At 47.4% G+C, this 272,497-nt stretch overlaps 1 protein-coding gene across 3 annotated transcripts; it reads right to left on the bottom strand.

The window, feature by feature from the left end:
• Positions 1-29,072: 29,072 nt before the first annotated feature.
• INO80C (INO80 complex subunit C) lies at positions 29,073-223,169 on the bottom strand. Of its 3 annotated transcripts, none has more exons than XM_078685756.1 (6): positions 223,137-223,169; positions 172,234-172,314; positions 116,695-116,805; positions 108,876-108,987; positions 62,354-62,421; positions 29,073-29,342 (listed from the first exon to the last, which is right to left on the bottom strand). In XM_078685756.1, the coding sequence occupies exons 2-6, from the start codon at positions 172,234-172,236 to the stop codon at positions 29,211-29,213; spliced, it is 426 nt and encodes a 141-aa protein (XP_078541882.1). In that variant the 5' UTR covers positions 172,237-172,314; positions 223,137-223,169; the 3' UTR covers positions 29,073-29,210. The 3 variants fall into 3 exon arrangements, with proteins under 3 accessions (XP_078541882.1, XP_078541880.1, XP_078541881.1); XM_078685754.1 differs by having other exon boundaries at positions 222,955-223,163; XM_078685755.1 differs by lacking the exon at positions 223,137-223,169 and adding an exon at positions 222,725-222,811.
• Positions 223,170-272,497: the final 49,328 nt, after the last annotated feature.

Genomic DNA, 272,497 nt, shown 5'->3' with positions numbered 1-272,497 from the left:
GCCGGCCCCAGGGTGCGCAAGCCCCCTGTCCCGCAGGCCACCAGAGGGTCCGGGCGCTGGGGACAGGGCTCCACCGGGGCCCGGGGAGGCTCTCCCCAGCCTGGCTAGGGTTCGGAAGGTGGGACCGGGCCCGGGGCTTGAGCTCCGGCCGGCCGGCCCCGGGGTGTGCGAGCCCCCCGTCCCGCACACCACCAGAGGGTCCGGGCGCTGGGGACGGGGCTCCACCGGTGCCCGGGGAGGCTCTCCCCAGCCTGGCTAGGGTTCAGAAGGTGGGACCGGGCCCGGGGCTTGAGCTCCGGCCGGCCGGCCCCGGGGTGCGCAAGCCCCCCGTCCCGCAGGCCACCAGAGGGTCCGGGCGCTGGGGACGGTGCTCCACCGGTGCCCGGGGAGGCTCTCCCCAGCCTGGCTAGGGTTCAGAAGGTGGGACCGGATCCGGGGCTGGAGCTCCGGCCGGCCCCGGGGTGCGCAAGCCCCCCGTCCTGCAGGCCACCAGAGGGTCCAGGCGCTGGGAACGGGGCTCCACCGGTGCCCGGGGAGGCTCTCCCCAGCCTGGCTAGGGTTCGGAAGGTGGGACCGGACCCGGGGCTTGAGCTCCGGCCGGCCGGCCCCGGGGTGCACAAGCCCCCCCGTCCCGCAGGCCACCGGAGGGTCCGGGCACTGGGGACGGGGCTCCACCGGGGCCCGGGGAGGCTCTCCCCAGCCTGGCTAGGGTTTGGAAGCTGGGACCTGGCCCGGGGTGAACTCCATCTGGCAGGCCCCGAGGGTGCTGGAGCCCCCTGTCCTGCAAGCCAGTCGAGGGTCTGGGCGCTAGGGTCCCTCTGGGCCTGGGGAGGCATTCCCCGGCCTGGCTAGGGTTCAGAACATGGGACCTGGCCTGGGGCTTGAACTCTGTCTGGCAGGTCCCGGTGTGCTGGAGCCCCCGTCCTGCAAGCCAGCCGAGGTCCCTGGCGCTGGGGTCCATCGGAGCCTGCAGAGGCTCTCCCTGGCCTGTGTAGGGTTTGGAAGCTAAGCCCCAAGCCCGCCAAGAGCATGACGCCGTTTAGGCCCCGGTCGAGCGGGCGAGTGGATTTGTCGAGCCCTGACACTAACTGTTAAGGTCCTCTTGTTCGTGAAACACACCCCGTACTCCCTCCCGCTTCTCCGTCCCTCCCTTCCCAGCAACCCTGAGCCGTTAGTACTCACCGGCTCCACCGTAACTCTCCTGAGTTACGGCCACTCCCCAGCATCCTCCAGACACCACAAGTCCTCGTACCAGCTTTCCTCTGCTTCCTCTGCTTTCCCTGGTGTTCTGGCGTCCGGTAAATGGGGTCCCGCGTCTTCTTCCTCGGGTCCCGCGTCTTCATCATTTCCCTCGTGTCCCGCGTCTTCTCCGTTTCTCGCTTGTCCTGTGTCTTCTCTTTCGTCCTCTCCACTTCGGCGTTTTCCTCCTTCTCCCGCGCCGACGCTCCCTGACCCTCCTCTTTGTACCTGCCCCACTCTGATTGGTTGCGGGGGCAGTGCTTCCGGGTCAGACAGGTTGACGTATTCCTGTGGAAACATATTAGAGGAGCATGGATTGTGTAGTCCGGTGTGGTGGCGCTGGGATGGCACGCGTGATTGTTGGTTCCCCCTTGGCGCCCGACCGGTAAGTGTCTCTCCCCTCACTGGGTCCTTCTCACATCCCCATTCCCTTGCTGTCCTTCTTCTAGGGTTTGGGCTTTGAGGATATCTAGATAGGTAATCTGCATTCCCTTGATATTTCCCTTTTCTGTGTCTAGTGTGGAATCTATAGGGCTGTAAGGAGAGAGACCACCTCAGTACCCTCTCGTTGTGACCCTTACTCCTTGCTAACCATTCTAATGGTGCGTGATCAGTGAAAAGAGTGAATTCTCTTCCTTCCAAATAATACCGTAAGGACTCTATAGCCCATTTGATAGCGAGGGCCTCTTTCTCAATGGTACCATAATTCTTCTCTCGGGGAAAGAGCTTACGGCTAATGTACAGAATTGGTCTTTCCCCTTGTGGTGTTTCTTGGGATAAAACAGCTCCTAGACCCTGGTCTGAGGCGTCTGTCTGCAAAATAAAGGGTCTGGAATAATCAGGGCTGATCAGGACAGAATCAGAAGTTAGGGATTTCTTTAAGGACTCAAAGGAGTGCACCACTTCGGAAGGAGGAGATTGTAATATCTCTTCTGTCCTGCTATTTTTCTGCAGAGCATCAGTTGGTGGGGCTGCCATTTGCGAGAACCTAGGGTTAAACCTGTAGTAACCCAACAGCCCAGGAAAAGCTCTTAAATCCTTTTTGGTTCTGGGTAAAGGTATCTATGCAATGGCCGATAATTTGGACGTATGTGGTCTTATGACTCCTTCTCCTAATAGGTATCCTAAGTACCTAAATTTCTGAGCAGTTAAATGACTCTTAACTGGATTGATTTTCAACCCATGTGACCCTAATGTTTGAACGACTTGGGAGAGATGTGACAGATATTGATCCCATGTATCGCTGTATATCACAATATCATCGATATATGCACCAGCATATGTTTCATGAGGTCTCAATATCATGTTCATGGCTCTTTGGAATGTCGCAGTCGCCCCGTGTAGGCCAAATGGTAACATTTTAAAATGGTATAACCCATCAGGGGTTGAGAAGGCCGTCTTTTCTCTGTCTTCTTTTTTTAGAGGTATCTGCCAGTACCCTTTACATAAATCCAGGGTACTAATGTACTTGGCTCTCCCTATTCTTTCCACCATTTCATCCACTCGTGGAAGGGGATATGTGTCAAACTCAGATATTTTGTTTACTTCCCTAAAGTCAATACAGAATCTCACGGATCCATCTGGCTTCGGTACGAGCACAATGGGTGAATTCCATTCGCTTTTGGAAGGTTCTATAATATCCATCTGCAACATCTTTTGTATTTCCTCCCTTATAATCTGACGGCGGGATTCTGGTATACGGTATGGTCTTAATCTCACCCGTTTATCTGGTGGGGTTTTGATAGCGTGTTCAATGAGAGTGGTCCTCCCTGGGGAAGTGGCAAAACCTAGGGAAAGGGGTTGCAATACCTTAGTCAGGTCTTCTTTCAAAGAACAGGGCAAATCAGGATCAATACACTGATGGAACAGTGGTATTTGTGGTTCTACACTATTGACTGACACCGGAACAGGTCCCTCACATTTTTTAAGCAAATTCACATGATATATTTGAGATTTTTTTTGTTGTTGTCTATTTCTATGCGATAGGTTCCCAGGGTGACCTGTTGGATTATTCTATAGGGTCCCTGCCACTGTCCTAATAGCTTTTGGTCCGATGAAGCCATCATAAGTAATACGAGGTCCCCTACTTGAAATGACCTAGGTTTAGCCCTTTGTCATATTGCTTCTTTTGGGCGTTCTGCGCGTTTTCTAGATTGTTTCGGACAATGTCTCGGATTTGTCTCAAAAGCGTTTTTAGGTTTGAGACATATTCAGGAAGAGATTTTGTGTCATTTTGTTCTTTTTCCCAGTGTTCCCGGGCCATATCAAGCAATGTACGGGGTTTATGCCCATACAATAGCTTAAAGGGAGAATACCCTGTGCTTTTCTGTTCCTTACATCTAATGGCGAACAGAGGCAAAGGAAGGATATCTTCCCATTTCCGGGCTTCTAGGTCCAACAGTTTTTTTAGGGTGGTCTTAATGGGAGCATTATATCTTTCAACCAGCCCATCAGTTTGTGGGTGATACGCTGCTGTTCTGATTTGTTTTACCCCTAGCTGGGTACACATGTCTTTCATCATCTTGGAGACAAAAGGGGTCCCCTGATCGGTTAGGATCTCTTTTGGGAAACCCACCCTAGAAAAAACTCCGATCATAGCCTTGGCGATATTGGTTGTGTCAGGTCGGCGAAGTGGTATGGCCTCGGGGAACCGGGTAGCATAGTCAACTATGACAAGTACATATCTATACCCGCTTCTAGAGGGTAACAAGGGCCCAATGATATCCATGCCAACTCGACGGAAAGTTCATCAATGATAGGAAGGGGAAGCAATGGTGCCCTTGGAGGTTGATACCGGCTGTGCCGTTGACAAATTGGACATTCCCTGCAATATCTTTTAACGTGATGATATATTCATGGGCAATAAAAAAATTCTAAGATGGTTTTCTCTGTTTTATCAGCCCCAAAACGGCCCCTAAAAGATGACTATGTGCAAAATACAACAATTTCTCTCGAAACGGCTCTGGAACTAACAGCTGTGCTTTCTGGTCAGGATTACCTTTTCTGTACAATAGGCCGTTTTTGATAAAAAAAATAAGGACCTACGTGTTGTGGGTCTTCCTCCTCAAGTGCCTTATTCCATGCTTCTTGAAGGACAGGGTCCTTTCGCTGTGCAGCCTGGAAATTTCTGTCTGTCTCCCATGGGTTTTCTACTGGAATGATGGGCATTACCAGGGGTCTCTCCATTTCTCGGCCCTTCTCTGTGTTCGACTTTTCCAGGGTTTGGAAGATGGCCCTTCTCTTTCTGTATCTTAAAAAAAAAGGGGCGGAAGCTAACCACTCGTCTTCAGCCACAGAGGAATCATGTAACAACTGCGGTAGTTTCGCATAATCATTTCCTAGAATGGCTTGTTCGGGTAGTTTGGGTATCAGTTCCACTGTTAGGGATGTTCCTGAATCCTGGGGATGTTGTTATCAGCACCAGAGCCGTGGGGTATGGTTTGGTGTCACCATGTACACATTTAATAGCCACCATTCCGTCTATGGGACCTATGCTACTACCAAGGTCTTGGGGTCTGACTAAACTGTGCAAACATCCAGTGTCAGCTAGAGACTGTACGCCTATATGGGGTAGTTTCTTTTCTGTGGGAGAGCAGTAGTAATTGCGGGCCATCCCTATCTCCATGGGTTCCTCTTTTTGGGGACAGAATCTAGCAATAGGTCCCATCCCTCCACATTGAAAACACTGCGGTCCTGCCACGGGTGGTCGAATAAACGGGATGCTAGGCAGAGGGGCACTGGGAACGAGAGCAAGAGGTTCAGGCTTCTTGGCTAATGGGGGTCTAAATGATCGATGGGGTGCATGTCCTCCTGTCTTCCCCATAACTTCTTCTCTACCTTTTTGGAAGTCCTGTGCCCTATTATATGCACTGGCTATCTCTACTGCTGTTTCTAAGGTGAGGTTAGCTTGCTGTCGGAACCAGCGTTGAATGGGTGGATAAAGGGATGTTAGATACTGTTCTAGGTAAATCTTAGCCATGATCCCGTCCTTGTCAGTGGTTGCGGGTTTTAGCCAACGATCCGCCATATCCTTTACCCTGAAGTATAATGCGCGGGGGGTTTCCTGAGGTCCTTCCTTCATTTATCTTAGCTTTAGTCTATATGTCTCATCGTCTATCCCCGGCCTTTCCAGGATGCATTTTTTTTATCTCCACATATGGGACTGCTCCTTGAAGGGTAGCTGCCTGGTATGCTGCTTGTAGATCTCCAGACAAAAGAGATCCCAGATATTGCCCCCATTTGTCTGCGGGCCATGATGCTGCATTTGCCATTTGCTCGAAGTTACTAAAAAAGAAATCAGGGTCTTCCCCAGCTACATATTGCTGCAGCACTACAGACAGCAAGGTGGTTGGGCCTCGTTGTTGACCTAGGGCTACCGTGAGTTTATCCATGGCGGCTTCGTGAGTCTGACCTTGTCCGGTTAGTACTTGGTGTAACTTGCCTCGATCTTCCTCTACAACGGTCAAAAAACGTTCCATGACTTTACCCAAGTGTACCTGGTTTTCAGCCATCTTCGCTAGGGCAGCCTCCATTTTGCCTTTCAATCCCTCTTCTGACACCACTTGTGGGAGGGCAGGTTTGATAAATAGGCGCGGAGGCTGAAGTAGGGGTTTGACAGAAAGTGGTTTATTAATAGAAAGGTTTGCAAATTGGTGGGATGAGTGTTCTTGGTGTTCTTCTTCTTCTAACGACTCCTTTGATGAGCTGGAGGGGGTTGATATGGGCAAAGGCGTTGTCTTGCTCTCTGGATCCTCTTGACTGAGGAGGTCTCCCTGGAGGCTCATAGGTGGATAAAAAAACAATAGTGGAACCGAAGAATGAAGTTCTAAGGTTATGGGTTTGTTCTCCCTTCACCACACCTTTGTGCTCTATCTAGTTCGTTTGTGTGTTGGTTCTGGAAAGGGTTGTGACCCAGGTGCCCAAAGTGACATTCAGAATGAGAGGAAAAAGAGGTTTTTAAGATTTAAGTGCCTAAGAACGGTAATACAGTGTGCACAATGATATCGACGAGGTTGAGAAAACAATACTCAGACCACAGCCTGTCGTAAGGGTGTCACACTAACTGTTAAGGTCCTCTTGTTCGTGAAACACACCCCGTACTCCCTCCTGCTTCTCCGTCCCTCCCTTCCCAGCAACCCCAAGCCGTTAGGAGAGTTACGGCGGAGCCGGTGAGTACTGAGTTACGGCCGCTGCCCAGCATCCTCCGGACACCACCAGTCCTCGTACCAGCTTTCCTCTGCTTCCACTGCGTTCCCTGGTGTTCTGGCATCCGGTAAATCGGGTCCCGCGTCTTCACCGTTTCCCTCGGGTCCCGCGTCTTCTCTGTTTCCCACTTGTCCTGGGTCTTCTCTTTCGTCTTCTCCACTAAGGCGTTTTACTCCTTCTCCCGCGCCAATGCTCTCTGACCCTCCTCTTTGTACCTGCCCCACTTTCATTGGTTCCAGACGTACTCTTCCGGGTTGCGGGGGCGGTGCTTCTGGTTCAGACGGGTTGACGTATTCCTGTGGAAACATATTAGAGGAGCATGGATTGTGTAGTCCGGTGTGGTGGTGCTGGGATGGCACGCGTGATTGTTGGTTTCTCCTTGGCGCCCGACCGGTAAGTGTCTCTCCCCTCACCGGGTCCTTCTAACAACACCTTACTGAGATATAGGTTCACTATATATCCCTATATCTTTGCACATGTGAACCTATCTGCCTTCAGGATTGTTAAAGCCTGCCATGACTGAGTGCTGGGTTTCATGTGAGAGGGTGCCCATGCATGAACAAAGCCCCTCTGCAGCTTTCTTTATTCCGGGGTTGTTTGTGATGCAGCCAGACCATATACTCTTAAGTGCATTATAATCTCGCGATAAATGCTAACTTTGGAATGGCCGCATGGAAACATGTTGTGTTTGGAGTCAAACACTTTGGAATCATACCCCCACACCAGTAACTGGTGTGGGAGGATGATCCCACCGTTCTAGAGGGAGAGACATGACAGCTGGTACCGGGTATACCAGTGCTAACAGAGCCCTGGCATCACAAAATTGAATTTTCGCAGTAATAATGTGCCAATTCAAACACCCTTTATTCACTCCAGTGTCAGAGATCAGAGCACTCCTGAACTAAACATAACAGAAAATATATACATTTAAATCTAGCAAAAATAAACTGATGTTGGGTCTAGTTGTAAATTTATTGTACAATCATAACATCAAACATTTAAAAATACATAAAAATCACAAATTCATAGTATTAAAAATGAAGTATCCGCAAGAATACACATAATCTCATAATAAAATATACATAAGAGACAAGGGGGAAGTGAATCATTTGAAAAACATCATGGATTAAATTTACAACTAGACCCAGCATCAGTTTATTTTTGCTAGATTTAAATTCATATAGTTTCTGTTATGTTTAGGTAATGGGTGCTCTGATCTCTGACACTGGAGTGAATGAAGGGTGTTTGAAATGGCACATTATTACTGCGAAAAGTTCTTTCATTTCTCAAGGGGCCTCTCTTTTGTTGATTGTAATCAGTACCCAGTCCTTTGGTTGGTGGGTCACTCCCTTTCTCCCTTTTGGATTATTAGTACAGCTTTCTAGCTGGGGAGCCTTCGAGGTGGTGAAGTAAAGTTTTCTTCCCAATTCAGATATTGAAGTATCTGGACACGAGTTGATTATACAGTCAGATACTATGGACTCTATAAACACTTATGGGTTCAGCGAGGAACAAGTCAATAAAATCATAAATATGAGTACGAATAAAGGCAACAAGGTTACTATATTATCTGAAAGAGACACGTTAGTATTAGATTCCTTACCTTAGAATATCCCCAGGCGTCAGACTCGATCCGGAAACTTTTGCGTAGCAGTACCCTTGCGCGTCGGTAGGCGTCGTCTGCGGCTCCGCGTCCGTCGTCGGCGCCGTGATGACGTTGTCGGAGTACTTAGACGCCGCCTCCGCCTGCTGACGTCAGTTCTTCTTTTTTCCGCGCCAGCAAGCGCAGATCTGGAAAAAGCAGTAACCCTTAGTCACTTTTTGATCATTTTTGATCGTTTCTCGAAGTCTTACGACTCCGATCGGTGCCGTAGGGATGCCTGGCTTTAAGCACTGCGAGGATTGCGACCGCACGATGTCGGTCACGGATCCTCACCACCTGTGCCTAACTTGTCTAGGCGTCGACCACGACGACAAGGCCTGCTCCGACTGCCGGGCCCTCTCTTCGAAAGCCAGGCGGGAGCGGTCCCGCAGGAGACTCGAACTCCGACAGTCGGCCCGCGCCGCGAGAAGTCCCGGTCCCACGGGAGGTCGAGGGACAGGTCGCGGGCTCGGAGCCACCACAGTTCCGAGAGTAGGCCGCACTCGGGTCGAAGTCGTCGTCAGGTAAGAAGCACAAGAAGTCCAAGAGGCGTTATCGCTCTTCGGAATCCCCCCGACGCTCGCGCGATGCCGCCGGGTTTCGGGTGACACCACCCTAGCGGCTCCGTCGGAGTCGCGGGCGCCGCGTCAAGCTCCACACCCTCTGGTCACTGGGCAAGACGCGACGCCAGAGGAGATCGAGCGCTTCCTCATGGCCATGAGGAAACTCTCTCCTCCGACGGGCTCCGCGGCACCTTCGGGCCAGCGGACCCGTCTGGGGCCTCTAGCAGGTGAGGGCTTCGGCACCCGACTCCGTCGGTTGCTTCGGCGTCGACGCCTTCGGGCCCGGCGCCGCAGGGCCCCGCAGTCCCGTCGCCGCCGGTGCCTTCGGGCCCGGCGCCTTCGGGACCGGCGCCGCAGGGTCCAGCGGTTTTGGCGCAGCCGGCGCCTTCGGGCCCAGCGCCGCGGGACCCCTCTAGACCTTCTTCAGGATCTGGGTCGTCGCCGGTGGACCTTACGACCTCCCCGGCGTCGGGCCCTCAGGTGTCGCCTCCGGTGCCGTCCTCGGGCGGCGCCGTATCCGATACCTCCTTCATTTCTGTTCCGACGTCGGGACGGCCCCGTTGGGCGCCGCTCCAGACGTCGTTTGGAGAGTTTCACTTCTATGAACAGGCCCCATTGGTTGAGAACCCTGAGTACCAGGAGATGGGTGATGAAGAGGATTGGGAGGGGTCTGAGGACCCTCTGACCAGGGAGTGTCAGTCTCAAGAGAACTGGACAGGGGAACTTGGGGAGGCCAGTGGCCTGGACACTTCTCCAGACACTGGTTTTGTCTCCCCTCCTACCGTGGCTTCGGAGGAGGGGGCAACTTATAGTGTGGTGCTGATGAGGGCTGCCAAGGCCTTGGGACTTGAGCTCCCCGTCGCGGCCGTGAGGACTAACCTCCTCACTGAGGTCCTTAAACCGCAGTCAAGCTCGGCCGAGCCTCTGCTGCCCTTTAATGAGGCCTTAACAGACGTTCTTTTGGGCACTTGGTCCAGGCCCGCTACGGGTTCGCCCGTAGATAGGAACATGGCCAGACGCCACCGCCCAGCCCCGGGCGACCCATGTTTCCTGTCCACCCACCCCCGAGAGCCTGGTCATCCAGGCCTCCAATTCCCAGACCGCATTCCCGTCGGCCCCGCCGGATCGGGAATCCAAGAGGTATGACCAGTATGGGAAGAAGATCTTCTCATCCCTGAGCCTTGGCCTGCGGTCTTCCAACACCGCATGCCTCTTGGGCCGCTACACCCACTCTCTGTGGGATACGGTTGCGGAAGTGCTGCCAGAGTGTCCGTTGGAGGTACGGGCCACACTCGGCCAAGCTCTTGTGGAGGGTCGGGATGCAGCCAAATATTCCATCCGGTGTGGGCTGGATACCACCGACTCACTGGGCAGAGCGATGGCAACGACGGTGGCGGTTAGGCGCCACGCCTGGTTGAGGTCCACTAACTTTTCGGCAGATGTCCAGAACACTCTGATGGACATGCCGTTTGATGGCCGTTGCTTGTTTGGCGACAAGGCAGACCATGCGCTTGAGCGCTTTAAGGACTCCAGGGCTCTCGGCCCCGCGCCAGCAATCGGGTGCATTTCGTTCCTTTTGTGGCCACGGAAGGGGCGTCCCCACACGTGCTGCCAGCCACACGCCGCAAACTAACATCCAGCACGGTGGCGGCCGTGGAAATCGCCGTGGAGGCGGTCGGGGACAACGGTGAGGTCAGTCCACACCTTCGCCCGCCTCTAAATCCTCCTAGTCTGTGCTTTCAGGCCCATGTGACGCCAGTGGGGGGCAGGGTTCGGCATCACCACCTCCACTGGCGCACTGTCACTTCGGACAGGTGGGTGCTGCAAATCGTCCGAAGGGGCTACTCCCTCCCCTTCGAGGCGACTCCTCCAGCCATGCCACCGCAGAACCACCGTGTATCAGGGATCACTTGCGACTTCTGCAGGAGAAAGTTACGGCCCTCTTGGCCAAGGGGGCCATCGAGCGCGTTCCTGGGCCAGAAGTAGGGTGTGGTTGCTACTCCCACTACTTTCTGGTACCCAAGAAGGGCAAAGAGGGCCTACGCCCTATCTTGGACCTAAGGAACGTCAACGGCTTCCTCCGGAAGGAGAAGTTCAAAATGCTGACACTGGCTCAGGTCCTAGCTGCCCTGGACCCAGGAGACTGGATGGTAGCGTTGGACTTGCATGACGCTTATTTCCACATCCCCGTCCTGCCGGCCCACCGGCGCTACCTGCGGTTCACGGTTGGCCACGAGCACTTTCAGTATACCATGCTCCCCTTCGGCCTTACCAGCGCCACACGGGTGTTCACAAAGGTGATGGCGGTGGTCGCAGCTCATCTGCGCAGGTTAGGGGTTTCAGTCTTCCCCTACCTTGACGACTGGTTGTTGAAGGCGGGCTCGCCCCAGACAGTCGTCAGCCACCTCCAGACTACGGCAGATCATCTGCACCGGCTGGGGTTCTCCATCAATGTGCCGAAGTCACACCTGTGCCCCTCTCAGACGCTCCTTTTCATTCTCATCTTTCAGCCGTTATCCCGGGTCTCGGTCAGGTTGGCGCTGCGGCTTCTGGGGCTGATGGCCTCCTGCATCCTACTGGTGCATCACGCCAGGTGGCGGATGCGGGCTCTGCAGTGGGACCTGAAGTTTCAGTGGGCACAGCATCAGGGCAACCTATCCGACCACGTCCTGATCTCGGAGGGCACTGCGAGACAGCTGCAGTGGTGTCTTACGGACCGCGATTGGGTCAGAGGCAGATCCCTCTCCCTACCCCAACCGGAGCACGTAGTTGTGACGGACGCGTCCCTCCAGGGCTGGGGAGGCCACATGGGAGAGGCGGAGATCAGAGGCCTCTGGTCTCCGGCGGAGGCCCGGCTACACATCAACCTGTTGGAGCTCAGGGCGATTCGTCTGGCACTGAAGGCATTCCTCCCCTCTGTCCGGGGGAGTGTAGTGCAGGTGTTCACGGACAACACCACCGCCATGTGGTACTGCAACAAACAGGGCGGTGTGGGGTCGTGGATCCTTTGTCAGGAGGCTCTTCGCCTTTGGCAATGGCTGGAACGCCAGGGCGTGACCCTGGTGGCTCAACACCTGGCAGGTTCTCTGAACGCCAGGGCGGACGAGCTCAGCCGTCGGTGCATGATGGATCACGAATGGCGTCTGAACTCGGACGTGGCGCAAGGCCTCTTTCAGCGATGGGGAGAGCCTTGGTTAGATCTATTCGCCACCGAAGAGAACGCGCAATGTCATCAGTTCTGCGCGTTGGAATTTCCAAGGCGGCACTCGCTCGGAGACGCTTTTCGTCGCGAGTGGAGTTGCGGTCTGTTGTACGGCTTTCCGCCTATACCACTTCTGCCCAGAGTGCTGAAGAAGATCAAGCGCGACCGGGCCCAAGTCATCCTTGTGGCTCCGGACTGGGCTCGAAGGTACTGGTATCCAGAGCTACTCAGTCTGTCAGTCGATCCCCCGGTTCGTCTGCCTCTTCAGGAGGACCTTCTGTCGCAGCAGCAGGGGACGGTCCTCCACCCGAACCTGTCCAGTCTCCACCTCCATGCTTGGAGATTGAGCGGCGACAGTTGAGGCCATTTGACTTGCCTCCTGAAGTCTGTAACATCATTCTGGCAGCCAGGCGTCCCTCCACAAAGTCGGTATACGCCTGCAGGTGGAACAGATTTGTGGCATGGTGCACAGCAAAGGCTGTGGATCCTCTTCCTGCCCCTCTTTCTGAGGTTCTTCTCTTCCTTCTTTCTCTTGCCCAGCAGGGCTCTGCTCTGGGCACTATCAAGGGCTACCTTTCTGCCCTTTCAGCCTTTCTCAGGCTACCTGATCAGCCTTCTTTGTTCAAGTCCCCCATTGTAAATAGATTTCTTAAGGGCATCATTCACACGTTTCCTCCTGTTCCGTTTGTGATGCCTCAGTGGGACTTGAACCTGGTTTTAACATTTTTGATGTGCGCTCCCTTTGAGCCACTTCACAACTGTCCTCTTCGCCTTCTGACTTTGAAGACTGCTTTCCTGGTTGCCATCACCTCTGCCAGGAGAGTGAGTGAGCTCCAGGCTCTATCTTCTAAACCTCCTTTCCTCTCTGTCCATCCGGACAAGGTTGTTCTGAGGACTCGTCCTTCTTTCCTGCCCAAGGTTGTCACAGCCTTTCACATCGGGCAGTCTATCACTTTGCCAACCTTCTTTCCGCCACCGCATCCCTCTAAAGAGGAAGAGCGGCTCCATCGTCTGGACCCAAAACGTGCGCTCTCATTCTATTTGGATCGCACACGCCAGTTGCGATGACCTACTCTTTGTTGGTTACGTGGGCGCTAAGAAGGGGAAAGCGGTACACAAGAGGACCATCTCCCGGTGGATCATCTTGTGTATCCAGGCATGCTACTCCTTGGCTAGGAAGGAGCCCCCTGCTGGATTGCGGGCTCATTCCACCCGAGCCACGGCTACTACCACTGCCCTAGGCAGGGGTGTGCCCTTACAAGACATCTGTCAGGCAGCTACGTGGGCATCGCTGCACACGTTTGCAAGACACTACTGCCTGGACAGCCAAGTCCGGAGGGACGGCTTCTTTGGCCGTTCCGTCCTCCAGGACTTTCTGGTGTGAGTATTGGTTCGCAGACCCACCACCGGGGTTGGTATTGCTGGGGTATCTATTCTAAGGTAAGGAATCTAATACTAACGTGTCTCTTTCAAATGCACAAGTTACTACTTGTGTAACGATATATCTGTAAGAGACATTAGTTAGTATTAGATTCGTTACCGACCCACCCTTCCTCCCCGTTCTGCGAACCGATACCTAGGGTTAGGGTTGTCCCCTTCAGGGCCCTAGTTTCATTGGCACCAGTGTTGGTTTATGGCATAGCTCTGCGTTTCTGGCGCGGAAAAGCTGTGTCTAAGAACTGACGTCAGCACGCGGAGGCGGCGTCTAAGTACTCTGACGTCATCACGGCGCCGACGACGGACGCGGAGCCGCAGACGACGCCTACCGACGCGCAAGGGTACTGCTACGCAAAATTTTCCGGATCCAGTCTGACGCCTGGGGATATTCTAAGGTAAGGAATCTAATACTAACTAATGTCTCGTACAGATATATCGTTACACAAGTAGTAATTTGTGCATCACACCCCTTTTTTTCTTCAGAACCCAAATCTTGTTACCATATTTAGCGCAATAACTGATTTTATGTTCGGCATACTGGATTAACGAATCATAGCCTGTGTTATTCGATTGCGGCAAATTAACATCAATATAAGGTACATATCATCCTTTTAATTATTTACAGCTTGTAAAACAGAACCAGTATGTTTGACAATTGAAGATAAAATCCCTTTTTTCTTCTTAGGACCCAAGACTTGGTTTTAAAATTATTATATCTACCCTCTTGAAAAACTGTATATTAAAGAGCCACTTTACACAGGAGGTTCATCCCCTGAAGCCAGGTGGTTTGAGGAAAACACAGTTCGAATATATACATAATTGGGTGAGAGTTTTTTAAAATCTCTATATTCACATTATTAATGATGTTACCAACATTTTGCACCGGTGGCCGGTATCTCTGAGCCTGATATAGACATAGCCCAGTGGGGACCGGTAATAAATTCTGGCCAAAGTACCTTGATTTTATAAGGTATTTTATATAAACTTTTCTTTCCCAGTGTTATGAATATATATTTGGGTGATAAATAGAGTCCATTGAGTCCACATAATAATCTATGACACTCTCCTATGGAATCTTGGTTATAAAGATTCAATTTGGTTGATAGTTGGGTGGTCCCATGTAGAGATCACAGGAATATGAGGAATGTATGTCTAAGTGAGTGGTGTCAAAGGTTGGAATCTGTCACATGCATTCTGTGTATTGATCCGCATTATTTAATGATGACAATTTGTGGTTTTTAATTTTAATTCAACATTGTCTGAGTGAGCGGTGTCTAAGGTTGGAATTTGTCACATATATTCTGTGTATTGATTCGCATTATATATTGAGGACAAGTTGTGGTTTTTAATTTTAATTTAAATTTTACGTTTAACCCACAGTAAAATATGAGTTCAGATACCCAAGATATGGAACATGTTATAGATTTTAATGGACAATTTGTTCAAATACTGTCTTTTTAAAAAATATATAGGAATGTGTTATATGCTTTTGTGCATCAATTGGGATTACCTTATGAGGACAACAGTTCTCTGTTGAAGTAGACTATATTTGAAAATCTGCTTAAAATGCTTTCAAGAACACTTTATATGATAAGAATGTGATCAAATTCTGATGTTTGTGTCTATTGTTTTTTATTGTTTTTTAGTTGACAATATTTGAAATAAGAGACAACGTATAGTTTCGTCTTGATAAAGGTGGTGTAATATCAAGTCACAACATCAAAACGCGTCGACGCACTTATTCACCATTAAATCCGAGGAACTACCAAGGGTGTTATTAGTTGACACAGGCCACCGCACTAATTGATTCTAATTGGATTAATAATCCATGATGTTTTTCAAATGATTCACTTCCCCCTTGTCTCTTATGTATATTTTATTATGAGATTATGTGTATTCTTGCGGATACTTCATTTTTAATACTATGAATTTGTGATTTTTATGTATTTTTAAATGTTTGATGTTATAATTGTACAATAAATTTACAACTAGACCCAACATCAGTTTATTTTTGCTAAATTTAAATTCATATATTTTCTGTTATGTTTAGTTGAGGAGTGCTCTGATCTCTGACACTGGAGTGAATGAAGGGTGTTTGAATTGGCACATTATTACTGCAAAAAGTTCTTTCATTTCCCAAGGGGCCTCTCTTTTGTTGATTGTAATCAGTACCCAGTCCCTTGGTTGGTGGGTCACTCCCTTTCGGATCACAAAATTGAGGCTGCCAGCCACAGACACGAGTCTGGCCTGGACAATAGGTTTCCTGTCATAGGGAGGTGTAACCACCTCCCAGACAGTTTAGTGTATTGGGGCTGGGTTGGTGCACTCCAAGAGTGTTTTGAAGTCTGAACTGGGCTATGCACAGGGACACCAAATGTGCCCCCAGTGTAAAGCGGTTGCAGGGGTTACCCGTCCCTGCTCTGGTGCGAAACTGGACAAAGGAAATGGCTGTAGCCACCCCCTTTCCTGACCCTTCCATAGGTGGGTCCCTAGAGTTTGTCCCACTCCTTCCTTGGGTATTAGCGAGGAACCCCTGGCTACAGGACTTTAGATTTACCTGGATGAAACTCTGATACTGAATCCTGGAACATCAATGATCTACAACGCGCTAGATGACTGAAGAATCTCCCTTGGAGTAAAAGAGTTACTCCCCTGCAAAGCAGGCACCTAAGACTCATCTGACCGGTATGCATCTCTGAAGCTCCTGCCGGACTCCGACCTCAGAAACCCACCTCCTGTGTTGCAAAATTCTTCGATCTGTGAACTCAGCAATTCTGAGGCCCGTATCCTTCGTGGAAGACCGTGCAATCCGAACCCCTAGACACCACAACCATTTGCAGAAGCATCAGCTTTGAGGCAACCTCTGAAGCTGACTTTCCCCATAGAAGCTAACGGAGCTCACAGCTGTGTTTTCACACTGCACACGTCCCCCGTGGGTCCCCTGTGTCACTACCTTGGGTGGTTCCTTGGGGTCTCGACTAGACACAAGGTCTAGAGCCTATAGAATCCCCAAGTTGTGGTTCTTATACCACTTTCTTAATATCACAGTTCTAAAACAACAGTAAATAGCACAATATACAATTGGCCCCAGAGGCGCATCAAACCATATATTGTGTATCTTGGACTCTGAAAGGAGAACCACACAAGGTATATATAAAATATATATATTTATTTCTAAACACTGATCATTCAAGAGGTTATAATCTAGTAAACCAAGCTGCTTTACACTCCTTCAAAACTTAGCTATGGCGAGCAGCCTTCAGGCTCCCACTAGGATAGCTTTCAATAAAGGTTGTCTTAAACCTATCATCAATAAGGATTGTTTGGACTGGGGCAAGGTGCCCAGTAAAACTATTGAACAGCATATGCCAGGCCAACTTCTCACACTGGGCAATGGTTTAAAAGAGTTACCCAGATACATGACCGCTTCACTGGAAATAGGGATGTAAGGATTTATCAATGAAAGATATTTGATATGAAACACTGGAATCAGTGTGAGTTCATCAATACATGCGCCCAGAGGGCACCTCAGTTCGGTTTCAGGATGCACCTCTAACTGTTGGTGGGCTGGCTGACTGGTGTTAAGCTGGCTTGAACCAGAGATGTGCAAGTGACCCCACCAGGGTGAGGGCCTTTGCTGTCAGAGCTGACCAGATGTATGGCCTCCTGACAGGTGGTGACTTTCACATCTTCCCATGAGATGACCGCCAGATTAACCTGCCAAGGCAAAGGATCTTTACAACAGACTCTCTGCCTTTTGCATGCAATTCTAGTTTCCCTAATAGGAGAGGTTGCCAACCCCATCTGTCCTGCTTCACATTTGGTGCGAGCACAGGTTGGAAAATTAGATTTAGGGTGGGGAAGGTGATGTGGACCCCTCTCGTCACAGTGGTGCCAGCTGAATGTGGGCACCCCTCCTAGATTCCTCCATATTGTCTTGGAGAGAATTAACCAACCATGGTCAGGATTATGCCCACTTACCAACAGAAGTGGTCATATGAGAGTGATGCGAGTGCTAGGTAGTAGCCAATGGGCTAATTATCTTTAGGGTGAATATAAGCTACTGAACGTAGGAATCTGCATCTCAGGGGCGTTAGGTTGTCAGGGGAGACCCTTTCTCAAAGAAGAAGGACCAAAGAGCTGCAAAAATAGAAACAAGAATAAGAAGCAGCTGATTTGGCCCCAACCCTGCTGGCCTGTCTACATCCCTCATCAAGAGCTGCGCCAAAGCCGACTTTTCCCATGTGTTTGGAGTCAAAGCTGCAGTACGACTGCCTGTCTTTGAAAAATAACAAAAAGTCTCCCAAGGAGTAGCAGAAGTGCTCCCCTGCATCCTGCAGGCACCCAAGAACCCGTGTGAGGCTCCGGACTGCCAAAAACCAGACACTAGAAAGAATCACTGGACCCGTCACTCCAAGCCTTGAAGTGAGTTGAAGTGGGCCAATGGTACCAGTGTGGTTCCGCAGCCCAGCAGAGACAGTGAGCTGTTTGTGCTGCCTTGGACATTGCCCCATACTCATCTCCTGGGGAAGGGTCCCACAAGTCATTGTTAATTAACAGTATGCAGTGTATGCAGTACTGGTGGTGGTGGTACTGGTGGTGGTGGTACTGGTGCTGATGGTGGTATTGATCCTATTGGTGGTGGTGATGGTACTGGCGGTGGTGGCAGTACAGGTGGTGGCACTGGTTGTACTGGTGGTGCTGGTTGTGGCACTGGTAGGGGGGTGGTATTGGAGGTGGTATTGGTGGGGGTGGAACTGGTACTATTGGCGGTACTGGTGGTGGTATTGCTGGGGGTGGTGGCACTGGTGGTGATACTGGTACTATTGGTGGTTATACTTGTACTGGTGGTGGTGAAGGTACTGGTAGTGGTGGTATTGCTGGGGCGGTGGTATTGCTGGGGGATGGCACTGGTACTAGTGGTGGTACTGCTTGTGGTGGTACTAGTTGTGGTGGTGGTACTGGAGGTGGCGGTACTGGTGGTGGTGGCACTGGAGGTACTGGTGATGGTATAGGTACTGGTGGTGGTATTGGAGGTGGTAGTATTGCTGGGGGTGGTGGTACTGGTGGCACTGATGGTTCTGGTGGTAGTGGCACTGATAGTGGTAATTGTGGTGGTGGTGGTACTGGTGGCATTGGTACTGGTAGTGGTGGCGGTACTTGTAGTGGTGGTGGTACTGGTGGGTGGTGGTGGTACTGGTGGGTGATGGTGGTACTGGTGGGTGATGGTGGTGCTGAGGGTGGTGGTGGTACTGGTGGTAGTGGTGGTGGTAGAACTAGTGGTAGTAGTATAGCTGGGGATGGTGGACTGTACTGGTAGTGGTGGTGGTATTGATGGTGGTGGTACTGGCGATGATGGTGGTACTGGCGATGATGGTATTGGTGGCACTGGTGGTGGTACTGGTGGTGGTGGTACTGCAGGTGGTGATATTGGTACTGGTGATGGTAATGGTACTGGCGGTGGTACTGCTGGTGGTGGTGGTTAATAGTGGTGGTGGTACTGGTGGCACTGGTTGTAGTGGTATTGGTAGTAGTGGTCGGCGTACTGGTGGTAGTGATGGTGGTGATATTGGTAGTGGTGGCACTGGTGGTGCTTGTGGTTTTAGTGGTGATGGTACTGGAGGTGGTGGTATTGGTGGGGGTGATGGTACTGCTGGGGGTGGTGGTACTGGCGATGATGGTATTGGTGGCGGTACTGGTGGTGCTTGTGGTGGGAGTGGTGATGGTACTGGAGGTGGTGATATTGGTGGCACTGGCGATGGTGGTACTGGGGGGTGGTATTGGAGGAGGTGGTGGCACTGGTAGTAGTGGTGGTACTGGTTGTGGTGGTAATGGTAATGGTGGCACTGGTGGTGGAATTGGAGGTAGTGGTACTGGTATTGACGGTGGTGGTATTGCTTGGGGGGGTGGTATTGGTGGTGCTATGTTGTGTTTTCAAAAGCGTGTATTATTAACGTCATCTGCACTATGCCACCTGATGTGCGGGGTTGCAGTGCTTCACTCCAATGGCGGTATCTCCAGTTGTCCTTGATGCTCCACAGGTCCTGCACAGATCCTGTATGATGCAATGGCACAGTTGATGCTTCAGACTGGACTTTGGGACAAACTTTGACCATCTGGACACACAAACGGAGAGGGAGACGAAGTTCAGTGTTTTCAGATTCCAAATCTTGTCCGCATCGAATCTAGGGTCTGACAGCAGGTAAGTCCTATTGTACCCACAGGAGAAGGTTGGACAGATTCAGGGGACCCTCCCAGGGGAGGGTCTGGATAGTGGGGAGGTTACTCCCATGTCCTTTGTCCAGTTTTGCACCAGAGCAGGAGCCAAAGCCTCCCCGGACTGGTTTGAACAGGACTAGGCACAGGGACACCAAATGTGCCCCTCATGCAGACTGGAAAGCGCACCCACCAAGGCCTAATACATTAAATCCTGTCTGGGAGGTGGTCACACCTCCCTGTGACAGGATGCCTATTGTTTTGTCTTCCTCTGCTTGAGCTTGGCTCAGCAGGGCAGAAATGGGTCTCTGGTCGGCAGCAACCATTTTGTGCTGCCCAGGGCTAGAAGTCTAGTACCAGGGACCCAACGATCATATCTCCCACACTGGTTACCACTGTGGGGGGTATGATTCCAATATGTTTAAAACAGCTGCAAAAAACCCTATCGTGTTTGGTGTCATAGAGAAGTTCATCACACAGTTGCATATTGCCACTCTGTTGTAAATGGCTGCAGCACTGACTACTTGGGAGAATGGACTCCATAGGCTGCAGGCATGTCCTGCTCATGCAGGGGGACCCTCTCACTTAATACCCAGCAACCGGCCTTCATGACTGTTAAGGCCTGCTTTAGGGGTGACTTATAGTAAATCTATATCTGAAGGGTCACTACATTTAAAACCTATATCTAAGTAAGTGGTGCATGCACCACCTTACACAGGCTGCAATGGCAGACCTGTAGTTCCATTTTGCATGGACTCTCATGGTTGGTATAATACCTACTTCAACTCAGGGGAGGCCTCTGGAATACCTATGTCATGGGTACCATAAACTATGGACTGACAAGGGCACCCCAGTATCCAATCTGGCGTGTACCAAAGTACAGAACATAACAGTTTAGCAGGATCCCAGTCAATCTGCTTTCTCCTTAATCCAGACCCCAGTACGACTAGTCAAAAACAGTATGACATGAAGCAAAAAGTGGGGGTAACCATAAAAAAACAGAACCTACTTACCTACACTCCATACTAGGGAAGGAAATGTGGGAATTCTTTGTAGACAATATTGCCTCTAGAAAACTCCTGAAAACCACACAAAGTACTCTGTGAAATTCTACCTGTAAAAGCCACAGTGGGTTAGTAGCTCCCACAAGCTAGCAGGTGTAAACTGCACAATACCTGAATATGTGTAGGTATTGATTCACTGCTCTGGGTAGGCCTGCTAAGTACAGGGTTCAATTTGTTTTAAGCTCCAAATAACCTGTTTGGTAAACCTGTATCTGAGCAAACTGACAAGGAGGTTTATGCCAAAGTCATCCTTTGCATGAATCTTTTTTCTTCTCCTACTCCTCCTTTGTCAAGCTTCTAGAATTTGCATTCTCCTCACTACAGTATCATCATCATCAAAAGTCTTTTATGGCTGGTTTTCACCCAAATAAAGAAAACGTCATAAAATACATTTCCTCAAACAATTCATGATAAGATAAAATACCAACAGATAATCATGAGTCCATGATAATGGTAGTTGCAGATAGAACATGACATTGTCTTACATATAATTTGAATTATTTCCACGTGAAAAACCCCATAAATTAGCATAATGATCTAAACGATATAATCCATATACATAATGATCATTTTCCTACAACATTCCGCTGCCGGACAGCTGTGGAAATGTATTTGTTTAATGGTGTACAAGTATATTTGTCATTTAACAGTTGAAAATGATTTAACGCGGCCTGACACGAATGTTTAAAAATCGCAAAAGTGGTTTCAAGAAGGTCTTAGTCAGTCCAGTGTACTTAGCATTTTATGTTTTTTTGCAATCTTTATAAAGAACTGAGTCGCATGGGCACAATTCCAGGTTGGCGTCACAATATGCGTCGCGTGGATATGACACCAATAGGCGGGAGGTACCCATCCTAAATCTTATCAAATAAAACATTTTGATGTGATTAAAATAAAAAGAGGTATGCCGCAATGCCTGGTTTACAAATCAGTAATGAATGGTCAAAAACCCTCTTTTTTCCCCTCTCCAGATTATCTCTGACTAAGTACAGATGAGATAAGATTTATTTTTTCAACTTAGTCCTCGGTATTTTGGTTATATTACTAGGGCTTTCAAAGCAGTCTGGAAGTCCCAGTTTCTCCAGGAAATGACTAATATATGAAATCCAAGGGATTTTCCTGAAGTGATCCAATTTTAAACAATCTAAAACATTGGCACGATTTAGAGCTGCTTCTTCTTTTGCCCAAATGCGATGCCATAGCATTAAAGGGGCCCTCTGCATGAATCTTTTTTCTTCTCCTCCTTTGTCAACCTTCTAGAATTTGCATTGTCCTCACTACAGTATAAAATGCAGCCATTGTGAAAGATTGCAAGGCACTTTGGCACTCCTTTTATACTTTGCACCTAGTTACCATCTGTTTAGGAAATTCATAATTCAATGTGTTTTGCACCTGCTAAATACCATTCATTTTAATCACAAATGCTTTGATTTCTAAATAGTAAGTCACTATTTTGAGTTTAACTTTTAGCAATATGCAAATTTCTATCAAATCATTGTTAAAATTACATACTACACAAAGCTAAGAACCTTTGTTCTTTGAAATAAGCAATTCACCCGTGGTCCTAAAGCTACCTTATCGGGTCCCCTTGTTTGTTAAAATTTGACATTAGCGCAATCGCTGGATTGCAAGGGAATTTTCACTCCTTTTCCCACCCTTCGACGGGTTGGGCCGCCCTAGTACTTCCTGTCCCTTATTGTGTCCTTCCCATCCTCTCCTTTCCACTATTTTCTACAGTACTACAGCATGTCAGCATTTGCACTTTTATACACGGATGATTACATCAAACAGCTCTGTTCAGCTCCTTCACTACTATCTGACACTCCAGATGTCCCTAATTCTTCTAACACTTCCATACCAGACCAGCTAGAGAAACTCAGGAAAAAACAGGTTTTCTTACAGCTCATGATTCTTATGCTCACCGATTACTTAAAAGCAGAGGTTATTCCCCTTGGTCTACAGGTGCGCAATATCCCAGGCATTTTTACAGATAATCCTAAATATATAGCAAATTTCAGTTATATCGGAACAACCTGCTCACGCCACTGGTTAGTACTTGGATTTGTTTGAGGATATCAGAAATCTCTATTTCTAATGCTTTTAGTGTTTCAGTGGCGATGTCGATTCCAAGACTCAAACCCGACAATAGAACAAATTGAGAAAACTGTTGCCGATTTCCATAGATTGGAGCAAAACAAAAAAGCCAACAAAATTAAAAAGGACATCAAATCTTACAATACAGAGACCACTTATCCCTACCTACAAAAGGATTTTTATACAAATAGGTCCTACTCCAGCCACCAGACTAATAGACCCTGGGGCAGATTCAACAGGCGTCAGAACCTGGTTGGGTTTTCAGATACATCAGCCGACTCTTCAGACAGCTCTGACCCCGGTGAAGGTGCCAGTTCTGCCAGACGAGGCGGTGCTCACCAGAACACTTTTTTATCGAGGCCAGCCAGACACACCCCAACGGGGCAGAGTAAAGAAAGTTCAGCGATGGTACAATCCGCCAGGAGAGCGGAAGACCCGCAACAACTTCTACCAATGGTACGGTCAGATATGTTACCAATACGACATATTGACGCCATCCCTATTTTCAATCTCTCTAATCATTTACTTGCTAGAGATGAACTATCTTTACTTAAAAAAGGACTATCCTTTGTCCCTACAGTTCCACCCAACTTCATGGAACTGCAGACAGAACTCCTTAGGTTTTTCCGGCGCATCCGCCTACAATCCTTTTTTCAGATGCATCCCACGCCTGAATATACTGCTAACACTCCCTTTCGGCGCCCATCGACATTTTCACATTCTGCAGGAATGATACCCACAGAGATTGTCACATTTGAGAAAATGGTTCTCAAAGACGTATCCATCCTGCAGAATAGTAAAAGGTTCATCCCTTATAACATCACACTCAAAGAAAAAGATGGGATCGTACTCCAGGAGAAAAAGGCATATATAGCAGAACTCCAAAGGCAACTTGATAACAAAGACCATTACCTGAGACTTTCTACTAATCCCACCAAAGAAATACAAGGTTTAATCCTTAAAACAACCACAGATGGGTTGAAGGCCGGTTTCCTCTCCAAAAAAGAGTTCAATTTTCTCAATGTAAAAAGCCCTCGGACTCCTGTCATATACACCCTCCCAAAAATCCACAAAAACACTACGAACCCTCCAGGCCGCCCAATTGTGTCAGCCTGTGGCTCCATCTTGGAACCACCAGGCTCATATGTGGATTTCTTTATCAAAGAATTTGTTCCGTTCACCCAATGCTATGTACGAGATTCTATGGCAATGATAAACTTGATTGAACACCACCCTTACAACACAACATCAGAGACTCTATGTACCATGGACGTAGAATCTCTTTACACCAATATCCCCCAATATCCCCCAGACAGCTGCCCTTCTGGTCATACAAAAAATATTGGACACACGCCCCCATACTGTTCCAACTACATTTATTCTACAACTGCTGGAACTTTGTCTGACTCGCAATTTCTTCACATTTAACAACCTGTTCTACCAACAAATCAAAGGGACCTCTATGGGTGCGATTTTTGCTCCAAACCTAGCAGTACTCTTTATGGACCAACTCGAAACAAATGTGATCTTGACTCCTACCAACGCCTTTTTTCCAGGCATTGTTTTTTGGCGCAGATACATTGACGATATCTTCATGATTTGGAGACAGGACATCAATGATCTGCGCCATTTCCTACATTGGATGAACAATAATTGTTCAGGTTTGTAATTCACGGTTGCCTCTGTTAGATCCAAAAAGGCAATCGAGGAATTGTCAATCTATCACTCTGATGGCGAGCTATTCACACGCCTATATAGGAAACCCACAGAGCGAAATACCCTCTTAAATTATACAAGCAATCACCCTAGGGCGTTAAGGGACTCCCTTCCCTACTCTCAATTTTTGAGAATCAGACGAAACTGTTCTTGCAAAGAGGACTACTTTCGCGAAGCTACAGTCCTTACCTCAAAATTAAAAGATCGGGGTTACCCAAAAAGAATTGTGAAAAATGCCTCCAAACGTGGTTGGTACTGTCCCATGGAAACCTTGCTGACCCCCAAACCCAAAAAAGAACTGGAAAGAATAGCATGTGTGACCACCTTTTCCCCTGTATCTAACAAACTACGGAAATTGATACTGCACCATTGGCCCATTGTAAATGCAGGTTGTCTGAATATTGAAAGACCGTTATTTGCTTTCAGAAAGAGTCGAAATTTGAAGGACCATCTGGTCAGAGCAGCCTTTCAAATTTCTGCTAACTCTTCTACTCTCAAATCAACGTGAGGTCTGTCCCCCATTGTCGGTCATTCTAAATGTGGTGGTTGTAATGTCTGTATTTACACTATGGAAGGAAAAAGTTTCATGTTTAATAACAAAACAGTCAAATGTCAATCATTTTCTAATTGCAACACGTCAAACGTGATTTATCTCATCCACTGCCCCTGCCTGAAAGTCTACATCGGACAAACCACACAAAAAATCAAGACAAGGATATGCCAACATAGAAGCCGTATCCGATGTAAGACACAGAATGCCCCCCTTGTAGAACATTTTCTGAATGCCAATCACAACGAGGATGACATACGTTGGACACTTCTAAAAGTCCTGACACTTCCACAAAGGGGTGGAAACATGGCACAATTGCTGAACAGAGAGGAGTTGAAATCTATAATCTTCTTTGACTCAATAAGAACTGGACTCAATAGAACAGAAGACTGGACAACACTAATCTAATCACTAATGAACTGCTAACAACACACTGTGCTCTAGGTTATCTGAACCCCGCACCCGTTTTTAACCTGTGCTAATCACAAAAGAAGCTGGCCTGCTCAGTTTCAATTGATAATTTAAATATGTAGATATCACAGAGTAAGTCAATTAGTGACACCAGATCGGCTACAACCTGAGCTCAATGTTACTCCAGCTGGTCTGACTAGCTGCATTGATTGTTATGAAAATGTAAATATGTACATATCACCATGAAATTCAAATTGTAATTTATTACCAAGTCACAACCACTGAAGTGTGCATGGTTTACATACGTGATGGTTTAGTACCCCTCCCTTATCACCACTCCAAAATGGCTGACGCAATCTCCCTGGGATACAAGCAACTGTCACCATTCCAAGATGGCCACTGCGTTTCTTAATTTCTTTTCATAGCATCAGCGCGATGAGCTTAATGAAACTTCTGCTGGTGCCACTAGCTGCATTGATCGTTACGAGAATGTAAATATGTACATATCACAATTGAAGTCAATGTGTAATTATGACTATGTCACAACCACTGAATTGTGCATGACTAACACACACGACGGCTTCGTCTCTCTCCATTTTTATCACGCTAAGATGGCTGGCGCAATTCCCTGTGGATTGCAAGTAACTGTCACCAATCCAAAATGGCCACCACCTTTCTGCCAAGTCACATCATCATTGCCAAAAATGGCCGCCTCCACACTGCACATAAACTCAGCACTACTGGTCTCCCCCAGGTTCCTGCTACCATGCTTGCTGTGAGGTAGGACTTTTATGCCTCCCACTCGAGACTCCTTGAGGTAAGCTCATCACTGTCCATACTACGTGTCATTGATGCCCCCTCTCACCCTATGACGAGTGTCATGCCCTACTCTCATCCTCCTCACCTTTACCCTATCTCCAGCTCATTGGAAACTAACCGCCACCGCAGCGGTTGCTCCCGGTCAAAGAAACCTGGATAACGGACTCCGGGCCCCCGTGGGCTCCAACACCACACTAGCGGTAAATCCCCACATCACTGCCCGCCCACAAAGGCAGCCCTTCTTGTTTGTAACAATTGCTACATTTTCCCCCTTTTATCCAACCAGGAGGTCTTCTACCCATATCAACAACTGTCAAAACCACCGCTGACCTCTGCTAAGCCTACACAGGTTAGCCGAACTGTGCACTATTCAGCCATACTGCGTCGTTTTCTAGATCCCTTAGGCTCCGCTCACGCCTAGAACGACACACACCCGCACTTCGCCTTAGTTTCATTTTTTTTTTTTAAAAACACTTCTACCACTACGCCTTGTTCTCAACTAAGTTTTAGGTACTGAAACCATTCAGACTTCACTCCCTCACAACGGCCAATTAATATAAATTACTTATTTAATGTTGAAAACCGCCGTCTTGTCACACGTTCTTGTTCAGTGCTCGTCGCTGCCATGCCACGTCATAATTAGTCATCTTTACCGGCAGAAAAGCCTCGAACGACGTTTTCTTCCCAAGCACCTGCTTGTGACACCCACGGCTACATGGTTCACGCACTGCGCCGTCCCGAAAATGTTACCTAAGAAACCGTTCCCACACTGAACCTCACATGCCTCTGCAAGAAAACGCAAAAATGTGTACCTGAACCTGTTTAATAGTCACGATATTCCGTGCTCGGTGCTATTCACAACAAAAACGACAATTAATTGTCTTATAATAATGCTTGAATTGTAGTGTTTATGCTTCGCCATCTTATTCTATGTTCCGCCTTTTATTTCCCTCTTGTTCCAACAGGCTCAATTAAAAACAGGCAATGTAATGTTAGCTCCTAATACACTAGGATCATCTTCAGGACTAAGGATCGAAACGTCGACTTGTTTAACAGTGCCACAATTTAACCATTGAGTAATTGTATTGTGGTCTCTGTTGGTTTATGTTTGCCAATTGTTTTGAATGTAATGCAAGCCACCAGTTGCTCCTGAATTATTGCCTGCTACTTTGTTTTCCTTTCTGTATCCCTTTGTCCTTTATGTTCCTGCCTTGACGACTGGGTACAGGACTGTGCCCTTTCTCTAATTGTTCTTGCTCTCATTTTAGTTTAAACCTTTGCTCTGATCTATTAATAAATCCCAACGTTCGGCTGGGCGTTGAATAAGTACTATAAATGTTCATCCAAGTCTATAAAATATATTTTTGCTTTCCTCAACACTCTTTAAGCTAAGGACCTTTGTTATTTGAAATACACAAAGAAATAGCATCAGTTTAAAGAGTTGGGTGCAGCTACAAGTCAACCCCTTTTTAACACCATTTGTATCTACCAGTGGTTCACCTTGTAGGATGTCCTGAGAGTGCCAATGAGAGCTCCGATATCTAGTTACAAGGATCTAGTAATTACTGCAGCCCTCTTTCAAAGAATTGTGTGCAACACAAAACATAAAGAGGGTTATTTACAACTTAAGGTTGGCGTTTAACCCCTGATTAACTAATGCTTGGCCCCAGGTTTGAATTACTTTGTAGCGTAAACCTGACCTAACTCTGCATTTCTTTGGGAAACTATCCAACAGAAATACTAAGTTGTGCTATGCACTGCTTTGCGTCAAGAGGGCATTCCATCGGTGGTACATGGGAGCTTTCATGCAAACACCCATGGGTTTTGATGCAAATCCCTATCTAAGAACACTCGCAGGGATTTTACAAATCTTCCACACCTGCAAATGATTTAACTCCTCCTTGTTTTTCATACCTTGCATATGTGCTACATTGTACAACACACATACAAGCAGGAAAAGTGTTAAAGGATAGTTTTTATACTGGAAAGGTTCTCTCCTAGTATAAGAACAATTCCTTATGGAAGGTACATAAACCTTGTACTATGGTAAAAGGATGTGTTCATTAGCACATTGTAGCCTAAAGTCTGCACAAACTAGAGAGAAAATATTGTGCAAAGAATATCGAGGACAAAAATATTGTGAAGGTAAGCAATCTTTAACCATACTTAACTGTACATATATGTACCTTGATGATAGAGTTAATAATAGTAAATCTATACTTACCTCATTGCACTTACCCTATTGATCTTTTGGTCCCCGATATTTTTGCCACAATATTCTGTTCACATATTTGATTTCTCTATATTCTCTCAGATTTCCTCTTTACCTGTGCTAGCACACTGTAGGCTGCACTTAACAGCATCATATCTTACTAGGTATGATGCTGCTCTGCTCTCTGTCTCGCAATGCAGTTGTGGTGCTGCGTTGCGTGCTTTTTAAAAAAAAAATGTGTCTTAGTGTATACGTTTCTCAACAAATGGTATCAATGTAGTAAAATTCACATGGTCAAGTGCCTTTGATGGGTGTGCAGACATCCACTCAATGTCCATTTATTATTCTCCATGATAACATAATACACAAGCATGAGGTTTATAGCCACATTCCTGGTAGCTGCTCTGTCAAACCAGACCTAAAAATCTGTTTGCGAAACACTGTTACCAAGTCTTTAAAATATACATAGAGTGGATGGTAGCTCCACCCAGAGGAGTATTACACTCTCACCTCATGCTATGTGGTGTATCATTCTGACTGCCTGGGAGTACTTCCATTAATACCAATAGAAGCACGAGGGACTGTTTTACTATGAAAAAATCAGCATGATGATTGAGTATATATGACACACATTCAAATCTAGAACTCTTATATGTATTCTAGACCACAAGAGTAACAATACACAATGTTTACTTCGGTACATTCTGCTTGATGAAAGTATTTAATTTAATAACAAAATGTGATTATACATAAGGAAGAGTATGCGCTCCTTTCTTGTCAATCATATGTAATATTAGCCAGAATTCTTCTCAAAGATTATTCTTTTTGTTCTTAAGACTTCTATGGAACTACACTGGTTGCTTTCCTTAAGGCAAGGTAACCTGTAATAACATCTGTTGGGAGCATACGGATATAATTAAATTCTTCAATTGTACTGTATCTCAATTTGCTTTGAGGGTCCGTGTAATTTGCCTGAAAAAAAAAGAAACATTTTATTTCTCACATTTTATGACTATTATTATGTAATCTTGAAGACTTTATTATTACAGACAATAACAGACATAAAAATAAAGTAAAAAAAATGTCACACTTCCCTGAAAATTCTGAATTTCTTGCTACTCCCAGTTCAGGGAAAAATAAGCCCCTCTCATCGATTAAATAAACATCTGGCTGGTACAGCGCGATGATAGTACAGAACTAAGAGTACCAGATCGACCAGAGTGGTAGATGTATCTTAAGCATCTTTCTCGCGGAAATACTATCCCGGATCTAGTTTTAACTCGAACCTTGCCACATTGGTCAAACAGCTTTCGAGGGCTCCGCTGGTAATTATCCTCATAAGATGAAATACGATACCGTTTTATAATTTACCATAAGAGTCCTAAATGAACCCGGACTCCAGTAGAGAACCCAGATTTTAGGTTCTCTACTGGAGTTATCTTTATTTATGATGGTCACTGCTTCAGAGAGGTCCAAGTGGGGTGCACGAAGTATGTCTAGTCTCTAATTCAGTTTCCTTCGCATAAGATCTAAATGGTCTTGAGGGAAAGATCAACTAGAAGAACATGGTACAAGTAGTTTGTCAGTTGTAACTCATACTCTTTTCTCGCAATGAGTGAATAAGCAAAGCTTAAGCTACATGGATACCTTCATGATAACTCTATTCCTCTTAGTCCTTACGCTCTTTCTTTTTAAGAAAATATGAGTACATGGCCACCTACTGGTGGGGCCAGAAACTACTTCTGGTACTGTTACGTCACATCTTTACACGCCAGTACCACACAAGCATTCATGAATCAAATTAGGCACGCCCCGTTCTTGTGTGCAAGCACCGATTCATCAATCAATCAATCAGTGTGAGTTTTGTGGTCAAAGGCTGAGGGGTCAGATGGTCATTAATAATTGCAAATAACCAAAGTGCTAGGAGTAAGCATGAGGATAACTTTCCCCTACTATTACATTCGGACTCTTTCCCATTCTTAACGTGTTGGCAGATTCCACTGCAACCCAGTCTGAAAATGAGAGAAAAAAGGAACTTTGGGCAGTTTAGGCATAGGTAAACCTGTTGTGTATAACATCATGGTCATATTCTGCATAGGTACAGAGAAAGCAATGAACAGATGAATGCAATGCACTTCCGGCGCTACTTATTCTGAGTATATGGAGCCCATCAAGGCAGAGTGTAGCAATGTGTGGCACAAGATGTTCTACATATGGGCAGCCGCTATCATTAACTTCTTAACACCTGAATTGTTGGTCATCAAAAGGTACATCCATAGTGGTAATAAGGGAAAAGAGCATAGCAGATTAATGTCGCCAGAGTTAAGAAAGCATGGGGAAGTGTGTGAAAATGTCAGAAGGAAATCTCCATGCATGAGTTCTCAGATCACATGCTCTCTATCAAATATCATAAAAGGTTTAAAGATACAAAAGCGAGCAGCAAGCCTCTTCGGTGACCATTCTCCCGGGTTGTCTGTGACTCAGCCGGACATCTAGGTAGAGGTGCATTATAACCGCGCGGTAAATGCTATTTCAAAAACGGCTGCATAGAAACCTATCATGTTTGGTATCAAACGCCCTCGAATCATACCTCCACACCGGTAACAGGTGTTGGAGGTATGATTCCACCCTTCAGAACCAAGCTTCGTGGGGTCACAGGTCTATCCGGTGCCAGCCTTCTCGACCTGGACAGAACAAAATGGATGCTGCCGACCAGAGACACATTTCTGCCCTCATGCTGCTGAGCCAAGCTCGAGCAGGGGAAGGCAGCCCAATAGGCATTCTGTCACAGAGAGGTGTGACCACCTCCCAGACAGGATTTAGTGTATTGGGGCTGGGTGCCTGAAAGTCTGCACAGGGACACCAAATGTGCCCCCAGTGCATAGTCCAGCTCAAATCAGTTCTGGGAGCCATTGGCTCCTACTCTGGCGCTAAACTGGACAAAGGACATGGGTGTAACCACCCCTCTGTCCTGCCCTCACCTAGGAGGGTCCCCGAATCTGTCCAACCCTCTCCCGTGGGTACATAGGAGCTTACCTGGCTGTAATACTTTAGATTTTACGTGGACAAGATTCTACAAGAAGAAACCACTGACCTTCTACCTTCTGGACACTCTAAGTCAGGCCCAGTCGAAGTCCAGTCTACCACTCCGTCCAAAGCTTTGTCTGTGCCATTGCTCGTTACAGGCTCCGTGCGGGACCTGTGGTGCACTAAGGACAACTGGAGAATCTCACTTGGAGCATAGGAGTCACTCCCCTGCAACTGCAGGCACTGTAACGCAACTGACCGACCTGCTGCTCCTGCAGACTCCGAAGATTTCAGCAAAACAGGAGGTAGGTTTCTTAAGGTCCCCTGAGATCGATCTGCCCTCTCAGCAAGTTTGAGGACAGTAACCCTGCATAACCCGAACCCCTGTGCACCACGTCCATTTGCAGTTGCATATGCTTGTTTGCGATTCTCAAGCTTAGGCACTGGGCTCAGTGTAGTCCTGACCCTGAGCAGTATTTGCACCAAAGAACTAAGGCCTCCTTGCACCGAGTGCTTCGTAGGCTGGTACTTTGCAATCTTGCTCGAGATCCCCTAGCAACTCCTGGTCCTTTGGTCTGTGGGTCCCCCTTAGGGTCATCTTGTTTTCTGTTGGGCTTCCCTGGTTGCTCCAGATGTGCCCTGACTCCCCATTGCTTGGTGAGTCTCCTGGACCGTGCTGGTCCACACCGTAACCGGCTTAACCTTCCTGCGTGGCTTGCTTTTGCCAAATCTAGTTGGTGCTCCATTCGGACACCGACCCCTCAGCACCCAACGTCCCTCGTGGGACAGCTCACCTTCGGCTACTGGTCTTCTTCAACTTCTCCTGGTCCTCTTGGCTGCAGAGTCAAGCACCCCTTCTTCCCACCTGAAGCACCTAACATTGGTGGGCATCCGTCTACCGAGCCCCTGGTCACCGTGCAGTGACCCAGACTCTGTCCAGTCTGCTTTCAGGTTCCTTCCTTCCAGAATCCAGGCTTGGATTCCTCCGGACCCTCTTCACCTTCACAGTAGCAGTACTTCTTCACAGCTCTCCATTGAGAACGACAGCGGTTTTTGACACCACTCCAGCCCTATGCACCCGGCTCCTCTGGGATAGGTAACTCGAGTACCACAGTATCCATGGGTGGGTTGGCTCTCCAACCTCTTAAGTGACAAACGGTTTGCTCGAAGTCCTCTTAGAAGGGTCCTTAAACTTTTAAAACTGTAACCGTGACTTTCCCATAGAAATGCATTGAGCCCGTGGTCGTGTTAGCACACTACACCCGTCCTCCGTGGGCTCCCCGTCTAATCACCTTGGGTGGTTCCTTGGAGTCCCAACGATTCTACATGCTCTAGACTGATTCCTGACTCAAGTCGTGATTGTCATACTATTTTAGTATATGGTTTGGTCTCTCCCTGGAACCCACTGTGTATTGTGCTACTTACAGCACACAATATGAGATCAATAGAAGAGTTGTGTATTCTATCCTCGTGTACAGGATAGTAGAGTGGGTTATATTAAGAAATGCATATTTTTGTATAACTACTGTGTGGTTCTCATTTACTCAATATAGGAGGTGATATTCTGGTAAAAGAAGCTGCTACCACTAGGATAGCTTTCTAAAGGTTATCTTTGACCTCACATATCATAAGGGTTGTTTGGACTGGTGCAAGGTGCCCACTTTAATTAGAGGATAGCATATACCAGGCCAACTTCTCACAATGGTTATGAACCATAAGCAGGAGGCTTGTAGTTCCCAAGCTTCTGAAGCCCTTAGGCCGTCTTCACAAATGAAAAGACTCATGCATCTGGTATTTATCCTCACTTCCATTACTGAACTGAAGCTCCCGTACCCAAAATGCAACCTCTTGCAAGGAAGATGCCTGAAGGATTGATCCTTGGGAGCATTGCCCTAAATGGCAAAATTAAGCAGAGAGAGTAAATTACCAGGACCAGTTTCTGAATCTGGTCTGCTTTCAGTTCAGACAAGAGGGTAAGGTGCCTGGAGTGGTTTTACTGAAGAAACACCAGTGTTTCGGAGGTGAACTAGCATTAGGGGCAGCTACTGGAAGACGAGGAATCTGAAAAATGTAGCCTTCAGCTTCGTACTCGAGCGCTCTGTCCAGCCTGTGAGATGGGGGACAGCCCTCTCTTTTAGAGATTGGTTAACAGGCCTTGGTTTGCGGAGGGCTCTGGCCCGCTCTTATGCCATCACATCCCAGAACAACAGTACATTTTGAGGGCATTTATATCAGGGGGCGGTGGTGGTGTTACAACCCCATTGTACCTTTTACAGTTAGTAACCAAGTGTTCTTCACCCTAGAAGAAGTCACACAAGGAATTCTTGCCTTGTCCAGCAATAAGGGCCAGGGTGCTGACAGTATACCACCAGATCTGTTTAAAGCAACCATAGAGGTCTGGACCCCAATCTTAACGCAGGTCTTGAATGCAGCTGCACAGGAGGGGTTGTTACCCTCATGTGCCACTGCCATGATAGTTGCCATTTTTAAGAAGGCGAGCAAAGAAAACCCACAATGTTATCGACCAATATCTCTATTGGATGCAATTGTCAAGTTATCGAGGAGGGTGATTTTAAATAGGTTGGGCGACTTGGCAGAAGAAAACAATATTCTGAGCGATGTGTAATATGGTTTTAGGGTGGGGAGGTCGACTTCAGATCAATATCTTAACCTCCATCTAATCATTAATAAATACACGGTGGACTGTGTGACTGCTTAAATCTGGCATTTATGGACTTTACGTACGCATTTGATAGGGTGAACCAAGTGAAACTCTGGACCTTGGTCAGTGAGATGAGGGTTGATCCTAGTATTCTGGCCCTTTTAGCTGATCTCCATTCAGCCTCGATGCAGCGTTGACTCAGTCATTAGGTCTCGCCTACACAGCGAGCATGCGCTGCATAGGAAAAGACCTTTAGCAATCGCTTCAGCTTTGCTGCCAAAAACGTGCGCGCATTGCATTGCTTTGAATGCAACGCATGCCTGTTTGGCGAATCCCTTGCGGGAGCGAGCTTTCAAACCATGTGTTAATTACAAACATATGGTTCCTGCTCGCTCCCGCAAGGGAAACAGGTGCAGGCCCCCTCCTCTCTCCCCTCCCCCTCCTGCCGCCTCTTCTTTTTTTCACCCCTTCAGGACGAGGCACGCGCTTGTTGTCCTTGTCTCACACTGCCCACCCCTTCACACTCCACAGTCCCTCTCTTTTTCACTACCTCCCCCCTCACGGTTTCTCGCACTCACTACTGAACTCTCCCCATATAACAGTTTGACCCCCTCACTTCGGGACACTCGCAGAGTCTCTGCTCCTCCGAGTCTCTGCTCCTCCGAGTCTCTGCTCCTCACTTTCCAAGTCCCCACCCCGACGCATTCCTCATACACTCTCTCCACATCATAGTCCTCAGCTGCCCACAGGTAGCCGCGGCCCAATCCTCCATGAAGTGCCGTCAAACCGACTTACCGTGGGCCGCTTCCACTTCACACCTTGCACCTTGGAGGAGCCGGGTCCCAGCTCCTTGAAGCCCAGGGAGGAGGCAATGGCCGGAAACTAGATGTCCTTGAAGAGCTGGCCCGACTGCAGGCACTCGCGCGTAATGCCTCGAAGTCCTGCCACAAGTACTTGATCGCCTGCTCGTTGGTGCCCAGGCCACCTGCCAGAGCCTGCTCCTTGACCAGCATAGCCGCTGCCCCGGTCATGGTGTGATCTTAAGAGGACAGAGGGAGCTACGAGGGAGGGCAGTGTGGATAGCAGGCTGAGGGATGCCAGGAGCCGCTCGGACGGCAGAGGCAGGAGTAAGCAGGAACCCCGGCCAGCCAGCAGCATCAATAGCAGACGGGTGTTTTTCTGCTTAAAGGCACAGGGCCGCCCTAGAACACAATCAGCCCTGCCCATCACACCCTACCTCCGCAGCGCAAGCTCTTTACCAGCACCATCCTACCCCCGCTGCCGGCTCTGCCCTGCCCTAGCTGGGGGCAGCCTTGAGCTTGATACGGCATCACTGGTCAGGCAAAAGGCATGAAAACGAGAGGCACCCCTAGTCAGGAATTTGTGAGATGAAAACCGAGGGGGTCTCCCAAAGGGACGTGGCCTATGTAATTAAGGGCGTGGCTAAAAACATGCAAATTAAAAATCTGTGCTTAGTATAGAGTGCCGCCCGACTGGTAATTTGCGGCTTCCGTTATTTATTTATTTTCTTTGCAGATTTATATTGCGCGAACTCGACCGGAAGGTATCGCTGCCATGGCGATTCCAAGCTCCACGCTGTTTACTGTTCCTGTCGAGTTAGGCTCTGCTGACTGGATTGCTGCATTGTTCCTGCCCAGTCAGAGAATATGAGCTGGCTTAGTAAGACTGACCTGCATTATTCATGGGTGTGCCATGCTTCCCTTGCTCAAAATCTCGCTGAGGAGTTAAAGGGCTCGTTGGACACCCATCAGAGGGGTTTTCCCACCCGCAGACTTCTTGCCAATGTTTACCATCCGTGCGCTCTTTATTTACCTGGGACCTTCCGGAGTCGTGCGAGACGACTGTTTGCGCAAGGAGCTCCCACGCTCCCTTCGAGGACGGGCACTGGTGTCGCACACCTGGGGTGGAGCGCTGAGCTCTGCCTGCAGTGCAGTTGTGCGCTGCGAAGACCTTCACAGCCTCTGTGAGATGTTTGCGAGGCTTGTGAGTGTGATGGATTCCCAGTCCGTGTCCTGGATTTCCAAAGTGCTCAGTGGCCTGTGGCCTTTGGGCCAAGAGGAGGACATGTATGAAGTGCAGACTCTGGTACCTCTGCCAGACCCCTATGCTTTCACTTGGGAGTTGAACGATAAAAACGCAATTGTTGAGAACACGTCTATTGCACATGTGAGACACACGCAAAATGGCCATTTAAAGCGGTCTCGCAAATCTCCTTGCCTACCCCTCCTTACTCTGTAAGGAGCAAAGGATTGTACGTTTTGAGAGCCTTTTAGGGTCGTTGAAGCAAAATTAAGGATTATCTTGGTGATCAGCTTGTAAAATTAATTACTTGAGCTTACTATGGATCATATATGATATTGGTGTATTGCTGTGTAAAAATATGAATATTCTTTACATACTACTGCTGCTCTGCTCAGTTTCTAGTTTTAACAAGCATTGGCATAGCCAATAGGTCTCGCCTTTGGGACCTTATAAGTGTTTAGTTATACAGTCCAATATCCTTGGTGCAACAACATCAACTGTTGCATGGCTAAACACTTATAAGGTCCCAAAGGCGAGACCTATTGGCTATGCCAATGCTTGTTTTTGAAGAGCGGTGGGGTTCGTCAGGGGTGTATACTTCCCCTTTTTGTTCAATTTTAGGTGAATGGGCTAGAGTCTGAGCTCTTATCAGTTTCGGCTGACTGCAGCTAGGGTTGGTGATAGATTTCTCCCTGTCTTAATATAGTCAGATGATGCAGTCCTTATGAGTCAGACCGCACACAGTTTGTATTTACTGATGGCTATGTATGTGTCTCTTATGGGGCACTTTGACTTGTCGGTTAACTTTTCGAAGTCGTAATGGTAGTGGACCCCAAATCGACAAACAACAAGACTTTTAAGATATCCAATTTTACCCTGAGCAAAATTAAGGCGTTCCCTTACTTGGGTGTTTTATTTGATCTTTTTGCCTCAACCAAAGGTTTCCAAGAATTGATAACATCAGACTCTGTATAAACAATGGGGGCGGCTTCTAGTTTTGATCATAGGCTTGGCACCAAGGGATTTGGTAAGAATCTATCAAGCCAAGTGTATTGCACAGCTTTGTTACGGCAGTGAGGTCTAGGGGTATGCCACGTTGGAGCGGATCCAAACAATGGAGAACAATTTTTTACGTAAGTTGCTTGAGGTTTCCCAGCCTACCACAGCCTTTTCGGTGCATGCAGAGCTTGGGTTTGAACAAGTTTTGGACCGGATATCGAAAATAAGCTTTATCAGATATCGCAAAGTGAATCATAAAAGAAAACACAATTAAATATACACAATAGTCAGATTAAAAACTAATAAAACTTAACAACAATACTGTTCAGATAAGACAGTGTTCTTTTCCCACTATTGCAGCTTCCTCTGAGTGATAACAGCCCGTAGAATTCATGACGGAACAGCACATGTATACAAATTTGGAAGAAATTATAAATATAAAAAAGCAGGCTGACACTGCATAAAATTTAAAGGCTTTAACAATGGTTTAATTAATTGGTTACTCAAATGTAGTTTGCAATCAAGAATTTGATATTCTTTTTTTTATCTGTATTATTTTATGGTGATTGTATCTACCAAATAAAGATTTATATTGAAGTATTATTCCCAGCTGCAGATTGTTCATTTTCAGTTAAATGGGCATTTATTTAAATACTATTAAAAATACTGTGGTGAGTGCACACAATAACCCTAATAAACAGGGGAAATATGCACAGTAATGATCTTAATCCACAAACCCCTCACAAAAAAACATCTTTGATGTTTAATATTTTGAATGAGTCTGTAGCACAAGAACTGTACTGTACTCCTGAATTGACCAGAGTGCCATGTACAAGTCTTAGTTTGCAATGTATTGATATAACCCATTCAACTGAGTACAGTTTGTGGCACCACGTGGTTACTACAATAGATGTAATGTGTGGAAATGTGTCCACTTAATTATTCACCTGCCTTGGATAACCTACAAACAATTCCAAAATGTTTCCAATCTGCAGTGGAAGGGGTTAATCATGAAAGGTTAGAACACTTGCAGCTCTTTGTGAAGGTAAAGCAGATCCCCAGAATAGGGAAGATTTTTTAAATCAGATATAGTGTAAAAGAGTCTAGAGGTTGAAGATGGACTTAGTTTGTTTTCAGTTGCCAACTCTTGGGGGTGCAGATAGGAGCCTGAATGGTTCTCTGGTCTGCATATCTTTTCATGGAATGTTGTAGGATTACAAAGAATTCTTTTGGACCCAAAGGTTCTTCAGTATATGTGCGTGTGATACGGCACATTGTACCAGAATAAAGTAATTTATACATTTGTCATAGTGATGACAAATTTAGGCACTCTCAAGGAAGACCAGGGATGTACACTAAGAGTATATTATCGATAACATGTTAAATTGGAAGGATTACAATAATTTATGGAAGTTACACAACTTTGAGTGGGCACAAGGTCCGATAACTGTAAGACTCTCTTGCATACATAAATATTTGTATTACTAGCAGGCGCTCAGCAAGAACTTGAACGTCTTGAAGGAAGTTCATATCTTAATTAACGAAGAGCAGTTTCAAGGAATTCTACTCATTGAACTTTTTAATGCAAATCTAACAGAACTATGTGATGATTTTACAGATACTGACGGGAAGACCGCTTTTGGAGAATTCCTGAGTGGTCAGTCCCAGTTAAAAAAAGGCAGATTGAAAAGGGAGAAGCACTTTGAGGAACCTCAACTTTATACCATAGACCGCTCTAAATGTGAACTGGAGGAATTGCTAGGGTGGGGGCGAGTAGGATACCTCCCCCGATAAGCAAAAATAATTCCCCCTGAACATTAGAGTCTGCTCTAATTGTAAATGGCTGCAGAGTTGGGCTGGTTTTCTTTGGTCCAATTGTGCATTTCCCCCCCCTTCCAGTTATTCTAGAATCAGTGTTATTCTCCATTTTGTGGAAAATAACTTGAAACCCTTTTATTTCATGGGGAGCTACCAGGTGGCATCTTAAATTCCAGGCCTAGAAACACACACACACATTGATTATGCTAGTAATTATCATTGTTTGCCTTTGGAAGTAGCCATGACTCACGAGAGGCAAAGCCTCAACTGGGTTATCATGCTCCTCCAGACACTCAACAATGGTTATAAATAGTATATTCCAGTCTGTGCATTTGCACACATGGATAATGACATGGTATTTTCCATGCATATTTGTATTAAAAAAATTGTTTAATCAAAACTGGAATGCAAGAGATTAAATCTGTACAGTGAGGTAGTTGTTTTCCTATGCAAGTTCACTGCAACATTCAAACTGTGAAACAGTAAACAGTGTTTTTCTAGTGTCAATTTTGATGAAGTGTGAAAGTAACATGGAATTTGATCTATGAACTCTACTTAAAGCAACTGTAGTTACAAACACAATTTCACACATGTCTTACTAAAGTGTTGAAGGGCCATATTATTTTCACAGTCATGGTGAACAGGTTACTTACCTGCAGTAACACCTTCTCTGGTAGTGACAATATCTAGCTGCACATTCCTTACCTCAACTTCCCAGGAGTCAGGATGGATCAGGAAACATTTGCTCGAGAAGAAAACAAGTTACTTACCTGTAACTTTGGTTCCCCAGTATTGGTAACTTTCATAGATTCCCATGCTTTTGTATCATTCCCCGTCGTCGGAATGGGAGTCTCGGTAATAAAAAATACCATAGTAGTAGGTACAAAAGAGAAAGGAAAGGCCTAGGCCTCATTCCCTTTTGTAACATATCAGCCTCTTTTTGTAAAAGAGACCAAATTTTAGGCATCAGCCAATCAGAAGAGCCTCACCCCTGGAACCTTCCAGAAGGAACCTCAGAGCCTCAGATTTTCGTAGCCGTTGTGTGCTAGACACCCTACTGGCTGAAGGCTGAGCTTTCCCCGGGGAGGTGGGTGGGTGCATGGGAATCTATGAAAGTTACCAATACTGGGCAACCAAAGTTACAGGTAAGTAACTTGTTTTCTTGCCCCAGTATTGGAAGTTTCATAGATTCCCATGCTTTTGTATCAGAATAGCAAGCAGTAAACCATCATAAACACATTTTGTAAATAAGTACCTTATAACATTAAAAATGAAATCACAAAATGTGTTACCAATGGAAGGTGGGATAGAAAGGAAAGCTCACCAATCACTTGAAGAGGTTCCTCAGGACAGCCTGGCCCACCGCCGCATCATCCTGCTGCGATGACTCTAAGCAGTAATGCTTAGTGAAAGTGTGCACGCTGCTCCAGGTAGCAGCCCTGCAAATGTCCTTTATATGTACCCCCGCAAAGAGGGCTGTTGAGGATGCCACTGATCTCGTTGAGTGAGCACGGATCCTGCCCCCCCAGAGGTTTTCCTGCTATGTTGTGGCAATGCAGAATAGCACTCGAAATCCATCTTGAGATCCCCTGTTTGGACAGAGGGAGACCTTTGCTTGGACCACCAAAGGCAATGAACAATTGCGAAGTCTTTCTAAATTCCTTGGTACGGTCTAAGTAAAATTTTAGACATCGTTGTAAATCCAGAGTGTGCAATGTCTTCTCCGCTGGAGTGACTGGGTTTGGAAAAAATGTCTTTAGAATTACTGGTTCATTTAAGTGAAAGTCTGTAGGAACTTTAGGAATGAATCTTGGGTTCGTCCGCAAGATGACCGTGTTCCTTTTGAACTGTAAAAACGGCTCTTGGATAGTAAGGGCCTGCAACTCCCCCACTCGCCTAGCCGATGTCAGGGCTAAGAGTAGAGCCAATTTCCATGACAAGTATTTCAAGTCTGAGCGGTGAATCGGCTCAAATGGTTCCTTCATCAGTTGATCCAGGACCAAGTTTAAATGCCAAGTTGGAGGAGGAGGTCTCACTGGTGGATAGACCCTGAACAGGCCTTTGAAGAATTGTTTGACAATTCTTGAAGACCATAATGAAGGACCAGAGTCAGATCTCCTGAATCTTGAAATTGCCGCCAAATGGACCTTGATCGTAGAATGGGTCAGATTAGACTTTGCTAGCGAGAGTAGATAAGGCAGGAGTTGATGAGGTTTTGAAGTAAAAGGATCAACCTTTTCCTTTTTACACCAAATACAAAACCTTTTCCATTTTAATCTGTATGTCTTGTTTGTTGAAGGTGCTCTTGCCTGGGAAAGGATGTCCTTGATCTCCTTGGAAAGAGGGACATTCATGAATTCTCGCTGATCAGGAGCCATGCAGTCAGGTGTAATGATCTTGGGTCTGGATGCCAAACCTGTCTTCCGGACATTGTCAGAAGATCCGGAACCTCCTCCAGCAGGAATGGAGGAACTAGCGACAGCAGATGTAGTTCTGTGTACCAAAATTGTCTCGGCAATGCTGGGGCTATTAGGAGTATTTTGCATGGTTCCGTCTTCATCTTCCTGATGAGGCGTGGAATCGGGAATTGGTGGAAACGCATAAAGAAACCTCCCCGTCCAGGCTATCGACAGGGCATTGCCCAATGAGCCTTGATGGTGGAACCTGCTGGCGTATGACCGGCATTTCTTGTTGGTTGGCGTTGCAAATAGGTCCACCTCCGGTGTGCCCCATGTTTGAAATAGTAGATACAGAACCTGCTGTTTTAGTTCCCACTCGTGACTGACTGAGGATAACCTGCTCAGTCTGTCGGCGCCTTCGTTCAGCACTCCTGGTAAGTGCTCCGCCTTTAGTGAAATTCTCTGAAGAATTGACCATTCCCATATCTGTTGAGATGTTCCTCCTTCTTTGTTCACATAATGCATAGCTGTGGTGTTGTCCGTCCTGATGAGCACTTGTGAACCCTGGAGTCGCGGAAGAAAAGCTTGAAGAGCTAGCCTGATCGCTCTCAGCTCCAACAGATTGATATGCAGTTTTTGCTCGCGAGGAGACCAATGGCCGCTGACCTGCAGATCCTGCATCACTGCTCCCCATCCCTCCAATGACGCATCCGTCGTTAGTATTTGAGGCGATGGTACGCTTGCGAAGGATAGACCTTGGCACAAATTGTCTTGATGTGACCACCAAATCACTGCCTCTTTCATCTCCCGAGTGACAACCACCTTGTCCTCGAACGATCCGTGCACTTGTTTCCATTGGAGGTCCAGTTGTTCCTGCAGGGGACGCATCCGCAGTCTGCAGTGTGGAATTAAGGGGATACATGATGACATCACCCCTAGCAGCGACTTGTAGCTGCGTACAGAAAGACACCTTTTTACTCGAAGGTTTCGTGCCAACCGTTGCAGTTTCTCTATCCTCTCTTGAGTAGGAAATGCCCTCGAGAGCCTTGAATCTAACACTGCTCCTAGGAACCGTGCTCTTCTTGAGGGCATCAGCATGGATTTTTCTCTGTTCAAAGTGAGCCCCAGATTGTGGAACAGATTGGTGCAAGCCTGCACAGCGTCCTGCGCTAACCTTCTGGACGGGGCCTTCAGTAACCAATCGTCCAGATAAGGGAAGACCTGGAAGTGGTTCTTCCGCAGAAATGCTGCCACCGGTGCCAGCACCTTCGTAAAAATCCTTGGGGCAGAGCGAAGACCGAACGGCAGAACCCTGAACTGAAAATGGCTCTTGGCTACTGTGAAGCGTAGGAACCTTCTGTGTGCTGGGTGAATCGGGACATGGAAGTACGCGTCCTCCAGATCGAGCGTGGCCATGAAATCCCCCGGGCTGATCATCTTCAATATGTCCTGTAGGGATACCATCCGGAAAGATAAGGAGACGAGATAGGTATTTAGCTCCCTGAGGTCTCAGATGGGGCGCCATTTTTCCAGCGTCTTTCTCACCAGGAAGAACCTGGAATAGAAACCTTGGCCCTGTTGTTTGGAGGGGACCAGCTCTAGCGCCCCTTTGCGGAGCATGTGTTGTACTTCGAGCCTTAGGAGACGCAGATGTTTCGATGGAACGGCTGCCGGGCGCCTGGGTGGAGGGACTTCCATAAATTCCAAAGTGTGTCCTCGCCTTATGATGTTGATCACCCAACGGTCCGATGTTATTTTGGACCAATTTTGAAGGAATTTTGACACCCTGCCTTCAACTGATGATTTCTTGGAGGAGGGAACAGTAGCAGAGCCAGGAGGCCGCTATTGGCGCTTGGACGTGTCTCGTCCACGGGCAGCCTGCTTGCCCTTGTTGTAAGGCCTCGAGTAACCCGAAGATTGGCCCTGCCTTTGCTGGTATGACTGGCGGTTTTGCTGGTATCCTGAGCTGTTTGAAGAATAGCGTTGCTGCTGTTGTTGGTATGAACCTCTATAACCACCTCCTCTGCCTCTCGAACCTCTGAAGGGAGATTTGCGATACTGGAGGGTACCTAGCGACCTGGCTGTCTCTGTGTCCTTTTTGATCTCTTGAAGAGTATCCTCTATTAATTTCCCGAATAGGGCTTCGCCATCGAAGGGCAGATCAAGGACCTTGTTCTGAATTTCCGGTCTAAACCAAGTTGCCTTCAGCCACCCTTGGCGTCTTAACACTGCCGCTCCTGCCAACGCCCGAAAGGACGTCGTGGCAATGTCCATGGCACAGTCTATAATTTCCATAGAGACCGCCTCACCCTCTTGTAAAGTCTTCTTTGCTTCCGCCACTGACTCCGGTGGAAGCTGTTCCAGATATGCAGCTACATCACACCATAATTGGCGATCATATCGTCCTAATATCGCCAAAGCATTGGCGGCACGTATTAGCAGGCTAGCCATCGATGAAAACCGCTTGCCCGTGTTATCCAGTCGTCGTCCATCCTTGTCAGGAGGGGCCGTTAAGGGAGCAGAGGGGTTCCGCGACTTCCTCTGTGCTGCCTGTGAGATGACAGAGTCAGGTTTTGGATGGCCCGTTAGCGCTGCAGGTCCATCATCTGGTGCTTTATACTTTTTATCCAGATGCGGTAGCACAGGGACCACCGTCGCTGGGTTTTTCATAGCTTTCAAACCTTCCTCCCACAAATGATCCACAATTGGAATCGACCTTGTTGTCTTGCGGTGTGTTTCTTTGAAATCATATAAGAAACAGTCCGTGGTTTGAGAGGGCATTACCAGTTTAAATCTCCCAGCTGCACGTTCCATCAGCTGGTGAAAACTGTCGATGTCAGCAGGAGGTGAATCTACCAAGTCTTGATGAGGCGAAGCTTGGTCTGGGATGATGTAGTCATCATATTCATCCCCATCATGATCCGACTCTTGGTTATCATTGGATGATTCATCATCATCATCATCACCATCCCCCTCCGGGTCATCGGCTGGCTCTGACGGAGCCTGAGGCACCGGCCGCTGAGGCTGAGGTGGCGTCTGTATCGGAAGTACCGGAGTGACTACAGATGAGGGGTCCCTCACTGGTGTCGAAGGAGCAGACCTACGTGGTGTTGGTCTTTCTGCTTTTGACTTATAGTCCTGCAACATCTTGTGGAGGTCATGCAGGAATGTTGTAGGAACCGAAGTCATGGCTTGTGGTACATAGCCCTTAGAGTGGGCCATTTGATGATATTCTCCTTCCCCTTGGTCATATGCCCCTTCTGAATCTGTCTCTTGACTCTTGATCAGTAGCTGAGACGGGCTATTGGCATAGTCATAAGCATCCTGTCCGTCTTCCTCAGATTCTCCCTGGTCCAACAATAAAGTTGGCGGTAAAAGGGTCACCCTTCTCGGGGATGTCATCTCAGGAGTGATTCTCGTTAAAGAAACCGTCACTCGTCTCTCCGTAGCCAGTATCGTCGATGGTTCCGTCGACGCCAGAGATATCTGTAATTCCAATATCATCGGCGAGGATGTCGTCGTCGACACCACCGTCGACGAGCCCGCCGACGTTGTAGATATTGTTGTCGTCATCGACGACACCATCGTCGTCGATACCGTCGTCGACGCCGTTGACGTCACTGCCGTCGACGATGATGGTTTCCTCGTCGACGATGTCAATGAAGCCGTCGACGACGTCTTCGTCGACGATGTTGTCGGCACATCTCCCGTCGACGCTGCCGTCGACGATACCTTCTTCGACGACGAAGCTTTCGTCGACGATTCTTCCACCGACTAGCACGTCGACGGGACCACTTGGATTTTGGGCTTCATTTTCTTCGTCGACGGACCCACCGTCGACGATGTCTTCGTCGTAGAGGACTTAGAACTCCTCTCTGAAGAATGTGAGGAGGGTTTTTTGAAGGCTGGGTCGGTCTTCTCACCCTTAGGAGGCGAAACCAGTTCTGCCTTATCCTTCCCACTGCGGTGGGGGGAACTTCCTGAATCCCGGCTATCAGACTCTCTGGGGGTCTTTTTAGAAGCCTTTGAGGGGCGCCCAACAGAGGAAGATGGGGGACCTCTACCCCTTTTCACTGACCTTTTTGAGGAAGCAAATGAAGAAGATTCCTCCTCATCACTGGAAACTCCATGTTTCCTCTCCTTCTGCCTCTGTAGCCATGTAAGCAGTCTTCCAGCACGATCTCTCAAGGTCTTGGTGGAGAGAGTGCGGCAAATTTTGCAGTCCTCTGCCTTGTGATCCGGATAAAGGCAGTAAATGCAATCTTTGTGTTTGTCCTCCACAAACAGCCTTTTCTTTCCACAGGTGGAACAGGGCTTGAAAAGGGCTTTCTTTTTCTCAACTTCAGACATCCTGAAGAAAAGGAGAGATTTCTGAAGTAAAACTGAAGAAATCCTGAAGAAAAAAGTGTAGAAATCTACTTGAAAGTGTTGAAAATAGAGCAGAGCTCAATGGAGACTCCCTAGCACAACGTGCGGTAGAAAATCTGAGGCTCTGAGGTTCCTTCAGGAAGGTTCCAGGGGTGAGGCTCTTCTGATTGGCTGATGCCTAAAATTTGGTCTCTTTTACAAAAAGAGGCTGATATGTTACAAAAGGGAATGAGGCCTAGGCCTTTCCTTTCTCTTTTGTACCTACTACGATGGTATTTTTTATTACCGAGACTCCCATTCAGATGACGGGGAATGATACAAAAGCATGGAAATCTATGAAAGTTCCAATACTGGGGCAAATACCTCTTTGCGTGCACAGTCAGGTTATGACATTGTGGTCACCTATATAGGCGCCACCCAGGCATGCAGAGGTCAGTACTTTTTACTTTTCCACACCAGAAGTGAAGAGCCATGAAGTGATTAATTTGATAGTGTGTCAAAACTAGAGCCTTGAAAATCGGAACAACCCTAGCCCTAACAAATAAGTCCGCAGAGCGGGGAGGCATAGGTGGGTCTGTAAGGAATCAGCAGCTATTGTGTCTAATGTTACCAAAAGCAAGTAACTTGTTCATCTGATAGATTCTAGCTGCAGATTTCTTACCTTTGAATAGATACCTAGCCATACCATCCTGGTGCTGGGTTGCGCACAAACTTCTACACTAGAAAGTCTAGCAGGACTGAACGGGCAAAATGCCAGTCCCTGAGGACTGGACTGTCCAGGCAGTAATGCTTGGCAAATGAGTGCAGAAATGCCCACGTTGCTGCCTCGTAGATGCCCAGAACTGGGACACCCAGAGCTAACGCCATGGTCGCAGCCTTTTCCCTGGTGGAGTGTACCGGTAAGCCCTCATGGAGTAGCTTCTTAGCCAAGGCATATCTTAATGCAGAGAACAACCCAGTAGGAAATTGTCCATTTCTGTACTGCCCAACCTTTCTTAGCTCCCACATATCCCACAAACAGTTGGTCGTCCAAGGTAGAACAACAACGCTCTTTTTGGGTCCAGGCGGTGGAGACGCTCATCTTCTTTAGAGGGGTGCAGGGGAGCAAAAAAGGTGGGCAGAGTGATAGATTCACCTAGATGGTATGGGGTCACTACCTTTTGTAGATAAAGTTGTGCTTCATTTCTTCCAAAGTCATCATGTTGGGGGGGCTTACATGATAACGCTTGTTACTCACTCACAATCCGGACAGAAGTTATTGACCCTGGAAAGGCTGTCTTGATGGTAAGCAGCCAGAAGGGACAGTGGTGCAGAGGCTAGCAATAAGCACACATAAGAAAAGTGAGGACCAAATTGAGGTCCCACTGTGGCATGACAAAAGGTGTGTGTGGAAACTGTCCCACCCTTTTTAAGAACCTGTTTACAATTGGAGATTTCAACAGAGAAAGAGCAGAAAGATAACCCTTAAGAGTACCCAAAGCAGAGCCCAGCTGGGCAAGGGTAAGAATGGAAAGGAGAACAGTAAAAAAGAGAAGCAGAAAGAGGATCTATAGACCTTTATGTACAATGTAATAAAAGCCAAGGGTAGGCGTATCCGTCTTAGTGGAGGGACGCATAGGGGCGTGGCTTGGACGCCGATGTATGTGGCAGTGGTCTCCGGAGCTCTTCCGCGGCCGCCCTTCTCCCGCACTAATCCTGGCACATATACCGGGCCCCCGACCCCGGAACTTAGAGCGCAAAGACTGGTGACCACATCGGAAGGGGCGGAAAGCGCTAACGAGTGCCACAAACGGGATAAGAGAACTTTTCTTCGCGCTCAGTGAGGCCCGCGACACATGGGCTCAAAATTGCGGCCGGCGGTGGCGAGAGAAACGCCTGACCGAGAGTCGCCTACCGCCGCGAGGAGAGTCCTGGGAGAGACCTGACCGGAACGGAAGGAGACAGACCCTGGCGACCACCAAACATTTGGTCGTTTGCTCTTCGTGTGTTGCCCAGCTGCGTCTTGCCTGACTGTAAAATGGTGGCGCCCGCACTGTGAGTCGGCGCCCATTTCGTCGGAGTTGGGGAGTTGGGGAAGTGGCGGATTGGTGTCCGGAGAGCAACAACCCCTGATTTATAGATGGGGTGCTGGTGCCTATCCTGAGACTGGAGAGGGAAGACAACTAATTGTCCTTACGGCTCCCCACCGCCTGTGAGCTCCTCCTGGGGAACCTCATAGCAGATCAGACCAGCGCTACAGAGCATAACCCTGGGAGCCGGTTGAGCAGGCACCGGAGCAGCGTGGTGCCCACTGTGACCTTCTAGGAGCCGAGGTGAGAGGAGGAGACCAGGGACGATGATCCGAGGAGGTATTCTGGATTGAAAGTGCAGGAGACTGCCTCGAGAGACTTTGCCTGAGGAAGGACACGAGGGCTATATGACTGGCACGCCCTGAGGAACATTGCCAGAATTACATACGCAGTGCGGAGCCGAGGGACGCAGATGTTTAGGGAAGTGGAGCATTTGAGACCTATTGTTGCTGACATGCTACCGGCTTGCGTGCACTGAGAGCTGGAAGAGAGCACCCGGTGGAGTAGCCCATGCAGATCTGCCTGTGCTTGCAGGGGGGGGGGCACCAGGTTCCCCGCCCGGGGAGAAGTGAGTGCATAGACACTGTGGGGCTGAGTAACTACTACCGTCTGGTCCTCAGAATGGGCAGAGTGTCCAGGAAGAAGGGTTTTGAGGTGTTGCAGATCGAGGAACCGGGACACAACATGGAGGAAGGGGAATCTGCACCTGGGGGTAATGTTCCCACACAGCCTCGGGACCCCTCATTGGGTGACATTATGCAGGCCATCACAGCCTCGAGGGAGGCTTTGGAGAAGAGGATGGATACTATCGGCTCGGACCTTTCCCTGCTAAAGGATGACCACCGGAAACTCAAGGAGCGAGTGGTGTCTAACGAGACCACCACGAAAGACATCCCAGATACGGTCGCTGCCTTACGAAACACGCTGAACAAGATGGTGCAGAGGGTCCACGTGTTGGAAGTGAGAGCGGAGGACAGCGAAGGGCGCTCCAGGCGCAACAATCTCCGCATCGTGGGAGTTCCGGAGCGAGAGGAGGGATCAGATGCAGTTCAATTTTTGGAAACATGGATAAAAACAGAGGTGGCGCCGGAGGGCCTATCCCCATTTTATATGCTGGAACGCGCGCACAGGGTTCCGGCTCACCCACCAACCTCGCCTGATGGTGGTGAGACTTCTACATTACCGTGACCGTGACTTTATTCTGAGGAGAGCCAGAGAGCTACAGAATTTGCAAATTGGGAACAACAAAGTAATGATCTTCCCGGACTACACCAGGAGGTGCAGCGCCAAAGAGCCTCTTACTTAACAGTTAAGCAGAAATTGCTCCAACTGTAGCTCCCTTTTGCAATGCTGTTCCCGGCTGCGAGTGTCTGCTGACGGGGGTACACACTTTTTCCTCACGCCGCAGGCCGCCTGGGACTGGCTGGAAACCCGGGAGGAGCCTGGCACGTGTTCGCCACCTGCGGCCTCGCCTCGCAATCGCTCTCCCGCCACACTGCCGACGCAAAGGCGCGTCTCTCCCACAAGGCGCCAGGAGCGAGACAAGGCGGTATTGGCGGTGGCAGCCATCAGCCACGGAGCTCTTAGCCCAGCCAGTAACAATTCGGAGCGCACGAAGAGTGGAGAGGAGAGCCCCAGTTCAAGCAGCGCCCATGGGCTCTCGGATGCAGATCTACCAGTGGTTACCCCGCAAACAGCAGATGGGGTGTTTGGATGAAAGAGCAGCAAGAACAGTGTGACTGAATTCATGAGGTATCTGCGCTGCCTACTGGGCCTTGGGACCTGTTACCTGTTTGTGGGCGGTCTGCCTGGGCGCACCACAGGAGACATGGGGGGCCTGGATGGAGATATTAAACTATGGGGGAGGGGGTGGGAGGGTATCTGGAGTCATCGAGTTGACGTTCCAAGCAGCCTTAACTGGGTAGATTTTGTAAGCGCGTTTTCATTGTTTGGATGGGGTTACCTCGTTAGGTGCCTGTCCTGGGGAGGGGGAGTTGGGGATGTTTTACTTATGGGGTTTTGTTCGGGGGAACCAGGCATGTCGTGGGGGCAGGAGTAGTGGAACATTGTCTGTGTCATTGTAAGCAATGGGACCCGCATTAGGCTACACATGTCTCACATGGGATGTACGGGGTATGCATAATATGAATCGGCCTCACAAGATAAACTCATTCTTAAGTCGTAGGGGCATACACATCACATTCCTCCAGGAAACCCACCTCATTGTGAAAGAAGGGAAAGCTCTACAACGTCGTTGGAGGGGCCAAGTCTATTACACTACATACTCCGCATATGCGAGGGGGGTATTAATTTGTATTAGAGCTGGGGTTCCCTTCCAATGCACAACACAACTGATTGACCCTGAGGGCAGATATGTGGTGATCCAGGGGGAAACTAGATGGCAGAGACCTAACACTGGATGTCTGAATGCACCTAATGTAGACCAACCTGCCTTTTTCTCTCTTCTATCGCACAAGCTAGCGACAGTCCTTGCAGGGCCACTGTTACTTGGGGGCAATTTTAATTGTATCACAGATATTGACCTAGATCGCTCACACACCCCCTCCCGAATGCACCAGCACATAAACTAGCAGTGGCGCGTTATACCTGACAGCAGACGTGGGGTTTAGTAGACACTTGGCGGGCCCAACACCCATTGATTAAGGATTACTCCTTTTTCTCCGCCCTGCACGAATTGCACGTTCGTCTAGACTCCTTCCTATGCTCCCCAGATGAGCACGGTGAGATCTGCAGTAGTGAGTATCTCACTAGAACTATCTCTGACCATAATCCGTTGCTGGCCAAGTTGAGATGGTCGCGGCTGCGCCCTAGAATCCCTACCTGGAGTTTGCGACCGGAAGCGCTTGATGATCAAGTCTTCCGTACCACCATTGCCACGGCCATTACAGAATATTTCCAGTTTAATGAGGGGACTGCTGGGGCTGTGACTGTTGAATGGGACGCCTGTAAAACGGTCATGCGAGGGAGATGTATTTCGGCGGTGGCTGGGATTCGGAAGATCCTCCTACAAGAGATTCAAAGGGATGATGATCGCTTGCGCACCCTGGAGAAGGAGCGCCCTGAAAATCTGGCTAAGCAGGCTGAATTATTAGAAGCAAAAGAAGCAGTGGCAGAAAATGTAGAACATCTGCGGTGCTTTGATTATAAAAAATATATCATACGGGCACACTCAGAGAGAAATAAATCAGGGGCCTTTTTGGCCTGGTTGGCCAATCTGGCTCGTGGCGGCTCAGTCATACTGGAGTTGAGAGACCAGATGGGAGTGGCCCGCTTTGATCAACATGGGATAAACAAGTTGTTTTTTGATTACTACACAGAGCTTTATCGCAGCCATGTGCTCCCGTCTGAGGAGGACTTACAGAGCTTTACGGAGGGACTGAACTTACCAGAACTGGGTGACGAGGACGCATAACTGTTGGGGCAGAACATAGAGGTGCGAGAAGTACGGGTAGCCATCCAAAGTATGGCCCATAATAAAACTCTGGGCTCAGATGGCCTCCCAGTAGAATTTAATCTCACTTACATTGACCTCCTTGCCCCTCGCCTCGCGTGCCCATATAATGAAGCCAAGAAGATAGGTAGATTGCCGGACTCCACCAGGGAGGCGATCACGGTCCCTTTACTAAAGCCGGGCAAACAACCTTGGGATAGAACAGCTTACCGCCCGCTGTCCATGCTCAACTTAGACTACAAAATCCTGAGCAAGATACTGGCAACTCGGCTGCTTCCTCACATGCCCACCCTAATTCATGCCGATCAGTCTGGGTTCATCCCAGCTCGCAACACAGCGCTTAATATACGAAGGCTCCTGCACATTTTGGAGGCCGATTCCTATGAGGTGGATACTGCAGCGGTATTCGCTGTCAACGTCGAAAAAGCCTTCAACAGCCTAGAGTGGGAGTACCTATTTCATGTAATGCGACGACTGGGCCTTGGTCCCGACTTTGTGTGATGGACAGCTCTGTTACACGCAGATTCAACTACCATTCAACTACCAGAGCTAGAACGGGAGGGGTGATTTCCGAGGCATGCAAGGTAGGGAGGGGCACGCGACAAGGGTGTCCCCTCTCCAATTGTCATTTGCTATGGCAATGGAACCCCAGGCGGCACATGCTCGATTAGGGCGGGCGTACCAGGGACTAGAAGTGTATGGACAGATACACCTTATAGCACTTTATGCGGATGACCTCTTAATGTTCCTGGCAGATACAGGTGGGGCACTGCAAGGAGCAAAGTCCCTTCTGTGGGCTCTGAGCGCAGTAGCGGGGTTAAAAGTCAATTGGACGAAGTTGTGCCTCTTCCCGGTGCGTAAAGGCAGAATTCACCCTCAGAACGCTGATGGGGTGAACTGGGAAGAGAGATGTCTTCCCTACTTGGGCACGGTGATCTACCATGAGCAGGAAGATATACTCGAAGGAAACGTAGGGAAGGCGATCAGAGGAGCCAGGGCTAACTTTGATATCTGGGGTACTTTACCATTGTCAGTAGCGGGACGTGTGGCGCTACTCAAAATGGTGACCCTTCCGCGGTTACTATACTTCTTTCGGGCCCTCCCGATCTGGATCCTGGCAGTCTATTTTAAGAGGCTTAGGGCGATGATCAGCTCTTTTCTGTGGGGTGCGGGCAGGCACAGAGTGGCGCTCAGAACACTCATGAGGACCCGAGCGGAGGGAGGACTAGCGGTCCCAGACTACGAAACGTATTACATAGCAGCCCAACTCCAATGGCTCACACAGTGGGTAGCGAGGGCCACCAGGGGAGAGGGAGAATAAGGTGAGCTGTCGGGTCCCCTGTTGGTATTATCTTGCATAGTATTGCGACTCCCGATCGGGGACATGCACCTTACCCAGGAATTTGCCACAGCCCGAAAATGCTAAAATAGATACCTGCAAAGAGGGTCTATAGGGACCCCTTATGCCCCTGATATACCATTTAAGATGTGCAGGGCTTTACCACATAGGGGCACCTGGCAGAGGTTGGAGACCTGGGAACAACAGGGTTGTATGAGGACGGTGCCCTAATAACGTTTGATGATCTCCGAGACCGCTTCGAGCTACCAGGGGGTGACTTTTTGTTAATACTGCGCTCACTACGGCGATTCGAAAACACTGGAAGGCGGACCTGACAGAACCGCCTACCTCTATGGGCTGCCAATACGTTGTGGTTGCTGCGGGCACCATCAAGGCAGTAACATGCTTATACAGGCGCATGACACAAGAAGCCCTAACCCCATTGACAGCCCTAAAGACGAAGTGGGAAACTGACATAGGGAAGGACATACCAGACACGGCATGGAATGGGATAGTGGAGAGGGCCTGGAAAAGCACGCGAAATGCGCTTTTCCAGTTAGTGCATTTTCACATTCTACACAGGGCATACCTAACACCGGTCCGTCTACATAAATACTTCCCAACCCAGTCAGCGTCCTGCCCAAGGTGCGCAATGGTTGAAGCTGATTTCAAACATATGTTGTGGGATTGCCCGTCTCTTGACTCTTTTTGGAAGGGGGTGACGGCCCCGTTGACAGATGTAACTAAAAGAGTCCTACAGCCCTCCATGGCACATTGTATCCTACATTGGTTCCCCCACACCTCAAAAAATAAAATCACTAGTATATTTATAGACCTGGGTTTCCTACTAGCCAAGAGAACTATAACCTCCCAGTGGAAAGCGAAAAAGGGTCCCAGCTTAGATAAATAGAGGATTGAATTTCGTAAGTGGGCCGACTGCGAGGGTGATGTCTGACTACAAATTGCACACAGAACGGGTAATGAACAGGCGTTAGAGAGGGCGAGAGCCTGGGGAAGGCTGGTTATGGAACTTACACCCCCTGAGGATGAGGATGTTGATGCCCCAGTGAATAGCCCGAGACACGTCTACTATAGTATATCACAGTGCTTATGGGACCTCATCTTGAGCTCACGACAAAATGCTGCTCTTACCCATAGGTGAGACGCTTCATACCGCATTGCATCCATTGGCCCCATTGCTGGACACGCTCAGGGATATAGGCCCATTTACATTCCGGTGAAGACACACTACGGTACGCCTGGGGGGGGAAGGGTGGAGGGAGTTCAGGGAGGGAGGAATGGTTGGGGGTGACTGAGATTGGTTGGGACTGGGGGGGGGTAGCGGTTAAGGGACATTTCTTCAGCATCCACGCAAGGTTTGCACTGAAACTGATGCAAAGAACTGTATGCAGATGAGACAATGAACTTTCCTGTGGAAAAATATTGCTTAACTAGTGACTGCCTTGTGGAATGCAGAAGATTTTGACTGTTATAATAGTTACCAAGACGTTGTCTTAACGTGTTGTCAAACTAATAAAAATTGTTTTTTTAGTGGAGGGACGTATGGCTGGCAAAATAACGTTGCATACTTCGGGACCAAGGTCAAAAGCTATCAACTGTAGCCGCTCAATCTCCACAAATTGAGAGGGAGAGTTGACAGGTTTGAGTGGAGAACCCTCCCCTACTGCTGCGACAGAAGATCCTCGCAAAGGAGCAGCGTGATAGGAGGATCGATACTCATTTTCAGAAGCTCTGGATACCCGACTACTTGCCCAGTCCAGAGCCACATAAATGACTTGGGCCCTGTCATTCTTGATCTTCTTCAGAACTCTGGGCAGAAGTGGTATGGGCAGAAAGGCATACAAAAGGCCTGAGTTCCACTTGCAACGAAAAGCGTTGCCGATTAATAGCCGCCTTGGAAACTCCAGCATACAAAACTGCTGACATTGCTCATTCTCTTCTGGAGGCCAACAGTTCTAACCAAGGTTCTCCCCACTGCTGAAAGAGACCTAGCGCCACCTCCAACTGTAGACGTCATTCGTGACTCGCTGGCTGATTTTGTCTGCCCTGGCGTTCAGAGAACCTGACAGGTGTTGAAACACCAGTGTTATGCCCTGCTGTTCCAGCAATGCCCAGAGATGCTGAGACTCTGGACAAAAGGTCCGCTATCCCACCCCGCCCTACTGGTTGCAGTACCATATGACGGTGTTGTCTGTAAGCACCTGCACCAACTTCCCCTTGATAGAGGGAAGAAATGCTTTTAATACCAACCAAATCGCTCAAAGCTCTAACACTCAGCCGGACACCACTGTAACCTGATCTCCACCTCTCCCAGATGTCTGCCCCATCCCAGCAGTGAAGCATCTGTCACCACTCTGTGATCTGGCTGGGAAGGGAGAGGGGTCTGCTTCTGACCCTATCATAATCTAAATATCCTGAAATCACTGCAGGAGAGGGTAGGCCCAAAAGTGTAATGTATGCAGAACAGCCCCAATGAAAGGGAGCATCTGAGAAGGTGTGAGAGGGATGGATCGCGGTCCAAGGCTCTCTTGGACCTAGCCAAGAACGTCTGACAGTACTGTCTGGATAATCACATCTAAGGGGTGGTGAAGTCCCAGGGAAAGCGAATGAGGTGGCAGATTGTTACTCCAGACACAAGCTTGTGAAGGCTGGACTCTCAAGTGTTTGTAACTATTTCAGACAGCTGGGGTACTTTCTCAGTGTATCCGTTTGCCTCACATCTGCATTGATTAGCGAGGTTCTTCAGCTGGAGACCGGACCCGCAGGCAGCAGCGATGACTGATGAGTTTTTACATGATTGGAGCAAAGAGATGAGTATACGTTTCCCCTGTTCATGATGATTACAAGGGCATCTGCCCAGGTAGGGAAACAGCAAGCGGATGTGATCATGGTGACACCGCTGTGGAGATCTTAAGTTACGGTTCTGGTTCTCATGAAATTTCTTAGGATTCTCTTATACATCTCCCTGTTCCTGACTTTCCTTCTGGATCAATCCCGGACCTGGATGGGTACCTTCAACTGATGGTGCGACTAAATACAGGGAATGCTGGAAAATCCAAGGGCTTTTGAGAAAAGTGGAGGTCCGCCTTTCTAAGGCCTGGGCAGACAGAATGGTTAAGCATGTACAAGTCGGCCTGGATGAGATTGAGGAGACCAGTCCCTCCATTCAAGGGGTTTGGATCCAGTGGCCACCAATCTAGTCTATATTCTTAATTTCCCCTCCAGCTTGGTACACATGGAATGGCATATAGGTCAGTAAACTCCTTTCTGCTGTCTAAAGCAGCAGAGCATGCCCCAAATGATTGACTTCCTGGAGTGATGTACCCCTATTGGCAGACAGTCTCTCCCTACCCATGGAGGCCAGAAACTCTACTCTGTGGGACTTTAACCAGGTCCTTCACATCTTTTATTGGCAGCCAAACAGGTTCTTATGTCGGAAGGATATTTTTGGGAAACTAGTCATGTTTTTTGTGTCTTGTGTCCGTCGGATGGCCTCAGGCGTAAGGATCAGCGATGTCACAGGGAAAGTATTTGCCTCAGATGTGGTGACCATTATGATCTGTAGCAGAAAAACAGAGCATTTGATGACGCTCCTTAATTGTGTCTGGTGGAAGGCTTGAAAGTGCTTGAGGACATGACTGAGGAATCCCCCCCGGGGAAAGGCAGTTGCTCAATGCATTGCGCACACCATATGAAGTGGTCTTATTGCCCACTGTAGCAAGATGGTTTTGCTGGGTCATGCAGGAGGCTGGTACGGACAAAAAGAGGTTTAGGGCACATTAAGCTAGAGGGGCAATGGCCTCAAAAGTGTTCTGCCTAGGGGCCTGCCTAAGGGATGAATCCTGCAGGTTAATCTTCTTGTTCTATATTTAAGAAGTTTTACTTTCAGGCAGTTGTATAAGTGGCTAGGATGGTGGTGAACAAGGTTTAAACTATCGTGATCCTCCCCTCCGGTCCTGAGATATTAATCACATTTCCTAGCTTTTGAAACTGAAAGTTTAAATTTCATTAGGGACAAGGAGGTGAGGATTACCCCACCCAGCAATAAAGCTTCTGTATCCCTCCTGTTAACAGCAAGTAAAAAAAAGTTTCTTTGCTATTGATTCTTGGAAAATGCATATATTTGAGACGAGAAGGAAATCTTTATCATGGTTGTTAATGGAATGCATATATTGTGGGACAATATAGAGCAGCAGTGTATTTTATGTTATAAAATGCTGCAGTTATAATTTGGCTTGTTTTTCTGAATAGGTGAGTGACTCCAAATGCCCGGTTACTCACCGGTTAAATCCATTACTCCAAGTCCTGGTCTCCCCGTCCCATTCCTTACAAGTGGGCAGCTAGTCTGCTCCACAGAAACCTATAGCCTAGCTGAGCTGTTTGCACTTCCCCCAAGACGGCGTCACTATCACGTGACAATAAAGGGGGAAGTGCAGCATCGGAACATCCTGAGAATACCAAAGAAAACCCAGAACGAAAACAGACAATCACCCAAAGAAAACCCAAACCAGGGAGGGAGGGAAGGGCTCAGGAATGAGACGGGGAGACCAGGACTCGGAGTAATGGATATTACCGGTGAGTAACCGGGCTTTACCTCCTCGTCCTGTCTCCCCGTCCCATTCCTTACAAGTGAGCCCATACCCAAGCACACGGTGATTGTAAGAAAAAAAACAGACCAAAAAGGTGCGAGGAAATCAGGTCCATTTTAATCAACAGAAAACAGTACATATCACAAACCATGTACCGCAGACAGGACATGAGCCCCAAAGGCAACAGAGACCGCCATCCCCAACTGAAGTTGATAATGGGAAACAAAAGTACGGGGAGTAGCCCATGTGGCAGCATTACAAATGTCCCTCAAGGAGGCCCCTTTGAACATGGCCCAGGAGAACGAAACTCCCCTGGTCGACCTACCCCGGACAGAAGAAGGGAGAGGAAAGTGGGCCGAATCGTAAGCAAAAACCACAGCGCCCCAGACCCAACGAGACAAGGTGGACAAAGAAGGCCGAAGCCCCAGCCCCGAGAGGCCATAGGTGACAAACAAGGAATCAACCTTACGGAAACCAGCCGTACGCTCCAAGTAGATGCGGAGAGCCCTCAGCACATCCAACGAATGGAGGATCACCTCCTCAGGAGAAAAAATACCGGGAGAAGAATATCCTCCTGACAGTGAAAAGAAGACAACACCTTAGGAAGAAAGAACTGACTCCGGTGGAGAATGACCTTGTCAGCGCAAAAGCACAATAAGGGGGGAGAAGCCATCAGAGCCCCAATCTCACCAACCCTCCGCCCAGAAGTGATGGCCACCAGGAAAAGAACCTTAGCAGAAAAGAACTTCAGGGCCACAGAGTCCAAAGGCTCGAAAGGAGGACCCGTCAAAGTCCGCAGGACCAAGGGAAGATCCCAAGGAGGCACAGGAGAACGAGAAACAGGACGCTGAATCAAGAAACTCCTCAGAAGGCGAGCCACCAACGGGGAGACAGAGGACACAGAGGAACCCCGAAAAGCAAGAATGGCAGCCCACTGAGCCCGCAGGGAAGAAGCCGCAAGCCCCAAGACGAAACCATCCCTCAAGAAGTCCAACACCCTCACGGCCTCACAGGAGGCAGAAGAGAGACCCTTCCCAAGACACCAGGAGGAGAAATTTTTCCAGTGACGGGCATATGACTTCAAGGTGGAAGGACGCCGAGAAAGCTGGAGACATTGGGCAACCTCCACAGAGCAACCCAGACCCAGCAAACTCAACCTCTCAAGTGCCAAACCCCCAGCCGGAGGCGGCGCAGGGAGGCAATCCCGAGAAGAGGAGCCCGCAGGGGGGAGGGAGACAGGGGAACTTCCAATGCGGGCAAACAGAAAAGGTCAGCAGAAGGGGAAACCAAGACTGTCGAGACCACTCCGGAACCACCAGGAGAACCTCCGCCCGATCCAACCGAACCTTCCGGAGGACCCTCGGAATTAAGGCAAACGGAGGGAAGGCAAATAGCAGACCCTTTGAACACGGAATCGAGAAAGCATCGGTGGCCCACGCCAACGGAGAGGGAACAATGCTGCAAAACAGAGGAAGAAGGGCAGAATCCTCCGAGGCAAAAAGATCTAGCCAAGGAAGGCAGAACCTGAGGACAATCAGATCGAACAGACCCGGGGACAGACACAGGGACACCGAGGAGGGGAACACCCTGCTCAAAGAATCCGCAGGCCCATTCTTTGTCCCCGGAAGATAGACCACTGTCAGAGACAAGAGACTCGACCCGGCCCAAAGGCCGATCTTCCGGGACAGGAGAAACAGAGAACGACACATGCCCCCTTGATGATTCACATAAGCACGAACCACCTGATTGTTGGTTCGAACAGAGACCGCCCGACCCCGAAGGAGAGGAGCGAACTATAGAAGAGCCAACCAAACCGCCCTAAACTCTTTCCAGTTCGAGGACTGGAGGGACTCTAAACGGGACCATCGACCCTGAGCCTTGGAGGCACCCAGAACGGCACCCCACCCCAAAGCACTGGCATCTGTGGATAACACAACCACAGACTGAGGAGGAAGGAGATCGAACCCCCGGGAAAGAGACTGAGGGGACAACCACCACTGGAGATCCCCCCGAATCCCCGGAGTGACAGGGATCAGAGTCTCGTAGTCCAAGGAGGCAGGATCCCAGTGCGACAGCACATGATGTAACAGGGTGTACAGATGCAGCCTGGCCCAAGGAAGGAGATGCAAAGTGGACACCATCTACCCCTGACTCCATACCAGAGACGGGCAGACACCCGGGACTGGGATAGAAGCCAAGAAAGGTGACGAAACAAAGTCAACTGGCGCTCCTGGGAGAGGAACACCATGCCCAGGTCCATGCGGAAGAGAGCCCCCAGGAACTTTAGGGACTGAGAGGGCACCAGGGAGGACTTCCTGTGGTTGATGAGGAACCCAAAGGAACCCAGGAGAAGACACATCTGATCCACATCCGACAGAGCCTGAGAAAAAGAAGGAGAGACAATCAACCAGTCATCCAGATATGGAAACACCAGCAGCCCCCTGGAATGAAGAATACCCACCGGAGGGGCCAAGAGCTTGGTGAACACTCTGGACGCCGATGAAAGGCCGAACGGGAGCACCCGGAACTGATAGTGAAGGGCCCCCACAGCAAACCGGAGAAACCGCTGGTCCGCCGGATGGACAGGAACGTGCAGATACGCATCCATCAGATCCAGGGATGCCAGGAAGCCTCCCGGAAGCACCAGAGGCAGGATGGACTGCAGAGTCACCATCTTGAATGGACGATGGAGAACGAAGCGATTGACCCGCTTCAGATCCAAAACAGGACGAAGATCCGAAGTATCTTTCTTGGAGACCAGAAAGAGGATCGAATAGCAACCCTCGCCCCTTTCCAGAGAAGGAACCTCCACAATAGCTCTCTTCTCCAACAGAAGCCGCACACCCGCCAACAAAGCCTCCCGTCGCAGAGGAAGACGGGGCAGGGGAGTCCGAACAAAAACCGGAGGAGGAGGAGATGAGAAAACTATCCGGCAACCCTCTGACACAGTCCGAACCGCCCAGGCATCCGGAACTGACAACCACTGGGATCAGAAGGACTGGAGGCGACCAACGGGCAAAGGCAGATAGTCATTGGGGAGAGGAGGAAGCGGTGGAGGCAACACTGGCAGCGGCCCGGGGCTTGGCACCTCCAGGGGCCCCCTGGCCACGACCCCTGCCACGAAAGGGCTGAGAGGCGCCCCGAGCAGGAGGCCCAAAAGCGCGACGGTAGCCAAACCCAGCCCCCGAGAAGGAGGGCGGACTGGAGCCACCAGCTTGCGGTTATCCGCCAATTGCTTGACCATATCCTCCAGCTGGGGACCGAACACCTTGGAACCCTAAAAGGGCAACTTAAGGAGGACCGACTTCTGGGAAGACTCAGCCTTCCAGGAACGCATCCAAATATGACGACGGGCAACAATGGAAGCACAAGAAGCAGCCGCCCCCAAATTGTCAAAGGAAAGATCCGACAAGTATCGCACCTGCAACTCCATCAAAGACAAAAGAGGCGTGGCATCCTCACCGTCCTGCAGCAGAACAGTCAGGGACTGGAAATCCTTGAGGAGCGACTGAACCATGTAGTTAGAATAGGCAGTCGCCGGGACAGAAAAATTAGAAGCAGCATAGGAACGCTTCACCGCCCCTTCAACACGCTTATCCACAGCGTCCGCAGGAAGGGCGTCATCCGAAATGACCAAACCTTGAGAGTAAAAGGCCAGCCATTAAATTGTCAACTTTCACAGCCTGAGGAAACTCAGCAGCAAAACCCTCAAGAGGGTAACGCTTGGACAGGAAACTAGGAAAAGCAGACTTGTCCACCTCCTTCCATTCGTGATACAGCACTTTGCGCACCGCCCCGTGCAAAGGAAAAGAGTCAGGAGCAGGCTGGACATACTGCGTAAAAAAGTCATCCTCCAAAACATCAGCAGTAGGAGGAGAGAATCCCAAATTGGACCGCACATGGGTGAATAGGTCAGAGAGCTCAGCACCCTGAACAAAGCTACCACGCACACCCTCATCCTTATCAGGACCAAACTCATCCTCAGGAGCAGCCTGCGGATCCAATGAACCACGAGGCACCTTGGGAGGAGGCCCAGCCACGTCCCTAGCCAGAAAAGCAGCAGCCACAGCCTCATTAATAATCAGGCGCAGGGCATCAAGAGGGGCAGCAGAGGAAGAAGCATCAGAGGCCATGTCCGCAACAAGCAGAGTCCAAAAGCACCAAAAACAGGCATACAGCAAGGACAAAAACCTGCAATGAAAGACCCCATTTAAAGGCCACGAAGTCCCGAGGAGCCGAGCTCCCGCAAGAGCAGGAAAAAGGGGGCCGGCATAAAAAGCACAGCCAGCTGCCAAATTTGCTCCCAAATCCACAAGAAAACATATGCGCGCCGTAGCACCAAAGCCAGAAATCCCCGCCCGCTAATGCATGGAGCAGCGGGACCGGAGCTCACCCAAGAATGGCCGCTGAAGCAGGCCCATCAACACAGGTGAGCGTACACAAGCGGAGTCGGCCGCTAACGCGAACTGCGTAACAGAATGCAAATGAGGCAGCGCGGGGGGAAAACACAGCGAGAAAGAAAAGGCGGCCGCTAAAGCAGGCAGCCGAAAACAGCAAAAGAAGAAACAACAGGGAACTTACCCGAGGCAACCCCGTCCAGCACAGCCAGGCAAACAGGCATGTAGGCAGAAAAAAAAACAGGATGTTCCGATGCTGCACTTCCCCCTTTATTGTCACGTGATAGTGACGCCATCTTGGGGGAAGTGCAAACAGCTCAGCTAGGCTATAGGTTTCTGTGGAGCAGACTAGCTGCTCACTTGTAAGGAATGGGACGGGGAGACAGGACGAGGAGGTAATAAGAGTTAGGAAGAAATTGCAGATGCACGAAGAAAGAAGAAGCATGGATAATGTTGTAGGACTTTATGTCGACTACAGGTTCCTTAGGGAAGAGGTTATGTCTCTGGGCTCCCAGGTGCTTCTGGGAAAGCTTGTTTATTTGGTGTATGTTTTCTAATGGCTGCCGTTTTGGGAAATGTGTCATTGACAGAAGGAAGAAAGCATAATCCTCACATCTGTATCCTTAATATAACATTTCTTAGCTTTCCAAACAAAGTTTACATTTAATCAGCAGTGAAAAGTTACGCTGCTTACAAAAAGGGAAAGAAAGTTAACAAAAAAGCACAATTTCCCAAGTCAAATAAAGTTAAATGGTAGAAGGAAAAAAGATTTGCACTCACTGGAAGACCTGAGATATCTGAATACTTTTTGGCTGGTTTGAAGGAAGGTGGTGCCTCAATAGTAAAGTCTGGAAAAAAGAAAACCAACAAATGGACAACAAAGCATAAATAAAAGTTATTCTGTTTCTTGGATTTTATTGCATACCTTTAAACCAGGTTTGCTTTAAATTAATGTTGGCATGCTCAAGTTAGTCTTATGAGGAAAGGGCCTCTTAATTTTTTTAATTCAAGACAGTATTCATTCAAACAAAAAATATCTGTTTTAGAAAATAGTAACGTACAGTAATAGAAATATCAGTACACTAATGCAGGCATCACACACATTTAAACACACACACACTGTCAATCTGACTGACTTATCAAAGTGACGTTATAGTTAGGTACGGCAATAAATATTACTTTCCTTTTTTTTTTAAACTCAGAAATTCACTGAAAAAAGCCAAAAGGTTAGCGTGGTCCTATAGCAAACCACTGAAATTTAACAGCTATAGTTATTTCAAGTAATTATAACTTGTGTCCCTGCCATGTACAGTGTTGTCTTCAATGATGTCAGTTCAGTTGTCATCAGTAATGTTATAAATGATGTCACAGGCCATGTCATGAGTGCTGTAATATGTAAAGTCATAAGCAGTGCATTGTGAGGATGCGAGTTATAGTTACTTGAAATAACTATAAGAAAGCAAGTTACTTACCTGTAACTTTGGTTCCCCAGTATTGGTAACTTTCATAGATTCCCATGCTTTGCATCATTCCCCCGTCGTCGGATTGGGAGCCTCGGTAAATAAAAAATACCATAGCAATAGGCACAAAAGAGAAAAATTAGGCCTAGGCCTCATCTCATTTTGTAGCTTATCCACCTCTTTGTGTAAAAGAGCCCAAACTTTCTGCAACAACCAACCAGAATAGCCTCACCCCATAGAACCCTCCTGAGAGAGCCTCAGATTTTCGTAGCCGTTGTGCAACAGCCACTATCTCAGTAAAAAGGCCGAGCTTTCCTAGGGGAGGAGGGTGGGCGCATGGGAATCTATGAACGTTACCAATACTGGGGAACCAAAGTTACAGGTAAGTAACTTGTTTTCTTGCCCCAGTATTGGAATTTTCCTAGATTCCCATGCTTTGTATCAGAATAGCTAGCAGTAAGTCCTAAAAGCACATTTTGTTATAAGAATATCACCACATTGCCACATAGATACTCACATTGGAAAACCAAATACACACACACACATATATATATATATATATATATATATATATATACACATATATATATATATATATATATACACAGACTCCCCTGTGTGGTCTCTCTCCTTCTTTGCTTCAGAGAGGATTCTGCTCATATTACAAGCGCGGGTTCCAGTAACGCGCTCTGAGAGATCCCTGTGCCTCGAGTGGACCGGACCAAGCTGGCTTTCCCGCGTTAGTGGTGAAATTTCGTTTTCCAGGGTACTGGGATGGTCTGGTTCCCATACAAAGAACCGGCAAGAAAAATTGGCAGTGCTGCGAGCCACTGTGCCCCACGTTGGGTGAGCTGAAATTTCAGTCCTACCCCTGCCTAATGTGTTGCTGGGACTTTGCAATGTGCACAGTACGGGGAGCTGAGGAGGTTACAGCCATGAACATTATATTTGAAAAGGGCCCGCCTGACTTTACTTACCCCCATTGCAATATAAGATCAGCCCACAGCATTCTGGACTCTGTAGTTCTGACGCACTGGGCGTCCTACAGCGAGACCCGACCAACAATCAAGAACACATGCTGCAGGGGGGGAGGAGCTACCTTTTCATCGAGCAGGAGGAGGAAAGGTATTTAAACCGTTCACACTGTCTGCCTCCTGTGAAACCATTTGGCGCTGACGAAGGCAAACCCATGCCGAAATGCATCCGCCCTGACATTTGGTTTAATGTGGCAAATAAAGATCATCCTCCGCAGACTCCCCTGTGTGGTCTCTCTCCTTCTTTGCTTCAGAGAGGATTCTGCTCATATTACAAGCGCGGGTTCCAGTAACGCGCTCTGAGAGATCCCTGTGCCTCGAGTGGACCGGACCAAGCTGGCTTTCCCGCGTTAGTGGTGAAATTTCGTTTTCCAGGGTACTGGGATGGTCTGGTTCCCATACAAAGAACCGGCAAGAAAAATTGGCAGTGCTGCGAGCCACTGTGCCCCACGTTGGGTGAGCTGAAATTTTAGTCCTACCCCTGCCTAATGTGTTGCTGGGACTTTGCAATGTGCACAGTACGGGGAGCTGAGGAGGTTACAGCCATGAACATTATATTTGAAAAGGGCCCGCCTGACTTTACTTACCCCCATTGCAATATAAGATCAGCCCACAGCATTCTGGACTCTGTAGTTCTGACGCACTGGGCGTCCTACAGCGAGACCCGACCAACAATCAAGAACACATGCTGCAGGGGGGGCGGAGCTACCTTTTCATCGAGCAGGAGGAGGAAAGGTATTTAAACCGTTCACACTGTCTGCCTCCTGTGAAACCATTTGGCGCTGACGAAGGCAAACCCATGCCGAAATGCATCCGCCCTGACATTTGGTTTAATTTGGCAAATAAAGATCATCCTCCGCAGACTCCCCTGTGTGGTCTCTCTCCTTCTTTGCTTCAGAGAGGATTCTGCTCATATTACAAGCGCGGGTTCCAGTAACGCGCTCTGAGAGATCCCTGTGCCTCGAGTGGACCGGACCAAGCTGGCTTTCCCGCGTTAGTGGTGAAATTTCGTTTTCCAGGGTACTGGGATGGTCTGGTTCCCATACAAAGAACCGGCAAGAAAAATTGGCAGTGCTGCGAGCCACTGTGCCCCACGTTGGGTGAGCTGAAATTTCAGTCCTACCCCTGCCTAATGTGTTGCTGGGACTTTGCAATGTGCACAGTACGGGGAGCTGAGGAGGTTACAGCCATGAACATTATATTTGAAAAGGGCCCGCCTGACTTTACTTACTCCCATTGCAATATAAGATCAGCCCACAGCATTCTGGACTCTGTAGTTCTGACGCACTGGGCGTCCTACAGCGAGACCCGACCAACAATCAAGAACACATGCTGCAGGGGGGGCGGAGCTACCTTTTCATCGAGCAGGAGGAGGAAAGGTATTTAAACCGTTCACACTGACTGCCTCCTGTGAAACCATTTGGCGCTGACGAAGGCAAACCCATGCCGAAATGCATCCGCCCTGACATTTGGTTTAATTTGGCAAATAAAGATCATCCTCCGCAGACTCCCCTGTGTGGTCTCTCTCCTTCTTTGCTTCAGAGAGGATTCTGCTCATATATACACATATATATATATATATATATATACTTTGTACCTCAGCAAGGACTATCACAAGTGATACAAAATGTGCAACACAGGGAGGAGGGATTGTAGGGAAGCTCACCTCTCATTGAAAAAGATTCCTCAGGACTGCCTGTCCAACAACCGTCATTCTTTGTAGAAGAATCCAGGCAGTAGTGCTTCGTGAAGGTATGCGTACTGCTCCACGTCGCTGCCCTGCAGATGTCCTTGATAGGGACTCCTGAAAATAGAGCCACTGACGATGCCACTGATCTTGTGGAATGTGCATGGACTCTTCTTTCGAGCGGTTTGCCCGCTTCTTGATGGCAGAACTGAATAGCACTGGAGATCCAGCGAGAAATGCTGTGTTTGGAGAGCGGAAATCCCTGCACTATAGGAGACGAACAGTTGTGAGGATTTCCTAAAAGGTTTCAAGCGCTCCAATAGAACTTTAGACACCTCTGAACGTCTAAAGAATGTAAGGACCTCTCTGTTGGAGTAGTAGGTCGCGGGAAAAAAGAGTTCCAAATCAATGGTTCATTCAGATGGAACCTTCGGGATGAACTTTGGATTCGTCCGTAGGATCAGGACATCCCGCTTGAATTGTAGGAAAGGCTCCACGTTTGTCAGTGCCTGGAGCTCGCTAATCCTTCTGGCCGATGTTAATGCCAACAGAAGAGCTAGCTTCCAAGATAGTAATTTAAGGTCCGTTTTGTGAATGGGTTCAAACGGTGCTCTCATTAGCTGAGCCAAGACCAAATTAAGTTGCCAGACTGGTGGAGGAGGACGGACTGGAGGAAAAACCCTGAACAGGCCTTTCAAGAACTGCTTGACAATCCTAGCGGACCAAAGCGAAGGACCTGAAGACGTCCGTCTGAATCTTGAGATGGCTGCCGGATGAACTTTAACAGAAGAATGAGCCAACCCAGATTTAGCCAGCGACAGGATATATGGCAAAATCTGATGCGGAGCTGAAGTGTAAGGGTGAAGATGTTGTCTCTGACACCAGAGGCAGAACCTTTTCCATTTTGCCCTATAAGTTCTGTTCGTACTTGGAGCTCGAGCCAGAGACAAGATGCCCCTACACTCCTTGGTGAGGTTCAGATTCTGGAATTCCCTGTACTCAGGAGCCACTCTGTCAAGTGAAGCTAGCTCGGGTCCGGATGAGGCACTTGACCCGGAGACCTCGTCAACAGAGAAGGAACCGGTTGCAGGCGAATTGGATAGTCCTGAGAAAGCAGGACCGTGTACCAGAACTGTCGGGGCCACGCCGGTGCAATCAAGATCATTCTGCACTGCTCCGCCTTGATTTTCCTGATCAACCTCGGGATCAGGGATATTGGAGGAAAAGCGTAAAAGAATGCGCTGTACCAGGCATTCGAAAGCGCGTTCCCCAAGGACCCCGGATGGTGATCCCTGCTTGCATAGAATCGGCATTTGGTGTTCTCCGGAGTTGCAAACAGGTCCATGGTCGGGGTTCCCCAGACCGAGAACACCTCCTCCAGAATGGTTTGGTCTAACTCCCATTCGTGACTGATCGATTTCTGACGACTCGGCGCATCCGCTGTTATATTGAGTGAACCTGCGAGGTGTTCTGCTGTCAGAGCAATAATGTGAAGTATCGCCCAATCCCAAATCACTTTAGCTTCTTTGGAGAAAATCTGGGATCTTGTCCCGCCCTGCTTGTTGATATAGTGCATGGCCGTTGTGTTGTCCGTCCGGACAAGCACTGAACGATTCTGAATTCGTGGCAGAAAAGCCTGCAAGGCTAATCAAATGGCTTTGAGTTCTAACAGGTTGATGTGGCACTTGCGTTGAACTGGATCCCAGTGACCGCTCACGTGCAGTTCTTGGAGCACCGCTACCCAGCCTTCTAACGAGGCGTCCGTGGTAAGAACCATGGGAGACGGAGGAAGTGTGAATGTTAATCCCTTTGCGATGTTGTCTTTCACCAACCACCAGCCGCATGCTCTTTTCATTGCTGGTGCTCCTGTAATCTTGTCGTCGAAAGAGCCCTCTGCCTGGTACCATTGCTTGTCGAGCTGCTCTTGCAGTGGACGCATTCGCAGCCTGCAATGTGGAATCAATGGTATGCAGGTAGAGATCGATCCGAGCAGGGACTTGTAGAGCCTCACGGGGGATTTCCTCTTTAGCAAGAGGCGAGCCGATAGCATCAATTTGTTTTGACGTTCTTCCGTTGGGTAAGCCTTGCAGTGTCTCGTGTCCAGAATGGATCCCAGAAACCTTGCTGACCTGGATGGTTGAAGAACCGATTTGTCCTTGTTGAGCTGAAGGCCCAGGTGGTTAAACAGTTGGATGCAGGTCATAATGGCCTTGGAAGTTCCCTGGAAAGATGGAGCCTTGACCAGCCAGTCGTCCAGGTAGGGAAAAACTTCCAGAGATTGTTTTCTGAGGAATGCTGCCACCGGAGCCAACACCTTTGTAAATATCCTTGGTGCAGACCGGAGACCAAAAGGAAGTACTTTGAACTGAAAATGGCTCTTGCCTACTGTGAAGCGCAAGTATTGTCTGTGAGCTGAATGGATCGGCACATGGAAATAAGCATCCTCTAAATCCAGAGTCGCCATGTAGTCTCCTGGATTTAGCAGGCGAAGAATATCCTGGAGAGTGACCATCCTGAAGGATAGCTTGATGAGATAGGTGTTGAGCTCCCGTAGATCTAATATGGGGCGCCATTTTTCTGTTGTTTTGCGAACCAGGAAGAACCTGGAATAAAACCCTTTCCCCCTTTGTGAGAGAGGTACATGTTCTATTGCCCCCTTGATGAAAAGCTGGTGGGCTTCGAGACGTAGCAGTCCCAGATGTTTCGACTCGTTGGCACCTGGAGCTCAGTTTGGAGGAAGATGTTGAAACTCCAACGTGTGGCCACTCTGAATGATATTCAGGACCCACTGGTCTGATGTAATAACCTTCCAACTGCTTAGACAATGAGAAATCCTGCCCCCCACTGATGTCATTGGAGGGGTAAGAACAGTAGAAAGAGCCGTGAGGCCGCTATTGTCGTTTGGAGTTGTCCCGTCCTTGACGCCCTATCTGTGGTTGGCGAGAGAAAGATGCCGACTGGCCTTGGCGTTGATTGGAGTATTGGGGTTTGTAAGATTGGGAGGATTGCGAGTATGAAGAGTACCGCTGTTGGTTGCCACCTCTGTATGAGGAAAAACCTCTCCCTCTCGCACCTTTGAATGGAACTTTGCGGTAATTCAAACACCCCAAGGACTTGGCCGTGTCCGTGTCCTTCTTGATGCCTTGAAGGGCTTCATCCACATGCTTTCCGAAAAGCATTTCTCCATCGTATGGCAAATCTAAGATTTTGTTCTGGACCTCCTGGCGAAACCAGGTTGCTCGCAGCCAGCCCTGGCGCCTTAACACAGCTGAACCCGCCAGGGCACGAAAAGCAGTAGTCGCTATGTCCATAGCACAATCTATCACCTCTGAAGAGGAACGCTCTCCTTCCATCAGAACCTTCCTGGCCTCATCTTTCGCTGCCTCTGGAAGCTGATCCACAAACGGGGATAAATTGCACCACATCTGGCGATCATACCTGCCCAAGATGGCAAGAGCATTAGAAGCTCGAAATAGGAGGCTGGCCATAGTAGAGAATCTTTTGCCCACATTGTCCAGACGTCTTCCTTCTTTGTCTGGCGGTGTTGTAAGTGGTGTCGATGGATTTTTAGGCTTGCTTTGCGCCGCTTGGAAAATGACGAAATCCGGTTTTGGTTGTCCAATTAGGCAAGCTGGACTGCCCTCTGGTGCTTTATATTTCTTCTCCAGCCGGGGAAGAACAGGAATGACTGTTGCAGGATTTTGCATGACTTTAATACCTTCTGACCATACATGTTCTATTATTGGGATTGACCGAATGGACTTTCTGTAAGGTTCCTTAAAGTCATAAAGGAAGCAGTCTGTCTGAACAGTAGTAATCGGCAGGCCAAATCTCTTAGACGCCCTCTCCATAAGGTTATGGTAACCTCCAATGTCAGCCGGAGGGGAGGTAGCAGTATCCGGCACTGGTGCATCCGGATCCTGAAGGCCATCATCATCATAACCTCTATCTGGATCATGAGGAGGATCTTCCTGAAGTTTTTCATCAGAGGAGACATCGTCCTCCTGAACAGTCACAACCTCTTGGTAACTCTCTCTGGGTTCTGGTTCCGCAACTCGAGAAACCACAGGCGTCACAGCCACCGCAGGAGTAGTAGGAATAGATGGAGATGTAGGACGCTCCTGTTGTACTGCAGTTTGCGATGGAAACCTCTTCCTATAATCCTGCAACATTAACTGCAAACCCGAAATTAGAGAAGACGGCATTGCCCCTGTATTCTGATGTAATTTTTGTGGAGGCCTGTCTTGTTGGACATATTGGTGCTCTTCATCGTAATATTCCTCAGAATCTGTATCCTGACACTTTACTTGTAATTCCGATGGGTTGTAGGCATCCCCATAAGGACCATCATCATCATCGTCGTCAGACTCCTCATCCAATAGTAGAGTGGGAGGCAAAGGTGTTACCCGCCTAGGAAAGGGCATCTCAGGGGTTATTTGTTGCCTTCGTATGGAAATGCGGACTTTTTGGATCGTCGACGACCTAGTCGTCGACAGAAACGTCGGCGTAATCGTCGCCGATAGAACCGTCGACGGGACAGTCGACGGAGAAATGGATCTCGTCGACAGAGTTTTCGTCGTCGACGGTGTCATCGGCGAGCTCGCTGTCATCACCATTATAGCCGCCGTCGTCCTCGTTGCCGCCGTCGACAGTACCTTTGCTGTCATAATCTTAGACGTCGAGAATGTAGACACCATCGTCGACGAGCAGGAAACAGGCACTTTACACGTCGACAAAGCTAACAGGGCTGCAGTCGTCGACTAAGCCACTGTCGACGGAACCATCGACGGAGCTATACGAGAACTCGGGGCTTTCTTTGAAGTTGTCGTCGACGTACCTGCTGATTTCGTCGTCGACGGACGTTGTTTCTTGTCAGGCTTTCCTTCCTGATGGACAGTAGAAGTTTTCTTGCCTTCTTTCTCCTTTTGAGATGGTGGAGAAGTAACAGAAACATCTTTTTTCACTTTCTTGGCTGTGTCTGTCTCCGCAGCCTGTCCCAGCCTCTCCTTTTCACCTCGGTGAGGAGATTTAATGACTAGCCCTTTCAGACCTATCAGAGGTCTTTTGTAAGGCTTTGACGGGGGGCTCAGTAGAAGAGGATGACCTACCACTCTTTCTGGATCTTCTGGAGGACGCAGCTGATGAAGAGTCCTCATCGTCAGATGAAATAACCTCCTTACGTGATTTCATCTTCTGCAGCCAAGTTAACAAGCGGCCCTCCCTGTCTCTTAAGGTCTTCGTAGAGAAAGTCCTACAGATCTTACAATCTGTGGCCTTGTGGTCCGGGTACAAGCAGTAGATACAGCCATCATGCTTGTCCTCCACAAACAGTCTCTTTTTAGAACAAGTAGCACAAGCTCTAAATAATGCCTTCTTCTCCTTGCCAGACATTGTAAATTTGAAGAAAATGTAAAAGAATCCAAGTTGAAGAGAAAAAACTGAGCTGAGCTCAGTGGAGACTCCCTAGCACAACGTGCGGTAGAAAAATCTGAGGCGCTCTCAGGAGGGTTCTATGGGGTGAGGCTATTTTGATTGGTTGTTGCAGAAAGTTTGGGCTCTTTTACACAAAGAGGTGGATAAGCGACAAAATTAGAGGAGGCCTAGGCCTAATTTTTCTCTTTTGTGCCTATTGCTATGGTATTTTTTATTTACAGAGGCTCCCAATCCGACGACGGGGGAATGATACAAAGCATGGGAATCTATGAAAGTTCCAATACTGGGGCAGCTGTTGACTAACAGCATTTTCTTTAGTTTAAAATGTTACATTTAGACTGTCATTTTCACCTACCGATAACGTCACTTAAACTTTTGTTTTTTTCAGTGCATTTATGAGTGTTTTTATGCAAAGTAAGATACCAAACTATGTCAATTGTAACCTTTGTGTTTTTTTTATGAATTTCTACTTTTTTTAACACAAATTAATATTTTACTATCATACATAAGGCAAATCCCCGTCGAGCCTTTGGCTGTGCACAGCATTCTCCACAGGGTGCGCGTCCAACTCCCCAGCCAACCCCCTGTGCTAAACCCCCACATCACACAGCTTTCGGCAGGCCGCAGGGCCAATGGTGATTTGTATATCGGGCTCGCACATACTTGATCACCTATCCCTAGTTCTATGTGAGATGTCAATAATACATTAACAGAAGATGGATGGGTTACTTTGCAGACTGGACACCCCTACTCTGGTAAATGGACTGGACTTGACACCTTCTCCAATAATGAGGAACGATAGTGACTAGGAGGGGACTAGGAAGGACATAAATGAACTCTGGTATGTTCAAGATAAACACAATCTGTCTTTATAATGGAAAGCACTATGTGCAGTACATACAGGGGTGTCCAAAACATAATTCACCAAGTCCAATGCGAACCATACCCCCACAAAAACTTTAACATAAGATCTCAGGAATGATTAGGGTGAAGGACCTCAGTTATGGGGACTGAGATAACATTTCAGTGATAAAGCCTGAACACAGTCCCCCTCACAGGTATTGGTTAAAACATCGTTGCCCCTTGACCATCACACTGTTGCCATCAGAGCCAGTTTCTGTAAATCCTGGGCATAGAGGGTGTAAGAAATTGGATTCTTTTCTGCGGTGGGTGTCTATCCACTTCAAGGATTAATCACAACCTTCGTCAGGGTGAGCCCTCAAAATCACTAAATTAACCTGAGCTCAAACCCCTCATGGCTATGGCACAGAGTAGACCGGCTTAACTTGGGGATATGTGTAGTGTATTCATGCAGTACCAAAACAGTCATAAAAACAATACAAATCTCGAACCGAAGTAGACAAGTAGAGTAACATTTAATAAACAAAATTACAAAAATACAGTAAGGGGAACAGGAAAAATAAATGTTATCGTTTTAAGAAGGAAGAGCGCAAAGAAGCATAAAGTGCTAATAATAGTCCGTTGTAAACCAGAACTTAGGCGCAATTTGACACAGAGCGCAGGTTCGATACACCAATCAGGTTAGTCCTGGTCAAAGATTTTATCTGTTGACTGCTTCTAATGGTTACCCCCACATTTTGCTAGATGTAATGCTGTTTTTGACTAGTCTGATTAGCAGGATCTCACTCTGCTTTCGCCCTAAACTGTTGTGTTACATGTTTAGGTACATTCCAGATTGGATACTGGGCTACCCTAGTCAGTCCCTAGTATATAATACACATTTACCCAGGGCATAGTACCCCAGAGGCCTCCCACAGGTTAAAGCATGTATTATACCACCCATAAGAGGCCATGCAAAATGGAACTACAGGCCTGTCATTGCAGCCTGTGTAAGTTGGAGCATGCACCACTTAATTAAGATATAGGTTTACTATATCTAAGGGTCACTGCACTTAGAATCAAGCACCCTGCCCTCAGGATTGTAAAGGCCTGCTAGAAAGGTGACGTATAGGTTTTAAGTGAGAGGGTGCCCCTGCATGAGCAGGACACCCTTACAGCCACGGAGTCCATTCTCCCAGCTTGTCAGTGAAGCAGCCATATGCAACATATAGAGGGGCATCAATCGACCGCATACTGACCAACTGTAAAACTGCTGAAACAAACCCTATCGTTTTTGGTGTCAAACATGTTGGAATCATACCACCCACACCGATAACCGGTGTGGGTGGTATGATTCCACCCCTCAGAAGCTTTCTTCGTGGGGCTCCTAGTGATCCCAGTACCAGCAGTCTAGCCCTGGACAGCACTAAATGGTTGCTGCCAACCAGAGAACATTTCTACCCTCCTGTAGCTGAGCCAAGCTCGAGCAGGGGAAGGCAGAACAATAGGCATCCTGTCACAGGGAGGTGTGACCACACCCCAGACAGGATTTAGTGTATTAGGGCTAGGTGGGTGCGCCTACCAGTGACTGAAAGTCTGCATGAGGGGAACATTTGGTGTCCCTGTGCATAGTCTAGGTCACACCAGTCCTGGGAGCTGTTGGCTCCCACTCTGGCACCAAACTGGACAAAGGACATGGGAGTAATCTCCCCTCAGTCCAGACCCTCCCCTGGAAGGGTCCCCTGGATCTTTCCAACGCTCTCCTGTTGGTACTTAAGGGCTTACCTGGCTGTAGGATCCTAGATTCTTCGTGGACAAGATTCAGTACTGAAACCACTGCACTTAACCGTCTGAGCACTCTGGACTTTGGGCCTCACTTTGTTTCCCTCTCAGTCTGCTGCACCGTCTGTGGATGTGCACTGTCATGGATCCACGCAGGACCTGTGGAGCATCCAGTACACCTGAAGATAATCTCCCTTGTAGAGAAGGAGTTAGTCCCCTGCATTTGCTGGTACCGTAACACTGCTGACCGGTCTGCTGATCCCGAGCTCCTAAGGACTCCGAAAGGCTACGCAACACAGGAGGTGGGTTTCTACGTCCCTCGAGGTCCGAGCTGCCCTCTCACCAAGTTTGGGGTCAGAATCCCTTGTGGGGGCTTCAATACCCGAACCCCTGTGCACTGCATACTTTTTCAAGTGCATGTGCTTGTTGGCAATCCTGTGACAAGTGCATTGGGATCCAAGTAGCTCCAACCTCTGCCAACTCTTCCTACAAAGATCTAGAACCACCTTGCATTGTCTGCTCCGTGGCCTGTTTTGTGAAGCTGCCTGAGGTCCTCTCACGTCTCCTGTGCCTCCGGCCTGTGGGTTCAATTGAGGTTCCTCTTTAATTTCCTTGAAGGAAGTGGGCTGATTCAGGTCACTCGGGTCACTAATGACCACCTTTTGGCCTTCCACTAAAATGAATAGTCGGTCAGACAGTAGAGAATACAAACCAATATCTGTTTATTAAAGTACACTCAGAGCGGAGCCCAATCTGCCCAGTCACTTAGGATTGCTGCAGAGGGACTGACATCAGCAAGCATAACGATACCTTATGTACACTTCGGAACCAATGAGAGCACGCCCACCATGGAATTTCCCAGAGAGATGCAGCTGGATGGGGGCGTGGCCACGAGCCGAGCATGGAGGACGTGAACTGAGTTCGCTCCGTCCCATGCCCTAATACTTTGCTAAATATCCTGCGATCCCTGTTCCCGAGGGGCAACCTCCTTCGCCCAACTGCCGCTGGAAGTGTGGAGGACTGGCGGAAACGATCATCGCGACACTCGCTGCCCCTGAAATGTGAGGAGGACTTCCAGAGGCGGGGAGGCCTGCTGCACATCGGAAGCCGCGGACTGCCGTGGGAGGAGGGACCGGCCCATGTGCGACTTTGGACCGGAGGCATCGCATCGGAGCCCGGAGGTGGGGGAGTGAGACAGTCAGCGGCTAAACCCTACGGCACAGATTGCCGAGCCGAGATTGACTGCGAGGTGGAGCGGGCGGAACATTCGCGGCCGCCGGAGGATTCAGCAGCGGGACACGGACCCGGCAGACGGAGCCCCGACATGCTGTGAGCTACTGGTGAAGCACTACAAGTAAGCGGTGCAGTGAGGAGCGGCTGCGGGAAGCAACATGACGGTGAGAGGTCGGGTGATAGCTGCTGTCCCCTGTTTGTGAGACCCGGCGGGGTGGACATTGTAAATAGATGCGCAAAGGATAGCGGTCGCCATTTTGTGAAACGGCGGGGAGAACCACTGCACGCCTAGGCCCCGAAGGGTGTCCCCTATTATTGGTGATTGACGGAGCTACGGTCCTGCTGGGAAAGTGCGGCCGCATCAGTGCACGACAAGGGTATGAACTGATATCTTACGGCGCAAGCTACTGTTGAATACACTCGCCCTAAAGTGCACATTTCCCGCAGTGCAGTGCAACAGCAGGGAACCAACTGCTAACCGCAACCGCCTCGAGTGACTGGGGAGTGGTGTTGACACACCACACGTCTACACTGGCCTGTGGGGAGGTGGCAATACTTGGCCCGTGTGTCGAGGTGAGGGAGAGAACACCACGTGGACTGCGATGCCATTGCAAGATATATAGGAGATGCCTCCCCCCCAGCCGGACAAGTGAGAAACCGGTCTGACCATACAGGGCTGGCTGTGGCGTAGGGGACAATTTAGAGTGGTGGGTACCCTCACGCACCTGCAACATCTGACCCTGCTGATTCAGGCTCCTTAACCGCAACTGAACCGCTGGCCATTTCAGTGCCTGGGGACAGTATAGGAATACCTCCGCCTGCGGACATATAATACTAGAAGGACCGAGTATATCCGCAGGACTCTGAACCACGTCGCCTATACTACCCAAACCATGGGACTCAAACAGCAGGACCCGGTAGTGAATGCAGACCTGCAATCCACTGGTTCTGAAGACCCACTGGCCTCTTCCAACAACGACATCATACCACCGACGGGAAAGGACACGCAGGAGGCTAAATTGGACCTCATTATATATTTTAACAGACATAAGGGCCTCCAGAGAAGCGTTGGAAGCAAGGATGGATGCCATGTCGACGGGCCTGTCTCTCCTCAAAGCCGACCACAACAAGCTGGCCGAGAAGGTCACGGAGCACAAACTCGCGCTCGACGACATGATTCCGCAACAAATGGAACACTCCACGAAACTGGAGAATATGGAACGACAACTTAAGGCTCTATGGGACAGGGTGGACGACGCGGAAGGGCTCTCGTGCCGCAATAATGTCCGCATATTAGGCGTCCCGGAACGCAGAGCGGGGAGGAACCCCACACAGTTTGTAGAAGACTGGCTGAAGACAGTGGTGGGACCTGCGGACCTTACTCCGCTCTACAGCGTGGAGCGTGCGCACAGAATGCCTCCGAAACCACCCAAACCGGGAGCTCCGCCGCGACCTCTGATAGCCCACTTACTACACTACAAGGACAGGGACTCGGTGTTGCGGGTAGCTAGAGAGAAAGCCCCATTGAAGTTCGAAAACAAGACAATATCTATATATCCGGATTTCACCCCGGCAGTTCAGAAGGCTAGATCGACTTTCCTGGGAGTGAAACGCAAGCTACGCGATCGTAATTTGAAATACGCACTACTCTTTCCAGCTCGCCTCAAAATAATGCATGGGAGCAAAACTTACTTTTTCGACTCCCTGAGGAGGCTGCGGAGTGGATGAAGGTAGCACTGTCACCGCTGCACACACAGGACTCCATGGTGGAAGACCAGGAAGATGGGCCATCTCATCAGGGAGCATTGCAGCCCGGCACACGGGACGACCACGCGGAGCGGCCTGGTGCGAAAGGAGGGAGGACGCCGGGCAGACCACGGGCGAATTCACAAGGGACTTTGCTGACAGCGGATGCGCTGACGGCGCATGATGCCAGGGACAAGACGGACATGGGCAGCACCTCAGACTCACGCACGGAAATGTCAGGCTCTGTCACTAGTTTGCAATTGTTTCCAAAAATTACTGCACAAGTGGCGAATGACTTCTGACGGTGGCTGTTGAAGACACCGATGGGTAATGTATGAGGATTGTGTGAGGGCGAGGGTGGGCAAACAGGGAACAGGGTACATACTCGAACAGGGTAAAATGCTGTGCACACCAGCAGGTACCTAGTGAGTGCGCGTGGGCGCCACACCCCCCAGAGCGCAGGCACACTTCAGTTTAGTTGTTGCCCACGTTGGGCGCTGTTTGGACCCCAGGTTTTTTCAAATGGGGACCTTAAGGTTAGAGAGTTTACTGTAATACAGGCACTTAGGACACCACACTACAGATGCAACACACGATTTGTACTGGGTTTGCCAGATGTAATAGACGTACACTGCCATGGAGACTCCTAGCACATATAAGATATGCACCTGGAATGGGCAAGGCATGGGATCGATACACAAGCGGCATAGAATCTTGGCGCAGCTGAACAGGCGGCAGGCGACCATAGCATACCTCCAGGAGACCCACCTTAATAATGCGGAGAGTATGAAACTGCATAAGAAATGGAAGAGCCAATTATTTGCCACTACTTACTCCGCGTTTTCGAAAGGGGCGGCTATATGGCTCAAAAACTCTGTCCCCTTCAAGTTGATAGAGCAAAAAGTGGACCCGGAGGGTAGATATGTATTTATACGTGGGACGTTGGATGGTACCCCCATTGTGCTCGGCAGTATTTACGCGCCCAACACAGGTCAGACGGCGTTCCTGACCGCGATTAACAGGGTATTGGCTGAATGGTCAGAGTATGATTGGATAGTGGGAGGGGACTATAATGCAGTCCTGGACGTTTCCCTTGACAGGTCTCATCCACCACTGCAGGCGACGGAGAGTAGCAAACAGGCTGAAGCTCTATCACAATGGGCAGATAGTTGGGATTTGACTGATGTGTGGAGGAGCAAACACTTACTACACAGGGAATATACATTCTACTCCCCACCTCACAAGCTACATACTAGGATAGATCGCATTTTCTGCTCTTGAACCACACTGGGATCCATGGTGGCTGCCGCGCATATGAGAAAGACGTTCTCAGATCACAACCCGGTAGAAATCACAATACACTGGGGTAGGGTCCAGACTCCTATACCTACGTGGCGCCTGCCGCCGGACCTGTTAGAGGATACTGTCTTCAGGTCCACATTAGCAGATGCTATCTCACACTATTTCGATATGAACGCCGGCACAGCTAGCTCGAGACAGATCGAATGGGACGCCTTTAAAGTGTCCATACGAGGTGTCGCGATGACTAAGAGAGTGGGTATGAGGTACACAGTACTGGAGAGACTTAGGGAGGTGGAGGGGCGGCTGGCGATGCTGGAGGGCGAGGCAGCGGGTACAAATGTACGATTCACACAGTTGCAGGAGGCACACATTCAACACGCTGAGTTACTTGAAGAGTTGAGGTTGCTGGACTATCGAGAATACACATGCAGGCAACACGCACAAGCCGAGAGGTCGGGTCCTTTGCTGGCGCGACTGGTACTAGACGCACCCGCATATACTCCCATATTGGAAGTGTCCGACCATAGAGGGACACCGGTTACGACGCAAATAGGCATAAACACTACATTCCGGGAATACTATGAGACACTGTATGGGCGCAGTTCTCAGAGGAGTCATATGAGTCTTTTATGACCGGCCTCAATTTGCCACAGCTTGAGGCAACTCAGAAGGAGGCTTTAGCACGCCCCATCACGGTTGCAGAGATACGACAGGCGATCTGCGCACTACCGCGGAACAAAACCCCCGGGACCGACGGCTTGCCAGCTGAGTTCTATGGGGCATAAATAGACCTAGTCGCACCACGATTAAATGTATTATGTCAGGAGGCGCTGAAGTCCAACGGTCTACCGCCGACGACTATGCAGGCGCTGATAATATCGCTTCTAAAGCCCGGTAGTGACGGGCTCCAGCTGGCGAACTACAGGCCGCTCTCACTGCTAAACACGGACTATAAGATCCTTAGTAAGATCTTAGCGGCGCGACTGGCACAATATATTCCGCAATTAATACACCCTGACCAATGTGGTTTCGTGCCCGGTCGGAGTACAGCGATGAATCTAAGGAGGCTCAGCCAGATAATGCTCCATGTAGACGCGGCTAGAGGTGCGGAGGGCTGTATATCTTTGGACCTTAAGCAGGCCTTTGATTCCCTTAGGTGGGATTATATGTTCGCAACCTTCGGTAAATTCGAGATACCGCCCGAGTTCTTAGCATGGGTGGCGCTGTTGTATACACATCCAACAGCCCGGGTGCGCACTAACAAATGTATTTCTGGTCCTCGGATTATAGCAAATAGTACTAGGCAGGCCTGCCCATTGTCACCCCTACTGTTTATATTGGTTTGGAACCCCTCTTATGTGCACTCCGGACCTCAGCGCAGCATAGGGGAATACGGAGAAACGCCGTGACACATGTGGTGTCGGCTTATGCGGACAACATAATTCTATACATGGGGGATGTGAAGGGCTGTCTCGACCCTATACCGGATATATTTGAGGAATTTCAGGAATTATCCAGCACGATCAATGACACTAAGTCATATCGGTATTGTTTTAATGCCTCTGAGGAAAATGCATGGCTGTGTTCCCCCCCCATTGTTTCCAGATGGCGGCGACGACCTTCCGATACCTAGGGTTACAAATATACAGAGAGACACAGGACATGCTAGAAGGGAACTTGGGAAGAGCGATTACCGCACTGAAGACACAAGTGCAATTCTGGAACACATTGTCACTGTCAGTGGCCGGAAGGGTGGCCATCTCTAAAATGGTGGTGCTACCCAGTCTCCTATATTTCTTTACGAACATGCCGCTTTTGATCCCCAAGAGCACATTCAAAACACTAAACACTATACTCACAGAACTGGTATGGGGTTCGGGTAGACGACATATTAGTTTAGCCAAGCTACAACTGCCGACTGCTGGGGGTGGTATGGGGGTCCCTGATTTGACGGCGTATGGTTATGCGTGTCAACTGCAATGGCTAGCCTACTGGCTGGAGGGACGCAACCTTCACGAACTAAACATGACCGAAACCAATAGGGCGAATGGTACCATACACAAACTGTTGTTACCAAGGGTTCAGATTCCCAGCTCGACACCCCACCTACTTAGACTTGCCATTACTTGCTGGAGGAAAGCGGTGAAGTACACGAGCGCAACGTCCTCCTATGCACCCACGATTCCTCTACTGGGGCTTCCCCTCGGAACGGGTCCACTGTCAGTCCGAGAACTTGCTACATGGCACGATGCAGGCGTCATGCAGGTGGGAGACCTGTTTGCGGATGGCAATATTATGCCATGTGTGGACCTTCGCAGGACGCATCAGACTCCGGAGGGGTTGTTTCTTTTATACGCTAGGGTCAAGCACTACATTACGTTGACCTGGGCACCGGATGGCACAGAACTGCCCGCGAACCCACTACTCACTATGCAGTATTTAATGGGGTCAGGCAGCCACCTGACGAAGTGGATAACGAGCGGCATTAGAGCGGGCAAGGCGATTTCACTCCGACCCACCCGAGAACGCTGGGAGGGAGACATAGGTAGGGCTTTTAGGGACAAGGAATGGGAAAGGATCTTGAGATTCCCCAAGAAGGTTTCGAGGAATCCGAAATTTAAATGTATTCAACTAATGGTAGTGCATAGGGCGTACCTCACCCCGCATCGGTTATGCACTATGTTTCCCGATGCTGCGGACGCATGCCCCCGATGTGGAGCTGACGACGTACAACTGTTACACATGCTATGGGACTGTCCAAAGTTAGGGTACTACTGGACAACAATACACGAAACACTGACAAGGATAGTGCCAGTCAGACCATACACATCTGTGACATATAGCTTGTTGGGGCTGGGCCCTACCGAAAAGAAAAAGAGCGTGGCGACCCGCTTTGCCGACTTGGCCCTCCTGCTGGCTAAGAGAACAATAACAATGAGGTGGAAGTCAACTAGACCGCCAGACCCAGATGTGTGGCGCGGAGAGGTGCTACGATGGGGGAAGGCGGAGGGTATGGAATTGCAACTAGAGGAACGAAGGGGACTAAGAAAAACTCCCATATCAATGGAGTGGAATGCAATGCTCTTGGACTTTATTATCAGTACCTGATTCAATGTGTCTCAATCTCTTAATGAGGACTCTGTAGGGGTGATGCACAAATAGAGAATGAAGAGTTGCCCCTGCCCCCCCTTTTTTCTCCGCACCCCCTTCCCCCCCCCTTTTATTTATTTTTTCTCCCCCCTCTCTGGTGTTTCCCCCCCCACTGGTACCGGTGAACACACAACCAGGTGCAGAGAGAGAAATGATTTGGTGTCATTGTCATTGGGAGTGTAAACAGATATGGCAGGGTTCTAAATGGGGGATAACACTCGGTCAAGGCAAACAAAGTACTAAGTGTTGGTTGGATGAACATGTGAAAGTGCCGGGGTAGTTAGTGGGAGGGGGGAGTTGTTATGTATAGAAGGAAGGGAACGAACACTAAAAACGAGAATCACTATTGTGTATACCATAGTATGTAATTGTGTGGACTTAAGTCATCTGTTATGTGATTTATAAATTGCTTCCAAATTGTATCTGTCCATGCTCAATACCGGAAATAAACATATTTTCAAAAAAGAGATGCAGCTGGACAGTAAATTACAAAGGTGTAAGTTTTGATTCTGGGGCCAAGCACACAATCTACTAATCAAGGTCACTCTGCCTGTACCCACCACTAGACAAATGGGAGTAGGCTTGCATCTAAGGAAAGGTATGTGCTAATAAGAACAGTGCATTCATTAGTGTAGCAAAACTCTGCTCTGAAGAAACAACCTAGAGAAGGCGTTTCTTGGAAATGGAAAGGACTGGTTTCGATCATGATACAAAACGGTGCCCATACACAAAATGGCACCAGGAATGCCAACTTACCCAAAACAATGTGAAAGCATAATTTGGTTGTTCCAATTGACCCTCCTTTTAACATGAGCTAAACCTTTTATATAAGAGCAAAAAGACAAAATTTGATAAATCATGAACAAATTGTTTTAAGAGCACTCCATATTTTCAGCTTCAGGAAGGGAAACAGTAAGGAGGGAAGAAGTCTTAAAAAGTACAATCATCTATTTGCATGAGGTCTTCTACTTCATCTTGAATCCTAATAGTTGCATTAGCATCAAGAATCAATATTCTCCTAGGGGCGAGAAGGCTGGTGCAATAAGAGCAACAAAAGGGAAGACAATGGACCAGGACACAGCAAGAAATCAAAAGAAAATAACACTTTTTCAAGGATCCAACCCCAGTCACCAAAAAATTACCTACTCCAGTTCCTACTCTCCATTCCTTTAACATTTTCTAGGATGTCTAAAATATGTTGGGTAATGTTCTTTCCCATATTAGTGATCCCGACTACACACTGGTCTCCTACTACTGCGCACACACCACTGCTCTTAGCTAGGATGAAATCAACAGCAAATCTAGTTTGCTCGAAAAGTATGTACATACTTTCCAATTGGGTGGTGATGTCAGGCAGAGCCGCTACTGTGGAGTTGAACAGTATCGGCAGCTTACATCCAAAATATTCAAGAGCTTTTCCACCAGTGGCCACTGCAGTACCACCAAAGGTAATAATGGAGGAAGGAATATACCCAAAGGCAGTGGTTCCCAAACCTTTTTAACCCATGGCTCCCTTGGCTTATTGGCCGTTGGCGTGGCTCCCTATTATGCAGATTTTTTTTGCAGGTGGATGGATGTAAGCCCGGCCTCGGGAGTACTTACACTTTTCTCCATGAAGAAATGACGTCATTTACTTTAGGAAGATGTACTTTATAAATTCAGGAAGCCAAATATTGCAATCTGTTTTCAGAGTAAATGCTTGTGGTTACTTTGTAGCTAAAACTACGCTGTGGGATGTCTGACCATCTATGATAGAAATACAGGTTTAATGGCAAGTTTCTCTTTGTACTCAATGCGCAAAGTCATGGCACAGTTTTGCAAGGCTATATCTAACCTGGTTCTGCAGCAGATGGAATACAATATTCTTGTTGGACAGCATTGGTGGAACTGTGCTGCTCTAGCACCATCAATGCTGGGGTTTGGTTGTGCTTTCTTCCTATTTCAATTTCATATTTGCTCAGGGTGTGTGCTCCTGATGAGCAGATGTGTTCTACAGTGCTGCAGTCATTCAGCAGAAATAACTGCCACTGCCAGTACTGCCAAGCCAATGTAGAGGTGGATAGTGCTCCACTGGTATGAGGGACAAACTGAGGTGTATTGCTGCTTGTCATTGAACAAATGTGCTATGAGGGTATGAGGGTCTGAATCACTCTCTGGCCCCTCATCATAGGAAAACTGTTGGTAGTGGGTGGTGAGGAGGTACGCAGGCCCTGATGGGCTCATCGCTGCTTGTCCGGGAAATGCAGGTATAGCCTTAGGGGACTCAGATGGGAGCTTGAGGTACCAACGGAGAGTGCGGGGCCTCGTAGAACCTGAGCAAGGTCCAAGTGAGGTGAGGTCAAGTTCCCAACCATGAAGGAAATCTTACTTCTCAATTGACATGGAGGGTTAAAGTCTCCGGTTGATACAGGTTGTATCGTATTCAACCATTTTTCTTAATACATTCTCTCACTTTGGTGTTCGTGGTGCCACTTTTTTGTTTATAATCACCAAGTGCAACTATTGTAAGAACAGAGGCCCTGATGAAAGCCATGGGACATTAAGCCCGGTAGGCAGAAACATGTTGGCCCATTACCAGACAGATATTTGTTGACTGTCTCTTTTGCACTGTTCTAGGTTTTTAATTAGGAGGTGTTGTTCGTCCGTAGAATAAAATTTGTTCGTCCGTAGAATAAAATTTGTAATAGGAGTACATATCATCCTATTTTAAATTCACAACTTTGTTTTTGTTGCACTATTATTCAACTTGACCATCAAAGATCAGCAATCATTGACGGTTCGTTTGTGTTGGTGGACCAAATCCTTAACCAGCAACAAATGGTGTCGCTCATAAGGTCCCAATGATCAGGGGACTAGCCTTACTCACACCTGGGTTGGGCCAGATGATAGGACTGATCATCAAGTCAATTTGATGGAAACCCATTGCTATAGTGTTTTGGATTTTGAAAACCATCTCCGAATGATCTTCAAAGTGTCTGTGTCTTTTACTAATATAGTGTCCACCTTCGTGCATAATAGGCTGTTTTTCATGTGATTCAAACACTCCGAGATTCTGGTAAATCGGATTGACAGCCCAGCTAACGAAATAGGCTGGTAGACCCCCTGTGTTCTTGTGTTATATATGTATAAGGAGCTGGGGATAATAACCAGGTGTGGGTCTTTAAACTTTATATCCCTTGTACCCTCGTGTAATGGTTTGTTGTTGATATAGGAACAGAACCAGCCAACGCGTTTCGCCCAGAACATGGGCTTCTTCAGGGCAAGAGTTTGGCAGAATGGTAGATAGTATCAGTTGTACAGTTCTGCCTTGGGCGTTAATGCTCAGATCTAGTCCGTAGCGGAGAGTATCCCGGTTAAGGGAAACCTCAATGAGGACGGTTTAAGAAACCTGCGAGTTGTGCTTTCCGTAAGCAATAGAGGAGCTGTGTCCAGTGTAATTCGTGCTGCCAGTGTAGCTGGGGCGAAGTAGGTGGGTTTCCCTTACCCGGGATACTCTCCCTACACTGCAAATACATCGAAATAAAAGAAAGATTTCAACACAAGAAGAATTTTGTAATTTTGAATATTTACATATGATCTTTCGTTGTTTGCTGTCTCTCATCCACAAAGTGCTATCTATATTCTATGATCTACTGTCAGCAGATCATTTGAGGGGGGCAATATTGCTTAAAGAAGAGTGTGACCTTGTCTAGTAGTGCTGTCCTCTAGAACCCAGCTTCCTGCCCTTTACAAATACTGTACAAGAAGAACAAGTTACTTACCTTCGGTAACGATATATCTGTAAGAAACAGTAGTTAGTATTAGATTCCTTACCTTAGAATATCCACAGGCGTCAGTCTGGATCCGGAAACTTTTGCGTAGCAGTACCCCTGCGCGTCGGTAGGCGTCGTCTGCAGGCGTCCCCTGCGGCTCCGCGTCGTCGGCGTCGTGCGCCGTGATGACGTCGCTGGAGTATATAGACGCCGCCTCCGCGCGCTGACGTCAGTTCTTTGCACACAGCTTTTCCGCGCCAGAACACGCAGAGCCATGTGAGAACTAACACTGGTGCCATTTGAAACTAGGGCCCTGAAAGGGATGTCCTTAACCCTAGGTATCAGTTCGCAGAACGGGGAGGATGGGCGGGGCGGTAAGGAATCTAATACTAACTACTGTTTCTTACAGATATATCGTTACCGAAGGTAAGTAACTTGTTCATCTGAAAGAAACAGGTTAGTATTAGATTCCTTACCTTAGAATAGATACCCCAGCAATACCAACCCCGGTGGTGGGTCTGCGAACCAATACAACCTACACCAGAAAGTCCTGGAGGACCGAACGGCCAAAGAAGCCATCCCTCCGGACTTGACTGTCCAGGCAGTAGCGCCTCGCAAAGGTGTGCAGCGAGGCCCACGTAGCCGCCTGGCAAATGTCCTGCAAAGGGACTCCCCGGCCCAGGGCAGTAGTAGCCGCCGTAGCCCGAGTGGAATGGGCCCTCAGCCCAACAGGAGGCTCCTTCCGAGCCAAAGAGTAGCATGCTTTGATGCACAGGACGACCCACCGAGAGATGGTTCGTTTCTGTACCGCCCTTCCCTTCTTCTCACCCATGTAGCCAACAAACAGTTGGTCATCCACCCGGAACTGGCGTGTGCGATCCATGTAAAATGAAAGCGCACGTTTTGGGTCCAGACGATGGAGCCGCTCTTCATCCTTTGAAGGATGCGGAGGCGGGAAGAAGGAGGGCAAGGTGATGGACTGCCCAATGTGAAAAGCAGAGACTACCTTGGGCAGGAAAGAAGGTCTAGTCCTAAGAACCACCTTGTCAGGATGAACAGACAAGAAAGGAGGTTTAACAGAAAGGGCCTGGAGCTCACTCACTCTCCTGGCAGAGGTGATGGCAACCAGGAAGGCCGTCTTTAAAGTGAGAAGACGGAGAGGACAGGAATGAAGAGGCTCAAAGGGAGCACACATCAGGAAAGTCAGAACCAGGTTCAAGTCCCACTGAGGCATCACGAACGGAGCAGGTGGATACATGTGCGTGATGCCTTTCAAGAATCGTAATACAATAGGGGACTTGAATAAAGATGGCTGATCAGGTAGCCTTAAGAAGGCGGAAAGGGCAGAAAGATAGCCCTTGATAGTGCCCAGAGCAGAGCCCTGCTGGGCAAGGGAAAGAAGGAAGAGGAGAACCTCAGACAGAGGGGCAGAAAGGGGGTCCACAGCCTTTGCTGTGCACCATGCCACAAATCTGTTCCACCGGCAGGCGTATACCGACTTTGTGGAGGGACGCCTGGCTGCCAGAATAACATCACAGACTTCAGGAGGCAAGTCAAATGGCCTCAACTGTCGCCGCTCAATCTCCAAGCATGGAGGTGGAGACTGGACAGGTTCGGGTGGAGGACCGTCCCCTGCTGCTGCGACAGAAGGTCCTCCTGAAGGGGCAGGCGGATCGAGGGACCGACTGTCATGCTGAGTAGCTCGGGATACCAGTACCTTCGAGCCCAGTCCGGAGCCACAAGGATAACTTGGGCCCGGTCGCGCCTGATCTTCTTCAGCACTCTGGGCAGAAGTGGTATAGGCGGAAAGGCGTACAACAGACCGCAACTCCACTCGCGCCGAAAGGCGTCGCCGAGCGAGTGCCGTCTTGGAAACTCCAACGCGCAGAACTGAGGACATTGCGCGTTCTCTTCTGTGGCGAATAGATCTAACCAAGGCTCTCCCCATTGCTGAAAGAGGCCTCTCGCCACGTCCGAGTTCAGACGCCATTCGTGATCCACCGAGCACCGACGGCTGAGTTCGTCCGCCCTGGCGTTCAGAGAACCTGCCAGGTGTTGAACCGTCAGAGTCACGCCCTGACGTTCCAGCCATTGCCAGAGACACAGAGCCTCCTGGCAAAGGGTCCACGACCCCACACCGCCCTGTTTGTTGCAGTACCACATGGCGGTGGTGTTGTCCGTGAACACCTGCACTACACTCCCGTTGACAAAGGGGAGGAATGCCTTCAGTGCTAGGCGAATCGCGCGTAGCTCCAACATGTTGATATGGAGCCGGGACTCCGCCGGAGACCAGATGCCTCTGATCTCCGCCTCTCCCAAGTGGCCACCCCAGCCCTGGAGGGACGCATCCGTCACAACCACGTGCTCCGGTTGGGGAAGGGAGAGGGATCTGCCTCTGACCCAATCGCGGTCCGTAAGCCACCACTGCAACTGTCTCGCAGTGCCCTCCTAGATCAGGACATGGTCGGATAGGTTGCCCTGATGCTGGGCCCACTGAAACTTCAGGTCCCACTGCAGAGCCCGCATCCGCCACCTGGCGTGATGCACCAGTAGGATGCAGGAGGCCATCAGCCCCAGAAGCCGCAGCGTCAACCTGACCGAAACCCGGGATAACGGCTGAAAGATGGGAATCAGAGCCTGAATATCCCGGACCCGCCGTTCCGGGGGATAAACCCGAAACTGCGCCGAGTCGAGAACCGCTCCGATGAAAAGGAGCTTTTGAGAGGGACACAGGTGTGATTTCGGCACATTGATGGAAAACCCCAGCTCGTGCAGGAGGTCTGCCGTCATCTGAAGGTGGTGGACGACTGTCTGGGGCGAGCCCGCCTTCAACAACCAGTCGTCGAGGTAGGGGAAGACTGACACCCCTAACCGGCGCAGATGAGCTGCGACCACCGCCATCACTTTCGTGAACACCCGTGGGGCGCTGGTAAGGCCGAAGGGGAGCACGATAAACTGAAAGTGCTCGTGGCCTACCGTGAACCGCAGGTAACGCCGGTGGGCCGGCAGGACGGGGATGTGAAAATACGCATCCTGCAAGTCCAACGCTACCATCCAGTCTTGTGGGTCTAGAGCAGCCAAGACCTGAGCCAAAGTCAACATCTTGAACTTCTCCTTCCGGAGGAAGCCGTTGACGTTCCGTAGGTCCAAGATAGGACGCAGGCCTCCTTTGTCCTTCTTGGGCACCAGAAAGTAGTGGGAGTAGCAACCACACCCTACTTCTGGCCCAGGAACGCGCTCCATGGCCCCCTTGGCCAAGAGGGCCGTAACTTCCTCCTGCAGAAGTGTCAAGTGGTCCCCCGACACACGGTGGTTCTGCGGTGGCATGGCTGGAGGAGTGGACTCGAAGGGGAGGGCGTAGCCCCTTCGAACGAGCTGCAGCACCCACCTGTCCGATGTTATCTTGCGCCAGCGGGAGTGGTGATGGCGAACCCTGCCACCCACTGGCGTCACGTGAGCCCGAAAGCTCGGACTAGGAAGGCTTGGATGCAGCAGCGGGGGGAGGCGTGGACTGACCTCGCCGCTGGCCTCTACCGCCACCACGGCGGAAACCACGGCCGCCACCGCGCTGGGGAGCGTTCTGCGGCGCGTGGCTGGCAGCACGTGTGGGACCGCCCCTCCCTTGGCCACGAAAAGGGCGAAACGAACCCGTCTGCTGGCGCTGGGTCGAAAGACCCAAGGACTTGGCCGTGACCCTGGAGTCCTTGAAGCGCTCCAGCGCGTGGTCCGCTTTGTCACCAAACAGGCGACTGCCATCAAATGGCATGTCCATGAGTGTATTTTGGACGTCTGGCGAGAAGTTGGCAGATCTCAGCCAAGCATGGCGACGAATCGCCACCGTCGTGGACATGGCCCGTCCCAGGGAGTCGGTCGTGTCCAGACCACAACGGATCGAGTACCGCGCCGCATCCCGGCCTTCAACCAAGGCCCGGGTGAGCTTGTCCCGCACTTCCTGGGGGCATTGCGGCAAACACTCTTCGACCGTATCCCACAGGGAGTGGGTGTAGCGGCCCAAGAGGCACGCGGTATTACAAGACCGCAGTCCAGCGCTCAAAGAGGAAAAGACCTTTTTACCAAACTGGTCATACCGCTTTGATTCCCGATCGGGCGGAGCCGACGGAAATGCGGACTGCGAAGTGGAGGCCTGGATCACCAGACTCTCCGGGGAGGGATGGGTGGATAAAAAGGCAGGGTCGTCCGAGCATGGACGGTGACGCCTTGCCACATTCCGGTCAACCGGCGCACCGGAAGCGGGCCTGGACCAGGTGCCCAAAAGGACATCCGTCAGGGCCTCATTAAACGGCAGCAGAGGCTCCTGGGGGCATGACTGCGGTTTAAACACTTCGGTCAGAATGTTCGGTTTGACCTTCGCGACGGGGAGCTCAAGGTGTAAGGCCTTGGCAGCCCTCATCAGGACCACCGAATAGGCAGCACCTGCCTCAGACGCCACAGGGGACGGGGAGACAAACCCAGGGTTGGGCGACTCGTCCAGGCCACTGGCATCGCCCAGATCACCTACCCAGTCCACATCATACTGGCAGGCACGGGATAAAGGGTCCTCAGACCCCTCCCAACCCTCTCCATACTCATCCTCATCATACCCATATTCTGGGTCGACGATATAGACATCGGGGTCAACGGGCCCCATCGGCGTCGGATCCGGCGTCGGCCGACGCCGGTCCGACTCCGTGTCCGGAGTCGGGGAGGGATTGGGGGTGGCGCCGCGCGGCGTCGGTGCCGGGGACCCGACGCCGGCCGGAGCCGACGGCGGAGTCGCTGCACCACGCGGAGGCGGTACCACGGGTTGGCCCAAAGGAACCGACGCCGGAGAGGCCGGGAGACCAGCCGGCGACGAACCTGAGGGGCCCAGCGGCGCCGGGACCGGAGCCACCGGCGGCGTCGGGGCAGAAGCACCCGAACCGCTCGGGCCCCCAGACGGGACCGACTGCCCCGCAGGCGCCGAAGGCCCCGCCGGAGGAGACCTCGCCCTCATAGCAATGAGGAAGGCCTCGATCTCCTCACGCGACGCGCCTTCCCCAGGGACCGACGGGTATGGGGTAGACGGCGTCGGCGACCCTCGCGGGCCCGCGGGGGTGGGGTCACCCGAGCCCCCGGCCGCATCACGCAGGCGTCGGGGGGAGTCGGGGGTGCGATGGCGACGCCCCGACTTCTTGTGCTTACCTGACGAACCGGAGGAATGGTGGCGACTCCCGGAGCGCCCATGGCGGCTCCGCGATCGTTCCCTCGACCGCTCCCTCGACCTCCGACCGGACCGGGACCGCTCTCGACGCGGGGCCGACACTCGGAGCTCGAGAAGCTTGCGGGACCGCTCCCGCCTAGCTTTCCCAGTCAAGGCCCGACAGTCGACGCAGGACTCCACGTCGTGGTCCGCGCCCAGACACCGGAGGCAGAGTCGATGGTGGTCGGTGACCGACATCATGCGGTCGCACTCGTCGCAGCTCTTAAACCCAGGCATCCTACCGGCACCGTAGAAAGATTAAGTTTTACAAACACTTGGTCAAAAGACCGGAGTACTGCTCTTCGGATCTGCGCTAACTGGCGCGGAAAAAAGAAGAACTGACGTCAGCGCGCGGAGGCGGCGTCTATATACTCCAGCGACGTCATCACGGCGCACGACGCCGACGACGCGGAGCCGCAGGGGACGCCTGCAGACGACGCCTACCGACGCGCAGGGGTACTGCTACGCAAAAGTTTCCGGATCCAGACTGACGCCTGGGGATATTCTAAGGTAAGGAATCTAATACTAACCTGTTTCTTTCAGATTAGCACATAATATCTTTTTCTTGGTAGACCAAAATATGCATGTACGAGTGTTGGACTTTGCCCTTTTTGCAGGGTCATCCCTGAACTTTTTGCCTTCCCCCTATATTTTTCCTGACCTGTTGTTGGCTATTTTAGGACTCTGTCACTTTACCACTGCTGATCAGTGCTAAAGTGCATTATGCTCTCCATATTATAAATGAATGTATGAATTTGTGATTCCATGATTGGCTGGTTTGGTTTACCTGTCAGACCCTAGTCCAGTGCACCAGGAGTGCCCAGGGCTTGTAAACCAAATGCTGCTGGTGGGCTTGCAGCACTGGTTTGCCACCCACAGAAGCAGCCTGTAAAAATGTGTCTAAGGTCTGCCATTGCAGAGCCTGTGTGCAGTCTGGTACTGCCATGTTGACGGAGCACGTGCACCCACTTGCCAGTACGTAAACGTTCCCTATTATTCATATCAGACACCTCTATGGTAAGCCCAAGGGCAGGGTGTATTGTAAGTATGAGGTAGGACAAGCTCTGGTGTGTGTGGCATGTCCTAATACTGAATTACAGACATTTTTGTTTTTCACTATTGCAAGGCTACCTGTTCTCCATAGGCCAGAATGGGCAGTTCGATTATTACATCTTATAGTCCTAACTGACTCAGGGAACACGGTAGAAATGAGAGTTTTGTATGCCGGAACTCAATGATAAAATACATCTTTTAGTGAAGTTGATTTTAACATTCTGTGTTTGAAAATGCCACTTTTACATAGTAGGTATTTTCTTGTCAAACTATCCAAGCCTGCCTCTGCTAGGTTGTGTATTCCTTGTCTGGAGCTTGAGTGACAGGGCTGGGGGATTCCAGGAGACAGGATGAGTCAGCCCAGTGGTGAAAAGAGAGATCTGAATCTAGATGGGTGGGAGGAATTGCACCTGGGACTTGAATAGTGCTGTGCCTTCCCTCCACAATGCTGGCTCCACCTCCTGTGGGGCGTCTGTTTACATGACTCCTTCTTTCCTTTCACAGTGCAGAGCAAAAACATCAGAGTGCTCCAGAACTGATTTGGACTAGGCAAAGGCCCCTCTGCCCTCAGAGGACAAATCATTTTGGGGTATAATTATTGGGACCCTGATCCCAAGAATTTAGATCACTTTTGGACCAACAACAAGAGACCTTTGCTGAGGAAAGGGACCTGAAGAAACGGAGGAGAGACTAACCCTAAGCTGAAGTGCTGCTTGGGGGATTGGCCTGCAGTGGCTGTCTGACTGCCAAAGAAATGAGAAAGGACTTGATTCAACTTGTAAAGGATCTCCAAGGGCTTGAGAGAAGAGCTTGCCTCCTGCTGAAGTCTCAAGGACAACAGACTTCAACCTCCAGCTCCCCAGGAGTTCTTTGGTAGTGCCTGCTGCTGTTTTGGGCCTTATGAGTGACTGCGTGTCGCAATGAGCTGGAAGCCCGACTCACGAAGATGAAGCGTGTCACAGTCGCAGCATCTCTGAACAAGGGTGTCGCCGCTGACGCACTGCACCGCATCACAAGAAACATCTTGCAACATCGAGGAAGCGTGTCGTAGCTGACGCATTGCACCGCAGAAGCCCACGGAGAAGCGTGCCGCCATCGGAGCCGCATCTCTGAAAAAGGGTGTCGCCGCTGCAGCTGTCACATCGAGCGGAAGCGTCTCGCATCGAGGGAGAAGAGTGTCGTTGCCAAAGCCGCTGTCGTCACATCTCTGAACAAGGGTGTTGCCGCTGCAGCTGACGCATCGAGTCGAGACATCTCGCAACATCGGAGAAGCGCGCCGCATCAAGAAGACAACGTCTTTATTTCTTTGCACTAAAATTTCTACGCATCACCATCTTTGCAACACTTTTCGTTGCCCTGCGTGTCGCATGTAAAGGTACATTGACTCAAAGTGTCGCATTTTAAGATCTAAAGAGAACTAAGCCAAACCTACCATTTTACGTACAGTATTGAGGATTTGTGTCATTTGTTGTCTTGTGTTAAATCTATATAAAGAATACTTATTTTTACTATACAACTGTGTGGTGTCCATCTGAGGTGTTGTCACTGGATCACTGCATGTGTTAACAAATGCTTTACACACTGCCTCTGAGATAAGCCTGTCTGCTCGTGCCAAGCTACCAAGGGTTTATTTTAGGAGTGTACCCTCTTACCCTGACTAGAGGCAGGGGTCCCTATTTGTCAGAAGTACCTACCTGTGCCAACTAGAGACCCCAAATTTAACAATGAGCAAGGGGAATCACTGGTTGCTCTTCATCAGCAAGGGGGCAAAATGGCAGCAAGAATGTACAAGTTCCCAGTGTCCGTCAGAGCCTCAATAGTACAGGCTCCTATTGTCCATCCAAACGTTGGCACTCTTGAGCACCGGCAGTGGAGCTTGCTCTGTCATAAGCTCGGGTTCCCACGTCGACCCGGATAATGCACCCCTCAAGGAGATACTTTCGATCTATCCTGTCCAATGTTCAAACAGTACACAAATCTCATATCTCCCTAAACTACCTCCGTTGGTACTATAGCAAAGTACACCTAACTTACACAGTCCATCCCTGTTGGAAATGGCCCTTTCTGGATGGTTATCCACAAACTTCTTGCTTCTTCCTCCTATTTTTCTGGACCTGTGTTTGTTGGCTATAGAACTCTGGGCACTTTAGCACTGCTGATCAGTGCTTATGCTCTCGGTGTAAATTGTTAGTGCACTTTACTAGGGACCTACTGGTAATACAAATATGCCAACCAGGGAGAACCAATCACAATGAGTGTGCCAGGGCCGGTAAAAAATAGTTTCTTACCTGTCGGTGTAGTTTTGCAGCTTGAAGATCTTATTTGGATTCACTATGCTGTGCATTATTCCGCGGTCTAGTGGTTGAGTCCAGAATCGTAGTCTTTTCTTTTTTTTTGTACCCCAGGTGGGCGTTGACGTCCCACCTTTTGGTGTCCTTCCTGTGATGTCGGCATGCTTCCTGCGAAAGTTCCCACCCTTGGGCGCCATCTTCGGATTCTTTTTTTCCCCGTTTGTGTTTTGTTTCCGAATAGTATGGCAATGTTTGAATATTTGTTTCACCGCTTTTTTCTTCAAGTCTGTTTAAGTCTTTTGACCCGTTTTTACCACCTCTTACTCCAGTCTCATCTTTCTGGCGGAGGTGGGTGGGTTTGCTAGTGAATCCGGAAAGATCTTCAAGCTGCAAAACTACACCGATAGGTAAGAAACTATCCGTTTTGCAGCGTGAATCTTTCTGGATTCACTATGCTGTGCATTGACTTGTAGCGGTTTGTTATCATTGTGGAAGATGAGCTTTGGTTTTTGAATATGTGTTGAAGCACCTTCTGTCCTACTTGTGCTTCTTTGTTCATTTGTACGTCAACACAGTAGTGTTTTGTAAACGTGTGCACTGAAGCCCATGTTGCCGCCAGGCATATGTCCTGAATGGGGGTGTTAGCCAGGAAGGCTATTGTTGCTCCCTTTTTCCTGGTTGAATGGGCCCGCGGCCCCTCTGCCAGTTCTTGCCCAGCTTGTTTGTGGCAGAATTGTATTGCTTGCGCGATCCATTGTGCAATTGTCCCCTTATTAACTGCTTTTCCAATGAAACTGTCTGCGAATGACACAAAAAATTGTTTTGTTTTTCTGTGATCCTTAGTTCTCTCTATGTAGTGCATGACTGCTCGTCTGGTGCCCAGAGTGTGCAGTGCCCTTTCTGCGTTTGTCATGGATTTCTGGAAGAAACTGGGTATTTGAATAATTTGGTTGATGTGGAACATAGACACCACCTTTGGCATAAAGTGTGGGTCCGTTCTCATCACCACCCTATCGTTGTGAATTTGTATGTAGGGTTCTTGTAGCGTTAACGGCTGTAGCTCGCTCACCCTGCGCAGCGAGGTGATTGCCACCAGGAAAGCTGTTTTCTAAGTTAGCATTTGTAGGGAGGCCTTATGGATCGGTTCAAAGGGCGCTTTATTGAGTTCCGTCAGTACTAGGTTGAGGTTCCACGCTGGTGCTGGTAACCTCTTTGGCGTTGCGATACTCTTTGCACCTTCCAAGAATCTTTTTACAATTTATGAAGTAAAGAAGCTTCTCCCTGTTTCTCCTCTAGTGTAAGCGACTATGGCTGCCAGGTGTACTATTAGCGAGGATGAGCTCAGGTTAGCCTCGAGCAGGTCCGTGAGGTATTTAAGCACTGTTGAGTCTCTTGTCATCTTGTTGTGCAGTTTTTCCTTTCTGCACCATAGTGTGAACCTCTTCCATTTGGCCACGTAGCACTTCCGCGTGCCAGGTCTTCTTGCCTCTCGAAGTACCTTCATGGTAATTTAAGGTGTGCAAACTCTATGTCCTCCTGCCAGGCTGAGGCTTTCCGGCTCTGGATGCAACACCTCTCCGTTTGCATGGAGAGTAGGTCTTTCCTTCTCCCAAATCTGTGTGGTGCACAGAAGACGGTCTTTAGTTCCAGGTAATTGATGTGTTTGACAGCATCCGCTGGTGTCCACAGACCCCTCACTCTGAGTTTTTTCATGTGTGCTCCCCATCCCTTCTGGGATGCGTCTGTGGTGATGGTCACAGTTGGTGTTGGTGGTGTCAGAGGTTCCACTTTGTTATGTTTCCTTTGTTCCACCATGATATCTCCTTGTGCACTGCGTGTGTTACAACCACTAGGTCTTCCCAACAACACATAGCTTGTGACCATTGGTCCTGTAGCGACTCCTGGAGCGGTCTCATGTGGAGTCGTACATTCGGCACTATGTGTATGCATGAGGCCATCATGCCCATCATTTTGCTCGCCGTCCTCACTGTCAAAGGACGCCCCCTCTGGTAGAGGCGCCTCCTTCAACAGTGCCAGCGTTCTCTTCTCGCTGGGGACCACCTTCTCCTGTACGGTGTTTATCTGCGCACCCAGGAACATTTTTACTTGTTCTGGGTTCATTGAGGATTTCCCCCAGTGGATGGAGAAACCCAGGGACATCAGTGTATCTGTCACTCGCTGTGCGTGCCGTTTGCATGTCTTGTATGATGTTGCCTTTACTAGCCAGTCGTCCAGGTAAGGGTATACATGGATCCCTTCCCTCCTTAAGTGTGCTGCGACTGCTGCAAGGCACTTTGTAAATACCCTTGGTGCTGATTTCAGTCCGAATGCCAGTGCCGTGAATTGGTTGTGATCTGCGTTGATGACAAATCTTAGCAGATGTTTGTGCCGTCTGTTTATTGGGATGTGCAGGTAGGCATCTTTGAGGTCTATGGTGACCATGAAGTCCCCGCCTTATATCTGTGGAAGGACCTCTTGCAGGGACGTCATTTTGAATTTTTGGGTTTTTATGTATTTGTTGAGGAACCTTAGGTCCAGGATAGGTCTCATTGTTTCGTCTACCTTTGGTACCAGGAAGTACGTGGAGTACACCCCTTTGTTCCTCTCTATGGAAGGTACAGGCTCGATAGCCTCCTTCTGCAGGAGTTCTTGTGCTTCCCTTTGAAGTAGCACTAGTTCCTTCTTTGCTAGTGCTCTTCTTTTTGGTTTTCTGTTTGGTGGTGTTTTTTCCAACTCTATGCAGTATCCGTACTGTATGGTGTTGAGAATCCATCTGTCTGTAGTTATTTTCTTCCACTCCTGGAAGAACAGGTTCAGTCTTCCTCCCACCGGTGTTACGTACTCTTGCATTTTAGTCCGAGCCACTCCTTTTTGTTGTATCTGTGCTCCACCCGTGGAGTTTTTGAAAGCGTGTGCACTAGTAGTGTGGCAGAGTCACTTGGAGGTGGGTTGTTGTCCACCTCTTCTGTTGTTTCCCCGGCCATTCCCCTTCCCGCGAAAGGACTGGCCCCTCTGTTGGTATTGGCAGTGTGGTTTTTGCTGGCCTTGTTGCGTCTGGGTGTCGCCCTGGTGTGACTGGTGGAAGGTCTAGTGCGACGTTCCCGGCTGGTTTCCCCCTCTCCCGATTGGTCTCCGTGACGGGGTTCCTCTCTTTGTCCCTCTGAATTGCAAGGCCCCCATGGATCTTGCGGTGTCGTTGTCCTTTTTCAGCTGGGTGAGTTTTTCGTCCACTGGTGCTCCGAACAGTGTTTCGCCGTTGAACGGGGTGTTCAGGATGTTGTGTTGCACCTCCGGTTGAAGCCTGATATTCTGAGCCAGGCTTGTCTCCTTTCCGTGATTCCCAGCATCATAAGTCTGCTGGCTGTGTCTGCACCGTCCAGTGCTGTTTTTAGGCAAGAATTTGCCACGCTTTTCCCCTCCCCTACCAGGTGCGTAGCTCTTTGCTGGTATCCTTGTGGGAGGTGTTTGACTAACTGGCCCAGGTCGTCCAGGATCAGGTGTTGGTGTCTGTTCAGCAGAGCGTTGGAATTGGCCATGCGCCAGTGCGTTGCGGCATTCCTCTCGATCTTTCTCCCTGTCAGGTCCATCCTTCTGCTCTCCTTGTCTGGAGGTGGTCCTGATGTTGTTGGGACATTGGCCCTTTTCCTTGCTGTTGCCGCAATGATGGAGTCTGCAGGCACCGTTCCCTGGATGTAGGGTGGGTCCTTGGGGGAGTGCTTGTACTTCTTCTCTGTCCAGGGTGTGACGGGTTTACAAGTCGCAGGCTCTTTGAAGGCCTCTCTCCCTTGTCCTTTGATGCTTTCGAGCATTGGCAAGTACTGGCTCCTAGTTTGTATTGGGAGCAGTGTTTCCATGAGGAAATCCGCCTTCAGCTGTTCCTCCTTGAGTTTTACTTTGAACGCTGCTGCGTTCTTGACGACTTCATTGTAAAGTCCAATGTCGTCGGGCGGCGAGGGTCTCCCCGGATGTGTGTCCACTCCCTCTTCTGGACTCTCGGCTTTGAGGTCCTGCCACTCTAGGTCCTGTGTGTCCAAGTATGACTAATTAACAACAAGGGGTGGTGATGGACAGAGTCTCTGAATTAAGCAGAAAACTCTCACCCAGTCAAGAGATCAGGGCTAGATCCAACACCGTTTTTTAGCTCACTGCATCATCCCAGTTTCAGAACCTGGCTGTATGCAAATTAGTCTGTTCCTGTCCCAGTGCATGATGGGAACAGGGCAAACCAAACTACAAAGCCAATTCTTACACTGGAAAGGAAACAAGCTACCGGGGACCGGTTTCTGGCATTTCAGCCTCTTCGGCCCGGCTTGCTTGAATCCTGATGGTGCAGTGAGCAAGGGACTCATGTCTGAGCATACCCTTCCACGCTTAGGGTGGACAAAATAATTAACAACAAGGGGTGGTGATGGACAGAGTCTCTGAATTAAGCAGAAAACTCTCACCCAGTCAAGAGATCAGGGCTAGATCCAACACCGTTTTTTAGCTCACTGCATCATCCCAGTTTCAGAACCTGGCTGTATGCAAATTAGTCTGTTCCTGTCCCAGTGCATGATGGGAACAGGGCAAACCAAACTACAAAGCCAATTCTTACACTGGAAAGGAAACAAGCTACCGGGGACCGGTTTCTGGCATTTCAGCCTCTTCGGCCCGGCTTGCTTGAATCCTGATGGTGCAGTGAGCAAGGGACTCATGTCTGAGCATACCCTTCCACGCTTACGGACAAAGTATGACTAGCCATGAAAAGTCCTCTGGTCGTAATCTTCCTCCTCCTCGTAGTAGGGGGTCTCTTTTTCTCGATATTCAAGATCTTCCTGGCTTTCCGACGGTCCTTCGACCTCGAACTCCTTTTCTTCCTCGACGAACTCGACCACCGGCGCTTTGGCTTCGACGGAATTGTATACGCTTTCATCCTTTCGTTGAAATCTTTCTTTCGCTGAAGGATTTTCTTCAACTCTTCCTCCAGTCTTCTCTTCTTTCTTTCCATCTCCGCAGCCTGTTCGGTGCCGATTGGTTGTGCCGGTCTCTTTGTCTGGCTTGATGGCGCCGAGACCGGCTTCGGCGTCGAGACTGGTTGTGTGTCCTTCGTCGAAGTCGAAGAGGTCTTCGGCGTCAAGCGTTCCTTTTCGTGGACACTTTGACGACCTTGGTTGGTCGCCGCCCTTCGGTGCCTGAGAGTCCTTCTGTGAGGATCCGCTGGCCCTGGGTGTTGCTGCGGATGCCGGAGCTTTCGGCGTCGGCGCTTTCGGGGTCTTGCCCTCGTTTTTTCGAGAGTCTTGGGCAGACTATCGAGAGTCTTTCGGGCCTTTTTGGGGCGTCGAGTCTCCTACCTTTTCTGGAGTCTTCGTATTATCGGTCTCTACAACCGCGTAGCCGTCGTCTTCTTCGGCGACGTAATCCTCCTCGTCGGTCGAGAGTCCCAGGTCTCGAAGGGACGGTGGTTGGCCCTTGCCCTGCATGGCGAAGTAAGCTCTTCTTTGCCTCTCTCTCACTCGAAGGGTCTTTGGCGTAAAGGCGGAGCAGGCGTTGCAGTCCCTGCTTTCGTGGTCAACTGGCAGGCAGAAGTTGCAAACTGGGTGTTGGTCTTTCTGCGCGTACTTGTGGTGGCAGTTCCGGCAGAATTTGAATGGTGTGTTGTCTATCTCTTGCGTTCAGGGGGCCCCCTGATTGCGCATTCTCTTCTGGATGTCGAAGTTTCTCGAAGATCCTCTTCCTTCGTCGTCCCCTTCAATGCTGTAGTCTCACTTCGTCTTCCTAAGTCTTTTCTTCCCAAAAACTTGGTTCTCTTTTCTCCAAATCTCTGGAGCCCTCTTGGAAACGATCCAGACCCAACAGCGGAAAAAAGAATCTGAAGATGGCGCCCAAGGGTGGGAGCTTCCGCAGGAAGCATGCCGACGTCACAGGAAGGACACCAAAAGGTGGGACGTCGACGCCCACCTGGGCTACGAAAAAAACCAAAAAAAAACACAAAGAAAAGACTACGATTCCGGACCCAACCACTAGACCGCGGAATAATGCACAGCATAGTGAATCCAGAAAGATTCACGCTGCAAAAATCAAATGCTACTAGTGGGCCTGCAGTACTAATTGTGCCACCCACATGAGTAGCCCTGAAAAGATGTCTCAGGCCTGCCACCGCGGTGCCTGTGTGCAGATTGTTAACTGCCATGTTGACTTGGCAAGTGCACCCGCTTGCCAGGTCATAACCTTCCCTTTTCTTACATATAGGGCACCCCTATGGTAGGCCCAAGGTACCCCCCTGGGCAGGGTGCAGTGTATGTGAAAGGTAGGACATGTACTGGTATTTGTAACATGTCCTGATAGTGAAATACTGCCAATTTTGTTTTTCACTAATGAAGGGCTATCTTGCCCCATAGGACAGAGTAGGAAATGTTTTCTAAGTATTTTACAGGCATATCTTCCCATAGGGATACGATAGAAACATGGACTCAGGATTTAATAACATCTTTTAGTAAAGGTGGTTTTTAAATTGTGTGTTTGAAAATACCACTTTTAGAAAGTGGCTATATTCTTGTTCAACTATCATATGTGCCTCTGCCTGTTTGTGGATTGACAACCTAGCTTTGGAGGGGCTGGGGAGGTACAGTGGCTCCAGGAGTCTGGAAGAGTCAGCACTAGGCTGAATAGGCCTGATCTTCATTTGTAGTGATGGGAGGAGTAGCACCTGTACCTGAATAGGGCTGTGCATGGCTTCCACAATGCTGGCTCCCCCCTGCGGTGTGTCTGGGGCCAAGGCTCACACTGACAGTAGATGTTGTTGTGCACTTGCAGAGTGACCCCAGAACTGGTTTGAACTGGGCTCAGAGCCCTTTGCACAAAGAGAAAAAAGACAGTTTGGGGTATTAGTATCAGACCCAAAACCCCAGACTTTAGAACATTCCTGGAATTCAAGAGGAAGCTCTGCCAAAGAGAAGAGCTGAGGAGAAGTACTGCCCTTGCTGTGTGTCTACAGTTGGCCTGAAGTTGCTGTTTCTGCCAAGGAAAGGAGAAGGACTTTGCTGTGTGCTATGTCCCCTGCTTGAAGGAGATCTCCAAGGGCCTGTAGTTAGCTGGCATCCTGTTCTGAAGTCTCAGGGACACAAAGACCTCACTCCCAGCTCCCCTGCACTCTGCTGCTGTGGGTTCTGACCGGCCAAGAGGTGCCTGTGCCAGTGGTGGGCCTCTGTAGGTTGTTGCTCCTGTTTGGGAGCTGGAAGCAAGAAGAATCTCAAACTAAAGAAATCAATGCTTCACTCTTCTTACGACTGTTTTCCCGATGCATCTCCACATCTGGAGAAGAATTTCCAAACATCGCTGCCCTGCTGCAGAAACCGACAGCGCACCTGTCGCCGCTTCAAGAATCGACACATCAGGGGATCGCGGCTGTAGAGGACCAACGCAGTGCCGCTCGACAACGCCGCATCATACTTCAAAATAGAGATAAAAAATGGTTAATAGTAATGAGAGAAATTGAACTTATCTGCTTGGAGCCGCATTTAAAAGAGGCAGATTGTTGATGGCTCATGCCTTTTATGTGTTGCTAATGTTCTGTTCTGGAATCTTTTAATAGTGTTATCTATGCATCTGCTTGGACTGCATTAAAAGAATAATACATAATGTCAGCCTCTGTGTCTTTAATGAAATCCAGATTCTCTAGTCATGGTAATAGGAGAACTCAATTTCCACGCATCGTACCTGTACGGCAAGTACTTCTGACGCATCACCTGCGGACCGGAACGGTCACGAAGAATCGATGCTTCACTCCCCATACAGACTGATTCGATGCAACCCTTCCTCTGCGTGTAGCGGGACTGTTGCATCGCCCCCTTCACTCCCCACCTCCCCTCCTCCCCCCAGGTCACAGGAGTGATGCATCTCTTTGTTTTCCGATGCTGCGGCTGTTTGCTTGTGAACTTTGATGTATCTACAGGTACTTTTGGTGAAAAGTCACGCCTACATAGTTTTCTATGGTACAAGTTCTTGAAACCTTTTGAAAGTCATATTCTTAACTCTGTATGTTAGATTTTTGTCATTTTGGTCTTGTTTAATTTAGATAAAGATATTTTATTTTTAACTGGTCACACCTCCCTGTGGCAGGATGCCTATTGTGCGGCCTTCTTCTGATCGACCTTCCCTCAGCAGCAGGAGGGCAGAAATGTGTCTCTGGTCAGCAGCAACCATTTTGTGCTGTCCGGATCGAGAAGGCTGGTCCAGGGAAGTCAAGGGACCCCACGAAGCTTGCTTCTGAAGGGTGGAATCATACCTTACACACCGGTTACCGGTGTGGGGGTATGATTCCAAGGTATTTGATAATAAACACAACATGGATTGTTGCAGCAGTTTTCGAGATAGCATTTTACGCGAGTTTATAATGCACCTATACGTCTAGCTGCGTTACCGACAACCCGGGTGAATGGTCTCTGAAGGCTGCAGGGGTGCTCTGCTCATGCATGGGCACCCTCTCACGTAAAACCCAGCACCCTGCCTTCAGGATTGTCAAGGGGTGCTATAGGGGTGACTTATAGGTTTTAAGTGCAGTGACTTATAGTAAACCTATATCTAAAGTAAGTGATGCGTGCACATCTTACACAGGCTGCAATGGCAAGCCTGTAGTTCCATTTTGCATGGCCTTTCATGGGTGGCATAATACATGGTTCAGCCCATGGGAGGCCTCTGGGGTACCTATGCCCTGGGTACATGTGTACCATATACTAGGTACTGACCAGGGTACCCCATTATCCATTCTGGAGTGTACCTAAGTACATAGCATAACATTATAGGGAGAAAGCAGATAGACCGGGGTCCTGATTAGCCCGATCCCAGTCAGACTAGTCAAAAACCAGCAAAACATCAGGCAAAAAGTGGGGGTAACCATGCAGTCAGATCCTAGCTTCCTACACCTATGCTTTCAGGTACTCTTCGACAAGAATCCACATTTGGATTCCAACGGACACTTTCTCCCCTTCCAGCAGTGGCTCTTCTTTGAAGTCCTCCATTGGGTTCGACAGCGGTTTCAGATGCCACTTCAAACCTATGCACCCGGCTTCCCTGGGTTAGGTAACTTGGGTACTTCGGTATCCATGGATGGGTGGCTCTCCAACCTTCTGCCTTCCACAGGGTTTCTTTGTAGTCTAGGACTACAGGGGAGGCACTTAGAGACTCAAAGGGTGTCAGGCCGATGCCAAACAGCCAAACTGCAGGGTCCAGTCTAGGTCCAGTTGCCATTGATCTTCTGGGTATTTGCAGGAAAAGGCATCTTGAAGCTAGTTGTGTCTCTATAGCTTTCACAGAAAGTAAGCCTTACGACCCTTGGAGTCCACTTCTTTTTCCTAGATACAGTAAAGCTCAGGTACAGTCCTTCAGGGCTCTTTCCATGTCGCACACAGCAGGTTCAGAATTCTTATCTTTCTCTGGTACAGGAGTGTTTAAAAGTGGGTGTCTGGAAATGCCACATTTATGTCTGGCATGAACTAGTAAGTAAGAAAAACGTCTGGGTACACCTTAACGAATGGGGTAAAAGTTTCTAGGGACAACCCTACTTATGAGTGGAAATCTTAAGCCATGCTAAACTTGGGCTACGAAGGCTGGGGGGTGTGTGGGGTGTGTACTATGGTAATCTTAGTGTCCGCCTACATCTAATACTAAAATCCAGTTTTGGGCAGTCACTGTACCCTCTAGAAACCAGAGACATAAGTCTGATAAAACAAAAGTAGAGTTTTCCCACAACCAGGCAGTGGATACACACAAATAGTTTCGCCATCCTGCTTCGCTTCCTTTTAAGTGCAAGAGAGCTGCTCCTGGTGGGGCTTAGAAGAGACTTGTATATACTTATATGATCCTTAGATAATACTTGAATGATTACATGATTTAACCTGAAATCCATCAATAAACCATCTTCAATCAATACTACTCGGCTACAGATCATCTTATTACAGTGCCCCCTGTATTATATGTAAAACCCAGCAGACCTGGCAGGCAGGGTTGGATATTCAAGCGGATTTTGACATTGTAATGTCAAAAGAATGCTCACAGCCTCACCCTCTTAGTCATGTTCAGAGCAGACATGTCTGCCCATAATGGCTGGGAGTGGTGGGAGAGCAAATGTTTCAGGCGGGTTACTTTTCCTTAATAGTAATTAAAAAACTGACTTCACCACGGAATTGGAATTTTAAGACCTATTAAAAATCGTTGTTTAATTATTTTTTTAGCTAGTCCCATTCCAAAAACACAGTATTAGGATTTTTAATCTGGACTCTGGTTTTCTACATAGGGCAGCTCGGCCTGCCACACTGAAAAACATCTTTTGCATGCTAGCCCCTATAAGGACATAACATTTAAAGTGAGACATATAGAAATGTAAATACAATGAAGGGGGCCTTGCGGGCGACAAGGCCTATATATTGGGGACTTCTTAATATTTGAATGGCAGGGTTTGACCTGTCAAATGGTTTATTTTGACACATGGAACTACATTCTTTACACTGTTACAGTTAGGCTACACTGGTAGGCCTGAAGCCATGCTTGCACGAACACTGTACATGACGGCATAATAAGTGCAGCAGTTAACTTCTAGCATTTAACTTCCAGGATCTGGATCCATCTGCACCACACACTAAGAACTTATCCGCAAGCTAAATATACCAAGCTGGTCTATGCCAATTCAACCATGTTTAAAAGGGGAGCACAGGCACTTTTAGCATTGGTTAGCAGGACGTGCACTGTGGTTTGAAACAAGCAAAAGGTGAAAAATACGGGGTTACCAGGCCGAAAAGGAGGATTTCCTACTGGGTGCAAGAGCTACACGTACACAAACGAGGTACACTAAGGCTAGCCAGAGATCAAAGCAGAGCTCCAATGACCAACTAATCCAACAAGCATTCACAAATCTAGTGCTGTTGGCTTGTTGAAATTGTAGCACCACTACAGTGAATGACGGTTATGTTTGTAGAATTTTGCAGACTGGTGGCGAGTGAATTCCAGAATGAGTCACAGGATGGACAGATGAGCACCTCGATGAACAAATGGGTGAGAATAATGAATGAAAGTAGCAAAACCTCTTTCAGAGAGGCGTTTAATCTGACTGGCCAGGCAACTCGAACAACCCTCCTTCACAAATATGAATACATTGTTTCACAACAAATCAAATCTAAATAATCCTAGCTATACTACTAGATCTACATCATGTTCAACATACATCTTTGAACATTCAGTCAGACCAAACAGGAAAATGTGCTGTCAAAAGAAGATCGCAAAAAACACAGTCAAAAGAAGATCAGCACTGGCTGAGATCACTTTCCTTTAGTAACAATCCATATATTATTAGAGAGGCATCTCAAGACTATTCTTCAGCAGTTTTTTGGAAATCTTCCTGGGAGCACTGTTACCATTATAAGCTACCTCCAGTTAATGCAGTCAGAAAACATAACAGCAACCAGATACAATTTTGCAAATTTTAAGTGGATGAGACAGCGGATTTGTAACTATGTACAGCGACTACTTTACCATTCTGACTCCAATAAAGTCTAGGAGGTTTTTAAGTTAGTTGGAAGCTGGCACAGCTCTAAACCCTTTTATCAGCATACATATCCTTCACAACAGATTGCACTTTAAAGTAAGATTACAGGATAAAAGTACTTGGATCTTTTTTCAATAAAATAACAACTAATAATGACAGGTCCGTAAAGCCATAAAATCCAGCACATACGTTTTAAGAACAAGACAACCACAGGCTACACTCTAGTTTTCACCACAGGGGTGTGGGTTTTTTTTTGGGGGGGGGGTAAAGTCCAGAGGTCTAAAAGCAACAGAAATGTGCTTGTCCTGTAAAGAGATCAACTTGTCCCAGCTGTTGCCTAAATGGATTTGCTGGTCTATGGGTGCTAAACCTATCGGTACCTTTGTCCTCACACATCATAGTCTTACTTATGCCCATACACCTGACACCACCTCAAGAGTCCCTTCCCTCAACTCTTACAGTAGAGAATACATTCCCTTTACCCTCTATTTCATCAACTTGCATGCATTCCCCCTGATCTCCCACAACAGGCTGCATGTTCCCTTTCATCTATTCTCTCACAATGATGTCTTAATTTTTTCTTCACTAGTACACAATGGAGGCTCCATTCCTTTCACTGCCATTTTCTCATCATAGGTCCAAGCTTGCCTTATGGTTTGAACTCTGGAAGCAAAAGGGGAAAGGTGCTGCTGGTAAGAATCTTTCCCACAGGCAGGGTCTAGGGCTCTTGCTATATCACTCACCCACCTCTAGCTACGTAGCAATTTTTTCTCCAATTTCTAACAGCAAGCAAGCTCGGTTCTGCCTGCACAGCTACTTTGCTACCACACCCTACATGCTCCTTTTGTCCTCTACTCTGTTAGCAAAGGATAACAAAGGCTCCATTCCACTTCACCTCCTCCCGGTCATGCAGACTCTATTTCGCCTCCGCACCACACCAGAGACCGTTTCTTACTCATTATCCAGCACAATGGCTTGAAAAATCCCTTTTTGTTTTCCTGGCAACTGTTCCTACTCCCTTGCCATCTCCTCATAGACCTTAGGCTGCTTGGAACTCCATTTCCAACATGTGAGTTCAGCTGCGCTTGCCAGTGGTACGACTTCCTCACAAAGTGGACAAGCAGTCAAAGGGGAATCACTTGCATCCCAACCACCTACTATTGCAGTGGAAAGAATGCAAACAAGTTATTTTCTAATATCTCAAATGGCAATAGCCAAAGTGATAATGCTAAAAAAAATAAGTTGCTCTGTTTTTCAGCATTTCGGCACTAGATTAAGTGGGAATAAAGGGCACATGCTTTGGAAGTCTGGAACTTGATAAGCATATACCAGTATTGTGCTTTATTTTATTCTGACAAGACGGTTTGAGAAAAGTGGCCCATGGTAGTTGCTGATACAGTTACAACGAAAAGGTGGATAGGCAGCGGAGTGTGCCTATGCCTCCCTGTACCCAGACAATGGGGGAGAGGGGGGCAGAATAGCACCTCATGGGCCCTGCTCCTCTGCTCTCTTCTGTACCTGCATTGAGCACAGGCAGGGTGTTGCCATTGCGGGTCTTCTGTGTGCACCATCCCCCGCAAAGATGGAGCCCAGGGGCAGTAATGGGTATGGGAAGGAGGTCCCACGTATTACCCCAGGTTCGAGACCAGTCCAGAGGGTATTTTCAGAAAACTCAGCAGAGTGCTATGTGCCCGTTTCATTTTCTTTACAAAAAGGAAAATCTTTAAATAGCCACATCTCTGGTCTCGTAAGGCTGCTTTGACTCCTATTTGGCTTGTTTTCTCTTGGTGGCCAGCCCTAACCACCAGGAACGTTTTCTTCAGGCCTCCTGGCTTTTAATGGGTGCTTCTTTCTGTTGGGAGCTGGATTTTTTACTGTTCAGTGTGCCTGTGCTCCTGAGGCAATCTTCTCCTTGGGATTGTCTTCCACAGCCCAACGACAAGCAGTATGCAGAACATCCTCCCAACTGCACTCCCCTGTCCCCATTGTTGACTGCTGCCTTGCAGGTAACCTGTTTGTCAGTGGCAGAGTCAGCACAAAGGATCCCTAAGGGAGCCATCCAGGGTCCACGCAATGTCCTTTCCCTCAACTGTTTCACAGAAGCATAAGGGGACCAGAACCACTGGCCCCGGAGAGACCTATCCTAGTTGTGGGGGTCAGCTGGAGTCAAAGTCCAACCTTGAGAACATCAATTGGCTTCTCCTACCAGCTGTGCATCCTTTCCCCCATTGTCGCTCCCAGGTATAGGGGATTCTAAACTCCCTTTCCCTTGTGCAAGGGTTTTTAAGTAGGGGTGGAATGTTTTAGGGGCCAAATATCCCTAGCCAATCCTACCTAAGATGCGTCATCATCCCTCCACCCCTGCCCCAGCCCTTCTGCATAGAATCCAGGGACAATTCAAAATGGCCACTTCAAGTTGTCTCTGGGTAAGAGATTCTCTGCGAGCCTCAGCTGTACCCCTAGCTGACAAGTGCCTGATCACTTCTCACCAAATCGTTATAGGCGATCTCCTCCTGTGTTGGCTGCAAACTTCTCTGCTTTTCCTTCTTGTGTTGGCTGCAGAGGTCTAGGCTTACTCCTTTGTTCCAGTGGGCCTGGCCTGCCCAGTCCATATGCAGTGTGACAAGCTTATTATCAGATGTAGATTTTCTCCTCATCACGTTGTTTCCCAGGAACTGGGTCAAGCAATGTTAATTGTCCTTGTGTGCGGGAAGACCTTTGTTCAGCCCAAGAGTAATTGACAAAGACCTAGAATCGGATTAAGAGATGTGCCAGGGAAATATAACAAACCTTGACTTCCCATAAGATGTGTATGTGGGTTGTTGGGCACTGGAACTTCATACTCTGGGTTCATGTTTACCCCAGATTGCTACCTTGCTGAACTTTGCATGCCTAGGTAACGTGAAACTGTACTTTAGGGCAAATTTTACTTTTAACGTGTAACAGCGAAAACATCATAGACCTTCAGTAAGTACTACAGACATACATTACAAATGCCCAACCATCTTATAAGGCATACCTCAGGTCAGTTTCAATCCTTGAAGAGTCCCTTGAATGCGAGGCTACCCGTGTGCAAATATTGGGCAGTGCACGACGGTAGTCTCAGATATACAGCCCGTACACGGAAGCAGACTGTGTGCTATGTCGTTACCAGCCCAGAACCACTTACAATAAATATGACAGCTCTTGTATTTCCATCGATGTGATCACATCTAAATGGCCCGCCCAAGTGCAATGCGAGACTCTACACTCTCAAGAGCCTCTGTAGCACAAACACCACCACCAGCCTTCATCTAAGAACATTTTAGGATATTCACCAAAGAGAACACTGCGCTAGCCTGGTGTCCCAGCTTTCTATCCTGCTATCCTTCCATTGTAAGAAGAAATGTATTAGTGGAACTTCCTGCTCTGAGGAAGCCAGACATCTCTGGTACTTTTTAGCACCAAAGACAAGGACCTTTGAGAACCATCAGTACTTAAGAAGCTCTGAAAACCTATCTCTTCCCAAAATAATCTCAAAACAACTAGACAAAAAAACTCCATTAAGAGGAAGTGCTAGACCATACAGAACCCAGGATAATACTAGGCCAACATTGAGGCCAATCACTTAAAGGATGGTATGCACAAACACAACTTTCCGTCACTCTGCTAAAGGCATAAGTGCAGCTATACCATATGAGTTACCTGCCACACATTACAAAAACTATTGCTACACAGAGCGCACTCCATTCACGCATATTTCTCCACACATACTTCAGTGATTTAAAGTTTCAGCTCCAACTTACAATTTGGATCATTTAGTTGCCATGGCAGTGCTCTTTCGGAAGCAAGAATTTGTTTGAGATTCTTCCAAGTTCTGTTCTTCTTCCCAGCAGCTGCTCCACCAATGCCTGAATGCTAGTTGAGAAAGGTAGAAAGGTGTTCTGCACATCAGCCTGTCACAAGTCCATTTCGATTTTGATTTTAGAGCACTGATGCGGTGTACTTCAGTCAATATATTCAAATTAAATCAAGGTAAGCATAACGTAAATTGGTTCAGGTCAGTGTAATTATTTTTAGAACCCGGCTGGAAAGAACTTGAGCTATTATCCAGAGCTACTGTCATTTGATTTTCAAAAGGAGGCTTCAAATGAGAACTTTTCTTTCTCTTGATGCTATTAGGTCTGTCAATCCACCTCAAGTGCTTCCTTTGCAGTGTATGAGGCATAGGCAGAAACTATTTTAATTGCAAAAACTACAGTGAATCAGCAAACTTAGTGACATTCAATGCTCTCTACCATTTCTGCAAAGGAATACCAACCAAACCGTGGCACAACCAGTCTTGTACTATACAACCAACACCATCTTTCGGCCACACCATACTACCCGCCCACCGTCATCTTACTACCAACTCAACATTAATGCAATACTAGCAAGACTACTAATACACTACTACTACCACTGCATTGCCATACTCCATTAGTACACAATGACATCACAACAGCACGCTACCATCCAGCACCCTGATGATGCAACAAACTTTCAGTACAATTCCCATTCAAGGCATGCATTACCACATGAAAGTACCTTACTACCACCCACCACAATCAAACTACCACTGATCAGCAAATACACAATAACTTCGCAGCATCATACATTCATCCCAGCTCCAATCTGCGCCCACAACACTGTAATACCACAACTACCACTGCTCACAATCACATCATCAAACCTCTGATGCTAGTATCCCAACAGATACACCTACCTCACAGCACCCACAAGTTCGCCCATCATCACACTCTCAATGTACTGTGACCTCACCTTTCTACCTTCACCTAACTACACGGATGGACTGCATTTGAGCTACAGCAAGAACACAACACCATCATAACCCCCACAACACAATACTACACACAAAACAGCATAACATAATACAAGAGAAACACAATCACAAACCTATATAAACAATCACAACGGAACACAAAAACAACTAAACCAGCACAACATCACTACACACAATCAGTAACACCCCAACGTAGCAATATAACCCAGCAAAACAAACCCATTAATAAAAAACAAAACATATCAAGCAACCTAACAATACACAAAGGAACACACAGTGCCAAGACCACACAAACAATCCTACATAAACTACAAAAAAATGTCTCAGTAGTGCCACAAAACAAAAATGCAAACACACAACTCACAGAACAATAAAAGCAACACACCATACCACTAAACCACCTTGATACAACACAGTACTATAAAAACCACAAAGGCAAATCTATCACACAAGTGCCATACAACACAATAATAGACAATCCAAGCCCAAGAAAACAATACACACTGCAGCTGTGTTGTTGTGATGTGCTGAGGTTTATTTATTGTGTAGTGCTGATACTGTGGTGTGTTTTTAGGTCTCACCTAGTGACGCAGCGTATGCGCTGCATACTTGCGAGATCTATTGTTGTCGATTTAGCTTCCGAAGGGGGACAGGAGATGTGCACGCGTCCGGACAGGCGATGTGTACGTGTACGGCTCGCAGCGTTTGAGCACAACACGCACATGTCGCGTTTTCACTTTCCCTCCCTCCCCTTGTCTGCTCCAGATGATCTCAGAAGCTCCCGGGGCCCCTGCACAGTATCAGCAATAACGAATGCATGGCGCACTTTCCCTCCCTCCACCCCTGGCCGGCTTAGGATCAAGGTATTGCTTTGTTTGCACATTTTTCAGACCTTAATTGAGTAGTGATCGGCACGAAAGGTAGGCTTTATTTAGAACTTTATTCCACATACTGTTCCTACTGTTCACATTGGACAGCGTTAATGTATGCCGAACACCATGCAGCTATTGTAATTAACAAACACTAATTTTCACTTGGTACACTTGAGCAGGAGGACGGATCCGAAAACATCCCCCGGTACCTTTCTAGCCGTACGAGCTTTTACTATTGCACCCTTGGGTGCAGGGTAATAGTGAAACTATGAGACAGCTAATGGTGAACAGCTCAGCTACACCCTTGTGAGCTGGGTAATAGCGAAACTATAAGAAAGCTGATGGTGAACAGAGGCTAGTGAGACTATGGGGCAGGCAGCCGATGGCGAACAGTGCAGCTGCCCTCGTGTGCCCCGTGGCCTACAATCACCTTGTGGTTTGGTTGGCATGGTTTGTTAATTCGTTCTGTCACTTGTGACTGGAACTTGGTCGCTGCTGCTGGTGAACAGAGCAGCTGCCCTCCCTACTGGGCAAAATAAGTGAAACTGTGAGCAGCTGATGGAGCGTAGTGTATGTTCACCAATTTCCATAAGCACTGTCTGTTGGGAATGAAGTGACCGCAGGTCATGTAGTGCGAGGGGAGGGCAAAGGCCGCGTACCCAATGAGAGATCGCAGTGGGATTGGGCAGTGGCTGAAGGCAAAGACTAGAGCGGTGCTAATGTGATCTGAGTAGCCACTGTCTTCCTGTGTCCTACTTCAAACACGAGCCGGTCTCGGTGGCAGCTGATAACGAACAGCACAGCAGCAGCACCCATGTGTCTTCATATGTAAGGAGCCGGGGACCCCCGTGGCTATATCCTAAGGGAGTGTTACTTTTAAGCTTTGAGGGCATTAAATGTTATCACTAACTGGTGTCAAACAGAGTAGCTGCACCCCTGTAATATGGTGGGGTACCATGACCAAACCCGATCGCATAGCATGGTTACATGAACTCTGGTTCATATTAGCAATGGAGCACATGTCCTTAGAGGGGGAGAATAAAGGAGATTCATTCGCAGAGGTATGGGCATCCTATGCAAGGATCTTCTGTAAAGAATTTTGAGAGGGTACATGTCCCAAATATCTGCAAATATAATGATTACTACTCATACACTAAGCAGGCCGCTGGCACCGAGGAATGTAGACACTGAATGCCAAACAAAATAATATAACAGAAGACTCTTTATTCACAACCAATAGTGGGTAGGAGTCTTGTGCAGAGGAATTACCAGGGGGAGGCGAAGGGAGGGGGGTGAGTTAAATTATTAGTTTTTTTTTTTGTAGTTTTGGTTACTAATACTGAATGAGCCTTTATTTGCTGCCAGCGTCTGGGTTGTAGGCACTCAACGGTGTGAACAATACTACGGATCTTAATGTAAAAGAATGGGTTCCATAAAAGTAGAAAATAGAGTGACTCAGTTGACCCCGGAGGGCGAAACGTTTCAAGTTAAAATAAAAGTATGACACATCGGACATTTTATGGTCAGGCATATATCAGCTAAGCTTTGAAAGCGGGAGCAGCAGCAGGGGACACAGCTGATGGCACTCTGAAGCTGCAAAAGAGAGCAAACCACAGCGTGGGTGGTGATGATTACTGGCTGCAGATTAAGGGTTTGTAACAGAGAACAGTGGAGCCCAGCAGACGTGGGAACAGCAGAATTTCATTCGTTTTTACTTGATGCCATCACCACTGGACGAAGCTGTAATAGTGTCACATCACCAATGGAAACTGCAATGCATTAATGTAACATTCTGTGAAATGCTGTGGGGTGATGTTTTCCATTGCTTGGTCGTACTGCCCATCAAATGTTACAATTGCTAGCAAAATTAATCCAAAGCCTAAAGAGGGTTGACCCAAACGCCACTTATGTTGTATGGTGTTTGTACTGGTGACAACAGGTCTGTCAAACAGGTAAAGCTGCTAAGCCAGATACTAAATGGGCTTGCTCTTTTTGCTGCAATTCTTTGCTGGAAAGAAGACTTGTTCTAAATCCAGTAAGACAACAGTTGTCACTCTCAGAAACCGAGTGGTGCACTTGAGGTGCTCTTCTAGGTCAGAGTGCGACTCTTGGTATTAATCTATTTTACGGGAGGCCATCACACATGGTTGTTGTCTGCGCTGTGGCAAAGAATCAACAAAAACCAGGACAGACATGTGGACAGAACATTTCTGGTCAGGGTACACGTTCTGATAACAATTCAAGGCACATTTCCTTTCCCAACAGTAACGAAAGGCATGACACCAGACTTTTAATAGAAGAGCTAACTAAAAACTAGATAATGAAAGCCAGAGATTTACCAACAAGCGATTACTCAGACTCAGGCCAGTATAGAGCTCTCTTCATAAATAGGGCCTGTGGGGCGAGGGGCAGCGGGGGAATTATGTAATGTGTCAGAAAGAACAAAAACAACATGCATTAAAAATGCAATAGGTCTCGCGCCTTTGATTAAGTTAAAGCCATTTGCTTTGCTATACAATATCATTAGCAAAGCAAATGGCTTTAACTTAATCAAAGGCGAGACCTATTGCATTTTCAATGCAATTGATCTCGCCTTTGGGACCTTATATGTATTTAGCTATGCAGCTCATTAGCCTGGGTGCTGAAACCTTTGCTGTTCTTTAACGTGGAGGAAAGTAAGCACCAAACTGCGTGAATGGAGAGAAATATTGCCTTTCAGCTATAAAGATGTGGGACTTATTCACAGTTACAAGTTTGCAAACAATGTCATTTTTTTTGTAAATACATAAACTGTTATTGACAAAAGTAACAACTTTTGCCATAAATCGTAAACTCCAAAATGTCAAAAGATACAAATATATTGTTCTGGAATCTAATAGAAGAGGTTTCTGCAGATTGAATTGGTTGTGTTTGCACTGGGATGGTATATTTATTTTAGTTAACGTACATACGACTGGTGAATGTATGGGATATGAAGATCAGTAGAAATCCTATATCCATACATCTCAGACATAACCTGAGTAATATCGACATTTACTTCCCTGTCTCTAGGACTTTGCAGTTGATGACAAACTTAGAAGATCGTAACAGTTTGCAGTAGAAATAACCCTTTGAGATCCTTTACCAGGTGTTTGCACTGAGAAGATTTCCAGATCACGGCACAATTTTGAAAAATGTTTATTCATGTGTATGTACTGCACACAGACAAGTAAATATAGCTTACAAGGTCACTGTGTGAGTCAGTCTAGCTTTAGTGTGATCTGAGTAACACATGTAGTGGTGTGGGCTGAAGAGAAGTGACAACAGAGGCATTGTGCTGAACACGCACTGTAACAATCACTGTGCGTGTGCTACAAGTCCTCGTATTCAGACGTGGCCTGAACATTCTTGTCGTTTTTGTGCGAGCTCTTCCTTCCTTGTGGAAAACGATGGTTTCACAGTTCGCTGCTTATGAAAAGCATTTGGTTAATTTAAATCTCGGTTGCACGCACTTGCTCTAGAAAAATTACCACTAGAAACACAACTGCATAAGTGTATTTCCAAACAAAATTATGTCTAGTGCAGAAACACACAGTACATCTTAAGTGGAAAATGTTAGCGCAGGGCATTACTCTGTCATGCTTATAAATTAACTGTCCGCAAGCTCAAGATTTATACTTGAATTCAGATACTTTCTTTCTTCCGACACGAAAATGCACATTTAAGGTGCATACAAGCGATATCTTACCTGGATAGCACTCCCTTCTGGACCAAGGAGCAGCAATGCAGCGCTAAGGTGCTCTCATTTCATTCACAAAAGTAGGAGCGACTCATGGATGTGTTATTGCCACGATGACACATCAGAATCTCAACTAAAGTGCAGAAAAGGAGTTTGGGATCCGCTTTTAAACATACATTGAAATCTGTTTTGTGAAATTGCGGTGCGCAAAATAAATGCAGCATGCACCCTGCTGTGTTTTAGAAATATTTCTGTCAAGCGTGTCCTCTGAAGCTCAGTGACTGTATATTAGCAATCTGGCCTTGTTTCCTGCTGACCAGGCATGAAGCAATTCCAAAACCATCCAAGACGTGAAATCTTAGTTGAACAAGGGTGCAACGGAGTATTAGACCACGCTTAAGTAGCTCGGGGTGCACAGACGTTAGTGGACCTGCCTCACTCATACTGTTGGGGCGCAATGGAGTATTAAGCCTTACTCAAGTTGCCAGGAAGGGTACTGAGGGTATTATAGCTGCCTCATTCAAGGGTGTGCTGGAGTATTAGACTAGGCTCTCTCATGCTGCGGGGGTGCAACGGAGTATTAGCCCGCCATTACTCAAGAAGCTAGGGAGGGGTGGACTGGGGTATTAAACCAGCCTCACTCATACTGTCAGGTGCGCCATGGAGTATTAAGCATACCTCAAGCTGCCAGGGAGGCACTGGAGTATTACACCTTCTTCAGGCATGCTACCAGTCCATTGAAGCATTATACAAACCTCACTCACGCTCGCGGCTTCCAACTTCTGGCACCTCACGCACACCTCATGCACAAGCCATATGCAATCTCTCTCACACACACACACACGTACACACACATACACACGCACACACTGGTATGTACATGCATAACACATACACGCAAAACAATCTAATAAATACAATTAGGTCTGGGCTAAATACATCACAGTGTTCGCAAGACGCATTCTCAGCTCCTGCAGTCAGTAAGTAACGGAAGATATACAGACACAGAACGCCCACAGAATACTCGAGTCCTCGCATATGCACAGAACAGTAGCTCAGAAGGCGCATGTAAACATTGAAAGGCGCACAGACATCACAGGCACTCACCCCTCCCCCGCATTGGGGCTGCACAGGGCTGAGTTGGATTAGGCGGATCGTGCTTACTGCTTGTTTAATCTTTTTAAAGTTCAGCCACTGTAGCTAAACAAGTCGGCCTGGAGCGCGCCTTGAAGAGACGCGGGAGGGCAGGAGGGTGACGCCATGAGCGTGCACGTTGGCGTTCCCTGCGGCTCGCGCGTTCACAGACCGGTGTCTGCTCGTGCACCGGTCTGTATCACTTGGGAGGCCTTCACAACAACAATAAGGCGACGCAACACCAGGCGAGCCCTAAAAAAGGCTCTTACTCGTAAACATTTATGGTTGACGTTCACAAGGCTGCAACTTTTATTTTTGAATCTTTGCGGGTCATGACAAAAAGATTGAACAACTTAACTTCCTAGTATCCTAGTAGTGTTAACTTGTGGTGTCAGTCTCAATGTTCTGAACTGGCAAGTGGTAGGGCAGAAACATCACTGCTTGGACAATTTTGTAAAGATTCGCAATACGCTTACATTAAATAAAGAGCAGATCCACGAAGGAACTTGAAGCAGCCAAATTCAAGGACAGACAGCCTGTTCATTGATTCAAATGGAAATTCTCATCAGGAAAAATGACAGATCACATATCAAGGTTCACCTTTTTCTGCTGGTTTAGCATTTTATAGTCCACCTATCCATCCACCCGCCACACAAAATTAACCATTCTCCTTTAGTCATTACATTTTCTGATACACAAGAGCCTTCTATTGAACATTCATAGGGACGCAACTTCCACCCAGACAAAACTTTAATCATTCAATAATACCAAGGGTCTGGAACCATCATAAATAAATGTATAATATCCCAAATTACCCTGGAAAATATTCTAGCAAGAGTAGGAGCTTCTTCTTCAAGATGCTGAGCTTAGCATCTGCTATTTTATCAGTAGTGAAACACGGCAGAAAAACAGTTTATCACATACTAGAGTAATTCGCAACATCAAGGATGTGAAGATGAACAGGAAAGGGTTCTTTGGAGTCAACCCACTAACAAGATGGGTATGTCAATTAGTCAAGCAAATACATTTTTCATTAACAGAATCTATTTCTAACTCACAATAAAATTAGGTTCCTTGAAAGGCAGGAGTTTGACAGCTGGCTCCACCGGTGGCAAAGCTGCATCTATGGCTAGCGTCTTAGTCTCAACTGTGGAGTCTACAGAAACGTTCTGCAAAATAAGAACAATAATAATATATATATTTTAAACTACACATGAATCTGATTCTTCAAACAAAACGTGATTGAATTAGAAAATCAACTAGGTGGACAAGCACAGCTGCTGGTTTTGTGCATTGTAACATAGTACGATACAATCCATGTAGAGACAGGAAGCTGCAAAGCACAGGTACAAACTAATACTGTACTTTTTCTTAGTCTGCAAAGGACTGAACATAAACACAAGTATTACAGTGTGTGTGTGATTTCAAACGGAGTTGCGGAGAAGTCAGAGGCATCTCTAGAAGGTTGTCAATATCAATAAACATTAGAATAACATTTAGCAGAGAAAAGCTTTTTATTAAAAATGATTACACTTTCATAAAGAGAATATCAAACATACACATCCAGAAAATAACATCACAAGGTTGCCCAATATTATGAGATAATCCATCCACATCCATCCAACCCTCCAAAACTCAAATCAAATTCACCATGCCCAAAGGGCACAGAGGGGCTTATGCAAATTAACTGGGGAAGTAGGAGCGAAAGGAGACATTCACAATGTGACAACATCTGAATCCCATTATTCACATGACCACAGACGTTGCACCAGATCACATGGCTTCACAAACGCACCCAAAATATGTATCAGATGCTGAGGCTCTGACACCAAGGCTACTGGGCCTCATGACCTCTTCCATCCTGCTGGTGGACTATGCCAGGTGGCATATGCTGGCTTGGCAGTGGGACCTGAAGTACCAGTGTGCACATCATCAGGGGAATCTTTCCGATTGTGTCCAGATCTCGGAGGGCACTGCACACCAATTGCAGTGCTTGCTAACGAACCAGGATTGGGTCAACGGCAGATCCCTTTCCCTTCCTCAACCGGAGTTCACAGTGATGACAGATGCATCACTTCTGCGATGGGGTGGCCACATGGGAGAGGCGGAGATCAGAGGCCTCTGGTCTCCGGTAGAGTCCCGACTCCACATCAACCGTCTGGAGCTTCGGGCGATCTGTCTTGCACTGAAGGCATTCCTTCCTTCTTTCAAAGGCAGAGTAGTGCAGGTATTCACGGACAACACCACCGCCATGTGGTACTGCAACAAACAGGGGGGGGAGGGGTTGTGGAACCTATGTCAGGAGGCACTTCGTCTCTGGAAGTGGCAGGAACATCGGGCATGTCCCTGGTGGTTCAACACTTGCCAGGGTGGACAAACTCAGCCGCCGGTGCATGGTGGATCACGAACGGCGTCTTCACTCTGAGGTGGTGCAAGGTCTCTTTTATCGGTGGGGAGAGCCTTGGTTAGATCTATTTGCCACCGAAGAGAATGCACAAGGTCAGCAGTTCTGCACGTTTTCCAAGCGGCACTCGCTCAGCGGCGCTTTTCGCCGCGAGTGGCAATGCAGTATTCCATACGCATTTCTGCCTTTACCACTTCTAACCAGAGTGCTGAAGAAGATCAAGCGCTACTGGACCAAGTCATTCTTGTGGCTCCGGACTAGGCACGAAGAGTCCGGTATCCCGAGCTCTTGCACATGGCCATTGATCCTCCGATCAGACTGCCTCTTCAGGAGAATCTTCTGTCTGAGCAGCTGGGGACGATCCTCCGCCAGAACCTGTCCAGCCTCCACCTCCTTGCGTGGAGATTGAGCGGTGACAGTGGACAGCTTTCGACCTTCCTCCCGAAGTTTGTAATGTTATCTTGGCAGCCAGGCGTCCCTCCACCGAAACGATATATGCCTTTAGATGTAACAAATTTGTGGCATGGTGCGCAGCAAATTCTGTGGATCCCCTTTCTGCCCCTCTTTCAGAGGTTCTCCTCTTCATTCTTTCCTTGGCCCTGCAGGGCTCTGCTATGGGCACTCTAAAAGGCTATCTTTCGGCCATTCTTTGGCTTTCTGACCAGCCTTCTCTTTTCAAATCCTTTATTGTACATCACTTTCTTAAGGGCATTACTCACTTGTATCCTCCAATTCCTTTTGCAATGCCTCAGTGGGACTTGAACTTGGTTCTGACCTATCTTACGTGTGCTCCCTTGAGCCACTACATACCTGTCCTCTCAGACTTCTGACTCTTAAAACTGCCTTTCTGGTTACGGTCACCTCTGCTCGCAGGGTGAGGGAGCTGCAGGCTCTTTCTTCAAAACCTCCTTTCCTAGAGAAAGTTGTCCTTCGCACTAGGCCTTCTTTCCTTCCCAAAGTGTTTACCACATTCCACATAGGACATAGGACAGACTATCACTTTGCCCACCTTCTTACCACCCATGTAGCCTTCTAAAGAGGAGGAGAGGCTCCACCGTCTGGATCCAAAATGTGCACTTTCCTTCTATCCGGACCGCACAAAGCAATTCCGGGTGGATAACCCGCTCTTTGTTGGCTTTGTGGGCGCTAAGAAAGGTCGGGCCATGCAGAAACGAACCATCTCCCGACGAATCGTTCTTTGCATCAAAATCTGTTACTCCTTAGCGAAAAAGGAACCTCCAGTGGGGTTGCGTGCCCATTCCATCAGGGCGTCGGCAGCCATTACTGTTTTTGGACGTGGATTCATGACATCTACCCCGCAGGTATGTGGGCTTCACTGCACATGTTTACCAAACACTACTGCCTGGACAGCCAAGTCTGGAGGGACGGCTTCTTCGGCCGTTCGGTTCTCCAGGACTTTCTAGTGTGACCTTGGTTTGCAGACCCACCACTGGGATTGGTATTGCTGGGGTATCTATTCTAAGGTGAGGAATTCATCACTAATGATCTCTTTCAGATGAAGAAGTTACTTACCTTAGGTAACAATATATCTGTAAAAGACAGATTAGTTATGGATTCCTCACCGCCCAACCCATCCCCCCCCCCCCGTTCTGCAAACTGACTTCTAGGGTAACGGACTCCCTTTCAGGGACCTAGTTTTTGTGCACAAGAGGTCAGTGTCTTGCATGGCTCTGCGCTTCAAGGCGTGGACTGTCATATAAAAGAACTGACGTCAGCGCGCGAGGGCGGCATTTAAGTAGCTACCGCGACATCATACCGGCGACCACGATGCCAATGACAAACGCGAGTGCAAAAACAACAGTTGATGGACAGAATGCAGAACAATGTCATACATTCACCCCAGTACAGAGATCTGGGCCTAAATCCATCGTTTTTTACTCACCATGCCATCCCAGTTTGAACCCAGCCATATGCAAGTCAGTCTTGACCCTGTGCACCATGGGAACAGTCGAGCCCTAACTGCCATGCCAGGTCCACCCTAGACTGGAAACAAGCATCCTAGGACCGGTTTCGGGCTTTCAGCCCTCATCAGCTAGGATAGCTTGATTCCAGTGGCATGGAGAGCACGGGACTCACGTCTGAGCATACCCGTCCCACTTGGGGTGACAAATGCAAAAACAACAGTTGATGGTCAGAATGCAGAACAATGTCATACATTCACCCCAGTACAGAGATCTGGGCCTAAATCCGTCGTTTTTTTTCTCTCACCATGCCATCCAAGTTTGAACCCAGCCATATGCAAATCAGCCTTGACCTTGCGCCCCATGAGAAAAGTCCAGCCCGAACTGCTAAGCCAGGTTCTCCCTGGACTGGAAACAAGCATGCTAGGACGAACGAGAAGCCAACCGACACCACCTTTCGACGAGCAGGTGTACTGCTGACAAAACATTCTACGGATCCAGTCTGACACCTGGGGGTAATTCTAACTTAAGGAATCTATAACTAACCTATATTTCTTACAGATATATTGTCACCAAAAGGTAAATAACTTGTTCATTCAGCGCTTGGAAAACAAAAAAAAATTAAACTTACAAGAAAAAAACAAAGCTTTTCTCTAACAAAATTATGGCCTCCGAAAATAATAACAAGGCTCTACTCGAAGCAGTTTAGAAATTATCAAATCCTGACAAAATAACTACAACAGTGGTCCCTTTACAAGAGCTATGTAAAGCATTGAAATCCTTCTTTATAGATAAAATAGAGATGATAAAAAGATAATATTCATCCTAGCTCTACGAATTTGGTTACTCCACCTAAAATAGTAACCATTTGGTATTTTCTGCCTTTCCGGAAATTAGCAGAGACTGCTTTCAGAAACTGCTGGTAAAAGTTAAACCTGGATCTCCCAATTACATCTGTCCCCCTAAGATTCAAAAAGTCATATTTTCCCACTTCTCAGATGTAGCAATCTCCTTCCTCAAAACCCTTACACAGGGAAATGTCCCCTCCCTGTTTAAGGTGGCTGTGGTACTCCTCCTTAAAAAAACAAGCATTTACAATGCAATAGGTTTCGCAGCATTAAAGTTTGAGTTACTGGCATTGTAAATGACAATGCTTTGCATTTTTTATTTTTTTTTATTTGCAATTGGTATATAAACATTGTTTGTGAATGGTTAGCTGTTGCTTATGCTAAGCAAAGTTGGAAGTAATATAGAGTGCTAGTCTTGCTTGTTACAAGCATGCTGATTTAAAGCGCTCTGATACCTGCGGGTAAAGTTTGCGCTATATAAAAGTGAAAACTAATAAATAAATAAAAAAAAGCCTACCTGTACCACGTCCGTTCTTATTCTGCGATGTCACATATCTTTGGGTCCCTGTACTTATTATCTGCACCCGGTTGTGGGAAACCTCCATGGCAGGAACAACGTGTTGCGGGGCAGACACGGGCAATGTAGCCACTGTCCTGTGGCTGCACCGCGGGGTAACAGTGTAGGGGCAGGAAGGCATGCAGTTGGTAGTGCTGTGCCACAGCAGTGTAGTTCTCTGTGTATGCTGGGCATGAGGGTTGCTATTGGCTGACAAGAAGTGGTGAGGAGGTGCTGGTTCGGTGTGCTTGCTTCCTGATCTTGGGCAAGCAAGGACAGTGCTGTTGTGGTGCTGAGTGATGATGTGGTTGGGCGGAGTGATGTGGTGGTGTATTAGAGCGATGTGGTGGTGTATTAGAGCGATGTGGTGGTGTATTAGAGCGATTTGGTGGCACCCCAGAGTGACGTGGTGGTGTATTAGAGCGATTTGGTGGTGTCCCAGAGTGACGTGGTGGTGTCCCAGAGTGACGTGGTGGTGTCCCAGAGTGACGTGGTGGTGTCCCAGAGTGACGTGGTGGTGTCCTAGAGTGACGTGGTGGTGTCCCCGAGTGATGTGGTGGTGTCCCCGAGTGATGTGGTGGTGTCCTCGAGTGATGTGGTGGTGTCCTCGAGTGATGTGGTGGTGTCCTCGAGTGATGTGGTGGTGTCCTCGAGTGATGTGGTGGTGTCCTCGAGTGATGTGGTGGTGGCCTCGAGTGATGTGGTGGTGTCCTCGAGTGATGTGGTGGTGTCCCCGAGTGACGTGGTGGTGCCCCAGAGTGACGTGGTGGTGCCCCAGAGTGACGTGGTGGTGCCCCAGAGTGACGTGGTGGTGCCCCAGAGTGACGTGGTGGTGCCCCAGAGTGACGTGGTGGTGCCCCAGAGTGACGTGGTGGTGCCCCAGAGTGACGTGGTGGTGCCCCAGAGTGACGTGGTGGTCTCCCTGGGTGATGTGGTGGTGCCCCTGAGAGCACTTGAAGAATCAGTTAAGAATATGACACCAGCGCAAATACAAGAGCTACAATAGAAACCAAATTAATAAGCAAAGGGATATGTTAGCTAAAGCAGAAGGACCAAACCAGGAACAAATTAGACAAGCCCGTTGCACCTCTTGCGTCACTTTTAACATATGGAAAAGTGACGCAAAAGTGGCGCAAGGGGCTTGTAAATCTGCCCCCTAATGTTTTGTATTGTAGTATTTATGACACCTAACATATTAGCAAGTGTTCCAATTTACATCGGGCTTGTGTGAAGCCTTTTAGAGTTTGTGTTGAAAATGGTCTTAGTTGTAGTTTGGCCTATATTGGAGGTGTATCATTAAGTATGTGAGATTTGGGGATGTGCCATTAATATGGTGCAACAGCATTGCTTTGATTAAGCAGGAAGTGTTAGGGAGAGTAAGTATAGGCACATCTGCATATTTAAAATATCGAAGTTTACCTGGTAATGAAGAAGAAGCTACCATTGATCAGGGTCAGTGAGTCCCACAGGTAATATGCTTAAATATCCCCCTGGGAGTTACAAATGCCACAGCATCAGAGACACTGTAGTAAATGAAGTTCACTCAGAAGAAACAGATGTCCTACTCTGAAGACAGATTAAACAATTACTGTGAGAAGTTGGCCTGGTAGGGGATGTTTCCAATTCTGGAACCACCTACTACCTGACCAAACAATCCCTTATGGTGTCTGGTTGTAAGTCAACCTTATTAGACAAGCTATCCTAGGGGTAGCATGGACTAAGCAGCCTAAAGGCTTAACTTAAGAGGTCGTGTTAAGCGAGCTGTTTTACCACATACAATCCTGTAATACCAAATGAAAGGACACCACACAAGTATATATTATAAAAATATATGTGTTTATTACTAAAAACAATCCCCAGTATTCTTTATGAATAAAGGGGCACAAGCGTTAAATCAAAAGCACTGTTTAAACATACAAGTTGCACAATTATGGATGAGGGCGGGTGGCCACTCAAACCATATACTAAACAAGTGGTATAAGAGAGGCCACTCGAACAGTGGTTAGGCCTAGGGCCTAGGGAATCGCTGGGAGCAGTCAGGACAAGCAATGCTGAAGTCGGGAATGGCCCTCGGGATTCGGGAGATGTGCGGAAAGCGCACGCATGCACCAATGTTAACCAATGGTGCGTAAAAGTCAAAGAGTTAAAGTTTAAAGACACTTCCGCTGAACCTAGAGGAACAAAACTTAACACACAGACCCTAGAGGTGTGCACCAGTGTGGGAACACCGGCGGAGCAAAGTTACCTCACCCACAGGAAGTGGGTGCACAGGGTCGAAGTGGCGTCGGGTTTTGACACGCAGGCTCTTGGTGCTTGAAGCTGAAAGGGCTGCAGGCGGGTTAAAGATGAAGTGTCCGGTGGAGTCCAAGGGTGGACTCAAGTTGTAGAGTACCTGAAAGCAGAGGGGACAGAGTCTGGGTCACTCAGCAGTGACCAGGGTGGAACCAGGACGGAACCAGGCAATGTCGGGCGCAATCAGGTGGTCGTCGAGGAGCTTCTCTCCGCTGTCACGTGGGCTCTGGGGCATCTGCGACGTCCAGGAGCAGGTCACGATCTGTCCCACGCAGGCTCTCACCGTCGGTGCAGTCGGCTTCAAGTTTGGAGCAAACAAGCCTTGGCAAGAGCAATCCACGCGGGATCGGAAGATTGCTTCTCACTCGGACCAGGAAGGTCAGAGTCGGGGCTCCTTTTCAGGGGAGCTGGTGTGGATCTGGAGCAACCAGATTCACGAGTCTTCTTTGTAGTTTCGTCGGCACAGGGACCACTAGCCAGCTGGCAAGTGACCGGGCCAACGCGTTGAGCCAAATAGAGCCAAAGGGCCCCACGCAGCACTCGTCGAGTGTGGAGGGCTGAACTTCGGCTCAGGAGCAGCTCAGGGTGGGGGCTTCTCAAACCCCGGTGCACAGCTTCGAGGGTCACTCGTGGGCTGCACGGTCAGCGTCTCGTGGTCAATTCAAGATGGCGTGCCCCACGCTTCCGGTCGCCTCCACGGGTCTCAGCTCTGCAGGGACTGTGGATCGGGCTGTTGGAAGGCAGGCAAGCTTGATCTCGTCGATCTCAGTCGCTCGAGTTCCGGCGGGAACTGCAACTAAGTAGACGTCGAGGGCTGGATGGTGCCTGCTGCTGCAGGGTGGTCACTCCTTGACCACAAGGGAGATTCTTCGGGCTTCCACGTTGAGATGGAGGGCGAAGGGTCCAGAATATCGTTTCAAATGTTTCTTCCAGGAAATCTGATGTGCATTAGCACTGCTCCCACTCTTATTCGAATCTGGTGGGCGTGATTACCTGCTAGGTCCCCTCCTATGGGTGGGACCCAGGAAGTGGGTGGATACACCCCCTTCCTTTGATCCAGGCAGCCCTGGCACGAGGGCTGGAGTGCCCCAGAACCGGTTTGGCCGGATTATGCAAGGGGCAGCCTTGTGCGCCCCAGGCAGTGTCTGGTTTCTTTCAAACCTCCCTGCTACAATACACTATCTCCTGTCTGGAGGGCGGTGACACCCTCCTGTGACAGGAAACCCTTTGTCCAGGACCCATTTGGTCGAGTTTCGTTCGACTGCAGGGGTCCAGACATTTGTCTGTGGCAGAGGCATCCATTTTGTGGATCTTAAGGCCTTTGGAGAAATCAACCGCATTAAAGTGAAGTAACATGTCTTACCCCTCTAGAGGGGTGGAATGCCATCCCCGTCGCCAGAACTGGCGAGGGGATGGTATTCCAAAGCGTATGACACCTTACACGACATGTTTTGATAAAGCCAAACCAAAGTTGCTAAATAACCGCGAGGATTATAAGGCACTTAATAGTATATGGTATGGCATTATCCTGAAACAGCTTAGGGATTTGTTCCCGACGGCTGCAGACAGGCTCAGCTCATGCTAGAGCTCCATCTCACATAAAACCATGCACCCAGCCTCCAGGATTGGTGAGGCCTGACTATAGGAGTGGCTCACAGGTTTACATGTGTCCAGATATAGGTTTAGACATAGGTATACTATATCTAAGCAAGGGGTGTGTACACCACCTTACCCCAGCTGAGTGATCAGCCAGTTGTGTCAATTTAAGAACCAGCCAGGGGTGGCAAAAGATATGCTGCAGCCCCTGGTAGGCCTTAGTGGCCCCTATGCCCTGTGCACCTATAGTGCATTCTACAGGGGCTGACAAGGAGTCCATTTCCAATTGGTATGTGCCTATAGCACATGTGTCATTAATTTAGTGAGAGAACAGCAGGCTGGGGGTCTGATCAGCAGGCCCACAGCCTCAGTAGTCGAAAACCAGTGAAGCAAAAAGCAAAAATTTGGGGTGACCATAGGATAGCAGACCCTACTCTCCTACACAACCCCCCCCCCAAACGCAGGGACATTAAACTAACCTTGACCAGATAAGTCTTCATGTTCTAAGTGGAAGTACCTGGAGAGACCATCTGCATTACCATGGTCAGTCCCTGGGCGGTGCTCCACTGTAAAGTCCATCCCCTGTAGGGAAATGGACCACCTGAGCAGTTTGGGACTTTCACCCTTCATCTGATTAAGCCATAAGAGGGGCTTATGGTCTGTCTGCACCAGGAAGTGAGTTCCAAACAAGTAGGACCTCAACTTCTTTAATGCCCAAACCACAGCAAAGGCCTCCCTCTCAATGGCTGACCAACGTTTCTCTCTGGGAGTCAGCCTCCTGCTAATGAAAGCAATAGGCTGGTCTTGACCATCTTGATTAAGTTGTGAGAGCACAGCTCCCACCCCCAACTCAGAAGCATCTGTCTGAACAATGAACTGTTTGGAGTAGTCAGGACTCTTTAGGATAGGTGCAGAGCACATGGCCTTCTTCAGGTCTTCAAATGCCTTCTGACAGCTAACTGTCCACTGAACCTTTTTTGGCATCTTCTTGGATGTCAAGTCATTTAATGGTGTCACTATAGACCCATAGTTTTTCACAAACTTCCTGTAATACCCAGTCAGGCCCAAGAAGGCTCTGACTTGTGTCTGGGTAACTGGAGGAGCCCAGTCCTGTATGGCCTGGATTTTGCTTTCCAGTGGCTGAACCTGGCCTCCACCTACTAGGTGGCCCAGGTATACAACCTTACTCTGCCCTATCTGGCACTTTGTGGCCTTGATAGTTAGGCCTGCCTTTTGCAGGGCCTCCAAAACTTTCTTCAGGTGGATCAGGTGATCCTCCCAGGTGGAGCTAAAGACAGCAATATCATCTAGATAAGCTGCACAAAAGTCATCCAACCCAGTAAGGACTTGGTTCACCAACCTTTGGAAAGTGGCAGGTGCATTCTTCAAACCAAAGGGCATTACCACAAACTGATAATGTCCACTAGGGGTAGAGAATGCTGTTTTGGCTTTTGACTCCTCAGCTAGTCTGATTTGCCAGTAGCCAGCTGTCAGATCAAATGTGCTCAGAAACTTGGCAGAAGCCAATCTGTCAATGAGCTCATCTGCTCTTGGAATGGGGTGAGCATCTGTCCTAGTGACAGCATTGAGACCCCTGTAATCCACGCAAAACCTCATTTCTCTCTTACCATCTTGGGTATGAGGTTTTGGCACCAGGACTACTGGGCTGGCCCATGGGCTCTCTGATGGCTCAATCACTCCAAGCTCCAACATCTTTTGCACCTCAGCCTTGATGCAATCCCTGACATGATCAGGTTGCCTGTAGATCTTATTCTTGACAGGCAGACTGTCACCAGTGTCCACAACATGGGTACACCAGTCAGTTTGGCTGGGTGTGAGTGAAAACATTTGCCTGTGAGCCTGCAAAACTTGTCTGCAGTCCCTCTGTTGCTGGTCAGTGAGGCTGCCTGCCAAGGCTACTCCATCAACTGAACCATCATCAGGGTTCTGAGAAAGCAGGTCTGGGAGAGGGTCACTCTCTTCCTCCTGTTCCCCATCTGTGGCCATGAGCAAGCTCATGTCCTCCCTGTCCACAAATGCTTTCAAGCGATTCACATGGATTACCCTGTGAGGGCTCCTGGGTGTTCCAAAGTCTACCAAGTAGGTGACTTCCCCCTTCTTCTCAATAATAGGATAGGGTCCACTCCATTTGTCCTGGAGTGCTGCTGGAGCCACTGGCTCCAGTACCCTTACCTTCTGTCCTGGTTGGAACTCTACCAGTACAGCCTTTTGGTCATGCCAAGCTTTCTGTAATTCTTGGCTGGCCTCCAGGTTTTTGGATGCTCTTTCCATGTACTCAGCCATCCTGGAGCGGAGACCAAGTACATAGTCCACTATGTCTAGTTTGGGCTTTTTGAGAGGTAACTCCCATCCTTCCTTCACCAAACACAATGGACCTCTCACAGGGTGGCCAAACAAAAGTTCAAAAGGGCTGTAGCCAACCCCCTTCTGTGGGACCTCTCTGTAAGCAAAGAGCAGGCAGGGTAAAAGAATGTCCCATTTCCGCCTGAGCTTCTCTGGTAATCCTTTTATCATGCCTTTAAGGGTCTTGTTAAATCTCTCCACAAGCCCATTGCATTGTGGATGATATGGGGTGGTAAACTTATAGTTTACTCCACATTCCTTCCACATTGCTTTTAGATAGCTGGACATAAAATTCGTCCCTCTATCTGATAGTACCTCCTTAGGAAAGCCCACTCTTGAGAAAACTGCAATGAGGGCTTTTGCCACCACAGGTGCTGTGGTGGTCCTTAGGGGAATAGCCTCTGGATACCTGGTGGCATGATCCACTACCACCAGTATGAATCTGTTCCCAGATGCTGTTTGGGGGTCCATTGGACCCACAATATCAATTCCAACTCTCTCAAAGGGGACCCCCACCACAGGTAGTGGTATAAGGGGGGCCTTTGTTGTGCCACCTGACTTACCACTGGCTTGGCAAGTGACACAGGAGCGACAAAACTCCTTGACATCCTCTGACATGTGAGGCCAGTGAAAGTGTGGAACAAGCCTGTCCCACGTCTTGTTCTGGCCTAAGTGTCCTGCAAGGGGAATATCATGGGCCAAGGTAAGGAGGAATCCCCTAAACTGCAGAGGTATGACCAACCTCCTGGTCATGCCAGGCTTGGGGTCTCTAGCCTCTGAGTAAAGGAGTCCCTCATCCCAATACACAGTATGGGTACCTTTAGCATCCCCAGCAGCCTCAGCAGCAGCCTGCTGTCTGAGGGGTTCAAGGGAAGGGCAATCTAATTGAGCCTGCCTCAGGTCTGCCCTTGAGGGTCCCCCTGTCCCCAGAAACTCAACCTGGTCAGGTTCAAGTTCCTCTGAGACAGTCTCCTCTTGGACTGCAGAATCAGTTTCCTCTGAAACTTGATCCTCAACCTGGGGCAAGGTGGAAGGCTGGGCCTTTCCTCTCTTGCTCCTTCTCTTGGGTTGTGGCTGGTCTATTGTCTCAAGATCCACCACTGGTTCAGGAAGGCACTTCTTAGCCTGAGCCCTTGTCATGGCAAGGACATGCTCTGAGATCCCTAGCATTTCTGCATGAGTCCTGTACTCCACTTCTGACCATGCTGAGCTTTCAAGGTCATTGCCTAACAGACAGTCTACTGGTAGATCTGCACTCACCACAACTTTCTTTAGGCCATCAACCCCTCCCCAGGAGAAGTTCACAACTGCCACACTATGGGAGGTAGTGGAGTTGCTGGCGTTGGTTACTAGGTAGCTCTCTCCTAGTACAATCTGTCCAGGGTCCACAAAGTCAGGTGTCACCATGGTGACACTGGCACATGTGTCCCTGTATGCTTGAGCCAGTTTCTCATTAATTAAGGGAGTCTGCCTGTATTTGCCCAGGTTAGTGGGGCTTACTGCAGTGGGCAACTCAATGTCCACATCATACAGGAGAACTGCCTGTGTAGGGACTCTGACTAGGCCAGATCCTACTTCAATACCCAGGGTCAACCCAGCTACACCCTTGGACTGTGTTCCACCACTGCTTACTGTACTTGGGGTTGCAGTTGCTTTAGGAGCTGTAGTGGTGGGAACTGGATTTGCCTTGGTGCACTCACTGCCCCAGTGTGAAACTGATTTGCAGGTATTACACCAAGGTGTCTTTGGACCTTTGTTCTTCTTCTTCTTGTTACCATTTTGGGAACCACCCTCCTTACTATTAGTTTGGGGGCCTGAAGACTTCTGGTCTTTTTCTTTATCTTTCTGATTCTGATTACCACCCTTCTGGTCTGTTTTCTTCTGGTCACCACCTTGGTTCTGGGGTTTCTGCTTAATCCTTGTTCTGACCCATTTGTCTGCCTTCTTTCCCAATTCTTGGGGAGAGGTCAGATCAGAGTCAATAAGGTATTGATGCAACAGCTGGTTTGTACAGTTATTAAGGATCTGTTCTCTCATCATAAGATTGTACAATCCTGTATAGTCTGAAACTTTACTTCCCTGCAACCAACCCTCCAAAGCCTTAGTGGCACACTCCACAAAATCAGTCCAGTCTTGAGTCTGTGCTTTCTGGGTGTCTCTGAACAACAACCTGTATTGCTCAGTGGTTAGGCCATACCCTTCAATGAGAGCACTCTTCAAAACAGAGTAGTTTTTGGCATCCTCAGGTCTAACTGTGAGGAGCCTGTCCCTCCCTTTCTCAGAAAAGGAGTACCACAAAATTGCAGCCCACTGATTCTCAGGAACCTGCTGTACCATGCAGGCTCTCTCAAGAGCAGTCATCCATTTGTGGATGTCATCCCCTTCTTTAAAGGGGGGCACAATCTTGGTCAGGTTTCTATTGTCATAGGCCCTGTCTTTTTCTCTTGGAAAATTGCTGCCACCAGTGACATCTAAGCCACTTAATTTCTGCTCTCTTGCCAAGGCAAGTTTAGCTTGAGCTAAGGTAAGCTTAGCTTGACTCAGGGCTACCTCCTCTCTCTCTATCTGGAGTCTGACAGCCCTCATTCTAGCCCTATGCTCAGCTTTCTGAGAAGCACTCATGCCTCTCTCTGATTCTCTGGAGGCACTAGAAAGATGAGAGTCCCCTGAGGGAGATCTCACTCTTCTGTTGCCTGGGAGAATCACATGTTGGGTTCTGGGGAGGTGCTGGCCCTCTCCATTCCCCAGTAGGTCCAAGTTGGCCTGGCTAAGCCTACCAACTGGAACCTGGCTACCCTGATCCTGTACTTCTAAGTCCTCAACATCTGAGTCCTCATCCAAGTCATCATCATCCTCCTCTTCAGGGGGATCAACTACAGGGGGGTTCTCTCCATTTCCTGTGTCTAGGGAAGCTGCTTTTGCTTTCTCTAAGTCATCCTGTTCTAGGATTTCCACCAGGATTAGGCAGGTGGGGCTTCTGCCCCTTTTTAACCCTCTTGCTTTGCACAAGGCAATCAAGTCTCTGCGGGTTAGTTTGTCATATCCAAAAGTTGCCTGGGTAGGGTCAACTGTCACAGGAGCAGACCCTGAGGCTTTTCCTGTGTCAGACATGGTTACTAGTGAGGTGTAAGTGGTGCACTTACCTACACTAAGTGTTTTCCTACTGTACCTTACTAGTTAGTTGTAGTCCGGGTGTGCTAATCCCCTCAACCTACAACTACTAAGTTCAGTAGAACTTAATATGCTAAGCTTTTGATTTTATATGTACCTAGAGGTACTTGATGTGATCTTTCAATTTGATATAAAGATTGCAATGGTAAAACAACAGCAAGCTCAAATCCGCACCGCTGCTCACCAATGTGAGAAGTTGGCCTGGTAGGGGATGTTTCCAATTCTGGAACCACCTACTACCTGACCAAACAATCCCTTATGGTGTCTGGTTGTAAGTCAACCTTATTAGACAAGCTATCCTAGGGGTAGCATGGACTAAGCAGCCTAAAGGCTTAACTTAAGAGGTCGTGTTAAGCGAGCTGTTTTACCACATACAATCCTGTAATACCAAATGAAAGGACACCACACAAGTATATATTATAAAAATATATGTGTTTATTACTAAAAACAATCCCCAGTATTCTTTATGAATAAAGGGGCACAAGCGTTAAATCAAAAGCACTGTTTAAACATACAAGTTGCACAATTATGGATGAGGGCGGGTGGCCACTCAAACCATATACTAAACAAGTGGTATAAGAGAGGCCACTCGAACAGTGGTTAGGCCTAGGGCATCGCTGGGAGCAGTCAGGACAAGCAATGCTGAAGTCGGGAATGGCCCTCGGGATTCGGGAGATGTGCGGAAAGCGCACGCATGCACCAATGTTAACCAATGGTGCGTAAAAGTCAAAGAGTTAAAGTTTAAAGACACTTCCGCTGAACCTAGAGGAACAAAACTTAACACACAGACCCTAGAGGTGTGCACCAGTGTGGGAACACCGGCGGAGCAAAGTTACCTCACCCACAGGAAGTGGGTGCACAGGGTCGAAGTGGCGTCGGGTTTTGACACGCAGGCTCTTGGTGCTTGAAGCTGAAAGGGCTGCAGGCGGGTTAAAGATGAAGTGTCCGGTGGAGTCCAAGGGTGGACTCAAGTTGTAGAGTACCTGAAAGCAGAGGGGACAGAGTCTGGGTCACTCAGCAGTGACCAGGGTGGAACCAGGACGGAACCAGGCAATGTCGGGCGCAATCAGGTGGTCGTCGAGGAGCTTCTCTCCGCTGTCACGTGGGCTCTGGGGCATCTGCGACGTCCAGGAGCTGGTCACGATCTGTCCCACGCAGGCTCTCACCGTCGGTGCAGTCGGCTTCAAGTTTGGAGCAAACAAGCCTTGGCAAGAGCAATCCACGCGGGATCGGAAGATTGCTTCTCACTCGGACCAGGAAGGTCAGAGTCGGGGCTCCTTTTCAGGGGAGCTGGTGTGGATCTGGAGCAACCAGATTCACGAGTCTTCTTTGTAGTTTCGTCGGCACAGGGACCACTAGCCAGCTGGCAAGTGACCGGGCCAACGCGTTGAGCCAAATAGAGCCAAAGGGCCCCACGCAGCACTCGTCGAGTGTGGAGGGCTGAACTTCGGCTCAGGAGCAGCTCAGGGTGGGGGCTTCTCAAACCCCGGTGCACAGCTTCGAGGGTCACTCGTGGGCTGCACGGTCAGCGTCTCGTGGTCAATTCAAGATGGCGTGCCCCACGCTTCCGGTCGCCTCCACGGGTCTCAGCTCTGCAGGGACTGTGGATCGGGCTGTTGGAAGGCAGGCAAGCTTGATCTCGTCGATCTCAGTCGCTCGAGTTCCGGCGGGAACTGCAACTAAGTAGACGTCGAGGGCTGGATGGTGCCTGCTGCTGCAGGGTGGTCACTCCTTGACCACAAGGGAGATTCTTCGGGCTTCCACGTTGAGATGGAGGGCGAAGGGTCCAGAATATCGTTTCAAATGTTTCTTCCAGGAAATCTGATGTGCATTAGCACTGCTCCCACTCTTATTCGAATCTGGTGGGCGTGATTACCTGCTAGGTCCCCTCCTATGGGTGGGACCCAGGAAGTGGGTGGATACACCCCCTTCCTTTGATCCAGGCCGCCCTGGCACGAGGGCTGGAGTGCCCCAGAACCGGTTTGGCCGGATTATGCAAGGGGCAGCCTTGTGCGCCCCAGGCAGTGTCTGGTTTCTTTCAAACCTCCCTGCTACAATACACTATCTCCTGTCTGGAGGGCGGTGACACCCTCCTGTGACAGGAAACCCTTTGTCCAGGACCCATTTGGTCGAGTTTCGGTCGACTGCAGGGGTCCAGACATTTGTCTGTGGCAGAGGCATCCATTTTGTGGATCTTAAGGCCTTTGGAGAAATCAACCGCATTAAAGTGAAGTAACATGTCTTACCCCTCTAGAGGGGTGGAATGCCATCCCCGTCGCCAGAACTGGCGAGGGGATGGTATTCCAAAGCGTACGACACCTTACACCACATGTTTTGATAAAGCCAAACCAAAGTTGCTAAATAACCGCGAGGATTATAAGGCACTTAATAGTATATGGTATGGCATTATCCTGAAACAGCTTAGGGATTTGTTCCCGACGGCTGCAGACAGGCTCAGCTCATGCTAGAGCTCCATCTCACATAAAACCATGCACCCAGCCTCCAGGATTGGTGAGGCCTGACTATAGGAGTGGCTCACAGGTTTACATGTGTCCAGATATAGGTTTAGACATAGGTATACTATATCTAAGCAAGGGGTGTGTACACCACCTTACCCCAGCTGAGTGATCAGCCAGTTGTGTCAATTTAAGAACCAGCCAGGGGTGGCAAAAGATATGCTGCAGCCCCTGGTAGGCCTTAGTGGCCCCTATGCCCTGTGCACCTATAGTGCATTCTACAGGGGCTGACAAGGAGTCCATTTCCAATTGGTATGTGCCTATAGCACATGTGTCATTAATTTAGTGAGAGAACAGCAGGCTGGGGGTCTGATCAGCAGGCCCACAGCCTCAGTAGTCGAAAACCAGTGAAGCAAAAAGCAAAAATTTGGGGTGACCATAGGATAGCAGACCCTACTCTCCTACAATTACAGAGTATTTCATGGACGTCACCCAGGGACAATAGAAGTCCAAACATGGAAGCACTGTTAGGCTACCACAGAGTATCATATGAAGTCCATACCGCAGCGGCAGAAGAGTATCCATAATACCAGCAAATCCTAAGCAGCATGAAGCAGCTCATAGAAAGAGGCATTCTATTATAAAACCGTGTTGCATAAATGAATTCATTTACATTTGTAGAAAGACTGGCCACCAAGGATCTTGGCATCCTGGAGTGGACAAATTTACGTGGGGTGTGGGGGGTTGAGTGCCCCCAAGCTATTGTTCAACTAACCCATTGGTGTGAGTTGTGTTTAGAAAATACTCTCCCAAGCACAGTTGGTACTGAAGACTATTTGGGCAGCCTGGGATATCTCTCTCCCTTTCTGAATCTCCACTTGGTGATGGAAGATGGAACCAGAGAAGCTCTGTCTCAGTGGAGAAGATCTTTATCAAGGAAGCCCGATCATGTGACCTACTGTGGAAAGGTCAAAGGAAAGGAAACGTGATGCAGCTCAGAAGCTGGATGGGCAGAAGTGAGGTACCAGCAAAGGAAACCCACTAAACAAAACACGCAAAGGAAAACACAGCTGAGCGGAGGCTAAATAAAGTTTTATTAAATTGTGGTACACTTATGGCTAAATGCTGTCCTATACATATTTCTCTTCAGTACAGTCAAGTAAGGAGCCATCTTACCTTCATGTCTGACTTCATCTCTCCAATCTGACCTCCTGAATTTACACTGGTTTTTAATCCCTGCTCGACGCAATAACTGCGGCTTACTGCGACTCATCTGAAAAATAGCCACTGTGTGTCTCAAGTACCGACCACCGTAGTCTGTGACGCCTGACTCTGCCTCAGCACCTGTGGCCCCGTGGTGTGACCGACACCGCAAAGTCGACGCCTTGCAGCTTGACCCTCGACACTTCAACAACAAACCGCCATCGAAGGGACACCTCGCTGCAACCGCTGCATCACCTCCCCTGCATCTTGCATCGTCCCCAGGAATAAGCAGCCCAACAGCTCTGCACTGCATCCAGGAACCGACGCATCACTTGCTTCAGTGACGCCTCACCTCTGTTGAGCAAAGCACAGTTCCAGAGTGCCAACAGTAAGGAAATGATGCCGCAAATGCCTCAGCGACACTACTCCCAGAGGCTTAGCTAGAGCTTGTAGCGCCCAGGGCTATCCCTCAGATTGCTGCCCCTGGCGGGGGGGGGGGCTGAGGAAAATGACGGCCGAGCACTTGAAAGAGGTCCGAGAGACATGTAATATCGCCGCTAAAAGTTACCTCGATCATGCAAGTTATATGCACATACATGACACGGTCCAAGGCTGCACAGTTGAATACACCGGTGACCGGCAGTACAAAGTAGAAAACACAAACTGCATGACCTATCTGGGGACTCAGAAAACTGCATGTGACATCCATCAGAGAGCTGCGCGAACGAATACCTGGTAATCCCCTCAGCACAATGCAAACATGCACATACATGACGCGGTTCAGGGATCCATCATCTACAGCTTACATTAAATGATCAAATATCATGTTCCCCCCAAATTAACTGGCTTCATTTTAGCTTCTGTATCTGTCAGTTAATAGAATGCTTTTCAATTGGAGGTAAGAAAACGAGTAAACGCAATATATCTATCTAACTATTGACCTATCTATGGGCAAAGTGTAATCTATTATTTGTCAGCAATGTTCTGAATAGGAGGGGAAGTGACTTACAAGAAGCAAAGCCTCAAATGTGTCTTGAGGACTATTCCCCAACTCAAAATTGGTAGTACATAACACGTTACCCTTTGCATACTTTATTTATGGCTTCTGTAGTAGTTATAAACAAATACATTTATATATAATAAAAATGTAAGAGGAGATAGTGGATTACATCCGTACAGTGAGAGGCAGGCACACTGAATAGGCCTTGTGAGCATCAGCAGAGATAGTATACTCTAAAGACATAGTAGCAAATAATCTCTGAGGAAGAAGAGTGTTTTTTCCACATCAGATGGGTTGCTCTATGGCAATAACATACAAGCATTGGAAATGCAATAGGTCTCGCAATAACGCGAGTCTGAACTATTAGCATTGTAAATGATAATGCACTTTATTTTTGCGTTATGGTTTTTGGAACATAAATAAAAGGCTTTGTCATTTACAAGGCCTATAGCTTAAATTTGCGTTAAAACGAGACCTATTGCATTGCAATGGTGGTGGTGCTGCTGAGTTTTCTCTGAATCTGCACTCTGAATCTGCACCCACAATCTGCACCCACAATCTGCACCCACAATCTGCACCCACAATCTGCACCCACAATCTGCACCCACAATCTGCGAGTGGCGTTGCGTGTGTGAGTGGCGTTGCGTGTGTGAGTGGCGTTGCGTCTGCGAGTGGCGTTGCGTCTGCGAGTGGCGTTGCGTCTGCGAGTGGCGTTGCGTCTGCGAGTGGCGTTGCGTCTGCGAGTGGCGTTGCGTCTGCGAGTGGCGTTGCGTCTGCGAGTGGCGTTGCGTCTGCGAGTGGCGTTGCGTCTGCGAGTGGCGTTGCGTCTGCGAGTGGCGTTGCGTCTGCGAGTGGCGTTGCGTGTGCGAGTGGCGTTGCGTGGGTGAGTGGCGTTGCGTGGATGAGTGGCGTTGCGTGGATGCGTGGCGTTGCGTGGATGCGTGGATGAGTGGGGTTGCGTGGATGAGTGGGGTTGCGTGGATGAGTGGGGTTGCGTGGATGAGTGGGGTTGCGTGGATGAGTGGGGTTGCGTGGATGAGTGGGGTTGCGTGGATGAGTGGGGTTGCGTGGATGAGTGGGGTTGCGTGGATGAGTGGGGTTGCGTGGATGAGTTGCGTTGCTTGGGTGAGTGGCGTTGCGTGGGTGAGTGTGGTGTTGCGTGGATGATAGTGGGCTTGCGCGGGTGTGAGTGGCGTTGCGTGTCTGTAAGTGTTGCTGTGTGGGTGAAAGTGGCACAGAGCCTTTGATGTGGCCTGGCGCAGGAGAAATGCTGCTGCCGCTAATTAAATACAAGAGTGGCCGGGAAGCGGCCGGGAAACACAAGTACGGCCGGCCACATAATTAGGGGAGGAGAAGCCGCACAGCACACGCTGGGAGAAGCCCTTTGATGTGCTGTGCGGCCGCGATGCGCGCTCTGTGCTGTGGGAGGGCCATTAGCCTGAACTCGCGGCAAGATCAAACGAAGGGTGGGAGGGACATTGAGGAACAGATGGCCGTGAAAGTGTATGGGCCAAAAGCGCGTGCCTGTGGCCACGTGCACTCGAAGAAAACGCCACGAAAAAAAGCGGTGGTTTCACAATCAGTTCGAGCACTTGAATTCTCGCCATTTCCCATTCCTTCGGAATGGTAAAGGCGAGACCTAAAAATCTGACATTTATTCTGTGGTATATTGGGGGGAGGGCATACATGTATTAGTATACATTCTCCCCAGTAGCATATTTAATTTAGCCACATAAATTTTCACTGTCATAGCATAGATCTTTATATTGTTCCATTAACGTAGATGCCCATAGATATATATACCTAAATACCCTTTCTCTTTACTTATACACATACATATGAACACATCACAAGCGCAAAGGCACATCAATATACTGCTATTGATTGGTATTTATATGAAATCTGTTGCCTATTGTGAATACGCACTTAGGCAACTGTTCTCTTCAGCTCCAGAACCAAAACTAGTTCTGCTTCAGACAACACAAAATGGCTTCAGTTTCTGCTAAATTATATACACAAGCATTTGCAATGCAATAGGTCTTACGTTTACAAGAGTTTAAGCTATTGATAATGCCAATGCCTTTTATTTCTGTTTTAAAAACTAAAACACAAATAAAAGGCTTTGTTATTTGCAATGTCAATAGCTCAAACTCGCGTAAATGCGAGACCTATTGCATTGCAAATGCTTGTTTTATAGGATTTGTGTGTGAACTGTCTGCCACTCTGCCACTTACTAAAGATCCTTTCCTCGCTCAGCCTTCTGTACTCCAGCAGCCAGGGTATCTATGGTAGAGGTTGGCCAGCACTGACAAAGTCAAAAGCTGGTAGCCAGCTACAGACCTAATGGTTTTGCCAGTGCTTGTTTTTAATAAAGCATTTTACACCTGGTTTTTGGGAACTTCATCAACCTTTATTCAAAGATGTTAGAACAACATTGAAGGGATTCTGCAAACTTGGAAATATTTTGAAAGCTCTGCTCATTAAAGGGCTCGCAGAGCCAAGCCAGAGCATAGGCTGGGTTTTCCCAGTTTATTTGATGGGTGGGTTGGGCAGGACGGCAGGACAGAAGGAAAGAAAGGAAGATGAAAGGAAAGAAATGAGGCGAGAAGGAAGGAAAGAAGAAAACACCAAAGGAAGGAGATAGGAAAGAAAGAAAGATGGAAACAAAGAAATAACATAGGCAAGAAAAAGGAAGGGATAAAAAAAAGGAAGGGATAAAAGAAAGCAAAAAGGAAAGAAAGAATGAAGGCTCAAAAAAAGAATCAAAAAGGAGAAAGCAAAAAGAAAGAAAGGAAAGAAGCCAATAAAGTAAAAGGAAGACAGCAAGTCAGAAAGGAAGAAAGAAAGAAAGCAAGAACAAAAGCAAGAAAGAATGAAAGCCAGAAAGAAGGGAAGAGGACAGAAAGGAAAGACTGCAAGAAAGACAAGCATTTGCAATGCAATAGGTCTCGCATTAAGAAAGTTTGAGCTATTGGTATTGTAAATTACACATTTTTAGGGCTCGGACTCCTCCCCACTGAAAGTGGGAGGAGTTTCGAGAACTAATGTTAAAGAAGAAAAAAAAGAAGTATCTCCTAGGGCTTTGGCCGAGACAAATTCCACACATACCTTAGCGTGTTCTGTCATCTGGCCAGTGATTCGTCTTCGTTGTGTTGTCGTTTTAATAGGCTTGAAGTGATAGGGTAAATGTAGTTTTGTTCCGCCATTTTGGGCATATTTCGTTCGTGCTCGCGCAAAGAAGTACATTAATTATAATTAGGAGCTGTCAGGGTGCCTCCGTAAGTGAATCCAGATGGCCGGGCGCGTTCACCATTCAGCAGCGCTCAGCGCGCAGCTCCCTTTGTTTTATTTCGTAGTCGTTTTAGTTAAGCAGCTTGAAAAAATTTCACAGTGCACTTTCGTTTAAGTACGACTTCAGGCAACAGTGTGCCTTTGTTAATTGTATTCACAGTATTATTTTATTTGTTTCTTCTCCAAATAATGCGTGCCATGATAGTGCTTTCCCCGGTGAAATGTAAAATTAATATTACGTATGGATCGGTTTCACTTCGCAACACACAGCAACCCTTTAGCTACCCTCATGCATTCTGCAAATGCATACATATTGTACCAAATAATGTGTTGCAAGATAACACTCACTGAAAACAATTTGAGCATGATAAACCAACCATCTCTTCTAAAAGCCTGGTATGACTAGACAGCTACCTTTCACCAGCCAGAATTGCCTATATGCGTGCTGTTTCCAAGCCAGGTTTATACTGACATTGCGGCCAAACAAATGACAGCAGAACACATTATGATCTGCAGGAAACAAGTCTAGCCCACGATAATCAGCGCATTCGTAAACAAACAATATATGAAACACAAAGTATAATCCTGGTATAGGTGACTCGGGAAGTCAAAATAGAAGAGCTCAACACAGATGCGAACTGTTAAGACCCATCCTCACAAGCACCTTGTGCAAAACGAGGCTAACACGATATTTAATTATGCATGTAACTTGCGTTTCCGAGAGGGGAGTGCGCGCGCAAGCCTCCACTGATCTACTGCTTCCGATGGTGTCTGCCATCTGTGCTGTGTAAATCAAGGCTCAGACAACAGGCAACGCGGGAGGGGGCACCTCTGTAAACATTACGTGCTGGATGAGGCAGCCACATCCAATGTGGAGGAGGAGCCCCACCTCTGTAAACAGAACGTAAATGAGGCTACCGCAAACCAACGGAGAGAAATGAAGGACCCTTCTTAACCCCCAATATTTTAAACACTGTGTTTAAAGGGTGCATATGCAAAACCTACCAGGAGGGATAATCCTGAGCCGGTAATCTCAAGGCTCCCAAGCGAACATACTGTGCACGGCACCCGTCTGTCGTTTACGTTAAAGAGCAGCGCTACGGTGCTGTTGGGGGCAGAGTGCTGTGTGCTGTTGAGTGCAGAGTGCTGTGTGCTGTTGAGTGCAGAGTGCTGTGTGCTGTTGGGTGCAGAGTGCAGTGCTGTGTGCTGTTGAGTGCTGTGTGCTGTTGAGTGCTGTGTGCTGTTGAGTGCTGGTTGCTGTTGAGTGCTGTGCGCTGTTGAGTGCTGTGTGCTGTTGAGGGCAGAGTGCTGTTGAGGGCAGAGTGCTGTTGAGGGCAGAGTGCTGTTGAGAGCAGAGTGCTGTTGAGAGCAGAGTGCTGTTGAGGGCAGAGTGCTGTTGAGGGCAGAGTGCTATTGAGGGCAGAGTGCTGTTGAGGGCAGAGTGCTGTTGAGGGCAGAGTGCTGTTGAGGGCAGAGTGCTGTTGAGGGCAGAGTGCTGTGTGCTGTTGAGTGCTGGTTGCTGTTGAGTGCTGTGTGCTGTTGAGTGCTGTGTGCTGTTGAGGGCAGAGTGCTGTTGAGGGCAGAGTGCTATTGAGGGCAGAGTGCTATTGAGGGCATAGTACTATTGAGGGCATAGTACTATTGAGGGCAGAGTGCTGTTGAGGGCAGAGTGCTGTTGAGGGCAGAGTGCTGTTGAGGGCAGAGTGCTGTGTGCTGTTGAGTGCTGTGTGCTGTTGAGTGCTGTGTGCTGTTGAGTGCTGTGTGCTGTTGAGTGTTGTGTGCTGTTGATGGCAGAGTGCTGTTGTGGGCAGAGTGCTGTTGAGTGCAGAGTGCTGTTGAGGGCAGAGTGCTGTTGAGGGCAGAGTGCTGTTGAGGGCAGAGTGCTGTTGAGGGCAGAGTGCTGTGTGCTGTTGAGTGCTGTGTGCTGTTGAGTGCTGTGTGCTGTTGAGTGCTGTGTGCTGTTGAGTGCTGTGTGCTGTTGAGGGCAGAGTGCTGTTGAGGGCAGAGTGCTGTTGAGGGCAGAGTGCTGTTGAGGGCAGAGTGCTGTTGAGGGCAGAGTGCTGTTGAGGGCAGAGTGCTGTTGAGAGCAGAGTGCTGTTGAGAGCAGAGTGCTGTTGAGGGCAGAGTGCTGTTGAGGGCAGAGTGCTGTTGAGGGCAGAGTGCTGTTGAGGGCAGAGTGCTGTTGAGGGCAGAGTGCTGTTGAGTGCTGGTTGCTGTTGAGTGCTGTGTGCTGTTGAGTGCTGTGTGCTGTTGAGTGCAGAGTGCTGTTGAGGGCAGAGTGCTGTTGAGGGCAGAGTGCTGTTGAGGGCAGAGTGCTGTTGAGAGCAGAGTGCTGTTGAGAGCAGAGTGCTGTTGAGAGCAGAGTGCTGTTGAGAGCAGAGTGCTGTTGAGGGCAGAGTGCTGTTGAGGGCAGAGTGCTGTTGAGGGCAGAGTGCTGTTGAGGGCAGAGTGCTGTTGAGGGCAGAGTGCTGTTGAGGGCAGAGTGCTGTTGAGGGCAGAGTGCTGTTGAGGGCAGAGTGCTGTGTGCTGTTGAGTGCTGGTTGCTGTTGAGTGCTGTGTGCTGTTGAGTGCTGTGTGCTGTTGAGAGCAGAGTGCTGTTGAGGGCAGAGTGCTGTTGAGGGCAGAGTGCTGTTGAGGGCAGAGTGCTGTTGAGGGCAGAGTGCTGTTGAGGGCAGAGTGCTGTTGAGGGCAGAGTGCTGTTGAGGGCAGAGTGCTGTTGAGGGCAGAGTGCTGTTGAGAGCAGAGTGCTGTTGAGAGCAGAGTGCTGTTGAGGGCAGAGTGCTGTTGAGGGCAGAGTGCTGTTGAGGGCAGAGTGCTGTTGAGGGCAGAGTGCTGTTGAGGGCAGAGTGCTGTTGAGGGCAGAGTGCTGTTGAGGGCAGAGTGCTGTTGAGGGCAGAGTGCTGTTGAGTGCTGGTTGCTGTTGAGTGCTGTGTGCTGTTGAGTGCTGTGTGCTGTTGAGTGCAGAGTGCTGTTGAGGGCAGGGTGCTGTTGAGGGCAGAGTGCTGTTGAGAGCAGAGTGCTGTTGAGAGCAGAGTGCTGTTGAGAGCAGAGTGCTATTGAGGGCAGAGTGCTATTGAGGGCAGAGTGCTGTTGAGGGCAGAGTGCTGTTGAGGGCAGAGTGCTGTTGAGGGCAGAGTGCTGTTGAGGGCAGAGTGCTGTTGAGGGCAGAGTGCTGTGTGCTGTTGAGTGCTGGTTGCTGTTGAGTGCTGGTTGCTGTTGAGTGCTGTGTGCTGTTGAGTGGTGTGTGCTGTTGGGTGCAGAGTGCAGTGCTGTGAGTGCTGTGTGCTGTTGAGTGCTGTGTGCTGTTGAGTGCTGGTTGCTGTTGAGTGCTGTGTGCTGTTGAGTGCTGTGTGCTGTTGAGGGCAGAGTGCTGTTGAGGGCAGAGTGCTGTTGAGGGCAGAGTGCTGTTGAGAGCAGAGTGCTGTTGAGAGCAGAGTGCTGTTGAGAGCAGAGTGCTGTTGAGAGCAGAGTGCTGTTGAGAGCAGAGTGCTGTTGAGAGCAGAGTGCTGTTGAGGGCAGAGTGCTATTGAGGGCAGAGTGCTGTTGAGGGCAGAGTGCTGTTGAGGGCAGAGTGCTGTTGAGGGCAGAGTGCTGTTGAGGGCAGAGTGCTGTGTGCTGTTGAGTGCTGGTTGCTGTTGAGTGCTGTGTGCTGTTGAGTGCTGTGTGCTGTTGAGGGCAGAGTGCTGTTGAGGGCAGAGTGCTGTTGAGGGCAGAGTGCTATTGAGGGCATAGTGCTGTTGAGGGCAGAGTGCTGTTGAGGGCAGAGTGCTGTTGAGGGCAGAGTGCTGTTGAGGGCAGAGTGCTGTGTGCTGTTGAGTGCTGTGTGCTGTTGAGTGCTGTGTGCTGTTGAGTGCTGTGTGCTGTTGAGTGTTATGTGCTGTTGATGGCAGAGTGCTGTTGTGGGCAGAGTGCTGTTGTGGGCAGAGTGCTGTTGTGGGCAGAGTGCTGTTGTGGGCAGAGTGCTGTTGTGGGCAGAGTGCTGTTGAGGGCAGAGTGCTATTGAGGGCAGAGTGCTGTTGAGGGCAGAGTGCTGTTGAGGGCAGAGTGCTGTGTGCTGTTGAGTGCTGTGTGCTGTTGAGTGCTGTGTGCTGTTGAGTGCTGTGTGCTGTTGAGTGCTGTGTGCTGTTGAGTGCTGTGTGCTGTTGAGTGCTGTGTGCTGTTGAGTGCTGTGTGCTGTTGAGTGCTGTGTGCTGTTGAGTGCTGTGTGCTGTTGAGTGCTGTGTGCTGTTGAGGGCAGAGTGCTGTTGAGGGCAGAGTGCTGTTGAGGGCAGAGTGCTGTTGAGGGCAGAGTGCTGTTGAGGGCAGAGTGCTGTTGAGAGCAGAGTGCTGTTGAGGGCAGAGTGCTGTTGAGGGCAGAGTGCTGTTGAGGGCAGAGTGCTGTTGAGGGCAGAGTGCTGTTGAGGGCAGAGTGCTGTTGAGGGCAGAGTGCTGTTGAGGGCAGAGTGCTGTTGAGGGCAGAGTGCTGTTGAGGGCAGAGTGCTGTTGAGGGCAGAGTGCTGTTGAGGGCAGAGTGCTGTTGAGTGCTGGTTGCTGTTGAGTGCTGTGTGCTGTTGAGTGCTGTGTGCTGTTGAGTGCTGTGTGCTGTTGAGGGCAGAGTGCTGTTGAGGGCAGAGTGCTGTTGAGAGCAGAGTGCTGTTGAGAGCAGAGTGCTGTTGAGAGCAGAGTGCTGTTGAGAGCAGAGTGCTGTTGAGGGCAGAGTGCTGTTGAGGGCAGAGTGCTGTTGAGGGCAGAGTGCTGTTGAGGGCAGAGTGCTGTTGAGGGCAGAGTGCTGTTGAGGGCAGAGTGCTGTTGAGGGCAGAGTGCTGTTGAGGGCAGAGTGCTGTTGAGGGCAGAGTGCTGTTGAGGGCAGAGTGCTGGTTGCTGTTGAGTGCTGTGTGCTGTTGAGTGCTGTTGAGAGCAGAGTGCTGTTGAGGGCAGAGTGCTATTGAGGGCAGAGTGCTGTTGAGGGCAGAGTGCTGTTGAGGGCAGAGTGCTGTTGAGGGCAGAGTGCTGTTGAGGGCAGAGTGCTGTTGAGGGCAGAGTGCTGTTGAGTGCTGGTTGCTGTTGAGTGCTGTGTGCTGTTGAGTGCTGTGTGCTGTTGAGGGCAGAGTGCTGTTGAGGGCAGAGTGCTGTTGAGGGCAGAGTGCTGTTGAGAGCAGAGTGCTGTTGAGAGCAGAGTGCTGTTGAGAGCAGAGTGCTGTTGAGGGCAGAGTGCTATTGAGGGCAGAGTGCTGTTGAGGGCAGAGTGCTGTTGAGGGCAGAGTGCTGTTGAGGGCAGAGTGCTGTTGAGGGCAGAGTGCTGTTGAGGGCAGAGTGCTGTTGAGGGCAGAGTGCTGTGTGCTGTTGAGTGCTGGTTGCTGTTGAGTGCTGTGTGCTGTTGAGTGGTGTGTGCTGTTGGGTGCAGAGTGCAGTGCTGTGTGCTGTGAGTGCTGTGTGCTGTTGAGTGCTGTGTGCTGTTGAGTGCTGGTTGCTGTTGAGTGCTGTGTGCTGTTGAGTGCTGTGTGCTGTTGAGTGCAGAGTGCTGTTGAGTGCAGAGTGCTGTTGAGGGCAGAGTGCTGTTGAGGGCAGAGTGCTGTTGAGAGCAGAGTGCTGTTGAGGGCAGAGTGCTGTGTGCTGTTGAGTGCTGTGTGCTGTTGAGTGATGTGTGCTGTTGAGTGCAGAGTGCTGTTGAGTGCAGAGTGCTGTTGAGGGCAGAGTGCTGTTGAGGGCAGAGTGCTATTGAGGGCAGAGTGCTGTTGAGGGCAGAGTGCTGTGTGCTGTTGAGTGCTGTGTGCTGTTGAGTGATGTGTGCTGTTGAGTGCTGTGTGCTGTTGAGTGCTGTGTGCTGTTGAGTGCTGTGTGCTGTTGAGGGCAGAGTGCTGTTGAGGGCAGAGTGCTGTTGAGGGCAGAGTGCTGTTGAGGGCAGAGTGCTGTTGAGGGCAGAGTGCTGTTGAGGGCAGAGTGCTGTTGGGGGCAGAGTGCTGTTGAGGGCAGAGTGCTGTGTGCTGTTGAGTGCTGTGTGCTGTTGAGTGCTGTGTGCTGTTGAGTGCTGTGTGCAGTTGAGGGCAGAGTGCTGTTGAGGGCAGAGTGCTGTTGAGGGCAGAGTGCTGTTGAGGGCAGAGTGCTGTTGAGGGCAGAGTGCTGTTGAGGGCAGAGTGCTGTTGAGGGCAGAGTGCTGTTGAGGGCAAAGTGCTGTTGAGGCCAGAGTGCTGTTGAGGCCAGAGTGCTGTTGAGGCCAGAGTGCTGTTGAGGCCAGAGTGCTGTTGAGTGCTGTGTGCTGTTGAGTGCTGTGTGCTGTTGAGTGTTGAGTGCTGTGTGCTGTTGAGTGCTGTTATGTGCTGGGTGCTGATGAGGGCAGAGTGCTGTTGAGGGCAGAGTGCTGTTGAGGGCAGAGTGCTGTTGAGGGCAGAGTGCTGTTGAGGGCAGAGTGCTGTTGAGGGCAGAGTGCTGTTGGGGGCAGAGTGCTGTTGGGGCAGAGTGCTGTTGGGGGCAGAGTGCTGTTGGGGGCAGAGTGCTGTTGGGGGCAGAGTGCTGTTGGGGGCAGAGTGCTGTTGGGGGCAGAGTGCTGTTGAGGGCAGAGTGCTGTTGAGGCCAGAGTGCTGCTGAGGCCAGAGTGCTGTTGAGGCCAGAGTGCTGTTGAGGCCAGAGTGCTGTTGAGTGCAGAGTGCTGTGTGCTGTTGAGTGCAGAGTGCTGTTGAGTGCAGAGTGCTGTGTGCTGTTGAGTGCAGAGTGCTGTTGAGTGCTGTTGAGTGCAGAGTGCTGTGTGCTGTTGAGTGCTGTGTGCTGTTGAGTGCTGTGTGCTGTTGAGGGCAGAGTGCTGTTGAGGGCAGAGTGCTGTTGAGGGCAGAGTGCTGTTGAGGGCAGAGTGCTGTTGAGGGCATAGGGCAGTTGAGTGCTGTTGAGTGCTGAGTGCAGTTGAGTGCTGTTGAGTGCTGAGTGCAGTTGAGTGCAGAGTGATGTGTGCTGTTGATGGTGTGTGCTGTGTGCTGGTGAGTGCTGTGTGATGTTGAGGGCAGACTGCTGTTGGGGGCAGAGTGATGTTGGGGGCAGAGTGCTGTTGGGGGCAGAGTGCTGTTGGGGGCAGAGTGCTTTTGGGGGCAGAGTGTTGTTGGGGGCAGAGTGCAGTTGGGGGCAGAGTGCAGTTGGGGGCAGAGTGCAGTTGGGGGCAGAGTGCTGTTGAGTGCAGAGTGCAGAGTGCTGTTGAGTGCTGTTGAATGCAGAGTGCTGTTGAGTGCAGAGTGCTGTTGAGTGCAGAGTGCTGTTGAGTGCAGAGTGCTGTTGAGTGCAGAGTGCTGTTGAGTGCTGTGTGCAGTTGAGTGTTGTGTGCTGTTGTGGACAGAGTGCTGTTGTGGGCAGAGTGCTGTTGAGGGCAGAGTGCTGTTGAGGGCAGAGTGCTATTGAGGGCAGAGTGCTATTGAGGGCAGAGTGCTGTTGAGGGCAGAGTGCTGTTGAGTGCAGAATGCTGTTGAGTGCAGAATGCTGCTGAGTGCAGAGTGCAGAATCCTGTTGAGTGCAGAGTGCAGAATGCTGTTGAGTGCAGAGTGCAGAATGCTGTTGAGTGCAGAGTGCTGTTAAGTGCTGTTGAGGGCAGAGTGCTGTTGAGGGCAGAGGGCTGTTGAGGGCAGAGTGCTGTTGAGGGCAGAGTGCTGTTGCGGACAGAGTGCTGTTGAGGGCAGAGTGCTGTTGAGTGCAGTGCTGTGTGTTGTTGAGTGCTGTGTGCTGTTGAGGGCAGAGTGCTGTGTGCTGTTGAGGGCAGAGTGCTGTGTGCTGTTGAGGGCAGAGTGCTGTGTGCTGTTGAGGGCCGAGTGCTGTGTGCTGTTGAGGGCCGAGTGCTGTGTGCTGTTGAGGGCAGAGTGCTGTGTGCTGTTGAGGGCAGAGTGCTGTGTGCTGTTGAGGGCAGAGTGCTGTGTACTGTTGAGGGCAGAGTGCTGTTGAGTGCTGTTGATTGCAGAGTGCTGTTGAGGGCAGAGTGCTGTTGAGGGCAGAGTGCTGTTGAGTGCTGTGTGCTGCTGAGTGTGTGACTATGTGACAGTGTGTGACTATGCAGGGTGACATTGGGAGTGTGCGGGTGAGCAGTGTGTGAATGTTACGGGGCAGTGTGTGAGTGTGCAGAAAACACCACACACACATACACCACACACACATAACGCACACACAAACCACACACCTCAGTCTCTCAACACCACACACTTGTCACCACTCAACACAACACACTCACCACCACACTCACTCCCCAGGCTCACCCCCACAGACTCACCAGCACACACTCACCAGCACACAGAAAACAACACACACAACAACACACCCCCAGCCGTCAATGAATGATTTCACCATGCACAAACACCAACAGCCATCATCCATCTGTGCACGCTTTTACCAAGCACACACCCACCAGCCGTCAGTGCACCCATCCACCAGGCACACACACCTCCAGCCGGCAGTGCACTTTTCCACCAAGCAATCGCAGTATGGTACACTTTACTTTTAAACATATTCATATAAAGCACAGCATGCCACCATTGGTAAAATTACAATTCAACCAACATACTTCCACTACACACCACATGCACACACTCCATAACACATGGCAAAAAGACATTGGCATTTACAATGCCATTAGCTCAAACTCAAATAAATCCGAGCCCGATTGCATTTCTAATGCTTGTTTATTCATGTGTTGGTTTTGGAAATAGCGAAATTAATAGCTTTGTCATTTACAATGCCAATAGTTTTAACTTTTGCAAATGTGACACCTGTAGCATTTGTAATGCAATATGTGTTGTATTTACGTGACTTAGATGTATTAATATTACAAATAACAATGGCATTTGTTTTAATAATACTTAAATAAAAGCTATTGTAATTTATAATGGCAATAGCTTAAACTTTTGTAAATAACTTTTGTAAAGATTATGTTCAGTGTATTTTATTGTGACGAAAATCCAAGAACAGAAGTGAAATATTAACATCTTTTTGTGACATTTGTAATAAAGCTTGAAACATTGAGAGGACATATTTGAACCAGTTGTTGTTGAATGGTTACACAGATTGATGCTGTGGTGGCGCTGAGTGATGTTGTGGTGGTGATGAGTGGATGCCTGACGCTTGTGGATGCCTGACGCTTGTGGATGCCTGACGCTTGTGGATGCCTGACGCTTGTGGATGGCTGACGCTTGTGGATGCCAGACCCTTTTTGGATGCCTGACGCTTGTGGATGTCTAATGGGTGATGCTTGTGGATGCCCGACGCTTGTGGATGCCCGACGCTTGTGGATGCCCGACGCTTGTGGATGCCCGACGCTTGTGGATGCCCGACGCTTGTGGATGCCCGACGCTTGTGGATGCCCGACGCTTGTGGATGCCTGACGCTTGTGGATGCCTGACGCTTGTGAATGCTTGACGCTTGTGAATGTCTGATGCTCCTGGTTGTCTGATGTCTGATGCTTGTGGATGCCTGACGCTTGTGGATGCCTGACGCTTGTGGATGACCGACGCTTGTGGATGACCGACGCTTGTGGATGACCGACGCTTGTGGATGACCGACGCTTGTGGATGACCGACGCTTGTGGATGACCGACGCTTGTGGATGACCGACGCTTGTGGATGACCGACGCTTGTGGATGACCGACGCTTGTGGATGACCGACGCTTGTGGATGACCGACGCTTGTGGATGACCGACGCTTGTGGATGACCGACGCTTGTGGATGACCGACGCTTGTGGATGACCGACGCTTGTGGATGACCGACGCTTGTGGATGACCGACGCTTGTGGATGACCGACGCTTGTGGATGACCGACGCTTGTGGATGACCGACGCTTGTGGATGACCGACGCTTGTGGATGACCGACGCTTGTGGATGACCGACGCTTGTGGATGACCGACGCTTGTGGATGACCGACGCTTGTGGATGACCGACGCTTGTGGATGACCGACGCTTGTGGATGACCGACGCTTGTGGATGACCGACGCTTGTGGATGACCGACGCTTGTGGATGACCGACGCTTGTGGATGACCGACGCTTGTGGATGCCCGACGCTTGTGGATGCCCGACGCTTGTGGATGCCCGACGCTTGTGGATGCCTGACGCTTGTGGATGCCTGACGTTTGTGAATGCTTGACGCTTGTGAATGTCTGATGCTTGTGGATGTCTGATGCTCCTGGTTGTCTGATGTCTGATGCTTGTGGATGCCTGACGCTTGTGGATGACCGACGCTTGTGGATGACCGACGCTTGTGGATGACCGACGCTTGTGGATGACCGACGCTTGTGGATGACCGACGCTTGTGGATGACCGACGCTTGTGGATGACCGACGCTTGTGGATGACCGACGCTTGTGGATGACCGACGCTTGTGGATGACCGACGCTTGTGGATGACCGACGCTTGTGGATGACCGACGCTTGTGGATGACCGACGCTTGTGGATGACCGACGCTTGTGGATGACCGACGCTTGTGGATGACCGACGCTTGTGGATGACCGACGCTTGTGGATGACCGACGCTTGTGGATGCCCGACGCTTGTGGATGCCCGACGCTTGTGGATGTCTGACGTTTGTGAATGCTTGACGCTTGTGAATGTCTGATGCTTGTGGATGTCTGATGCTCCTGGTTGTCTGATGTCTGATGCTTGTGGATGCCTGACGCTTGTGGATGCCTGACGCTTGTGGATGCCTGACGCTTGTGGATGCCTGACGCTTGTGGATGCCTGACGCTTGTGGATGCCTGACGCTTGTGGATGCCTGACGCTTGTGGATGCCTGACGCTTGTGGATGCCTGACGCTTGTGGATGCCTGACGCTTGTGGATGCCTGACGCTTGTGGATGCCTGACGCTTGTGGATGCCTGACGCTTGTGGATGTCTGACGCTTGTGAATGCTTGACGCTTGTGGATGTCTGATGCTTGTGGATGTCTGATGCTCCTGGTTGTCTGATGTCTGATGCTTGTGGATGCCTGACGCTTGTGGATGCCTGACGCTTGTGGATGTCTGACGCTTGTGAATGCTTGACGCTTGTGGATGTCTGATGCTCCTGGTTGTCTGATGTCTGACGCTTGTGGATGACCGACGCTTGTGGATGACCGACGCTTGTGGATGACCGACGCTTGTGGATGACCGACGCTTGTGGATGACCGACGCTTGTGGATGACCGACGCTTGTGGATGACCGACGCTTGTGGATGACCGACGCTTGTGGATGACCGACGCTTGTGGATGACCGACGCTTGTGGATGACCGACGCTTGTGGATGACCGACGCTTGTGGATGACCGACGCTTGTGGATGACCGACGCTTGTGGAAGACCGACGCTTGTGGATGACCGACGCTTGTGGAAGACCGACGCTTGTGGAAGACCGACGCTTGTGGATGTCTGACGCTTGTGGATGTCTGACGTTTGTGGATGTCTGATGCTTTTGGATGCCTGACGCTTGTGGACGCCCCACCACCAAACGCACAAGATCAAGGCAACTGAGACACAGGCATTGGCCAACTAAGCAAGAGGCCTGGTGGCTAAAGTAATTGATGTAGGCAAACAATTACACCAACTGCTTAATTTTACCTGCCTTGTAGAACCAGAGCTCAAAATGTATCATACGTAAGTAGTGCACACAAATGAGAGAGATGCTTCCAGGATGGAAAAAAAAGCAGAAAGTGCAAACTTTGAATCCATTCCAGCAGCAGCGAGTAAAAGCAGATTGCAGTTTCCTGTTGCGGATTTGTAAAAGAAAACACAAACTTTTATTTGACACTTCTGATGTTGCTGTAATTGAGCTGCAGTTGGCATCTGTAGTTTCCAAGCTCAAGATAATTCACAAACAAGGCAGTAGCCCAAGACAGAAAAATGGCACAAAAAAAAAAAAATCACGCTTCAAATTAAAACATTAAAAGAAAGGAACAGCAATTTGCTGGAAAGATGTTAACCCATTTCACTACATTTAAATCACCCTAGGCTTACTCGCCCCACTCACCCTGTAGGGCAGAGATCTTCAAACTGTGTGGAGGGCCCCACTGGGAGGCCGTGGCTGCATTCCTAGGGGGGTGCAGATGGCTCAACAAGTTTCCAGGCTGGCTTCATTTACATGCAGTCCTTTAATGGGTAAAAACACATACACTCTTGCAATGTTAAAGAATGTATTTCCATCCCAGTAGCTCAACTTGCAATTATTATTCGTTGAAGGTTTCTGTATTATTTTATATGCAGGAAACTGAAAGTGGAAAAACAACTTCCTTTTAGCCACTTGGTGGCAAAAAAGAGCAAATTATTCTTTAAGTGTTTTGTTTTTCACTTTCAGGTAACTGCATGTAAAATAATGGAGACAACTTAAACGAAAAATTAATGCAGATTAAGCTAATAAAACAGAAGTACATTGTTTACGTTCTGACATTTCATTTGGGTAATGTGACCACTGCAGATGCGAGTTATAGCGTGTATTTATAGCGTTACAAGGTCCGAGCCTGAAGTAGAAAATACTGTTAATATGAAAGTCATTATTTAAAATAAACAATACCCGGTGAGCAAACATTGTGTGAACCTAGTTTCCTCTAATGGCGACGTAGCTCTGCTATCTGAGCTTTCCAGTTCCAGCAGGACAGCTCAGTCTAGTGATCACCTGAAGTGACCACAAGGGAGTCGATGTTATTTGCGTGCTTAGTGCCCACAGAGTTGCTCGTTAGCTAGCCTTTCATGAAATTTGGAAGTGCTTGGGAGCGACAGCCTTTGAAGTGCGTGAGGCAGGATCCCGTGCAGCGTCTCTAGTGATCATTATCAGCCAAGCTTTAAAGGGAGAGGTGCTGCCAATAACATCCTTCTTTGGAGCAGCTGATGGTAGACCTAGAAGGAAACGTGCGGGTTTGAAAGGGCGTGGGGCAGTGATGTCATATACTCTTAGTTCGATTTCCAAGAGAGAATAAACACATGCCGCCTTTTTTGCTCCTTTGCACCAGTTAAATGCTAAAAGGGGATAATTCACGACGGCGGATCCTTAATGTGGCGCGCGAGCTGAGAATGCACTCCGTGTAAAATCAAGCGCAGGGTCCTTCCAAAAATGTCTCGTTCTCTGCAAGAGGAAAGACGTTCTAAAATAACTTTCATCAACCGCAGTGCATCTACGAAAAAAAATCCCACAAACAATTTACTATGTAAATGTAAGGTGTTTTTAAAACAGCACGTAAAAATTGAGAAGAACAGTTTGTTAAATCGGGTCATGCAAAATATGCGCCGGAGTTGAGGGTACAGTATTATAGGTCAATGTGACCAGCAGAACACGCCATTAGTAAAGAATGTTTATGATTTGCGCTTGGTTAGCAGGTCGATATCACTGTTTACTTGATAAAATGCCATCTCTTCTCCGAAGATGTGAGGAGAGGAGAGTTGTACTCGGTGTGCGTCCGCGAAAGTAAAAGACTCTCTCAAGGACACCTGCACTCCAGCCGCTGACCTCGGACTTTGGACCTTTGTGCCCACAGCTAGCGGAACCCGCTCCGCGGGTCCCGCGTCGCAGAAGGGGGTGAACGGAGGCTGTGCTTCGCTGGGCGGTGAGTGTGTGACAGGGCTGCGAGCAGCAACCCGGACTCAATCTCCCAGGAGTCCCGGGTTGCACAGGCCGTTCCAGCTGGCCCGCTCTCCCTGACCGCCCCGCCCAGCTCCACCTGCCTCATATTCCGCCCTGATTGCACCTTCCATCGGGACTCTCTCAAGGACGCCTGCACTCCAGCCGCTGACCTCGGACTTTGGACCTTTGTGCCCACAGCTAGCGGAACCCGCTCCGCGGGTCCCGCGTCGCAGAAGGGGGTGAACGGAGGCTGTGCTTCGCTGGGCGGTGAGTGTGTGACAGGGCTGCGAGCAGCAACCCGGACTCAATCTCCCAGGAGTCCCGGGTTGCACAGGCCGTTCCAGCTGGCCCGCTCTCCCTGACCGCCCCGCCCAGCTCCACCTGCCTCATATTCCGCCCTGATTGCACCTTCCATCGGGACTCTCTCAAGGACGCCTGCACTCCAGCCGCTGACCTCGGACTTTGGACTTTTGTGCCCACAGCTAGCGGAACCCGCTCCGCGGGTCCCGCGTCGCAGAAGGGGGTGAACGGAGGCTGTGCTTCGCTGGGCGGTGAGTGTGTGACAGGGCTGCGAGCAGCAACCCGGACTCAATCTCCCAGGAGTCCCGGGTTGCACAGGCCGTTCCAGCTGGCCCGCTCTCCCTGACCGCCCCGCCCAGCTCCACCTGCCTCATATTCCGCCCTGATTGCACCTTCCATCGGGACTCTCTCAAGGACGCCTGCACTCCAGCCGCTGACCTCGGACTTTGGACCTTTGTGCCCACAGCTAGCGGAACCCGCTCCGCGGGTCCCGCGTCGCAGAAGGGGGTGAACGGAGGCTGTGCTTCGCTGGGCGGTGAGTGTGTGACAGGGCTGCGAGCAGCAACCCGGACTCAATCTCCCAGGAGTCCCGGGTTGCACAGGCCGTTCCAGCTGGCCCGCTCTCCCTGACCGCCCCGCCCAGCTCCACCTGCCTCATATTCCGCCCTGATTGCACCTTCCATCGGGACTCTCTCAAGGACGCCTGCACTCCAGCCGCTGACCTCGGACTTTGGACCTTTGTGCCCACAGCTAGCGGAACCCGCTCCGCGGGTCCCGCGTCGCAGAAGGGGGTGAACGGAGGCTGTGCTTCGCTGGGCGGTGAGTGTGTGACAGGGCTGCGAGCAGCAACCCGGACTCAATCTCCCAGGAGTCCCGGGTTGCACAGGCCGTTCCAGCTGGCCCGCTCTCCCTGACCGCCCCGCCCAGCTCCACCTGCCTCTTAATACGTCTATAAGAACGAGATCTACACGCTGCGCGGGAGCGCGCGGGAGCGCCCGGGTTAAGCCCGGGACAAGGGCGGGACCGTCTGTGGCCGTCCGGGGCCGAAGGAGGCCGGGCTGGGCCCACTCTCTTTCGCCTTCACCCCCCGAACCCAGCCGAATTGTGCTACAGGACCCCGCTATGTCTATAACGGCCCAAGGAGGAACTCCATCAAGGGCAGGGGGTAGCATTAATGGGCCCCTGGATAATTTCTTCAAACCAGCGAAGGGGGAAGGGGGAAAAGAACGCTCCCTAGAGAAGCGTAGGGGCGAGCGCCGTCGCTCCATCGAGTCTATGAAAAATCGACCTATTAGTGAAATAATCCCCTACCCTATCTCCCAAGAGGAAAGTCCCCGTCAGGGCACACCGCTTATATCAAACCAAGAGGACGTTCCCTTACTTCTACGGGATTCTGTTCCTAATTCTGCCACACTTTTTGATCAGTCCATGGAAGTTACCCCTCCATCAACCGACAGTAATACAACGGTTGATCTGATTTTAACATCCCCGGTAGCTAAAATTAAGAAAACCAAGCCTAAGCAGTCCGTGGTGGCAGAGATACACGGCCCTCCACCCAACAAGCGTAGAAGGAAGACAAGGGGTGGGCAGGGGAAAATCAAAACTCCTCACTCTGATTTTGGGAAAAATCATAAACCAGTGCACTCCCCTGATAGGCCCATAGCGAAGGTACAAGTAGCCGCTCCCCCCAAGAGTAACAATACATTTACTGCCGTTGATAACAGTGACGTAGGGAACACCCAATCTAATACATCATCTCCTGCTGTAACTCTCGGGAGCATAGAATTTTTACTAAAATCACTTTTGACGCCTATCAGCGAGAGCCTAAAAAAATTAGATACCAGGCTTACTACCCTAGAAGCTACCCTAGTGAGTCTGAATGCTGCGACTAGTAAACAGAATAAAGCGGCAGGGCAAAATCCCTCTGCAAGGTTCCCTCCCCGTTCACTACCATCCAACCCCAATGTGGGCCCTATGCAGGGCTCCCCCGTAGTCGCTCCCTTGCCACCACTTATGTCTATTCAACTACCACCCCCATTGAGCAGCCCTAATACTGCCCCTCCTGAGCTAGCAGTAGCAGCCACACATGGACCATCCCTTGGCACAACCCATAGAGCCCAACCCAATGCCAGCTCTCCCCCCCCTCAGGAAGGGAGGCTTGCACCTAGAACTCGGAGACCGGATTTGCCCCCGGAAGCCAATAGCTTTATGGTAGTACTGGCGGGTGCCCCTTCCCTGGAAAGTGGTGAAAAAGAAAATTTTATAACACTCAAGAGGAAAGTCATCAAGTGGCTTAACTGGAATAGGCCCTTACCTCCTCATTTTAATAATGAGATCACCATGGTTAGAAGGGTACCTTGGCTGGGGAGGACGAGGAAAACAATCATGGGGGATTGTATTATGGTCTCCTTCCGTGACCCAGGCACAGTTCTACACATTTGTGCAGGGACGAATAGATCACTGGACTCCACTATTCAGTCCCTGCCAGTCTCCTTTTTCTTCCCCCCCAACCGTATGTACCATGAGCCAGAACAAGGCAACTGGACAAGGGTAGAGCGGAGACCTAGATATCGGGAACATGCCATACGTCCAGTTAACCAACTGCCGGATACCCCCTTCTTCCATTATAATCGGTTTAACTGTTTGGGGGGGTTGGAAGGGGTTGATTGACTGTTTACAAATAAAGCCCCGGAAACTATGATCACGGAAAATGGCTTTAGTGATTCTCCCGAGCCAGTTGGAGCCATTACAGAAATTGTACCCGTTGTAACCAACTATGAACAAACTGAGCCGGCTCAATCCAATATTCCCCTTCCCGTGACGCCTGATACAGAGCATCTGAGACTTATCTGCTGGAATGTGGCTGGAATTGTCAACAAGCTGTCTACCCCAGACTGGGTTGCATACATTGAGACAGGGGATGTGTGCATGTTTCAGGAGACCTGGGCCAGGGAGGAACATACCCATCAGGGATACCAGTCCTTTTCTATCCCGGCCAGGTGGGAGGGCAAAGGCCGTCCTTCTGGTGGATTAACAACATGGGTAGCTTCCCACCTAGGCTGTGAGGCTTCACGCTTAGTGGTACCATCTGACGATATCCTTGTGGTCTTACTATCCTGGCCGAATCAAGTAAAACTTGCCTTTATTAATGTCTACTCTAGGCCAGTGGGAGTAGCCAGGGAGTCACCTACGATTGATGAGCTTGCAACCTACCTAGCTGAAATACCCGGGGATTTACCCTATATAGTAGGGGGGGACTTAAATTCCCAATTTGAGCCGCTGCCTGGCCTCTTAGAAGGCTTCCAGATGGAGGAAGAGGCCAGGTGGTCAGTACCATCGGTAGAAGCTCCTCCCCCGAAGGCTTGGACACCCTTGGCGTTGCAGATCACAGCCCTAACCCTAAAGTTTGGAATTAGAGCCTGTAATGGGCGAATTAAATCAGATGTACCTAGTAGAACAACCTTTAACAGAGCGGGAAGAAAATCCCGCTTGGACTATATTCTGGTACAGATAACCAACTGGCCTACCATTAGGGATTTTAGGGTTATCGAACGGCTGGAAAGTGATCACAACGCATTAGAACTGGATCTCACACATCCTGGCCTCCAACAACCCATATTAGCGAGTGAGGGAAACCTACCCGAACTGCTTTTGGCCAACAACAAAAAAAAGGATCAGGTGGGAAAAAATAGTTGCAAGCCAGGAGAAACTCCCGAAGCTTTATGCGGGGCTAATCCCCATCCTAGAGTGTAGGAGGGCTGGACATTGAGAGGGGCAATACGGAAACACTTGGTAAATTATACCAGGCCCATGAAGATCTTATAAAGGGTATGAGTCCTTTCCTGTATAGCAACGCACATAATGCAAGTAGGGGGCAAGCGCCAAAAACCATGTGGTATAATGCGGCCTGTAAAAAAGCAAAACAAGAACTTCTAAGAAATATTAAGGAGGGCTCAGGTGGGGAGACGCTAAGAGAAAGCAGACGGGCATATAAAAAAGTACTTGCCCATGCTAAAATTGAATGGGAGGAGAGCCAATGGGAGGAGCTCAACAAATCCCTTGTAATGGGAGACCACAGAATGTTCTGGAGAATAGTGAATGGGGGGGTCGGGGAACCTCCTTTCAGCTATTGAGCCCAACATCGCAGCTGGGGTCTGGCAGGCTCATTTTCAAACCCTTTATAGCTCGATGGGGGGAGATAGCATGGGTGATACTTGCAGTCCTCAGGGGGCATATGAGGGGGAACTAGTAACAGTGGGAGAGGTTAGGGCAGCAATAGCTGGTTTGGCCTCGGGCAAGGCGCCAGGTCTTGACGGCCTGCCTGGAGATCTTTTTAAGCAGGAACCAGATGTGTGGGCCCCATATTTAGCCGTTTTGTTTAATGGAGTCTTATGCGGCATGGAAGTCCCAAGTACTTGGCTGGGGGCGGAGGTGGTTCCTATATTTAAGAAGGGCTCGCCCCTGCTTCCAGCCAATTACAGACCAATTAGTCTGATTGATGTGCCCCAGAAGCTCCTTGGGAGGGTACTGCTCAATCGGCTCCAGGACTGGGCAGAAGAAACGGAAGTCCTTAGTCCTTACCAGGCTGGATTTAGGAAGGGAGTATCAACGGTGGACCAGGTCTTCCGATTGAACATCATTTACTGGAGGACAGTGGTTTTCGACGGTGGCAGCTTATACACAATATTTGTGGATTTAAGAGCCGCCTTTGATCTGGTGCCCAGAGGCAAACTTTGGAGGGTCCTGGCCGAGATGGGCGTACCTGCGGACATTCTAATAATCTTGCAGAGGTTACACCACAACAACTATGCCAGGGTGCGGTGTGGAAAGTCGGGGGAGTTGACGGACAGATTCCCCGTTGACAGGGGGGTTAGGCAGGGCTGTGTGCTCGCACCGACCCTGTTCTGCCTCTTTGTCAACGGGGTAATCGCCCATTTGAATGGCATTGAACACACTGATGCTCCGAAATTGAACGGCAGCAGGGTGCCTGCAATTATGTTTGCAGATGACACCCTGCTGCTGTCCAAAACCCCAATGGGGATCCAGCGGATCCTTGATTCTTTCGTGGCCTTTTGTATGGATAGGGGCCTAGAAATTAATGCTGGAAAAACAAAATTCATGGTCCTGAATCCAAGTAAAAAATTGCGCCCGAATCCACTGCTGGGAGAGGCACGGTTGGAAAGAGTCTCCACCTTCGATTACTTAGGTGTAACCTTGAATGAGTCCATGTCGTGGGGGGCACACCGGACCAGGGCCAACCTTAAACTGGTACAGACCACTGGGGGCATTACACGGATGTTGAAAAACTCGACTTATCGGCCTCTGGGTCCGCTCATCCAGATCTACAAAGCGCAGGCCAGGGGCGCCACAATGTATGGGGCGGAACTGTGGGGACATACACCAACTCGCAGTCTGTCGGTAACTGAGAATAATTTTATCAGGCAGATAACTGCACTCCCGCCAAGTACCCCGCTCCTTCCCCTGAGGTTGGATCTGGGATTGAGACCAATAGCCGATGAAATAGGACTGAGACCCATAGTCTTCTGGCGAAGACTGTGGAGCAGTGAAGCACTTTTAGCCTATAGGGCTGAACTAGGGGAGCTGATATCCCACCCAAAAGCGTTACAGATCCCTTGGCTAAAATACATTCAGAATTTATGTACGTCACTGGGGTTTCCTGATCTTTGGTCCGATCCTGCTGAGGCCTCATTAAGCATCTCACGCAGAAATTTGGTCGATGCCTATCACGCTCATAAACTATCCTCTGCTATGGAAAATCAGCGAGAGGGATCACTGACCTCTGTATTTATGCTAGGCAAAGATACATACAGGATGGAAAGGGTGTTGGACGCTATGTCCCCCGTGCTGGCCAGGAAGCTGTTTCTGCAATGGAGATACGGCATCCTGCCCTTACGGGCTTTTACGAGCTCTTGGACAAACCCGCCCTCCCCCAAGCAGTGTCCAACATGCTCTTATGCTGAGGAAAGTGATTTGCATGTAGTTCTGTTTTGCCCCACGTACTCGAAAGCGAGGAGATACTGGCTTCTCCCACTTATTAGAAACCTTGGTGGCAGAGAGTATCTCCCAATGTATAGAATTTTAAAAACTGATCTTTCGAGTCCAACTGTGTTTGCATTGGCTAAATTTCTTACCAATGTCTGTCATATTCGCACCAGTTTGCTGAAGTCACGGTCATTGAGTTAGCTCCAGTCTCCTATATGTAAACCCTTATAGTTTTAACCTACTGATATGAACGATTTTATAATGTACAAGTATGTCTTATTGCTATTGATGATGTTTTATGGTGTATATGTTTTATCTTGTTGTATATCTTTGATGGCCGTATGGCTGAAATAAAGATTTAATAAATAAAAGTAATGGCCAGTGATGCGGAGGAAAAGATAACAAAAGGCTGATGGCGCTGTAGCAGGTCGACATCACTGTTTACTTGATAAAATGCCATCCCTTCTCCGAAGATGTGAGAAGAGGAGAGTTGTACTGTGTGCTCATCTGCAAAAGTTAAGAAGATTAAAAGTGTAAGCAGCGCTGTGGCTGCGGCGAGGAGAGGGCCGAAATAAAAACAAGTGAGAAAAAGCCTTTGATGTGTGAAAGCCTTTGATGTGCGAGCGAGTGAGCAAATGGTGGGGGCCAGTGGGAGAGGTGAGGGGGGAGTCACGGGGAGATTAGCATGCGGCCGTGAAGTGCAGGCGGGGGCGGGGAGCAGAGCCTTTGAAGAGCCAGTCAGTGAAAGGCTGATAGGCACTAGCTCGTGCACGAGGCGTGCACTTTCGAAAATCCGGATCGTAAAAGTCAGCTTTGTGGATGGACGGCATTAGGTCTCTCTCTTCGCGAGACATAAAAAAAGGCACAACTTAATACAGAAATCTACACAACCTATTTTGCTGTGAAGTAGCTGAAGTCAGATAAACAAAACACACTCCAACAGCTATTTTCAACCCCATTAGCAGGATAACGGAACTGATGAGACCGGACTGTGCCTTTCTTACATTAAAAGCGTCCTCCTATCACTGGAGGCACTCAACTGTCCTGAAAGGCCAGGCAGGGAGTGCAGTCTTTCGGGGTGTGAGCAGCTGACAGGTTGCACATCCCTGACTTGAAAGGCAATATCAGACAGCTTGCACAGTTATTCACGTTCTAAGCACTCAACTGGAAGCTCTTCTCCTGCTTGCCTCCCTGTCCTGCTTTTGGGGCATGAGTAGCCATCAAAATGAAAATCACTTATGGCCAACCAGAAGTACCTGGCTCTTTAGACTTCCAGGGCTTCTATAGCTTGAGGACCACGCTTCTCTCACAAGAAACAATTTATTTTCAGCAAAATACCCCTTAGCGGTTTCACAATCTCTCAGGGCTTGAACCTTTGGTAAACTACACTCGCCTAACTGAAAGTCCCTAATAGGTAGTGCTATCTGACGGACCTCAAAGAGCTAACCAAATGTGCTTTCCTGTTGACTAATCCACGGCAACTGTGCAATCTGTCATGGTTTAACACACCACACCCCTCTTGTGCTTCTGTCACTCAAAATGCTAAACATGTGATGTAATTTATTGGCGCTATACTTTGTAAAAATATTTGTATACACAGAAACATTTGTTAGGTACTTTTCATTCTGACAGCCTAGAACAGAATGCCGTTCAGTCAAAGGCAAGTAATGGATGGCTTACCCAAGCCCATGCTCAAACAGTATGTGCCAACTTCATGCAATAGAATGACTGGCTATCTATCTCAACCGTAAGTTTGGGGCTCAAAAGTAAATATTAAAAAAGCAGCAAGAGAATTATAAGAAAATATTTTCAGATTGTTTTGATTTGGCAATACTTTTTACTGCATGAAAAGTATATATTCTGAACAATTTGGCACAATTAGGCTGCACAATGTGTATGAGTAATGAAAGAAGAGAATCCACCTATAGCCCTAGAATACCAAAACATTTTACTAAAAGTGGGTTAATGACTTGCCTTTTTGTAGACCTCGATAGATTTCAGTGGTGCCTGCAGCAGCGTTATGAAAGCCAGCGCTATCATTCAATTTGCGGCGCCACCACCAGCAAACCAACCAGGTGCGCACTTTCCTCAAAACTTTCGGCCGCTCCAGCAGCCGGATGTGACGTCCGCAGCAGTTGCAACCGTGCACTTGCATTTCTAAAACTGGGGCCGCGCGCGCGCAGCACTGGTGGCCCGTTGCGGCAACCTTTATAATGTATTTGGGGACACTGACTTAGTGAGTGTCCCCAAATAAATTATAAAGGCCATCACAACGGGCCACCAGTGCTGCGCGGCCGCCGCCTCCTAAATGGTGCCGCCTGGGGCGGTCCGCCCCCCCCCCCCGAACCCCCCTAGCTACGCCGGTGACTACTCCCCTGGCACCTTGCATTGTCTGATTCTCAACGTCTCCAAGGTACTGTACTGAGGTCTGCACAACTCCGTAAGCTGCCCACACTCCCTCGCGGTTGGCCCAAATTTGTGAAATCGTCCTTGTCAAGCATGTCAAGATAGACTGACCAGACCTATTGTAATCCTAAGCACTATAACTACATTTAATCTTGAACAAATCATATCTTGACTTGTGTATAAAGGATTTTTGTCCTTTAGGTCTTGTTTTACCAAGATAAATATTGTCTATTTGTCTAAACTGGTGTGGAGTATTTTTGTGATGTTTTCACTGTGTTATTGTGTGCGTGCATAAGCACAAATACTTTACACATGTGGATAAGTCAGACTGCTCTGTGCCAAGCTACCTAGGGGGTGAGCATGGGTTATTTTTGATGTGTAACTTACTTGCCCTGACTAGAGTGAGGGTCCCTACTTGGACTGGATGCACAGCTCTGCCGACTAGAGACCCCATTTCTAACATTGGTGCTCAGCAGTGAGGATAGGACTTGTATATTACATACAGCAATTAGTGTACACTACTTCCATATCTCAGACCACATCGTACCAGCATACTGTTTTTCTTTCTTCTCTTTGGCTTCCTTTTTGAGATGATTTTGAAATCGTCCAAGTCTGGAGCCATCAGCTGTACCTGCAGATTTGGAGTTTGAGCAAGAGAGATTGAAAACCTATACGGTGCCTCAGCTCAAAATATTCTGCCGCGATTTTAAGTGTTATTTTAAAGGCCTCATTAGAAAGGAGGACCTGCAAAAGGCGCTGAGGACCTGGTTGGCAGTTAGACATCAAGACAATGAGAATGAGGTGGTGGATATGGAGAAGCAGAGTCTGCCTTTTGATTTATTTTAGAGTCAGGCTCAGCCTGGAGGGACAGGCAAGAAGAAAGGAAGCTCAACTTGGAGCTTGCCAAAATCTAAATGGATTTGGAGAAAGAAAAATTGGCCATGGAGGTGAAAAAATTGCTTTTAGCTCAAGAGCGGAGCTTGAAGGAGCTTGATTTAAAAGACAAGTCCAGCACAAATGGTGGCAGCGCATCTTCAGTGCATTCTGAGGGAAAGGTACACATACCTAAGTGTCTAGTGGCTGATTTTCAAGTGGGAGATGACACAGATAAGTGGTTTCAGGGCTATGAGGCAGCTTTACACATGCAGAGTCCCTGACAGATTGGGGGGACAGGTTTGTGGAAGCATTTCAGAAGTGGAGGTTGAGCGACACCTTGTTGGTACTAGGGCCAGTAGACCAGATGAGATTCCCAGTCATGAAGGAAGCCCTGATCAGATGTGGTCTGACCCCAGAAGGATACAGGAAGACGGTTATAGAGAGTCTTAAACTTGGTTCCCAGACATGGCTTGAGAATGTGAATTTTGCAGAGCACTGGACAGTTTGGTGAAGGGCAGTGAGGTAACATACTATCAGGGGCTGCACAATTCGATTGCCCAGGAGCACATGTTTAGTCTTTGTTTTACTTGATTGATAGTAATCTGAGTGACCCTAGGAAGCTTAATAACGAGGTAGACCTCAGGCTCAGCACCAGGGTTCAAAAGAAGATGTATGTAGGACACTCCGCCAAGGGTGTGCAGGGTTCTAAACAGAAGAAGGGAGGGGTAACAAAAATTAAAGTAAGGAGTTCTCTAAAGAGCCCCAAACTACTTCCCAGGGTGAGGATTCTCAACCCCCTGTTGAGCTGAAGAGTTGGTTCCCTTCAGGAAAGCGACCCCTGAACTGTTTTGCATGTAATCAAGAGGGGCACTTCAAGGGGGATCCCAAGTGTCCCAAAGGAGCACACAGCCCCACCGGTGGGCAGAAACACGGGATGGCTAGTGAAGTGTTTGGGGACCGCTTAATGCCCCTCTATATACATTATATATTAGTATAAAGCTGCTTCACTGGAAACCCGGGAGAATAGATTCCGTAAGCTGTAGGGGTGACCTGTTCGTGCAGGGGCACAGTCTCACTTAGAAACAAGCACTTTGCCCTCAGGATTGTAAAGACCTGCTATAGGGGTGACAAACGTTTTAAGTACAGTGACCCTTAGATATAGTAAACCTATATCTTAAGTAAGTGGTGCATGCACCTACACAGGCTGCAATGACAGGCCTGTAGGTTCATTTTAAATGGTCTCTCATGGATGCATAATCCATGCTGCAGCCCATGGGAGACCTCTGGGGGTATCTATGTCCTGGGTACATGGGTACCATATACTAGGGACTGACAGGGTACCCCAGTATCCAATCTGGAATGTACTCCAGTACATAGCATAACAGTTTAGGGAGAAATCAGATAGACTGGGGTCCTGATTAGCAGGATGCCAGTCAGACTAGTCAAAAACAGCATTGCATCCAGCAAAAAGTGGGGGTAACCATAAGAAGGGGGTCCTACTTTCCTACACATCCTGATGGCACATCACCAGGCTGATAATCCTTCCTGAGCTAGAGTGGTGCTGGGGTTGGACACTAGCGCCTCAACAGGGCTGTGCCTGTCCCCACACAAAGAGCTGCATAACCCCCTGTAGTGTGTCTGGAGCCAGGGCCAGGAAGGGCAGGCTCATGTACACTACAAAGACCTTTCTTTGAAGTCTCCCTGCTTGAAAGGCTAAAATGGGTATAAGTACAGGACCACTGACACCATATACTCCGAACACTTCTGGACTGAGGACATTCTGCAGCGAAGAAGAGCTGTTGTGCTGCCAGGAGGGACTGCCACTTTGCTGCTTGTGCTGCTATGCTGGCTTGGTGCTTCTGTCCTGGGAGTGAGAGGACTGGACTTTGCTCTCTGTATCCTGCTTTCTACAGTTCCTCCAAGGGCTTGAGTTGAGCTTGCCTCCTGCTGGAAGTCTCAGAGCCATCGAATACTTCATCTGCAGCACCTGGGCTCCTCTGCTGGGAGCACTACTCTGCCCAGTGGTATAAAATCTAGTTCCTGGGTCCTTGGTCTAGTTCCTGGGACCTTGGAAGTGAGTTTCTGTGCATAAAAGAAGAAAATCAGCACAAGTCAAAGGGCATTCGGAACCGGTGCCGCTGCCTGAAATAAAGTTGTGGCCCTCGCTCAACACAATGACCACGACTTACAATGTAAACTCAGATACAGCCGCAGCACTTCCGAAGAACCGGCACTGTGCGATTCTTGTGAGGCTTGACCCTCAACGCTTCATCAATGCTGCACCGCCATCGGAGTCAAATCCTTGCCACAACTGTTGCATCACCTCTCCTACGCCTCGCATCCTCCCCGGGCATCAGCGGCTTTGCACCGCTCCGGCCCAATTCTCACATCTGTTGTGCAACGCCCCGTCCCCGAGAACCAACGAACTGCATAGCAGTAAGGAACCGATGCTGCAACTGCCTCAGCGACGCTTTACCTTCCCGGCGCCTTGCAACGTCTTTGATTCTCAATGTCTCCAAGGTACTGAACTGGGGTCTGTAAGACTACGTGGCCAGCCCACACTCCCTCGCAATCATCCAAACTTCGTCCTTGTCAAGCATGTCGAGATAGCCCCAACTGGAGCCACTCTGTGTCTAAGCGCTGTAGCTGCACTTAATTTTAAAAAATGTATATCTTTACTTGTTTATGTTGGATTTTTGTTGTTTTGGTCTTGTTTTACTCAGATAAATATAGGCTATTTCTCGAGTGTGTACACAAAGCCTTTACACATTGGCTCTAGGGAGAAACCGGATTACTCTTTGCCAAGCTATCAAGGGGGTGAGCACGGGTCATCTTTGGTGTGTAACTTACTTACCCTGACTAGCATGAAGGTCCCTACTTGTACAGGGTGCATACCTCTGCCAACTAGAGACCCCATTAGTAACAGGTGTCAAAAATGAAACCAGGGTCTGCTATTTGCCCATGAGGTTCCCATATTACAAAGTGAGACCTAGAAAGGTTCTTACCTGGGTCTGTGTTTTGGGGACTAGATTTGAATCCAACACTGACTTGTCCTTGGTTTCCAACAAATTAGTCTTTCTGTTGCCAATATGATTCCATGGGGAACACTACTCCAACCAGGCACTTGGTTGCCTTAATGGGCAGTTTAGACTCCAACATCCTCACCAAAATCTGCTAGAAGTGTTTCAACGGGTCCTCTTATGAAATGTTAAGATGGCAACCTTATCTAAGTACACATGGCAGAACTCCTCAAGGCTTGCAGGAACATTTATCAACCCAATCAGTCTGACATAATGTAGGTCTTTATTTTCAAAAGCAAGCTCTCCCCATGACAGTGTCATGCACATAGACTGGTGTCAACCATGGGGCAAAGAGAAGCGATGGAAAATGGTCCCAGAACATCTCTGCACTCTTCTTGCTGCATGGCAGTCAGAGAAGGAGCTTCACTCCTCTTATAAAGCCATCCTTCTTATCACACTGCAGCAAGTCAGGGAGCAACTCACTGCCCTCCTCAGCCTTCCCTACCATTGCTATAATGTCTGCAGTAAAATCTCTTTGGAGAAATATGGCTTCAGCGGGTTCATAACAAACACCTTTTTTTGGTTCCTATGTGCTACCCATCTCCTACAGGTAGCTTAAACCAAACACTTTCTGTATCACCTCCTATGGCCCACACCATTTGCACGTGAAAGCTCTGAGGCAAGTGGCCTTCAGTACCAATAACTTTAGAACAGCATTGCTTTCTGGTCATATCACTAGCTTGAAGGTTTTTCCTTGTGTTTCTAATGTACTGCACCATCACATAGTTTACAACATATTTGTAGGGAGCTCGGGTGTTCCTTCCCAACTTTCTCAGACTCAGGTGAGTGATTCTCAGACAGAAATTCAACAGAACTGAACTCTACACCCTTCTCTGGAATTTCAGTCCTCCAATGCCCTGGTCAATGGCAATGCTCACCAGAGATTTTCCTACGGCCAAGAACTGCAGTGTCTGGTGAACACTAGTTCAAAGGTGTAGGAATTACCTCAGCTTAACAAGGACCCTAACATGAGGGCGGAACTCAGGAATTCATGTTAAAGGGTTAATTTTACTTTCGATTTTGTTCAGAAACTCAGTGCAAACCTCAGTTGGTCAGTGGGTGAGGCTCCAGGCTCCAGCAGGGAGGAACCTAAAAGCAGAAGCCCTGCTCCCTAACAATGAGGAGCCCTTGGGTGCCAACGATTCATCAGTGATCCTCAGCTACCAAACAAGTGAGGAGCCCTCGGGTGCCAACGATTCATTGGTGATCCTCAGCTTGTTGGCAGAGTCAGCGCAGGACGCAAAATTTTGAGTGCAATCTTCGGAGGCAGTGTACATTGTTATGTTAATTGTTTTTTGTACCGCGCACAGCTGCCCCAGCAAAGGGGCGTCCTGGCGCCTTGAGAAGGTAAACACAACACAAACATCTAAAAGGAGCGTGCTCCGACAGGCGGATTTAGGGAAACAAAAAGGTTTTTATTGCTCGCCTGAACTGCAAAAGGTTATCCATCGCCCGAAGCTCAGCAGGAAGGGAGTTCCATAACTTTGCAGCCACCACTCGAAAAGAGCGCCCACCCATTCTGCTAAGTTTGAAACGAGGGACCGTAGACAGGTGCATACCCTGGGATCTCAAGGGTCGTACCGGAACATACGGCTTTAAGAGGTTATTCAGAATTTGTGGAGCCATGCCTTTAAGGATTTTAAAAGCCAGGCAGAGTACCTTAAATTTAATCCTCTGGCTCATAGGGAGCCTGTGTAAGGAACGCAGAGTCTTAGAGACAGAGCATCGTTTAGGTAGTCCCACCACCACTCTAGCGGCGGTGTTCTGCACTCGCTGTAATCGGGTAAGTTCTGCCTGGTTGGTCCCGGCCAAGAGTGCGCTGGCGTAGTCCAACCTGGACAGGACCGACGCCTGGACCACCAGCTGTCTGGTGGAAGCATCAAAGAACTTAAGTATTGGCCTAAGTCCTCTGATGACACCATAACAAGAGCCTGCCACTCTCTTGTTATGGCACGTAAAACTAAACGCCGGGTCCAACCATACCCCGAGGTTTCTTATCTCAATTACAGGAGAAGGAGTCGTCCCCAATTCTTGTGGCCACCAGTTATCGTTCCACAGCCCGGCCTGTTTTCCCAGCACCATGGCCTCCGTTTTTTTAGTATTTAATTGGAGACAGTTCTGATTCATCCAATTTGCCACGGCACAGATGCCCTCGCGAAACATGAGGGCCTCCACATTAGAGTCCCCACTCAACGTGACCGCCAGCTGCGTGTCATCCGCATAGGAAACCATTGTCAGGCCCCAGCGTTTGACCACCCCAGCCAGCGGTCTAACGTAAAGGTTAAATAGAGTGGGGCTCAAAGATGACCCTTGTGGGACCCCTAGTGTCAGCGGGTATGATTTAGATTTGCCGGGTGGAATAGCGACCTGGAACGATCTGTTCGATAGAAAGGAACGAAACCAACACAGCGTGGAGCCACTGACTCCCACTTCCTCGAGTCGCTGCAAAAGGATACCGTGTGAAACCGTGTCGAACGCGGCACTCAGATCTAATAACAGGAGTGCCGCAGTTCGACCGGAATCCAGCACGGAGCGCAGATGCTCGACCATAAACAGTAGAGCAGTCTCCGTGCTGTGACCTGCACGGAATCCATTTTGCGTGGGATCCAAGATGTTAGCTCTGGCAAGGTGGTCAGCCAGGATCCCATTCACATGGGCCTCAGCCACTTTGGTGACCCATGGCAGCAACGAGATGGGGCGATAGCTCTCGGGCTTAAGAGGGTCCAGAGTAGTCTTTTTTAAGATAGGCGTGACTACCGCCTGTTTCCACCTAGTGGGCACAGTTCCCGAGGCCAACGACAAATTAATAAGATCCAGTACCGGAGCACGGCACACCGCCGACATATCCCTCAACAAAGCCGGTTTAAGTGGGTCCATAGGAGAACCTGACTTAATTTTCCTGCTCAGAGAGTTAAATGTTTCCATGGATAGGGGAGGTAGTATATCCAGCTCCACACCAATATCCTTGGGCGCACTACATGGTTCTGGAGTCGGCAAAACAGTGGGAAAAGTGCGGTAAATGGCTTGCACTTTACTAGTGAAGAAAGATGCCAAGTTTTCGCAGTGAGCGTCTGAACGTATTTCTGTGGCAGTGCTTCTCTTGGCTAGAAGGTCTTTTAACACCTTAAATATCACTTTAGAGGGGTTGGAGCTACTCAGAATTTCCTGTGCATAGTGGGCTGCACGCGCTCTACATACCGCTCTGTGATATGCTTTGGTTTTCCCCGCGTAACAGATTTTAAGCGCGGGGTCGAAAGATTTTCTCCAGCGCCTTTCGGCTTGCCTGCACTCTCTCTTGAGAGATGCAAGCGCGCTGTCATACCAAGGGCTATGATCTTTGACCCGGCGTTTCGACCAGACCAACGGGACAAGAGAGTCAAGCGCATAAGAAATCCATTCACAGAACGAGTCATAGCCCCCATCCACATTCGTGAAAGGAGCTAGCGGCACCTTACATTGTAACACTCTTTCCTTCTCTTTGGTTGGTGAAGCATGTAAGTTATGGTTTAAGTAGAGATTAGAAAGCAGGGAGATACTCTCTACTACTCTAGTCTGTTCCTTCGTTGCTCCCACAATCGCCTGTACTTCTTGGCTGTCCCGGCGCTCAGGCATAGAATCCTCTGGGGATTCTTACCTGCAGGGGTATCTTACGCCCCTCTCTCAGCAGGCATAGTAGGCTTCTGTACTGGGCCAGCTCCACAACATATACTGCAATTCAGTGATGACAAAGTTAGGTGATGTCCAATAACATATTGGAGACTAGATATTATGGATGAGGCCCAAATAGGCCTAAACAGGTCTAGGTTGCTTGTGTTCCTCTTCAGACCGGCCCTGGCCTGCAGTTCAAGCTAGACTGTTCCTATTGGAGAAAGACTGATTTGTCTTTAACTGGTTTCTGTCTGAGATGACATGGTGGCCAAAAAACAATGCACTGGTATGTGGCACATAATTAGCAATGGCTGAAATCAATTCAAGCATTCCATCTATGACTTTCTTGTCTACTGTGTAAGGCCATATGTGTGGGGGGATGTCCCGATTATCGGGCTTGTGTTCACTGTGATATAGGGCCCAAGCTGCAACCTGACAAGACCCAAATAAGCTGTAACTGGTCTGCGGGTTCTCATGTTCCAATCTGGAGAAGACCTAGTCTGGCGGTTCAGCATGGTCTTTCCTATTGAAGCAGGACCACAGTGGACTCCTTTCAGATGTGACACGGTAGGCCAAAAAACACCCCAGACCGGGATGTGGCCCTGAATTAAGTACCAAAGGCTTAGCTTAACTCAAGCACTGCACTCATCAATGTTTGTATTCCTAGACTTGGAAAGAAGTCAATCAAAAGTTAGCACCACATAACCTTCACAGTGGTCAACGGACTCGGTGCGTTACCTAGGAATACAGGTCCACACAGAGTTAGAGGTTTTTATGCTAGACAATTATGGCAGAGCAATGCGGCGCCTTTCGGAAGAGGTGGATCTTTGAATGAGGTTGCCCTGGTTGCTTGTTGGGCATGTAGCTATCATGAAAGTGGTAGTCCTAACTCGGTTACAATTTTTTCTTCCCAAAACGTCTGCTTCTTCTGAACTGATCTAGGTTTGATAAACTCCAGGCTGTGATGGTCCATCCAGCATAGGAGGGCAAACAGATGCGAGTAGGGTGAATAACCTTGACCTTGCCATACAATATTGGGTGGCTCAACGCCCCAGACTTGGATATGTATTATTGGGCTGCACAGTCACAATTAGTGCAACTACTGGGTTCACAGTCCAAGTAACTTAACCCATGTGCTGTAAGAACAGAGCACAGTGACCTGGTACACGTTATCCCAGACCCATTTTAGATGACCAGCGCAACGTTATGACGTCTTGGACTCAATCATCATCCTCCGAGCCTGGCATCATCTCCTGGAGAGGCAGACGGGGTCATAGTTATATTCACCCTTGGTGCCATTGGACTGGTGCCTGTGGTTCCCGATGACTCAAGAATGTAGAGCTGCAAGGGCTCTGAAAGACTTGGGCATAAGTACCATGGGGGATTTTTATATAGATGGCAGGATGTGTACTTGGGCAGCAGTTCAGGAGCACAACGATGGGTTATCGCCTTTAATACGCTTTTACTATCAAAGAGCACAACATTCCATGAGGGGCCTCTAGTGCAAGGAGGACCTTGAGCTGGCTTTAGCTTGACTATTGCACACATCTGCCTCACTTCATATAGTGTCTAAATTATTTGCATGTGTGCAGAAAGCACGTAGACCAGAGCTGTCGGGGGATTGACTGGACTGGCAGAGGGACCTAGTGATCACCATCAGCGATGATCAATGGAAACACTGCTGCTCACTTGTGAACACGGTCTTCTGAAAGCATAGGCTTTTGTTTTAAATATGTTCACACAGTATACTATATGCCAGCCAAACTGCTTAGGTACAGGCTGCGTGGCAGTACTGGTTGCCCACGACGCACTGAGGCAGAAGCTAGATGTGTACAGTTGGCGTACAAAGCTTTTAGCGAGTGGTGTCTAGAGAGCTGGATGCATTCGTCGAACAGTTGGTCCCGGACCAGCTTTTGGCCTTACTAAGATACGATAAATTATTGTGTAGCACTATTCAACGGCTGGTTGCTATAGGTTTACTGTTTGGTAAGCGCAGGGTGGCAATGAGTTATATCTGAGGCCCTCTTTCAACTATACAGTAATGGCACAAAGATATGACATACTGTAATAAGGAGTCAGATACTTCCCGGGGGCTGCTCCTGATCTGTAGTCGCCCATGGGACATTTGGGGTCCATATCAGGTTTACCTGGCTGGGATCGAAGCAGAGACATTATCTGGAGAGGAGAGCGAGAATGAGCCTGCATCCTAAATGAGACTCACTGTATTGGACTGTGTTACTCTCATACTGTTTGAATCCACACTTACACTATTTGACTGCACAGTTTGCGATCTTCCCTGTGGGATTTTAGATATGTGGGGTCTCATCTGGGTTGTGTTCCCTGCTGGAGCACCTGTGACTGGTATCACCGCGAGAGGGATTCTGAATTTAGATTCTATATTAACACTGCTCCAGGTAAGTTTACTCATGTTGTCCTGTCTGTATGTACTGTACTCATATGATGTTTGTATACCACATTTGCTCAGATTCCTGCCTATGCCAATGTAATACGGTTTATATACTAAGCTGTATGTTTCAATAGGAATAAAACTGAAAATAAAGGGTTTTTTTAAAAGTCAGCACCACAACCAGAAAGACTGAAAATGACTAGTATAGCTAGGTATAAGTAGAACACAAGACATACCAGACTTGCGTTTGAAAAGGGTTGTTTATACTCGGTCACAGGCCAGACTAGTAGCTAAAACATTAGCAGTCCTGGGCTTTGTCAGGTACAAACCAAGAAATCCCAGCTGAGATGGGACTGGTCCAATCATGTGTCAGTCTTGGTTCTGAAAGCATGCAAGGAATGGTCATATCCTAAGCACCCTAATACATGTTATTGACTCCAGTACGCCTGCATTACAGGATAACATTTAAGGAAGGAATAATGGAAAAATTAAAAACCTGGACCACTGTATCTGTATTTTTCTACTAGTTTCAGAAAAGAAGGTCAAGCATATACTTTGAGGGTCTAATACCTTTCTTAAGGTACTTAACCTGCTTGTCTAGTGGGAAATTGTTGATTTATCAAGCCCTGAATTAATAAATGATCAGAACAGAGGAGAATGCAGGGATTATGACTGCATACTATAAGTATACCAACAATGATCTATATCACTTGTAGTCTCTAATTCCAGGCTGTCATAAACTAACTCCCAGTGATATAGTAATTTGGTATTTAATACTGTATTCTACAAGTGTTGCATATTTTACAATGATGATGGGTAACTGCGCACATTTTGTATGAAAATACAAGAAAATTATCCATGATATCAATAGTAATACGATGACAAAAGCATCTTGTCATCCATTGCTAGTTTTCTTAACATGGCGAGAGTTAAAAACTGAAATCTTCCCAAATATCTAGAAGAACCTCAAATTTACAAAAGACTAAGCAGACAACATAGATAAGAATTACAATATGCAGCCTACATTGCATGTCTATTTGCAGTGACCATGTAGTCTGGTCTTGTAGTAGATGTGGGCAAAGTGCCCCTCAAGCACACAGATCCACTTTCATAGCAAGTAAAGAGATACATAGGGAGTTGAGAAATGTACAAATACTTTTTAGGCATAAGCTGCTTTAGTTGTTGCTGCAAGGTTTCCATAGGAAGGCAAATAATACTATGTAGTGGTATACCTGAAAGTTGACTTCAAGCTATGCTGGGACTTACCATTACACAAAATGTTGAGGTTTTGATCCGAGGTGCTCTGATACGTCAGAAGAGTTCTGTTCTGTATTCTTCAGCGGCAGCCTAGGTATAACATAAAATGTTAAATTTAAATCATATTTTCCCACTTTGCAATACACAATAGGTTTAACGGATGGCATATAATGACAATAGGAACTACAAGTGCAATATCCGTAGAAGTAGACATTTTTCACTTTTGAAATATAGTCAGGAGAGGACTAGAACACACCATTTCTTTAGCAAGGCAGATTTAGTTTTCTTGCAGTTAAATTAGAACATGACCCTCCTCATATTTCCCACTTCGGTCACAATTCTGTATTGATTAATTAAGCAGTAACCAATTATTCAAAGTCCCAGTGGAAAAGACATTTAGATCCAATTGACAACAAAGATTTGAGATAAATCTAAGGGAACAAGTGCAAACATTCATTTAATTTGACAGACGATAGAGCATGCTAAAGAGATGTAGAAATGTACAAACTTTCTACATATAGATTGAGCAAAATGCTACAGAAATTAGAAAAATCTGCTTGCCCCATTTAGTGCTGTGCATTGAGGTCACAAATGATGTTGGCGTTTTAGGGTATATCAGAGCTCTGATATTACCAGGTACAAGTTGTAACGGCATTGTATCATGCTGGGAAGAGTGGCTCCTTTTGAGTCATTTAAGGATTCTGAATTACTTTTTCAACCAATAACTATCCATATCTACTACACAATTACCTTCTGATGAAATATAAATTTATGAAACATGAATTCCATAATCTTCTGGCATATTAGTCCACAGCTGATTGGCATACGTATGTCCTCCAAAGAATAACTGGAAAAATATCACTGAAAACTTACTCCATGCAATTTATAACTCAGAAACGTGAATGGCATACAACTGCAACATAACAGTCAAGGGTGTTGTAAACCGTGAGACAGAATGACGGCACAGTGCTTAAGTGGGTGGTATGTGTGATTGGAAAAAAAGTCACACAGGCATGTTTTAAATAGAGCTCGGCAAAAGGTTCTACTGCAACTAAGGTATCAGATTAACATCAAGGTTAAATCTCAACTGTAATATTTTTCAATTAATATGTTTAGTCTGAAACGATGGTCATTGACATTTCCACCCCATCAAGTACTAAATGTGGCGGGCGTCATCGGGACAAACTCTGCTATGGGCGGTTCCAGGCCCATCTGTGAAAGGAGGAGGGTTATGCGAGGGGCTAGCTAACCTACTATGAAGAAACATCCTAGCTACAGAAACATCAACCAAAGACCAAATTATATCCCTGCTTTGGGGCGAGAGCAATCTCCTTCACGGAGAACTATGACGCATTGTGGTGAAAGCCAGAGATCCTTGGAAGCCACAAAGCTGATTCACCTGCTTTCGACTAAGACCATCACAATTGGGACACTGAACATGAGGACAACCGCCGAGGCAGGCAAGACAGCCCAGGTGGAAGCGGAGATAAAGAAATACAACATTGCCCTGCTTGGCATCAGAGAGACTAGACGGACAGTCTGGAGAGAAAAGAATGGCTTCAGGATGGATGAGGCTGGATTCTGGACACGAGGAAGAGAACACTCAACATACTGGGGAGTAACAATGATGCGAACGCCAGAGGCCAACAGATTTTTGATTGGACAGAAAGCTTATGGTCCCAGTATAATCAGTGACCTTCTTCAAAAAGGAAAGGAGGATCAACATGAATGTTATCCAGTGCTATGCACCTACACATGACAGCAAAAAAGAGAGAAAATAACAATTTTACAACAGACTCCAGTACATCCTGTGGAAATGTCTTGAGAGAGATATCACCATACTGATTGGAAGCGACAACACTGGGTATGAAGTAGTCATGGGCAACCATTGCCTTGGCGATATGAACGAGAACGATGAAAGGCTCGCAGATCTCTGAGCCCTGAAAATTCTGGTGATAGATGGTAGTGTATTCCCACACAAAAGAACAAGCAAGGCAACATGGGTATCACCATAGCATTCAACAGAGAATCAGATCGGCCAAGTCTGAAATGCCATGAAGGTCCAGAGGTCCCTGCAGGACGTGAGAGTAATGAGAAGGCTGGACATGCGTCAAACCATCACCTTGTCATGGCCAGGCTAAAGCTGAAGAAAGCATGGATGGAACCGGCAAACTAACCCCAGCGATGTAATGGCACAGAAACAGAGGGAATACTCAGTCACCCTCAGTAACATGTTTGAAGCCCTGCAAGAACTAGAGGATGACAGAGACCCAGTAGAAAGTCAGTGGGAGGCGATCAAAGAAACAGTGAGGTCCATCTGCCCGGTGGTACTGGGTCCCACAAAAAACTATCATCAAGAATGGATATCCACAGAGGATCACCTCAAAATCCAAGAGTGAAAGGAAAAGAAAACTGTAGTCAACAGCAGCCGAACAAGAGCAGAGAAAGCACAAGCTCGAGGCGAATACACCGAAACCAACAGGGAAAAAAAGAGAAGCTTAAGAGCAGACAAGTGAAGATTTGTGGATGGTCTTGCCACAGAAACACAGGAAGGAGCAAGCCATGGAAACATGAAAGAACTCTACAACATAACAAGAGAACTCTCCAGCAGATACAGCAAACCAGAAAAACCTGTTAAAGGCAAACTTGGGAAGACAATCATGGGTAAAGGAGGCCAAAACTGAAGATAGGTGAAGTGCTTTGAAAAATTGCAGAATAATCCTTTGCTGCACTCTCCCATCCCACATACAGCAATTTGATCCGGACTTGCCAGTCCACTAGAGTAGACCGAGAAAGAAATAAGGCACCACATCCAACACGTGCGAAATGGGAAGGCAGTAGGACCTGACAACATTCCAGCGGAGGCACTGAAGGCAGACAGTGAAACACATTATGCTCTACCAGGCCTTGAGAAAAAAAAAAAAAGAATAATGTTAATAGACCTGCAGGTCTAGTGACTTGAATAATCTACCCGACCTGGATGTAATGGTCTTGATCCATAAACTGGTCTCAAATTATGTGATCCTGGGCAAATATTTTAAATTCACCGAGTCACAATTTTCTTCATTATCACATTTGTGAGCACCATCAAATATGTGTTTAGCATGTAAGCTGGACAAACAACTCTTCTTTGATTTAATAGACTAAACATTTGCTACATATGCAATACAAATCTAGCCACAGATCGGATACACATGACCCCTGACTTGCCTCTTAGTTCATTAACAGCATTTCATCAAGGTGGGGCAGGAATGTTTCTCAGTTCATGTTTAAAAACTCATGTTTAATAAATCTATAACTAAAGCATGAAGTGGTAGCACACTCCCATTTGCAGTCAGCATATTTTCCTTTGAAATGCCCACCAAATTTCCTACTGACATGCAGTTTTACAGATAAAACTACATAGTGTACAAATAATGTTTGGAAGTTGAGTTTATACAAATATTTAACACTGGCACATCACCAAGTGAAGTGTTCTTATTTGTTTTGCTCCTATTTAAATCTTTGTTTTCTAATTCGTAATATATTTTGAAATGTTTGGACTATTCATTTACAAGCTTTTAGAATGTTGTGTTATAAAACAAACTGATAGCCTTTTGTTTCACAATGATTATCAGACAGCTCAATTTACAAGATCCTGTAACTGCAGTAAGAAAGAGAGGAAAGAAAACACGATTTTCCAGGTTAAAATGAGCAGCAGTTAGTAACAATCATTTGCAATGCAATCGGTCTCGCATTTGTGAAAGTTAAAGCTATTTGGCATTGTAAATGACAATGTTTTTAGGTATCTCGTAGCGTACTGCGCACATGCGCAGTCGAACTCGCGAGATTTTATGTTTTAGAGTGTACTTCACTAGCGAGGGTTAAGCCCCGCCACTCTTCTCCATTGGCTGGCGTCACCGTTCACGCAAAACGGTGGCCAGCCATTGGAGAAGAGGTCCTAGTGCCGTTCTTCTTTCTCTTTTAGCCCCGTCCTTTTCATGGCTTACTGCTGGCGTAAAAGGTTTCTTATATTCTTTATGGGGCCATCTGTTCCGCCCCATAAAGAAGATAAGAAACCTTTTATGCCAGTAGGAAGTCTGCCTGAGTCAGTCTAAGTGGGACTGCTCAAAGAGAAATGGATACGTCATGGCCAGCGCTTGTTGTTCAGCTGCGACCCATGCCTTTAAAGGCACCAAAACTCTCTACCCAGGTTTACCTCCCCCAACGAGGCAACAGAGATGTCTTTCGTGCGACCTGCAATGCGGCGACATTGATTAAAAAAAGGTTTGTCCACTATACCGGAAATGCTTTGAAGGTACACGCTTAATGATGTCTGCACACTCCGTCTCTAGTCATCCTCTTGTAGCCCTGCTTCACACTCCCGTCTCATGGAACTTTTGGGCTGGTTCCCACTCAGTCCCTACTTGTCCTCTCGTGTTCTCTGTGTTTCACTATCTCTTGTGCCCCTGATTCACACTCACACCACGTGGCCGGAGTTAGTTCTTCTGCTGCGCTATTCGCATCCACTCCGGAATGCGCCCGTCTTTATCGGGCCCTCTTCTGTCTCCGCTTCTCTTGACTCCTTCGGGGGGGTTTAAAAGCAGAGTTCCGCAAACCGCTAAGATATGCAGCGGGTGAATGCACCTGTGCGGAAACTGTAGGTCACCGGGTCAAATACATGTAGGTTACTAGATTCGATCCGAACTGTGGGGTAAATCTTCTGCTTGCGATAAGTGTGGGGAATGTAGGTCACTGGATCTGATATTATCAAGATAGCTCTGCGGGTTAATGCGTCTGCTGTATGTTAATGTATGCACCTCATCGGGGCACAGAGTAACACAACAACCCCGGGAGTCACTTGGGAGACAGAACACGAGATATTTCTGAGCCTCGCGCATAGAAGCCCCGGGGGCTCCTAGAGAGGGAGTGGCACTGGTCCATTCTAGATTCAAGCATCCTGCTCTTCACAGAAGTTAACTTTCATTTTCAATCGTGATATTCAGAAGTTTCTTGGATTCGTGATTCAATCAATCTATCGAGCTTTATTTATATAGCGCAGCTAAGCACTCAATAGGGTATCCAGGCACTTTTTATTCTGAGAATCCATGACACTATTAGCCTATGGGTGAGGCTCTTTTCTCTTTATAGAGGCAGCCATGGGCTTGTGCTTGTGGCCAGCCAGCAGGGCTGGGGCAGGACGAGCTACTCGAGGAGACCTCTGTAAGTCTGGCTGGGTGGAGGGAAGAGCCGGTCTCTACTCTCTGGTCAAACACAGGTCACAGCGGCGACGTATGCAGGCCGGTATGGATGGGGCCCGAGTGAGCTGCCTGTCAGACAGGTGCAAGACTCTGCCCCAGCCCTCCTAGCCTTCCGAGATCCCTCCCTGTTGGTAAATCTCCGTGCCATTGCTGATGATCTCCACATGCCCCTACAAGCCTCTTGGGCTGCAGGGCTGCTCCCAGACCCCACAGAGCAGTGGGAGGACCTGGTTGGCTTTGGCCAAATCGTGCTCTCCCCCGCTTCCCGCTGCGTGTCTCAGTCCATTAACTTCCTCGTATCCCAAAAAAGCCCTTCAGCTGTTGTGAGGTTACTGTAAGCTCGGGCATCGTATGAGAGGGGGGTGCTGGAGCTGGGCCTCCCTGGGCTCGAAGGGGAGCTCCACCAGCAGCCTGTCCTCCAGGACCTACCAGATGTCCAGGAGCTTGGCTGCCCCTTCACATGCCAGCTTCCAGGCCAGCCGGGCGGACCCGCTCCGGGCCTACGCCGGCATCGATGTGCTGGACTTCAACCTGGCCGACGCCATGAACCAGAAGTTCCTGCAGACCAGGACTAACGAGAAGGTGGAGCTGGAGGACCTCAATAACCGCTTCACCAGCTACATCGAGAAGGTGCGCTTCCTGGAGCAGCAGAACCAGGTCTTGGTCAACGAGGTCAACCGGCTCAAGGGCAAGGAACCCACCTGCATCAGCGAGATCTACTGAGGAGGAGATGCGCGAGTTGAGGCAGCAGGTGGACATGGTGACCAACCTCTCACATGGAGATGGAGCGGGACAACCTGACCGATGACCTGCAGAAGCTCAAACAGAGGTGAGTGGAGTCCTCTACTACACACACACACACACACACTCTCTACTACACACTCTCTACTACACACTCTCGAACTCCATCTGTAACAATGTCTTTTGTGCATGTTGCACAACAGAGTGTCGTGGGATAGACTAGAGTGACGTGCAGCAGAATAGTGTGTAGTGGCATTTTGTACAGTGGCTTGGAGGAGAAGCGAGGACCGAGGCGCCGGAGCGGCATGAGGGTCTGACTCTACTACTCACTACTACTCACTCTAGTACTCTCTACAACTCTCTACTACTCACTCTACAACTCACTCTACAACTCACACTCAACTACTCCACTACTCACTCTTTACTACTCACTCTTACAGTCTCACTACTCACTCTACTACTTACTCTACAACTCTCTAATACTCCCTACTTACTCACTCTACTACTCACTCTCTACTACTCACTCTAGTACCCTCTACAACTCTACTACTCACTCTCTATTAATCACTATTACTCTAGTACTCACTCTACTACACACTTTCTACTAATCTCTACTCTAACACTATACTAATCACTCTACTATCTACTACTCACTCTCTACAACTAATAACTATAATACTCGCTCTACTACTCTCTACTACTCTACTCACTGCTCTCAAATCACTATACTACTCTATCTACTACAACTCTTTACTACTCACTCTATACTACTCTCTACTACTCACTCTAATACTCTATTACTAACTCTTCACTACTCACTCACTACTACTACTCTCTGCTACTCATTCTCTACTCCTCTCTACTCACTCTCTACAACTCTCTACAACTCTCTACTACTCTCTATTCACTCCCTATTACTCACTCTCTACTACACACTAACTACTCTCTACTATCTACTACTCACATCTCTTACTCTCTCCACTATCGACTACTCACTCGCTACTACTCTACTACTATCTACTACTCTCTAGTACTCTAGTACTCACTAACTACTGCTATATAATCTCTACTCAAAATATACTTCTCTACTACTTACTTTAAATCTAACATCTACTACTCACTCTAATACTCACTCTCTACTACCCTCTGCTACGATCTAATACTCTTCATTAATCTCTACTACTCACTCTCTACTACTCGCTATCTACTACACACTATCTCCTACTCACTCTATAATATTCTCTACTACTCTATACCGCTCACGGAATTTGCGGAGATTGGGTAATTTCGTGTTCCGCAGAGAACGCGAAATTGCCCAAAATTCTGCATTCCGCGACTTCGTGAAAATTTTTGCTTGTTCACGTTCTCAAATGCGTGTTCGCAAGATATTTCTTCCAGAGCACGCAAACAGCGATTGCGAACAGTAACAAAGCATCGCGAACAAGCAATTCCGCGTGTTCGCGCAGATTTTTTACCATTTCGCGGAAATTTGCGTAACGCGATTACGCAAATTCCGCCCACCCCTACTCTCTAGTACTCTCTACTCACTCTGTACTACTCACTCTCTACTACTCAATCTGCAAAAACAGTCTGACCTTACTCCAACCCTTTACTCTTTGCCTAAAGGCACTAGTGAACAAAATGCCATAGGTCTCATCTTTATTACACATAAAGCAATTCTGTTTGTAATCAGGTGGCTTTTTAGCTTTAGCTTTATTAGTGTTTTTCAAACTTTCATGGACATAACATGCATATATATACGTATATGTATATATAAATATATATATATATAAACATATGCATATCTATATGAATAACAATATTAATGCATGCTTACACATACATAGATGCGCACATATGCAAGTTATGTACATGGAACTTTAAAAAACACTAATAAAAGCAAAACTAAAAACCCACCTTATTACAAACAGAATTGCTTAAATTTACTAAAGATGAGACCTATTGCATTTTCAATATGTGTAAGTGTGTGGCTGTGTGTGTGTGTGTGTGTGTGTGTGTGTGTGTGTGTGTGTGTGGCTGTGTGAGTGTGTGAGTGTGTGAGTGTGTGAGTGTGTGTGTGTGTGTGTGTGTGTGTGTGTGGGGGGGGGGCGCTGTGTGTGTGCGCATTGCTATTCGCAAAGTCAATAGCTCAAACTCGCGTAAATACGCGACCTATTGCATTGCAAATGCAATAGGTCTCACATTTGCGAGAGAATAAGCTATTGGCATTGTAAATGACAATGCCATTTATTTATGTTTTCAAAACCAACACATAAATAAAAAATGTTGTAATTTACAATGCCAATAGCTCTAACTTTTGCAAAGGCGAGACCGTTGCGTTGAAAATGCTTGTTTACTTAAGTTTTTTTGTTTGCAGTGAAGTGATCATTTAGAAAACGAGAGTTAGAGCTACTGGCGTAAATATTTTTTACTTATGGATTGTGGAGGATGTGCAGCGGAATTTTGTAGATTATAATTATGTGATAGAGGGGTGCGCCAAGGCTGCATCCTAGCCCCAATGTTGTTCACGTTGTACGTGAACTCATTGGAGACAGATCTGATAGCAGCCACGCAGGATATTCCGCGCATGGGGGGAACGCCAATTCCGGTGCTCCTCTACGCCGACGATGCGGTTTTACTGGCAAGAACCCAAATCGGTCTACAGAGACTGCTTGACTCCTTCGGTAATTTTATGAATAGTCTTGACTTGTTGATTAATACCGGGAAATCCCACATAATGTCATTGGGGAGCTCAAGAAACAATGTTAAGACTTTTTACAGTGGTACTGAGGTTATTAGTAGAGTAAAGGTATTCACTTACTTGGGAGTTTTATTCGATGATAGGTGTAGTTGGAACCCACAGCTTACCACAAAATCCAATGCCGTGAGAAGTTCTTCGGCTGCAGTATTGGGGTTCGCCAAAAGATTAGGGGGGAAACCAACTGAGGCAATCCTGGCAATCTATAAAGCCAAGACGGTTTCTATTGCGAGGTATGGAGCAGCAATTTGGGGATTCACTAATCCTGACCGCATACAAATTGAGGAGAATAAGTTTCTGCGGTCTCTTCTTGGTCTTCCATCATCTACAGCCACATATTCTATCCATCTGGAGCTGGGTTTGGGATACATTACAGATTTAATTAAATTAGCACCTATCCTGCTCTGGATTAAGATCTGGCTGAATCCACAACTCTCCTTAAACCGAATAATTATAAAGGATTGTCTTAATTTAGATTATGTCAGGGACATTCTGTGGCTGTCCTACATTAAGAGCCTGGCTGAGAAGCTTGGCCGTCCAGAGATTTTCTCTAGACCAGATTCTCTCTGCAAAGCCGATTTAGGGTGGGTTAAGACCAACTTTATTAGGCTCTGTGAAGCAGAGCGAGAGGCGGTTGAGCTAAGTAAGCCCTCAGTAAGGGCCCATGTACTGGTTACCACGTCTTTGAGGCTGGCTCCTTATTTATCGATTGTGACAAACTGTTTCCACAGATGGCTACTTACGAAATTTCGATTCAATCAAATGTACATGGTACTATGGGATGTGAACGGGTGGGGTAGGCCGGAGGTCAATCCCCCCTGTAAATGTGACGATCTTTCTCCCCAGGATACGGTACATTTTTTGCTTTTTTGCAGGTTGTTTTCTGAGCCTCGGAAACGGTTCATTACACCATTATTGAAAAAGTTGAACTTTAAACAATATAAACCCGCCCTATTATTTCTTCAAATGATGGATTCTCCGGAAACTATGTATTGTGTAGCCAGTTTTTTGGCAGCTTCTGTAAGAATAAGGAGGACTGGTCTGGGGGGTACTGCTGTAGCTACCTCCTTTTAAAACAAACTCTTGCATTTGGGAAATATGACCGTGTAGAATAAATGTAATAGGTACTCCTTCTCGTGCTTTTTATGGAAATGTATTTTGTATATAAGTGTGTAATTTTAACTTTTTTTATGTTTTTAAATGTCAGCATTTTTGTATAGCATACTTTTATGATTTTAATTAATCGAATAAATTGGATTTGACTTGACTTGACTTATGTGATATTTACAGTATTGGAATAATGTGGAGTGGGATTGTGTGTTATGAGAGTAATTATGCGGTATGGTATTTTGTGTCGTGGAGTGTTATATAGTGGAGTTTAATTATGTTGTGTGCTGTTGATGTGGAATCAAGTGGTGTGGATTGTATGTATGTAGGGCCAGATGCATAACCACTGGAAATTGGAACTCGCAAATTACGCCAAATTGCGAGTTGCAATTCGTGAGTCGCAATTTCCAATACACAACAGTGTCTGAGACACTGTATGCGATTCCCAATGGGGTCGTAAATTGCATGCTTCGTAAATATTAATGAGGCTGTCGCAATTTGCTATCCCATTGAAAATGGCTAGCACCCCCAGGGATGGTGGCCTGCTGGGGTCAGCAGACCTCCATGTCTGGGACTGCTTTTAAATAAAGCAGTTTTTTTTTTTTAAATGCAGACCATTTTCCTTAAAGGAAAACGGGATGCATTTAAAAAATAAAAATCTAACCTTTCATTTAAATTTTTTAAGGGCAGGCAGTGGTCTGTGGGACCACTGCCTGCCCGTAAAAACATGTTAGCACGTGCATTCTCAAAGGGGAAGAGGTCCCCAGAAGACCCCATCCCATTTGCTTTCCATGATTCTGAGAAGGGTGGTAAACTGCGAGTGTTTTGCGACTGCATAACATTCTTACATGGCTTTTGGAGTCGCTATTAGGAAGGGAATTACCCTTCCTAATAGCGAGTCGCTAAACCCTATTTTGCAAGTCGCAAATTGTTTACGACCCGCAAAATAGAGTTAGTACAAAGGCCCACAGGTTTTTTGCATGTGCAAACGAGACTAAAACCCATTTGCGCATGCAAATATCCGTCGTACATCTGGGCCGTGGTGTATTATGTTTTCTTGTTGAATTATGTGGTGTGGAATGGAAACGTGAGGAGTTGATTTGTGTGAGGTGTAATTGTGTGGCGCTGATTGAAATTAAGCTGACTGGATTTACGTGGCATTTGTGGAGTGCGTTTATGTGGATTGTTGCTATATGGTATAGATTTATTTTATTTGGGGTGTATTAATGTGGTAGTGATTAGAGTGTAGAGTTGAATTATGATGTGATTAGTGGTATTATGGCAGTGTAATTATGCTAGGTCATTTTGAATGATGTGCTTCTTAATTGTGTGGGGTGCAATTGTATGGTGTGTGTCACAGTAAACATCAAGTTACTATTGATATGCAAAAAACTTTTGCATACAATGACCTTGCTGGTCACTTTTTGTTTAGACACTTTTGGGTGTTTGAAGTGGTGAGAGGCATGAAAATGTGGCATCCAGAAAGTGTGACGACAGGGGGATGCTCCCACTTGCACTCCAGTTTGAGAGACTTTACCCATGAAACTTGAAACATCCGAGTGTGTTTACACAAAAAATGACAAGCAAGGTCATTGTATGGAAATAGTTTTCGCGAATACATACATCCCTTTGAAGTCCAGATATTTACCTGAAAAGGGACTTAAGAGAACGAGATCGCTAATCTTGAGTAAGGTTAGACGACCCTTACTGGGTGGTTAAAGTGGCCGAAACATGTCGACATAGAAGCAGTAAGGAGAGACAAAGGGGTCCTAATTATCCCCTAGATCATCTGCATTTCAAAATGTTTAATCCTATCTAGAAAACCCATGATTAAAGATTTTTTAAAGAGATTCCTGAGGTAGCTTTGCACTTAAGACTATCATTGCCTGTTTGTATGTAGTTTACTGCTTGGATTCCAACACATATATTTGTATTGTATCTCCCCTCCCTTTGCTCTATCCCAGGCGTTGGTCTGCACAGGGATGTTGTAGCAGCCCTACGATGAAGCATGCCACTATCTAGTGGGCGAATGCAATTTTAAAAAACCTTATGTTTTTCCAGAGAGGGGTGCGTTTCTACATACACCTCCCTCTTCCTCTTTTTGTGGATATTGACACTGATATTTCACCAATGACATTTACATAGCAAAAATGTTCATACAAATCTTCAGGTGAGAATAAAACCATAATTAAACAAAAAAGTAAAATATGCATTGTATGTTCCTTAAATTCAACCACGTTCAGAAGCATTCTCGCATTAAAAAAGAAAAATAAATTCCTGCTGGCCTTCTCCTTCCAATGACCATGAACAACTTTACCCATGAGCCCGTTCTTTAATTCTTTTATGTTTTTGTCATCACTGGGGGTAATGCCCCCTATAATCTACATTCCTGGCTACTGTCCTGCTTCTCGGACTCTATACAGGAAATGTGTGCAAAAGTTGTGTATGTGCAAGAGACTCTTATGCATGCATGTCTTAGTTCCACTTCTTGGGTCCCTCCTATAGCAAAATCATTCTTGGTGCCATGTATTTCTTTCAAGTGCGCAGTATACTCAGGACCAGCAAGGAGAAATAATGGTACAAACAAATACTATGTATCTAGGGCCAGGGGCTGAGAGGCTCTCAGAAATATTCTCTACAGATGCCCCTATACTGGTGAAAATGGGGGACTGGGAGAAGCTAGATTTGTGGGATGGGGAATGGTGAGGAGGAGACAATTAATAATTGTGATGAAGAGAAATGGAAGGATCTCTGGAATAACAAAAAAAAGACTATCAGAACAGAATTACATGCAGATTTTTTGATAGAATACTGCAAGAAAGGGATCATACCAAGGGATTTACAAATAAGAAATGAACCCGGTATTTTTATTAAACACTAAATTGATTGAAAATTGGACACTAATTGCCAACCGATGTAGCCGGGATTGGATGCTGCTGATCATAGAAACAGCACAAGAGATACTGATCATTGAAAAATGTGAAATTGATTAAATGGAAGCAAAATTGAAAGAGGATACCTCTTTTGAGGATGCCAAAAATAAACTGGAAGAAATCCAGAAAGATGTATCAAGTTATAGGGAATACCTCTGTAATAAGAAAGCTAACCAATTTAGGAAAGATGTGAATAAATATATTCCAGAACATGTATATCCTTATTTACAATAGGACTTTTATGATTGTCCCAGAGAGGATACTTTAAATAGGAACAACTGGCAACAACACAGAAGAAACTTTCCAAAAAAAAAGAGTAACTTTCTTTGATACATCTTATACCACCTCGAACCCTGAAGGCGAAAATCAGGAGATCCCCCCAAAAAAAGGGGACACCGCCCCCAGTACGAGTAGAGGTACATTCTCTTTTTTAGAACGCCAACACAATCCTGGTGCCCCTCGGGGCAGAGGGAGAGGACGAGGGAACTATTACCCACAGAACCCCCATAAAAACGACCATATATGAAGACCAGGAGTCAGACAGGTTGGGACTAAATATCAATAAAAAAGCAGCCATCATCTATCTTTCCAGTAAACCTCTTAGCAATGATGAAATATCTCTCTTAGAAAAGGGTTTAGGCTATGCAATGGGTGCCCCAGTTGACAAATTCAACCTAGAGAGGGACCTACAGGATTTTTTTTAGAAAGATTAGGTTAAATGATTTTTTTTTTTAAATAAAGATAAAACTGAAACCCAAACTAATAATAAATCAGGACTCAGGCCTAAATCCCAATGGACTCCAACTATTAATCGTGTTAATAAAAATATCGAACTTTTTGAGAAAGTTGTGGAGAAGAACATCGATGATCTTTTTCGTAAAAATATTGGATGGCAAAATAAACATAGTCCCTCCGAAAGAAAAGCCCTTAATGAGTTAGAACAATGTAGTGACCTTACTATCAAACCTGGAAGCATTGTCAAGTCAAGTCAAATGATCTTTATTCGGAATTTGGTGCTTCCATAAAAGTACATACAATTTAAAACATAATAAAAATGCATAAAACATATATTATTTAAAAATGTTAGATAAAAAACACAAAACTTCCCAATAAAATTTTTAGAGCAGCATATATGGCATAAAGTGCATAATACATGAGCAAGAAAAGTCCTAATAGGCTTGATGTTTAAATTACAGTTTTCAGTTTATATTCTCACTGCAATAGGCGTTTACATCCTAGCCAAACATACGGAAGGGTCTATGTGCAAAATATGTCATAGCAATAAAGTGCATTATGCATTTAATAACAAAATACTGTAGTCCGTCAGGCAAGTTCCATGCTTGCCCTTGATCTCACACAGGCTTTTAAAAAGCAACTTACAGTACATATCACCTCATCTGTTGACAGCATTTGTAGAGTTCTTATTGCCAGGGTAAAATCCCTTTGGTCATATTTGTGGAGGAACGGCATTAAATATTGGCGGGTATACATTTTATAATAACCACAGAAGAAAAAATAATGTAACAACTTTGTTTCCCACCTTCAGAGCAAGGACAATCCAGCTGTTCTAAATTTTTATTAAAGCCAAGGGGAAAACTTAATAAATTGACAATGCTTCTATCCCTGAATCGGAACAGAAGACTCCGGTTCCATCTTCATATTGAAATTGACAGATATCTACAGGGCTTGTTTGGATTGACATTGCCGGATTCAGCATAGGGCAAATATTTAATAACCGTAGATTTAGCAAATTCAGATCCCAACCGTTCCTCCTTATATAAGTCAAACAATGCCCGTTTGACAATATTCTTGTGGGCATGAGTGATGGTGTTAGGGGAGCTAAACAAGAAGCCCTGACCCACGCTCAACAGGCTATTCTCAACGGCATTTAACCAAGGTATATGATGGGATCTTTCACATAGTAAGCAGTCAGATATTATGCTGCGTGTTAAAGCTGCCGCTGGGTTTAACCATATTTTTATCCAAAAAAGGGCGGGTCTGGATCTAATAAAATCCTCAATATATGGCAACTTAAGCTCATTGTGACAGATAAATGTAGAGGCACAAGGAGCTCCTCCCAGTACCCTCCTACAAAATCTATTTTCCTCTAACTGAACAGGCGTACTATTACAATAACCCCACACTTCTGCTCCATAGGTCCCCGTTGGTTGACATTGAGTACAATAAATGTTTAGAAGAGGGGTAGTGACATCTGCCTGTTTAGGTTGCCGGAGAGATAAAATTGAGTTAATTGACTTACCAATTTTATTTCTCGCCGAGGCTACATGTGGCTGCCATGAGCCTGTGTTGGAGAATACCAATCCCAGATAAGGGAAAGTGCTAGTGCATCTTAAAGTGTTATCACCTGATTTAATCGAGGTAATATTATATTTTTTAGGTCCACAGTTCATAATAAATGATTTTTAAAAATTAGTGTTCAAACCCAAATCAGACATGAAAGCAACAAACCCAGTAATTAAAATACGAAGGGCATTAGGTGTACGCCCCATTAATACTGCGTCATCCGCATAGAGCAGGGCAGCAATGGGGGAGCCATTTATGATTGGTACATCTTTAGCGATCTTGCTCAGAGTGCTGCTCAACCCGTTAATATATAAAATAAAAAGCAGTGGGGCGAGTACGCAGCCCTGTCTAACTCCTCTGCTAATAAAAATATCATCAGAGACCTCGCCCTCATTATTAATACGTACTCTGGCCTTTAGATCCCTATGTAAATAAGAAAGAAAATATACCAGAGAATCATCCAAACCATAATTAAGCAAAAGTGACCACAAACTAGAACGGTTAACAAAATCAAATGCAGAACTCAAATCCATAAATCCTAAATAAAGCGGGGACTTTTTTACAGTGATATACTTGGCCATGATCAAATTCAAATTAAGACATTGTTCAATGGTGCCCACATGACTTCTAAAGCCTAGTTGACTGCAGTGTAATACATTATTATCCTCAGCCCAGTTCCTAATTCTTTTAAAAATTACCCTTCCAAGGACCTTTAGCGTATTATCAATTAACGAAATTGGGCGGTAACAGGCCGGGTCCATCCTATCACCTTTTTGAATATCGGTACGATAACGCTATTAGACGATGATACAGGAATTGAGCTGTCTGACAAGTTATTAAATAAATTACATAACAAAGGGGCCCATAAATTAATTTCGGATTTGATCTGATCAATCGAAATGCCATCCAGGCCCGGGGCTTTGTTGCTGGCGCTCTCAACTATAGCATCTTCAACCTCGGATAATAAGATGTTCAATGATCCGACAGTATTAGGTAGGGGGACAATATCTGATAAACAGCCAGATGTAGCATAGATTTTAGAGAAGTGCTCCACCCACGCCTCACCAGTTATATTACAATTAATTGGTTTGATGTTAGAACCAAAAGATCTGAGAGACTTAACCTCTCTCAAAAAACCCGTCGTATCTTTTAGTGTAGCAGTACGGGTAAGAGATTCCCAATGATCAATCACTAGGGCCTCAGATCGGGTACGTAACGTGGTTTTATATTTAGATCTTCAATCTCTCACAAGGGAGGCATCCCTTGGGTTGGTTTTTAGGGCCACCCTCAGGTCCCTGTTGGCCTTAGAGCATAAGGAATCAAACCAGCGAGGGCCATGATCTTTATTTGGCCTGGCTGGTTTAGAGGATTCTCTTTTAATAGCCCTGCAGAGATTACTAAAAGCAGCAACCACATCATGGCCTGAACTGTTGTGCGACAGACAAGTCGCGACTAGCGTTGGATGTTTATTAATGACTCTGGCTAAAATGTCTTTGTTGTCCACCCCTTTCCATATCAACCTTAATCTATCAGTGGATAATGCCAGATTTTGTGCCCCAATCTCTAATCTCGGTGCATCCTTCGTGAACTGCAGATTTTTTAGATATATTCTAAGTGGGTAATGATCACTATATGCGGAACAGATGACTTCTGCTTTTAAAATTATGTCACTTAATGATGGAGAGATAAACATGTAGTCTATTGTGGAGGCACATCCTTGACCAATATATGTAGGTGTCGATATATTACTTGCACTTGTTCCAGCAATTACCATAGCATTCAATAGGTCATGGGAGGCTAAATGATCTTTCAACTCCTCTCCATTTCTACATGTTGGGCTTTTGCGGTACATATGGGCATTAAAATCTCCTCCAATGCAAATACCATCGAAAGACCCATGCTTCTGACCCTCCATAATTTCATCAATAAAATTAAATAATAACAAAAAATTATTGTTAGGGTGGGTAACAAAATCATTATTATAAAAATTAATTATACATAATTTCATCCTGTTGGTATATTTTATAGCCATAAAACATTTACCCTGTGTAGGGATCAATTTAGTTTGAACCCCCGTTTTTATTTTGGTCCAGATAGATAGGCCCCCGCTTGGGCGGCCCATGGGTGAAGGGGATGCCATTGAATTATAGCAGCTGAAACCCTCCATTGTAGGCATAGTTATGCACCAAGTCTCTTGTAACATCAATATGTCACAGTTGGCAATAACCCAATCTGACCATTCTTTAATTTTCAGCTTAGAGTTCAGACCCGCTATGTTCCAGCTTACAAAGGATAGTTCGGAATCATGGACAGTCCGTCTTTGGTTTAGTGATCTTTGACTGTCTATAGTCTGCTGTGGGAGTTGTAAAACTTCCTGAAGTTCAGATTTTGATACCAAAGGTAGTTCAACTGGATTAGTCACTAATGGTCAGTCCTGCATGTCCAAATCCGATAAAGGTGCAAATCTGTTATACATATTGAGTGGAAAAGGAGCTGGCTGGAATTGCATAGGGGGTGGCTGATATTGCAATACAGGTGGCTGAAATTGCATTAAAGGTGACCGAAATTCCATTAGGGGTGGTCTGTAAAAATAACTCAAAGGTAACATGGTAACAACAGTGGAAATAGCAGAACAGTTATTATTTCTATTGAGTAGATATCTGACGGTACCAGGATTTTTAAAATTGAGAACTATGCAATCGCCTTCCTTGTCTTTGAATAGGGGCCCAACCCAAGACACTCTGCGAGCCGATAGAATCTCGCTTGAAATATCATGGCCAACACCTTTGTGCTTGGTTAGCCAGTCTATACATTTGTTTCAATTGAACCCACGATTCTCCCTGTTCCTCCCTCAGCGACGGTACACCCGCAAGGACCAGGACAAAAGGGCAAGCATCCGGTGGCAGATGTAGGGCAGGCCCTTGATGTTTACATGGCCTACCTTTCCCAGATTGCCCAGAGCTTTTGATGTTGTCTGAAGTTGACCTTGCTGCTGTTGTTAATTGGGTATGACCGTTGTTGTGGTTGATGGTATTTACGGTAGTGGTAACAGGGGGGGCTGTTTTCCGAGGTGCGGGCGTGGGTACAATTTTGAAAGGTAGATTGGGTTTCACCAAGTTATTCCCGCCATTGGCAAGACGGGGTTGAATTGTAGGTGGTACAATAGGTGGTTGTAATAATCCAGAATTGCTGGAGCCTTCACCCAATAAAATGGAAGCTTCCTGCTTTCCCTGAGACAAAGTGTTACTTACAGATTCAAGTTCTTTTAGCAAGCGATCTGCTCTGATTTGATCCAAGGTAACAGTCCCCTTCCTTTTCACTTCTTCGTTTTTTACCAGATTTTCTAGTCTATCGAGTCTTTTAAAAACATTAATAAACTGTTTGATCATTTGCTTCTCTAGCCGGTTAAAAATAGTATCAGCTATAGTTTCAATTAAATTTCCGTTTAGTTTAGATAAACTAAAATTGTCTCCCATTAATGTAGTTTGTGTCCATATCGTATTAGAGTTCCCACTTAAGTTACTAGTGGTTGCGGTGGAAGTATCGTTCGTATCCACTAAGTCTATGTCGTCAGTGTGCATAATTAGTGCCTCCGAACATTTTTGTTTGTTCCACATACTCTGTGGCGTGGGCTGGCTCTTATTAATTAGTAGTTGTTTTCTTTTATTTGGACCTGGCTTAACAGTACCTCTTTTGCGTTTTTCCCCACCCTGTTTTTTGTTAACTTCCATGGTTCCAGTGGTAGTATTAACTTCATCCTGGGAGGCAATTGTGATAGTGGGGGCAGGCTCTAGTAGCAGGGGTACAGGAGAAGTGGGTACCAATACCGGTTTTGTAATTACAACAGCTGGTGATAATGGAATTATAGGGCTAGTTGTCAATGATATAGGCTGTGATATACTGTTGGTACAGCTCAGGGACATTCTTCTTTCCGTATCGGCGTTGGAGACCAAATTAAGTGCGTTTTCCAATAGAGACTCAAATGTAGGAGGTGGAAAGGGAAAATCATCCTGTGTAGCATCTATATCTGCCGACTCCATGATAATTGGACTGAACTCACCACAGGCACGGTGTCGATGTTAGAGGGGTGGCCCGCCCGACCACAGCTGACCACTGACGGCCACAGACGGCCCGCCCTCTGCCCGGGCTCAGCCCGGCGCCGCCCGCGCGCGTCCCGGAGGGAGCCTCTGCCCTATGAGCGCCTCCGGGCGCGAACGTGGGCGGAAGTGGGCGTTGCAACCGCACTGCTGCCTGGGAGCTGTAGTCTCCCCCCTCGGCGGCCGCGCGATGGAGCAGGCAGCGGCGGCAGGGGAGACCAACAGCGTGTGGTCCCAAGTGCGGCGGTGATCTCTCTGGCAGGTAAGCGGTGTAGGATAGCCCCCTGCACCTCAGCAGCAAAGTGTTCAAATCCCCCATTGTCGTAATGGACAGTGCAGATTATAATAATAGGATGTTGAACCTTCTTAGCAACCCATCACATTACCGAAAGTCCAGCAAAAATGAATGGAAGATGTTGACTGATAGAATTAGCAGGACCCTAGGGTTCGCAAAAGAAGATGAAATAATATGCCTAGATGAATACAACTTTCTAAAAAATCCTAATCCGAAACTTCCAGCCCTTTACGGTTTACCTAAAGTACATAAAGACCTGAACAACCCGCCTATGAGGCCCATTGTCTCCAGCATTGACTACCTGACAGAGCCCCTCAGCAAATACGTAGATACATTTTTACAACCCCTAGTGACAAGCCAAAAGGCCTTCATTAAAGATACTACATCCATGATTAAAAAGATTGAAGGACTCACGTATAATAGAGACAAAGTGGCTAGTGACCCTCGATATAGAGGCCCTCTACACCAACATACCACAAAATGATACCATCGGTATGCTAGAGGACCTCCTAATCGATGAGCATGGTAATCTATCGGCCCACTCGACATTCTTAATAGAATGTGTGGAAATCATCCTCAAGAATAACATCTTTATATTCAGACAGGACCTATATAAACAGGTCCCGTGGACCAGCATGGGGGCCACCAGTGCTCCTAGTCTGGCCTGTTTATACGTGGCCAATTTTGAGGACAAACATATTTTTAATATTCTAGCACCTTTTTATGAGAATATAACATGCTGGTCCCATTATATTGATGACGTCTTCTTTGTGTGGACTGGCACCAAAGAAATGTTGGATGATTTCATAACTTTGCTCAATCTAGGTGATACCAACCTTAAGTTTACATCTACTATTAACAAGGAGTACTGTGATTTCCTAGATATAAGAATAAAACATAATGCAAAACAACTACAGGTTGAGCTGTTCGTAAAACCTACGGATCGTAATACAATGTTGCATTATCACAGCAACCATCCGAGTTGTCAAAATGATAATATTCCTTTTGGACAGTATCTAAGGATATGCCGCAACTGTACCGATATGAGGGACTTTAATAAGCATGCAGACGAGCTAACTAAAAAACTTCTTGACAGAGGATATCCAAAAAAATTGACCAAACAAGCTTACAAAAGGGCCAAGTATTTTAAGAGGGACTCCCTCTTTCAAGAAAAAAACAAAAAACTGATAATAAGACTCTTCCTCTCATCTTTGTCACAAACTTCAAAAGTGCCAGTAACAAAATAAAGAACATTATAAACAGAAACTGGACACTGTTACAAGACAAAAATGAAAATAAACTAGACAAACCTATGTTCTCCTTTAGAAGGAATAGGACTATACGCAATCGGTTAGTACATACCTACAAAGAAGAAGTTACCTTAACACAGAAGAGTATTAATAATGCCTCCCTCCCTGTAGCACTTGCAAAAATTGCAATAACATTATCAAAACGGACAAGATAGAACATAATGGGAGCCTGCACGAAATAAAAAACGTTATTAATTGTAGAACCAGTAATATCTATATGATTGTATGCCCATGTAATAAGGGTTACATAGGCGAGACCTCAAGGGAAATCCGTAGAAGAATAACAGAACATAAATCCGCAATTAGGACCAAAAAAAAGAACCGCCCCTCTAGTCGACCACTGGCTAGAGAAAAATCGCACGATTGAAGAACTCAAATGGTGTGGGCTAGAGATCATTCATTTTAATGCACGAGGCGGAGACATGAACATAAAAAGGAAGTAACGCAAACCTTTCTATATGTTACGCTTCAATACCTACAAAAATGGTCTGAATAATAAAGAGGAATGGGAAAGGTTACTGTAATATTCCATCTTCCCATACTACCTCTTGTAATAATAGCAACATCTATATAAACAACAAAACGATGTCAGGAAGATTTACTGATCCCACATAATCCAAATGTATAGATTAGAGTATAAAATCGAGTACTAAATACCAATTACATATGGTATGTTTAAATTATATTGTTAGTGATGGAGTCAATAGGGAATATAGAGATCATCCATGATAGAGGCTGCTCCTCTACAAGATGGCCGCGACAATAAATAGAACAATCTATAGAGGAATAGACAACTGAATGTGTCACGGACACTGAAAAACCATCATATATAAAAACAACCTAGACACTTTTAAAACCTTCGTGTTATTGTTTTTCAGGGATATTTTATCACTCCTGTAATGATATTGTTGTTATTTTAATCCTAGTTTTTTCTAATCCTAATTTCTAAAAGAATTATGTATAGTCATTTGTTTCAATCGTCATATTCACATTTGACTACTATCAAGCAATATTCGATACAATGCTTGTGGTTAACACATTACAGGTCTCTGTCCGTCATTCATTACTATGACACCCATACACGCCACGGTAGTCCTTTTTCTTTAATGATAATAGACATAAATTAAGGACTCGCCCACGAGGCTCAAACATTCTTTCTGACGAGCCCGCGGGAACAGGGAGGCCGATATTCTACTCGTTACGGTTAGAATCAGAACGCTACCCCGTAATGCGTTTAAGCGATTTGAGTAATATAGGCTCACTAGAGAGATGTTTTAGTTATTAAAAGCTTTTTTTTAAAGTACAAATTAACTGCATGTAATAGACCGTGTTCTTAATACAATACGGACTATTTTTTGTACCAATCGAATAGCGTTTTTTAAACAGTGTATACGCCCCAAATGGATGTTAACATTACATTTCACATGATTACCATTGGCCTTGTCTATAGATTAAGCCCACAATTTGGCGGGAGTAAACAGCGTATTGGAATGATACTCTTGGCACTGCCGCTGTGAAAGCTGAAGTCTAACTAAGTGGGCCATACTAAGATAGAATTTTATCACAGCATAGAAATTTATATAACAATGAGGTACCGATATGCTGAGCAATTTACAGCGAGGCTCCTTTACTCTAAATCGATATAATCAATATGGCTGCCTAGACTGCTCTGAGCACACTTGATAACAAGTGGACGCATTTGTAATTTTATAGAATGCGTATAACATTAGAAATACGAGTGATTCTTGGTTTTATTTTATACACAGGTTGCGAGGAAGGGAAGAATAATAAAAAGGACTTATGGGTAATTGAGAATACCGGTCCATTTTAATTTATAAATAAGAACCCTGTCTACATCGCATTGACTGTTGAGGTAAGAGCAGAACCCTCGCAATACATATGTGTTTGATACAATGCAAGATGGCCAAATAACGAAGCCTTCGCCCCATATTTGTTCTTGAATGTAGATAAAGTCAAGAATTGTACACAGCAGCCTTTTTAATCATCCCATTTGACATACCAAAACGGTGGCTCCTGCGGAACCCAGAGTGAATATTTTTAACATTAAGGTAAACAATATAAGCCTTCGCTTTTCTAACTAAGCACCAACGATAAATAACAATAGAATCTAAATATGAACTTTGTTTTTATTAGGCTAATTTATAAGCCATTTACAATTGAATTTAGGGAGAAGTAACAAATCCTCCTGAACTGGAACAGTTGAACTTTGTCGTATAAGAAATTTTAAGGTATGTGAACAAGCCTTCCTGCAGATATCTAATAGGAATTTGAGATTTAATAAATAGATATATAAGAATGTTGCTAATTAGATAAAGTTAACCGACATTTTATGCAACAAGAATATGATGTAAATAATAAATGAGATGGCATTTAAATTGTATATTGACTTTTATAGCAGTCAAATAGCAAAAGAAAGAAGTCTGGAGTAGCAGACTTCAGGTCGTTTAGTAATGAACTGTTGGACTAAGTGTTGAAAAATGTTTATAAATACCTCAAACTGAAGATGTTTTTTTAATGAATGTAGACCATTACTGTGATAACAAATAAATAAAATAAAGATAAGACAGGATACTACCCTAGTGGGAAAATTCTGAGTAGACATGTTGCTAAATCCCCTGTGTGCAAAAAACTGATGTGAACTTTTCTTAAATTTAGATCTGCTGAAACTATTTTAGTCCTGAGGAAGGTGGAATTATTCAAGAGATCACCGAAACGCTGCGTCGACTTTTTAAATAGTTGTGATTAGATTGTAACCTAATTTGGGAGGAATGATATCATGATTTTGTTTGAGAATAATGACTGTCCTTATACACATTTTATCGTATCTTTTTAAATTAAATAAATATATTTTTTAACTCATTTTTTGAATTGTGAATAATATTTGAGGTTTGTCACATGTGGTGAACAATACAATTAATGTTTCGTGATAATAATATGATTATTGGTCCTTGAGGGAATACTGATCAAATAGAGTGGCACTTGGTCCAGAATACAACAGTCAGCCCTTTCTTTTTGAAATTATAGGGACTTGTTTGTAACTCTTTTATCCTCTGGTCATTCCAGAGGATGTGCTTCTGGGTAATGATCCTGCAGAGGGTGGAGGCCATGACTGGTTCGGCTATAACTTACTGCCCTGAAGTGGTCCTGTTGGGTCGCCTGGCCCCAGACAAATTCCAATTGTACGGACCAAGATGACAATTTTTCTCTCATCTGTTCCCGATAGCAAAACAAACTCTCTTAAGAATGTTGGGGGCAGAGTGGCTCTAAGTCGGAACAGATGTGGCCGGGGAGGCTGTGGTAAACCCTGGGAATGAGAAAAGAACAATAGTTACTTACCTGTAATCTGTGGTTCTCCAGTATTGGTGTCTTTCATAGATTCACATGCCTGAATCATTCCCCGTCGTCGGAGTGGGAGTCCCACGGTATATAAAAAGCAGTAATATGCAATAATATCCTTAGAAAAACTTGGTAATAACCAACCAGGAAGTAAAGTGGCCCAAGCTACAAGAGTAAAAACTGCCACACTCATGACTATCCTAGTCATTTTGTATAGACCAAACTGCAGCCAATCAGGCGACAGCACCCACTAGAATGTTCTCCCCAGAGGCTCAGGCTCTCAGATTTTCTCGCACAGGAGTGAAGCTAAAAACATCCTAGCCTACAGAGCCTCAGAGGGGAGGTGGGCGGGTTGCATGTGAATCTATGAAAGACACCAATACTGGAGAACCACAGATTACAGGTAAGTAACTATTGTTCTTCTCCAGTATTAGGGTGTCTTTCATAGATTCACATGCCTGAATCAGAGTAGATAGCAGTACCGAAATAATGCTTGGAAGACGCTATTTGTAACATAAGTTTGTATATAGCAAGTGTATACATTCACATAATAAAATGCCAATATTCATATATGCATGAAAAAACTTGCAATCACATGAGAATGCACCCAACTTAGGCATGGAATAAGCGTCTGGAAAGCAGTACAGAGGAGGAGGGAAAAACAGAGGTTCATCTTATCTGAAAAGATTGCGTAGAACCGTTTGACCCACTGACGTAACAGCCTCGCTGGCAGCATCCGAACAATAATGCCTGGTGAAAGTATGTCTGCTGGACCAAGTCGCTACTCTGCAGATTTGCTGACGAGGAACTCCAGCGAAAAGAGCAGTCGAGGAAGAAACAGCTCTTGCAGAGTGAGCTCTTGGAATGGTCTGTAAAGGTCTTCCAGCTTGAAGATGGCAAAAGTCAATAGCTGCAGAAATCCATCTAGCTATGGTTTGTTTAGACACTGCTTGTCCTTGCCGTATCTTTCCATAGGCAATAAACAGTTGATCAGATTTGCGAATGGCAGAGGTCCTTTGCAAATAGAATTTTACACATCTTCTGATGTCAAGGGTATGTAATGCCCTCTAAGCAGGGGATTGCGGACTAGGAAAAAAAACGTCTTTAAGATGACTGGTTCGTTCAGGTGAAAAAACGAAGGCACCTTAGGCATAAACCTTGGGTTTGTACGTAGCACCACAGAATTGGACGTGAATTGTCAGAAAGGCGAATTGACGGTGACAGCTTGAACATCACTGACTCTTCTAGATGAAGTTAATGCTACCAAAAGAGAAACGTTCCATGTTAGGAATTTCAAATACACCCTGTGAAGTGGCTCAAATGGGTGGCGCATTAGCTGCGCTAATACTACATTAAAATGCCATGATGGAGGCGGACGACGTACAGGAGGAAACATTCGGAATAGTCCCGAAAGAACTGTTGTATTCTTGAAGAATAAAGAGAGGTGGACCCATCCTGACGTTACCTTGAAATGGCTGCCAAAAAGACCTTCAACGTTGCATGAGATAAGCCTGATCTTGCCAAGTGCAAGAAAAAAGGTAATATCTGGTCCGGCGTTGCATGAAATGGGTGAACCCCAGCAGATTAACACCAAATGCAGATTATTTTCCATTAAAGTCTGTATGTCTTTATTTTAGCAGGTGCTCTCGTGTAAGCCAGTACCTCCTTACAATCCGCCAAGATATTCAGATGAGCTAATTCAAGGTGCTCAGAACGCCAAGCTGCTAATTTTAGAGAGGCCAGATCCGGATGGCAAATCTGACCATTCTGAATGAAGAGGAGATTCGGTATTGGTCGAAACTGTATTGGATCGCACTCAGAGAGGAGAAGAAGTTCGGTGAGCCAGTATTGGCGAGGCCACCTGGGGGCGATGAGAATCAAGCGACATGGCTCTTTCTTCATCTTCCGGAGAACTCCCGGAACCAACGGTATCGGAGGAAAGGCATAAGCATATATTTGAGACCAGTTTATCGAAAAAGCCTTCCCTTGCGAGTCCCTGTGGGGAAGCCAGCTTGCAAAGAAAACAGGCATTTGCTGTTCTTTTTTGTAGCAAAGCGGTCCAGATCGGGATGACCCCACTGCTGGAATGTTCGATCCGCTGTTGGCTGATGCAGTTCCTATTCGTTGTTGGACACCGCTGACCTGCTGAGGGTGTCCGCAAGCACATTTGCAACTCACGGCACATGAACAGCCAAGAGATTGATCCTGTGTCGATCGCCCAAGCCCATATCTCTTGGGCTTCATGAGATAGAAAAACCAACCTCGTTCTTCCCTGTTTGTTTAAGTAATGCATACTTGAAGTATTGTCTGAGCGAACCAATACTGTGGCCCCTTGAATGATTGCACGAAAGGATTTGAGGGCTAAGAAGATGGCACCTAGCTCTAGCAGATTGATGTGCCAAGCCTTTTGTTGAGGGTTCCATTTCCCGCTGACCTTCAGCCCTTGAAGACATGCTCTCCAACCCTCGAGGGATGCGTCTGTAGTGATTGTGTAATTTTGGCTCTTCTTGAAGGAAACGCACACACCTTCTACAAATTTCTTTCTTGGACCCATCAAACAAAAAGGCCTCTTGCATCCGAGGAGTGATTAGAATGAGATCATCGATTGAACTGGAGACCTGCAACCACTTCTTGTCTAGCCCCTCTAGCAATTTCCTCATGTGTAATCTGCAGTTGGGAACCAACGGGATGCAGGTGGAGGCTGTGGCCAGGAATGACTGAGGATCTACTGAAACAGACTTTTTTGTACGTAAAAGAACCACCAAGTGGGAGCTGCAGGCCCGTCGTTCGTGTGAGACAAACACCTTTGCTAGGTTTGTATGGATTGATGCTCCGAGAAACGTTCATTTCGGAGCTAGTACTAGTTGGGGCTGGTCATGATTTATTGAAAACCAGGTTTTGAAACAGTGACTGACAAGTCTGGGTGTGCTGACTGCTTGTAAATAAGAGCGAGCCCTTATTATACAGTTGTCTCAGTAATGAAGAATTTGTATGCCTTGCAGACGTAGATAGGCTGCCACTGGTGCCAGGATCTACGTAAAGACACGTGAAGCCGACCTAAGTCCAAAAGGTAGGACTTTAATTGAACATGTTTTGTACCTATTGTAAAGCGTAGCCACTTCCTGTGCTTAGAAAGAATTGGCACATCAAAATAGACATCTTGGAGGTTGAAAGTAGGTATAAAGTCGTTCTGGCATAAGAACTTTAGGACTTTCTTGAGGTACAACATTGGTAAAGTTTGCGCAAAGATCTAAAATCATGCGCTACTTTCCTGATTTGCTTGTTGAGGAGGAACTGAGAGTAAACCCTAACGCTGTTGGAGATTCGGAACCACTCAGACGGTCTCTGTTTGTATCCATATAGACACTTGTGCAAACGACTCCTGTAGATGAGAAAGGTGGAGATCCCTTTGGAGGTGTAGAAAAAGGGAAATTTGACAAATTCTAGAGTGAGCTCTTGGGCATGACGTTTAAAAACCCAACGGTCCTCTTTCACCCTTGACCAATTGGAATAAAAGTGAGATATTAGACCTCCGATGTTTTTGGAGGGAATAAAGGTGGGTTCAAGGTAATCCATTGTTTCTTAGAAGAGTTGCCTCGGCTGTATGATGATTTTCTATGTAGGAACTGTTGGTACTTTGCCCATGTGACTGTGTTTGATTTGAGTAACACAGTTGGTTCTGATTGTAGGAGCCAATACTGGATGGAACTGCCTTGAAAACAGGACGTGGATCTATGTCCTCGGCACCACGAAAAGGCTGCGATTCTATATCCAGAGGGTGCGGGCAGTATCTGTGTGCTGGCCAGAAGGGATCCTCAATCAAAAGGCAAGTGAAGTATTGAAGTCTGAACTTCCTTGCGAAAGACGTAGCATTGAAGCAAAAATGTCTTCGCCAGACTGCCCCTCTTGCGAGCTGTCGAATAACCTGTACACGCAATCTCTGCTGCACATTGTATTATCTCTGATGCACTTCTCTCTCTCTCCCTCCTGTAGGATCTTCAAAGTATGATGCTTGGAGGATTCTGGAATAAGTTCTACTAGCGCCAACATGTCAGAGCACATTTGGCGGCATACCTGCCCACTGGCTTGCAAGATAATCGCTGTGCCGCCTGAGTAATGACTGAGTCAGGGTAGGCTGAGAGACTAGAAAAGCAGGTGAATAGTGGGGAGCTTCACATGTCTTGTCAAGGCGTGGAAAAAACGCCGGCACAGAGTGTGGCCCCTGCATGAGTTTAACACCTTCTTTCTAAATAAAGTCTATGATAGGAAGTGAACAAACTTGTTTCTGTGGTTTCCCCAGGACAAGGGGAAAGGGGGAAAACGATTCGCTGCTCTCTTCATAAGGAGGAGAAAACCTCCAATATTCACCGAAGGTGAATGCAAAAGAACTCCAGTTGTAAGAGAAGACGTAATCCCGCCATGGTACAGGCCGTGGCAGTCTTGCTGTCAGAAATACATAATTCTGATCTGAAGAAAAAACATGTTCATACGGCTATGTGCTGTCCAAGAAGAAAAATGGCGGAAGTAAAAAGCCATCACGTGGATGTAGCGGAAAGCTGCCGTCGACGAAATAAATAGTCTACAAAAGCACTGTACGTTAACGAAGTACGTTCAGTCTACGGAGCCCACAGTCTACGGAGCCCACAGTCTACGGAGCCCACAGTCTACGGAGCTCACCGTCTACGGAGCTCACCGTCTACGAAGCTCACCGTCTACGAAGCTCACCGTCTACGAAGCTCACAGTCTACGGAGCCCACCGTCTACGGAGCCCACCGTCTACGGAGCCCACCGTCTACGGAGCCCACCATCCACGGAGGTCGCCGTCTATGGACGAGCCTACCGTCTACAAAGCTCACCGTCGACGAGCCTACCGTCGACGAGCCTACCGTCGACGAGCCTACCGTCGGCGAGCCTACCGCCGACGAGCCTACCGCCGACGAGCCTACCGCCGACGAGCCTACCGCCGACGAGCCTACCGCCGACGAGCCTACCGCCGGCGAGCCTACCGCCGGCGAGCCTACCGTCGGCGAGCCTACCGTCGGCGAGCCTACCGTCGACGAGGCCAACTGTCAACGAAACTCCCAGTGGTCGACGAGCCTGCAGTCGACAAGAGGGCACTGTCCTCACTGTCGTCGACGAATGCCTGGAGGTGCTGTCGTTGCAGAGCACCAGTGACGGCAGAGATTGTCCTCAGAGAGTACATCGACCGTATCGTCGACAAGCTGGCACATTTTCGTGTAGAAAAGTGCGCAGAGTGAGTCTAGACGCCGGAGAGTAAATCTCGTGGGCGTAGATGTGGGAGGCACAGACTCAAAGAAGGCCAGAGACCCCTTAATTGTGATGTTACTTCAGCTGGTGAAGTAGAGGAGAAGCATCACTTCAAACCTTAATGTGCAGGACAAACAAAAAAATCCTCCCACATCAGAAGGGGGGGTATAGTCTAAGCACAAGAACAACCCATCGTCCTCCTACCATGTCAGTGACAGGCAGAGTGCTGGTCCATATACTCTTCATGAGGGTTCACAGGAAAGGGTCTCGGCTTCCCACAAGTGACGCAGGGTCTGAAGGTAGACCTCATGTAAGACATTACAAAACTGTGATATTATGAAGAAAAAAGTGAAGAAAAAAGTGAAGAAAAATGAAGAAAATTGAAGAAAACTGAGCAGAGCTCAGGGAGACTCCCTTCACACGACGTGCGGTAGAAAATCTGAGAGCCTGAGCCTCTGGGGAGAACATTCTAGTGGGTGCTGTCGCCTGATTGGCTGCAGTTTGGTCCATACAAAATGACTAGGATAGTCATGAGTGTGGAAGTTTTTACTCTTGTAGCTTGGGCTACTTTACTTCCTGGTTGGTTATTACCAAGTTTTTCTAAGGATATTATTGCATATTACTGCTTTTTATATACAGTGGGACTCCCACTCCGACAACGGGGAATGATTCAGGCATGTGAATCTATGAAAGACACCCTAATACTGGAGAATTTGCTTTTATAGTGTGTGGAATGGGCAGGGACTTTTATAAACAATGGGGGCGCTACTTATCTATTTTAGCACAGACTACAACAAACTCTCGTGCCCTAAGTGACTCCGAGCGCTGAGCATCCTGGATGACTGCAAAGTAGAGAACTACTATTCCACAATGCACCCGTCCAACAGGCGGAATATTGGCACAACCACCTTAGGTAGTATGGAAAACAGACTGAGTTGTGATTGGGGAGCAACGAACATTTGGAGACGGTGGGAAAAGGGGAGTGTTTTAGGTGGAGGACAGGTGTACGGGGTGGGAGGGATGAGATTGTTTTTCTTATAATGTTGCATGACCTATGTCAGCGTGATCTCGAAGCACGAGTCCCAAACGGGATTGTACTGCAGATCTTGAAATTGTAAATAAAAGCATACTCAAACTTAACTATGCACTTCACTAACAGCGTTTTGGTGCCTTGAATTAATTTGTTACAGCATTAATTCCATTATTTGAGATAGCGCTCTGCTGCCAGCATTGTTTTCTATAGCGCTTTGTGACTATTGACATAGTGCGTCCTGTTTCCCTTTTGGCTCGCTGCCATTTTGTTGTAGTGAATCCCAGCCCGTCCCCCCCACCACGCTCCCGCCTTCCAGCTGACCCTCCCTCCCACTGGAAGATAGGAGCTGACCTGGCCGCTCCTACGCTGTGACCATTCTTGACTCCATCAGAGGCGGTCGCTCACCTCCCTCCCTGCCGACTGGTATCGTAGCGCTTTGCTGAGCGCGCCTTGGTTGCCTTGCATCAATTGAGATAGCGCTTTGTTGCCAAACAGCGTTTTGGTGCCTTGAATTAATTTGTTACAGCATTAATTCCATTATTTGAAATAGCGCTCTGCTGCCAGCATTGTTTTCCATAGCGCTTTGTGACTATTGACATAGTGCTTCCTGTTTCCCTTTTGGCTCGCTGCCATTTTGTTGTAGTGAATCCCAGCCCGTCCCCCCCACCATGCTCCCGTCTCCCAGCTGACCCTCCCTCGCCCCTCCCCTTCCACTATCCATTTATGACAGATGCATTAGCGCGCAGCGGTCGCGCCCTATGCGCGCCGAAGGTGCGCCAAAGGTAAGCCCGTCTGCGCCCGTCCGCGCCTGGACCGCACCCAGCGCCAGACCCCCTGGCCCCCGTAACTCCCACTCCACCCGCATAACATATGACGCCGCTACCCTCTCTGCCCTTAACCCAGGACGCAATCCACAATGCTGCGTAGCTGCCCCAGGACACACCCACTGACCTTTCGCCTGCCACTCCTGCAAGTTCGCCTGCATCAGGACCCATGCCAAAACCTCCCCCTCCAAACATAACCCCGACTCCAACCACCTGAAGTGTATCCTGCTGAACACCCGATCGATCCACAAACATGCTACTGAACTCTGGGACCTACTCGACACTACATCACCGGATGTCGCCTTCCTTACAGAAACATGGATGAACGCCTCATCAGCGCCCGACATCGCCATAGCCATCCCGGACGCCTACAAGATCATCCGAAAAGATCGCATCAACCAAACAGGAGGAGGCATCGCCATCGTCCACAAGAACACCATCCGAATCTCGACCAACTCCAAAAGATAACCTCGCAACCGCCGAACACCTTCACTTCCAGATCCACACCGACCCCAGGACAACACTTAGAGGCACCCTCATCTACAGACCACCAGGGACCCGCACACAATTCAACGAAGACATCACTGACTTCATCAGCCCACACGCCCTCACCTCCGAGAACTACATTTTACTGGGAGACCTCAACTTCCACCTGGAAAAGAACAACGACAGCAACACCACCACCCTTCTGGACAACCTGGCCAATCTCGGACTCAAACAACTTGTTGACACCCCCACCCACTTAGCCGGACACAAGCTCAATCCTATCTTCACATCCAGCAATTACATCTCCTTTGATCACACCACAGCTCTCCATTGGACGGACCACAGTTGCGTTCACTTCAGCTACAAAAAGACCACGACCCACATCCCTCCGCAACCTATTCCTCGAAGAAACTGGAACAAAATCACCTCTGACCAGCTCTTCACATCGCTTAACCAAAACCCCCCCCACCTTATCATCGGACCCAAACCAAGCTGCCACCAAATTCACACAATGGATCACCCACAGCGCTGACGAATTAGCACCCTTGAAAAACCACCAGATCAAACAAGGTAACAAAAAGGCCCCCTGGTTCAACGATGACCTTAAGAAATCCAAGAAGTTATGTCGTACCCTCGAGAAAACCTGGAGAAAAAACCCAACCACTGACAACCTGACCACCTTCAAAAACGCAACCCGCAAACACCACCAATTAATCCGATCCACCAAGAAATCAGCATTCAAGGACCGTCTCGACAACAACGCCCAAAACAGCAAGGAACTATTCAACATCGTCAAAGAATTCACCAACCCCACCGCCGGCACCAACGACATCACTCCCTCCCAAGACCTCTGCGACTCTCTATCCTCTTTCTTCCACAACAAAATCGCCGACATTCACAACAGCTTTAAAAACCTGTCCGAAGAAAAACCCACTCCACCTACCTCAGAACCAAAACAGCACTCTCTCAACCTCTGCGCCTGGAACCCAATCACAACCGAAGACACCATCCGTCTGATGAACTCCATCCACTCAGGTTCACCAACTGACCCATGCCCCCACCACATCTTCAAAAAAGCAAACTCCATCGTCGCACCCCACCTCCGCGATGTCATCAACTGCTCCCTCATCTCAGCTACCTTCCCAGATAACTGGAAACATGCCGAACTCAGTGCTCTTCTGAAAAAACCCACAGCGGACCCCTCTGAGCTTAAGAACTACCGCCCCATCTCTCTCCTCCCCTTCCCAGCCAAAGTCATCGAGATAGCCGTCAATAACCAGCTTGCCGCCTTCCTTGAATCCAACAATTCTCTCGACCCCTCACAGTCCGGCTTTCGAGCCAAACACAGCACCGAAACCGCCCTCATCGCTGCTACAGATGACATCCGAACGCTACTGGACAACGGAGAATCAGTCGCCCTCATCCTACTTGACCTCTCCGCCGCCTTCGACACAGTCTGTCATAACACCCTCATACAACGCCTCAACAACGTCGGAATACAAGGAAATGCTTTGGACTGGATCATCTCATTCCTCGCCGGAAGAACTCAGAGAGTCCGCATCTGCGGCGTACCACAAGGATCATCACTCAGTCCTACCCTTTTCAACGTGTACATGAGTCCCCTCGCAACCATCGCGCGACATCACAACCTCAACATCATCTCCTACGCTGACGACACCCAACTAATCCTCTCCCTCACCAAAGATCCCAAAACCGCCAAAACCAACCTACACGAAGGAATGAAAGAAGTAGCCGAATGGATGAAGAACAGCCGTCTAAAACTAAACTCTGACAAAACGGAAGTCCTCATCTTAGGATCGTCCCCCTCTGTATGGGTCGACTAATGGTGGCCACCGGCCCTGGGCACAGCACCCATACCAACGGACCACGCACGTAACCTGGGCTTCATCCTAGACTCCTCCCTCTCGATGACCAGACAAGTCAACGCCGTCTCATCATCATGCTTCAACATCCTGCGCATGCTCAAAAAAATCTTCCGCTGGATCCCCACCGAAACAAGAAAAACAGTCACCCACGCACTAGTCACTCGCCGACTAGATTATGGAAACACCCTGTACGCCGGAACCACAGCCAAACTACAGAAAAAACTCCAACGCATCCAAAACGCCTCAGCCAGACTCATACTGGACATCCCCCGTCAAGCCCACATTTCCAGTCACCTAAAAGACCTCCACTGGCTTCCCGTCAACAAGAGAGTAACGTTCCGTCTCCTCGCCCACGCACACAAGGCCCTCTACGACCTAGGACCAGAATGCCTCAACAAACGACTGTCCTTCTACACACCCACCCGCTAACTACGATCATCTAAGCAAGCCCTCGCCGCAATTCCGCGCATCAATAGATCCACCATGGGAGGAAGATCTTTCTCCTACTTAGCGGCCAAAACATGGAATTCCCTCCCCACTCACCTCCGCCTCACACAGAACCACCTCTCCTTTAGAAAGCAGCTAAAAACCTGGCTATTCGATAAGTAATGCACCCACCCTCTCACAAGCGCCTTGAGACCCTCTGGGTGAGTAGTGCGCTATACAAATTTCTGAACTTGAACTTGAACTAAATCAACGTGAATGTCATCCATGCTTCCACTTATTTTATTTTTATTTTTACCATCATACCTATTTTCCCCCGCAAACAATTTATCTCCCTGCCAGTCGACTTATGCAATTCCTTTCAGCATGGCAGATTCGTTGGTCCCTTGAAACCTTTCTTCAGAAAACATGATGTCACTTTTTCCCGTCTATGTAGCCACCCTTTAAGAATGATCAGTTTGCGCCAAGAAGCTTTGGGAAGGATGGGCCCTAAATCTACCTTAATATAAGGGACACTATCAGTCGGTGGAGGGGAATAATTGTTCATCTTGTTTCAAAAGCTGCCTATGACAGATGGAACTAAAGTTCTTCACGAAGGTGCCTAGACAACACACTGTATCAAAAAGAGGAATATCGGAAGATTGATGTTGATGTTCAGATGTGACTTAACATACTGGGTTTCACAGATTCCCAGGACGGCGGGAGGGGTTATGAACAACCAGATGGCCTTTTTCGTACTACGAAGGCCCGAAATACTTTAGGGAGAATAGTGTTTGGCTGGAACTGGCAGTTGGAAGGCAAGAGTATGTGAATAGGAGCGAGGAGACATAGGTGGCCACTGACACACTTCCTCGATGACAGAGTAGTGCACCAGGGTAAATTATTAAATCGCCATGCCACATTCTAATCAAACGTGGGAAACAGACATGTTTAGTATCCCTAGTAACAGTGACATCAGAAAACAGCATCAGATCCAAGGGTACCTCAGACTGTAAAGTAGCAAGACACTTCTTTCACATGTTCAACTAGCCTTTTAAGTCACTCACGTTTATAAAGTTCTTCCTAAATAACAGTATTAAAACAAGGAAACGCGAGCGTGGCAGTTAGAGAAGTATGATTCTACAAAGGTGAAATGTGAATTTAGTATTTCAGCTGGAGGCATTTTTCTTTTTAATAGCATGTATTTTGCAGCTGTTATAAGACAATGCTCCTAGCGACTGTGCCAAAACTGGAAGTGTGAAAATGTGGCATGAGTTCCATTAAATGTAGGCATGTTAGATCTCTGTAACAAACATTAGCAACTTTGCTTGCGCAGTAAAATGCACAATGCGCTATCATTTTGTGGTGGGGAAGATGGTCCAAAATACTATACTTCCATTTCCTTCATCGTCACAAGGTTGCTTACTGTTGCACTCAAAATCTAAAAAATTGTTCCTTCCCAACACTCAAAAAACACTTCACACACACAGCCCTAAATCATCTCACCTCAACCCTCCTTCTCCCACCTAGGGTATTGTTGCCCTTCTAAGGGCGAATAAGCCAGATGGACACTTCCGAATCGCTTTTACTCCTTGGAACCTCACAAGGCACCCTGAGGACAGAAGCGGTCGTCTCCTATCGCCATCTTGCATTTGGCAAGCATGGAAAGAGAAGACACACTACTGCCGGCTGTCACAAACAAGCACTGAAGCTGTCCGTCAACTTTAGCGTGCCTCACTACAGCCAGCTCTCAGCCCTCTCTCCACTTTGGAATACAGTCCCTGCTGGCAGATACTTCAGGCTCCCAGACACACACACACAAGGCAACGGACATCAATACTAGAGCCAGAGCGCCATAGACACTAAAGAAAGCAACAGTTTGTCACCCTCTGTAGGTTTCCACGCAGCTTAGCCTATCTTGCAGCCACTGAGCCAAAGCAATGTAAGCCGCGGTAGATAAATAACTTTTACGAATATGTCATGGGGAAAAGTAATGTTTGCCGCTAAGGTAAAGGCTGATTAAAGACATGTCCACGGACACATGACATATGTCCTGACTAGCAGCCATGTTACAATCGGCCAAATAGTTCGCAAGTCATGATCTTTAGATCCCCCAATCTTAATTTCACGTTGGGCGCCGTGTTGATAACTTAAAAGGCGTGCATGGGTGAAGGCCGGGCTGGGGTTAAACAGAACCACCCCACTGCAGTCCTTGACGAATGCTGAACACAGGCAAACAGCAGAACTAAAATAAAGAGTCACTCAAATACGTAAGGATACAGTACTAGGTCAATGCTCCAAGTGGGGGGTAACAAAAGGGGAAAATGAGGGACAAGAGGATGGACTGACCACGAGCAAGCAAGGATTTTTAAAGGACACTGAAAAAGAATTAAAAGCAGTGGGCAGGTTGTAAGCTCAAAAAAAGTAAAACAAAAATTATATTATATATATTCCTTCGATTCCTCCCGCCTCCTTTCTTTCAAGCAGAAGTCACGGCACAACAGCAGCAGGTAAGTTCATATACATTTTTTATTCCTTAAAACACCATGTGCAAAAATTGTGCAAGAACAGGACGGCCTACGCGTTTTGGCTACGATTAGCCTTCAACTGGAAAATAAATAAAATATATATATATATATATATATATATATATATATATATATATATATATATATATATATATATATATATATATCTTCCCACCAGTGCTGGTAAAAGAGTCACGCTGTCACGGGCGGTCTCGCTGTAGCCACCAGCAGGCTATCTAATTCACTCCACCACTCTTCCAAATTACGAAGAAAACGAGACACCCAGAGCTGCAAATCGAAGATTTATTTGGCAGATGAACAAATCTCCACGACGCGTTTCGCCATTACGGCTTGGTCACGCTCCTGACCAAGCCGTAATGGCGAATCGCGTCGTGGAGATTTGTTCATCTGCCAAATAAATCTTCGATTTGCAGCTCTGGGTGTCTCGTTTTCTTCGTAATTTGGAAGAGTGGTGGAGTGGAGAATATATATATATATATATATATATATATATATATATATATATATATATATATATATATATACTCCTGCCACTTCCAACCCGCGGAGACTCGGACCCCACAGCTCTTCAGGCAAGGTATTTCTTTATTTCACCACAGCCCACAAACGAAGCGTTTCGGGCTACGAAAGCCCTATATAAAATTAAAGCAAGACGTCATGAATGTTCGACCTAAAACGACAAACTGACATTTGACCTCAGTCCTTGAACAGACAGCAAATGTGTCAAGATAAAAAGAAGATTTAAAGGTATCTTTATTGCTTATTCGCTTTCAGAATGATCAGAACATCTGTTCCTTTTCATCCCAAGTTCACTCGCCAGAAGGGGGCCAGTAAGTCCTAGAAATTACTCGACCTGATCAAGTCGGACTCGCCATTGCGATTGGGCAAATAGGCTTTTCTAGGCCCATCTACTCCATATTTGAAAGGATCTGAGAAGAGGAAAATGTGACTTCAAATTAGAAGAGGTGGTATATAGCCCTAAAAAAATTCATTGAAATGTTACTAGCCTTGCAGGTTGTGGGGGTTGGGTGGGGGCGACCGGGGGAAGAGTCACAGAATCAGAGACTTTAAGTAAAGATCTCAAAGAAGGTTTTATTTTTATATACGCCTTTCTTCTCCTGCTCGTTATTCTTTCCCGGGCAAATACAGCTGGGTCCGTCTTGGTGTTCTTGGGGGACTCCAGATTGTATCCGGCAGGGCGGGCTGTAAGGCGCTTCGTCAGGAACCGGCGTCCCAAAGGGAAAGAAACAAAGAAGGGGGTTTAGGTGGACGTCCGGTTTTGAATACTTTAAGGGCCGGGAGTGAGAGAAACCAGGTGCACACGTGAGACAACTATATACAGGATCGTGAGGCGTCTTTTAGAGTGCTCGTGCAGGGGAAGGATCGTAGACTGTACAGAAGGTATGTACAGCTGAGCTTATTACTCGGGAGGTTGGCAGCGCCGTCCCACCCAACCCGCTACCATGCCCCGTACCTTGTTAAGCCACACTCCTCCCGCGGGAGCATGGCAGGGCGAGTCACAGAACCGTTGGCCTCCTGGCTTGTCGGGGGCGTCTTCGGTCTGCGATGCACGGCTCTCTTCGTCCTCGGTCTTCGTGTTCTCTCCACTCCTCAGCTCACCGTCTCCTTTCTCCACCTCCAGGGAAACACCGTCTGCCGTCTTCTGGGTTCCTCCTTCCTTTTGTGAATCTGCCGCAATGACGTCCAGGAGGGGAGGAGTCTTGTCACAGTGGAATCCCCAGTTAAAGGCGCCAGGGTTCTTTTCCTCCGCGGTTTCACATCCACCTGGTTCACCGGGCCAGTCCTCGAAGGTATAAGGGGCGGTCTGCTGCTGAGAGGGGATAGAAGCGGGTAAAAGAGGAACAGCCGACCACCAATCGTAACCGTAGTCCAGTCCATTGGAAGGGCATTCCACCCCGTCACACAAGTCTAGTGACTTAAATAATCTACTCAACCTATTTGTAATGCTCTTGACCCATAAACTGGTTTCAAATGATGGGGCCATGGGCAACTATTTTAATTCATTGAGCCTCCATTTTCTTCATTATCACGTATGAGAGCGCTTCAAATGTGCAAATTCAGCATGTCTGTTGTACAAAAAAAACTGGTTTGATTTAATAGACTAAACTTTTTTTCCATATATAGTACAAATCTAGCCCCAGGATACATATGAAACCTGACATGCCTCAAAGTTCATCAACAGCATTGTCATCAGGGTGGTGGCAGGAATGTTTCTCAAATCACTTTTAAAAACTATCACTTTTTTATTTATTTATTGTTTTCGTAAAAACTATCACTTTTAACAAACACATAATTAAGGGATGAGGTGGTAGCACACTGTCCTTTGTTATCGGCAGATTTTACATTGCAATGCCACAAACTTTCCCACTGACATGCGGTTTTACTGATAAAACTAAATTGTGTACATACAATAATGTTTGGAAATAAGAGTTTCTGCAAATGTGTCATTTGCATATCACCAAGTAAAGTTTTCTGGTTTGTTTTGCTCCTATTTAATTCTTTGTTTGCATCACACTTAATTACAAAAAAGTGTGCTTTCATAATTCCCGATATATTTTGAAATATTTGTAATATTAATTAACCGGCTATTTATTTAAATGTTATGTGTTGGAGAAAAAAAACTATCCTCTTCATACAGCTCACTTTACAAAACCCTTTAACTCTATTAAGAGAGAAAGTAAGAGAAAAATACACTCCATTTTCCAAGCAGCTGTCAGTAAAAAGACAAACTGAGATTCAACCTCTTTCCTTGAACAGGCAACAAATGTGTCGAGATAAAAACAAGATTTAATGGCATCTTTATTGCTCATTCACTTTCTGAATGAAAAGAACACTTGCTCCTTTCCAGCCTGAATTCACTCACCAGATGGGACTAATAGGTGCTAAAAATAGCTTTACTGGCAATTGCAAGAGGGCGTGTAGATTTTGAGGCCTGATATCTCATCAAGATCCCCAAGAAAGGTGACCAGAGTACCTGCACAAACTACATAGAGATAACTATTCTATCAACCCCAAGCAAAGTGGTCAACACAGTCTTTCTGAACAGAATGAAGGAACAATTCAATGCTCGGTTGTGAGACCAGCAAGCTAGCTTCCACAGAGATAGACCCTGCACAGACTAGTTTGCATCACTGCGCATCATCATTGAGCAGTCAATAGAATGGAAATCACCCTACATGTCAATTTCATTGACTATGAGAAGGCATTTAATAGTGTTTACAGAGAGCCCCTTTGGAAACTCCTCCGCCACTATGATGTGCCAGATAAACTGAGAATCAGGAAGTCTTGTGAGGAAATGAGCTGCAATATAGTCCATGGAGGACAACTCTCAGAAGCCTTCCAAGTGAGGAATTGAGGTCGATACGGTTGTATTGCTCTCGCCTTTTCTTTTCCTTCTGGCTATAGACTGGATCATGAAGAAATCCACAGCAAGGACAACAAATGGGATCCAGTGGACATCTTGGACACAGCTCGACAACCTGGGCTTTACAGACTACCTGAGCCTACTCGCCCACACCCATCTGTAGATGCAGCTGCCACATTGTCAGTCTTCACTTGCATCAGCACAATGTTGCCTCAACATCCACAGGGGAAAACCAAGATCTTGAAGGCTATCACTGCCAGCACAACTGCAGTCATTTCTGCAGGTGATGAACTGGAAGAGGTTGAGGCCTTCACATAATTAGACAGTGTTATAGACATGCAGGGTGGCACAGACTTCAAGGCAAGAACCGGCAAAGCAAGGGCTGCCTTCATTCTGTAAAAGAAGATCTGGAGCTCCAAGGACCTACCGCTGCAAACCAAGATCAGGCTTTTCAACATCAACATAAACTCGGTCCTTTGGTATGGAACAGAAACTAGAAGGAAAACAGTGAACACCACCAAACTAAAGTTCAGACCTTCACCTACACTTGTCTAACAAACATTCTCCACATCGGCTGGCAAACACTATCAGCAACAATGACCTATGGCAGCAGACTTTCCAACTCCCTGCTCATGAAGAAATCATGAAAAGATGCTGGAGTTAGATAGGTCACAACCTACGAATGCCCGCATCATACACCACTAGGCAAGCCCTGACCTGGAACCCTTAAGGAAAAAGCAAAGGAGGAAACCCAAGAAACACCGGGCGCTAAGGCCTCACAGCAGATTGAAAGGATGTGGGTTACACCTAGAGTCAGATTTGAAGAAAAGTCTATCGCAGAAATGGCTGTAGAGTCCTGGTTGATACCCTAGGACGGGTGGTAGGGATAAGTAAGTCATCAAGTATCTTGAGGCATTTAAGACCACGCCCTCAAACATTTGGCATATGGGCCTTGAAACTTAATCTCATTCTGTGCATTGAGCTCATTACTCTGCTTTCAATTTAATTCCAACAATGCACTTTAATGCATTTACAATGGTCACTGGACATGCAATTATAATCATTACACATCTCACTCTTCCCAATTAAATGGGCAAGTATAATTATAGCAAACCACGGAATAGCTCTTAAAGAGTAAAGCTGCTACTGTAGTTCCAGAGTAGAGTCACATTTTTCACATCAGAAACCTCCTACTCCAACCACTACCGCTTCAAATATATAAGGATTGCCTCGAACTGGATACTAACCATTTTTAAATAGTACCATCTTTGCTCCTGAGATAAGAAGTCACAGTTGGGGGATGTAACACCTGTTTGATTTTAGAATTTATTAAGAGGCTCTTTCTAGCATTTACAATGGAGATTTAACTATCTTGAGCTATGACAGCCATACATTCACATACCAATCACAGAGGCTCAAATCATATTTGGCATTTCACGTTTGCTTCTACACTGTTTTATGGCATACTGCTAAATTATTGGAACACTGAGCAGTACATCAGCTATGGTGTGAGTTTGGCTGTTTGGCGAATGAAAGTTAACTGGGCTCGAAGCGTACAGAAGCAGAGTTCCTTCACCTGAGATAAGGTGTATGCTGCAGTCGAATATGAAGAAAGGCCATCCGTTTTTATACACATTACATGAGAAATAGCTGAAGAGCAGTTTTTATCAATGCCCCTAAAATTATTACAAGCCTAACTGAAAAACCAAGTGCCACACTAATGACCTTGGATGCAAAGGACATTTGGTTTTAAACACCTGCATAGTTTAGTCAAAGGCAGTACACATATTTGTGTTGGGGTAACATTTAGAGGCAAGAAACAACAGCGATTACCAAATCCACCGCTCTCATGCTTCCTAATTCCATGCAAGGGTAGCTAATTTAGATCAGGATTGTCCAATGCAATAAGGTGGTCATATTTATTCATTAGAAATTCCAGGCTATGAATGGCGAAATGCAAAGAAAACAAGAAATTGTAATGCCAATATGTTTAATTATGTTAGGAATGCCCACAATATATATATATATGCAATTCCCAAAATTAGACCAGTGCAAGCATGACACCAATGGCATTAAGATCTCAAACTTGTACTAGAAATTCCTCGAATCATACCCAAATGTGAGTATTGGAGACCAGGTCTGTGAAAGGAGCAGTATGGTGGTAGTGGGGTGGGATTTCAAGTCTGCTAGAGATATGAATGTGCTGTGTCAAGGAAGACCCTACTACTCTGAGGGTTGCTAGAGTGTGGTCACTAGTGCAAGACTGTCAATCTGAATCTGAGAGGTCTGTAATGTAACTGAGAGTCCGTGTGGAGTGGAAGAATACAACTACGAGCCTCTAGTTGAAATTGTGAAGGTGTGAGAAGACTATCAGTAGTGCGAGCCTATAGCCTGCGAGGGGTGATGTATGTATGCATGTTGTTTGTGTGCCTCTGTGTAGTTCTGTACTATTTTTAAAGCTTGACGTTTTGTCTTTGCCAATTCTCGTTTTTCAATGTAAACTTACATTTTGGCAACCTGTTTTCAGCTTCCTCACAAAAGTAATGAAAATATGCTCCAGTAAGTAGTGTAATATCACATTCATTCTCGAAGGTGCTCGAGGGGTTGATCACTGTAACAAAAGAGCAGGGACTGATATTTCTGAGAAGGTTGTAGGACACCAGGGGCTGTATTACAGAGAGAGTTCCCCGGGGGCGCAACAGACTTGCACGCCCACTTTGTGCACCCCATGGCACTTTGGCATAACAGAAGGGGTTGCAGATTCTTGTGGGTCCTCTTCTGTAATACGGGTGCACTGGAAGTGCGCCTCAAACACCCTAAAGGCAGCCCTCTTGGGGGAATAGAGGAGGTTCCATGGACCTCCTAGACATCCCATTGCAGACAGGTGCAGCCAGTTACTTACTGTACCCACCTGCAATGGGGATTTGTGTTCCATCTTCAAAGTGTAGGCGGATGCGGTCTGCACAGTGAAACAAAGAGCAGCTTTCAAGCAGCCGCACCATACTTCACTTGAAACCACTCCCCCCAGGGCAGCCGTGAACTCGTGCTGCCCTGGGGTCAGCACATTCATGGCAATACGGTGTTTGTATTGGGCATCACATTAAAGTGTAACAAAAGAAAGTCACCCTTTTTAAGATCCTGCTCATTTTCTCTTGCAGCTATGCCATGTAATATTTCCAGCAAATGCAACACAATTGGATATGGGCTTCGGTAACTGCAAAAACATATATTTCCATATAGCTAGGAGGCCTAGGGAATCGTTCTTTACCACACACACTGCCTGACTGCATGGCATGAGCCAGATGAAGTATGAGCTCTTGGCTTAGAGGCAACCACAGTGGAATTTATGGGCAGTATGTGCTGTATACTCCTGCGTGCTTCACGATTGAAAGTACGAGTAGGCCATTCACATACGGTGTGCCCCTACACACTGTTCTTTATTGATTCAGTCTCTCTTGACAAATGCATAATCTGGTGAAGCTTACAGATGTAGCTTTTTAAAATGAAAGGACATGATCATTTGGGGTAGGTATTTTCGTTGTGTGGCTGTTAGGAATGTGCATAGGTGAAAGGCAGAAAGAGTTAAAGGGTGGTGAACGAGTTTACAAATGGGCGAGTGAATACATAGACTGTTGGTAGGATGAACAGATGACTGTGAAAAACAAAGAATGGCAAAGTGAGTGCATGAACTGATAAAAGACTAATGCATGAAAGGGAATTTGTGGGTGAGTGGGTAAAATGATGATTTTGTGTAGAGGTGGGAGATGGTTGTTCTTCCCCTACAGATCTTGCTGCTCAATCACTCACTTAACAAAAATAAAACGAATATTCAAATAAGAATTAGACCCAGTAACAAGTGGCAATAGAAAATTTAGGTGGTTCCCCATAAAAAGGTGAGAAAAGAGATATATTTATACAAAATGGAGCAAGTGAAGATCTAAATGAAATAAATAGGCCATTTATCGACATCTTAGTTACATCCCACAGTATTGAAAAAGCCAATAAGAAGAGAATGCCTAATGATAATGGATTGGAACAAAGGTTATAATATGTTGTAAGGGAATACATTGATTGTTTGCTGTAAACCAAGCTGAAAAGCACACCCCAGCCATAGAATGATTAATATTAGAGATGGGGGGAGGTTGAAAATTAGAACAACCTTTAATAACGAAGTGATGTGCACAATTTCAAAATTCATAGAATAGAATACTGTATCCGATATCCATTGGGTTGTAAATCAGTCCAGATCTGATTAAATATTCTTCAACACGGAAGAATATTTATAGAAATTTGGGACATAAATGTGATGTGATGCAAAAATGTAAACATATGCTAGAAACTGAATGACATTGGATCACAATTAAAATAGAGAACTGATAGGATGTATCCCCAACAGGAGCAACCTTAGCAGGCAACCAACCAGTGCCTAACAAGACAGACATAATGCCTGTCTTGAAAAAGATGGAACAATAAGCAAAAGCCATCGAAACGCGTCGACGCCACTGCTTGACACAATCCTTTGGGACTATAACCAATTCCAAAATACAAGCTAAGGATAAATGCAAATAGGATTGGTTTAGAGAAATACCGTGACCCTGATGTGTCATAGAATAACAAATTATGTTATGAATTGTGCTTTTAATAGAAATACATGTTTTTAACGCCTTCCACGCTCATGACTAGCCTCCTCGCACGCTCATGACGAGCCCAGCTCGTCACGTAACATGCGATTTTAAAAAACTCAGCGTACGGGCGGAATTCCGCCCGCACGCATGCGGTTAATTACAAACCATACAACACAAAAAATCTTTTTTTGTTTTTAAAATAAAAAAAAATCTCGTAACATCTTAAATCAGATTTGGACTACTTATGTTTTCAGGCAACAGGTTTATTGTATGAGTTTTGGAGTGTGCTACATCCAACACTATACTTAAATCCTTTGATTTAAAGTAACTGTCCGCCAAGGGATAACTCTATATCTACTAGACAATAGTACTCTACTCCCCTGGTTGGTTGAAGGGGTCTCTCTCTTCCATTTCTTCCAGAAAATAAAATATCTCCGATAGAGTTCGAGTGAGACAAAAAGAAATATCCAGTAAGTAGGGTGGCGCCCTATTAGTCAAGTGGTTAATGAAAGAGTGCTGTCACTTCTTAGAACAAATAGGTACTGTGGGACAGTAAGTACTACACTTTTATTTTTTTAATTGCAAGCACTGGAAACACCATGTGCTAAGAAAGATACTGTCACACATCCTGTTGGGCCCCAGACAAGCCCCTAGGCAGTTTCCGACACAACCATTTAAAGTAATCAAATCCTAGAGTGAGCTGCACCAGTCATCAAGTCCTAGGGCAAAGTAGCAGGTGTACAAATAGCAGGAAGTAGCAAATGTATACGAACAATCATAACTTTTGGTCATGAACATGAAAGGAAGAAACCCGACAGAGTTAAAGTGGACATCTGCATTTAAAACAGAAACATATTGGTGACGTTTCAAGGAGTTCACATAATGCCCAGGCATAGTAAATCAGAAAATGATATTCCTGGCCTGACTGAACAACTCAGATTTACCCTAAAGAAATAGTAGAACATGTTCATGTCATGTTTGGGAAGAACATAAACTATAAAAAGTGAGATCCAGCCTCCCACGCTGGGCCGGACGATTCTGTGGCGGACCCGAAAGCCCCGGGAAGTGTAGAGCAGTGCTGGAGGGGCCACCGATCAGGACGCAGTAGTTGCGGCGCGTGCTCACAGCAGATTTTAAGAAGAGGCGGGCCCGGAGCAATGGAGCAGGCCCAAGGTAAGCGGCATCCAGGATTGTGGTATGGTGCGGGCTCGCGCCCCAGCAAAGCAGAGCTGAGCACTGGAGCTTTGGGCCCTGGGAAGTGGAGCAATGAGACCCGGCCTCCCATGCCAGGCTGGGTGAGACTACGGTAGGGTCGAGAGCCCCTGGAGGTCAGGAGCAGTGCCGGAGGGGCCGCCAATCATGGCAATGTAGATGCGACGCATGAGCATAGCAGACACCGGGAGGTAGCGGGCCTAATTGAAGGAGCGGGCCTAAATCAAGCGGCGCCCAGGCGGCATAAAGATCTCGCCGAGACGAAACAAGGGACAGACGCTATGGCAGCAGCTCAGACAAACAAGCATTGGCCGCGCGGCTGTTAAAGTGACCCAGCCGTGAAACTGAAAGTGATCGCGGAGTTGGTGGCGATCTTCTGAATGAAGTCGTTGAGTTTCGAATGATTACAATTCGAAGGAAAGTGAAAGTGATCGCGATCTCGCTCATGGGCTGTAAGGGTGCCCGCGAGCGATGAGCCATGGCAAAAGTGAAAGCAGGCTGGCGAGTGGTGTGCGATGTGCGCGCACCATGACAAGAGAGGAAAGCCAGATGGGGCCTCTGCTCGTCATTGTGCGTGTAACAGCACGCTCTATGCCAGACAAAAAGCTGTGGTAGGACTTTTAAAAGTCCAAACACTGAATGTCTCACAGAGCAGCGCTGGCTCAGGCGAGACCTAAAAAGGAGGAAGTGATTTTTTAGGTCTCGCCTGTCGATGCGCATGCGCATCGAGCTTGCGAGACTATTGGGGCTTAAACAGTCTTTAACCAACTTGCAAGGAATCGTGGCGATTCCTTGCAGTGCCCGTGAAATTGAAGCTTAATGCGCATGCGCTTAAAAGCGCGTGCACATGCCCCCAGCCGCCTGCCTGCCCCTGCTGCTTTCACACCCTCTCGCCGTCTGTTCCCCCTGCTGCGTCATCAAAGGCTTTCACGGCGGCCGGCCATGCTTTCAGTTTCACTGCCGGCCGGCCGTGTAAAGTGCACTTCAAAGGCCGCTCTCCCTGCTCCGCCCCCTGTAAGTGCTCTTGTTTTACTCGTTTACTTGTTTTTCGAACATTTCTCCCACCCGTCTTCCTTCTCTGTAATCCATCCCGCCCCCTCCAGCGACACGTTCTTTGTTTCCCAGCCTCCTGTTTAACTTATCCCATCCCCTTACTGTTTCTTCTACCCTGTCCCTGTTTTTCCTGCCACCTCCTATACGTGCCCCATCCCCCTTCCCCACTACAGAGCGCCCAAAGCAAAGAACCATTTGCCACCCCCTCCCTGCTGCTGCTCTTCCCAGCGCGTGCACTACACCCCCTTCTCCCAACGCTCTCAGCTCCTTGGCGCAGGTCACGGCTGAGCACACAAGCAACAGACCCTCTGTATTGTCCGTTTGATGCTGGCCTCTGGCTTTCCGTCTCACTTGTTATGTTTCATTGCCTGCTTACTCCTGTTTATTTAATCTTTTAAACTATCTACACTTCTAAACTCCTGCTACATTAACGTTTAAAATTACAAATTAAAGCGTGCGCTCTGCCTCAGGCATCTGAGCCGTCCCTACGCTCCCCACCCACCCCCATCCTTCACACCCCCTGTTCCTCTCTCCCCGCACACAGCCTCTCCGACTTCCCCTCTCTGCTGCCAGCCTTAGGGCCGCCTCTGGGTTCCCATCCTCGGCTCTGCTGGCATCTCGTCTCCTCTCGCTCCCACCGCTCCTTTCCCCCACTCCTTGTTACTTCTGAATTCCCCGATATTACTGCAGCATAAAGGAGGTGTCTGTCACACACAACCATGAAGGGGCTCACTCATTTTTCACTTGTTTAACTTATCCCATCCCCTTACTGTTTCTTCTACCCTGTCCCTGTTTTTCCTGCCACCTCCTATACGTGCCCCATCCCCCTTCCCCACTACAGAGCGCCCAAAGCAAAGAACCATTTGCCACCCCCTCCCTGCTGCTGCTCTTCCCAGCGCGTGCACTACACCCCCTTCTCCCAACGCTCTCAGCTCCTTGGCGCAGGTCACGGCTGAGCACACAAGCAACAGACCCTCTGTATTGTCCGTTTGATGCTGGCCTCTGGCTTTCCGTCTCACTTGTTATGTTTCATTGCCTGCTTACTCCTGTTTATTTAATCTTTTAAACTATCTACACTTCTAAACTCCTGCTACATTAACGTTTTAAATTACAAATTAAAGCTTCCCCGTGCGTTTTAACCTCTATAGAATCAGAAAGATTTGCCTGCCTGTTTCTTTTATGTTTTCACCTACCTCTCTGTTTATTAAATATCCTCCTTCCCCACATGGTTTCGCAGGTTTGCTGTTAATATAGTTTTACATCATAAATATTTGCTTTCCCGTCCTGGTTCATTTGTGTCCTCCGGCATAAAACCTTTGTCTGCATGTTTCTCTTTAATTTCCACTGCAGCCAGGTAATTTCTCATGTTTCCTGTTGATTTAAACTTTTACATTATAAACATTGTATTTCCGGTTACATGTCCTCCTCCTCACAATACCAAAGCAGTGCCTGCATCTTTTCTTAACTTTGAAGCCTTTGCTGCATCTTTTGTTATTGTTTTTACTACTCTCTGGGCTCTTCAACCACCAATCTGCGCCTCTTCTGTTTATCACGTCATTTGTGCCCTACATATTCATTAAAGATGGACATACCTGCTATGTCGTACGCCCGTTTACTCCTAAACATAACACATTATAAATCACAGCCCTTGCCGCCCGGTTTCCACTCCATCCATCCCTCCCCCCACTCCATCATCCCCCCCACTCCATCCATCCATCCCCCCACTCCATCCATCCCCCCACTCCATCCATCCCCCCACTCCATCCATCCATCCATCCCACTCCATCCATCCATCCCACTCCATCCATCAATCCCCCACTCCATCCATCCATCCCCCCACTCCATCCATCCATCCATTCCCCACTCCATCCATCCATCCATCCCACTTCATCCATCCATCCATCCATCCCACTCCATCCATCCATCCATCCCACTCCATCCATCCATCCATCCATCCCACTCCATCCATCCATCCCTCCATCCATCCCACACTCCATCCATCCATCCCCCCACTCCATCCATCCATCCCACTCCATCCATCCATCCCCCCACTCCATCCATCCATCCCCCACTCCATCCATCCATCCATCCATCCCCCCACACAACACCACTCACACACGCAACACCACTCACACACGCAACACCACTCACACACGCAACTCCACTCACACACGCAACGCCACTCACACACGCAACGCCACTCACACACGCAACGCATCCACGCAACCCCACTCATCCACGCAACCCCACTCATCCACGCAACCCCACTCATCCACGCAACCCCACTCATCCACGCAACCCCACTCATCCACGCAACGCCACTCATCCATTTGCAAAACGAAAAACGTCAAACTCTTCTATTGCGAGACCTATTGCATTTTCAATGCTTGTTTCCACTAGGGTTGCTGTGACACTACGGGGAGGGTGATAGACATGTAAACACACAGCGCAATGCTTTTTGGGTCCATTACACAGGCAGAACGTTCCAAAAAAGCACAGCTACAAAAACCACCGGCAGTCGCAAAAAGACATTGATTACACAGTAAAAGAAGTTCCAGCAACAAAAACAAAACTGTTCCGCTGAGTTTCCCGGGGCTGGGGCTTCACAGTAGACACCTCCTGGAGCTGTAGACCACAGTTCCTATGAGAGGGGGGCTGTATTGAGGGAGGTTTACAAGGCGTGGTTAAGGAAAGATATTCAGACTCACACCTGATTGTATTGGACTGTGAATGCTGGGAATACAGTGAAGGCAAGGTTACCAAGGAACTCCAGCACTATACGCTGTACAAAAATTAAAGCAAAGCATGTGAAGGAACAATAACGTATCCATTGGATGTTATGCAGTTACTCTAGTTTATACAATACCTTTGTGGGACATTAAAAATTAGAAGTATGGCAGTTACAAGATGGTGCATTTTACAGTCCACCCACTCATTGTACCACTTGCACACATATAGCAAGAGCTCCTCTAAAAGGTTTATTCCTGTACACATCAGCAGCCTTCCCCTTATAAATTCAAGTATTGGAGATCAGCGCAACGACTCCCCCAACAGGCACAGGAATCCTTGCTACACCTCTGCATGATGTACTTAAAGCATCCTCCCTCAAACAGCTGAAGAAAGCAAGGCTCGGTGTAAGAGTGTAATCTCTCGGACGTGGCGTAACAGCCAGAGCTGCCAACTTTGGAGCTGGGGAACCAAATTCGAGTCTCAGCATCAGCCCAACATCCTGTGATCTGGGAAAATTAATTAATCTCCCCATGCTGTTGTCATGCAATGTAACTGGTGCTCAAATAAAACGCTGCAATACATTCAAGTCCACTCGGCTGTCCCAAAAAAAAAAAAAATTATGGCGTGATTTTTCCACGAGGGTTGCGGTGACATTACGGGGAGGGTGACAGACATGTAAACAATCAGTGCAGCGCTTTGAGGGCCCTTTGCACATAATTAATGTTCCAAAAAAGCACCGCTTCAAAAACGACATGCAGTGGCAAAAAATATAAAGTAAAATGAGGCAAATTAGCCACCAGAAGCTTTAGACAGGCAAGAGGTAATCAATGTCATTTTGCGACTGCATATAGTTTTTGAAGCTGTGATATGACTCTACTTCTTACCTCTAAACAACCTTAAGCCCCCAGTGTTGTACCAAGGCTTCCCCGTGCTGACGGTTGCCTCTCCTCCCCTTTTACACGTTGGTCTCGCCCACTTCATATGCATTTATAATCCCTCCCCACCCCTTACCATGGCACGCCCTTTCCAACGATGCCTCCTTAAACCCTGCTGCACACTGGCCAGTTATTAGCCATTGCAGGCATACCTTAATCACAGAAAGGGTACAACTTACCCCCAGACTGCTAAGCATTATATCAGCAGCGAAAGTTTTTCTACACTGGCACAATATTGAAGATGTCCTGGAAGGTGGAGAAGGGAACGAGTTCCCAAGCGCGAGGAAGTAAGAATCTAGAGATGATTTGCTATGCCCTTTTGTTACTTCCCTAAACCTGCCCTCACAAACAAGAGAGCTACTTGAGGTAGTCAGCACACGGCTATAACGAACTGGGGCGCCACTGATATAGAAAGGAGACGATCGATAACTAGCGCTCTAAACACAGAAGACGGACTGGCCAGAAAGATAGAGCAGGGACTACAAAAAATGGCGCCGTGAACAGAGAGAACGGACTGCCAAAGACAATATGAAAAAACGCGCCGTGGTGGACATAGTAAGCATTGGCAACGCTAATAGGTCTGCTTTAATTTTCAATTCATTACAGAAGGCAAATAAATGTTTAGTAGTCAGTCCATTAGTCATTTAAATAACATATTAGCATGAAGCTCAGAATAAAAATTCAAATAATAAAATAGCAGAACAATTTACATTCCAGTTCAGCTGAAATAAAATAAGCCTTACATCAGAATTCAGATCGACATAGTGTTGTCTCCTGATGAAGATCCGGGAGAGTAAGCCCCATACCCTCAGGACAGGGCTTCTTTGATTGTCAAAATTCAATGAAATCATACATTCAAAAGTGTGCAAGACACTCAATTTGAACAAATCAGGCTAAAGAAAGAACAATACAGTTTCTTAAAGCACGTTGTTCAGCACTATCCTGCATATTCATATAATGTAGTTCCAATTTAGTTGCGCTTCAGACACTGAATTTATTAATACAAATGTTGCTACATTCAAGGATGGGAGAGCTGTTTTTCCTTCTTGTTGGCTTAAATGTATTTTAAATTGAGTTTATGCTAACATGTGCTTTGTTTACACTGTCCTCCATCTTGAAACACCATTGGTAATACCGCATGTGATTACTCACTTTAGCAAGCTATCTCTAGCAATCTGAGAACATTCCCAGGAATTTTCACTACACTTTTCCCTATTGTAGTGAGTCATCTGGACTTTATAGGAGTAGCCCTCGGCCCAGGATGTCAATACACTATACATCCTCTAGCCAGCCGTGGTCGGAGGCTATAAAAGCGTACTAGACAGCACGTGTTCTTTGCCCATGCAGTAATGTGTGTGGTTTACTCTGACTCAGTGCAAGTTTTGAAGCATGGTCTGTGCGAGCAGGTGGTTGGGCCTCACATGCACATTGATGATGAGTGAGTCACCCGCTTGGCAAGGGAGCCACTCTGCTTCAGTTGGAGCAACTGCTGCACTCTTTTGTGATCTGCCATCTGTGAGACCATTGGCTGCTGGTTTCGTGAGTCCGCCTACTATCTAGGTGCAGAGTTGTGATGTGAAGAGCAAGCGCTGCAGCCTGGCCTGGGAGACAACAGTGTCTGACAGTGTCATGCTGAAGGCATAGGAGGTCACGTTAAAGTGAGAGCTCACTGTGGCCCTGCTGAGGCTCCAGCTGCACACTTCTGAACCGGCAGTGGCACGCTGCAAGTGAAGAAATCTGCCCAGCGCTGGGGAAAGGTACGGATCCACCTGCAGCACTAATGACCATATCCAATTTTGCCAGCAAAGAAGTACTCAAGGCCTCTGGACGCAGGCCTGTGGAAAGGCTGATGCACAGGTGCTGAGAGCGGCTTGGGGGTCAAAATAACCTAAAAGAAATCAAGAGGATAAAAGAAACATCAGTGGACATCGCCCGAGAGCCCCAGACAAGCTGAATAAAGTCTGACTGCTGGGCAGTGAGTCCACAAAATACAGTGGGATAACAAGGAAAGTGGGGAGGTCACCTGGAGATTTAGGAACTGTTAGACCCAGCGGTTTCTGGCTAGCTGGGATGCACCGAAGCAAGACAGGATCCATTGTCCTAATCCTGGTTCGATGCACTTGTCATATAACCTGTGCTCACCCTCTGGTAGCTTGGCACAGAGCAGCCAGGCGTATCCTCAGGGTTAAAGTGTAAGGAATGGGCACAGCATTACTCTCGCAACACACTGAATATGCTACAAAAGACTCCACACTGTATGTATTAAACACTACAAAAGACTCCACACTGTATGTATTAAACACTGATCTTTGTATTACACACACGGAAATCAACACAACATACACAACATATATATGTTTTACAGTTATATGGAATTGTCGAACTTTCCCATTAGCAGCAGAACGGTATGAACATATATGTACCAGTCATAGGTCTTCACTTGCCCCGTTATCCCCTCAGCCTTGGAAGGGACATAAACCCATGTGTGTACTTCCCCGAGGTATTCACGATCCATATGATCCCTCCCACATCAAAAATGACAGAAACATATATGCAGGCTCTTCGAGGTATTCCACTTTCCCAATATTGCATTAGCATAAAACATGCTATTCCCTAATATCTCAGACCCCATATAGTTGTAACCGTCAAGAAATCACAGGTTTTGACTATGCTTTGTGACCCGGCCACTCAAAGTATACCAGCCAACGATACACATTGCACCCACTGGTAACACTTTGATTAAATTGTCGGGCCCACCTAAAGCTGAAGGAAACAATTACTTAGTGTAATGCATCCAGATTAGGCCATCAAGGCACCCAACGGTAACTTCACAAGTGGGGGACCAATATCCCTCCTTATTCCCCTGTAGGTAAAATACTGTCACACCGGAAACTGGCACATTTCCAATTTGGATAAAAGCTTCCCCTCAGGCAGAGGTGTGAGCCTCAGTTGCTCCTTGCAGCATGCCGTGGGTGCACGCAAGGCACAACAAAACCCCTTAGGCAAAGTCACAATGTTACCAATAACAGAGTACCTTGTGGCAAGTGTCCAGGGGAGGGGACTGGCGACCTCGGACTGAGGCCACAATGTCAGGCACTGTCTTCCTCCCGATCTGGAGTATGGAGACAGTCCAGGCTACCGGTTCAGGTCACACAGACTCTGCAAACATCAACCAACACTCCTCAGACACCACATGCCACAAAGTGCGAGCTAGTAGAGGTTTCCCGTTGCAAACTCGGCTCCCTTCGACTCGGCAAACTTACCCAGCAATACTCAAACTCCTCACATTATGGCACCCCAGGTGGGCCACTGATCTTCACAAGCACACTCCTCTTCACAGTCTGATTACTGTATACACCAGGACAGTCCTTGTCCCAACCAATGATAACTTCCACCCATGTCTGCCACACCCTGCGCAGTCCTTACAATCTCATGGAAATCCCTGGGATCTCGTGGACAGGAGGCCAGCCAACTGACCCTTGGAGAGTGCTCCGACACCTGGGCCACAACAGTTGGCAATTAGCTGCAGGTCAGGTACATCCAGGCAAAATCTACCAAGTGATAGTCCCCTTTCTGGAGCACAACAGGCCCCATGCTACCACAAGTCTGTGGATAATATAGTTGCAGTCCATGCTGCCCCAATGATTCCTCTCGTCGATTTCCCAGTGTTGAAACAGCGTAGTATGATTCCAATCCCAAAAGCGTCTCTAAACTCTTGAGGACAGAGACCCAGTAGTTATAACCACAATGGCTTTTGAAGATGAGATCGGCTCAACATGCCAGCTTTGAAATGCAAAGCCCCCCTCTAACTTTAGTCCTCTCTGCCATCCTCCCCTGGGAGGCTTGATCAATATCTTTAGTGGAGTCAAGGCTCTGCCCTTGGAATGCAGATGCCAATTCCTTCCCCTCTTATCCGCCCAAGGAAGGGCCCTAAGAGTCAGATGTCTGTAGTTTCCCTTGAGTGCCCCTAGTTTATGGTCATCTATCAGGAATGCACTGATGTAGCTGTCCCCTGCACCCAGATGTAGATAGGAGACAGGCTAAAATTCCCACTTTCCCAAAATGGCATTTCCACATTAGTAATGTTAAATCCACTCTCACCACAAAATAGGATTTTCCGTTTCGAATCGATCAATTCCAAACACCATGCTGCTACTTTTCTGCACATAGAAAATACAGCTCAATAGCTGTTCCGTAGATCTCCCACGTCAATCAATGCGAGAAGCAGACCTCACAGTACCATCCAGTGGTATTCACCACTAGGGCATGTACGCACATGTGCCTACCTTTACCCTACACTGCACCCTGCCCCTAGGGAGTACTCACATGTAGCGAGACACATGCAGAGCTTTGGAAAGTAGTTTTAAATGCCAAGCAGAGTAACAGTAACCTGCACACACAGGCGCTATCATGTCAATCCTGTGGTACGTGGGAAGAGCTATGTCCGTGGGTGACACAACTGGTGCTGCAGGCCCATGGAGTAGCATTTGCTGTACATGCCCTAGGTATATGCATTACCACTGGACAATGGGCTTACAGCTAACTCAAATCAGCCAGTCATGTATACACCAATCACCAGTATGTATATGATAAGCACAGAGCATTGGAACTGAATGGCAGTGTCAAAGCACTCAAAGTCATAAGGCTAGAATGTAGATCAACAGAAAACCAGGAGGGATAAAAGCAAATAGTCAAGGGAAAGCAACCTAAAAAGGGCTATTTCCAACAGGGACTGTGGCAGCTGAGGACAATGCTGCACCAAATCATGGGCCACAACAGTTGCAGATCCCCCAGCAGAACACACTGGTAGGACTACTTCAACTATTTAGTGAACTTGTTGACCTGGCTACGTCTGCGTCTAGGTGGAAAAAGTGGATGGGGAGAATTAATTATTAGTTCATAGCCACCCTGGAGAATGATGGTGCACTTAAGCACTCTCTGTTGCTAGACTATGAGGAGGAATAGATCTATAAATTGTTTGAACTTCTTCCCAACATGGTAGTAGTGGATGACTACAATGCAGCGGTTAGGGTCCTCTACGTGCATTTTGACATGCAGTTGAATACAAATTTCAAAAGATTCAAGCTTCGCTTGGCCTGCCAATGAGAGGGTGAGTCCACTGATACTTTTTATGCACACCTCCGCGAGCTGGGCAGCACATGTACGGCGAAGGATCAGCTGAAAGAAATCAAGGAGCAAATTATTCGAGGGTGCTCAAATACTGCGACAACCAAACATTAGTCACTCAATCAATCAATCAGGGAATTGTAAGCGTGCTACTCACTGGTGAGGGTCTCAAGGCACAGAGGGGGTGGGGGTCCACAGATCTGTTTAGCCGAAGAGCCAGGTCTTGAGGGTCTTCCTGAAAGTGTTCACGGAGGGGGCACGTCTGATGTCTGCCGGTAGCTCGTTCCAGATCTTGGCTGCAATCTGAGAGAAGGATCTTCCGCCTGCTCTGGCTCTGTGGATGCGCGCGGTTTCGGCCAGTGCGAGGTTGGAAGATGGGAGGTTTCTTTTGGGTATGTGGAAGTTGATTCTTTCGTTGAGGTATTTGGGTCCGTTGTTGTGTAGGCATTTGCAGGCGTGAGTGAAGATTTTGAAAGTGACTCTTTTCTCCACAGGGTGGAGACTTCGTAGGGGTTGGCTGATGTGTTCGTGTCGGAGGATGCCGGGGACGAGTCTGGTGGCAGTGTTCTGTATTGTCTGGATTTTGTGGCGTAGGGACTTGTTGATGCCGGCGTAGAGTGCGTTTCCATTGTCCAGTCTGCTGGTGATGAGTGCATGGGTGACTGTCTTCCTTGACTCAGGCAGGATCCACTTGAAGATCTTGTGGAGGATGCAGAGGGTGTTGAAGCAGCTGGAGGTGACAGCGTTGACCTGCCAGTTAATGGTGAGTGATGAGTTGAGTACGATGCCGAGGTTCTTGGTGTGGTCTGAAGGGGTAGGTGGGCTTCCGAGGCAGTCAGCCACCAGGTGCTGTCCCATGCCGAAGGTTGGCACCGAGGATTAGGACTTCTGTCTTCTCGGCGTTGAGCTTCAGGCAGCTGTTGGTCATCCAGACTGCGACGTCTTGCAGTTCGTTCTGGAAGTTGAGTTTGGCAGTGGTGGGTTCTTTGGTGAGGGAATGGATGAGCTGGGTGTAGTCAGCGTAGGATACGATGTTGAGGCCGTGTTGTAGGACGATGGCTGCGAGGGGGGCCATGTAGATGTTGTAGAGGGTGGGGCTCAGGGATGAACCCTGTGGGACTCCGCAAGTGATTTTCGTGGGGTCGGAAAAGAGGGGTGGGAGTCTGATCCTTTGGCTTCTTCCAGTGAGGAATGATCGGATCCAGTCTAGGGGCTGTTCCTTCTATGCCTACGTTGTGTAGTCTGGCGACTAGTGTGCGGTGGGAGACGGTGTCGAAGGCCGCTGATATGTCGAGTAGGATGACGGCTGCAGAGTGGCCTTGGTCCAGGAGGGTGTGGATGTCATCTGTGGCGGCGAGTAGGGAGGTCTCTGTGCTGTGGTTGCTTTGGAATCCAGATTGGGACGGGTCGAGGATGGAGTTCTCTACAATGAATCGTGTCAGTTTCCTGTTGACTGTTTTCTCTGCAACTTTGGCTGCGAAGGGGAAGAGCAAGATGGGCTGATAGTTCTTGAGGTCGGTGGGTTCAGCTGTGGGCTTCTTGATCAGGGGTCTGACTTCTGCGTCCTTCTAGTCATCTGGGAAGGTGCCTGTTTTTGTCAGGGTCTGACAGATGTGCCTGCTTAACTGAAAGACTACATCTCCCAGAAGGCCTAGCATGGGGGGGACGGACTACGAAAGGCATATAGCTCTATGGGAGCCAGTAACCAGCGCACGTGATTCGTCCTTGGGGAGTCAGCTGATGCAGAAGCCCTGTCCCCGCGGAAGTGCGGCGGAGTTCCTTGTCCACTTCGCGGAGCCGATTGCTTCGTGGCTGCGAAGCTAGTTCTGAGCGCTGGTTCGGAGGAACCAGTATCCCGTAGGCAGGTACCGACTGGTACTGCCATTTGCAAATCATGAGACGTTCGAGATGCCAGATTGCCCCCTCGGCGTCCTCACTGTATTAACGACTCCATAGGTAGGCACCGGCTGGTCCTGCCGTTGGTGAAACGTGAGGCGCTCGAGATGCCGGTTTGCCCCCTCGGCGTCCTCACGGAAATTGGTGTCAGCGTACACTCGGCTGAGTGTACGTACTACTGAGACCTGGGGTTTGGGGGTTTTGGCTTGAGATAGGTCGGGGAGACGAAGGATTGCACCCTTCCCGGCCGCATCAAGTATTCAGCTTGTAAAGGTGGTTATTTCTTTACTGAAGAGTCAGGAGACGCCGGATTGCCCCCTCCTGGAACTCTGGTGCAAGTCTTGGTTTCTGAAAGCATTCCAAGAAAGACAGAGTGGTTTCCTTATTCCCGGAACAAGCCGGTAGGCTATTTTGTTTTCCTTCTATTTCATTACATATCGTTTTCCTCAGTTCTTTGGGATTATTCTTTTGTTGCAAATCCTCGCAGTAATAGGAGATATTTGGTTTCCATGGAGAACGGAGGAGTTATATGTTCCCCGACCTTCTTTTAGGAATGGTGAATGAATTGTTTGGTACGTATGACACGTAGGGTTGAAGGAATAAGGGGGCTTATAGTGAAGTCGCTATAGAGTATTACAATTGTTGTTGTTCCCTCTCATAGAACAGTTACGTGGAAGGAGAGAAGAATCTCCGAAGAGGGAAGGGGTCGCCTCCTGAGTTTTATCAGGTACAGTTCTGAGTCTCACCCCAGTATAGGAGCATAGGAGGGAAGGAGGTGTGTACTAACGTATGTCCTCTTTTGTTACAGGACCCTATCCCTGCTGCTCCTACCCCTACCTTTTTCCCTCGCCTGACTGCTTTTGTGCTCTGGATGTTTATCGTAGTCAGAGTGCAGGGACGTCAGGAGGTGGACCCCATTTGAGCATCATTCCGACCCTGAGGAGTTGCAGCCGTGACAGGTTTGAAGGTGGCGTTGTAGTTCGGGTGCGATGGCGGCTGCGGCTCTGTGGTAGATGTGAGGGGGGCAGGGGTCCATGGGGGCCAGAGTGGATGCTTTTCATGGTCGAAGTGGTGTCTTCGGTCGTGACTGCTGTCTGTCTGTTGAAATAGGTTCCAAGCTTGTCGCAGAGGTCTTGGGATGGGGTGATGTCTGTATCTTTGCTGCGTGGGTTGGTGAATTCTTGAATTACACTGAAAAGTTCCTTGGAGTTGGTGGAGTTGTCCAGGAGTTTGTTGTGGATGAAATTCCTCTTGGTGGCTCTGATCTGGTTGTGGTAGTCCGTCATGGCGTCCTTGTAGGTGGTTCGGTTTTTGGTTGTATTGGTGTTTCTCCTGTTCTTCTCCAGGCGTCTGCAGGTATGTCTGGCTTCTTGGAGAGGGGTGGTGAACCAGTTGGCTTTCCAGGGGTGTTGTCTGTTGGGGTTGCTTTGCGGGGCGAGTTCGTCTTCGAAGTTGGAGATCCAGGTGTGGAGTTCTCTGGCTGTGTTGTTTGCGTCGGGTGCCCAGGTGTGGTTGTCTCGGGTGAGGATGGAGTTAAGTTGCTCGTCGGTAACCTTGCTCCAGTTCCTTCTTGGTGGGCGTGGGGCTAGTTTGGGTGCCTTGGGTTTGTTGATGGCGAAGTGTACGCAGTGGTGGTCGGTCCATGGCGGCTGAGTTGTGTGGCTGAATTGAACGCTGTTTCCTGCCGTGAAGATGGGGTCGAGGGTGTGTCCTGCTCTGTGGGTCGGTGTGTTGACGAGTTGTTTACGTCCAATGCTGGAGAGGTTGTCATGAAGGATAGTGGAGTTGGGGTCGCTGGAGTTGTCTAGGTGGAAGTTCAGGTCTCCAATGAGTATGTAGTTTGTTGAGGCGATGGCGTGGGGTGTGATAAAGTCGGTGATGGTGGTGGCAAAGGGTGTTCGGGGGTTGGGGGGTCTGTAGAGGAGGGTTCCTCGGAGTGTGGCTTTGGGCGTAGCCTGGATCTGGAAGTGCAGGTGTTCGGTGGAAGGCAAGGTTTCACTGGAGGTGGTGAGGTGGAGGGTGCTCTTGTGAGCGATGGCGAGGCCCCCTCCGGGGTGGTTGGAACGGTCTTTTCTCTGGATCTTGTATCCGTCTGGGATGGAGGTGCTGATGTCGGGGGCGGGGGATGTGTTGATCCAGGTCTCTGTCAAGAAAGCGATGTCGGGAGAGAGAGAGTTGAGTAGGTTCCAGATTTCCATGGTGTGTTTGTGTACGGAGCGTACGTTGAGGAGGATGCATTTTAGGGTGTCGTCGTGCTGGCGTCGGCAGTGTTGGAGGCCGGGGTGGCAGTGAGGGTCTGGTGGCAGTGGAGGCAGGAGAACTGGCCATGGGTCGTGTTCGGCATGGCCTTTTGGCATTCTCTAAGTCTTCCAGGGTTGAGTGCGTGGAGGGTGGTGGTGTCATAGCGATGGGTAGTGGGAGGTCCAGGGTTTCTGGCGCTGGCTGAGGTCGGGTCGCGGACGGGCACAGACGGGCTTGCCTTTGGTGCACAGTGGCCGCTATTAGTTAGGGGAGGTGGGAGGTAGGAGAGGCTGGGAGGCGGTACAGTGGGAATTCCAAGGGGGGGAATTCCAGGGGGCTGGAGGGGAGGGGCTACAGGGGCAGCAGCGGCGAAAGGAACAGGCAGGCACGAGAAAGTAAAAACAGTGGTGAAATTAGAACTAGACACATATGGGCACAATAACAGTGACACAACAGGGAAAAATTAAGAAAAAAAATGGCTGAGAAAGGTTACGGTGGTTGCAGGCAGTCTGGTCTGCATGACAACCTCATCATGTCAACATCCTACATGAAGATCTACATGTCCGGAGGTCACACCCTGCTACCTCTCAAAAGACTCATGAAGGTATGTGTGCAGTCCAATGACCAATCAATCATGGTGGCGTTCCATGTAATTGACAAAGAGGCAGACACATTGCTGGGATATCACACATCAGAAATAGTGGGTCTGGTGTTGTTCACCAAGAAAGTGCAAGCATAACAAGCATACAAACTGTTGAACCAGTTCCTGGAGCTGTTTAAAGGTTTTGGCTCACTGTGAACCCCACCATTTAGTATACATGTTGACAAATCTGTCAAGCAGGTGGCCCTACGCCATACCATGTACCGTTCCATCTGAGGCCTCTGGTGGAACAGAAGCTGGACAGGCTGGAGAGCTTGGGGGTGATCAAGAAGGCATCGGTGCAACATCCTCGGTGTCCCCAATGGTGATCATGGAGCAACCCGGCAATGCACGGCTGTGCATTGACATGTGCCTTCCGAGCAAGGACATCAAGTGGGAGAGGCACATCACTCCCATGATGGACGAGATTATAGCTGACTTGAATAGGGCCAGATGGTTCTCGAAATTGGACCTGAATGCTGGATACCACCAACTCCAGCTAGAAGAAGAGAGACAATACATAATGGCATTCTCTACAGACTTGGCTTTGCGTAGATACAAGAGATTAAGCTTTGGTATTTCAACAGTAGCAGAGGTGTTCCAGAAAGCTATAAGGGAGGTATTGTCCAGATTGTAATGTGTCATGAATGTCAGTGATGACATTTTAATGTACTCTGAAAAAGGGGTGAACATCACCAATGCGTGCGGGATACCCTGAAACGCCTATGTGAAAAATGTGTTACACTCCATCAGGAGAAGTGTTCATTTTTCCAGACCACCATCAAATTCTTCAGTCATGTCTTCACGCTGGATGGGGTGCAGGTTGAACTCAGAAAATCACATGCCATCAAGCAGGCACCAAGCAATTCCTCCGAGGTGCACAGTTTTCTGGGAATGTTCACTATTTGTGGACGGTTCATTTCCAACCTGGCAACCACTGTGGAACCAATGAGGGCATTGACCACAGTGGATTCTCATTGGGTGTTGGGCCCAGGTGAGGAAGAGGCTTTTCAGAGGGTAAAGTCAGCACTCCTGAATAAGGCAACAATGGCATACTTTGATCCAAATAAAAGAATGGAGCTGGTGATCGATGCAAGCCTAGTAGACCTTGGAGTGGTGCTCTCGCAGGACATGGAGCCAGGGAGATGGGCACCTCTGGCATTTGCAAGTAAAGTACTCACACCAACAGAGGCAAGATATGCACAGATAGAAAGGGAAGCCCTTGTGTGAGGAACTGGGTTCTTGTTGCAGTACCCCCACATCCTTCTTTTTGTCGAGTTTTTGATGCAACTTTGACTGAGGTGTACTGGGTCCCTGCTAACCAGGTTCCCAGTACCAATGTTCTTTCCCTAAAACTGTACCACAAATAGGTACAACTTCAACCACCCATATAAGCTCCTAGTAAATGGTAACCCTGGTACCTACTGCATTGGGACTAAAGAGGGTCTAATGTGGTTGCCGCACCAATTGTGCCTCCCCAAAGATCCCTCACCAAGACCATGCAAACTGCCATTGCAGGCTGCGTGTCTTGGTGCAGAGAAAACTGAAGAGTCGACATGGCACACAACCCTGGGTGCCATGCTCACAGAGATTGCATGATGTATAGGTAAGTTACCCCTACTGCAGGCCTTTCAGCCCTAGGGCAGGGTGCGCTATGTCCCATGTGTGGACACCATCACATGTGCAGATATGACCCTATAATATCTAAGTCTATTCTTAGATATTGTAAGTGCACAGGGAAGCCATAGAGAGTACATCGGCTGGATACTTGGCATCACGAGTTTCCTAGCTCCATGATAACTTCACTGTACCCTAAGATGTTTGGTACCAAAAATCTTGTCTTAACGCCTTCTATGCCGAGGACGTAACAGTTACGTCCTTGGCTGTGGTGCGGGTTTGTCGAGGGCGTAAGTGTTTTGTCCTCTGCACACCATCGAGAAATCCTTCTGCTGTTAACAGCAGAGGGATATACTTTTTTATTTTCTAGCCTCAGGAGCTGGGAAAGAGCTTCCCCAGCCTTCTGAGACATGTTTTCAAGAGCCCCTGATCTGCCCCCGTAGGAAAGAAAGACCACTATGTACCAGGGAGTTTTATTTTAGCTAAAGTAGAGTGGGGGATGCCCAGAATGGGCCTGCCAATGCCCCCCATCGCACTAAAAAACAAGTGGACAGTCTTTCTGCCAACTTTGCGGGAAATAGCCCTGAAGCTGCCCCCGGGGGGGCAGAAAGGCCACTAGGAAGCCAGGGAATATATTTTTGTAAGTAGTTCAGGGATGGAGGCTGCCCAGACAGAGGATGCCAATGCCCCAACACCTCCCTAAAAAATAGCCACAGGCTTTCTACCCTCCTGAGAGGCAGATAGCAGCAATAGCCCCCAGTCTGCTCCCCTTGAGGGCAGAAAGCCCACTAAGCACCAGGACTTTTTTTTTGCCGAAGTAGGGCCTGGCCATAATGGGCATGCCAGTGCCCCACCCACTCAAAAATAATACAGTTGTTCTGTCCTCCTGGGGGTGGTGGGGGCATATGAGGGCAATAGCCTCCGATCTGCACACCCGGGGGGACAAAAAACCCACTAGGCACCAGGGACTTTTTTGTTTGTACGTTAGGTATAGGGGCTGCCCAGAATGGGCATGTTAGTGCACCACCCCAAAAAATAGCCAAGGTCGTTCTGCCCTCCCTGGGGGCAGATGGGGCAAAATTCCCCGATCTGACTCCCAGGGGGGCAGAAAACCTATTAGGCACCAGAGATATGTTCATGGGCATGTCAGTGAGTGGCCCCTTAGGCAATAATTGCTTCCCTTTTTTTGTGCACACATTTTGGCCATTACTGCCCTCCTTGGGGGCACAACAGCGATATTTTTAGGCTCATCAGCCTCCAAGGGCGTAAGAAAACCACTAGACACTAGGAAAAGTTTCTGTGTGTGTGTGAACTGGAGTTCGGCTGATTATCTGTGTGTACTGGCGTTTGGCTGACTGTGAGTGAACCTATATTTTGCTGGTGGTGTGTTTGGACTTGTGTGTAGCTGTCAGTTAGTGCTTGAACTAGTGGTTGGTGTGCGTGTACTGACGCTTGTCAATGGTCTGCATGGATGGCACTTGGCTGGCAGTGTGGGTGGACTGTCACTTGGCTGGAGGTGTGCATGGACTGTCATTTGACTGGAGATGTACGTGGATGGCATTTTCTGGCTGTGTGCATGGATGGCACTTGGCTGGTTGTTTGTGTGTGTGTTTGACGTTTGGCTGGCGGCGTGCATGGACTGCAGCTTGGCTGGCGGTGTGTGTGGACTGTTGCTTGGCTGGAGATGTGTGCGGATGACATTTGGCTGGTGGTGTGCATGTATGGTGCTTGGATGGCAGTGTTCATGGATGGCGCTTGGCTGAAGGTTTGTGTAGATGAAGTTTGTTTGGTGGTGTATGCAGATGGCGGTTGGCTTGCGGTGTGCGTGGATGGCACTTTGCCAGCAGTGTACATGGACTGACGCTTGGCTGGTGGTGTGCTGATGGTGTGCATAGATGGCTCTTGGCTGGACGTCTGCATAGATGGCACTTGGCAGGCGGTGTGGCTTGCATGGATCCACTAGCATTTTGTTACCCAGAATCCCCTGCAAACCTCAAATGTAGCTAAAAAGTCACACTTTCCTGTGTGGAAAAGTTTTGGGATCACCGCACCAGCACAATTTTCCCACCATGCAGCGTTCACCTCGTTCTCCTGATAAAAATGATACCGCACTTATGTGGGTGCCCATAGCAGAGAACCTAAAACATATAAAATGAAAAACTGAGGGGGAACCAAAGCGGGTCCAAAAGTGCATTTTTTTTATACGGTTTTAACCTGTCTATGCTTTGGGCACCCATTCAAATAAGATATCATTTTTATCGGGAGACGTTGGGGAACCCTGCATGGTGGGAAATTTGTGCTGGCACGGTGATCTCATAACCTACTTACACAGAAATGTGAGTAAAATATGACTTTTTGGGACAAATTTGAGGTTTGAAGGGGATTCTGGATAAGAAAGGTTGGGAGATCCATGCAAGCCACACATTCCTGGACTCCCGAGGTTGTCTAGTTTTCAGAAATGTTTGGGTTTGGTAGATGACCACCTAGCTAGGGACCAAAAATGCATGTGCCTCTACCTATCACAAAACAATCTGTTTTTGCAAGGGGGTCACCTTTGTTTTGGTCCCAGGTTCGGGGGACATTTAGGGAAATCTAACAGACCCAGACATTTCTGAAAAGTAGACATCCTATGGAGTCCAGGGAGGTGTGGCTTCCCTCAATGTGTTTTACCCAGAATACCCAGCAAACCTCAAATTTAGCTAAATAAATCACGTTTTTACTGCATTTCTGTCTGGGATCACTGCACTGGAACACATTTCTAACCACCCAGAATTTCTCTTGGTCTCCTGAGTAAAATTATACCTCACTTGTGTGGGTGGGCCAAGGGCCTGCGACTGGGAAAAACGTAGAAATTGAGGGGATAGCACAGCGATCTCTAAGCTCTACATTTTATTTATATACATTTTTGAGGCTGACTCTGCATTGGACATCCACACAAGTGAGGTATCATTTTTAGCAGGAGTCCAAGGGGAATGCTCGATGGTTGGACATTTGTGCTGTTGCGGTGATCCCAGACAGATATGTAGGGAAAATTTGATTTTTTTAAGCTAAGCCTGAGGTTTGCATGGGATTCTGGATAGGAAAACGTTGGGGGAGCCACGTAAGCCACACCTCCCTGAACTCCCCCGGGTGTCTAGTTTTTAGAAATGTCTGGGCTTGGTATGTTTTTCTAGCTGCCTGCCAAACCTGGGAACAACAATGCAGGTGCCCCCCTTTCAAAACCATGTCATTTTGTGATAGATAATTATGATGTCTCCACAATACGTTTTGGGCCCTTCCCTGTCACGGGTACTTGGCCCACCCGCACAAGTGAGGTACCGTTTGTATCGGTAGACTTGTGGGAATGCTGGCTGGGTGGAAGTTTGTGGCTCCGTGCAGATTTCAGAACATTCCATCACAGAAATGTGAGGAAGATGTGATTTTTTTTAAAACAAAGTTTGAGGTTTGCAAGGCTTCTGGTTAACAGAACCTGGTGAGAGCCACACAAGTCACCCCATCCTGGATTTCCCTGGGTGTGTAATTTTAAAAAATATGCAGGTTTGCCTGATTTCCTTACGTGCTTACTGAGCTTGGCACGTTGTGAAAAAGGGTCAATTTTTACTACAAATAAATTGTGTCTCCACATTGTGTCTTGGCCCATTTCCTGTCGCAGGCACTAGGCCTACCTACAGAAGTGAGGTACCATTTTTATCAGGAGACTTGGGAGAATGTTGGATGGGTAGAAGTTTGTGGCTCCCCACAGATTCTAAAACTTTCCATCCCAGATATTTGAGGAAAATGTTTTTTTTAAAATAAAGGTTGAGGTTTGCAAGGGACCCTGGGTAACAGATCCCGGTGAGAGCCACACAAGTCAACCCATTCTGGAATTCCCTGGGTGTCTAGTTTTAAAAAATGTACAAGTTTGCTAGGTTTCCCAAAATGCCGGTTGAGCTAGAGCTAAAAATCCACAGCTAGGCACATTAAAAAAAAAAAGGCTTAGCTTTCAGTGGAAAAATGTGATGTGTCCATGTAGTGTTTTGACCCCAAGTGAGGTACAGTTTTTATTGAATGACTTAGGGGAACACAAAATGATAGAACAAGTGTTATTATCAGCTGTCTTTCTATACATTTCTGCCTTCCAAATGTAAGACAGTGTGTAAAAAAAGAAGACATTTTGAAAAATACCCTCTATTTCACATGCTAGTGTGGATACCCACAAATTCAGAACAGAGATCTGCAAATAACCACTGTTCCAACTTCATATCGTATTCCTATTTCGTAAAAACATAGCTTTCCTTGATACCTATCTTTCACTCTTTATAGTTTTACAAATAGTCTGCTGTATACCCGGTACACAATGAAAAACAATTGCAAAGTGCAATTTGGCTCTGGGTACCTTGGGTTCTGGGTTAACCTAGAAGCCCTATATATCCCCACAACCATAAGGGTCCAGCGGGCCTGACAGTATATTGCTTTTAAAAATCTGTCATAGTTAGAATAAGTTACAGGTGAAAATGTAGGCACAAATGGCTGTTTTTTCCATTCAATTTTAATATTTTACAAGTTCAACTGTTACTTTCTATAGGAAAACCACGATGGATCAACACAAATGACCCCTTGCTAAATTCAGACTGTTGTCCACTTTTCAGAAATGTATAGATTTTCAAGATCTATTATTGGTTTCATACCCATTTTTACCACTAACTGGCAGCAGTTTAAAGCTCAAAAAATAGGAAAACAGGCTAAGTCCCAGTAAAATGCCAAAACTGTGGAGAAAATGTTGGTTATCTGACAAAAGTCTGCCTGTTCCGAAAAGTTAGGAAACTGGTGATTTTAGCACCGCAAACCCTTCATTGATACCATTTACAGGGAAACAATCAGACACCTTCTTCGGCAGCACATGTTTCCTTATATTCACAAAAAAACTGAATTTAACTGTATTTTGGCTAATTTCTTGGTCCCTTCCATCGGAATCAACAAACCCTGGGTATCTTTAGAATCCTGAGATGGTTGGACAAAAAAGGATGCAGATTTGGCATGGATACCTTATGTGTACAAAAGGTAATGGGGGCCTTAGGGTGAACTACCACAAATAGCCCAAAAAGTCCTGGCTAATAAATCCTCACGATGCAAATGTTGGATTCAATAATATATGCACACAGGGGATGACTTAGAGGGTCCCCTGAAAACCTACCAAGCACTGGTGTGGTCTCTGACTAGTTTTAGCCAGCCTTCCTCCACCAGACATGTTTTGTACCACATTGGGAGGGAGCCAGTGCCAGGAGCAAAGCCTGCTCTGGGCAGAGGTGCTTCACACATCCCCCAGGCCAGGATGATCTTATGAGGTGTGAAGTTTCAAAGGCGATGTTGCATAATGCAACCCATGCAGCTCCAGCTAGTGGGGGATGCCAACCCCCCTGTCCTGCTCCATATTTGACAGCTGGACAGGCAGGAAAATTGGTTAAATTATGAGGTGGGTCCCTATTCAGTCAGCACAACCCCTAAGGCGAGGCTTGTGATGCAGAGCCCACTTTTCATTTCCCACATCTTGGTTCCAGGGTGTATTAGCCAGAAAGTGGTCACTTAAACGGTGTAGACACCCTAAAGATCAGTAGACTTTGGCTACTACCTGTCTCCCCCTTTAATGCCCCGTAATGTTGTATTTAGGTGGCACCCTGGACTTTGCAACTTAGAGTTGTTGGGAAAAAAAGAAGATAAGGACAAAGAACTGCTGCCCCGAGGACTGAATCCCTGCTGCATAAAATGTGTGCCAAACCCTGCCTGCTGCCTTAAGGACTTGACCGTCGTGGTGTGCTATCTCATCCTGGAACTGTAGGCCTCTTAGAACCCCAGATCCGCTCTAGCCTTTGATAAATCTTCTGAGTTTTTCCTTGGAGAAGAGGTACTACTTCCCTGCAGTCAACAGGCACTGAACCTGCAGAATCCGATTTTCCGACTTGCTGCTCCCCTACGACTCTGACACAGCACTCAAAACAAATACCAGGCCCGTAGGATCAAATATGCCTCCCATCCAAGTTTGGAGACACCGCACAAATACCTGGGGTACAGGACCTTCCACATCAGTCACAGAGATAAAGAGTCCAATTCGGACTCCAACTGCCAAGGAAGCAAGCACCCATCAAGGGACATTGAGACCCCTGAGACCCACTTTGTGAGTGGTACAGCTGTCCCAAAATCGCCTTTCTAAGCTGTCTTATCCTGACCGCAAGGACATCTTGACATGTGCCACCTGGCTGACCTATCTGCTCTGCACAGAGCCCTGCCGGCCTGGGCCCCGATTAACCCACTGTGCTCCCATGGTCTTGAGGCTCTTACAACCTGCTCCTTTAAGCGGGGCGTATCGGACTTAACTGTAAGTCCTCTTGTGAAGTGTGATTTCAGGTGGCCCCCTTCTTCCTAGCACACCAGCTACCAATTACATCAGCATCCTGCTCATGGCAGAAACCAAGACGCTCCCAAGAATCCACTGTTGGGACATTGAGCCTGGTCTTGCTACTTACCTTAATCCCAATGGTGAACCTTGAAATCCTGGTGTATGATTTTATATGCATTTTTAGGTCTCGCCTACGTAGCGCACATGCCTTGCATTGGAAAAAGACCTTTAGTCATGGGTTCTCTTTTTCACCCAAAAACGTGCACGCGTCCCATTGCCTTCAATGGCAACGCGTGCACGTTTGGCGATTCCCTTGCAGGAGCCAGCAGCTGGCACCATATGTCATCAATGATCGCACCTTGCTGCTCGCTCCCACAAGGGAATCGCGCAGGCCCCCTCCTTGCTCCCTTCCCCCTTTAGCCACGCGAGGCACGCACGCGCTTGTTGACCTTGGGATGTCTTAAACTGCCTAGGGGGCGGAGTGGCGGGAACTCCTCGGTCTGCGTGAGAGCAGCATGCATGGGACAAGGCATCATCCTCGACCTCAACTAATAGCAACGCGGAGAGGAGTGACCGACGAGGAAAGCAGCCTTTGGGAACGTAGATGAGGTGGGATTTGAGTGGCAATAACTACTACAGAAATGTAGTGAGACGCGAATTGGATTCGAGCACCTGGTTGAATAATTTATTTAGCGCATGTGTTATGGCAAGCATTTAATTGCCAATACAATGAACGGCTAAAAGGAAAATTGTTATTTATAGTTAAGGTGATGTAGGGAGACGGGCGTCCTTTCGTTTATGTTTCACTACTGACGGTTGAAGCCACTTCACCTCCCTCCTCCACCTACCTGCTCGGCTGCACGGCCCCGCTGCCCAGCCATCAAGACCGTTGCATCACTGCACCTGGAGCCCGCAGGGGTCCCCGACCGGGGGCTACACATCTGTCACCACCCACCACTGCAACCACAACGATCCTGCCATGATCCTCGGTTGCCTGCTCTCCTGATCGCCTGCCAGCAACTTCTGGGCTACCCTGTGATGGCCTCACACAACAGTGTGCTTTAATGGTGGGAACAGTGCACGTGGAGATACTGCAACATAAACGCTGGTCCCTCAGAGGCCCCCACACTTACTGTCAGGCTACCTCAGTCACTGCACTGCAATTCAATTATTTATTATGATTTGGAATTCCGAGGAATTCCACATAAAATACAGATAAAACAACATTTCATTCAAATCACAATAATAAAAAACAGGAAAAAATACAACTTAAATTTTTCATGGTTACACCCAAGAGTCCATAATCACTTATCTTCAATAGACTGCACTATGGAGGACGACAGAGGACAGTCTCCAAACCACAAAGAGTTACATGTTCAATTTTCCTTAATTGAATAATTCTCAAGTGGTGGAATTCTCCTTTCTTCATTAAGTTCATCACTACGGTGGGCAACAACGTTCTAGTAAAATATATTTACGGGCAATGTCGATCATTATCAGGTGGGTAAAACTTTTAGCTCTCACCCTGATTTTTTAAAATAATCTACCTTTGGATGGCACTTGGTTAAGATAAAAATACCATTACCATACAATATACACATAACAATTTACATAAATAATTAAAAACGTTTTTAGGGAGGTGATCATGGAATGGAAATAGCAGCAAGTATATTCATAAAGTGCTAAATAAAGTGCTAATGCAATACAAAAGAGCTAGTGCATTAATACCCTATTCTAGGACATTTCTCACATATCATTACCCGGGAGCTATGTTTCTAAGGAAATGCGCTATGTTAATTAACTATCTTACAGGAATGCTAGTACATAGTAAAATTAAGCATTGATTTTCATATTTAATAACTAATTAAAGTGCTTAAAGTGCATAACAAAGTGCTAATGCATGAGAACACATCACACAGTACTATAAAGGCATAAAGGTCACCCTCATCTGCTAAATTTTAATATACATTCAAAAATTCTTTAAAAAAGCGACATTTTTTAAAACAAATCAGTTCAGATGGTGGGAGCAGAAGAAAGTTATGGGCCTGTTCAGCTGTTGAGATTTTATACTGTAAAAAAACATGCCTTAGATATTTGCGGCGTATTGAAGGAAGTGCTGGGCACACAATCAAAACATGGTTAAGGTCTTGTATACCGCCATTGCATAAATCACAGTGTCTTTCGTTTTTGGGGATACCCTCCCAGGCACCTGTTACAATCCTCAAAGGCAGCAGGTTCATTCTTAATAATAAAATCACTCTTCGAACTCCATGATTCAAGTTCCAAAGAACGTACGGCTGAGGATTTTTAACTATAGAGCTCTCCGCAATACAGTCCGACCTTCCATTCACACGGCATATTTTCAAATCTCTTTCCCGTGAAATCAGATATATAATTCTTTTAATTATATGTTTTAATGTTATTTTATCCAAACCTGCTGCCCCTTCAAAATCTATACCAAAACTGCTTAAAGCCTTTAAATAATTCCTAAAAATTACACTTTTTGATAGCATATGAACGAAAATTTCCTTATGCAATGCCAACCTTAATAGGTTCTCCTGACAATTTATCAATGTGTTACCCCATGTTAAACAAGCTGCCATTGTTAAGACATATGTTGAAAGAAGGCCAAATTCGAGCCTAAGGGCCGCAATTGACACAGCATAACTCAGATTGCATAATTGTCGCCAGATTTTACCTTCCACTTTCTCGTACTTTGCCCATTCACATTCATCTATCGTTTCATTTGCGTAATTCAAGGTCGGGGGAATCTTTATTTTATATACGGCAATGGTATGAGAAAAATGTCTTTTCCCACATTGCAAGTATAAGCGATTAATTGCAGAGGCTTGTGAGATAGCTTTACTTTTGCAATGGTCCATGTGTTTTTTAACAAAACACCTATTTGTGAAATTTTTTCATAGATAAGGGTAACATTTTACTATTTCCATCATTTCATCTCCTAAAAACCATTTTAGGTTTGATCTAACCTTACAGCCCCTATGACTAAAAATCATCACTTTACTCTTTGAGACATTTATTTTTAAAAAGTATTCCTTAGTGTACCTAACCAATTCCGACAGTCGTCTCTGCAGCCCAATTGGGGTTAAGTCCATTATTATAGCGTCATCGGCGTACAGCAAACAACTTATTTTTAGATCACCCACTTGTGGAGGATCCCCTTTACTCTCCCCTATCCGACTCGGCAGGTCATTTATGTAGATTGAGAAGAGTAAAGGGGCCAATAGGCACCCCTGCTTTAACCCGTTGTTAGTAGGAATTTTCTTTGAAAGGCCTTGAGTCCCCCCTAACAAAACTTGGGTCCATGTAGAGGAATGAAGAGCAATTATCATTCTTAGCAGATTTCCTGGAATCCCCATAGTAATCAATTTCCTCCACAGCGTCCCCCGATCTACCCTATCGAACGCTGTGGAGAAATCAATAAATGCTGTATACAATGGAGTTCTCCGACCAACGGGATATTTATCAATTAGGGTTTGCAGAACAGAGATGTTATCTAGAGTGCCACTGTTCTTCCGAAACCCTGATTGTTCAAGGGGAATTAGATTATTTCCAAATACCCACTCTTGTAAATGAACCAGGATACTTTTTGCAAACAATTTTACCATTGCATCTAGAAGGGAAATTTGCCTAAAACTAGCCGGGGAGTTTTTAGGGCCCTTCTTATATAGCGGAACTATTATGCTTCCCTTCCAGGAGTAAGGGATGTCCCCGAAATTGTAACAATGGGCGAATAAAGGTTGTAATACTTTTGCCCAATCGCCATAGTCCTTTTTTATTATGGCTACAGGGACATCGTCCGGACCCATTGCGCCCGAGTATCTTGCCCCCTTAATGTATCCTTCAATTTCCCTCCCTGATGGCGCTTCTACGTCACCTGCCAGTGTTATGGTATTAATAGACACCTCACCCTCGTCATCTAATAGATTAGGGACATACAATAAGGATATATAAATAGACCACTCTGTTTCTGGGATTAACATGGGTTGAGATTTTTCTCTACTGTCACAGAATTTGGTTATTAAGGCCCAGTATTTTCTAGAATCACCAGAAAGTGCAACTTCCCGAAAGTTAACCCATTTTTCATCTTCGGAGGCCCTACGGTTAGCTGCTAATTTTCTTTTCCGAACCTGTTTTAATCTGTGTATCTCTTTTTGTCTTAATGGGCTAGGATCTCTAAATTGGGCTCTAATCAGCCCATTTATCTTATTATTAAGCTTTTTAATTTCAATGGGGAATAATGTTTTAGGGGCAGCTCTTTCACCTTGCTTCTTTCTTCCCAGATTTCTTATAGCAGCCATTACTTTTTCATGTCTCACAATCGGAGTCTCCCAGATTAAACTAAGCGCAATATTTTTAAATACCCCCTGGAAGTTCGGAAGGTTCTTATGTGACCAGCATGTGCGACCATTATTTCGAGAATAAGTTACGTTGTCATTCCTCTGGTTCTAGAGTTCAGGTTTCTCGAAATTTAATGCTAAATTTACCACCAAAATGTTGTGGTCGCTCAATTTAGTGGGAAGCACTTTAAACTGTGAGCATGCCCCAAACAGTTGAAAAGACACTGCCATATAATCAAGTAGGGAGTGGCCAAATGTCCCATGAAAGGTTAGTGCTGCAGGTGAATCCTCTGGGAATCTACCATTTAATAAAACAAGGTCAAGATTCCTAAAATTTTGCAAGAGCGAAAGGCCACGTTTGTCAGGTTTTAAATTGGCCGGGAATATTGACTCTGGTATAAACCAGACCTCCTCCAAGTCCACATCGGAAAAAGACGAGATGGAGCTGTTACTTACTTTAGCATTAAAGTCCCCTACCATCATTATACATACTCTTTCTCCATCACTGCATAAGTCTTGCACAAAAGAGCAAATGGAATCAACCAATGGAGTAAACGCTTTCCCAGGTGGAATATATACGTTTACCAAAAGTAAAAATTTTGCAAATCCAAAATTATCTTTTTCCATTTTTAACTTAGCGCAGATACAGAAATTTGATGGATGTATGTATATCACAGGGTCCCATGCCAACTCACAGCTTAACAAAATAGCTAAACCCCTACTTGCATGCCCCTTTATAGATTTTTTTGCTTCACTACAGTACACATAGTAGCTCTCTAATTGAAACTCTTCCCTTGCCCACGTTTCCTGTAGGAAAATTATCTTGGGGGCTAGATATTCTAAAGATTTAAGCTTCTGTTTTTCTTTACCTAGCCCGCTATGTTCCATGACACAATTGTACCCAGAAGGCTACCCCCACTCTATGGGTTTTGTGTTAGTTGTTTTTGCCCCATTCAAAGTACTTGCGATCCAGCTCCATTTAGACACCTCGTCTCCTTCATCTATACTAAGGACCTCTTGGACCTCGGGTGCTGGAAACTTAATTTCCCTTGCACCCGATACCCTACCTACTGTTATTTCCAAATCCTCACATTTTATAGGTATATTCTCACTCTCATGTACAATTAATCTTTTCCCTTGCTGATGATAAGGTATTTCGAGGTTCTTGGGCGGGGCCCCATGTGGTACCGTACTAATCAGAACATCTATTCCTCTTTTCCTGAAGCCATCTACATTTGCTAAAACGAGCGAATACACTACCCCAGATGTAAAAATAGCTCTAGTTACACAAGGTTTGTTCCTCCAATCTAAATGAACCAGTTCGATATCATTACTGGTAATTGACTTTAGATCATCTATTTTAGATATAATTCTAAGAAGGGCGCTTCTATTCAGTGTCATTAACTCAGCATCAAAAAGAGGGATAAAAATTAAAGTCTTATTCGCTTGCCGTACTACTGTTTCGGGAAGCCTAATTAAATTAGTATCTTGCAGGCTTCTGGGGAAATCGACATTTAAATTCCCCCCCTTATTTTTAGTACTCACTATAATCATTCTTCGACTAACTCCTCCACTATTACTTAATACTGGATTCGTTGGTGAAGATGCAGGTCCAGTTGATTCCTGTGCGGCATCACTTAGTCTACACTCAGGTGTGTTACGGCACTTTTTAAATTGGCCTCTTTAATCCCTGAGCTACTATGCAAGATAGGGCCCCTACTTAACCTGCCTTCTCCTACCCCATCATTATTCTGATTGGTGTTCGGCCTAACAAACAAACTATTCTGCTGAAGGGCAGGATCCTGCTCACGATTCAAACTCGAACTCATATTCAGTTGACCCACAGACATTGTATTCTTTTCCTCCACAAGGGCTATGTAAGTGTTTTCCTTTTCGTTTACTGGTTGGAACCGCAGCTTTCTCTGCTTGCATTTTGGGAACCTGCAGTTTTTCATCTTCTTTTTCCTCCTACGACCATTTTTAGTGGTTCCCTTACTTACTATTGAGACTTCCCCCTCAGCAGAACTCTCTAAGATGTTAATTATTTCATCTGGTTGTTGAGTTTTTTTTTTTTTAACTTACACATATTAAAGATTGGAAAAACACGCATTGTGTCTATTACAGGTGAAACACTTACATTTAACCTTTCCCCCAGGTTGGGGACCTTTACAGAATCATTAAGGTTAACTTGACAGAACCTCCAGGATTTCGCGATTTCGCGATTTGCCGCAAAATCGGCACTTTTTAAAAAATGCAGCGATTTTTACAAAAGTGCCCGCGAAATCGGCACTTTTGTAGAAATTGCGGCATTTTTACAAAAGCCGCTATATCCTGGGGGGTCTGCATATTGTACAAAGAGGATTGCGAAAGAAAGCTTTTAATTATAATTTGGAAACCGACAACCACCTATGTCTAGCGCTCCAACGGGTGCTTGAAGGCGCCTATGAATGCTTCGAGTCTCTGTGCAATGGGAAGCACGCTGTCACCACATATGCTGTTTTTTTATTTAGATAAGGCTGAATGTAAGCCTGCATTGCGTGTTTGTTTATCTTTTGCAGATAGCGCCAACTTTCAACTACATCGCCTCTTGACACTTCCAAAGGCAGCTGGTTCCCAATTTCACAAGAGGGACGGTAGAATAAGGGAGAATTGCCACGTTCCTAGCATAACTCACTGATCTGCCATTGGTATGTCAAGTGCAGCGTCGGGGAATTGTTTTTGCAAGCGCTGTTTTGAAATATTAGAATGGAAACCGAAAACAATAGTCCCGGGGGAGTTACTAAAAGAAACGGGCGCCTACCTGCCAGGCCCGGAGGGTCGGGTGTGGAAAGGACCCGAGGGAGGGAGTGTGAGAAACTTCAGCGCACGAGTTGGTCTCATATCAACTACAGCTCTTTGTGGGTGCCCGGAGCGGCTCGTGGCACTAACCCCCGCCGAGCTCCCACGGGAGGCCCCATCCTACCGCCGATGTCCAGGTGCAGGAATCCCGGAAGAAAGACGCGCCAAAGTGCCTAAACCTGGCCTTAAACGTGCTTGTTGACCTCCAGTGAGACAGCCCCGGAGCCAGTGTACGGCCTTTGCGGGGATTACTTGGGGCGAAGCAAGGCGTTCATTGGCAAGACAAGAACCCTTATGCCATTTTAAAAGGCAGGGATAATCTGGAAGGCCCCCCTCGCCCATCACCCCCGGTTTTGCACTCACCTCCTCAGGCATAGCAGCAGGCCACAGGCCACAGGCCAGCAGCAGGCCCCTCAAAGGCAGGCGCACCCTCATTCTCCTCCCAGTCACAAGTCCAACAGCTGGCCCGGCTACAGCCCACACGCTTCCAAGCTCTTACGCGGGGTCTGTGCATGGGGGTCCCTTCAACAAGGGTCTGTTTCTTAAGCATGATTTTATTTTTCCCGGAGCCAGTTACCCTCTTGAAACATGATCCCTTACAGAGCCGAGCTCCGTACGCATGAGAGAACAGCAGTGACGTATACGCTCAGAAACAGTCCGGAGCTTTATTAAATAACTCCATCAACGGTGTCTGTGATTAATAAAAAATGGGGGAAAACCCACTTTGTTTACATTTAATTGCGGGCCGCTACCTCAGAAAACCCCATGACTGATTAAAAAGGAGGGGGGGTAACAGCAGAGAGAGTGGGGTGGAGGAGCGAGGGGGAGGAAAGAGAAGCTAATGTACCATGACATTGTTATAAACTGTTTGGCGATCTTTTGAAGTTAGAGCCAAGAACATACTCTTCACAAAAGACAGACAGACACACACACGTACAGAGTACATAGATGCATCAGAAGGGGTAATCTACAATGCTCTGCAGGAGGTGTTGATTCTACCTCTGCAATGTGAAGGGGAGATGCGGTTTAACAATGTGTCCACATGTATGCTATTGCATTGTACATGTTTTCATACAGACAGCATGACTGGGTACATTCTGGCTGTTTGGGAGGAGCTGCCTATTTGATGGGGGACAGTGGACATTTCGACAACAGACGTGTGTGTTTATACTTGTACATTATCAACTCACATTTCCCTGCAATGCCAAATTTGATTGGCCAGTGTCTGCACCCAAGCGGCACCAGTTGTGTCCCGTGTTCTGTTGTAGGTGTTTTGCGGTTTGTACAACATTGTTGTCAGTGTTGGCATGCTTTGCATGTTATGTGTGTGTGCTGCATTTTGGGGGTGTCACCCCTGCAGCTCTGATTTGGCTGCTGTTGTAATGGTTAATTCCTCCCTTCTTTCTTTACATCAATCCTCTCTCTTCTGTTCAGTCTGCATGGCTGGAGAATGCCGAAACCCTTGTCGCCAAAATGTTCTAAATAAATAATCCAAGTTGTAGACCAAGTGGTAAGTTCCAAGTAGTTCCTTTATCAGTTTCAATTGTAGAAGTAGGAGGATAAGAATAAGATGGTAAATAAGATTGAAGTATAGCCCCACCAGGAGCAGTCTCCCTCTGCTCAGCCTCTCATCCTCAACTGACACTCTTTCCACCAGTCCACACACCAACATTCCATGGCATCATACAGCATTCTCCAGCCATGCAGACTGAAGAGAAGAGAGAGGAATGATGTAAAGAAAGAAGACAGGAATTAACCATTACAACAGCTGCCCCTTATCCCTTTCATGAGGTGTGCCTTTGACTTCTGTGCTTGTACAGTGCTGACTTGGAGCATACTTGGGTACATTGGTCTCTTGGTGGGAGTTGGTGGTCTGGGGCATGGTTTGTCCACAGATGTGCTCTACTTAATTGTGCATGTGTGCCATTGTGCACATATCCCCCTTCCCCCCAATCCCTGGCCGTTACTCACCCTGTTGCTGTTGGGTCCAGTCAAGTTTAGCAGTGTCCAGTCTCCCGACTCCTGCCACTGTCTCCCCACTGATGACTGTGGACACCATTTCCTGCATGTTGTCCAGCTCCTCCTGTGGCTCAGGACTTCCACCTCCAGTCTGCATTGCTGCCTTCAAGTTGTTGGCGAGTTTCAGCTTGGTTTTGCGCTTTACATCATTCCAGCACCTCTTGACCTCTTCCATTGTCCTCTTCAGCACTCCGACTGCATTCACCTTGTCCACGATGGACTGCCATAGTCCATTTTTTGTTGCCAATGACACAGTGGAGGTGACAAACAGTTGTTGATGGTGTTCTATCACCTCCGTTATCAGGATCCTGTTTTCCTGTGGGCTGAACTGCTTCTTCCTACTCTTCTTCTCCATGGCCCTCACTGACCCCGAGGTCCCAGGCTGGTCCTCCGGGGCGCTTGTAGGGTTCTGGTTCTCCAACGTACTTGCTCCGGCAACGTCCATTGTGCTTCGCTGTTGTTTGGCATTTGTTTGTCTGTTTTTTTCTACTTTATGGTGATTGTTCCTGCCTGACGTGTGTGAATTGCAGGCCTGTTCCTGGTTTTCGCTGATTTTTGTATCACGATTGGCCTCATCGCAGCTATTTTTGGGTTTGTGTTTTGCATTTTTGCGGCATGGCGTTGATTTTAACGCAGTCTTTTGATGCGTTATCTGGAGACAATCGCATGGTAACGCCATGTTGTGAAGACTTGGTTAACACTGCGTAATTTTCCCGTGATAGACTGCGATGTTATGTGTTGCGTTAAGTTACTTTTGCGATGATTATCACACGTTCTTGAGAATATCCCCCTATATGTTACAACTGTTGCCTCTCATGTAGGAGGCTCTAGTGCTTGTTCAAGTACTAAGCAATTAGGGATAGCTAGGTCACCGCTGAGAGACTCTGCGAATCAAAGCCAAGAAGAACTTCTCCCGGTTATTAATTTACTCCCTGCGGCCTGCCCGTATCTGGCTATTTTAGTTAATGTCCCTTGTTTAACCCTTGGGAAAATAGAGTCTACCAATGAATTTAAGAATAAAGTTATTCATTGGAGGGGCATAATCTGCATGAAGTAATCCTCTCCATATGGAGAGTAGGTGGGATAAGTGTACTACCTAAACAAGTTCAGGGAAATTGTATTATGATCAAATTTCCGCAGGCCACTGCTAGCAGGCAAGATTCTTTTCCAGGCTAATAATGATACTGTCCAGGCAGGATGCATAACAGTTGTCCCACTGGGTTGTTTTTGTTTTTATAAACATTTAGCCCCAGACTGTGCAATTCTGCTTACCCTCTAAGTTAACCCCGGAATAAAGAGCATGTATTATAGGGGAAAAGGTACCAGTTATTGTCTGGTCTAGAAGACAATGACTGACAATCAGCAGGAAGTCACAATATTGATTTAACTCAGAGCACCAGGAGATCTATAGGCACGCTCAATATTCTACCTAGTATCAGTCAATCATATTGTGCCGAGAAGCTGTGACAGTACATCATAGCTTCGTTTGTATAACTTTATTCGATATACAATATCATAAAAGTATAAAAGCAATTAATTTAAAACAAGTTAAAAAGGGGATGGAGGAGAGAGACAGCCCTTAGTTAATACATTCACACAATATCTACAAAAGATGTATAGCGTAATCAATCCTCAATATTTGATATATGCAAATGATCATAATACAAGGTACAAAGCATACATTTAAAAAGTGGTTCATCATATAAAACAGAGTACAGCCCGATGGGAGATGACGATCTACGAATCCACGGCCTAGCCCTGGGTCACCCTAGAAAGCTTCATTCTTGTCAACCAGGCACAGCCCAGGTACTTAGCTGTCCCACAGATCACATTAGGGATCGAGGTCTCAGATGTTAGGATACGCAGTGCCTCCCTATGGTTTTTACATCCCAAGTTGGAGCAGACGGGTTTCAGCCACTTTCTTCTCGCCTGACCATACACTGTTTAGGCGAAGAGAAAATGGGCAACGGATTCCGTAGGGGAGGCACAGCCCGGGCACCCTGAGTCGCTCTCCCTCGACTTCCTCCAGCCTGCTCTGAAATCATTCAGTGGGAGGGTACCAAACCTGAACTTCAGGTAGAGTGCCCTATCCTTCGGGGACTCAATAAGATCCAGGAAGGATTCTAGTTTAGGTCCAGGCTTCACGTCCCAAAAAGTTTCCATCAAGGTGCCATGATTCTGATTTCTTGATGCAGCTACAGAAACCCAGTCCCAATAGGCCTTCTTTACAACCTGCTTAGACGGTGGGTTCTGGCTCACCCAGGCCTCTCCCAATCCAATGTCCCCCACTAGCTGTTTCAACTGGGATAGCCAGGCAATACATCATAGCTCATCAACTTAGGCCTTAGATTTCGATGGGAATAGGCAGGTGAACAAGACATAAGTGTTACCTTGGGGTCCAATTACATTAGGGCAAAGCAACAATTTAGTTACAGAGGGTAATATGACTTGTAGAAATTACCATTTGAATCTTGACCCTGGTAATAGCTTCTTGTATCTCAGCTGTGCTAACATCATCAGATATGAGGGCACAACAAGATCATTACTTGGCTCCTTGATTTCTATAGTTTGTTGGAATGTGGCGGAATTCAGGGCTAAGATGAGTCAGGTTCCCTGGTTTGATTTTATTGATAAGTACAATGTATGTTTATTCCAAGAAACCTGCTCTACTGAACCATTATTAAAAGAGGTATATTTAGCATATTAAATACCTGCCACACCAAGTCTGTTTAGAAGATCTGTGCTTGGCATATCAATCTGGCTGAGGATTTCTCTAAAAAGTCAGATTTGCTTGGTAAAAATTGATAGCCCGAACATACTGTGCATAAAAATGGGAAGAGGCAAGGACCACAGGGTGATGCTTTTTAACATTTACACTTGAGAGGTCAGTGGCCGACAACCTACAGGAACCATACATACTTTAGAAGCATATTTGAATAGCTTCTTGTCATATCCCTATTTAATGATTGCTGGAGATTTCAACACAACATTTGAACCCCTCGATAGGGCGATACTGGGATTACAGAGGGATATGATGAAGTGTGGTGTATTCCCCAGCTGGAGCTCCCGCTCATTAAATGGTGGACAGGGCTACTAATGGTATCTGATTCAAGAGGAGCATGTACCTTTAACAATCAATTTGGAAAAAGTTGTACAGACTACATTTTGGTCGATTTACGACTGTGGTCACCATATCGCTGACATGGAAGTAAAGGAAAGACTGGAGAGTGGCCACAACCCTCTCTGTCTAACAATGACTTCATGTTTTGATAAATATGTAGGGGACTGGTCATTCATTTGAAAGGAAGCGAATGTGGGCTTGTGAGTTCATTCGTTAGGCAAGTTCTTGTTTGCCAGGTGCCACTTCGCCGACGGAGATCGCCACTTTGTTCCCTTGCCTGTTTGCTGCCTTTACGTGAGGGACGGACTACAGGTCCCAGGAGCCCCGCGCCATCCTCACCTGAGGCGCATCAGCCCCTCCTGCTGCCAGTACTTAACTGCTCGCAGCACCCGCTCCGCTGGACGCGCGCAGGCACGCGCCGGGCACAGCCCGGGCCAAGGACAGGCCCGTTTGGCCCCCATCTAATATTTGATCCTTCAAAGGTTGGTTATTTTGTTTGTACGTACCCGCTAAGCGCCATTACTCTGTGACAATTTATAGTGCCATATTTAGTTTGTCATGCCTGGGCATGAAGGGAAAGGGAGGAAAGCGGCGACGGATGGGTACGTAGCCGGGACACTGGACCAGTTTATAACAAGGGCTACGTCCGTGTTGGCGCATGAGATAGCAATCACCGAGCGACGTCTCTCCCAGGACCCGGTTTTTGCTAAATGTTCTTCATTGGGGGGTCTGATGAAAGCACATACACCGAAACAGTGCATGCGTACAGATCTTGATCTTGGGACCTTGAGACAGACTGACAGCCAAATGCTCCAGGAAATAGGGAATACATCCTTGGCTAGAGAGTCTTGCTATTCTGCACTATCTATACATACCTCCCCGTTAAATACGGATAGTGTCATAGCCACTCGCGTTGGGTCTCCTCCTAAAGATCGGTCCCAGCCACTTGAGCATACATCAGGAGTGGCCCCGAAGAGGAAGCGGGGAGGGACTTTGCAGAGGGGAAAAACCAAAAGATGTCTAAATCAAATAAGACAGGTGATCTGACGAATATAGCATCTACAAGTATTGAACCACCTCGGGTGATTACCTCTGTACCAAACATCTTGTCCACGGTTGTCACTGAGGACTCATCGCCCCAGTTGGAAGAGGGTCTCTGGTTAAAAGTAGGTGGCCTTATTACATCTTCTTTACAGCTCCTACTTGAAAGCTTATTGGCAATTGAGGATAGATTGGCAACATTTGAAAACTTGACCACAACCAATTTGGAATGTATCAAGAATAAGTTGGTGAAGTGTGGCCAGGCCAACGAACCTTCGAAGAATGGACCCCGGGGCGCCCTTGTTACTAATTCTTTATTGTTTCACCCCCCTGTCCCTAATGTAATGGACACCACAGTGTGTAGGAATGATGCATCTGGACCAAGCAAAGCTGGTGGTGTAGAGGTACAGCGGAAAACGGACTGCTTTCAGGGTGAAAGAACAGTACAACAATCATCGGGAGGCGGTTTGATGCAAAAATCTAATGCCGGCTCCATGGGAAAATATGATGCCATTGAGCCTAAGAATATTTTGCCACACATTGATTTACCCCCTGACTGTTCACCATATGTTGTTGTTTTGGCCGGGGTCCCCGAACTGGAAACAGGTAGAGTTGAATCCTTTATCGAACTTAAAAATAAAACGATTCACTGGCTGAACAATAATAGGGCCCTTCCACCAAATGTGCAAAGTCAAATTTTGTTTGCTCGTACAGTGAGTTGGGTAGGACGTAGAACAAAAGATATAGCGGGCGATTGTATAGTTATCAACTTCAGAGATAGTAGAGTGGTCCAACATGTTTGTGAGCGGTTTTATGAAAATATGAGATCTAGCATTCAGACCTTTGATTTACGCTATTTTTACTCCCCTCCAAACCATATGACTAAACTCGGTTGTCAAGGAAAGAACTAGGATAGGTGAGCCCAGACTGGTATTGTTAGTAATAGAGAAGGGATGGACAGTATTTCTTTTGCACATTGTGTCCCACTTAGTAACAGATTCAGTGTGTTAGATCTGGTGAATTGACTGACCCCAAGTGACCTCTGCCCATTGACAGTGGCTAAACAGCGGTGTGATAATATCTTGGGTTTGGGGGTTGGGGTACCACACCAACATCTTGTGTCAAGTGATGCATCGGGGATTACTGAAACTGGTAAAGTTTCTATAGATAATGCAGGCAAGGAGATGGGGAGATCTACAGATGCTACAACAACTAATTCTGCATTCTGTGAGGTTGGATTTGATCCCCAAATGTTAGCTCCTCCTAACACTAACTATGAGACCACTGAAGCCAGAGATAGCCGAGAATTGGAGGTAATTGCTGAGAGTGGGTTGGAAGTAAGAATAAATGGCCCAAGGATTTTGTCATGGAATATTGCGGGCCTCGTGGCTAAACTAGATCTGCCCAATTGGGGTGATTTCATAGACTCCAACGAGATCTGCTTATTTCAAGAAACCTGGGAATTAAGTTCACTACATAGAGTAGGCTTCGCAGCGTACTGTGAAGTAGCAGTGAAGGGCCCTAGGGGGAGACCCTCGGGGGTCTATGTATATGGGTTGGAAACCATCTAGGATGACCGGTGAAGAGAATAGAAACCCATACACCGGATATCCTATGCATTCTTCTGACCCATAGAAATCTCCCAAAGTTGGCTATTATCTGTTTACTCTCTGCCAGTACAGTATGGTGGAACATCCTCGATGTTAGATTGTTTGGCTAGTCTCCTCAACACACTTTCAGGTAAAGCGTATTTTATAATTGGCGGGGATTTTAATTGCCATTTTGAACCTCTTAATGGTTTGGCAACATCCATTACTAGTGAGGAGGATTCAACATGGCTAATCCCTGCGTCTAACGCCATATTCTATAAGGGGGTGGACTCCTCTTGTTCTGCAACTGACCTCTCTTACCCTCACTTATTCCTTGACGGCTTGTAATGGTCAGTTCCCCGATGATAATCCTGGGTATTCCACCTTTGAGAGATCTGGCCAGGCATCAATAATCGTTTATATCTTATTAAGTGTTAAAATCTGGCATAACGTCGTGAAGTTTCGCGTCAATTTGCGTGAAGAAAGTGACCATAATCCTTTGGTCGTATTGCTAGACTTCCACTTAGTAGCAATAGAACAAGGCCCTGATAAGTGCCTATTAGATAATTTAGTTGTGGGGAGACGTATTCGTTGGGGCACAATAATCCAATCCCCGGAAACAATGTCAGACATGTACAATAGTATTATCCCCCTGCTAGAAAAGGCAAGCCTCGCCACTGGAAACAGTGCTAATTCAGAACCTGGTAATGACATAGGGAAAATTCTCCAGGATATGGCTATAATACTGGGGGACTTTTTTTTACAGTAGTAAGCCTGTTAAGAGTAATCATCACAGTGATAATAACCTCTGGTATAATAGGATGTGCAGGGATGCCAAGAGAGCCCTGCTGTCATGTCTTAAAGGGAGTGACAGTACGAGCATAAGGGAAGCTAGGGTATTTAAAAAAAAACTCTTTTACAAGTAAAATCAGAATGGGAAATGGATAGATGGTAGGCTATTTGTTTGTATTCCTTTATTTCAGCAAGGTTTGCCATAAAAGATATCATGAAAATATACATACAGGTTAAAACATATCACTTAGTTATTTTTACAGTCAGACATTTGAGAGCAAGGAAGTAAGATGGCAGTGTCCGGTCAACAACACAGTATAGATATTAGACAGTTTGTAGGAATCTCTCGTAGCTGATATATTCGGGTAAGAAAGTCCCTACAGGTAGTAATAAAGCAAATGATTTTTCATTCAAATTGTATTAAAATCCTTCGCTTACGCCACATAGCTTCTAGAAATTTGGCAACAGCAAAGACAGTCACTCTTGCTAAATCTGTTTTAAAAATTCTGTACGCCTGCATACAATTTTTAAAACCCAAATTTTTACAGTGTGGAACAATCCAATGTCTTCTAGATTTGGAGTAAGCTGGACAGAAAAACAGTATGTTCAAATCGTTTTCCACGACACTGTCGCAGCCAGGACAATTTTTCGGATTAGAAGAACTCCATTTGCTTGTAAAACTCCTAGTTGGAAGTGTTCCATACCTCCACTGCAAAAACAGTTTCCTAGTAGCACTGGGATACATATCATCTAAAACGCGCTCAAATAGGTAAACATCCTTAATCCTTAAGAATATTTCTGTTAGAGTTCCAATCTGCGCGTTCTGTATAGAAACCATAAGTTTGTGTTCATGATACAGTTTCGCTAAATTCTTACGTGTAACCCTAGAGCAAGCATACTCCAGGTCGGACCATAGTGAATGGAGCCCCAATTTCCCAAGTTCACTTCTTACATAGGTGAGCTATGGCATTTTCCCCGAATTTGGAAGAGTTAGGGTTTCCCGTAGCTCCATCCTATAGTTGCGAAGCTCTGGAATTGTCCAGAGCCTCTGCCAGTAAGCTAAAGGTTTGAAACCCAAATCCTCATCAAGCGGTCTGAGGCCAAGGTCGAGCCTGAGAGGCAAGAGAGGTGTACTTTGGGGGAGGGCTAAGAGTTGCCTAAGAAATGTATTTTCGGTAACTTCCAGCTCGTGTCTACTCTCGTGACCCCAGAGTTCACCACCATACGTTATCGCACCCCTGGCCTGAATTCTATAGATTTCAAGTGATGGGCCAATCGGTTTACCTGTAGATTTGTTATTATTTGCCAGCCTGATTATACCCCCCACTACTTGGGCCAGTTTAAGTTGGGATTTAATTACGTGGTGGGTCCAGGTCATGTTTTCATTAATAGTCACCCACAGGTATTCAAAGGTGTGGACCCTTTCTAATCTGGTCAAGCCTATACTAAGATTTGGTCGTGTCATCGGTGGAGGGTTAAAAATCATGAACTTGGTCTTAAGAGCATTAATCTCGAGGCCATGCTCATGACAGAATGCCCCAAAGCCGTCGAGAACACGTTGAATCCCCATAGCGGATTTAGATAGCAGAGGGTGTCATCCGCGAACATAATCGCTGGCACCCTGCTGCCTGCAAGCTTTGGGGCGTCACTATCCGCCACCGCATTCAGGTGGCCGATTACCCCGTTGGCGTAGAGGCAGAACAGGGTCGGTGCCAAGACACAACCCTGTCTCACCCCCCTGTCAACGGGGAATCTATTCCAAAGTGCGCCATTCTTGCCGCACCTCACCTGTGCAAAGTTATCAGCATGGAGCCGCCTGATTATGTTTAGGAGGTAGGGAGGGATGCCTAGGTCAGATAATACATACCACAGTTTCCCCCGTGGGACAAGATCAAAAGCCGCATGGAGGTCTACAAACACGGTATGAAGGCTACCCCCTTCAATCTTCACAGTTTTCCAACATAACAGGGTCAAACGAAAGATCTGGTCCGTGGTTGATATATTTTTCCTAAAACCTGCCTGGTACGGGCTCAGAGCTGCATGCTCTTCAATCCAGTCCAGTAGGCGGTTTAAGATCAGCCTTGCAAAAATCTTTTGCGGTACATCTATGAGGCTGATAGGCCGGTAGTTGGCCGGAAGCAGAGGTGAGCCCTTTTTGAAAATGAGGACGATCTCTGCCCCCAGCCAAGTACCGGGCACCGCCATCCCCCCCAGAACTGCATTGAAAATAACCGTGAGATAGGGGGCCCATACCTTGGGTTCATATTTAAAAAGATCTCCAGGGAGTTTATCCAAGCCTGGTGCCTTTTCTGCTGCAAGTTTCAAGATTACCGCGGTAACCTCCTCCTCCGAGAACTCGTCCTGGTCGTATTGGGAAGTAGAACAAAGAGAGGCGCCCTCCATAGCCCCTTCTTGGTCAATATTGGCTCTTTCATATAGAGCACGGAAATGGTCCTCCCACACAGTGGCAGCAATGTTAGGTTCAACTGCTGGTGGTGGATCCCCAGACCCCGTTTTTACAATCAGCCAGAATTTCCGTGAGTCTCAGGATTTTAAGGCCGCCATCATATTGGTCCAGTTGTTATGGTCCCATTCCATCTTGGCGCACTGAGTTAGTCGTTTGTACTCAGTTCTCTTTACCTTGATCAGTGCCCTGTTACTGTGTTGTTTTATGGCCGGCAGAAGGTCTATTTTTGCCTTCCTACAGGCCGAGTTGAACTATGATGCTCTGTTCCCCTTACGTAACCGTTTGGGCACTATGGGGTTTAACACCTCCGCCACCTTATGTGTCAGTTCCGAATAGAGGTTCCCCAGTTCTTTGTAGGTATCTGCGTGGTGAGTTTGAGAAATTAGAGTGGCCATGGCTTGGAGTACCGGGACAATCTGGGCAAAGAGCTCAGCCATGTCTTCAGGATTTTCTACTATTTTTGCCCATCTGACCCTTCTTCTATCATTAGATAAGAGCGCCTTGGATTCAAGGGAGGTATTAGCCATCTGATCAGTATTAGGTACCCTTGGCATAGAAAATTCCAAGATCAACGCGTTGTGATCGCTCTCAGTTCTTTCCGTAACAGCAAAGTCGATGACCTTGTCCCATGCTCGCGTCTCAACAAAAATGTAGTCCAGACGTGACTCCTGCCCTAGTCTATTAAATGTGGGTTTGGGTGGAATATCTGATTTTGAGCGTCCATTACATGCCCTGATAGAAAAATTAAGAGTCAGAGCCATAATTTGGACCGCTAATGGTGTCCAGGCCCTGGGTAGTGGGCCAGCTACCGGTGGTATTTCCCACTGGTCGTACTCTTCCATTGATGCTCCGTCCATCAAGGACGGTAGCGGCTCAAAGTGGGAATTTAGGTCGCCCCCAACCACGAACAGGACACCTTGCGGGATGGAACTAAGGAATGAGTAAAGCTCATCGATAGTCTGAGACTCCTTTGCTGGATTCACAGGTCTGGAATACATGTTTACCAAAGCTAGTTTAGCAGTATTCGGCCACTCTAGAAGGACACATTCAATGTCCTTGGATGGCGTAATCAATGTCCTAGCCTTGCACTCCAGATGGGCACCCACCCAGATGGTTAATCCCCCAGACGGGCGCCCCTCCCCTCTTTGCAGGGACAGAATATGTGGCGAATCCACTGCGTAGTGCCTCATCCCTGGCCCAGGTTTCCTGGAACAGGCACACGTCTCTTTTGTCTATAAATGAACCCCAATCAGGGCATGACATTTTACTACGTAAACCTGCAATGTTCCAGGACAAGATAGACAAGGAGCCAGAGTCTGAGACAAACATAGTACTCCTAATCAAGGTGCTTTGTTCTCCTGTCAGAGGGCTCAGCAAGGGAATATTTAGGGTATTTGAGCCTACGGCTACATAATCACCATCACTTATATTATAAGAGCGTTCAGCAGACCTTGGAAAACTGAGCTCCTGGGGGATAAGTTCCTGAGAGCCTATTTCCCCCAGAGGGCAAGTAATCCTCCTGACATGAGTTGAATCCCTGGCTAATCCATTGCTTGCATAGCATCCCCCTACTAGCCCCCACTCTATTTGTTGTCAGTCTACCGAATCCAGGCAGCTGAACCTATTGTAGTCCAGGAATTGGGTAGCCCAATGGGCATTATGATATTCATTCCAATCCAGCCTGTGCTGCCCCCTAAGGTGCACTCTAGTCCAGCCGTCATCGCATCCCCCCCTTAAACACGCTTTATCAGAGGGATAGAAGGCAGACAATGGCGTAGCATGAATTAACGTCTCGGGGTTGGCTATTGGCCAGTTGCAAATATGGGAGACCGTCCTTGGGTCCCTTAAGTTTACTAGGACACAGTCACCGCTAATGTTTTTTTGAGTCCTGCCCACCCAGGGTACCCTCCTTACCAGTAAAATTTCACTAGAGATTTGTGAGGGGAGGGGTCTGAACTTATTCAGCCAACATACAACTTTGTTTTTCAGTGAATCGAATGACTCTCTAGTTGGAGGAACAAGCTCATGGACACCTGTTAAAACCACCACTAGGGGGGCCGCATCAGGGGGCAGATCAATTGCCAAGTTTTTAGTCAAAGTTATACCATCTGGTACTTAGCAGCCACTGGGCGTGGTTGGCTTGTTAGTCACCGTTAGAGCACTGACAGGAGGGGGAATACTGTTCTTGTTCAAAGTGCCCGGCACGGTGGAGGAGGAAGCTAGCGTAGGTGGGACATTAGTTAAAGGAATGTTAGCTATAGAGGTGACTCCCTTGTTCCTATCCGGGCTCGTCTGGGTGGGTCTGACCGTTTTTATATAGTCTGCAGCATCCCCAGTAGTTGCTTCTATTTTTGTAAGCCTTGCTTCAATTTGGGTAAGCCTTCCTTCTATTGGGCTAAGCAAAGCTTAAGTAGGGAGGCTAGATTGGAATTTGAAAAATCTGCACCGAGCGCCGGTAAGCCCCTGGAGTTGGTATTGTTTGTAGGTGCCGTGAAAGGATTTGGGGCCGGGGGAAGGATGGAACTAAAAGTGGCGGGAATGGGCTCCTTGCTAATGCCCCCAGTCTTATTAACTGGGTTGCTTGAATGTTTGGAAACCTTCGCTTTTTTCCCCCCAGATGCATGTGGCCCACGGTTCCTTTTTGGGACTGTCCCCTCCCGATTCCCTCTATGCTGGCAATCGTTAGACTTATCCCGAGTGTCAACTAATGACTTGGTAGAGGCACTAGGTATTACCGTAAGCTGGGGGATGGACAGAAAGGAATCTCTATCAGATGTATCACTATTCCCAGAGTTTAGCGAATTAGGTAAAGTTATATCGGCTTCTTCAGGAACCAGCCGTCTATCAGGCGTTCTAGCGTTTGCTATAGCACCCAAGGAAGATATTTTAGCCATGTCTATTCCCTGGGAGATTCTCCGCTCTAAAGATGTGATTTCATGAGATAGGAGCAAACTAGCTCTAATTATGAAATTGTTCATTGTACCAACTGTATGGGTGGCAGAGGCCAGAGCTTTACTCATAGTTTCTCACCCTGACATGGTGCAGTTAGTGTGGGGCGACGTAACTACAAAAATTTCCTTTAAGCCCAGCTCCTACCACAGATTTTGCTTTTCCAGATAAAATGAATGTAGAAATAGAAATAGAGCCAAGGGGGGTAGCCCGGTCCGGTCTCTCCCGGTCTATAACGGGCTAAAACGGGCCCGCCCTTGGCCCGGGCTTCGCCCGGCGCGCGCCAGCGTGCGTCCCGCGATAGCGGTTGAGGGCGCTACTAAATAGGAAGAGGAAGAGGAGGGGGGCAGGAAGAGGCACCATGAGCGCGAGTTGCCAAAGCGCTAGTACCTCTGGTGCTCGCAGTCCCGCTCCGCCGTGAAAGCCCAGTTAGAAGATTTAAGAACAGCAGCAGTTCCAATTAAAGTGTAATATGGGCTTTTAAGCGGTCACAGTTTCTGGTAAGATGCAATGTGGGCCTTTAAATCAGCAACAGTTCCAGATAAAAAGCGATGTGGGCTTGTAAAACAGAGAATATCCAGAGCGTCCACGACTGCGAGCGGCTCCCGCGTAGCGGGGGCCGCGAGTCGTATTTCAAGGTCAGCAGGGAGGAGGGGGCGGGAAGAGGCACCAGGTGCACGAGATGCCAAAGCGCTAGTACCTCTGGTCCTCGCAGTCCCGCTCCGCCGTGAAGCTCAGTTAGAAGATTTAAGAACAGCAGCAGTTCCAATTAAAGTGCAATATGGGCTTTTAAGTGGTCACAGTTCCTGGTAAGATGCAATGTGGGACTTTAAATCAGCAACAGTTCCAGATAAAAAGCGATGTGGGCTTGTAAAACAGAGAATATCCAGAGCGTCCACGACTGCAAGCGGCTCCCGCGTAGCGGGGGCCGCGAGTCGTATTTCAAGGTCAGCAGGGAGGAGGGGGCGGGAAGAGACACCAGGTGCGCGAGATGCCAAAGCGCTAGTACCTCTGGTCCTCGTAGTCCCGCTCCGCCGTGAAGCCCAGTTAGAAGATTTAAGAACAGCAGCAGTTCCAATTAAAGTGCAATATGGGCTTTTAAGCGGTCACAGTTCCTAGTAAGATGCAATGTGGGCCTTTAAATCAGCAACAGTTCCAGATAAAAAGCGATGTGGGCTTGTAAAACAGAGCATATCCAGAGCGTCCACGACTGCGAGCGGCTCCTGCGTAGCGGGGGCCGCGAGTCGTATTTCAAGGTCAGCAGGAAGGAGGGGGCGGGAAGAGGCACCAGGTGCGCAAGATGCCAAAGCGCTAGTACCTCTGGTCCTCGCAGTCCCGCTCCGCCGTCAAAGCCCAGTTAGAAGATTTAAGAACAGCAGCAGTTCCAATTAAAGTGCAATATGGGCTTTTAAGCGGTCACAGTTCCTGGTAAGATGCAATGTGGGCCTTTAAATCAGCAACAGTTCCAGATAAAAAGCGATGTGGGCTTGTAAAACAGAGAATCTCCAGAGCGTCCACGACTGCGAGCAGGCTATTAAGAATGCTTTGGATTCAAAAGATATTAGAGGCTTCTGGAATTTAGTCCATACTGGAAAAATAGAGGGTTGGACTTCCATTGAGCCCAATATTAGCGAGGAAGCCTGGCGTCTTTATTTTAAGGATTTATATTCAAGCCCACTTAATGGATTGAGTGTGAGTGAGATTACGGTGTGTCGCCTATCCCCTGACCCTCAATGGGATATACTCCCATGCACTATGGCCCTAGCCAAGCTATTACCAAATAAAGCTCCGGGGTTAGATAGAATCCCCGGGGACCTGTATAGAAATGAACAGGTAGTGTGGGCTCCATACCTTTTAACATTATTTAATGCAATCCTCTATGGCTTACCAGCCCCTCCAACGTGGGCTGGTGCAGAGATAATCCCTATCTACAAAAAAGGGTCCCCCATTGAACCTGCAAACTATAGACCAATTAGCCTTATTGATGTTACACAAAACATTTTTGCTAGAGTGTTATTGGGAAGACTCCAGGAATGGATGGACAACCTTAATGTGTTAACTCCTGTGCAAGCAGGCTTTAGATGAAAAACATCTACCATTAATCAGTTATTTAGGTTACAACTTATTCACCGGAAGCATGTAGTTCTGGAGGGTGGGAGCCTGTACCTTACCTTCGTGGACATTAAATCAGCGTTTGATATGGTGGACCGTGACCAGCTGTGGGTATCATGCTGGACATGGGAGTTCCACCATATCTTTGCTACCAGCTTACACGCCTCCATGAGGAAACATTTGCTAGAGTATGGTTCGGCAAGAACGGTAAATTAACGGCTCTCTTCCCTGTTGGAAAGGGGGTGAGGCAGGGTTGTGTGCTTGCGCTGACCCTCTTCTCCCTCTTTCTTAACGGGTTAATCAAAGACCTACTTGCCGTTAAGGATATCGACTCTCCAAAACTAGCACACCGCAAATTTCCTGCATTATTGTTTGCAGATGACACCCTGCTCCTCTCGAAATCACCAATGGGGATGCAGCGTGTGTTAAAGGAATTTAGCCAGTTTTGCGAAAAAAGGAATTTGGTGGTAAACATTAACAAGACAAAATATATGGTCTTCAATGCTAACTCTATAAATTGTCCGCATTCAAGAATGGATGATAGACCATTGGAAAGGGTCCCTACCTTTGACTATTTGGGTCTTACTTTAAATGATAAAATGGGACGGGAACCCCAAATCAATAAAGCTAACCTAAAGCTAACTCAGGCTATTGGGGGGATTTTAAAAGTCCATAAGAGTAGTGCATCACAGGTTATAAGCCCGACATTAGAAATTTATAAAGCCGAAGCTAGGGGAGCAACTGTATACGGGGCAAAACTGTGGGGCCATAGCTTAGCTAATGCCCTTACTGTAACAGAAATTAAATTTATTAGAAAAATTCTGAGTCTGCCCAAAAACACACCCCTAGTACCAATAAGGATGGATTTGGATATCCTCCCAATTGTGGACCTAATCTCTTCACGCCCATTGCTATATTGGCGACGGCTGTGGAGTACCCCAGAGTTGGGTCACTATAGGGAGGAATTTTCGGCCTGATTCATGAAAACCAAATTCTGCGAATTCAAAATAGCGATTGACAGCGAATCGCAATTTAGAATTCGAAGACCGGCATTCATCAAAATCTACAAGAAAATAAAGCGAATCGCTCGCGGTCGCAAAAAGCGTTAGCGATTTTCAAAAATTGCTAGAAAATCGCTATTTCCGTCAAAATCCGTGCAGGAATTGCGACATCGCTATTAGCGAGTTCGCTAAATGCGATCTCGCTAATAGCGGGATCGCTAAAACGGGAAGTCGCTTTTCGAGCACAGTGATGACATCACAACCAGGAAGCTGGCAGTTCCCATCCCCAAACAGAACAGTGAGGCAGATCTCGAGGCTGCATCTCACAGAGCTCCTTCCAGAACACCTCCAAACTTTGAAATCCTCTCTTTTGTGACTGCAGCAATGGCAGAGGATGCAGCACCAGGGCACAGTGACACCGGCGCAAGCGGAAGCTCAAATTTAGTGAGCAGGAGTTGGAGCACCTGATAGAGGGAGTGGTAGAAAACTACATTAAACTATTTGGAAAGGACTCCAGGAGGGTGCCTGAAGCGGAGAAACGCCGACTGTGGCTGGGGATTGGCGCAAAAGTCAACGCTGTGGGCGCGACACACAGGTCGCTCGAGGAGCTAAAAAAGAGGTGGTACGACCTCCGAGGTCGTGCCAAGGAGAGGGTGGCAGAGAGGCTGGGCGAGACCCTGGCTACTGGAGGTGGAGATCCTACAGTCCCTCCCAACACCCCCTTGGAGGACCGTGTGGAGGACACACTTGAGGCAGAGGCGTGTATAGAGGTCATCACTCTGGACTCATCCCAACTCACCCAAGACAGCCAAGGTAAGTGGCATGCGACTGCGACCCTGTCCCCTGACAATGGCCATGACCCTATAGCCTCCCATAATCAACCCAAGTCATGCAATCCATGCACATCAGGTCATGCCCAAAAGCATTGTGGGACATGTAGTCTGCCCACAATGTACAAAAACCTCAATGCAGCCAGACATGTCCCAAAGTATGCAATGCCACAGCCTGTCAGGGAATGTCAGCCAGCATGCATGTAGCAACTGCACGTGTGACAGATACATGCAATTAATCTAGGTCCACTTCCCCTCACAGGTGGCGCTGACAACAACAGCAGCGACAGCGACAGGCTGCACATAGACGAGGCACCAGAGGATGCAGAGGAGGTGCCAACAGCCACACGTCCTGCACCATCAGGCGCTGCACCAATCCCTGCTGCCAGACCAGCACCATCTGCGCCAGCACCATCAGGCGCTGCACCATTGTCAACCGCAACACCACCACCAGCGGGACCCTCAACATCTGGTGCTGCTAGTGCGGAGACAGTGCGCACACCCACTGTGGCCAGGCAGCACAGCAGGCATGGCAGGGTTCGCCAGCAGAGCACAGCACGCAGCGGCAGGAGGGGGATGGCTGTGCGCATGCCAGGGCAGAGCATAGAGCGCCGGATGCTGAGCATCCATCAACTGCAGGCACGACGCCAAGGGGCAATGCTATTCCAGCTCCACAACATTGGCCGCAATGTAGGAAATGTGTCGGACAGGATAGAGCGGATGACAACTGCTATGGAGGCGAACACTGCGGCCATCATCTCGCAGCGCAACACCGCCCGCCGCCGCCACCGCCAGCTACTTACGCGGCTATCTGCCTACACGCGCTCTAACTATGTAATTGGAAATGCCACCTCTCAGCTCTCACGTCGGTGCCTAGCTATGCAGCTGCAGCTGGTGCAATGCTGCGAGGATGTGGCGCGAGTCTTGGAGCACGTCACCAGTGCCGTACTGGCACTTCATCCAACTGGCCCAGCCAATGGTGGTGGGGACGACACTAGTGAGGGGACCTCCAGTGTCAGCAGCCTGTCTGCCTCACAGGTTGGTGTGCTACGCCGCAGCAGCAGGCCCACTGCGGGTTCCCGTGCCGTCCCAGAGGATGAGCCTGAAAGGCGATTGGGTGCCGCGCGCCGGAGGCGCAATTGACTTTACTGTCCATTGGCAGGGACATGCTGATGATAGAAGCATGTCCTGTGTATGATTTAGAGGAGTATGGCGCAATACTGCTCACATGTTAAGAATTGCAAAAAGTCATTATTATTGTGCCTTCAACAATAATATTTAATCTAGCATTGTACATCGGCCTCCTGTCATTATTTCCATTGGCATGCATTTGTGAATTGTGGGGTGAGGGGAGTGGGTGTACTAGAAACTGTTCATTGTGATGTGGTTGCGGCGTCTGTGTCCTTCAGCTGGATTCTCCCCGCGTGCTTGACGCACATGTGCAGGTGGCCGGTCGTCCCCTTCCGACTCACTGCCAGAGATCTCTACAAGTATCCGGCGCTTGGTAGCAATGTTGTGTAGTATTGCACACAGAGCCACAATGCGGCAGCACACATCAGGACTGTAGTACATGGCCCCACCAGTCTTGTGCAGTATGCGGAATCTGCTCTTTAGTAGCCCAAATGTCCTCTCAATGCAATTCCGTGTGCGTATGTGTGCTACATTGTAACGCCGTTGCTGTGGTGTAGCAGGGTTGAGGTATGGGGTGAGGAGGTATTCACAGAGGGCGTAGCCACTGTCACCTGCATGAGAGGAGCAGAGGGTGAGTGCCTGTGCAGCGCAGCTACTTCATCACAGTGTAACATTGTGGGCCAAGTGTACTTACCAAGTAGGTGTCCTTCACCAAAGTCTCCCCTGGCCAGTCGTGTGTGGAGGCCGCTGTGCCGGAATATGAAGGAGTCATGTGTGCTCCCCGGGTACTGTGCCACTATGTTCGTGATGTATGTCTTAGCATTGCACACCATCTGGATGTTGAGGGAGTGGTAGGACTTGCGGTTGCGGTACATGTACTCCGTTTCAGCTGGTGGACAGATGGCGATGTGGGTACAGTCAATGCATCCTATCACATGTGGGAAATGCGCAACATTGTAGAATTGATGCTTGGTCTCATCCACCTCCTGTTGGCTGGTGGGAAATTTGATGTGCTGGTGTAGCTGGGTCAGCATTGCATTTAGGAAACTCATCAGGCAGTGGGACATGGTGGGCTGGGATATCCCCCCTGCAACAGCAACTTTCCCCTGGAAGCTCCCGGAGGCCAGAAGGTGCAGGCTGCACAATACCTGGACATGTGTGGGCACGGCATTGGTCCGCCTTGTTGGGTGCTGCATCAGGGGGTCAAGGTCCTGAATTAGCTTGATGATCATTGCCCCATTCAGGCGGTACTTTGCGTATATTTGCTCTCTGGTTTGGCCCAGCAGGGTGACCCGCTGGCGGAAAATCCTCTCCTGGATCCTACGTCTCCTCCGTGCTGCTCTCTGTAGCCTTCGCCGCCTGACCACCATGTAGAGTCCTGGCATTGTGAGACTCCTAATGCTGCTGCTGCATCTCCTTAAGTGTGTTTGGTCAGGCCAGCACCTGTTCCTGATTGGGTAACGGTTATTTGAAAAAAAAATTCATAGGCTTTGATGGTTACCACCTGCTTTGGGTTGTCCTTAAAATGCACCTCGCTAATTGCGATTTACGGGTTTTTCGCAATTAGCGATTTTTCTTGAATAGCGATTGCGATTATATTGTGGAATCGCAATATTTTTCGCTGTATCCATGGTTCCTCGCTATTTCCGATTCGCAAATGGGCTACTGCCGGTATTCTGCGAATAAATTTGCGTATTCGTTATTCTGCTTTGCGAATTCGCTATTTCTTTCATGAATACCGAATTTGACTATTGCGCTCGCTATTGCTTTTTCGCAGCTATTGCGAGCGCAATTTCGGTTCATGAATCAGGCCGTAAAAGTGGCAATGTCAACTATGGGGGCTGGCAGTATACCCTGGCTGCCCTTTGTTAGGGATACCTTTCGTGCAATAGGGAGGGAGGACCTATGGACCATACCTGAGGAATCTTGCCTAGCTACCTCAAAGAAATCTTTAGCTAGTGCTTTAAAAGAGTATTTTACAGACAGTTAACCCCTCTAGTTTAACCTATGGGTTTCTGGATTTTAAGTCCCAATATAAATTCGAGCTGGTGTTGGATTCAATACATCCGCCATTAGCTAGGAAGCTGTTTTTGCAATTTAGATATGGGACGCTCCCGCTTCATGCGTTAACAAATAAGTGGGTGGGCGCTACCCCTTGCCTATGTCCTAGTGGAGGAAGAAACAGTAATTCATGTGTTGTTCTTCTGCGTGGCATATAAGCAGGCTAGGGTTAAGTGGGTTATTCAACTCTGTAGAAACCTGGGTATTAGGAATTATATAGAATTTTATAGGATCCTAAAATCTGATACTAACCCGGTTTATGTTGTTGCAATCTTGAAATTTCTCTTTGCTATATGGTGTAAACGCAGGCATTTACAAAAATAGTGATATGATTATAGGTAATAACAGCTTTTACTTGTCATTGTTGTGATTTTGTACACTGAAATTATTAAGCCTGTACGTGTAGGTATTTGCTGATTAATTCATGTGAAAAACAGTAATACCTGCTAACTCGCTGCTAGTTCGATACTGGGCGTTGTAAATAACATTGGATGTGAATTATCTTTTTTTATTATTTTTAGTTTAAATTATATTTTTAATGTATGTTTTAATACTTCAAATTCCCATAATGATGATTCTTTATACTTCTACTTCCCAATGGGCGATCTTATAATCTTATGATTATTAACCAGTGCACTTTAAGATCTTGATCTTTTGTTTGATTCGGATTTTAATGTGTTGTAAATTTAAATGTGCTTTTATGTAATAGCAGAAATAACGGTTTTTGATGATGATGATGAATATAATATGACTAGCACCAATACTATTATACATTCATCTGATAGACGATGGCTGAAGTAGTGCCAGGTCAACACGAGACCCAAAATCCTGACTAAATATGGGGAGGTGATTCAGGCATCGCTAGATGCGGTTGCAATTAGTAAAGCCAAGAAAAGCTTTCCTATTGACTTTGCTGAAGTACACAAGGAGCTGCTGCAGGTGATACCAGTTCAACCTACAATTTTCCCAGTGCTACAAGAAGGCCCTCTCATCAAAAGAGTAATCCGTGGTTCACTAGAGAATGTAGGGAAGGAAGGTGTATTCTGGCAAGAGAGATCAAAGCAAAGAATCCATTTAGGATTGCCAATGCTAGGCAGACCTATAGGCATTTATTGCTGAGGACCAAAAAAGAGTGGGATAATAAAAGGTTGGATGAGATATCAGAGGCTTGTTTGGCCAAGGGCTAAACCTGATTCTGGAAGTTGATTGCTAGTGGGGAGACCAATATAGGGTCTGTTCCAGCTAATGAAGTCCAAGTAATAGAATGGGTTCTCCATTTTTCAAGCCTGTATCATGAGGAGGGCACTGATAGAGAGGATGCTTTGTTATATAATACCCCCCGAATTTCAATATTTATAAAGAAGGATGTTATTGACTCCCTAGTCTCTTTTGTAAAAGGGAAGGATCCTGGCCCAGATGGGTTGCCTATAGATATCCTTGTATATGATATTAACATTTGTGCTGCTTACTTAGAAGCCCTATTCAATGGCATTACAATGGGGGCTCCCATTACAAAGTTATGGCAGGGAGCTGAACTGATCTCACTATACAAAAAAAAGCCTACGATGTATACATCAAGACCAAAATCCCTCCCCCACCCTCAAATCAACCAGCCAAAAGATAGTTTGCTTCTATGTTTGCTTGAAACATCAAGGTCTGACCCCGAAGACTACTATCTACAGCTCACACAAAAACAGGTTTTGTACGCAATAAAGAAGCAAAGATCGGATGGAGCCCCGGGACCAAATGGTCTACCAAACGCTTTATTAAAAAAAGATCCAGCATTCTGGTCAGTGCGCTTAACCTCGCTGTTCGCATATACACTAGAGACCGGCACCATTCCAGATTCTTGGCGAGGAAGCATCCTGCAACCAATACAAAAATCGGGGTATAGTTCCGATCCTTCCAACTACAGATTAATTGCACTTATCGATGTTGAAGCCAAAATCTACGCAACAAATCTGCTGAAAGATCTAGAGGATTGGGTCAAACATACAAAACTGATTCCCTAATACGCAAATAGGTTTTCGAGCAGGGATGGGCACCCTAACAAACTTATCAGCTGTCACGCTCCTGGCCAACCAGGCAATAGGTAATTCAAAAGTTTTGTATACCTGCTTTATAGATCTCAAAGCAGCCTTTGATAAGGACCCTAGATCCTTACTATGGGCTAAAATGAAGTCTTAGGGAGCCCGCACGAAATTGTTAGACGCAATCATTAACCTATGCTCAAAAACATGGGTCCAAATCAAAATGGGGGATGGTCAAAGTTTAACTAATAAAATCTCGACCGTAAATGGCTTAAAACAGGGGTGTGTTTTGGCTCCCTGTTTATTCAACATCTACACAGCCGACCTAGACAATAATCTTCGCCTAGCACAAGGGGACCCCCCAAAACTGGGCAATGTTTGAACAACAAGTTTACAATTTGCGGATGACATAGTGGTGCTATCCCAATCGCCCAGAGGTCTACAGCGCTTGATAAATCAATTAGCACTATACACAGCTTCAGTTCAACTAATCATAAATTTTCGGAAAACAAAAGTTATGTGTTTTTCAAACTTGCATAAAAAACAAATAAAATTCACCTGGACGATAAACAGTGACCCCCTGGATAAGGTGGGAGCATATATGTGGTAAGGTTATGGAGGGAAGAGAATAAACATTGTTGGAATGATGTGGAGTGATATTGTCTTTAAGGGAAATGCTGTACATGTTAAAGTGTATATATCAGAGGATGCCTCTAATATATTGGGATGGCGCCATCAAAAAGATCTAAATATAATTCTCAATCCCAACAGTCAAGAACCTGTAATGGTTGTAGAGAGAGTACACAATATTGATGTGGAATGGAGTGAAAACGTAATGTCTTCCTTGTGTTTACGGACGAATTAGGTTTGTTGAAAGGTTTCACACACCGCATCATTTTGAAAAGAAATGCAGTTCCAGTAGTGCATAGAGTAAGACCTATTCCATTGCTGATGAGAGAACATTTGGGTTGATCGGCAACCTCTTGCTAAAATTGGGGAGATGTTGAGTGCAATGAGTGGTGGTAAGGTTTTTTCCGTATTGCATATGTCTTCTGCTTACCATCGGATAAATTTACATCCAGAGTCGAGAGCCTTAACATCTTTTGTTACACCATTGGGTGCTTTTAGATATTGTCGTATGCCTTTTGGATTAGCATCCGCCTCAGCAGTTTTCCAAAGGATAATGCACCATATTTTTAAAGGAATGGAAACAATTTTGTGCTTTCAAGATGATATTCTTGTTGTGGGAGTGTCTTTTGAGAAGCATGATGAACTTTTGAATGAAGTATTGAAAAGAATTGCTGGACATGGGATGATTATCAAAAAAGAGAAATGTCAATTGAGAAAAGAGCAAGTAAAATATTTAGGACATGAAATATCTGGAGATGAAATTAAACCAAAGAATAGCATTGTGAAAGCCATTGTTGATGCTCAGAGGCCTAATGATAAAGATTTGTTGAGGTCATTTTTAGGCCTGGCCGAATAC

This window comes from Lissotriton helveticus, chromosome 4_1 (assembly GCF_964261635.1).
Source record: "Lissotriton helveticus chromosome 4_1, aLisHel1.1, whole genome shotgun sequence".
Taxonomy (NCBI): domain Eukaryota; kingdom Metazoa; phylum Chordata; class Amphibia; order Caudata; family Salamandridae; genus Lissotriton; species Lissotriton helveticus.
This window is presented reverse-complemented; position numbering and strand designations above follow the sequence as displayed.

Bases quoted from the DNA above. Each gene is read 5' to 3' on its own strand.
- INO80C (XM_078685756.1), bottom strand. The intron at 108,988-116,694 runs GTGAGTTAGAAA...TTTCTCAACTAG, and splicing joins TCAAGGAACCTAATTTTATT to CATTCAGGCATTGGTGGAGC. The intron at 62,422-108,875 runs GTAAGTTGGAGC...TCTTTTTTCCAG, and splicing joins GCAACTAAATGATCCAAATT to ACTTTACTATTGAGGCACCA.